General features: G+C 48.9%; 1 protein-coding gene across 1 annotated transcript; it reads left to right on the top strand.

Annotated features, from left to right (window-relative positions):
* Nucleotides 9,785–171,741, top strand: HIP1 (huntingtin interacting protein 1). Its single transcript, XM_021086314.1, is given in 34 exon segments — nt 9,785–9,982; nt 118,370–118,433; nt 119,865–120,007; nt 120,245–120,301; nt 126,600–126,680; nt 131,085–131,161; nt 131,636–131,697; nt 137,449–137,589; nt 140,193–140,250; nt 143,236–143,311; nt 143,396–143,536; nt 143,770–143,818; nt 143,821–143,866; nt 144,480–144,552; nt 145,085–145,268; nt 145,643–145,731; nt 146,299–146,415; nt 147,646–147,747; nt 148,528–148,671; nt 149,081–149,216; nt 150,899–150,985; nt 151,186–151,293; nt 151,375–151,511; nt 156,305–156,415; nt 158,366–158,424; nt 158,809–158,902; nt 161,108–161,208; nt 161,493–161,598; nt 162,598–162,721; nt 163,526–163,537; nt 163,540–163,586; nt 166,644–166,752; nt 167,873–167,954; nt 168,339–171,741. Coding segments are annotated over 33 exon segments (3,108 nt in total). The 5' UTR covers nt 9,785–9,862; the 3' UTR covers nt 167,926–167,954; nt 168,339–171,741.

Consider the following 201,940-nt stretch of genomic DNA (forward strand, 5'->3'; position numbering starts at 1 on the left):
GGGGTGGGGGGACACCTACTCTGCCGCCGTCTTCCAGTGGGAGAAAGAGGCCACGCCTCCTGAGAGAGCTGCAAAGAGGCAGCCCTGAGTGGAGGGCCGGCTTTCACTAGCATGACAGTCTAGGGAGGTGGAGGGAGCCTTATTGCTGATGGACACAAGTCCCAGAGTGTGCACTGGAGGTGCTTCTAGAATGAGCGAGAGGTAGGACATGGGGACAGGATAAGCATGGGCAGAGCTATGGGGGGATTGGAGCAGGGAGAAGAGATGTGACCTGGGCTTCTGGGCTTCTTGGGGCTACTGACATAAGAGGAGTGATTGGGGAGTTCCCGTCGTGGCGCAGTGGTTCACGAATCCGATGAGGAACCATGAGGTTGCGGGTTCAATCCCTGCCCTTGCTCAGTGGGTTGGTGATCCGGCGTTGCCGTGAGCTGTGGTGTAGGCTGCAGACTCGGCTTGGATCCCGCGTTGCTGTGGCTCTGGCGTAGGCTGGAGGCTACAGCTCCGATTAGACCCCTAACCTGGGAACCTCCTTATGCCGCGGGAGCGGCCCAGGAAATGGCAAAAAGACCAAAATAAATAAATAAATAAATAAGAGGAGTGATTGGCCCAATGAGGTTAGTCCTGGTGTCATCAAAGCAGATGTTGGTGGCAAGACCAGGGTGGGAGTAGGTGGGTGGCAGTGGGAGGTGCGCTTTGGCGCCACTGTGAGGGTCTCACTCTTGATCTCTGCCAGGGGAAGGTGGATATACGCCTACTGGGAGGGACTCCATTGGGGCCCCTTTTGAAAGTAGGTCAAGGAAGCTGGGCTTAATCCCAGTGAGAAGACCCCCAGCCGGCCCTTGGGGAGTAGATCCTGAGGGAAACCAAGATGGACTCCAAGAAGATGGGGCCCTCTTGACTCCCCCTTCCATATGGAAGTTCCTGGGTCAGGAATTGAACCTGCACCACAGCAGCAACCCTAACTGCTGCAGTGACAGCACAGGGTCCTTAACCTAATGCATCACAAGGGAACTCCCCGCTCTTGGCTCCTCTTAATGGAGAGTAAGAGGCTTGGAGATGAGACAGAGATGAGACGGCTTACATTCTAGAACTGGGTTGGTACTTGATTCCTGCTTCTAGCAGCAGAGCTGGGGTGGGGGAGGGGCACCGCATCAGCGATCCCCCAGGTGAGGGCAGGGCATTTGTGTTTTTTCAGGAGGGTACCCCACCTGCCTCTCAGGATGCTGCTCCCACTCTCTGAAGGTCAGGGATGTTCTCCTCAGCATCTGCTAGCATGTGATGCATTTTTTTTCTTTTTTTGTTTTTTGTCTTTTTGAGGGCTGCACCCACAGCATATGGAGAGTCCCAAGCCAGGGGGTCTAATCAGAGCTGTTGCCACTGGCCTACACCACAGCCACAGCAACACCATATCCGAGCTGCATCTTTGACCTACACCACAGCTCATGGCAATGCTGGATCCTTAACCCACTGAGTGAGGCCAGGAATCGATCTCGCAACCTCAGGTTCCTAGCCATATTTGTTTCTGCTGTGCCACGACGGGAGCTCCCATGTGATGCTTTCAAAATACCGTCTCAGTGGTGTTCTTGATTTCTTTCATCAGTGTCTTATAGTTTTCAGAGTACAGGTCTTTTGTCTCTTTAGGTAGGTTTACTCCTAGGTATTTTATTCTTTTGGATGCGATGGTAAACGGGATTGCTTCCCAAATTTCCTTTTCTGCTCTTTCACTGTTAGTGTATAGAAATGCCTTCGATTTCTGTGTGTTAATTTTGTATCCCGCGACTTTGCCAAATTCGTGGATGAGCTCTAACAGTTTTCTGGTAGAGTCTTTAGGATTCTCTAGGTATAGTATCATGTCATCTGCAAATAGGGATAGTTTCACTTCTTCCTTTCCAATTTGGATTCCTTTTATCTCTTTTACTTCTCTGATTGCCGTGGCTAGGACTTCCAGATCGATGTTGAAGAGTAGTGGCAAGAGCAGACATCCTTGTCTTGTTCTTGATCTCAGCGGGAATTCTTTCAGCTTTTCACCATTGAGAATGATGTTTGCTGTGGGTTTGTCATATATGGCCTTTATCATGTTGAGGTAGGTTCCCGTTATGCCCACTTCCTGAAGGGTTTTTATCAGAAATGGGTGTTGGGTTTTGTCAAAAGCTTTTTCCGCGTCTATTGAGAGGATCATATGGTTTTTATTCTTCAGTTTGTTAATGTGGTGTATCACACTGATGGATTTGCAGATATTGAAGATGGGTTATTGCTTTTTAAATGGTTACAAATAGATCATTTAAATGAAATTCAAATAAAGGAGTTCCTGTTGTGGCTCAGTGGGTTAAGGACCCAATGTTGTCTCCATGAGGATGTGGGTTTGATCCCTGGCCTTGTTCAGTTGGTTAAGGTTCTGTTCTTGCCCTGGCATAAGTTGCAGGGCTCAGATCTGCTGTCGTTGTTGCTGTGGAGCAGGCTTCAGCTGCAGGTCCAAGTCAACCCCTAGTCTATGAACTTCCATATGCTGCAGGAATGGCAGTGAAAAAAAAAAAGTTTCTAGGATTTCTGGGGCTTCTGAAGAACCCTGAATTGAAAGTGGCTGCCTCGGAGTTCCCATTGTGGTGCAGTGGAAATGAATCTGACAATGTAGCCATGAGGTTTTGGGTTCAATCCCTGGCCTCAATCAGTGGGTTAAGGATCCAGCATTGCCATGAGCTGCAGTGTAGGTTGCAGATGTGGCTCAGATCCCACATTGCTGTGGGATGTGATATAGGCCAGCAGCTGCAGCTCCGATTTGACCCCTAGCCTGGGAACTTTCATATGACGCAGGTGCGGCCCTAAAAAAAACCAGCAACAAAAAAGAACGTGGCTGCCTCTGGGAAGCGAGTCAGAGAGGATAAGAGAAGGGGGGGGGCATGAAGAGGAGGTGAGGGGAGATGGGAAGGGAGGGCAAGAGGCTGTTTTGGAGGTTTTGATATTTGATATTTTAAAACTCTAACCATAACAACTTTGATAAAAATTTTAAAATTTTATAGGAAAAAAGAAAAAGAAAGTTAATTCCAGCATTAGTTCCTTTGATCTAATAGTTTATAGTGGGAGGAATTAGTTAAATCCTTATTCGTAAAATAAGGAAGCTGAGGGTCAAAGAGGTTAAGTGATTAGTACATAGTTAGCAAGTGGATCTGGCCCTTGGCCCCAGGTTGGGGGATCCCCAAGTCTGGGCTTTCCCCAGCTGCACAGACTCACAGTCCGAGGAAGAAAGGACCAGCTGCCTGGGACACGGGTGTTAGGAAGCTTCCAGACCCATCTCTTTCCTTGTCTGCTATGGGTGTCTGAAACTCCTTTCAGAGAGGCTAGAACCTCCCTCCCCCAGGCATCATGAAAGCAAGGAGCTCCTCCTTGATGCTTCCTGGTCACATTTTTTTTTTTTTAACATTTTTATTTTTTCCATTATAGTTGACTTACAATGTCTCCCTGGCCGATTTTTTTGTGAATTCCTCTTGCAAGTGTTCAGAATCTGGATTCCCTATAATATGAAAAAAAAGAATGTATATATATATATATATATATACACACATATATATATGTATGTATAACTGAGTCACTGCTGTGCCGCAGAAATTGGCACAACGGCAGTTCCTGTTGTGGCTCAGTGGATTATGACCCTGACTAGTATCCATGAGGATGCAGGTTTCATCCCTGGCCTGGTTCAGTGGGTTAAGAATCCGATGTGACATAGGCCGGCAGCTGCAGCTCTGATTGACCCCTAGCCTGGGAATGTCCATATGTTGCCGGTGTGCCCCCCCCCAAAAAAAGACCCCAAAAAAATTTAAGACAGAAAGAAATTGGCACAATTAATAATAAAAATAGAATCTGGAGAAGTTCCCGTCGTGGCACAGCAGGAACGAATCCGACTAGGAACCATGAGGTTGCAGGTTTGATCTCTGGCCTCGCTCCGCTAAGGATCTGGAGTTGCTCTGAGCTGTGGTGTAGGTGGCAGACGTGGCTTGGATCCTGCATTGCTGTGGCTGTGGCATAAGCCAGCAGCTGTAGCTCCAATTCAACCCCTAGCCTGGGAATTTCCATATGCAGCGGTGCAGCCCTAAAAAGCAAAAAAAAAAAAAAAAAAAGTAGAATCTGGTTTCCCTAAATAGAAGTAGCAGACACCTGTTGTACCTGGGCCCTTTTCTCTTCCCAACAGCACCCCTCTCCCAATAGGGGTCGCCTCAGAGGAAAGGTCAACCCAACTACCTGCCCATTAAGACAGAAAACTGCCAAAAGGGCACCATCCTTCCTCTCCCTGACCCGCTCGGCCTGTCCTAAGCTCAGATACTGCCTCCCAAGATTTTGGGGACTCTTGAGCAAGGGTTTGAAGGCTGAAGACGGAATGGATGGATCCACCAGACAGTTTCTACTGTAAGACCCTTCGTGTGGCTCCAGCTTCTGCGCAGTATTGGTTGTCTACTGCTGTGTAACACATGGCCCGAAAAGGGGAGTAACTGAATTCAGGAGCCGATGAGCCAGGTGTTTCCAGCCTAGGATTTCTCGTGGTTTCACTCACTGTGCCCCCAGGGGCTGCAGTCCTCTGGGAGCTTGAATGTGGCTGCAGGGTGGGCTCCCAAGACAACTCATTCACACAGGGGACTGCTGGCAGAAGGCCTTCGTTCCTTGCCTTGTGGCCTCTCCCTGGGCTGCTTGAGTGTCCTCATGACAGGACTGCCAGATTCACCCCTCAGTGAGCTGCAGTGCCTTTCACCATCTAGTCCCCAAAACCACGCACTGTCATTCCTGCTTTATTCTATTCATTGGAAGCCAGGCTCTATGTCCAGCCCACAAAGTGGAGGAGAATTAGGCCCTACCCCTTGAAGAGTGGATTAAAGATTTTGTAGAGGTAATTTGAAATCGCTGTTGAGTCCTTTGATGCTGCCATGGTTTTCCCATTGCAAGCCTTAGTCTCCTGCCTGCCCTGCCCTCATAGTGGAGCAGGCTACATTTCATGGGCCTATGACCTGTGTGTACAGTTGTACTTGGAATGATCCTGTGCTTGGTTTAATGCTCTGCTGTTGTTATCTTGAAATCCTTCTTTTTTTTTGCTTTTTAGAGCCACACCTGAGGCATATGGAATTTTTCAGCAAGGGGTCGAATCCAAGCTGTAGCTGCTGGCCTATACCACGGCAACACAGGATCCAAGCCACACCTGCGACCTACACCACGGCTCACAGCAATGCCAGATCCTTAACCCACTGAGCAAGGCCAGTGTTCGAACCCACATCCTCATAGATATTAGTCAGATTCATTACTGCTGAGCAATAATGGGAACTCCTGAATCAGCCAAAATTATTAACTCTTTTCTTCTTTCTTCCTTCCTTCTTCCCTCCATTCATTCCTCCCTTTCCTTCCTTCCTCCATCCTTCCCTCCCTCCCCTTTTCTTTCTTTTTTCTTTTTTCTTTTTTGCCTTTTTAGGGCTGCACCTGCCAGCCTACCCCACAGCTACAGCAACACAGGATCTGAGCCGTGTCTGCTACCTATACCACAGCTCACCGCAACGCCGAATCCTTAACCCACTGGAGCAAGGCCAGGGATCGAACCTGCAACCTCAAGGTTCCTAGTCGGATTCGTTTGCACTGTGCCACGATGGGAACTCCCTCTTTCTTCCTTTCTTTTTCTTTCCCTCTTTCCACCAAAGCTCCAGGGTGAAATCACCTTTTCCCATTCATATTTGTAGGCACTCTAGACAAGCATATAGTAGGCACTGAGCCAGTATTTCTTGATTAACTGAAACTGACACAATTGTAAATTATACATCAGACCCTAAGTACAGTTTCTGATTATGTGCTTCATAAGGGCAAAGATGGTATCTTCTGTGGTCATCCCTGCATATCTGGATATGGATAGTAATTGGTCATTAAATATTTAACTGAAAAAAGAATAGGCAAGAAAGGAAGATGAAAACCCAGATGTGTCTAACTCCGAAGCTCACGCTCTTCTCTACACCATTTTGTTTCGTGTGATTCATATTGCTTTTAACTCTGTGGCATTTGTGTGTCTGTGGCCCTGTATTGTTTGTCAGCCTATCAATGCCTTGCCGTCAGATTGCAAGCTGCAGGTAGACAAGGACAGCGTCTGTGTACCTGGCTGTGTGGTCCTCCCGCCTGGCACAAAATCAGCCATGGACATTAGCCAAATGAATGGCAGATGAGATTGGAGCCACAGGATAATTGGCAGGATGGAAACACAAGCAAAGTTCTGCTCTGGGAGTTCTGAACATATTTGTGTAGGTATCTAAGTCCCTGGAAAGGAGGGTTCATCCCGCCTTAGAGGGAGAAGGGAAAGCATTCTGAGTGGCTGTTGTGTTCATTTCCTCAGACTGCCGTAACAAGTGCCACAGACCCGGTGGCTTACACGACAGACGTGTGTGTTCTCAGGAGTTCTCCTTGTGGCTTATCGGTAACGAACCCGACTAGTGTCCGTGAGGACTCCGGTTCGATCCCTGACCTTGCTTAGTGGGGTGTATTGGGTTAAGGATCCGGCGTTGCCATGAGCTGTGGTGTAGGCTGCAGACACAGCTCGGATTGTGCAGTGCTGTGGCTGTGGTGTAGACCAGCAGCAACAGCTCCAACTGGACCCCTAGCCTGGGAACGTCCGTGTACCATGGGTGCGGTCCTAAAATTAAAAAAAGAAAAAAGAAAAAAAAAGAAATTTAGTTTTCACTGTTCTGGAGACTAAAAGTTGAAGAACCACGTGTCTCCAATTTGCTTCCTTCTGATACCTCTCTCCTTGGCTTGCAGATGGTCACCGGCTCCCTGTGTCCTCACGTGGTCTTCTTTCCTAATCTCTTCTAAGGATACTTGTCATTGGATTGGGGCCTGCCCCCAATTATTAGAGATAATTAATTATTCTAAAGGCACTTGTCTCCAAATACCATTACATTCTGAGGATCTGATATTTCCGACTTCAACGCATGAATGGGAGTGGACACATTCAGCCTATAACAGCCCATCACTGCTACATGAGGGAGGCATGGGCCGAGGCTGCCCAACGGGCCCTGTCATGTGGTCAGGAATACACAGATGTGGTCCTCAAAAGGACAAAAGGGTCTTTTTTTTTTTTTTTTTTTTGTCTTTTTGTTTTTTTAAGGTCGCACCAACCCAATTAAAAGATGGGCCAAACATTTAAGGAGAAACAGGATATTTGCACAGCCTCTAAGTATCTCCTTCCCAATTTTTATTAATTAAAAAAGGAAAAATAAACTCATCAAGTTGTATACTTTAAATATATGCAGTTTACTGTATATTAATTATGCCTCGTTGAGCTATTAAAACATGTATGCTCAGACTCTAGGGACCCATAGGAATAGTTTGGTCAGCTTGCGTATCTTCATTTCCAGATATTAAATCAGACCCTCAGTTCACTGGTGGCTCAGCAGGTTAAGGATCTGGTGTCATCACTGCTGTGGCTTGGGTCACTGCTGTGGTATGGGTTTGATCCCTGGCTAGGGAACTTCTGCATGCTTTGGGTGTAGCCAAAAAAAAAAAAAAAAATCAGATTCAAACTAGGTGTGGAATGGGACAGGTCAAAAGACAATTACCATTCCTCCTGTGGGTTTCCCAGAGGTAGGATTCCATGTCTGGAAACCTGGCATCCCCAGAAGGTATCAAACAGGTGGTTCCAGCATTACTGGGAGAGGTAGTAAGAGCTGAAGGAAACTAGCAGATTCCTGAAGTTTATATCCCAGGGGAGGGTTCCCCTCAATCCTTGGCAAAGAGTTCTGCTCTGTGGCAAGTGGGAAATGTTATTTTTAACTCACTCTGAGTTTCGCAGAGGAAGGTAACCAGCTTGAGTCTTTCTCCATAGGGTGCCTCCAAACCACAAATTCCTGATTCCTACTCTGGTTTATTCTAATAAGAAGTAGGCTGATCCCTTAATCCCCGTTTAAAAAGCCCCTGTTTATTGAAGCCATAAACTCTGGGCAAAGGATCATAAATCACTCTTTAGCTGGGTCCAGGGCACCAGGCAGGTGCAGGACCAAGAATGGGCACACAGAGGTCATCTTATGAAGCTACCTGTTTTCCTTGTAGGTACACTCCTGGGAGCCCCCATGCGGGGAATCTCCAGATCCAGCCTGCACTCTTTTCCACTCTGCTCTGAGCCTGGAAAGAGGGGTGGGGGCAGGGGTGACCATCACCCTAGCCCTCCTACTTCCAGCTGGTTTGGCCAATGGGAGGCACTAGCAGGAAATCGAGGCTTGGAGATCTAGAGATTGGGGTCTCTCAGTGATCCATTTTCTACCTTAGGCCACAGTTCTGTTCAGGTGCCTCCTCTCCCAAGATTAGAGCAAAGCCTGGAAAATGAGGTGACAGCTAACCTCATCCCAGAGAAACCCAAGGGGAGTCACTCCCAGGGCCTCCCCTACTAGCACAATCTAAGACAAGGTGAAACCAGCTTGCTTGCTGTGCACATGTAGCCTGAGACAATTCCCGTCCATCAACCTCGCCCTTAAATTCTTCTACAGAAATTCTGCCCCAACACTGCCTCCTCGCTCCCTCTGTTCTCTTTGTCCAAACCTATTCACAGAACGTCCCACAGGACTGAACTTTCTCCCTTCCTTGCTGGTGGAGGCCCTCATTGTCTCTCACCTACTGCTGGAATCTCCCCATCTGTCCCCTCACTTCCCTCTCCCCCAGTAATCCCGTCCACACAATGCCAGCTCTGAAAAGCACAGGTCTGAGCAAAAGCCTTCAGTGGCTCCCTAGTGCCTGCAGAGGCCCACCCCCTCTTCCACTTCTCTATTGAATGTGTGAATTTTATCAAAAGCTCTTAGTTTAAAAAAAAAAAGTAATGCCTTTCTTTACTGAGTTTCAAAGCGTTTATTTTTAAAACACCAAAATTGGCACGTAACGGGAAACTTCACTTTCTTCAGCAACTCGGCTAAGGGATCACACTTCCCTCTGCCTGTCGCCTTTCGGTTCCTTGGCGGACGTCTGAGCAGGACAGGAGGTTGTCCCAGAGCCGGGGATAAATATAAAGTGTCTACAGGGGATTCTACCAACGATATGTTCTGGCTAGATCCAGATAATGAGAGGTTTGGAAAGGTGTCGAGAGGCTTCCACGGACCCAGCCCAGCGCTCCTGGGTCGCGATCATTACAAAAGGGATGGGCAGGGATTCGGGGCAGGGATGGGATGAGGAAGAAGCAAGGGAGCTGGGTGGGAGCTGCCACCCAAGGCGTCCAGGTTTGTAAGAAGCCGACCCAATCTGCAGAAGCCGGCCTCGGGGTAGCGCATCCCGGGACTCGGCCGCCGAGTTGGTTCATCCCGAGCGAGTAAATAGGCCAGTCCCAGGCGGGCCCAGATTCCCTGCGGGAGTCCCGTTGACTCTCCTCCAGCTTGGCTGCCGCCCACCAAGCCGGGACCTGGCAGCGACCCTCCGCACAAGCAGAGCGCTGCTCTAGAGGAAGGGGCGGCCACGGCAGGGCGAGGAGAGCGGCGCGCTTGGCGTCGGGGGAGGGGCGGGCGAGGGGCGGTGGGGCGGCGAGGGGCTGGCCAGGGCAGGTCAGGGCCGCCCCCGCCCCGCCCCTCGCCCGCCCCCGCCTGGAGCCGCGGGACCCAGTGACTGACAGGCTTCCCGGCCGCTCTGCTCTCGCCTCTAGGTCCCGGGGGCCCGGGCGGGCGGGGCGCGCCGGAGGAGCTCCGGAGGGGGCGGGGGCGGGCGGGGAAGCCTCTGAGTGGGGGCGGGGCCTCGAGAGAGTAGCAGCGCTCTCAGCCAATGGGAGGAGGGAGCCGTCCCGTTAGCGCCGGATCCCAGCGGGTAGGGCGGGGCAGGCGGCGCCGTGGGGATCCCGGGGCGGCAGAGGGCCCCTGACTCGGCTCCGCGAGGCGACATGGACCGGATGGCCAGTTCCATGAAGCAGGTACCCAACCCTCTGCCAAAGGTGCTGAGCCGGCGTGGGGTCGGCGCGGGGATGGAGGCGGCAGAGCGGGAGAGCTTCGAGCGGACTCAGGTGAGGACCCGGGGACGCCGGGGCGTGCACGGCTGGGGCATCCCGAGACTCTGTGTCCAGAGGCGGACTTGAAGGGAGTAGAGGTCTTGCAGGCCCAGGGAAGGACCGGGCTAGGGGCCGCGAGAGAGCTCATCTAGCGTGTTGGTCCAGGCGATTCGGGACGGTCGGGGACCCCGAGGGCATCTGGGGAAGAGGGCAGGGCGGCCCCGAGTTGCTGGCAGGATGCCAGCTGCGCGGCCGAAGGCGGAGGGTCCTGGCGGGGCAGGGGAGGGGTCTCAGGAGCGGCGAGAGGGGGAAGGAACCCGAAAGGGGCCGAATGAAAGGGGTGCCCCTAGTCTGGGGCAGCTCACTGAGGAGCTGCTGAGGGACACCAGTGGGGCGCCGGGTCGGGTGTCTGAGGGGTGGGAGCCCTTTGCTCCCTTCTCTGTCGCCTCAGGGTTGCGCTGACATTCCCCCCACCTCTAGCACCCCCTTCCTTGTGCCTCTTGCTTGGCTCACACCACCCCCAGCTGTCGGCCTCTGAGGGCCGAGCTGAAGGGGTCTGAGCGGCGAGAAGGAATGTAGGAAATGCGATGTGTGGCCGAGTTTGGACGATAACTGGGGGCTGGAGGAGGGGGCCGGCCAGGGGGGCAGGGTCCGAGGCTCTCCGACCGACGGCCCCATGCTGGTCAAGTTGAGCTGCCCTGAGCTACCCAGAACCCTGAGTTGGGGTTTTGGTTTCATCCCCCAAAATGTGCCTGACAGCGAATCGGCAGGCTGCCCCATTTGTCCAGCCTGACCAGGGCTGGGGGCCAAAATTCTTCTCTGTCATCAACAAAAAGCCACAATCCATTTTTACCTCAGAGTTTTAATGCCTGGAGTATTGATTGGACTGAATAAAGCTGACATATTTTCGGCTCGTTTGTATGCAAAATCCATTTCGAAGGGCACAGCACTTCTATTAATACCAGTGCCAAAGTTGTATGGGCAGATTTGTTCTTCACTCTTGCTCTCAGAGTGGAGCCTTTGAAGATCCAGGGGGGCCTCCACTGCCAGAGGCTGATTCTCCTGCTGTGTTCTGCTCACCTCCCCCTCCAAACACAGTACCCTATGAGGGAAGGGCTTTGGGGTTTTGGATGGAAAAGAGTTCGAGGTCCTGAGTGTTCTGTGTATAGAATCTGGCAAAGAATAAAGCTCTTCGTCGCAGGGGACCTCATCCTCTTCTTTTTCGAGGCACCTCTGGACCTTCGCAGGTGTGTTTGGGTGATGTAAATAGAGAGTGTCCCCTCCAGGTCATCATCCTGTCTCAGATGGGATGGGAGAGATGGCCGTTCACTTCCGCTTCCCAGGGTCCAGCTAGGTTTGAGGTTTTGTCCTCTGACTTTCTGGGCTGGACTGCAGAAAAGAAGGAAGCTACCTGTCTGCTGTGGGTGTCACTGCCTCAACTAGCTGCCTGGGCACATGAGGCTTCTTGCTCCAGGACGCAGTGTGAATCTTTTTTTTTTTTTTTTTTTAATGGAAAAGGAAAATAAATGGTAATTCCCTCCTTCTAGAGTCTCAAATAAGTAAAAACTGGAGCAATAGAGAAATACACAAAAGACTTTGACCCGTTATAGTGATGGAAATTAGGTTTGTGAAAATTTGCCTAGCCATTCAGGGACAGCCCAGCAAGGAGAGTCTAGGTCAGTGTTTGCAGGTACTTTACATTCTCTGAAACACTTATCATTGGCCAGATTTGACCGTGTCTGTGTGTGTGTGTGTGTGTGTGTGTGTGTGTGTGTGTGTGTGTGTGGAGTGAAAGGAAGGGGGTAGAATGAATCAGGAAAAGAGAGTTTTTCTATTGTTGAAACTATTAGGGAAGTAGGAGAGTGAAGAGAAGAAAAGCGGACAATCCTAAAACTCACCCTCAGCCAGTCTGCAAAAATATATTTTGTTTAATGACAATCAAATGTATTATGAGATATAAACATAAGGTAGAAAAAAAATAATAACGAGTTAAGAGACCGTGAGAATTAGTGAAGGTAAAATGATAGTTGTAACTAATTACTGTTTGGTGCTGTTCTAAGTACTTTATTATGTTACCTTCTTTAGTCTCGATGGGGACCTATGAGATGGGTATCAGCCACATTTTACCTGGATAGAACTGAGGCACAGAGAGGTTAAGTAACTTGCCCAAGGTGACACAGCTGGAGGTGATCCCAACCTTTAACCACTGCCTTGTGTGGCCTCTGAGGCACTGGCATCAGAGCTAGAAGAGGTTGGAGTTTGATAGCCAGGCACATGGATGGGCCGTGAGGCCTCGGGCAAGTTGCCTGACCTTTCTAAGCCTTGTTTCCTGATTGGGAAATAAGGATTCTGGAGTTCCCAGTGTGGCTCAGCGGGTTAAGAACCCAACAGTGTCCATGACAATGCAGGTTCGATCCCTGGCCTCGCTCAGTGGGTTAAAGATCTGGCGTGGCCGTGAGCTGTGGTGTAGGTCACAGACGTGGCTCGGATCCCGGGTTGCTGTGGCTGTGGCATATGTAGGTTGGCCACTGCAGCTCCCGTTTGACCCCTCGCCTGGGAACATCCCTATGCCGCGGATGCAGCCCTAAAAAGAAAAAAAAAAAGTAAGGATACTACTCACATCACAGGTTGATTGTGGGGATTCAATTAAATAACACCATGAAGGCATTTTGTAAACTGTGGAGCAGTCTTGCAGTGATTACCACTCTAATCTGAGCTTTGGGGTGGAGGGAAACAAGGGTAAATCCTGGGACAGACTGTGATTACCTCTTCAGTAGGGGACAGAAGTGTGACTAGTTAATGTGATAATTAGCAAGAGCTGGTGCGCAAAGTGCAGGCTGTGAGGGTGGGGAGGGCAGGTGGGAACCCCCTGAGGTCTAACCCCTCCCTTCAGCTCTTCCTGCTGCACGGGGAAGAGGGACAGGGCCTTTGGGATGGGGACTGGCAGAAGGACCCGCCTGGCAGTGGGAGGTGGGTGTGGATGAGTCTCATTGGCTGAGGTGGAGACAGGAGTGGAATCGGCTCTTCCCACCTCTGACTTCTCGCACCTGCTACCTGTCCCGTCACCATTTCTCTGTGGCCCTCCGCAAACTGTGCGCTTCCTGAGGGCAGCCCTGGGTCTTGCTCTTGCCTCTGTCCTCAGCTGCCTGAGGCTCAGGTGAGCGGCCAAGTGGCTGACTGGCCCCGGCAGGGTAGTCGCTTGCTGTTCTTTCCTAATGGCTCCAAGGTCCCTCCTGGTCCAGCCTTGTCTCTGCACTCTCAGTCAGGAGCCCTGCCCCAAGCTCATCAGGGAACTCTGATTCCTCTGTCTTCCTTCTCATCAGCCCAGGGCCCCGGCTACCTGTGCCCTCAGACCAGCCTTGTTTCCTCGCCCCTCTTCTGTCCCTGCCACAGCGGGGACCCCTCACCTGCCTGCCTCAGCCCCCATATCCAACCAGACCCCTGGGCCAGTCCCCAAGCCAGCCATCACAAGCAGACCTTCATGATTGAGGGAAATGAAAAGTCGTTCTTGCCTTCAAAGACGCTGCTGTAAGAAGGACACCTTGCCTGGAGTACTTTACAGTTTATAGAGCAGGTGTTAGTCCTTGGCACTGCTTTGTGGTTGGGTGTTCGCCCCCTCATTGTGTGGATGAGAGCCTGGTAACGTGCCCAGGGCCGCCGGTCGATGAGTGAAAGGGTCAGGATTCAAACCCAGGACTCAGGGTTCCAGGTCTCAGGCCCCATCTGCCACAGTGTCCTCATTCCAAGAAGATGATTCTGGAATGAATCAGAAGGGTTGCCATTCACAAACAAAATGCCCTGTCTGTATTTACTTAGCTGGAAAATGGTTTTCTCTATGGTTTGCTTGTTTTTTCAACATCCATTTAGTGAGTACATACCATGGAGGGGCCGCAGAGATGAGTAAGATCAAAGACTAGCCCCAGAGGAGCTCATGAGTCAGCAGGGAGGTGGACCGGCCGCTGCTGGGCCTCCTCTGCAAGGAGGACAGAGGACCCACCGCAGCAGCATCACCAAGCCCTTAGCAAGGCAGGACCTACTGGATCAGAGCCTGCATTTCAACCAGATGCTGAAGTTTGAGTGGCTCTGCTCTGTGGCAGGTGGATACTAGGATCAGAGGAGAGTTCAAGGCTCCTGAAACAAGAGGAAGGAACAAACCCTTAATCACAGTCTCTTGGATGAAGCCCACATGGAATAAAGGATCCAAACAAATCATAGGCTGGGAAGAGACAGGAGACCTGGGTTCTAGAGACGACAGAAACAAATGTTTATGGAGGGCCTGCTGGGTCCTGGAAACACAGCTGGGTGATTTATAGTCATTATCCTGTTTACTGATTGCTCAGGCTCAGAGAGGCCAAGTGACTTTTCCAAGATCACACAGCAAGTAAACAGCGAAGCCAGGGCTGCACAATCAGATGACAAGTCTTCTTCTCCATGTTTAAGGCAGAGGGTATTTCTGCCGTGTTGCTCATGACCTTTAGCAGATGCTCAGCCTTCCATTCACCAGCTGAAAAAATTTATAGAGTTGGGCTAGAAGGATCAGTGGTTCTGAACCCTGGCTACACAGGAATGGCCTCCAGCATAAAAGGTGCTATACCCCCTTACCCGCTGCATGCTCCCTTAGTTGGTATTGAAAACTAGAAAGGATCCTGGAGCTTTCTGTGCGTCCATGGTGTTGTCATCTCGTTTCCTCTCACTGATGCTAATGATAAAAGCCAGCATTTAGCACACTTACTCTCAGCAAGTGTAACGGCCTCGCACAAACCTCCCCTTTCAGGGGTTACAACAGACTTATGGATTATAATCCCTCTGTTACAAATTAGGAAATTGAGGCTGAGAGGCCTTAATAACCAGCTCAAGGTTCTGAAGTGAGGGCGGAACGGAGCTGGACTCAAACCCAGGGAAACTGGCTCCACAACCTGGCTTTGCCTGATTGCCATCCCTATGTCACTGCCTGGGCCTGGCTTCCTCCAGCTCTCGTCCTCCTTCCTCTCCTAATGCGCGGAGTCCCCACCGCTGTGTCCTCACCCCACTTCTCTTTTGCCTCCTGTCTTCTTCCTCTGCCCTCACTTTCATCTGGTGGTTTCTGTTCTCACTTCCACGACGCTGAGTCCCTGACTTCCTGGCCTGTGTGACCACTTCCCACTGGACATCTGCCGCTGATCAACCACACATGGCCCAGCCTCCGAATGCCTGTGCCTGGTCCCTATCGGTCCCATCATGTCCTGGCATCAGCTCTGTGCCCTCCCTTCCTCTTACACTCACAGCCACTCTCTGTCCTGTGAGTTTCCCTTGCCCTTTCCTCCTTTGCATCTCCCTGTCCTGCCCAGATTTCCTCTTGCCTGCATCCTTGTAATCCCATCCCCCTGCCCCCTAGACAGCCTGATGCCAGGCGGATTGTTTCTAAGGCCCAGCACTGCCTTTGTAACTGTTTTTTGCAAGAACCTTTGCTGGCTTCCCAGGGACCCTGCAGGGGTGACACCATCCGTGTCTCCTATTCCTGTCCCTTGGAGGCTTAACTCAGCATCGCTCCACCAGACAGCTCCCTCAGCCTGGTGCAGGTGGGCAAGAGCCCTTAGCTACTGTGTGTCTCTCCCACTTATCCAAGCCTACATCTTGGCTTGCCTTCCAGACTGGAAGCTCGTGAGGGCAGGGTCTGGGTCTCAGGGCCCAGTAGGCACCAGGGCCTGTTTGCCAAACATGTCAGCGTCCAACAGCTGGAGGATCTGCGGGAGCCCAGGTGCCTCAGGCAGGCCTCCACTCGCAGAGTGCTTTTCCTTTGCATGTTTAGGAGATCTTCCCCTGTCTCCTCTGATTTCTCCAGTGATTAATTCTAAGTGCCTGCCCTGTGTGCCAGGCTCAGGCACCCGGGGTACCATGGAAATATACCCTGAGAGCTAGGGTGGAGAGTTCACTTAGGAAAGAGACTACAGGGACTGGAAACAGAATTAGGGCTCAAGGTTGATGATCTGAATTTCTGTCAAGTTTAGAACTCTTGATCAACATCCCCAAACCGTGGCCTTGAACTTCATTCTGCTTCAGGCCAGACATTTCTGAGCTGGAAGAAGTTACTGGCAAAGACGAGAAACTGGCCTAGTGTCCCCAGCACCAGTGTGGCTGATGTGCGGCCTCTGCAGGGGCTGGAGTTTGCAACAGGCCATAAGGGATGCTAGGCTGAGTGCAGAGACAGAAAATCTGGCTCTGCCACTGCATCTCTCATTTCAAAACGAGGAGGCTGGAAAAGATTTCTGAGGGTCCTTCCAGCTCTCAAATACTTCTGCTTAGAAAACTCCTATAAGCAGCCTTTCACATTAGAATAAAGTGCTTGCAACTGTTTTCTTGAAAGTTTACAAATGCCCCCTGTATGTGGAATGGGGCCCAGGGACGTGGGGCTCACGAGAGGATACTTCTGCACCTCAGCAAGGGATGGGGTGTGTCCGTGAGGCCCGGGAGAGCAGGCTCCCAGCCCCACATGGGCACTGAAAGGCTTCCTTGCTTGCAAGGCACTGATGAGGCCCATTTCATTCTCTCCATCGGTGGCCCACTTATTCCACTACCTCGAGACAAAGTGTCGGGAGACCTGGGTGGGGCACAGGGTGTAGCCTGGTGCAGCGGTGCCACAGACCAGCAGCCAGTGCTTCTCCTGCATCCAGAAGGGTTGATGGCCTGGAGAGATGCCCACCTAGGAAGGGGAACTTGTGAGCCCCACCTCCTGGCAGGGTGGGGACTGCTTCCTGTTTTCCAGCCTGGCAGGCAGGGAGGAGCCGTGTTCCCAGCTATGGGCAGTACAGTCTGACACTGTGGGGAGAGGGCTGGGCATTGAAGGTGCCCTCTGGCTCAGCCGGTGGGGGAGAGAGCAAGGATTTTCTTGGGTCTGAGAGGTTGCTGCTGCCACCACTGCTCCTAGTGCTGGGAGACGGTTCAGGAAGCTGGTCCAGCTGTTCTGGAAGCCAGTGTGACCCATTGCTTCTGATGTAACAGTAGCTACCACTGTGTGCAGTTTTAAAAGTACGTTTACACAAAACTTCTTTTCAGCCGCAGAACAACCGGTGCAGGAGGTAATTTTGGTCAGTTCTCAAGTGTAGACACTGAGGTCAGAGAGCTTCTGCGGCTTGCCCAGGAGTGCTCAGGAAATGGCCGAGGAGCTGAGGCTTGAACCCCCTGGGTCTGATTTCAAATTGTATGCTTTCCTTTCCATACCTCCCTTTAGACAATTGGTGTATTATTATTATTATTTTTTTAATGGCCGCACCCACAGCATATGGAAGTTCTCTGGCCAGGGATTGAATCAGCCACAACCGTGAGCTCTGTACACCTGCAGTAATGCCAGTTCTTTTAACCCTCTGCTCTGGACCGGGATCAAACCTGCATCTCTGCAGTGACCTGAGCTGCTGCAGTTGAATTCTTAACCCACTGCACCACAGCAGAAACTCCTCCATACCGCGCTTTAAAGCTGGGGCTGATAGCTTAGAAAAGGTATAGAGATTTTTCCCCCCTAAGTCTTTTCTGATTGATCTATTTAGACATTTGAAATTCCTCCCAGAAGATTTTTTGCAACACACGTCACTATCAAAGGGCTTGTATCCAGAATATGTTAAAAAAAAGACTTAAAAGACAAAAAAAAAAGGACAACCTAATGGAAAAGTAGGCAGGAGGAACTTCACAAAAGATGATAAGGCCAGTAACCATAGGAAAAGGGGTGCACTTGCATCAGTAATCGTGTGTACATCAAAATGACAGTGAGCCACTGCTGTATGCCCATCAAGACAGCTGAAATAAAAATGAAAAAAGGAGTTCCCACTGTGGTGCAGTGGGTCAAGGATCCAGCGTTGTCTCTGCAACGGCTCCTGTTGCTGCTGAGGTGTAGGTTTGATCCCCGGCTTGGCACAGTGGGTTAAAGATCTGGCATTGCCGTAGCCGTGGCTGGGATTCAGTCCCTGTCCTGGGAACTTCCATATGCCGTGGGTGTGGCCATTTAAAAAAAGAAAAGAAAAGAATTGACATGTGTTGGTCCAAGAGTTGGCAAGCATGTGAACTCATGCACTGCTGTTGGGACTGTACTGCTTTAGAAAACAGCCCAGTATTATCAAAAAATTGAAGATAGGTACACTCCATAACCCATCAAGTCCACAGTGAGCTGTATACCCAACAAAAATGCATGTGCGTGCGCTGAAAGATATTTAGAAGAATATTCATAATCATGTTTTAGAATAACCCCAAACTAGAAACAATCCAAAAGCCCATCAACAGCAGATGGATAAATAAATTGTGATCTGGAGTTCCCATCGTGGCACATGAATCCGACTAGTATCCATGAGGACGCAGGTTCAATCCCTGGCCTTGCTCAGTGGGTTAAGGATCTAGCATTGCTGTGGCTGTGGCGTAGGCCAGCGTCTGCAGCTCCACTTCGACCCCTAACCATGTGCCATGGCTGTGGCCCTAAAAAGACAAAAAAAGCAAAACACAAATAAATTGTGATGGGGTCTCTCACGAGGATACTACCTAACAGTGACTGTGGTTACCTGCAACAACCTGGGTGACTCTTACAAATGTTAAGGGGGAAAGAGGCAGACCCCCAAAGATAGCTCTCCTGGCATCCGTTTATATCACGTTCAAAAAACAGGCCAAGCAAAACTGGGCTTTAGGGGTGCTTGCTTCGATGGTAACACTGTAAAGGAAAAAGGGAGTGATGGGTATCGAAGTCCAGGTCAAGGTCATCCCTGGTCTTAGGAGAGGTGAGTGGTGGTGGGGATATTCAGAGCAGGGCAGCTTCTGCCATCCTGCCATCCATCTGTTTATCGGCTTGGGTGGTGGTTTATGATAATTCATTAAGCCGCATGTTTTTACTTCATGGGGGTTCTCTCTGTTTATATTGTATTTCAGAATACAAAAGAGTGGGGTTAGTAGATGCAAACCATTCCATTTAGACTGGATAAACAACAGGTCCTACTGTAGAGCACGGGGAACTATATACAGTCTCCTGAGATAGACCATGATAGAAAAGAATATTAAAAGAAGAATGTATGTCTATATATACATATATCTATGTATGACTGAGTCACTTTTCTATAGAGCAGAAATTGGTACAGCATTGTGAATCAACTATACTTTAATGGAAAAAAATATATACAAAAGGTTTAAAAAAAAAATCTCCCAGGGAGTAGGAGACGGTGTCTTAAGGAGCCTAAGTAAGAAGCTGCCATTTAAGCTTTCCACCCACTGTTTGAGGTCTCTCTCAAACACAGCCTCCCCCGGGAACACGCTTCGATGCTGCCCCAGAACTGGGAAGTGTTTGATTATGAATCATGCGTGTACAAGTGGCATACTCCAAGCACTGCTGTAACACGTAGCCGTGAACTGACACCTATCATTAGCCCACGCGTAGCACACTGTCCTGGCCTCCCGTGCCTGTGTGTCTTGTGTCGACTTCCCTTAGTGGCAGATGGGCCTTCAGTTCCTCGCTGCTCTTGTGCTGCGTTGCCCCAGTGTCTAGTAGAGGGCTCTGCACCAGCCAAAGCTCAGGATGTCTGTTAAAGATGAAATTACTCAGGTGGTGAGACGTTCTCAAGGGAGGGCAGGAGAGAAGAAAATGTGTTTCTAGGCTCAAAAGAAGCACATTTGAATAAACCAGTGACCCCAGTGGTAGTCTTCTAATCACAGAACCTCAGCTGGGTTCCTGTCCCAAAGATTTCGATCAACCAGTCATGATGAGCCACTGTGAGCATCTGGGAGTTTGGGGAAATGGCACCTAGGTACATGGCAGAAGCGCTGAGCTTCTAACAGTAGTTTTTTGAGGTCTCTGGTCAGCTGTGTGGTCCCTGGGCCAGCCTGCGATGGTGACTGTTCTTAGGCTAGGCAGTTGCTGTGTGTGACTTATTAGGCTGTCACAAGTCCTCTCTCCCATACTGGCCTGGAGGCAGATGCCTTCTCTATTGGTTTGCCTTGGATCAGTCTTAACTGATGCCATATTCTTCCCTCCCGTTTTCCATAATTCTTCAGAGGGACATGCGCAGGCCTGGGCTCTGTGGTTTCCTCTCTAAGCAAAAGCCAGGTCACCTTCCTTTGGCATCATGGGTCAGCCCAGGGATCTATGTCTCCGGGCTCGGCCCATGACAGGGGTTCAGAGAATTATCTGTTAGGTGTCTCATCTTTGTCAGCTCAAGTTCCTGGCACAGGGTCTGGTCCCCAGCAACTCTTTTTTTTTTTTTGCTTTTTAGGGCCGCACCCGCAGCTTGTGGAGTTTCCCAGGCTAGGGGCTGAATTGGAGCTACAGCTGCTGGCTTATGCCACAGTCAGAGCAATGCAGGATCCAAGCCATGTCTGCAACCTACACCAGAGCTCACGGCAACACCAGATCCTTAACCCACTGAGCGAGGCCAGGGATCGAACCCACAACCTCATGGTTCCTAGTCGGATTCCTTTGCACTGCTCCATGATGGGAACTCCCCCATCGGCTCTTGATAAGGGTTCATGGGAGGAAGGATTAACCATTTTGCATGAAGGACTGAATGAGCATCAGCTGGTTTTGGTCCCAGTTCAGAACCGTGAGCCCTGATTCTGGGGTCACATGAGTGCAATTGGAGCCGCCATGCTGTCCCTCTGATGTAGCTGTGGGTGGTTCTCCAGGGCTTCCTCTTGAATGCCAGCTCCCTCCTGCTTCCCCTGAGGCCCTTCTTCCAGGCTGGGGCCTCCCTGTACAGACCCACCAAAACCTGGACTCCATCTCCTGCCACAGACTTGCTCATTATCTTTGATTCTCAGTTTTAGAGAATCTCAGTGTATAAACCACCCCAGGCTGTTCCACCTAAAATTCTCCCAGTTGTTCTGGGAGACCCTTCTGTTCCGACACCCCTGCAGGTAGTTTCAGAGTCCTTTTGTCCCTGACTCCTTGGTTAGACCCATACCACCCCACTGCCTCTGCCTCCAGTCAGGTCTCAAGCCCAAACTATTCACGGCGTGGCCCCCTCGGTCTTCCTGCCCTCCAGCCTCTACCTCTTCCTTGGCCATCAGAGTTTGGGTTTAGGAGGTCCAACTGTTTGTATCACTGCAGGTCTTAAAGCACTGTCTGTTATGCGTGACTCTAAGCTGAAGCCTAAGCTCATTGGCCTAGCGCAGAGCCAAGCTTTGCCAGCCTTAATACCCAGCCACTCCCCCTGCCTCCCGCCAGGCCCTTAGCGTTGTCCCAGCACTGCCCACTGCTGCCCGCTCCTGGGTATTTCCAGTGGCAGCACGCTTTTCAGCCTGGAACACCTCCTCCATTTGATCCACCTGCCATCACACCTTTGATGGCCTCTCCTCTGGGAAGTTTCCCCCCAACTCCTCCAGGCAGATTTATTGAATGGCATTTCTGTGTTCTCTGTTAGTATGTTTATTTGGGTGTCTGTTCCACGCTGGACTGTGAGCTTCCCCATAGCTTAGCTTGTTCTGTAGGCGCCCCCATCCCTGAGCACAGGGCTCGGCACCCGTAGGACCTCAGGAAGTGATTGTCACATGAACTGATGATGCATCTTATAAGCATATTTGATCATTGCTGTAACAGTAAAGGGAATGGACCCAGTTCCCATCCGAAGTCAGGTGCCCAGCACCAAGGTGAAGGCATTTGATCTGTGTCACGTTGGACTGAAATGAAAGTTTTGGCAACACCGGTAGGATAAAGTGTTTTACGAGTGGAGAATTCAGGGGAAGGGACTTGTTTACCGAGATGGCTTCTGTGTCCAGTCACGGTACACCTAGAGCCAGTGGACTCGCATCCAGGAATTCTGATTTGTGCTCCGCAGGTGGGCTGATGGGTGCTCCTTCTGCAGCTATGAAGTGTGAAATGAGATATGGAAGGTAGAATAATGCCCCCATCAGTATATCTGTGTATTATCTGGTGAAAGGGACGCTGCAGGTGTAATTGAGGACCTCAAGATAGGGAGAGTGGAAGGAGTATCCAGGCGGGCCCAGTCTAATCACACAAGCTCTTGAAGGCTGAGAACCTTCTCCAGCTGCAAAGCAGAAGAGAGATGTGCCAGGAGGGGAAGGCAGAGGGATGCCAAGCGGGAGCGGGATTCAGCATGCCGCGGTTGGCTCTGAGATGGAGGCGCCCACATACAGGGGCCCAGAGGCTAAGAGTGGCTCCCAGACGACAGCCAGCAAGGACACAGGAACCTCGGATCTCAAACGTTAGGAACTGGATTCTACCAACAGCTGGAGTGAGCTTGGAAGGGAATTTTCCCCAGAGCTTCCGGTAAGGAAGGCAGCCCTGCTGACACCTTGATTCTGGCCCAGTGAGACCTCGTTGGCCTCCTGACCTGCAGAACTGTGAGACGATCACTGGGTGTTGTTTTAAGCTACTCGTTTGCGATCATTTGTTACGGTAGTGATAAAAGCTAGTCGGGGATGGTAACAGGGAACTCATGCTCTGGGGCAAGAAGCCTACAGGAGCCCAGGCCTTGCTGCAGAGACAGGCCGCCCTTTCAGACCTAGAGGGACACCTGTTATTTCATCCGTGCTTGTTATGGCCATAGATAAAACATTGGATTTCCATGCTTGGCACTTATTCACAGACGTTTTATCCTGGAAAAACGATTCAGCAGTCTGTTCAAAACATTCCTTCTGGCTGGGCCATGGAGTTCTTTGGTCCATTTCCAAGTCTGAAGATCACAGATGTGATTTACTTAACCTTAAAAAAATTTTTTTTTTTTCTGATCAAGTGATGTGCTGTCTATTAAAAAAGGCGGATGGGAAATCCTGGTGTTGCTATAGGATCATGATGGTGTCTCCACTGGAAGAACCGACTTAAAGGCAGGAAGCAGAGGTGGGGATAAATGAAGGGCTTCCCTCAGGGTGGGCCTGCTGTGTCCCTGAGACTTCCTCAGGCTTGCCAGTGCTCTGGAATCTTCCTGTATTCCTGGGCTTAGCTGCAGAGCAGCCAGGAGCTCCCGGGGCACTGGATTAAGAACCAGGAAGCCTAGCCTGTGGTTCTCTCTGTTCTGCTATGTCCCGGCCCTCTGTAGGTCTGTGAATTGAAGGGGGTTGGATGTGATTGGCTTAGAGAACTGGCAGTCCCTTGCAAGTGCACTTGCTGCAGCAGCAGCCCTGTCAGAGCAGACTCCTTTTTAACCACACCTGGCCCTTGTTAGCCCAGCTTTGCTGTCCTGGTTCTCAGCATCGGACACTGAATTCTCTCTGGCTTTTCTCTCCCTGCAAGACCTTTCCTCCTGGGTAACTCTGGCTGTACTTAGCTTCTATGGGTAACTTCTTCTGCACTGGTCACATTAAACCTGTCCCCCCCAAAAGAACTGGCTTCCCAAAGTCACTCATTCTGAAAACACCCAGTTAGGGAGTTCCCTGGTGGCCTAGCATGTAAGGATTTGGCATTGCCACTGCTGTGGCTTGGATCACTGATGTGGCACGGGTTAGATCCCTGGCCTGGGAACTTCCACATGCTGTGGGTGCAGCCAAAAAAAACCAAACAAACTCGGAGTTCCTCTTGTGGCTCAGCAGGTTATGAACCCAACCAGTATCTGTGAGGATGTGGGTTCAATCCCTGGCCTCACTCAGTGGGTTAAGGATCCAGGATTGCTGTGAGCTGTGGTGTAGGTCGAAGACGTGGCTCGGATCCCATGTTGCTGTGTCTGCAGTGTAGGCTGGCAGCTGAAGCTCCAATTCAACCAGTAGCCTGGGAACTTCATATGTCGTAGGTATGGCCCTAAAAATCGAAAAGAGAAAAACCCCAAAGAACCCAAAACCAAAAACAAAATACCCAGTGAGAAGCCCTTTTCAGAGTTCCCATCATGGCTCAGTGGAAAGGAATCTCGCTAGCATCCACGAGGACGTTGGTTTGATCCCTGGCCTCACTTGGTGGGTTAGGGATCCAGTGTTTGCCGTGAGCTGTGGTGTAGGTTGCAGACAGGGCTCGGATCTGGCATTGCTGTGGCTGTAGCATAGGTTGGCAGCTCCAGCTCCACTTCAACCCCTCCAGCCTTGGGAATCTCCACATGCTGTGGGTGCGGCCCTACACACACACACACACACACACACACACACACACACACACACACACACACACACAAAAGCCCTTTGCAAGTGGTTGCTTTTGTCCAGGCACCATCTTCTGTCTTCTGCTTAGTACTGCCAGGTGCATCCGCCCAGGCTGAGCACTGCACAACTTTGGGAGTGTCTTTTGATGCTAGCTTTCCTGGTGGTAGCCTAGCAGGCCTAATTTTGTAGCATAAAAATTGTTTTTTCCAGAAAAAAATCTTTGACACTAAATCAGAGGCCACATGGAGTGTCTGTCATGGTGCTGATGCTGTGAACTTATGATCCAACCTACCAAATCTATCAGACTTAGAGAATGTTAGAGCTGGAAGGAATGTGAGAGATTCAAGCTGGCAGCCACAGATGTGTTTCTTTAAATTTTACAAATAATAAACCCGAAACCTGTAGCCAAAGCATAAACACTTTGGTTTTCCCGTCTACTGACTCTCTGTTGTCGTCTGCTAGCCTGCTTCAGGCTTTGATCTTACCTCCTGGTTTGTCTGCTCCCTGATGAGGCCCAGGTTGAGGCTCATCTACACGCACACCCACCCGGGGAAGTGCCCAGGTTTTCAGGTGCACTGTTTCAGAGGGTGGCGTACAGAACCACAGCAGGAATTCCCCGGAGATCGCAGGAGGTGTTTTCTTGGACTGTGACCTGAACGCGCCGGCCATCCTTTGCACAGGACCTCGGGTGACCTGCGTGTTTGGAGGAATCTGCATTTCTGATTCTAAGGCCTCAAGAAGGACATTGAGGCACAAAGCTGACTCAGAGGTGACAGCTCGGGTGACAGAGGGCATGCAGTGAGAATTGTCCAATCTGGAAAGACAGAGACTGAATGAAGCAAGGATGTGGGTGAGAGAGAAGAACACAGGCCTCCAGGTCAGGGCACCAGGGCTTGGGTCGTGGCTCTGCCTCGAGTGATTTTATTTTCCCTAAAGGTTTACTTGTACGTGAGTTAAGAGGCTGATAGTTATACAGGCTTCTTACTAAAAGCCAGCAGGTTCCCGGCCCAGCTCTGGTTCCTTCCCCAGCCATTTCCTGCTTGCCAGAAGCCACCAGTGTCAATTCGTTAAACTCCTTTCATTAGAGCAGTCGTGGTAGACCTGCCTTTCCGGAAGAGGAAGATCTAGCTTTCATGTACACGGAGGCCTCCCATCTCCATGGCAAACACTTTTTGCTCATTCCCCCCCAACCCCCGAGTTTTACCTCTATAGTCAGTGTCAGCTTTGTCATGACCCTGTACACGCTGAGGGGCTGAGCCCCTCCTGTGCTGTGGTATCTTTTCCTTTCCTGCCTACATTTTCTTTATTCCTGGAGTCATGAATTGTCTTTGTTCGTTTGCTTGGGCTTCTGTGTACGTATCACTGATGTATCTGGGACGCTTCTCTCCAGTGAGCAAAGCGCCACCTCCCTAGGACAGCCGGTGTCCTCACTGTCACCGTCCTAGGGTCGAGGGAGGATGCGGCCGGCCAGGAGCTTGCTAAGGAGTCGGGAGTCATGAAGATGACCTAGGCTGGTAATGATGGCTGCTTTCAGGAACTTTCTCTCCAAACCCCCAAACTGCAAAGTAAATTATAGGGCAAATGACCTTAAGGACACCTCCCCGTGCACAGTTGGGGGCAAGGCACATCCAACCCAAGAGGCAAAAAAGACTGAATGTGTTTCTAGGGCCATGAGGCGTTTGGATCAACTTGTAGGTGATTGAGCTGGAACATAATCTGAAGGAAAGTCCAAGCAGTTAAGGGTGTCCGTATGTCCTAGAGAGCAACCGACATCTCTCCCAGACCCCTGCTCCAGGAACGGCTGAGCCCCGGCGTTTTAAAAATTCATTTTCACTTGCTCTGAGTGTCAGTTGAATGTATTTAGAAAGTCTTGTCACGGAAAATGGGAAGTGAAACCCGAAAGATAGGAGAGCGTCTTAAATGTCAGGGAATGAGGCCCCAGAGTAAGGGGCAGGCCCGGGTGAGACTGGCTGTGAGACCTCCTAAACCTCTGTTTCCTCCTTTGCAAGTTACTTTACATAGCAGCACAGGCCCAGGGTCCCTTATCTGCAAATCCTGGAAGCTCTGGAAACCTAGAGTTCTGTTCAGATTTGGTACAGGACCTGCCCTTGTCTGGGCCTATTTTTAGTCTGTGTTATATGCTCATCTTAGAATGCACGGCATACGAGACGCTGTGCTACAAAGATGTTATTGTGTTTGATGACAGGGTGTTACCCAGACCCCCAAATTCTAAATTGCCAAACACACCTGACCCCACGAGTTTGGGTTAAGGGATTATGCTGTGGAATACCCACTGCATTGTGGTGTTGGAAGGATTTGAATGTAATACCTTAGGTATAAAAGATGAAGCAGGATGCCAGGCAAGTAGTAGGTGCTCAGTAAATAAATGTTAGCTGTTATCCTTATTATTCTTGGGTTTTAGAGTCACAGTTGTAGAACTAGAGTATTTAGGTTAACCATCCAAGTCCAGCTTCCTATGTTCAGTCAAGGTGTTGATGAATTATTTTAAACTAGAGAAAACTGAAGTATCAGCGGGGTGTGTAATAGAAAGATTCAAAGACAGAATTGGGTTCAGATCCTGTCTCACAATGTGACTTGGGGCAATAGCTTCTTTGCCTCAGTTTCCCCACCTGTAGAATGGAGATAATACCTTTCTCACGGGTTTGTCCTGAGGAGCCAGAGAAACTCGAGAAGGCAGTGTATCAAAATGAATGGCAGCAGAGGTAAGCTGTTAGACACGAAGGGGCTCATCAGCAAGATCCTTGTATAGCACAGAGAATTATATTCAGTGTTCTGTGATAAACCACAATGAAAAAGAATATATAAAAAAGAGCGTGTGTATATGTGTAACTGAATCACTTTGATGTACAGCAGAAATTAACACAAAATTGAAAATCAATTATACTTCAGTTAAAAAATAAATAAAACAAATAACATGATACCCTGAGCTGGGCACATCACCTACGTGGTTTTCTTGCCAAAGATGCATAACGTTAATCTTATCCTGGAAAAAAAAAATTAAATGAACCCAAATTGTGGGATGTCCTACAAATTAACTGACCAGTCCTCTTCAGAAAGGTCAAGGTTGGAGTTCCTGTTGTGGCGCAGTGGTTAACGAGCCCGACCAGCATCCATGAGGACATGGGTTCGGTCCCTGGCCTCGCTTCGTGGGTTAAGGATCCAGCGTTGCCGTGAGCTGTGGTGTAGGCTGTAGATTTGGCTCAATCTGGTGTTGCTGTGGCTGTCATGTAGGCCGGCAGCTGTAGCTCCAATTGGACCCCTAGCCTGGGATCCTCCATATGCCGCAAATGCGGCCCTAAAAAAAGAATGTCAAGGTCACAAAGACCAGGAGAGACTAAGGAGATGTGATCCTGGATTGGATCCTGGAACGGAAAGTGGACACTAATAGAAACACCGGAGAAGTCTGAACTAACTGTGTAGTGTAGTTAATAGTATTGTACCAGAGTTAATTTCTTTGTTTTGATGATTTTTCCTAAGGTTATATAAGCTGTTAATTACTATAAGGGGAAGCCAGGAAAAGATGTACGGGAACTCTGTACTATTTTTGCAGTTCCCCTGAAAGTCTAAAATTATCTCAAACGAAAATATTAAAAAAAATAAAAGGAAAAGAACGGCATGTTGTGTGGCACATGTTCATCAGGGCTGAGTAAATATGCATCCCCTCACTCCCTCGGGTCATTATGGGGACCCCGGAGAGCCCCACGTGCCCCCACAGGACAGGGGTGTCTGAGGAGGGAAAGTGTGGAGAGTCCCCTGGACTCAGAGGAGGGGCAGCTCTGGTGCCTTCTCCAGAAAGGAGCCGCCCTGAGGGCCCCAGGTCTTGGAGGGAGAAAGGCCACGGGCCCTTTGTCCACAGTCTGGCAGACACATGCTGTCAGCCTGCACCTGTTGCCGTGGGCCTGGCACCGGTACTTAAGCGCCTAGCCGTCAGACAGCTTCGCTCCAGCTCCAGTTTGGCTACTTATCTTGTAGGGCCCTGGGAGAGCTACTCATCTAGAGTGTGGGATAACGTACTGACATCTGGGCTCAGCAAATGGCTTGAATAAGAGGGTCCACAGCAGTAGCCGATGCTGCAGGTGGTTCCCCCTCCCCATGAAGGCCCCTGTGGACGTGCCCGCTGCCGTCCAGGTCCCCCGCAGCACTCACTTTGTGTCCCTCCACGGGCCCTTTCTAGGGACACCTGTCCAAGTTCATGGTTTTTGTGTCTTGTTTGCCCCGTGACTTAGAGCTTTTGTACCCTGTAGGACTTGGCACATAGGACTTTGCCTAGGGAAGTGTGCAGATGTGGTTAGTGAATGAGTGGGTGGGAAATGAATGGGTGAGTGAATGCATGAGTGAGGGAATGAATGAATGAATGAATGAGTAAACAGGTCTCCCTCCAGCCTCTCTGAAAGAGGATCATGTGCCGCATACGATTATTGGCCCAAATAGTTCCCTGGTCTCGGGCTATTCTCCGGGACGGCTTTGGGAGTGTTCAGACCAAACACCCGTTTTTTTATGATTTTTTTCCCTCTCCATCTTGGGTGCCAGTCACCTCTACAGAAAAAACAGCTCCTTTTCTTATACTGTTTGAACATCTCCAGCTGTAAAGCTGTTTGTCAGTGCTTCGGAATTCTCTGGGCCCCTCTCCTTGTTGCTGAGAACTTTTTGCTGCAGGAAATCAAGCTCATTTTAAGGGCCAAACAGTCACTAAATATAGCCTCCTGGCACAGATATTTAAAGAGCTGTGTTCATGATGTTATGTCTGAACAGAGAAGATGGAGAAAATAACCTTTTTTTTTTCTGGAAAGAAGAGTGAAATTCTCCCAGATTTTCTGCAGGTCCACAAGAGGCAGAGCAACGGTGTGGCGTCAGTGTCTTAATAATGGAATCACCACCAGATGTTTGTCTCTAGCCAAGGGCTTGGGTTTAGATTTCTGTTGCCAGGCAGTCATTTCTTGATAATTCCTTCTATCTCTGTTTAAAAATACCTCCTGCCCTGGAGAGTTACCTCGGACAAGCGTGCCCTCCATGCCAAGCCCAGGGGGGGCAGTGCACAGAGGCGTCATTCAGACACCCACCCCCAGGACCCACCGGGGGCCGGTGGGGAGCCCAGCCCTTGTCATTCTCTCCCAAGTGCTGGTTGATGAGCAGCAGGTGACAAAGGTGGAAGGACTGGGATGAGGTCCTGGGATCTTTACTCATGAGAAGCAACGTCTGGGAAACAGTTCATGCCTCAGAGAAAGATCTGGACTGAAATTCCTCTTGCCCTGGTTTGCATCCTTTACGGCGTGGGGCCAACACCATCTCACCTGCTCTCTCCTGTGGCTTCCACCTTGGACAGGATAATGTCAAGAGAGTATCAGAGTTCTGGGATGATGCTGTTTTTGTTTATTTCTGAAATATTCCTTCTAGAAGATATAAACAGGACTATTCTGGGAAGCTCTGAACTTTCCTCCATTGGCATTTACATCTCTGTCTTTGGAAGAGAAACAGTAGCTGTTTCTGTGAGAAGTTCTGTGCAGTGACCTCTCACAGTCTTTATGTGGGTGACGATGTCTGCATTTCATCATCTCCCTGCCCTCTGCCGTAACCATGATTTTGTTGATACCTACCTGTTGGGTACAGAAACATCACACATGCGTGCTAGTATTAAAAAGCCTACACCATGTCGCTATAAAACTTTTCCAAGAAGTTGCTCAACTCCTGGGTTAAAATTTAGAAACAGTTTATCCACGAAAAGAGGACATCAGAGCCCAGAATCTTCAAACACTGCCAACTCTCAAGGCTTTGGTGAGGAATGTCCTGATAACACAGGATGTGAGAGCTTACGCATTGTATCCACCGCAGTTAATCGGTCTGGGGAAATTCCCGTGAACCTTCCCTTGCAGGATATTGCCACAGAGAGTGTGCGGTTCTGATAAGGAGACAAAGGACCGTATAGAGGCACAGAGGTGGTAATAGGAAAAAAAACAAAACTATAAAAGATGGGTCACATTGTAAGTCAACTATATGTCAAAAAAAACTTTGAAAAGTGAAAAAAAAAAAAGATAGGTCATTTAAATGACGGTCATTCAGGCTTTGTGTATTTCAGCGGATCTTTATGCTGCCCTTCACAGTCTATGGAATGTGACGTTTACATCAAGCAAACCTCCCAACATTCCACTAATTTCTGGTCTTGCTGAAATCATCCGGGACCTGATTTTACCCTTTAAAGAGGCATTTTCACTTTTCTGTTTAAAGACGTATTAAAACATAGGATAAAAGAAGATTCCAGGCTTCCTAAAAATATGTATCTGGAACTCTAGAAAATTTGCATTTCCTCAGTAGTTGAAGAAGCTGCTTCTTAGAGTTGTAGGAGAAAGTTTTGTAAAAATCGCCGCTAAGGCTAGTCTAGGAAGTTGCCCTGCAGGGCAGCAGGTTAAGCGTCCAGTGTTGTCATGACTGTAGCTCGGGTTGCTGCTGTGGTGTGGGTTCCATCCCTGGCCCAGGACCTACCACATGCTGTGGATGCAGCCAAGAAAAAAGGAGGGTGGCGCTGGTCTAAAACTAGTTTGTTTCCCACTGCTTTGGGGCCTGAAATATCTTCATTTTTAGATTCCAGGTTGGCTGTTCAGTCTTCTTTAGTCTCTGCCTCCTCAGCTCATTTTCTCTTGCTTCCTTCCCCTCTTTTGTTGAGAGTTTTTTTGGCTGGAAGATTTATCCTTTCCTACTTCCTTTTTGGCCTAAGATTCCATTTATTTTCAAGGCCAGGTTGAGTGACTATTTGCTGATCTTTTAGAGCTTTCTCTTTAGTGCCCATTCAGCAGAACTGACTCTCCCTCTTGACTGTGGACCGAGTGATGCAGGAGTGTGGTGCCATGTACCTGTGGGTACCGTGGTGAGAACATTCCCAAAGCCAGCAGCCTGGACACCCCCTCCTGCTACCTGAGCTGCTGGGATACAAGATGGAGGTGGAATAACAGGATGGAACAGATTTAGGATCCTGCTACCTTCTCAGGTGTTTTGTTTGTTTGTTTGTTTGTTTTGCTTTTTAGGGCCACACCCGTGGCATATGGAAGTTCCCAGGCTAGAGGTCAAATCGGAGCTGCAGCTGCCGGCCCACGCCACAGCCACAGCAACGCAGGATCTGAACTGCATCTTCCACCTACACCACTGCTCACGGTAGCACCAGATCCCTAACCCACCTTCTCAGGTATTTTTCTTCAGCACTTTGAAGCTGCTATTCTTTCGTCTTCAGGCATTTAATTAGTCTAATTGTTAATCCCTTGTGGATAATCTACCTTTTCTCTCTGACAGCTTTCAAGATTCTTTTATTTTAATGTGGTACACCTATACACACTGGTGTTTTAGTTTATTGTTTGGGGAACTTATTTTAGTTTTTACTCTAATTCTGGAAAAGTTTTAGCCATTTTCTCTTGGATTTTTGCCTCTGATTTTTTTCTTTTTCAAATTAAAAATTTTTTATAATTTTTATCTTTTGCATTATAGTTGATTTTCAGCATTCTGTCAATTTCTGCTATACAGCAAAGTGACCCAACCATACATATATATATTCTTTTTCTCACATTATCCTTCATCATGTTCCATCACATGTGACTGGATATAGGTCCCTGTGCAATACAGCAGGATCTCATTGCTTATCCTCTCCAAATGCAATCGTTTGCATCTATTAACTCCAGACCCCTGGTCCATCCCATTCCCTCCCCTTCCCCTGGGATGTTTTTCTTTATTCTCCCTTTTGCAACTCTTACTAAGTGCATGTGGGACTTCTTCTGTTCTCCATTGTATTTCATCTCCCTCTTATATTTCCTGTCCGTTTTTCTTTCGGTGTTTTCATTTTAGCTGATTTCTCAGATTCATATTCCCATTCACTAATTCTCTCTTAAGTTGTATCAAAACATATCCTTTGATTTCTAGAATTTCTATTTGGTTCTTTGAAAAACTCACTTGCTCTCTTTCTACAATGTCTTATTTTTGCTCTGTGGCTTCTGTTCCTTTGTTTATCTTGTTGAATATTTTAACATTCTTATTTTTAAGTCCCCTTTCAGGGGACTATTATTTATAGTTTCTGGAGTAGTTCATTCTGTTGCATAGCAGTTGATTTTCTGTGTACCTTTTGTCATTTTTGTCTGTGAGGTCATTTTGGTGGTGATTATATTCTGTGGGGTCCTGCGTGTGCCTTGTATTATGGAGGCGGCCTTTGGGGCACTTTTATGCTTGCCTCTTCTAGACCCTATGGGCTCACTTGTTCCAGGTGAAACCTTGCTTGGTTTTGTAGGACAACGTTTCCACATCGTATGCGTAGTAGGGACCTTGACAACCCATGCAGCCCAGGCCGGACACTCTGGCTTCTTTCTGGTCTCCCCACCAAAGGTTTGGGATTGGAGCTTTGGCCAGGAGTTCTGTTCCAGATCCCTCCTGCCCACACAGTCAGCAGCTTCAGGTTTGGTCCCTGAAATTGCTGATCTGGTTTGTTTATCCCCCAGCATGTGGCTTCAGATCTCATTTGTCACAGTAGCTTTCTCGTACCTGGAGATGCTTTCAAGTGCAGCTCCATGTTAACAACGTTTTTAAAATGTGTTTTTCCTGGTATGTCTACATATTGTGAGGGAGAGATCTTATGTATGACAGCTTAGTCTGCTCTTTTTCTTTTCCCTGAGTCTTAGTGCCCTACTATTCATCTTCTGCCACATAGCCAGAGAGTTTTCAAAAAATTAGATTTGGAGTTCCCATGTAGCTCAGCAGGTTACATTGTCACCGCAGGGGCTTGGGTCACTGCTGTGGTTCAGGTTCCATCCCTGGCCCAAGAAACTCCACATGCTGTGGGTGTGGCCAAAAAAAAAAAAAAAAAAAAGATCATTTCACTGTCCTGCTTAAAACCTTCCAGGAGCTTCCTAATTTCTTAGAATAAAATCCACCTTCATTAAGTGACCTGTAAGGTCCTCTCTAAGCTGCCCCGACACCCTTACCAGCCCCAGCTCATTATCGTGGGTCAGCCTCTTGCCTCCGTCTCAGGAACTTTGCATCCACTCTTTGTTTTCCATCCAATTGCTGCCTCTTTAAAGGGGCTTCTCAGACTCCCCAGAAAGCTGTCGCCACTCTCTCTCCAACCCGTTGTGTTTCCTTCACAACACGTATCACTGAGTGGGGTCATCTCATTCAGTTGTTTTTGAGTTCTGTCCTTTGTCTCCCTCCCACTGCCAGCGGCAGAACAGGAGCTCCCTGAGTCACGGAAGGACCTGTTTTATAACCCCCGTCTCTATCCTGGCACAATGGGACAGCAGTTAACCCCAGGCTTCTCCACTGCAGGTCAGATTGTTCAAAGCCACCTCTCTTCAGAATTCCTACCCGGAAAAGAACGCTGGAGGTGGAGTCAAAGGTCCGTGTCCCAGTTCTGGCTGCAAGGCACACCCCCTGTGTGATCTTGGGGGAGCCACTTCTCCCAGCCTCCATTCCCTCGTCTCTGAAGTGAGGACCACTGTCCAAGGTAGAATTTGGGAATGAAATATGAGCCTTTTCACAGCCTTGGAAGGGGCGAGAGCGATCATTCTCATTTAGGGGCAGAAATATTCACGTCTCACTGAGATGTTCTGGGGGTGCTCCAGGTCATGAAATCCCATGAGACTTTTCTTATCCCCTTTTTATTGGTGTCCCTCCTGTGTCATTTTTTGTCTTTGCTATGGCTGTATTTTGGGTGGCTATTTTTTGAGGGCTTCCTCTACGTAACAGATGTGAAAACCAGATCCACCCCTGTGGAGGCTTTGCCTGGTCCCTAGAGGGCAGGGGTCCCATCGTTCTCTTTGGCTTGCTCTACAAAGTTCCATCTGGGTTTTGGATTCGTGGGTTAGTTGGAATGCCTGCCAAGAAGACCTGCCCAACAGCCTTCACCATTCAGCAGATAAGGTTTCCCGTGTACCTACGCTGCCAGGAGCCAGCAGTTGGGCATGAATCAGACTTCACTGCTGGCTCAAGTTGCTCCCAGACCCCAGGAAGAAGGGGTGGGCCGAATGGTCACTGCAAACCTCTGACCACAGAAGCAGAGGATGCTGGAATGGGCGGGAGGAGCCCAGCGAGGAGGAATTAACCATCTCAAGTGGCTTATTAAAGAACTCGGGGCCACCCTGAGCCTTGCCATGATTCTAAACATGGTTCTGAACCTGACAGCTGTGGAGAAGAGTAGGAAGCCCAGTGCAGACTGGAGGAGCCTGGGAGGCCTCAGGAGGCAGATGGACCCAGAGGAAGGTTTTGGAAAACCAGGAGGGCAGGGGGGAAGGGCAGAGCTTGAGGGAACAGGGATACTAGAAGCAGAGGCCGCAGGCTAGTGTCCCAAAGGCTAGATTCTTTCGTGGGCTTGTTTTGTTTGGCCCACACAGTGTTTTGCAAAATTGCAACTCAGTGTCTTTATATGGGGAACACATGCTTTCCCTCCCGCCATCCTTACCATCCCTCATTTTCATCCCTGGCCTGCCTGAACACATTTATAGAACCAGCCCTGGACCCCTGCCCTGTTCACTGAAAACCCAGAAGAATCAGTGGAAAAGTGTCTTAGAATTAATAAGCAAGTTCAGTAAGAAGAACAAAAGTATTAGGAGTGAGACCATAAAAATCAACAGTATATTTTCCTACATATCATCCACCAGCTTGAAAATAGAAAAGAGATCTTATTCAGCAAAGCAGCCAGACCATAAAGTACCTTTGTAAGAATCTGTGAATCTCTAATCCTATAATGTATAAGGATTAATGAATCTATAACCCTATAATGTATTTACTGAGTGTCTGCTATGTATTTTATTTTAAATTAAAAATTTAAAAATTGACTTAACTTTTGAGGAATAATAAAGTTAACTTGGTTAAAAAAAAAAAAAGTGGAGTTCCTGTTGTGGCTCAGTGGTAACAAATCTGACTAGCATCCAGGAGGATGTGGTTTGATCCCTGGCCCCGCCCAGTGGGTTAAGGATCTGGCGTTGCCGTGAGCTGTGGTGTAGGTCACAGATGAGGCTTGGCGCCGGTGTTGCTGTGGCTGTGGTGTAGGCTGGTAGCTACATTTCTGATGGGACCCCTAGCCTCAGAATTTCTATATGCCATGGGTGAGACCCTAAATGGCCAAAAAAAAAAAAAAAAAAAAAGCAAAAAACCTCATTCTTGGTCGTGTTCCTCTACTGCCTGCTCAACTCCAAGAGAGAGAACCACTCTTTTACTGATTTGTTTTTGTGCCCATACAAATATTTTATTTTTGGATATAAGCAAATATACATGAACTAGAATATTATCCTCTTCCCCACTTTTTATACAAATGATAGCTCAGAATCTTGCATTTTCACTTAACCAGCTATCTCTGCAATCTATATCAGCATGTAGAGGCTTCCTCATTCTTTTTTACAGATGAATAGTAAAAATACTGATTTTAGATAAAGTGGCAGTCAGAAGAAAATTGCTTGGATTTGAACTTGGTTCTGTCTTTATGACCTTGAACTAATTCTCTATGTCTCAGTTTTTTCATGTGTAAGTGGAAACGACTGGTACCAACTCCTATTGGTGCAAGCATTTAGTGAGGTGATGCTTATGAAAGGGCTTAGAAAAATGCCTGACATTTAGTGAGTCCCCTAAATATTAGCTGCTTTTCTTACTTTTTTTATAATGATGAATACTGTACCTGCAGAGCAAAGGGATAAGGAGTGACCGGGGGAGGTGATATTTGAGAGAGGGGGTCCTAGTGAAAATTATAAGACTTTGGAGTTCCTGCTGTGACGTTGCAGCTTAAGGATCCAGTGTTGCCTCTGCAGCACCGCAGGCTTGATCCTTGGTCCAGCTCAGTGGGTTAAGGATCTGGTGTTGCTACAGCTTCGGCGTAGGTCCAGTTGCAGCTCTGATTTGATCCTTGGCCCGAGAACTTCTGTATATCACAGGTGTGGCCCCCCCAAAAAAAAAAATTATAAGGAGTTCCTGTGGTGGCTTAGTGGAAACGAATCTGACTAGCATCCATGAGGACACAAATTTGATCCCTGGCCTTGCTCAGTGGGTTAAGGATACAGCGTTGCTGTGAGCTGTGGTGTAGACTGTGGCTTGGATTTGGCATTGCTGTGGCTGTGGCGTAGGCCAGTTGCTACAGCTGTAATTCACCCCCTAGCTTGGGAACTTCCATATGCCACATATGCAGCCCTAAAAAAAGACCAAAAAAAAATTTAAGATCTTGCTGAGAGATTGAGAACAGATAAATTGATAGAGAGATGTATTTTGTTTCTGGGTGGATACGATGGAATTTGTAGAGATAACAGCTCTTCCTAGTAATTTATACCTGTCCTATTTGTAACCAAAACCCCAATACAATTTATTTTGGAACTGAAGTTTTTCTAAAATTTATCAGGAAGAATAAATGAGAAAAATGAAAAAACTTTGAAAAAAATTGTGGTGAGGAGAAACTTTCCCAACTAAATATTGAAACACATTTTAGTGATTAAAACAGTGATGTAATTGTTTAAGAATAAATAGCTCAGGAGAATAGAATAAATAGCCCAGAAACATACCTTTATTTACATGGAAGTTAATTTTATGTCAAAAGCGACTTCATGAGTCAATAGGGTGGTTATCTGATAAATTAGATGGGACTCATTTGGTTAACTGTTTGCAAGAAAAAGAGAATGTTTAAGATTCTCACTTCAAGCTGCATGCCTTGAAAGATAAAAAAAGTTATCCAGAAAGATAAAAAAGTTACATCTGAGGGGAAAAATTAAACCGTTTAAAAAAAGAAAATCTTGGAGTTCCCTGGGGGTTCAGCAGGTTAAGGATTTGGTCTTGTCACTAGTGGCTCAGGTTACTGCTGTGGTTTGGGTTGAGTCCCTGGCCTGGGGACTTCCCATGCTGTGGGCATGGCCAGATAAATAAATAAATAAACCTTTAAAAAAAAATCCTTAAGGAAGGTAGAAAGGAAGTTTGGGGTAGAGGAGGACCTTTGAGGATTTTTTTGTTTGTTTTTGTTTTTAGGGCTGCACCCTTGGCCTATGGCAGTTCCCAGGCTAGGGGTCGAATAGCGTTACAGCTGCCATCCTGCACCAGAGCCACGGCAACATGGGATCCGAGCTGCATCTGCAACCTGCACCACAGCTCAAGGCAACACCGGATCCGCGACCCCACTGAGCAAGGCCAGGGATTGAACCCGCATCCTCATGGTTACTAGTCAGATTTGTTTCTGCCGAGCCACCAGGGAACTCCCGACCTTTGAGTTTTAAAGCAGTCAAAAATATCACAATGAAGGGAGTTCCTGCTGCGGTGCAGTGGAAACAAATCTGGCTAGTATCCATGAGGATGTGGATTTGATCCCTGGCCTGGCTCAGTAGGTTGGGAATCCGGTGTTGCTATGAGCTGTGGTGTAGGTTGCAGTCGCAGCTCAGATCCTGAGTTGCTGTGGCTGTGGTATAGGCTGGCAGCTGTAGTTCCCATTCAATCCCTAGCCTAGGAATTTCCATATGCCGTGGGTGGGACCCTAAAAAAAGCAGAAAAAAAAAATCACAATGAAAACAAAGAAAGTCAAGGGCTCAGTATTAGTTTTCTAGCATTGCTGTAATAAAGTATCATAGACTGTGTGGCTTAAAACAACAGAAAATTATTGTCTCACTGTTCTGGAGCCTAGAAGTCCAAAATCAAGCTATCCGCAGGGCCGTGCTCCCTCTGAAACCGACAGGAAAGGAGGCTTCCTTGCCTCCTGGGTTCTGGGTTTGGGGGCACTCCTTGGCACTCTTTGGTACTCCTTGTTTTATGGGTGCACCACTCCAGCTTCTGTCTCCGTCTTCCCCCTGAGGGGGTCTCTGGGTCTCTCTCTTCTTATAAGGACGTCAATCATGTTGGGTTAAGGGTCTGCCCTGCTCCAGTATGACCGCATCTCAACTAATTACATCTGCAAAAATCCTATTTCCAAACAAGGTCACATTCTGAGGCATTGGGGTTTAGGGTCTTTTTAGAGGGATGTAATTCAACCCATCACAGGCTACATAGGTCAGGACACAACAAAGGACCTCAGCTAAAGAAGCAGATGGGCTGCTCACCTTCCTCTGTCAAGATGTGCTACAATAATAGTGAAAATCAGAATGATAAAGACCCACCAGGACAAAGAATGAGGGAGGGATCCTTTTCCAATGAGATATTTCACCCCCTTTGGGAGAGAATTGAAGCGATGATTTCAGGAGCAGTGCAGATGTGTTCTACTGGGTACAGATGCCCTTGAGCATCAGGGTCGGGGGTGGGGGTGAGGGTTGGGGCGGGGAGATGGCACTGAAATCAGTAAGAACTGGCCCCTGCCACCCCCCTGCTGCATTCCAGCAGGCACTTACCCTGCAGCTGCAGACCAGGCAGGAGGAGCTGACCCGAGGGACATCCACGCTCAGAAACTCCACATGGCCAAAGGTGAGGTACCACAGGTGCTGAAAACAAGGGCCTGGCCTGGAACCTCCACTCCATCCCAATGAGTCAGATACATCCACCTCCCAGGTGGATGATCAGAAGATGCTCTTCTGGAGAAATCCAGGTCATCAGAGCAAAACCCTCCATAACCTGATCTCTGGGAGGCTCAAAGGTGGCCCTAGTGCCCTGTCTGCCCTCCTTGAAATGAAATTTGCCAGTCCATGTGTTCCATCCCTGGAATTTTCTTTTTCTTTTTCTTTTTTTTTTTTACGGCCACAGCTGCAGCAGTGGAAGTTCCCGGGCCAAGGGTCTAATCGGAGCTGCAGCTGCCAGCCTCCACCACAGCTGCGGCAACGCCAGATCCTTAACCCACTGAGTGAGGCCAGGGGTCAGACCCACATCCTCACAGACCCTAAAGTCAGGTTCTTAACCCACTGAGCCGCAGTGGGAACTCCCACCCCTGGAACTCTATCTAAATTAACTTTTTAGAGCCTCACTGCTAATATTAAATAGCTAATCAAAAGCAAGCCCCTGCATGAACAAAAGAACTTAAATAAACAATCAGGAAAAAGCAATCTATAAAAATCAAAGGCAGTGCAAGTTCAGAAGAAAACTTCAGGGAGTTCCGTCATGGCACAGTGGAAATGATTTCGACTAGGAACCATGAGGTTGCAGGTTCGATCCCTGTCCCTGCTCAGTGGGTTAAGGATCCGGTGTTGCCATGAGCTGTGGTGTAGGTCGCAGATTTGGCTCGGAACTGGTATTGCTGTGGCTGTGGTGTAGGCCGGCAGCTACAGCTCCAATTGGACCTCTAGCCTGGGAACCTCCATATGCTGTGGGTGTGGCCCTAAAAAGACCAAAAAAAAAAAAAAAAGGAGAGAGAAAGAAAAAGAAAGAAAACTTCAGAAACTTCAAGTAGTATTCTTACAGAGTTCAAGAGTGCAAGGAACTCAAAATTTCATTGGAAGGTTGAGGAGATAAAGCTGAGGAAATCTTTCAGAAAGTAGCAAAAAAGGACAGGGAGTTGAAGAGTTCAGAGACCAGATGAGAGTCAGGGAGAATCCATCCAGAGGGTTCAGTAGAGACATGTTTAGAGTTCTGGAAAGAGAAACAGAGGCAACAGGGGTGAAAAAATCAGAGCATGTGTATAAAGAACACAATTACAGATCACCAATGGCCAGCATAATAAACAAAAGACACACCAAGGCATAGCGTTGTGAAGTTTTAGACTATTAGGGTTAATGAGGGGATGCTACAAGCTTCCAGAGAGGAAAAACAGGCATCAGGCAAAGGAATGAGTGTTGGATGGTACTGAACTTTTCAAGAGTGACAGTGAAGGCCAGGTGTCACATGCCCCCACATTCTGGGGGAAAAGATTTTCAATCTATTATTTCGTACCCAGCCAAGTGACTAATATATAGTGTGAAAGCAGAACAAAGATATCTCCAGATAATCTAGGCTGCAAAAGAAAACAGTGTATCTCTGAGGATCCTTTTCCTGGAGGATACACTTTAGCAAGAGGAAGAGGGGAAAGTGAGCATTAGGAAAAGTGGGTCCAGACTGTACAGCACAGGGAACTATGTCCAATCTCTTGGTTAGAACGTGATGGAGCATAGTATGAGGAAAAGAATGTATGTTCGTGTTATGACTGTACAGCAGAAATTGACAGAACATTGTAAATCAACTGTAATAAACATAAAATTAAGAGCAAAGAACAACAACAAAAAAAGTTTTTAAAAAAGTGGATCCAGTGCAGGCACATGGCAGAGGACACTGAGGGGTGCCAGCTGGAGACAAGGCACCCCTCAGAATATCTGGCACAACAAAGTCATTGGGAAATGTTCAGAACATGTATGTAGGAAATTATGCAGCTAAAATAACAAAGGAATTATTAACACCAAGAAAGATAAAAAATTGAGTACTTGGATCTGTGCTGAATGACATTCCTTTTTTTCTTTTTCCCTCTTTTTTAGGGCTGTGCCCCCGGCACGTGGAGGTTCCCAGGCTAGGGGTCCACTTGGAGCTGCCTACACCGCAGCCACAGCAACAGCAGGATTCGAGCCTCGATTTCGACCTGCCTCACGGATCCCTGACCCATTAAGCGAGGCCAGGGATCAAACCCACATCCTCATGGATTCTAGTCGGATTCATTTCCTCTGTGCCATGCAGGGAACTCCCTGAATGACATTTCTTTAGTCACGCATTTGAAGACTAATTGTTTAAAATATTTGTATAATTCTGTAAAATACTTGTATAACTCCGGAGAGGTGATGGGAGAGCTAAGGGAATTGCCTCTTCTCTGTCCTACTAGGAAGTTGTTAGGTAACATTGAAAATTAGCAAATGAAGAAAGAGCAGGGTAACTTTCACTGGAAATGTTGGATCCATTACTCGAAGGGAAGAGAGATCAAAAGCGTGGCTGCCTTTGGGAAGTAGAGTTGGGAGAGAACAGCTGACAGCTCGTTGATGATTAGAAGCTGGCCTTGCCACGTGCTTTGGATGGCGGTGGTGTAAAATTCGTGTAACATGAAATGAGCCCTTAACCATTTGCAAGTGCACAATTCAGTGGCATTAATGCATTCACAGTGTTATTTTGCCAACACTGCCCGTCTAGTTCCAAGACATTTTCATTCCCCTGCAGAGGAAACCTCATACCCATTAAGCAGCCCCTCCCCATTCCTCTGATCCCCGCCCCCAGCTCCCACAGTCACTAATCTGCTTTATGTTGCTGCTGATTACCTCTTCTGGGAGTTTGATTCCAGTGGAATCATACACCATGACCTTTTGTGGGGGTGGTTTTCACTGAGCATGATGTTTTTGAGGTTTGATCTGTTGTAACATGTCTTAGTAGTTCATTCCTTTTTCTGGCTAAATAATATTCTGTGGTGTGAATAATACCAGCTTATTTAGCCATGTTTTTGTTGTTGTTGTTGTTTTGCCTTTTCTAGGGCCGCAGCTGTGGCATATGGAGATTCCCAGGCTAGGGATCGAATTGGAGCTGTAGCTGCCAGCCTGCGACAGAGCCACAGCAACGTGGAATCTGAGCCACATCTGCAGTCTACGCCACAGCTCACGGCAATGCTGGATCCTTAACCCTCTGAGCGAGGCCAGGGATCGAACCCGCAACCTCATGGTTCCTAGTCAGATTCGTTAACCACTGAGCCACGACGGGAACTCCCATTTAGCCGCTTAATAACTGAAGGACATTTCGGTTATTTTACTTCTTCTTTGGGGTTGTTGTGAATAGTGATGCTCTGGACATTCATTGTTCAAGTAGTTGTTTGAATACCTGATTTTAGTTCTTTGGGGTGTATACGTAGAAGTGGAATTTCTGGGTCATGGGGTAATTCTATAATTAACTTCTTGAGGAATTCACAAACTGTTTTCCACTGAGATTACACCATTTTACATTCCCACCAGCAATGTATGAGGGTTCCAGTTTCTCCACATCCTTGCCAACACCTGTTATTTTCTGTTCTTTTTTTTTTTTTTTTTTTTTTTAATTATAGCTTTCCCAGTGGTTGTGAAGTGGCATCTCATTGTGATTTTGAGTTGCATTTCCCTGATGATTAATGAAGTTGAGTATCTTTGCAGGTGCTTTTTAGCCATTTGTATACTTTTTCTAGATAAATGTCTATTCATGTCCTTTACCTGTTTTTTAACTGGATTGTTTTTCTTTTTGTTGCTGAGTTGTACATGTCCTTTTTATATTCTGGATACTAGACTCTGATCGGATATGTGATTTGCAATTATTTTCTCCCATTCTGTTGGTTGTCTTTTCACTTTCTTGATAGTGTTACAATTTGATTTTAAAATATATTCATGTATGACTTTGATGTTCCTTATTAAAAAATTAAGTTTTGTAAAAAAATATATCAGATATTTTTAAATGATATGTTTTTAAAGTGATAAACATTTTAGTCTATAAAATTTATACAAAGATTTTATAAAAACCTCTAAGAAAGACACAGACTCCAGTAGTAACTGGACATGAAAAGATGACTCAAAAAGGAAGGGGAAAAAAAATCACAAACACAGAAAAATTAGTAGGAAAAAGATACAAATTCATCTAATGAGATAGTAATACATTTTTTTCCTAGTGAAAAAATTGAATGATGTCAGGATATACAAAATAGATACTCTTCTGATAAAGAAAGTACAAACTGGTGAGTCTTTTTGGGAAGCAGTTTGGCACAATGTGTCAAGAATCAAAATATTGTTACTCTTTGGCCCAGTAATTCAACTTCTAAAAATCTACCCTAGGAAAATAAGTTGAAATATAAACACTCTCTTACATACAAAGATGCTTATCGCAGTGTTAGTTTAAGAGTGAAAAATTAAAAAAAAAAAAAGGAGTTCCCATTGTGGTGCAGCAGAAACAAATCCAATTAGGAACCATGAGGTTTCGGATTCGATCCCTGGCCGTACTTAGTGGAATCCCTGGCCTCACTTAGTGGGTTGAGGGTCCGGCGTTGCCGTGAGCTGTGGTATAGGTCGCAGATGTGGCTCGGATCCCGCGTTGCTCTGGCTGTGGTATAAGGTGGCAGCTGCAGCTCCAATTAGACCCCTAGCCTGGGAACCTCCATATGCCTCAGGTATGGCCCTAAAAGGACAAAAGACAAAAAAAAAAGGTGAAAAATTATACACAACCTAAGCATTCCACAGATAATAGATGAGTGATTTCTGTTACACGCAGCGCTTGAAAAATGCCTAGCACATAGTAGGCATGAAATAAGTAGTGGTCGAATGAAGCAGTACATCCAGAGAATAAAATACTGTGCTATCTTGTAAAATTATATTGATGTTATTTTTAATAATGTGAAATTCTTAACGTCAAGGGAAAAAATGATATTAAAAAGTTTATCTGGGAAATTCCCACTGTGGTACAGTAGGTTAAGGATCCAGTGTTGCCACATCTATGGCATAGGTCACAGCACTGTGGCTCAGATTCGATCCCTGACTCGGGAACTTCCATATGCCATACGTGTGGCCAAAAAAAAAAAAAAAAATTATCAGGAGTATGTTCTAGCCCTCTTTTTTTTAAAAAAAGAGATTTTATTACTAAAAATAAAGATGAAAAGTAAGTATAGGAAAAAGAAGGATATAATAAAAAATACTGCCTCTGGGGGAGTGAAATATTAAATAATCAAAAATACGCCATCTCCTTAACTGCTGCACAGTTATCTGACCTGTCTCCGCTAGAAGAGTTTTCCCAGGAGATGATCACCTGGGTGGGAAGGATGATCAGAAAGAGGAGGCTGTAGCTTGGGCTGGGGCCTCGCTTTCCCTGTGTGACTATTTAAGTAAAGTTTTCTGCCTTCATCTGGGGCTGGGGCATCTGACCCTGAGCATGCTGGGAAATGTAAAAGGGATGAAATTTATTCTCAAGCTCTTACCAGCACCCATTTTGCACTAGGGACCAAGGACACAAAGTTCAAGAAGCCTCTCAGGCCAGAGAGTTCACATTCAAGGTTAAATAAAATCCATCAGGGCTCCAGACCATCTTCCATGCATGCACCTGCCACACCCTGCTCTGTTGACATCTCTCTCTACCTGCAGCTGTTTCTAGGATACCCGAGTGTTCATTTTGTCCACAGCCCCTGCTGTCTGTTTATTTTCGTGGTTTGTGGCCTGGGCTCCTTGTGGAAAAGCAGACGCAGTCACTGACTGTGTTCCAAGGAGACTGACTGCCGCCCAGGGCCAGGGCACAGCCAAAATTGGTATTTATATTAGCCATTCATATATGTATATATAAACTTCGGCATGCATGCACCTATACACGCATAAGTAATTTTCTACAATGAGTTAATATTGCCTTTATAAAAAATTTAAAGAGTCTGCTTTGCCTTTCTCTTTAGGATTTCATCCTCTTTGCTTAATTGTCTTGTGGTCTGGGTTGGCTGCAGGCTGTCCAGAAGGCTCTACAGAGGGAGGACAGGGGTCCCAGGCGTAGTAGCCACAGGGTGGAGCTGAGTCAGGGACCTTGGAGAGAGCTTTGGGCAGCTGGTCAGCTACAAGTGCTAGTTCTTTTCTTGTCACTCAAGTTGAGGACACCAGGTGCCATGAGGCCACTCTCTGCCGCTGGCTGCCTAGGAGGCTCCAGCAATTTGAAGGTTGCTATTAGGAGCCAGAGCAGGGAGGCCTGTGGTGAACCCCCTCCCACCTGCTGGGGTGGTGCAGCTGTCCCCGGGAGAGGACCAAAGGCCGACGAGGGAGGGAGGGCAGCAGCTGCTGGTGGCGGGCACAGAGCCAGGTCTGGGAGAACCGGGCGGGCAGAGGATTTGCGTGGAGCCTGACAGGTGGAGCTTTGTGTCCTGGGTCCCCTCATCCGGAGGGGCAGCCCAGCAGATCTCCCCTCAACCCAGCTCCATCTCATCCGGGCTGTGCTTGGCTGCCTTCCAGCCATTCACTCTTGAGGATCTCTGCCAAAAGCCCCCTTCACCCCCCACCCCCGGCAGACCCAGCCAGGTGAGTTCTTTTTTGGAGCCCAGACTCCACATTCCCCAGGTCTGCTCAGCCTTGGCCATTCCTGTGGAGCTGAGGATCTTCTGTTTATGTGGTGAGGGGGGTCTGTCTCTCCAGTCTAGAAAGTTCTTTAAGGTCCCGCCCTGCCCGAGGCAAGGAAACCCCTGAGATTGTGGCACATGGGGTGGGGCACCCACAGCCCGGGCAGGCAATATGTGGGGTCCAGGCCATAGGAAATAGTCCAGGTATGCCCCCACTTTCATAGGAGAGAGAGTTTGCCAATAACTAAAGGGCATGTACTAGCTGAGGGGTGTGGGGAAGCCCTTGGGGGGCTAAGAAGACCATGAAAGATCCTTATAAGTGGAGAGGGTAAGCTTACAGAGGAGGTAACCCGGAGCCGTGTCTGGAAGAAGTCTTATAGCCGAGGGCACCAAAGAAAAAATTCAGTGAAGAAAATGTGATATGGGAAGACTCAGAAGCATGAAAGAGGTCAGGGTTCTGGGAACAAGGAGAGTCAGGGGATCCAGGTTGGGATGGGAGTAAGGCACAGAGGAAATGAAGCAGGGAAGGAAGGTTGGGTCCAGGTCTTGTGTGTTTGTCACCCTAGATTTTAAAGACATGGTTGAGGGAGCAGGTGTGAGGCTCCATCTGGACTCCTGGGGGGAGGTCCTGGGACCTCTGGAGACTTTTGATTACAGCCTCATGGTGTTCCAAACATGAAAACCCTGTTGCCACAAACACTTAGAGATGCAAGACAGGGAGTTCCCTTGCGGCACAGCAGGTTAAGGATCAGGTGTTGTCACTGCTATGACTCGGGTGGGTGCTATGGTGTGGGTTCAGTTAACCTAGGAATTCCACATTTCATGGGCACAGCGAAAGAAAGAAAGAAAGAAAGAAAAGACAGACAGGATAGAGAGAACAAATATCTTTTCAGATGCATGAAAGTGCTCAGCAGATGGTAAGAGAAATTCCTTCTCTCACCTTCCCTACCCTCTTCTTGCCTGGGGCCCCTCCCAAGTAAACTATTTGCTCTAGAATCCTCATCTTTTTGGAGTCTGCTTCTGTGGGAACCCAAACTAACATGGATTCTTCAATAAATGTCTCTGAAGCCACTGGTTTTCCCTAGGGGAAAAATAAAATAAAATTCAAATCTTTTTTTATACCTTAACTAAAAATAAGTTCCAAATGTATTTAAGACCTAACTGTGAAAACCAAGACTTGAGGAGTTCCCGTTGTGGCTCAGTGGTAAAAAACCTGACAAGTATCCATGAGGATGCAGGTTTGGTCCTTGGCCCTGCTCAGTGTGATAAGGATCTGGCATTGCCGTGAGCTGTGGTATAGGTCACAGACATGTCTTGGATCCTATGTTGCTATGGCTGTGGTGGGGCCAGCAGTTGCAGCTCCAATTTGAACCCTAGCTTCAGAGCTTCCATATGCTGCAGGTGCAGCCTTAAAAAGACAAAAAGGAGTTCCCGTTGTGGCGCAGTGGTTAACAAATCCGACTAGGAACCATGAGGTTGAGGGTTCGGTCCCTGCCCTTGCTCAGTGGGTTAACGATCCGGCGTTGCCATGAGCTGTGGTGTAGGTTGCAGACGCGGCTCGGATCCTGCATTGCTGTGGCTCTGGCGTAGGCCGGTGGCTACAGCTCCGATTCAACCCCTAGCCTGGGAACCTCCATATGCCGTGGGAGCGGCCCAAGAAATAGCAACAACAACAACAGCAAAAGACAAAAAGACAAAAGACAAAAAAAAAAAAAAACCCAAAATCCAAGTCTTTAAAACTTTCAGGAGTTCCCACTGTGGCACGGCAGGTTAAGGATCAGGTGTTGTCTTTGTGGCAGTGTGGATTCTATCTCTAGCTCAGCACACTTATGCACACCTGAGGCTCAGATTCAATCCCTGGCCAGGGAACTTCTATATGCTGCAGGTGCAGCTTTAAAAAGACAAAAAACTTTTAGAGGAAAATATGAGAGAATATCTTTATGATCTTAGAACAGGGGAAAATTCTTAGATATGACACCACATGTGCAAAAATAAAGGAAAATTTTTTTTAATTGTCAACTTTATGAGTAAAAGATGACATTGTAAATTAAAAGCCCAGAGTTGAAGCAGGTATTTGTGATGTCAAAAACTGACCAAAAACTAGTAATCAGAAGATAGAAAGAACTAGTACAGATCTGTATGAAAGGAGGCGGGCAATACTAGAAAAGTGGACAGATGGAGTTCCTGTGGTGGCGCAGTGGAAACGAATCCAACCAGTAACCATGAGGACGTGGGTTTGATCCCTGGCCTTCTCAGTGGGTTGGGGATCCAGGGTTGCCATGAGCTGCAGTGTAGGTCACAGACGAGGCTTGGATTCTGCGTTGCTGTGGCTGTGGTGTAGGCCAGCAGCTGCAGCTCCAATTCAACCCCTAGCCTTGGAACCTCCATATGCCTCAGGTGCAGCCCTGACCCCCCAAAAGTGGACAAACATACATAGGCATTTCATGGAGTAGGAATGTGTACACCAAACAAACATATGAAGAACCATTTCACACCCATCAGATTGGCAAGAATAGAAAAGTCCGAGGACACAAATGCCAGCAAGTAGTTGGGGCCGCTGGGCACTGTTTCCTGGTGCTGGGGGTGCTCCATTGTCCTTACTTTGGAGATCCATTTGGAAAGAGAATTTAAAATTTGCACACCCCGAGCCCCAGCAATTTCACTTCTAGGCGCATGTGTACATGCACCTGTCAATAAGATTATTCACAGGAGTTCCCGTCGTGGCGCAGTGGTTAACGAATCCGACTAGGAACCATGAGGTTGCGGGTTCGATCCCTGGCCTTGCTCAGTGGGTTAACGATCCGGCGATGCCGTGAGCTGTGGTGTAGGTTGCAGACGCGGCTTGGATCCAGTGTTGCTGTGGCTCTGGCGTAGGCTGGTGGCTACAGCTCCCCTAGCCTGGGACCTCCATATACCGCGGGAGCGGCCCAATAAATAGCAAAAAGACCAAAAAAAAAAAAAAAAAAAAAAAAAGATTATTCACAGAAGCGCTGAGTAATCTGTTTGTGATTACAAATGGCTGGAAACAAGCTAAGTATCTATCTACATGTGACTCACTAAGTCAATTGGGATATAGTCAGTGCTTTATATTCCTCCAGCCTGGTTAGCTCTGAAAAACTGTAAATGTTGGACACACAATAAAAAAGCAAGTGGAAGTTCGTTCAGCTTCTGCTTAGGCTGTGAGGGAAAAAAAAAAAGCAAGTAGTAATGGTCACACCATTTATTTACAGTTTGAAAACATGGGCAGCAGCCCTGTGGATTAGTTTGGATGCGTACATATGAAGAAATGTTATAAAATCATGCAGAGAATGAGAAACCTGAAATTCAGGATGGTGGTTACATTTGGGGAGCAAGGGTGATTTCTTTGCTTTTCTGGATGATTGCAGTTAAAGGAAAAGAGAGAGAGGAGGAGGCTTGGAGGAGAGAGGAGAGGTGATGGTGGGATGAGGATTTGGGGGTGTGTGCATCTCTGGGGTGTACCCACATAGATGAGGAGTTGGAGGGACAGAAGGAAATTGCGACAGGTGGGCTTGAAAACAGAGCTTGGGGAGGAGTGTCTAACCCTGAGAGGAGGCCTTTGAACTTGGCAGTGAGTTATAACAGCCATGAAAGCAACTTGGCAGGTGGAGAAGGCCACAAGCAGACGCAGAGCCTTCAAAGCTGATGGTCATGGAACCTTCAGGGAGAAACCCTGCTTGAAAAAAGGAAAGCTGAGAGCAGCCTCCTAGGGAGGTGCAGGGCCGAGGGAGGCTGACTTTGCAGCTCCCATAGTACAGGCCAGAAAGCCCAGAGCTGGCCAGCTCAGTTCTGCCTTCCAAGCCCACCTGGGCATTCTGTCCACCCTGGGGAGGCTGGAGGGTCAGCCCTACCCTCTGTGCTCAGAGGGATGGAGGGGCCCCTGGGAAGCAGCCTGTTGGAAGGGCACAGCTAGTATTGGGAAGCCAGCTTGGGGCCTGTCTTCTGGCTCCCTCCTGGTGGCCCCTGGGAACACCTTCAACTCTGCCCTGCACTCACCAGAGAACCTCTTTGAAACTGTTGAAGCACCATGTCCCTGTGGTGCCCTGGAAGGAGCAGCATCACAGCTCATGGCTGTCAGACTCCTAGGGGATCACTTAACCTCTCTGTGCCTCGGTTTCAAGTGGCGTGTGGGGCTGATACTGATTCACAGAGTTGCTGTGAGGACTATGTCATCCTGCTGACCCCCAGCAGGAGTGCTGCCTGCCAGGCGCCCTGCTGTCCTTGAGCACATTTCATCACCAAGCCACAAAGCAGTTAGAGGTGAGCTCTAACCCTAACTCAGGAACGGGGAAGCTGAGGCTTAGACAAGTACGTAGTTGGTCCAAGTTCATGAGCCAGTTGGCCGCAGAACTGGGGTTTGACTCAGACCACACTGCTTCCCGTTATGGAATAATGCACATGACGGTGTTTTATAAACTATTAAGTGCTGAACAAATGTTCCCTTGTCTGTAGTTCCTCCTTGATGAACTTCAGAGACCAGAAGACCCTTTAACAAATGGGGACCAGGTGCTCTTTTTTCCCCAGTGCTAGGTGGTACGGGCAAGGGCAGGTCAGGGTACACAGATGGCCATGACCTCTGAACCTCCACGAGCCTCGCTTCCAGTGGCTTAGAGCCTCAAGATGCCTGGAGAGTAAAGGCCCCAAGTCTTCCTCCAAGCTTGTGTTCCTCCTGAGTCATGTCCACACATACGTGTACACACACACACACACACACACATACACACGTGCACACACCCTGCTGTCCTGTGCATCTTTGCCACAAGCCTGAAGGAAAGCCTGTGCCTCTTGGCAAGGCCCCCTCTCTTCCAGCATGTACACAGCTACCAAAACTACCCTCCTCACTCTGTTCCAGTCAGTTCCTGCCCAGAAACCTCACAAGAACAGCCTTTTGGGGTCAGAAGGGACCTTTACAACTCATTTGGTCAAACAACCCCATTGGATGCACGCTTGCATCCTCTGTGCAGGGCCCCACTCCAGGTACCTCCCAGGTCCTTCATAATTCTCAAATGGATGCTGAATCTTTATGTTTGCTGCTGAGAGTTCATTTAAATCCTCCAGCCTCACTCCCCAAGTCTTTGAATAGCATGCCTCATTCCATGTACCTTGGCCTTGCCTGACCAGCAGAGCGGGAATGGATTAGCAGCAAATCCCTCTAGGGCAGCAATCTGGGAACACATTAGCAAGGGGGAGGTGGGCGCATGGTCAGAATAGTTTGCTTCTGTTTATGAGTTTTGTAGCAGGTGTGCTTTGGAATGTTCTCGTGCGTACATGTCTCTATCTGTCAATGCCTCTTTAAGCATTCCAAGGTCAAAAGCCTGCAGAAACAACTGAAACTCTTGTCTCCTGGAAAGTAGGAATATTCATTCCCTCTGGGCTATAGCATTTTTTGTTTGTTCATATTAGGCTGTGTGGGTGTGCTGTGTAAAATGAGGATATCGATCTAGAGAAATAGCTTTCAAGCCTTTTAAATTTATTTATTTAACAGGCATTTATTGATTGCTTGCCATGAGCAGGCATTGTGCCAGCCCTACTGGCACCTATCGTGGGTGAACCAGGCCAGACCAGGTGCCACCTTTGTGAGTCTGGTGGGTGGACAGATGCTCGACATGTAATGACAAACATGGCGCGGCCATAAGGAAGAACTGGTACTGTAGGGGTGAACAATAGGAAAACCTCCCCAGTCTGGGGATGGCGAGAAGGGAGCGTCAGGCCAAGATCTGAAGGGAGAGCAAGAATTTGGGAAGGGAAGGTCAAGAACATTCCAGGGTGCAAAGGCCAGAGGGTGGAGACGATGGCTCTCACTCCAGGAATGTTGCGGCCTGCAGGGTAGACCAGGAGGGTTTTCAGGGCCTTTATGGTGGGAAGGAAGAGACAGGACAGGTGCATAGGGCCTTAAGGCCTTGTGGAGATGTTATATATTATCCTAAGGACAATGGAAAACCTTCAAAAGCAAGAGAATGTCACAATTGTCCCTGCATTTTTTCTTTTTTTTTTTTTTTTTGCTGCACCCATGGCATGTGGAAATTCCCAGGCCAGGGTTTGAACCTGTGCCACAGCCATGACCCAAGCTGCTGCAGTGACAATGCTGGATCTTTAATCCACTGTGTCATGGGGGAGCTCTGCCCCTGTACTTTTTAAAGATCCTTTTTAAAAAAATATTATTTTCAATTTTTTCAGTAGAGATATAACCTTTTTTTTTTTTCTTTTTTTAAAAGTATAGTCAGGGTTCCCGTTGTGGCACCCATCGTGGCTCAGTGGTTAACGAATCCGACTAGGAACCATGAGGTTGCGGGTTCAATCCCTGGCCTTGCTCAGTGGGTTAAGGATCCGGCGTTGCCATGAGCTGTGGTGTAGGTTGCAGACGCGGCTCGGATCCCGCGTTGCTGTGGCTCTGGTGCAGGCCGATGGCTACAGCTCCAATCAACCCCTAGCCTGGGAACCTCCATATGCCGCGGGAGTAGCCCAAGAAGTGACAAAAAAGACAAAGAAAAAAAAGTATAGTTGATTTACAATGTTTGCCAATTTCTGCTGTATAGCAGTGACTCATCATACATATATATATATAAATGTATATGTGTGTGTATGTGTGTGTGCATATATATATGTGTGTATATATGTGTGTATATACACACACACATTTTTTTTTTAATATTACTTTCCATCATGGTCTATCTCAGGAGATTGTCTCGAGTTCCCTGTGCTATACAGTAGGATATCGATTTTCTACTCTTTGGTTTCTTTGTTTGTATTTTTGTCTTTTTAGGGCCGCACCCACAGCATATGGAGGTTTCCAGCCTGGGGTCAAATCAGAGCCATAGCTGCCAGCCTACAGCACAGCCACAGCAACACCAGATCTGAGCCAGGTCTGCAACCTACACCACAACTCACGGCAGCACCGGATCCTTAACCCACTGAACAAGGCCAGGGAGCCAACCTGCCTCCTCATGGATCCTAGTCAGATTCGTTTCCACTGAGCCACAGCAGGAACCCCTGCTTATCCATTCTAAATGCAATTGTTTGCATCTACTAATCCCAAATTCCCAGGCCGTCCCACTCCCTCCCCTCTCCCCCTTGACAAACACAAGTCTGTTCTTCATGTCTGTGAGTCTGTTTCTGTTTTGTAGGTAGATCCTTTGGGCATATAATTGCAATCCCATACACATTTTTTTTTCTTACTAGGGCCACACACCCATGCCTCCCATTTGGAAGCATACAGGCCGGCTGCTGCTACAGGGCATACAGGCCGGCTGCTGCTACAGGGCAGCCAGATGACCCACGACAACGTGTGTGAGCTGCAGCCATGCCTGGTGCCCTGCCCCAAACTTCCTAAGCATCAAGAATATGGCCACTGTTTCCTGGCCGCCTTCCAAATCTTGGGCAAAGTCTCCTGCTAGTTTGAAACTACACAAGGATGGGAATTCTGGAAAGTGTAGTCTAGTTTTTGCTAATCTGACAGAATATAAATCCATCCTAGGAGGCAACTTTATTTTTAGGCAAGTATTTATTTATTAGTGGATCCAAGCATTGTTCTAGGAGCTGGGGATACAATGTAAGTTAGATAGAGTTCGTCCTCATGGAACATAGATACCAACAGGGAAATCAGGCAATAGCGAGTGCATATGGGAGTTCCTGTCATGGCTCAGTGGTTAATGAACCTGACTAGTAACCACGAGTATGCGGGTTTGATCCCTGACCTAGCTCAGTGAGTTAAGGATGCAGCGTTGCCATGAGCTGTGATGTAGGCTGTAGATTCGGCTCAGATCCCACGTTTCTGTGGCTGTGGTGTAGGCTGGCGGCTGCAGCTCCGATTTGACTCCTAGCCTGGGAGCCTCCATATGCCATGGGTGCGGCCCTAAAAAGAAAACAAACAAACAAACAAAATAGCAAGTACCTATGTGATATGATACCTGATTGTGAAAAGTAACATTGGAAGAAAAAAAAAGAAAGAAAGAATTTTGAGTATTGGAGGTGGGGGCTGGATGACAAGGAGGTTATATTAGAGAATGGATTTGGAAAGCTTCCCTGATGAATTACCACTTAACAACAGACCATAATGAAGTGGTGGAACCAGCCAAGCAGATATCCCAGCAGAGTTTTTCAGGAAACAAGTGCAAGGGCCCTGAGGCAGGAACAAGCTTGTTCAAGAAACTATAGGAAAGCCTGCTTTTCTGGAGCAGAGTGAGTGAGGCAGAGAAGGATAGGAGATGAAGTTGTAAGTTGGGCAGCAGCTAGATTGTGTAGAACAGTCATTAAATTTTTTCCTGTTTACTGCTTGCCTTGAAGACCTCACCTGAAAGTCTTGTCTTTTTTTGACATTACTGAAACTACCCCAGTGCTAAAAGCTTTTCCTGGGGACGTTTGTCAGATATTTTGACATCACAGCTCCCTGAGGCAATGGATAACAGTTGAAGTAAACAATAGACTAAAACGTAAAACGTAAAAGGAAAGGTTGAGGAATGAAGGGTCCATGGCAGGCTTTAAAAACCTCTGCTCTGTTTCTGGAATCCATGTGCAGATGATGGCTGTGTGCATGGGACAGCAGTAACCGGTTACCTCTGAATGACCTTGAAGCTCTGTGCAAACAGACATGAAAGTTGAGGCAGAGTTGCAAACTACCTGACTGAGTGTTAAAGGTATGCCCCCCCCAACACATACCGAGCCCATCAGCAAAGTGTGAGATTTATTGTTTCCAGGAGATCAAGGAAGTGTGTGTCTGATCATTAGCTGTCCAGTAAGTTCATTGAGCAAAAACTTCAGTGGACATATCTGACACAGAATACATACTTTGCAGAATTACTTAAGGAAAGTCACTAAACAAACCTCAACTACAACAAACCCTGTGGAGGGGACAGAATCTGATTTCAGAGTTGTCACATTGTGTTACTTTCAATGCCCAGTTTTCAACAACAGTTATGAAACACACCAAAAAGCAGTAAGGAAATATGATCCATACACTTGAGGGGGGGAATCAGTTAATCGAAGCTGATCCTGAGGAAGCCTAGAAGCTGGAATTAGTAGACAAATACTTGAAGTCAGCTATCTTAAACCTGTTTAAAGAACTAAAGGAAACCATATCTAAAGAGTAAAGGGAGAGTATGAAAACAGAGTCTCACAATAAGACAATCAATAGATAGAAATTATAAAAAGGAACCAAAGAGAAAATTATAGAATGAAAAGCATAATAATCCAAACAAAAATATTCACTGGAGGAGTTCTCTTGCGGTGCAGCAGGTTGGGTATCCAGTGTCACTGTGGTGGCTTGGGTTGCTGCTGTGGTGCAGGTTCAGTCCCTGCCCTGGAAACTTCTGCATACCATGGGCACAGTCCCCCCACAAAAAAAATTTTTTTTGGAGTTCCTGCTGTGGTGCAACAGGATTAGTGGCATCTCTGGAGTGCTCAGACATGGGTTTGATCCCTGGCCCAACACAGTGGGTTAAGGATCCAGCATAGGTCGTAGCTACAGTTCGGATCTGGTCCCTGGCCCAGAAACTCCATATGCCATGGGACAGCCAAAAAGAAAAAAAAATTTTTTTTTTTTACTGGAGGGGCTCAGCATTTGAAGAAGCAGAAGAAAGAATCAGTGAACTTGAAGATGGGTCAATTGAGATTATCCAGTCTGCAGAGCAGAAGGAAAAGAGTGAAAATAATGAACTTGTAGAACAGAGGCCCATGGGACACTGTCAAGCAACCTGACCTGATATGTGCATGATGGAAATCTCACAAAGAGAAGAGGAGGGCAGAAAGAATATTTGGAAAAATAATGGCCAAAAATATGCCACGTTTGATTAAAGAACATTCATCTACACATCTAAGACATTCAACAAACTCCAAGTAGGATAAATTTAAATAGATCCCTACTAGAGTTCCTGTTGTAGGCCAGCAGCTGCAACTCTAATTTGACCCCTAGCCTGGGAACTTCCATATGCCACAGGTGTGGCCCTAAAAAGCCACAAAAAAAAAAAAAAAAAGAAAAAGAAAATTAAGAATATAATTCCATTTATTATAGCATCCAAAAGAGTAAAATAGGAATACTTTTAACCAAAGATATGCAAGACTTGTACCTGGAAAACTATAAAATGTTGTCGAAAGAAATTTAAAAAGACCTAAATAAAGGAAGGATATCCCATGTTCATGGGCTGAAAGACCTGCTATTGTTAACCTGGCAATACTTCCTTAATTGATCTACGGATTCAATTCAATCCTTATCAAAATATCAACTGCCTGTTTTTTTTTTGCAGAAATAGACAAGCTGATACAGAAATTCATGTGAAAACTCAAAGGACCCCAAATAGCCAAAGCAATCTTGAAAAAGTTGGAATTTCAAAACTTACTACAAAGCTACAATAATCACGATAATGTAGTACTGGCAAAGGAACAGAAATATAGAGCAGTAGAAAGAACTGTGTCCAGAAGGAAACCCATATGTCCATGGTCATTTCATTTTCCACAAAGGTACTAAGACCATTCAATTGGGAAAGAATAGTCTTTTCAACAAAAGGTGCTGGGACCACTGGATATCGATACACCTCACACACCAGAATGAATGCCAAAGGGATCAAAGACCTAAATGTCAGAGCTAAACCTATAAAACTTGTAGAAGGAAATACAGATGTTTTAAAGCCATCATCCTCTTGACCTAGCATTGCCATCAAGAATGTTGGAATTCTTGTACGTTGCTGATGGGAATGTAAAAATAAATTCTGTGGTATCTGAATTATACTTCAACTTAAAAAAAAAAAAAAAAAGATTATTCTGGCTGCATACAGAGATAGACCATAGGTGACCAAGAGGAGGTGTTGGGAGTTTGTAGTCCTGCCCATTGGTGAGTGGATGGCGCTCTGTGTCCCAAGGGGGTGATGGCTTTGAGAGACAGGAGAGCTCGGGACAGGAACCCTTTGGAGAGGCTGGCCTCAACTGGAAGGAAGACACCTCTCCAGATTGAAGTAGGAGGGAAGAAGGGATGTAGACACAGGGGTAGGCATTGTAGAAAATCGAATCTGTCTTCTGGTTTGGTCCAGAAAGGGTTATGAGCCATTATGGGCAGAGGATGCCTGGAAGCTTTCAATAGCTGTGGGCAAGCAAAGAACACAGCCTCAGTTTCCAGGAAAACAGGAGCCCTGAGCCTGGGGATGCAGGGCTGCTTGTCAGAGAAGCAGTCTTCTTGGAGCTAACAATGGTTTTTGAGTTAGAATAAGAGGAAGCTTCAACATGGATGGACCTGGAGATATCATACTAAGTGAAGTAAGTCAGACAAAGACAAGTATCCTATGATATCACTTATACGTGTCATCTAGAAAAGGATATAAAGTGAACTTATTTACAAAAACAGAAGTAGATTCTCAGACATAGAAAACAAATTTATGGTTACCAGAGGGGATGGGGGCAGAGGGAAGACAAATTCGGAGTTTAGGATTAATATATACACACTACTATGTATAAAATAAACAGCAAGGACCTACTTATGGCACAGGGAACTGTATTCAGTATCTCATAATAGCCTATAATGGAAAAGAATCTGAATCACTTTGCTCTACACCTGAAGCTAACACAACATTGTAAATTAACTATACTTCCATTTTAAAAATGTTAAATGTTGGGGAGTTCCCGTCGTGGCGCAGTGGTTAACGAATCCGACTAGGAACCATGAGGTTGCGGGTTCGGTCCCTGCCCTTGCTCAGTGGGTTAAGGATCCGGCGTTGCCGTGAGCTGTGGTGTAGGTAGCAGACGCAGCCTGGATCCCGCATTGCTGTGGCTCTGGCATAGGCCGGTGGCTACAGCTCCGATTAGACCCCTAGCCTGGGAACCTCCATATGCCTCAGGAGCGGCCCAAGAAATAGCAAAAAGACAAAAAAAAAAAAAAAAAAAAAAAAGGCAAATACAGAAATAAATAAAATAAAAAATTAAAAAAAAAAAAGACTGAGAGGAAACTTGAGATAGTCACCCTATTATTATGATTTAATAATATAAGCCATAACCTAATTTTAATGTCTGTTTTATGAAATCACAGTGATGGGTTCATCAAGAATTGATGCATTTTTACAATCACAGTTTAATTTTGAATTGGGTATACGCCCATGCATTCATAAAAGAGTAAAAGGTAGTATGACTAAAAATATTAAACTAACATAGCTTAGTTGATTGAGAGACTGTTTTTCCCCTGCAGTGTCTCACTTGGCCACTGCACTAATCACGGGAAGCAAGTTTTATTATTTTCACACTTATTTTACGTAAGGAAACGGAGGCTTCGGGGAGTTAACACTTTTCTAAGTAGCCTGAATCCAGATCTAAATCTCACGTTCTTTCCACTATTACCCCATGAATCAAGCAGAGTACTTCTTTATTTGTTGATTCAAATTCTCAGTGTAAGCTGCCAAGGTATCTTTTTCCCAGAAAGTCTGGTTTTGTAAAATGTCTTTGATGCTTGCCCTTTCCAGTGATTATTTTCAATAACATTTTTTTCCTGTTAATAATATTAAGGCTAATTGTAGAAAATCTAGAAAAACATTTTTAAAATCCCACATAACTGCTTGTTAACATTTTAGTGTATTTCTTCCCAGTATCTGCCTATAATAAATATACTGCCTGAAAGTACACACACACACATCTATATATACACCTATTAATAACTTTTTTATAAAATTGTGCTCATACTAAAAAACAGCGTCATGTCTTGCTTTTTCACATAACATGATGTTGTAAGAAGTGGCATAGCCTTAGGTGAAGGTTCATTAGGCCCTGAGGCCAGAATGCAAGGGCCCTGGTAGCTGTGTGCCCTTGTCCACGTTACTTTGCCTTTCGTACCTTAGAACCATATAAGTTTATTACAAACCTTAGTGCAAAATATGGTGTGTCCTATGTACTCTCCTCTGATCCCCAGTCATCTCTGGCCCTGGGGTCAGGAACTGTGTCTGAAGCCTACCTGCTCCCTGTCCCCTCGGCCAGTGGGGTCCTTGCTGTCGGTTCATCTTGCTCGCGCCCTCCGAGCTGTTGTCCTGTGATTTCCTTAACGTCCACTCCACCCAGTCGACTCCCTAGAGGCTGCCCTCTCGTAGTTGCTGTGTGGTTTTCCTGGGACAGACCATGCATCTGCAAGCATATTGTCAACATGGACGTGCTATTTGCTTAACAATATATATCTTGGATGTTGTTGATCTCAGCACACATGGCCCCGCCTTAGTTTTGTCTTGCTTGTTCACTTCGTTTTGCTTGTTTGAAGCTGCGACATAAGGGGAAAGGTTTTTTTTTTCTTTCTTTCTTTTGGGGGCCTTGCCTTCGGCCTATGAAAGTTCCCAGGCTAGGGGTCAAATCTGAGCTACCGCTGCAGGCATACACCACAGCCCCAGCAATGCCAGGTCCAAGCCATATCTGTGACCTACACTGCAGCTCCTGGTAACGCTGGATCCTTAACCCACTGGTCGAGCATCCTAATGGATACTAGTCAGGTTCTTAACCCGCTGAGCCACAACAGGAACTCCAGCGGAAGACTTTTCGAAGCATGCCGTGAAACCTAGAAGCTATAAAGGAGAAAGTTGATCCGTCTGGCTACATAAAGATTAAAGACCTAAGTACGAGAAAAGATGCCATAAACAAAGTCAAAAGGCAGAACAGCCTCTACAACCCTCTTGCTCGCCTTGCTTCTACTTTACGCAGAAAACCAAAGTCGTCAGACGCACATATTCTCTGCTTCCTCCACACGACTTCTTAATGTATTTGACCTCAAACCCACCCACGCCACCTCCCACCTGTTAAAAGGGAAGGTCTGTCCCCTCCGCTCTGAAGCTAAGGCCACCCCTGTGCTGGGATCCCTCCCCATCTGGCCCCAGTGGGACTGTGGCTCTCTTAGTTGCCCAGGAGAGCTTGCCCTCCCTGCTGCTCCCACGCTGCCCATTTCCCCAGGGTCGGCACTTTGACCTCCCTGAGGTTTCCTGCCTCGGTCCTCTCCTCTCTCTCCTCCCTTTAGCGCTCGGGGGCAGGCCTCGTCGTGGCATGCCTGGACCCTCGCAGCAGCCTCCTCTCTGGTCTCCTGCAGCTCCTTGATGCTGTCCTCTGCACAGGTGCCAGCAGAGCATCTAAAACGCAGACCTGCTCGTGTCCCTTGCTAGCGGTCACGCTCAAGTGCTGTAGTTTGGGGGTCCGAGCAGTATGGAAGGAATCCCCTCCAGAGTGCGGGAGCCCCTATGATTTGGAAAATCTTCCTGTCCCATTTGAGTCCCAGGCCTTGGTCATCTTGTCACGGCAAAGCCCTCTCTTCCAAGATGCCTCATTGCCCAGTTCCCTAGGCTTACCTGCCTTGGACTTTAGACTTAGTGACACCAACCTGCCACATACCTAACCCTTTCCTTCCCAGAGTACACCTACTGCCCCCACTTCACTGGGACAGCTACTGCTCATTTTCCTAAACTCCACTTAGCCACCATCGCCCCCGAGCCCTGGGCTGGGTACGTGACACTCCCACTTCTGGGCAGTCCTAGCATCCTGCATGTTCCTAAGTGGTTTGTTGAGCAGTCTGGGTGCCTCTTCTGAGGCTGCCTGGGAGCTCTCTGACTCTAGAATGTGGAGTGCATGTCCCCACTTGAGCCTCAGCTTCAGGTCTGAGCAGGCTGTTCTGAGGCAGTGGGAACATCCCCCTTCCTTCACAGCACCTGCCACGATACTGAAGCTGTGCTCAGACGGTCTGTCTTTGCGCTTGCCCCCACGTTACACTCTAAGCATCTTGAGAACAAGGATGGTGTCATGTATTTCCCACTCCTGGCACATACCTGGCATGTACCCAGTGCTACAGCTGAACCGAAAAGAGACTTGGCAAACCAAAGACCGAGTTTAATGTTTTCTTGGTTCATTGTACTGGAACAGATGGTCATAAAGACAATTTATGAAATGACATTAGGATAAGTAGAAATTCCTATAGTTACATCCAAAAGTAACAAGCATGCACATTTCAGGGAGGCCACCACGGCTTCACCACAGTTCATGTGATGAGAGGTGGGGATTTGCACTGAGGAAGCAGCCTGGACGGAGGTCGCCGGTGTGATGAGGCTGCGGGTCGCTGCTGGGATGTTAATCTGCCCAGCTGGTGTCCCCAAGAGGTTGCTGTGTCCTGGTCCCTCTCCTCTCTAGTATCTTCAGGAAATTTCCTTCCCATCCGTCCTCTCAGCCTGTAGACATGCTTATGTGTCTCCCAACCCTGAAAACCCTCTTTCCCACCCTGCCTCTTCCTCAGGGTGCCCTTCTCTGTCCTTCCCTTTCACCCCCTCGAAAGAAGAGGTACTGGCTCCACCTCGTCCCCAGCACCCCCCTTACCATCCGAAAACCCTTTGCCCCTTTGCTCAGGGTTCTACATTCTCTGGAGCCTTCCTTCCTCCCAGGAGAGAACATAGCCTCATGGGAAAGTTGGAGACCCTCCAGCTCACGCCTCCTCCCCATTTCTGACTTTGTCCACCGTGACCTTGGAGGATAATCCCCGCCCTCCCGTCCTCTCCCGACCTGGTTCCCTTGAGCCACGTGCTCTCCTCCTCCGAGACCTTGCTCAGTCGTCCATCTCCTTTTGTGCCGCTTCCCACCCGTCCCTTCCCTGCTGCCCAAGAGCAGGGCAACCGTCCCCTTCCTTACACCCTCTGCTGCCTTCTTGGCGTGTTTCCATCCCCCTAGGAACTTCCTGTGAGTCTCCGCCCTTCAACACTAGCCTTTTCCAAAGAGAAGGTCACTTCGCTGCCTCCCCCATCCCCCTCTCCCCAGAGGGCGGCGGCGTCAGAGACCTAACGTGCTTTTTGCGCTTTGCCTCCGCCCCCGGCCCCGCCCCCGGCCCCGCCCCGGCCCCGCCCATCCTCCGGGATCTCCCACCAGGATTTAGCCAACTCCTCCTCCCTCTGGGGCCGCCCCTGGTCCTCATCGTCTCCCACCGCACTGTGGGCACTTTCTTGGGCTCCTGCCGTGACCATTCCTCCCATCCTAGATGGAGACTTTCCCCAAATCGTTGTCCTTGGTCTTTTCTCTGCTTGAGACTTCCCCCGTTATCTGTAATAATAAACAAGAAGATGGAGAGAGGTGCTGAGACTCTGAGGGCAGAAGGAGTTCTTTGCGCTGGTTGGTGGTTCGTTTGGTTTTGGTCATGACATGAGGATTCCTCAGGGTTACAGCAGAAAGGGTTGGAAGGAGACCAGCAAGCCCCCTGTTGGTTGTGCTATTTTCTGGACGCGCCCCAAACATTCTTTGCCTTCACGGTCTCTCTCTACCTGGTGTGTCCTTTGCCCGCTCCTGACCTCTGTAACATTCTGGTAATGCTTCTCTCACGAGTCAAACATGACGTTATAGTCATTTTGCCACGTACCATGGCTTATGTCTTCCCCGTATCTCCTGTCTGGAGATCAGGACCTGACTTATTCGGCATCGTCTGGAACACTCGACAGAGATTCTTCTGCATGGTTGGTGCTCAGTCGTCCCCACAGCCTCCGCTGATAGGAAGAGCATGAGCTTTAGATGTAAACAGACCCAGATGCTCATGCTGATCCTGGCCTTGATCCTAGGTCATTGCGTGACCTTGCTAATTACAGTAATCGTGAGGATGAAGTGTGGTAATGGGTGCTCTGAAGTCACAGGTCCCCTCCCCTTACTGAGATAGAAGGAGCTGGAAGAAATGGTGTGGGGTGGGCACCAACATGGGGGGTGGGGGGTACTAGGATGCCCAGTGAGACCAGAGCCAGGGATTTTTGTAGGCTTTCGATTTGAGGGGAAGCCTTTTACAGGACTTCCTCACTCTCCATAACACAGGACCCTCCACGAATGATCTGCCGTTTCCACCCTGGGACTGTCCCAAAGCAGGAGGAGACAAAATGACCTAAAGCAGCATCCAAGGACACGTTGATGTCACTTGATGTGTCTCCACCCAAAAACCACGGGCCAGTGGTTGGAATTTTACTGCACTTGGTATGGCCCCTCTGGCCTTCACACCCGCCTGCCCTAGTTTGCTTTCCTGCTGTTTTTATGGTTTTTCCCCTGCCTTTCTCCCTCCCTTGACCCCCACTACATTCATAAATACCCCTTCCTAACCCCCTTCTTGACTTTCCCGCCCTCAGAGTTCAGCTGCTGGGGTAGGACGTTCTAAGGCTTTATCTCAAATCTGGCAGCTCTTCCCATGGCATCACATGGTGCCATCATGGGGCTGGGCAGATGTGTATCCCACCTGCTGAGCCCTTTGAAGATGGGGAAGAGGCTGGTAAGCCAGTGAGCCAGTCCGTTTGGAGGGATCCTGGGTGTCCTTTTTCTTTCTTTCCTTCCTCCTCTCTCCCTCCCTCTCTCTTTCTTTCTTTTTTTTAAATTTTATTTTTGCTTTTTATGGCTGCACCCACAGCATATGGAAGTTCCCAGGCTAGAGGTTGAATTGGAGCTACAGCTGCTGGACTGTACCACAGCCACAGCAGTGCCAGATCTGAGCTGCGTCTGCGACCTACACCACAGCTCACGGCAATGCCGGATCCCTGATCCATTGAGTGAGGCCAGGGGTCGAACCCACAGCCTCATGGATACTAGTCAGTTTCATTTCCGCTATGCCGGGGTAGGAACTCTTTCTTTCTTTCCCTTATATTTCTTTTCTTCCTTCTTTCCTTCTTTCTTTCTTTTCCCAAGGTTCTTTTCTGTTAGCATTTTTAGATCAACCTCACTCTTTTAAATCGCTGCATAGTAGTCCTTAGAGTTAAACTGCCCTGGTTTGTTTCAACTTTCTGCTATTGTGGGGATACTAAAGCTGTTTTTGCTTTCCCTTGGGAACAGTACTTTAGGAAATGCCCTTGAACATGGCTCGTGGGAGCATCTCTCTAGGACAGACGCCCAGGAGTTAGAGGATGTGTGTATTTATGTGTATTTGAAATTTTATTAGATCCTGCCAGTTTGTCCAGTTCAAAGACTATACCACCATTTGAAAAATGTTTTCTTTTATGGTGTCATCATTTCATGTCTTGCATAAGAAGGTCGTCTCATTGCTCAAGGTAGAAACAGATTTTGTAGCTCTGCTTTTTACCTTTGGCTCCTACCCCTCCCCCCACCCCCTATCTCCAGGCATTGATATCATCCGAATAGTCTTCTTAGTTTTTGGACTTGCTGTTCTGTTGCACTGCTCCATATGTATAATCCGATACTACTGCAATGATGTTTTGAATATGTTTGTCCTTTTTTAAAAAATTGTGAAGATATATATATGTATATATAATCATAAAACATCCCATTTTAACAGGTTTTTTTTTTTTTTTTTTGTCTTTTGTCTTTTTGTTGTTGTTGTTGCTATTTCTTGGGCTGCTCCCGCGGCATATGGAGGTTCCCAGGCTAGGGGTCTAATCGGAGCTGTAGCCACCGGCCTACACCAGAGCCACAGCAACGCGGGATCCGAGCCGCGTCTGCAACCTACACCACAGCTCAATGCAACGCCGGATCCTTAACCCACTGAGCAAGGGCAGGGACCGAACCCGCAACCTCATGGTTCCTAGTCGGATTCGTTAACCACTGCGCCACGACGGGAACTCCCCATTTTAACCAGTTTTAAGCATACAGTTCAGTGGCATTAAGCACATTCATAATGTTGTACAGCAGGCGTCACTATTTCTGAAATTTTTCATCAGTCCAAATAGAACAGAAACTCTGCGCCCATTACACAATAGCTCCCTTTTCCCCTCTCACCCTGTCCCCTGTAGCATTTACCCTACTTTGTGTGTCTGTGAATTGACATAGTCTAGATTTCATGTGAGTAGAATCACACGATAATTTTCCTTTGTGTCTAGCTAATTTCACTCAGCATAAGTTTACAAGATTCATCCATGTTGCATCATATATCAGAACTTCCTTTCTTTGTACAGCGGAAGAGTACTCCATTGCACAGATATATTCCGTATTATTTACCTGTTCATCTGTTGATGGGCACTTGGGTTGTTTCCGCCTTTTGGCTAATGGGAGTAATGCTGCTCTGAACATTGGCACATGCCTTTCGGTTTGAGTTCCTGGGTTTGGGGGCTTATTTGTTGGTTTGTTTTTTGGCTACACCTATAGCATGTAGAAGTTCTCAGCCTAGGGATTGAATTGGAGCTATAGCTGCTGGTCTACACCACAACCATAGCACTGTGGGATCCCTATACCACAGCTCCTGACAATAGCTCCTTAACCCACTGAGCAAGACCAGGGGTCAAACCTGCTTCCTCATGGATACGAGTCAGGTTCATTATCACTGAGCCACAGTGGGAGCTCCTGAGTTCCTGTACTTAATTCTCTCGGGTGTATACCCGGAAGAGGAACTGCTGTGTCCCATGGTAATTCTATGTTAATTCTTTTCCACAGTGGCCACAGAGGAGATGTCCATTTCCTTCATTTTTTAATAGAGCAGTTGCCAAATCCTGGTCTTACTCCATTTTTACATTCTTCTGTCCACATTCCCCTCTCCCCCTGGAGCACAGAACCTGGCACATGGTGGTACCAAGTGAAGGTTGGCCTGGTTGGGTGGGTGGATGGACGATGAACTCCAGACCAGTGAAAGATTGAGACTGTATAACAGGACAGGTAGAAGCAATGGGAAGAGCCTGTAGCCATAACATTGGTGCGTGAGCCCAACAAGTGACCCAAGTTCTGTTTCTTAGATGAGCCCTTCGTTTCTGTGTGTCTTGTTTAGCTCATCTGTAAAAGGCTCTTGCACTTCTGCTTCACAGGGTGCTGAGACATGAGATCTGGGCATAAAAGCCCTTTGCTAAAGTCAAAGGCACTCACTCACTGGGGATCGCAGAGTCCCATGTGTGCCCTGCACCCAGATTAGAGCCTGGCACAACTGTGAACTGATGTCTTATGGGCATCCATGCCTACATCCAGCCGCTATCTACTGAGGCCCTGCTCTGTGCCAGGCAGTGTCCCGGAGGCTGAGATTCAGCTGTGAGCAAGAGAGAGAAAAAGGGCCTGACCTCACCAACCTGCCTAGAGATCCAAGAACAAGCCCCAAGAGCCCTAAGTCCCTTCCCATGCTTTTGGTACCAAATTTAGGCTTTTTAAAAACACAGCAAGAGAAGTTCCCGTCATGGCTCAGTGGTTAACGAATCCGATGAGGAACCATAAGGTTGCGGGTTCAATCCCTGGCCTCGCTCAGTAGGTTAAGGATCTGGTGTTGCCGTGAGCTGTGGTGTAGGTCGCAGATGTGGCTCAGATCCCGTGTTGCTGTGGCTGTGGCATAGGCCAGCGGCTGAAGTTCCCATCAGACCGCTAACCTGGGAACCTCCATGTGCCACAGGTGCAGCCCTAAAAAACAAATAAACAAACAAAAAAAAAAAAAACGAAAAACAGCAAGAGATGTTGGTGGAGAGGTTTATTTTAAGGAGGTATATCAAGCTTTAAGGAGAAAAGTAGATTTGAAAATGTAGACCAAATAATAACCAGGTGCTCGGCAAGTCAAGCGGGTTGAAATGCCACCAGGGGAACCTTGGGGGAGTTTCTGCATGAAGCAAGGAGAGAGAAAAGATTCCAGATACTCCCCTCACTGCTGCTCCCAGGAAAAATGAGGGAGCTGTGGCCTCTACGCCTCTTCTTGCAGGAGTTTGGGGTGGGAGTCAGGGGACTGTCACCAGGCTCTCTGCAATACCAGATCTCACTAGGAATGTTGCTAGGTGACACTCAGGCCCAATTTGGCCCCCCTGGGAGACAGAGATCCGCTTATCTGGTTTGGTCACTGAGCTCTGCCCCTCAGCACCCCAAACCTAATGGCCACTGAGCACACATCCGTGCCCTGGATACCAGTCATCTCACTGCATTGTCTCTACCACCCTTGACCAGCTCCAGAAAACAGGCCCCGGGGAAAGGCAGGGCTTCAGCCTAGTTCACGCAGCTTGGCAGGCTAGAGCCCGAGTCCTTGCTCTTGCAGGACACTAGTTGAGCCAGATCCTGGAAGCCAGGCAAAGGAAGGAGCGGCAAGGTTGACGAGGCAAGAATTGGCAAGAGACCATAGGCGATGAAACCAGTTATCCCCACAAGGACAGGTTTTATGATTTATTAATAAACCAAGCAATAAAGGGACTTTTTTGGAGCTTGGGAAATTTTATGGGCCCTAATAATTTCCTGAGTACTTTTGCACACGTTATTTTTCACTTGATCCTTATAACAACCTCTGAGCCATGGTTTTTATACCCATTTTGTAGACAGAAACTGTGGCTTACAGAGAGTAAAGGCTTTAGATTGTGCTACTAGTGCTGTGTGGGAGGCTTGGGGTATGGGGGGTGTGTGGGGGTGTGTGTGTGTGTTTTGGGGGTGCTCCTGACAGCTGTGGCAATAGCCTCATCAGGTGTTTCATTGCCAGCGGGATTCTCAGAGCAGAGGTGACCCCAGCAGGAGAAGCAGAAATTCCTCAGCCTGATGAGGTCACGGTTTGTGTTTCTCCCAAACATTTATTTCTCAGAGCCTGTATCCTAGTGAAGGCAATTGACATTTATTTGTTATTTACCTGGCTTTTCCCTAGAACATGAACATGTTTATTAAAGGGATTGTCACTCCCAGCAATGTCAGTTTATTTAGCAACGGCAGAATTTTTCCTGCACATGTGCTTCAAGGTCTCACCTGAAGTTTAGAAGAGCTCCTTGCCCTGGGCTGCGCTTGGAATGAGACCAGGTTCCTGCCCTCAGAGGGTCAGCCAGCACACCCAGAAATAAGGTTCAGCCAACTCTGTGGGCACCCTGGGACCTAGTCAAGTTGGCACCCAAAATTAGCCATCACAGCAGGCTAAGTGATTTCAGCGTCAACTAGCATTACCAAGCACCCCCTGTGCCTGTGCTGTGGGCTCCATTTGCATGCACCCCCCACCCCCGAGCCCCCCAAGAGAAGGCATTATCCTACGTGCAGGAGGAGAAACTCAGGCTTGGCATGAACGCCTGAACAGAGGCAAAGCGTCTTCCACACCCACCCTCAGCAGGCGTTGGGTCGTGACTACAACTTTCTGTAACTTTGCTCTTTTCCACCTCAGGCCTTGTGTGACTTCATTCTCCATCCTACCGCACGGTGCTATTTTAATGATTATTATTACTGACGGCCATAATTAACATATGTGTGGTGCTATAATAGAAACAGTAGCTAGCTCTTACATAACACTGGGTCTAACAGCCAGTTTTCCTTGTTTTACCTGCATTAACTCGCCTCCTTTAGTAGATGTGGCAAGTGAGGCTCAGAGAGGTTGAGTGACTTGCTCAAGGGTGGCCAGGGTTGCAGCCCAGAGTCTTTTTTTTCCCTTCTGGTTTTTTTTGGGTTTTTTTTTTTTTTTTTTTTTTAAGAGCTACACCCACAGCACATGGCTGTTCCCAGGCTAGGGGTTGAATCAGAGCCACAGCTGTGACCTACACCACAGCTCAGATCGTTTAACCGACTGAGTAAGGCCAGGGATCTAACCCGCATCCTCACAGACACTATGTCAGGTTCTTAACCTGCTGAGCTACGATGGGGGTCTTATGTGACTTTCCTAGTAACTTGCCTGAAGCCGTATGGTAAGAGGAAGCTGGAGGTCAGACTTGAACCTGGGAATTTGGATTTAAAAGCTTCACTTCATCCAGACTCCCTACTCTGCCTTCAGGATCCTGGGATATTTTTACTGTGTGTGTGTGGTGGGGGCGGGAGGGGTCCTTAAGACCCTCGCACTGACCCTCCTCACGCAGGCCCTGTGCTCGTGGGTGCCCCCTGCCCCATCTGCTCTGTGAGCAGCTGCCTTCTGCTAAGTGGCTTTTGTGCAGAGCCCATGCCCTGACTCTTAAAAAGGAATGTGTGGGATGAATAAGCACCTAAAAATAACTCCAGATCAATTTTTTGAGGGGGGAGAGGGCTGTGTTTTCCTTTCTCTCCTTTCTCCTCCCTCCCTCTGCCCCCAAGGCCCATAAACCGCTGCTGGCGGACAGCTGGGCCAGGCTGGCTTCCTGTAAGGCTGTAATAACATGGAATTAGCCCGGCGGCCGCCCTCGCCAGCACGGAAATGCCAGTGCTTGGCCACTATAGGCATCTTTGAGTTGATACCTTCCTGCTCTGGTCCATGCTCCCGGGACAGGTCTTTGCTCATCAGGTAACTGGGCAGAGACAGATTCCTGGGCCTGTCCTGCCCGGGGATGAGGGTTGGAAAAACCCCTCTGAGGGAGGCTGGCAGCTTCTGGGTTGAGCCGTCTGAGGGAGCCCCAAATTCCTGCCTCCAGGGAGGAGCCGGGCGGGCAGGAGCAGAGCACTCTGGCAGCCTGGGCCCCACGTCGAGGTTTGCAGGCTGTCTGCTGACTCAGGAACTTGGCTGAGTGACTTGCATCTGTCTCCATGCCCCTCACAGGCCCCTTACCCCTGCCGGGCCCCCACAGGCCGCCCGGAGAGGCTTTGGAAACGCAGCAGACAGACCTTTGCTGCCCGGAACCCTCCAGCTAAAAGCAGAAGCAGGTTACGTTTCTTCCTTGGAGGCTCTATCCTGCAGAATGGATCAGTTCTGGGGGTATGCTAGGAATTTATGTGTCGCTCAGCCATGCGTGAAGTCTCTTTCCCCTGTGATATCAAATATATAGAAAAGGACACCCGCGTTGAACGGCAGGGGTGGGAACAGCAGGGTAAAGAAGGAAGGGAAGCTCCCAGGGCCGAAGCGTTCAGAGGTCCCCGCTTATGCTGAGCCTCTGGCCAAGGGATGGAAAATTCCAGGCGGAAGCTCAGAAATTCCCCATGTAGGAGAAGTGCTAAGGGAAGCGCCACACCTCATCTCCTGCGCCCCTGGGCTCCAGCCAGGGCTGGGGCGGGGCTTCCTGAGCCCCAGCTATGGGGTTGCTCGGTGATTGAGTTGTTCCCAGTCTTGGCTGCACATCCCCACATCCTGGGGGAGCTTCAAAATGCTGATGCCCAGGCTCTGTCCCCAGGTCAGTTATGTCAGCATTCCCGGGGTGGGGCCCTGACTTCCCGGGGGGTGGAGTGGCTCCACGGGCAACAACAACCTTTGTTTTCCTCTACCCTCTGCCTTGCTTCTCAGCTTCTTATTTCTCAGACTCAGACGCAGGCACTGCCACGCCAGGCCCTGTGTCCTACGTAATGCGGGCTTGGGAAATGATGCTGAGGGCTCTGGTGTCTCTGATGACAGCGACGATGATGATTGAGGCCATGCCCCGAGGGCTAGGAACCCTGGAAAAGAGCTTTTCTATGACTTCATTACAAAAGAGTCCCTTATAAATACTGGCGGGAAAGGATCACTGTGAAAGTTGTACCCAAGGTCCCAAAGGGTCAGAAGCACATGTTCCCCTTAGCCCGTAACCAGCAAGTGGCCCAACCTCTGAGCGCTTTCCTGCCTTCCCCTGGGCCTGGCCTGAGATGAGTTCTGGTTCTGAGCACCAAGCCAGGCTTCCAGAGGGCCCTCCTGGCGCCTCCTGAATCTGTGCCTCGGGGGCCCACCGGCCCAAGCTGCAGTGTGGCCAGCAGCCCTCCCTGAGAGCGTGGCCGGCCAGCAGGGCGGACTAACGCAGTAAGACCCCGTTCCTCCCCACCGCAGTCCAGGAAGCAGGGCCCTCGTTGTCCTGTTTCCTCCCAGTTCCTTACTTAACGGCACCCCTTGTCCCCAGGGTCAGACCTCCGTCCTGCAGCCGTTCCTGTCTCTCTGATTGTGCCTTTCTTGAAGTCCAGGCCCCAGTTCCTGTCTTCCTGGCTCCCCACTGCAGCCCCCAGCCACCTGCAGCTTCTGCCCTCCTCCTTGCCGGAGCCTCCCAGTGTCTGGCTCAAACCCAGTGGGGGCAGGAGGGAGTCTACAGGCTGGAGGGGCGGCAGGAACCATCACTTGGCCCGCCCTCTGTGGCCCAACGCCCTCCACCCTCCCCAGGTGCTCCAGCCTCAGCCCGAGGGTCGCTGAGCCCCACTTTCCCTCCTGATTCCATGTTCAGCTCTTCCTACACAGCAGCCTCTCTGGTTTTCCGTTGCCCACACATGGGCCCGAGGGTCCTGGCTGGGACGCCCTGTCCCTTCCCATGCACCTGCTCAGTGAGACAGCTCTGCTTCTGGCACAGACGCACTTGGCCTATTCCACTCGCCACACTGGGTCACGCTGCCCCTTGTGCTCAGCGCAGCCGCCCAACCTTCCTGCATGTGTGTCGGTTTTCCCCAGCTGCCCATCTCCCTTCACAGTTCCATCCACACGCTGCTCTCCTGGACCCCAGGGGAGGAAAGTTCAAGTGCACCGACGCCTCTCTGAATGTGCGTGGGGGGCGGTCTCTGTGCAGACGTGCCAGCGGCCCTGCAGCATCAGCAGGAGCCTGGTAGCAGCCCGCATCGTCCTCCTGAATTGCCTGAGAACCTCTGGTTTTCTTGCTTTGAGACTATTAGCTGCCCACTCGCCCTCCCTCCCCTTTCTGTGTCCAGTCCTCCGAAGAGGAGCCCGTTTCTGGGTTGCTTTAGCAGCTGCAGCACTCCCTTGAAGTGCCCAAGGGAGCCACTGGCAAGCAGGACAGGAAACAGAACTCTAGATGTGGAGGATTACACATGTAAAACTGGGGCTCAGGCACACAGGCTATGTGCCCTTAGTGGCAGAGTGAGAGGGGGTAACCCCAGGCCGCTGGCCCCTCCTCCTAGAAAGGCCGTCTCCCTGACCAGGAGGGTGCACTTCCAGGGGCTGTATTCCTGGGCTCCTGGGTAGGCTCCCGGAACGCCCTGGGTCCTGGAGGGGACCTGATGCCAGCAGAGCCCTTGACCTTCCCTGGCTCTAAGTGGCACTTCAAGCCTCTTCTCATTACGCAGTTATGCTGCAGCTCCCGAGGGTGGCCAGGAGCAGCTGTGACATCTCCAGCTGTCCCAGCTGATGGGAGGGGCTCCCGTGGCCTCGCTCCTGGAAGGCTGACACGCTGTCAGTGGACAGGGCTCCGAGCCCCAGCCGTGCCTGAATTTATCCTGGGAAGGTGGGCTGTGAATCCAGAGGGAAGGCAGGAAGTTTGCAGGCATTGACTTGTCATGGTCACATCTGTGAGACCCTGGGAAGACACAACCCTCTCCATAGCTCAGCGTCCAGATCTGTGGGGCCGTGAACTGAGGGATTAGACAGACAACGCAGGCAGAGCATCTGGCCTGGCCCCTGGCACATCGCAGGTGAGTTTCTTGCTCCCATGAACCCCGCGGTGGGCAGGCCACTCCCCGATGTCTGTTGGGTTTCATGCAGGCTCAGGAACACTGCCCTTCAGTAGCTAAGTCTTTATCGAGTGGCCGCTCAGAGGCCAGGCCAGAGCCCTTGTGCCAGTTTGATGGCACTGCTTGCTTGATACCCCAAATGAGATGAGTGTTTGGCCTCCTGTGAATGTCAGCACACCTGTGGCCTGTCCAAGTGAGGAGGGCCGATGGCCCCCCCACAGGGAAGCCAGGGCTTCCTGCAGGCCCAGTGCCTGACTGTGACATGAGCTTAGGACTCTGATCAGGTGAGCGAAGCTTCTGACAACCCGGCACTTGGGGACTACAGAGGATGAGGCTTCTGGGGGCAGCTGTGGTGGCTCAGCTCACTGAGTTGTTTCACATAGATGCCCACCGAGAGCCAGGGCTCAGGAGAAACGTCCAGGTGGGGGCTCTCTTTGCCACCAGCTGCCCTTGCCAGCCGAAGGCCTTCCCAAGGAAGATAGCTTCACCATGTCACCAGTGCCTGGATATTGCAGAGAGATTCCTATGAAATGAAATCCGCAAACTGAAAACAAATAACTAGATTCCATGTAAAATTAGAGGCATGTGCCAAGAGGTCATGAGAAAAGCTTCCTGGTGGAAAGCCCTTGGCCAGAGGTGGAAATGGAAGTTGATCCCATTTATAACCTGCAGATGCTGTGGGTTACACTTTGTAGCCACCAAGAAGGTGGGACTTTTTGTCCCTACCCAGCAGTTCACTCTCTGTTCTAGCACTTTCTTAACTCTGGAGGCTCCTTTCTGAATGCTCTGCTTTTCTTTGACTTCCCCTCAGTCCCCTCTGCTAAGGGATTTTCTGGGTGATACCCACATCTCTCTCCTTCACTGATTACAGCTTCCAGCCTAAGCTGCAGTCATTTTTCTCTCTACCTGGTGGGCTATCGTCAAGATTTATTTTAACTTCAATTGCAGAATTTGAGACAATGCCAGGGATCACTAAGATCGAGGCCTATTTAGTGTGCTTATGATGAAGACTCTTTTCAGGGGAGATGTTTCAACCACTTAAGGAGTCATTTCTTAGGGCCTGTCCTTGCATAGCCACAGCCGATAAGCCCCTAATCCCGCAGCACACACGGCACGGGGAGAGGAAGTAAGAGTTGAAGTTCAAGAGGCAGCTCGTGGGCCCTGCATTTGAACCACAGGTGCCCAGGACCTGGCTCTGGGGATTTATGCAGATCACTTACAGGCAGGCGGATGATTTCAGTGTAATTACTGTGTAATTAATTCACAAGGTTTTAAAATGAAGAAAATACATACTAACAATAACGTAGTTTGAACTTCCCGCCAACCCCAGTGAGGTCCAGTATTGCATGGGCAGGGCAGTGCCAGGTGCCCAGGGTGCTGCCCCGAGGGATTCGTCGTGAGCTCGGAGTAGGGAACTACAGTCGGGGTTCTGGAATACACTGCCTGCCTTCCACCCTGGCTCCCCTGCCTATTGGCCGTGGGGCCCTGGGAAAGGCACTTACCCTCTCGGGGCCTTCTTCCTTACCTGTAAAACACAGAGAATAACAGTAACCGTAGACAGGATTGTGGCGGGGACCAAAAGAAATAATGCTTGTAAGGTGCTTGTCAGGGTGCCTGACACGTGTAGAACTCAACTGCTGTTGTTAGCAACTCAGTTGCTATCATCATTCAAAGCGTAACCCAGGGCCCTCTGCCCCCGCAGCAGCACCCGCCTTGCCACAGCCTTCAGAGGCCGTCCCCTTGGGGTATCCTGAGATCCGCTCTGTGTCTGGGAACTCTTATGTTTGAGGGTTTTTTTTCTTTTTCAGCTTTTTCTTTTGGGGGGCCATGTCATGCAGTGGCTTGGTGTGGGATCTCAGTTCCCAGACCAGGGATTGAACCTGGGCTGCCAGGGAATTTCCTTTTCAACTGTTGTCATCATTGCCCCCCACAAAGAGAGGCAGCCAAAGGCTTTTCCCACTGGACTCATCGGAAAAGGCATATTTTGTCTAAATACTCCGTGGTGGAGCCACCGGGAGGACCACCGTCACCCTGGCCGAGGCTCTGTTTGCAGACGCGCCCCCACGGAGGGAGCTGCTTGGCTGGTGGTTGCTGGTGAATGTTCTCTGCTGCTCAGCTGGTTATAGTCAGCAGCTGTAGTTCTGTATTTTTTCTTGTCTAAACCTATTTATTTACTGTCACTTTAACAAGAATGACCAGTGTTATCTTTGGCTTTTTATCCTTTTTTTCTTAAGAATTAAGCTTTTTTTTTTTTTTTTTTTTTTTTGGTCTATTTGTCTCTTGAAGGCCGTACCTGCAGCATATGGAGGTTCCCAGGCGAGGGGTCGAATCGGAGCTAGAGCCACAGCACAACAACACAGGATCTGAGCCACGTCAGCGACCTACACCACAGCTCATGGCAACACCAGATCCTTAACCCACTGAGCAAGGGCAGGGATCCAACCCGAAACCTCATGGTTCCTAGTTGGGTTCGTTAATCACTGAGCCGCAATGGGAACTCCCTGAATTAAGCTTTTTAAGAAAAAAATTATCTAGACCTTTTCAAGAACTAGCCACCAAAGTAAAAGGGGAGATGAGCATGCCACACCAAGCCTGGGGCCAGCGCTGGCTGTGCTGTGTGCTTTATATGCATTGGTTTGCCTGCCTTTTACATCGGCCCTGGGAGGTAGAGTATTTATTAGCCTTACTTTTCAGGGAAGAAAACTAAGATTGAGCAAAGTTAAGGAACTTGCCCATATTTAGAAAGTAATGCAGCCAGATTTCATCTCGAGGTCTGCCTCGCTGCAGAGCTTACATTTTCCTTCCTCTTTGACAGCCGCCATTACTGTGCCAGTAAAAACACTTCATTATATTCTCCTTATGAAATATTAAAACAGGAGTTCCTGTTATGGGGCTCAGTGGGTTAAGAATCGGACATGGTGTCCATAAGGATGCAAGTTTGATCCCTGGCCTTGATCGGTGAGTTAAGGATCCAGTGTTGCCTCAAGCTTGGGCATAGGTCGCAGATGTGGCTTGGATCCGGCATTGCTGTGGCTGTGGCATAGGCTGGCAGCTGCAGCTCCAATTCAGCTCCTCGTCCAGGAACTTCCATTTGCCACAGGTGCAGCCATAAGAAGAAAACAAACAAATAAACAAATAGAAAAATTAAAAAAAAAAGTTAGGCAAAGCTAAAGAACTTTGGACCTCTCAGAGTTCCCGTCGTGGCTCAGTGGTTAACAAATCCGACTAGGAACCATGAGGTTGCGGGTTCGATCCCCGGCCTTGCTCAGTGGGTTAAGGATCCGGCGTTGCCGTGAGCTGTGGTGTAGGTCACAGACTTGGCTTGGATCCCGCGTTGCTGTGGCTCTGGTGTAGGCCGGCGGCTACAGCTCCAATTAGACCCCTAGCCTGGGAATCTCCATATGCTGTAGGAGCAGCCCCATAAAAGGCAAAAAGACAAAAAAATCCACATCTCAGTGCCTTTTCCAGATTTCTTTCTTCTATAAACACCTCACTTGCAAGACAGATGTTGCAATAATAATAATACCTGTTTGTTATCTGCCTCACCTGAGTTGAATGAGGTTATGGACAGAAACCATTTTATAAACTTTACTGTCCTCTGCATATGCCTATTTTTAGTGGTAACAGGGAGCATAGAAACATCCATTACCTAAGACCCTTTTGTAGGGAATCTTGCTTGGTTTAAACCTCATTACTGGGAGTTGATGGAATCTCATGCCTCTGGACGGCCCAGCCCTGAGCCTGTCCAGCAGGATCTTCAGGGTGGCATTTGTAGGGCTAGGCTGCAGAATCACAATCCTCCAGTAGGTGTCACCCTCCACCAGGACACATCCTCTGCACCTTCCCTACAGGCCTCCTGAGCCCATTCAGTGCTGCTTCGTCGAAATTAAAGGTGGAAGCAGTGCTGAGGGTATGGAATTTGAGTTGAAGAGAGGCCCAGGGCAGGTAAGTAAGTTTGGGGCAGGCAATCAGAATGCAAAGCCGCCAAAGGAATCTTACAGGTGAGCAGGGAGAACCCAGGGCAAGGACTGTCGCCATCTGAAGGTTGATTCAGGTTATACCCAGAGGCTGTGCATTGCAGGAAGGGACTCTGAGTGACCCGCTATGTCTGGATGGGTCAGGAATGGCTTCAGTTGGAAGGTGACAATTGAGATAGGTCCTGAAAGGTGAGAAAGAACCTTCCACGCCGAGGAAGTAGGAAGGGTATTCCAGGAGCATCCTGAGATGGGCTGGGACCTCATGGATGGGGTGGGCAGGAAAGGATAGGAGGAAGTAACTAGAATGAGGGAGGGAGATGAGGCCAGATTCCTGAGGACCTTGAGGGCCAGGACCGTGGAAGGGTTCTTTGTTTTGCTTTGTTTCCGTTTGGAGTCGGCCAGCAGGGACTCCCAGCTAGAGATATGGAAGATGAACTGGACAGGTAGAGACTGGAGGCAGGGAGGCCAGAGAGGAGGCTGTGGGTGAAGGTCTTATCCAGCACAGGAGCAGTTGGTACTGGGAGGGCAGACATAGACTGGCAACTATTTGCAGGAAAGAGTTACGTGGACACAGTTCCTGATGAGATGGGGTGAGAGTGGGGGGTATCAGTGGAGGAATTAAGACTGACTTTGATGTTTCTAGCTTGATGAACTCAGTGGATGTGGAACCATTAGTTGAGACAGAAAACAGGAGAAGGAGCAGATTGCGAAAGCAGAGGGAAAAGAAACTTTTATCTTTGGACTTCTTGCGTTTGAGGTGAGACGGAAACGCCCCAGTGGAGATGTCGGTAAACAGTGGAACACAGTGGCCTGGAGCCGATGAAGAAAGGACAGAGGAGCAGCCTGAGGACCACCGCTTCTCATTTACCCACTGTTTGTCTTTTTGTCCAATTCCAAAGAGGCTCCCCCAGCCTGTGCTGCATTTCACACACATTTCAAATTGCTTCTCTCTGCAGCAGCAGGACTAGGAATGTCTTTCCTTAATGGCCCAAGGCCCCGGGATGCCTCGTGGCACGACCACTGTGGAATGGGGCATGCGAAGGCCCCTTCTTTTCACTTTTTCTCAAAACCTGAACCTGTCCTCCAAGAGGAGTGGCAGGAAAGCCAGGCACCCAAAGAGGTTGGGGTGCTGGGCAGGCCTAGCAGCTGATGGGTTTGCCAGGGCAGAGAAGTCAAGCTCTTTTTAGAAGCTGTTTGCTCCTTCCCTGGGTTTGTATGTCGTGTGCACATGTGCATCCTTGCACACACATGCTTGCATATAGGTATTTGCTTATTTGCCGGGGCGCTCCCCCCTAAATGGAGCAGGAGAGGAACAGATCTACTCCTGGCTCCTGCTGGTCTCTCTCCTGCCATCACAAGAGCAGCTCCCTGGCAAAGAAGTCCCAACAGAGAGGGCAGCCCAGAGGCAGGCACCTGTCTGGAGCTTGATCCTAGCCCTCACTGACTTCTGTGCAGTATGTTAATTTCCTTTGTCTGCTGTAACAAATTTCATCAACTTGGTGGTTGAAACAACAGAAATTGATTCCCTGACAGTTCTAGAGGCCAGAAGTCTGAAATGAGTATCACTGGGGCAAAATCAAGGTGTTGATGGGGCCCCCTCCTTCCACAGGTCCTAGGAGAGAGTCTGGTCCTTGCAGGTTGGAGCTTGGCCAGCGGCATTTCTTAGCTTGTGGCCACATCACTCGAATGTGTCTCTTCTGTGTGTCAAATCTCCCTCTTACAAGGATGCGGGAGGCTGCATCAGAGGTCTCCTCAAATAATCCACAATCTTCCCATCTCTGAATCCTTGGCTTAATCACATGTGCAGTCTCTGCCATGTAAAGGTGGTAATTACAGGTTCCAGGGTGGGGACCTGATATCATGGGTGGGGGCATCATTCAGCCTACTACAGATAAGGGTTAGGAAAGGTCTTTCATTTGACCCTTACCACCTGTGTGTGAAACAGGTGTCACTATCCCCATTTTAGCAATGAGAAAAATGGGCTCTGCCAGCTAAGATGCCAGGATCTATCAGGAGACCTTGATCAACTCCAGACATAAGGGTCCATCCTATCTTTTTGCTTTTTAGGGCTGCACCTGCAGCATATGGAGGTTCCCAAGCCAGGGGTCAAATTGGAGCTACAGCCACTGGCCTATGTCATAACCACAGCAATGCCAGATCTAAGCCATGTCTGTGACCTATATCACAGCTCATGGCAATGACAGATCCTTAATCCACTGATCGAGGCCAGGGATCAAATCCGCATCCTCATGGATCCTAGTCAGGTTCATCAACTGCTGAGCCACAAAAGGAACTCCTCCATCATATTATTTATTTATTTATTTATTTTTAAATTTAATTTGTCTTTTTAAGGCCACACTCACAGCACATGGACGTTCCCAGGCTAGCAGTTGAATCAGAGCTGTAGCTGCTGGCCTACGCCACAGCCACAGCAATGCAGGATCTGAGCTGCATCTGCGACCTACACCACAGTTCATGGCAATGCTGGATCCTTAACCCACTGAGGGAGGCCAGGGATCGAACATGCGTCCTCATGGATGCTAGTCAGATTTATTTCCATTGAGCCATGACAGGAACTCCCATCTTTTTTTTTAAATATAAAAATCTATCCTTTTTAAAAGAAAAGAAAAGAAAAGACAGCCATACATTTAATCAAGCAGCAGATAATCAAAACTCACTTCTGCATTGGGTGACTCCTGCTGGTTCCCCTGGCCCTGCTCTCCCTTGGGTGTCTATGTTGGAGGATAAGGAAGAGATGGCATGCTTCCCTCCTGCCTGGCACCTCGTTCGGGTTCACTCCTGTGGACATGGGTCAGTAGAAAGGTCTATGGGAGCCCAGAAGGCTGGAACCAACCAGGGCAGCCCTCCTGACTTTCCTGGCTGGAGCATGGCTGGGCGGGAAAGTCAGTGTGCAGGTCTGCAGTCCAGACAGAGAGACCTGGGCCTACAGAGTCTTTTCCTGCAGCTGAGGAATCCCAGCTGGAGCTGGGAAATAAGAGTAACCACCACGACAAAAGCCCCTGACCCTCCTGTACTTACTTCTGCTTTTGCATCTTATTTCTGTCATCTCTTCAATCACGGTGCTCTCACATCCCTCTAGAAGGCAGGCAGAGAAACAACCCCTATGTCATAGACCGAGCACTCAGATTTGACGGGGAGAGGGCTCTCCTAGTCAGCCCAACAGTGGACAGGGACTTACCAGTGTGGCTTCCTCAGCCACTTGGTGTGGGGCAGAGGGTCAGGGCTGTGGATGGGTCCTGTCACCTGTTCATTAGAAAGGATTTTATGCTGGAGAGAGTGTGGAGTGGGTGGGAACCCTCCTCCAGTGTTGGTGGGAATGTAAATTGGTGCAGCCACTATGGAAAACAGTATGGAGATTCCTCAGAAAACTAAAAATAGAGTTACTATAGGATCCAGCAGTTCCACTCCTGGGCATATATCCAGACAAAACTATAATTCAAAAAGATACATGTTCATAGAAGCACTATTTACAGTAGCCAAGACATGGAAATAACCTGTCTGTCCATCGACAGATGAGTAGATAAAGATGTGGTACATATATACAATAGAATACTACTCAGCCATGAAAAAAGAATGAAATAATGTCATTTGCAGCAACATGGATGCAACTATAGATTACCATACTAAGTAAGTCAGAAAGATAGACAAATATGATATATATGGAATCTAAAATATGACACAAATGAACTTATCTACAAAACAGAAACAGACTCACAGACACGCAGAAGAGATTCTGGTTGCCAAGGGGGGCAGGGGGGTGGAGGAGGGAAGGGTTGGGAATTTGGGATGAACAGATGCAAACTAGCATACACGGAAGGCATAAAAACAAGATCATACTGTAGCACAGGGAACTCTACTCAGTATCGTGTGATAAACCATAATGGAAAAGAGTAATGTATAACAGTCGCTTTGCTGTGCAGGAGAAATTAACACAACATTGTAAATCAACTATAATAAAATTTTAAAAAATAATTTTTAAAAAAAGTATTGTAGAAGCTGGACGCCCAGGGGCAGCATGGGAAGCTCTTTGGGACTTGGGCTGCACTGTCCTTGGCGAGGTTTCTACTATGCCGGTTCCCTGCCAGGTGTGTGACCTGGGGCAGATCACTCCCCTTCTCTGGGCCTCAGTTTCCTTACTCTCTAAAGCAGGGTTGGTGTAAGTGGACTTAGGTTCGTGCTGACCTGTCTATGCGGAAAACCTTCGTGCTCACGGAAGATGTGAGGCAGCCTGTGTTGAAACCTCCAGCCTTTTACTGGAGGCTCTGCCCCAAAAGAGCATTTGCCAGGAGCCCTTTTCTGCCCCCAGCCGCATCCCCTTGCAGAGAGGAGTTTCCCGTTTCTATTGGGCAGACTAGGCATTGAGTCAGGGATTCTGGCTTGAGAGAAAGGAGCTTTATCCAGCTCAGAGCAGACATCATCTAGAAGCCAGTTTCTCGCATTGTAGGCAGGGCTGGCACTGGCTCACTTGCGGGGGGCCTCGGGGCCTTCTGGAGTTACCTGTACCACTTCCTTCTATTCCATTTGTTGGCAGACCCCAGACTCATCTGGGCGTCCCCTCCGGATTAGCCGCAGGAGGCTAACCGCTGGCTCTGAATTCCGCCTTTGTCCAGGGCAGCCAAGTGGGGAGGGGCCGCGCGGACCCCCTGCCCCCACTGGAATGTCGGCTCGCTGCGCCCCCAGCCCTCCCCCCTTTTCAGCCGCCTCCCCCGCTCACTTCCTGAGTCCCACCGATCCCACCACCAAAACGCACGCACACGCGCGCACACACACTCACACTGACACTTCCTGGCGGCCGGCGGCCTCGCTGCGGGCTCAGCGATCCCGGCCGCCGGGCCTCGGGGAGAAGCGACCTTTTGTTATTCAAATCACACCCTCGCCGCGCGCTCGGGCCGCGGGCTCTGGCCCCGGGAATCCGTCCATTGATCCCACCCCGCCCGGCGCCCCCGCATCGCCGCCACCGCCACCGCCACCACCGCCGCGGCGGCCCCGGCGCCTCCAGCTGCCTTCGGGATTCCCCGGCCCCCGGGGGCTCCGCAGCGCGGGGCCGCGCCTCCCCCGCCCCCGGTGCGCGCTGCGGCTCGGCGCTCGGCCCCCTCCCCCTCCCCGCCTCCCCTCCCCCTCCCCTTCCTTTCTCCGGACCAGCCTCGGTCCTGCCGCCGCCGCCGCCGCCTTCCCCGGTCCGCGGGGGCCCTGCTGGCCGCCCTCCCCGCAGCATGGCACCATCCGGGCTCAATTAGCCGGGAGCAGCGTTGGGGGCACGCGGGATCTCCAGGGGTGGGGGGTGCCCTGCAGCCTCGGTCATGGATGTGAGCAAGATGGTAAGTGAAGAGCAGGAGCTCAGCTCTGGAGCCTCCTGGGTCTGCGTCCCCGTCCCTTGCCCCCCTTCCCTCTCTCCCTCCCAGTCGGCCTGATCCATTGAAAGTTTCTGGACTGTTGATCTTGCCTGTTGGCCCCAACTCCAGGCGTGCTGGAAGAGGGAGCGGGGCCAGGATTCTGGAGGCGGCTGGCGGACACGGATGCGGCTCCGGGTTTCCCGCCGCGCTGCCGCCAGGGCTGCCCCGGAGAGCTCGCTAGACTCCAGGGAGAGAGGGCTGTTGCGCTCGCCTCCCACACTGGGAAACCAGCCGGGGGCGGGGGGGTGCTGCGGGACGGGGGCTCCTACTGTCTCCTCCAGAGCCCCTACTCACACACATATTTGAGATTTATGGGGAGATTTTTGGACAGAGCCAGTGGGGAGGGGGCACAGGTGGGTGGCCTGGGAGGGCAGTGAGAAGCCAGGGCTTTACCCATCCTAGAGAGTGAGGGGGCAGGGACGGAATCCTTGGCAAGGAATCCTTGGAGAGGTATTCTAGATTTACCCCTTGTAGACCCCAGCTGTCTTGGCCTGGGGAGCAGCGGACACCAGTGCCTATTAAGCCTCTGATTCCCTGGAATCTGATTCTCTGGAATCATCCGATTCCTCCCCAGGGCAGTCCTCCCTCCACTCCCCCGGGGGCACAGTAGGAGCTGAATACATTGTTGTCTTTGATTGATGGAGGAGCAGCTCCAGGGGGTGGGGGTGGAAGATTGCAGAATGTGATTTGGGGGCCTCTGAAGGGAGCGTTCTCTGGGAGCATTTGGAGACCTGGGGCAGGTTTGCTGAGGGGTCCCGATTGGCCCCCACTCTGAATGAAGATTTAAGGGTGTCCTTGAAATCGCTACCACCCTGACCCTGGCTTTAGAACCACATCTCAGCCTTATAAACTTTGAGGGCCACTGTGTCAAGCTGGAGAGGTACCCTGGGGTGGCCTGTACTTCATGGGGGCCCCAGGGCTTCAGAGGAAAGGACCTGGGTTGCAGAGTGTCTGGGGAGAGAGGGGTCTGAGTCTGCCTTTACCTTAGGGAAGAGAAGGTACTGGAATTTCAGTTCATCCTGTACAGAATTAGGCTAGTTTTCCCCAGAGAGTGCCCTTTTGAGGTAACCATCTCTTTGGAGAAGGCAAGTAAGCTCCTGGCCTTGCCAGTCCTGCCCATGGTTGGGCACTGCCAGGAGGCTGAACCACCACGTGCGTACCATGAGAGCTTACTTTCTTTGGGTAACTATTAGAAATACCCCTCAAAAAAATTCCCCACCTGTCTGGGGAGGTGGAAAACTGAGAGGCAGCCAAGCCCTTTCCTAGAGGTGTCTCAGCAAGACCAGAGGTACCTGTCCAGGCTGGGGGGGTGGGACGGGGCAAGGACAGGGAACCTGAGGTTCTGGTCCAGTGGCTGCCAAAACAGATCACCTCTGAGCTTCCTTCTGTCACTCAGCTTAGAATCTTTCCAGAGCTTGGTCTCTGAGGACCAGCTTACAGGGTTTAGGGACCTCTGCCTCTAGAGGCCTGGTCTACTTCTGACACTGCCACCTCCCTCCCTCCATCCCCTCTTTATCTCAACAGTGTTTACTTAGTTTTTGTCTTTTCTATAGCAAGTGCTACCTGAGGATGCAGAAATGTGTGGTCCCCCTGCTCCTCTTAGCATCTAGGTGAGGGATCCATAGAGATGCAGGCCAACCTAACAGCTCTCAACACAGGCCCTGATCGGAAGACCACACTCCAAGGGCTGTGGGAATCTGCCAAGGGATAGGCTGCAGAATCCAGCAGAAAAACAAGGCCTTAGGCTGGGTCTTCAATGCTGGGTGGAGTGGGCTCTGCTGAGAGCAGTGAGGGCCCTTGCCTCTCATTGGGCAAGTTGCAGGAAGAGGAATGGGCAGAGTGCACTGGGTAAGGCACGAACATCTGGCGGGGACAGAGGTTTGAGATCAGAAAAGATTGAGATTGAGGCTGGGGCTCGACCAGAAAGGCCTTGAACGCCAGCCAAGGCATTCCGACCTTGGCCTGAAGGCAGTGGGTAACTTCTGGAGAATCTGGGGCACAGGAGAGGCATATGTATTGCCTCTTTTAACCTGGGGTCCAAACAAAGGTGGTATTAGGTTCTCATTAATTATTGAGCAGCCAAGCTCCCAACCCGAAACAGTTGTTCTCAGCTCTTTGTAAAGAGCACAGACCCTGGACTGTGTAGCAAGAAGAAATTTACCCACCCCAGGGAGTTGGCATCTGCTTCCCATTCCTACAAAAAGCCAGAGTTACTTTCTGTTCTGACCACGAAAGCTCCACCACTGGTTTAAAGTCCTCATTCAGGGGGCCCTTGGCTCCAGGATAGACCTCATAGCCCGCGTTTCAGTCACATCTTTGACAGAGCCCAGAAACCAGCTTTGGGGTTTCACTTGCTTATCACTAAAGGAGAAAAAGCAGATTATAGTTTAGCCCTTTGAGCAACTTTCTTAGCCTTTTAACCTGATCTGTAAAATGAGAACAGTAATACCTGCCTCGAGCATCCTCATCAAGGTTGGAAATAATTCTTTAAGGCTCAGGACCTAAGCATAGTAGGTCTTCCATACATAGTGACGGTTATGACAACGAAGGCCTCCAAAGGCTCATCTAAGATGCTTCTGAACACCTCTCCTCACCCTCTATTTTCCTTTTTTTTTTTTTTTGGTCTTTTTGCCATTTTCTTGGGCCGCTCTCACGGCACATGGAGGTTCCCAGGCTAGGGATCCAGTCGGAGCTACAGCCACCGGCCTACGCCAGAGCCACAGCAACGCGGGATCCGAGACACATCTGCCACCTACACCACAGCTCACGGCAACACCAGATCCTTAACCCACTAAGCGAGGCCAGAGATCGAACCTGCATCCTTATGGATACTAGTCAGGTTTGTTAACCACTGAGCCACAACAAGAACTCCACCAATAAATTTTTGATGACATATCTGCCTAAAGGAGAGCTGGTTTAACCTGGCACTCAGGGGTAAAGTGCAGATGCCTTTGGGGCATTGGTGATGGGGTCTGCGCCTTTACTGATTATAGGGAATGAACGCTCTGTGCTCTCATTGAGGGAGCAGATTCATCTATCGATTCTTAACAAAAGGATGTTATCATTTATCTAATGATTTATATTCGCATAGCGCTTTACAGTTGACAAAGCATTTTCACACCTGTTCTTGTTCACCGCAATCCCACGCGGAAGGCAGAACAGAAAGTAATAGCCGCATTTTACAGATAAGAAAGCAGAAAAGCGAAGTCCCGAGCCCGGTACAGGTGTTAGAGCCAGATCTGTTACCCCCATTTCTCCACACCCCCAAAAGCGTGACAGAGTAAATCATGGGTAAGGAAGATTTACTGATCAGATTAGAATCTGGTCAGTAGACAGAAGCTGATCTCAAATGACGAGCTGATGGAGGTGGTGGCCTTTGGCCTCTGGGTCCCTGAGGGGAGAAGATCCAGGGAGGGGGATTAATTAATGCCTGTCTCCGAGGACTTGGCCCCTCGTCAATCTTCAACAGCTATTTTTAAAGCTCGGGGTTTCTTCGTGGAGCTCAGCTGCCCACCCCGTATGTGAGACTCCTGAGCCCTGGCACCCTCCAGCTCACAGGAGGATGGGAAGAGAGCAGGAGAAAAGCATCTCCGGTGTTCTGAGTACACGATGTTGACGGGGAGGCAGGAGGAGCTTCAGGCCTGTCTGCGGTCTGGTCTGCGGTCTCCTGGGGTGCCTGTGTATTTGCTGAGCTGGGGAGAAGCGTGGGTGGAGGGAAGTGCCAAGCCAGAGGGATCCCAGTGTAGAATGATGCCCAGGACTCTGCTCACTGCCCGAATCGGCTAATAGCTGCATGGAGAGGAAGGCTTAGTGTCTGAACTAAATAATCAGCCAAAGCTGGACATGGCTGACCGGCTCCATGAAACCAGAGCAGTGCTTACAGTTCTGGGTCACAAAATATCGGTTTAGTGGGTTGCAGCCAGCATTTGAAAGCGTGTAACAGACCAGAAAACATCCAAGTGTATTTATTCCATGTGAGAAGCTTCATGACACGGGTTGGGTTGTATCCGCAGGCACTCTCAGATATGGACTGGCCTTGTAAGATGTGCTTTTTTACTGTGGTCAGAGTCAAAAGGGGTTTGAAGCCTCTGACCTAGGGCATGTCTGGGGGTGGTGAGGAAGATGTCAGCCCATAGAAGAGAAGAAGATATACTCGGTGGGGCTCTGGGAGGTGGGGTTTGGAAGGCCGGGACCGCCGCGCAGCAGAGCCATCCCATGCATCCTATGGCAGAATCAACTCCCTCCAGAGGCCATTGGAGCTTCCCAGGGGTCCTGAAGGAGCAGGGCTTCTGAGTCCTTGCCACCCAGGAGGCTTTGGCTCAGGGCTCAGGCTTTGGGAACAGCCCTCAAAGACCTGTGATTCTGCGGCAAACATCCTGTGTGGCTGCGAAAGGCAGCCCCTTTTCACACTGGCAAGCAGTTCCAGAGACCCGAGCTTTCTGCATCGCCAAGCACAGTTTCTGAAACTGAGCAGAGCATCAGGGGCCAGCCACCTTCTCCAAACAGCCTGTGCAACCAGGTCAGGGATCATAGATGACGTTGGCCTCAGCCAGGCACCAGCGGGGCCAGAGATCTGCAACTTGCCTCTCTTTAAAACTCTTAGGGAGGAGTTCCCATCGTGGTGCAGTGGTTAATGAATCCAACTAGGAAACATGAGGTTACGGGTTCGATCCCTGGCCTTGCTCAGTGGGTTAAGGATCCAGCGTTGCCGTGAGCTGTGGTGTAGGTTGCAGACTCGGCTCGGATCCAGCATTGCTGTGGCTCTGGCCTAGGCTGGTGGCTACAGCTCTGATTCAACCCCTAGCCTGGGAACCTCCATATGCAGCCCTAGAAAAGGCAAAAAGACAAAAAAAAACAAAAAACAAAAAAACGCTTAGGGAAAAAAAAAAGAGTTTTTGATTTACCATCTAACTGCTGTCTCATAGTCTCCGAATGCTAAGATTTTATCCTACCTGGATGAAGTTCCATTTAATTCAGACACCCATTGAATCCTCACTTTAAGCGTAGGCCCCTGGGGGCGGAGGATAAGATAACTGGGGACCCAGAGCTGAGGACCTCCAAGCTGGCTGTGGAAAGGCTTAGAGTCAAGAGAGGGGGACAGCTTCCCTTGAAATGCTTTGCGTGGGGTGGACACAGACGTGGAGTGGACGGAACACTCTCACCTGGATTCTTTTCTCCCTCAAAATAGCCTTGAGAAGGAAGCAGGATTTGGTGTTCTCAGTGGCTTCTCCACGTCATCCTGCCGGTCGGGCTAAATTGAGATGGACACGTAGGTTTTAAACAGCCTTCCCTGCCATCTTCCTGCTACCCCCCCTCCCCACCTCCTCACACCAGCTGGTGATTTTCTTGAAGAGCCCCTCCAGGCGCTGTTTCCGCCCCACCTTTGTCTCCCTTCTTGGCCAAGAGGTCCCAGTCTAAAGCCAGACAGGCACGTCATCTGGCAGCTGCCCCAGAGCCAAAGGATTTCTGCAGCCAGACAAAATTCATGTTCCTTGGGCCTCCAAAGAAATTAAGCCATTTTAAGAAAGAAAAAAAAAAAAATCTCTGTGTCTCCTCTGGATTCCTTAAATCCTCATGAGTCTTTGGTCTGGAGGTGATGGCTGTGGGGCTTGTAGGACGGGGTTAAAGGGTGGGAGGCGTCTTTGTAGCTGCCAACGGGAGCCAACTGGTGTTCACAGCATCACCCTTGCACGCAGAGGATCAGGAGGTGACTTCTGTGTCCTGAGGCTGCCGTCGACCCTTGACACTCACCAGGGGTTTTGGAGTCACCAAGGCCACAGGCTAAATCCTGATGCCACCACTTGGCACTCTAGGGCCATGGCCAAGTTTGTTGACCTCGTTGTATATCCACCGACTTTCCCAGACCCATTGGTGCCTGCAGGTTTGTGAGGTGTTGCGGTGGCCTGTTTCCAGTTCTTGGCAGAAGAGAGGGGCTTCGTAAGCCATGGCTGTCGTTATTAATATTTTTGCTTATTCGTTTTATGCAACAAATAGAATTTGGAAAGTTTAGGTGGAGCAGAACAGTCCTTTTGGGATGACCCATCTGCTGGGTGAGGTCAGTCGGTGGGGCAGTCGGACGTAATAATTACGGTACAAGTGACCCAAGGCTCAGAGGACATGTGAGGATGTGCCAGGAGGAAGAGGCGGCATTAACTGCCTGGCACTGGAGGAAGGGGTTCACTCAGAAAACTGGAGAAGGGGAAGGAATTTGCCCAGGAGATTAGGAAAGTAAAGGAATTCCAGGCAGAGAAAGCCATGCATGCAAAAGCACAGGGTCTCAAGGCCACCCGATGGCTTCAGAATCCACCTGCGCCTTCTGCCAGGGGATCAAGTGGCACCTCTTTCTTAGCAGACTTCCTAGGACATGGGGTCAAATCTTTCCACCTTGGTGCTTCCTGGAAGAGCCGGTGCTTATGCTGCATTTTGAGTCTGGGGAGCGGCAATTTCATTGATGAAAACACACAACTGCACAGGTGGTGCTGATTGAATTGGGTGACGACGCGATGAGAGCAGAGGCATGCCAGTTGGGAGAGTGGCACTGTGGGCAGCCGATGGGATGCTGAGTAGGTCTGTAAGGAGGAGGGCCAGAGGAATGAGTGAGGAGAGACAAGGGGGGCAGGGTGTGAGGGTCCGAGTTAAAAATAATCAAGAGCAGAGTTCCCATCGTGGCTCAGCGGTTAGCGAACCTGACTAGTATCCATGAGGACCCAGGTTCGATCCCTGTCCTCGCTCAGTGGATTAAGGATCCGGCGTTGCTGTGAGCTGTGGTGTAGGTCGCAGATGCGGCTCAATCCCGAGTTGCTGTGGCTGTGGTGTGGGCCGACAGCTACAGCTCTGATTTGACCCTGGCCTGGGAACGTCCATATGCCACAGCGCAGCCCTAAAAAACAGAAAGACCAAATAATAATAATAATAATAACAATCAACAGGTGACCCATGAGTGAGGCAGTCTCCACTTAACAGTTAGCCCTGGGTGTGCCCTTCTGGCCAACAGCCTTTCACCTCCTTCTGGTCTCAGGGCCTGGAGATGGCCCTCCCTGGTGCCAGAAAAAGCGTGGGAGCTGCGTGGCACGGGTGGGGGAAGGTTCTTTTGAAGTGAGCCCTTCATTAACGTTCTATCATGACCTCTCTTTGGAACATGAGTTCGGCCTCATTTGCTGGGACCTAAAATAGCTTTCTTTTGCTGGATTTCTCCCAGGCTGGATTCTTTGGGAAAGAATCTTCCCAAGTCAGTGCCTCCTTAGCTCTGCTAGCTCAAAGATCCAGGTCAGCAGTTTCGCTGCCGGACAGCAATTTTCCCCATGCTGTCAGCCAGGCTCCTGGCTGTCATCCTTTTTCTGTCCTGTACATATGTCAGTATTGTCCCCTGAGTCAGCAAACGCTGAGCTCCTTCTGTGACAGCTTTTTGTCTTGGCTTCTCAGCTCCCCAAGAGAGACAGCCACGAGTGCATTGGCCTCAGAGACAGTAGTTGCGGGGGAGGGGCTCCTGCATTTTGGGTACATTTTCGTCTCGCATCGCAGTAGTCATCGGCGGCTGGGATCCACAGGTAATTCACAGGAAAATATTGAACTTATGCTAGTTTAAAGAAAATATGAAAAAGTGTAAAAAAAAAAACCAACAAAACAAAGAGCAGGCATTCTCTCATCATCCAGAACTGCTGCTAATAATTTGGTATAGATCCTTACAGACTTGTTTATTCCAGGGCACATAAGCATACACACACACACACACACACACACACACACACACGCGCACACACGCACTCACACTACACTGAACCATATGAAAGTGCCATTTTTATATGTCAAAAATGGCCAAATGTTCATGTCTTCAACCACGTACAAGCATATACACGTGGACAGATAACACACATATTGAAACAAAATGGGGCCGTGCCATAATGCAGTTTTGTACACTTGTGTTTTAGCTTTCACCATACCTTAGATCTAGAAACAGATTCTGTATTCCCTTCCTGTTCACCTGGGCAGGTGACCAAGGCTCCCTGAGCCAGGGTTTTCCCCCTTGGGTAGTGGGGATAATCCCAGAATCTTCCATAACGGGCTGTGGGGAGGCAGAGGCATTAGTAGGTATGTTGGAGGCCTAGACCAAGGGCTGGCGCATGGCACACATTCACCAGCTGTTAGCAATTCCTATTTCCAGATGAGTAGAGCCCGATGAAAGTTTTCGTCGCTGTTACTCACCCACTAAGAGACATTAAGCTGTATCCATTTTCCACTGTCGAGGTGAGAGCCTTGTACACTCATCAAGATGTCTACTCAGTCACTGCCTGACCCTCTGATAACTCGGGCTTTAAGATTTGGGCTTTTCAGAATTTTTCTTATTGATGGGTTTTGAGCTGAGTGGTGCTTGTGGGGAAGTTGCTTGGACGGCGGTTCTCGCTTCCATTTCCCTTTCATTGTAACCTGGGCTCTTTGCTCCCAGCCTCCCCTATGCCTTTTCAGCTCTGCAGCAGCACTGCCATTGGGCACTGGCCCACATCCGTGCCTGGGGCTGGTCTCTCCTCAGGACGGCCCTGCAGGCCCCTTCTCCAGGCCGACTCCCGGGGTCCAGGGAAGGGTGGTCATCTCTGAACCCTCAGCCTAGTCACATCCTCACCCCCGGCCTCCCTGCAGCCACCCACCAGCCCTTCCTCTCCCTGGCGGTGTGGCAGTGCTGACATCTTTCCCCCCACCTAGATGGTGCCCTTTGTTATTTTGGGGGAGGGGGTTGTTTTTTGTCTTTTGAGGCTAGGGTTGAATCAGAGCTACAGCTGCCAGCCTACGGCACAGCCACAGCAATGCAGATCCAAGCTGCGTCTGCAACCTCCACCACAGCTTCACGGCAGCACCAGATCCTTAACCTACCGAGAAAGGCCAGGGATCAAACCTGCGTCCTCATGGATACCAGTCAGATTCGTTTCCGCTGAGCCATGATGGGAACTCCCGATTGTGCCCTTTGAAGCCAGGACTTAGGTCTTACCCATCTGGAAGTTAACTTACAGCACTTGACGTGGCTGCTCAGTATTTGTTTGGTGAATGAATTTACTGAATGCAGAAAGGCAGGGCTTAAACAGAGATGGTTGTGGGAGGGGGAGTAGTCTAGGTTACAAAGGTGGCTTGAAGCTTGGGGTACAGCCATGAGCCCCTGGACATGTGTGGCAAGGTTGGAGCTGTCCTTTAGAAAGTGAGGTCGTGACCACCAGGAGCTGGTAGCCAGAAACCAGCAGGAGGTCAGGCTGGGTGCCCGGTGGGGGTTCACCCTGCCTGGGCCTTTTGGGTGTCCCCCTCCACACCCCTACACGTCTCTTGAACCTTGGGCTCTTCCCCTGAGGAAGGGCTGTCCGTCACCCCGCAGGAAACAGAAGTGAGATTTCCTGGCTGCTCTGCTTTCTGAGGAAGTCACATCACAGCCTGGGAGCTGGTGATGAAATCCACCTCCAGAATTAGCAACCACCCCTCTCTCCACTTTAGAAAACTGTTTAGCAAATCCACCCCAGCTCATTATTAATCCCTGGGTCCGGGGCTGGAAATAGCCATCAGAGTTTCTGCCTGCCAGCTGGGGCATTCCATGCCCCCCACATCCCCCACACCGAGGGTAACCGGGTCCTGCCCTGCTCATTCCACTCTCCTGTCTTTGGCTCTGACCTGAGATCAGTGCAGCCTAGACTTTGGTTGCATGTTAGTAAGGACTTCAGTTCCTGGAAGCTGGGGCCTGACATTGACCTGTGTGTTCTCAGGGGAAATGAGTCAGAATGATCCTTCCCAGGCCTGGAGCGTTGGAGCTGGCATGGGTGGGTCTAAACTTGGAGTGAGATCTTGGTTCCTCTGCTGTTTACCAGCCAGGTCATCAGGCATCACGACCAGCCGGATAAGTCACTTAACCATTCTTGTATCTCAGTTTCCGCATCCAGTCAATGGACTTAGCAGCTGCGGTGCTACCATAGGCTGTTACTGTAAGGGTTACATGGGTTGCCAAAACTCGGCCTTTGTGTACCAGTGCTAAGAGAAACACAGAAACAGGGTTTTGGGTGAAGGAGAAACAAAAATAGCTTCATTGCTTTGCCAGGCAAAGGAGGGCACAGCAGGCTAATGTCCTGAAGACTGTGCCCGCCTTTGGGAAGCAATAGAAAGTGGTTTTATAGTTGAGGAGGCAGAAAATAGGGCCCCAGATAAGGATCAGGGCAGATGCAAGCTTTGATTCTTCTTCAGAGTTGGTGTTTAGTGGCCCCGGGACTGGGTCTGGAGGCCCTCCTTGAGGTTTTCTTTTGTTGGGGGTTTTAGGTTCTGCAGAAGCACTCAAAGGTATTATGCATATTCCTTAAGGAGGAACCAGGACCCTGCCCCAAAGCTGCACTGCGCCCCGTGGTTTCTGGTTCCTCCCTTCAGCAACTGTTTGAACCTGCCCTTTGGAACTCAGGGAAGGTCAAGGAGGCCGAAGCTCATTCCCTAAAAACACGATGTGGGGGACACAGAAAAAAAGCTTGTGCCCAGGAGCCCCACCGGGTCCTGCTTGGTTTCACCTGGAAAAAGGCCTGCAAATGAAACTGGGATCTACTACAACAGGAAGCTAATTGAGATGGAGAATAGAGTCTGTGTTTAGATAAGGAAATTGAAATCCAAAAGGCTGGTGGGTGGCTGAGGGAGGAAGGGGTGAGAACCCAGGAGCGAGTTTTGCATGGTTGTTTTTTTGTTGTTGTTGTTTGTTTTTCTGTTTTTTAAATTGAAATATAAGGGGAGTTCCCCTTGTGGTGCAGCAGAAATGAATCCCACTAGGATCCATGAGTATGTGGGTTCGATCTCTGGCCTCACTCAGTGGGTTAAGGATCTGGCGGTGCCGTGAGCTGTGGTGTAGGTGACAGACGCGGCTCGGCTCCCATGTTGCTATGGTGTAGGCTGGAAGCTACAGCTTGGATTCAGCCCCTAGCCTGGGAACTTCCACATGCTGTGGTGCAGCCCTGAAAAGTAAATAAATAAATAAATAAATTGAAGTATTGTTGATTTACAATATCGCATTAGCTTCAGATACAGCAAAGTGATTCGGTCATACATACATATATATTTTAATTCCTTTCTAGTATAGTTTATACAAGATATTGATTATTGTTTTCTGTGCCATACAGTAGGGCCTCGTCTATCTGGTTTATATAAAGTAGTGTGTATCTGTTAATCCCAAACTCCTAATTTATCCCTTCCTCCCCTCCCTTCCCCTTTGGTAACCCTAAGTTTGTTTTCTATGTCTGTGGGTCTGTTTCTGTTTTGTAAATAGCTTCATTTGTGTCATTTTAGATTCTCCATATGAGAGATATCATATGGTATTTGTCTCTTTCTTTCTTTTTTCTTTTTTTTTTTGTCTTTTTGCCTTTTCTAGGGCCGCCTCCAAGGCATATGGAGGTTCCCAGGCTAGGGGTCCAATCAGAGCTGTAGCCATGTAGCCATCGGCCTATGCCAGAGCCACAGCAACTCGGGATCCAAGCCGAGTCTACAATCTACACCACAGCTCATGGCAACGCCGGATCATTAACCCACTGAGCAAGGGCAAGGATCGAACCCGCAACCTCATGGTTCCTAGTCAGATTCGGTAACCACTGCGCCACGACGGGAACTCCCTGTTTGCTTTTTTATTATTGAGTTGTGTGAACTCTTTGCATATTTTGGAAATAAAGCGCTTGTCAGTCACATCATTTGCAAATATTTTTCTCCCAGTCCGTAAGTTGTCTTTTCATTTTGCTTGTGGTTTCCTTTGCTGTGCAAAAACTTGTAAGTTGGATTAGGTCCCATTTGTTTATATTTGCTTTTATTTCTATTGCCTTAGGAGACTGATCAAGAGACATTGCTACTATTTATATCAGAGAATGTTTTGCCCATGTTCTCTTCTAGGAGTTTTATGGTGTCATGTCTTATAGTTAAGTGTTTAATAAGTCTTTTTAGTTTATTTTTTCACATGGGTGAGGGTGTGTTCCAACATCGTTGATTTAAATGTGGCCGTCCAGCTTTTCCAACACCACTTCCTGAAGAGCTGTCTTTTCTCCATTATATATCTTGCCTCCTTTGTCAAAGATTTATTGGCATAAGTGTATGGGTTTTTTTCTGGACTCTCTATTCTGTTCCACTGATCTGTATGTTTGTTTTTCATGCCAATAGCATGCTATTTTGATTACCGTAGCTTTGTAGTATTGTCTGAAGTCTGGAAGGGTTATATCTCCAGCTTTGTTCTTTTTCCTCAGGATTGCTTTAATACTTTTGGGTCTTTTGTGGTTCATACAAATTTTAGGATTTTTTGTTCTAGTTCTGTGTAAAATAGTACAGGTAATTGGATAAAGATTATCCAATTAATTAAGCATTTAATCTGTAGATTGCTTTGGGTAGTATGGCCTTTTTAATGATATTAATTTTCCAATCTAAGAGCATGGGATATCTTTCCGTTTCCTTAAATTATCTTCCATTTCCTTTATTAATGTGCTGTAATTCTCAGTGTATAAGTCTTTCACCTCCTTGGTTAGGTTTATTCCTAGTTATTTTTTATGTGATTTTAAATGGGATTGTTTTTTAATTTCTGATATTTCATTGTTAGTGTAAAGATTGCTGTATATTAATCTTGTATCCTACCTTGCTGAATTCATTTATCAGTTCTAATAGTTTTTGTGTGGAGTCTTTCGGGTTTTCCATTAGCGTATCATGTCATCTGCATATATAACAAAATTATCTCTTCCTTTCCAATTTGGATACCTTTTATTTCTTTTTCTTGTCCAATTGCTATGGCTAGTACTTCCAATACCATGTTGAATAGAACTAGTGAGAGTGGGCATCCTTGTCTTGTTCCAAATTTTATCAGGAAGTCTTTCAGCTTTTCACCTTGAGTGTTATGTTGGCTGTGGGTTTGTCATAAATGGCTTTTATGTTGAGATATGTTCCCTCTCTACCCACTTCAGCAAGTTTTTAATGATGAATGGGTATTGAATTTTGTCACATGCTTTTTCTGCATCTATTGAGATGATCATTTTGTTTTCTTTTCTTTCATTGATATGATAGGAGGTGGATATTTTGTCGTTATATTTCCTCTGCTTCCCCCAGACTCTGTCCCCAGCTCATTCTCCTAAAATAAACTCCATCAGCTGCCAAGTCCCTGGTGCCCATCTTCCGAAAGCACGCTCCCGTCAGTCCCTCCCCTCCTTCCTGAAAGGCCTCACTGAAGAAGAAGAAGGACACTAAAGTGAGCAAGTATATCTGAATATTGATTCCATTGAGGTCCCAACTCTTTCAAACCTGGAAAGGCAGTGAGAAGGAGGAGAAGAGTTGGTGTGAAGAAAAGTGAAAGGGGTGGGGGAATTGGCCGGGAGAAGAGGAGGCAGAGGGCCAGCTGAATTTCCTTCCTCCGTGGGCATTGATGCTGCTCCCAGCCAGCCTTGCATTCCCCTAGTCCAAGCAGCCCTCCACTTTCCTAGATGGTACTTCCTACCTTCTCTGCTGCCCTCACACCGAGCCCATCACCTCCCTTCCTAGTTCACTGAAAGGAGAAGCGATCCCAGGAGAGCTCACACAAGCTCTCTTCCAGCATATCTGCCTTCCCTCATGTCTGTGCTCCATGACCTGGCCTGTTACTCCTGTTACACCTGTTAAACCTGTTATGCCTGTTATGCACTGGACCCCTTCCCCACCCTAGCAACTCTCTCTTCTCTCCCCTCACATACATACAAACAGGTTATTTCTCCCGTTGACACATGGCACCCCAGACCCCAGCTCCTTCTTTCTTTGCCTCTTACTCCCTCCAGTGCCTCTGCTCTCCCTTTTCACCTGAACCCCCCCTTAGGCTCTCCCCTCTTCCACTCCACCCAAAAGCCCTGGTAAAGGTCACCAGGATATTTGATCCAGTGGTTCGTTTTTAGCTCTCATCACATTTGACCTGTCACAGGGTCCAAACCATTGAAGTTGAAGTATGTTTCTTCATGTGGCTCCAGGATCCTACATGCGCTCCTGGTTTTCCACTTACTTCGCTGTTTCCTCAGCTGTTTCTTTTCTTTTTCTTTTTTTTTTTTTTTTTTTTTTTTTTTGGTCTTTTTGCTATTTCGTGGGCCGCTCTTGCGGCATATGGAGGTTCCCAGGCTAGGGGTCGAATCCAAGCTATAGCTGCCAGCCTATGCCAGAGCCACAGCAACGCAGGATCCGAGCCGCATCTGCGACCTACACCACAGCTCACGGCAACACCGGATCGTTAACCCACTGAGCAAGGGCAGGGCCGCAACCTCATGGTTCCTAGTAGGATTCGTTAACCACTGCGCCACGACGGGAACTCCCTGTTTCTTTTCTGTTTAACGTTACTCAGTCTCTCATGTCCCTCTTGAATGTAGGATGTACTCAGGCTGTCCCCAGACTTCTCATCTGGACTCACCTGATACGTTCTAGTGCGAGCCTCTTCTGAATTCCAGGCTTGCACATCCTCCAGCTCGTTGACAGCGCTGCCTGGATCTCTTCTCAAACATATCCAAAGACAAGCTCTGATCTGCCCCGCCCGCAACCCGTGCTCCCATGATTCTCTCCATCTTGCTAATGGTACCTCGGGCTCTCTTGTTCCTTAAAAATAATCATGACGCCCTCCTTGACTCCTTCCTTCCTCACATCCCACACCCAAACATCAACAATCCTGTCAGCTCCAGCTTCAAAATGTATCCAAATCCCCACATGTCAGCACCTCCCCTGCCACCTTCTGGGTCTGAGCCACCATCATCTCCAGCCGGAACTAACGCAGCAGCGTCTTAATCATCCTCCCTGCTTCCACACTTGTCTCTGCAGCCTCTTCTCGGCACAACAGCCAGAGGGATCCTCTAAAAAAGTGGGTCAGATCATGTCACCCTTTTGCCTAAAACCTCCCAGTGGCTCCTGTCTGGCTTAGATCAAAGGCTGGTCCTTACAGAAGCCCCTCGTGATGACCTCTCAGTGCCAGCTACACTTGACCTCTAGATGTTCTCGTCCCTGCCAGGTGGGCTCTGCCAGGAACTCTGCCAGACTTGCTTCCTCATCACTTTCAAATGTGTCCCTTTGTCCCCGGCTAATACAGCCTTCCCTGATAACCCTGTGTAAGCTTCTAACCTGAGCCTAGGATGTCATCCTTGTTTTCTTCCATATATCTCCATCTCACGTACCACATTTTACTGATTTACTCTCATTCCCACTGTAAGACAAGATCCATAGGACCAGAGACATCATTTTTTGTTCATGACTGTTCAGTGCCTAGCATGTGATAGGTCTTCAAGAAATATGTGTTGTTTGGAGTTCCCATCATGGCTCAGTGGTTAACAAACTGACTAGCATCCATGAGGACGCGGGTTTGATCCCTGGCCTTGTTCAGTGGGTTAAGGATCCGACATTGCCGTGAGCTGTGGTGTAGGTTGCAGACGCAGCTTGGATCCTGTGTTGCTGTGGCTGTGGTGTAGGCCAGTGGCTATAGCTCTGATTCAGCCCCTAGCGTGGGAACCTCCATATGCCATGGGTGCAGCCCTAAAAAGAAAAAACAAAACGAAAAAGGAATACGTGTTGAATGAAGGAATATGAAAAGAATGCAGGGCAGTTGTTCCCTGAGTTTAGGGAAGACCGGAAGAGATTCTAGGGGACTTTAGGAATCAATTAACCATAATCAGGTGAAACAGAGAAGTGGGTGACAGAGCGCAGGGCTGGGTGTCTTTTGGGAGAAAATAGATAGCGATCTGTCCTGGGTCGGTTCTATAGTTAGCTAGACTACATGAGAGGAGAGCTCTTTTTCTGAGGTTTATGTAACAGATGTGGTTTGGTATAAATCACACTTCTGTAAAAGGAATCCTATTTTAAATGTACTAGAGGAGATTGCTATTTAAAGGAATCTGATGTCAAATTCTTTGGTAAAATGAATAATCTCCGAATTTGTCCTTAGCGTCAATTCATATTTTGCCCCCCAGAAAATATATTTAAATCAAGGTATGCGGATGTGAGCTAAGGAGCCCTCTTCATTTTCCATTTTTCTACTGTCTTTATTATTTCCTTTTTCTTTGGCCTCATCCTTTCCCCTCTTTATTCCTGCTTCTCCTTTGGCTATGGGTGTTTTTTCTTTGTTGTTTTTTGGTTTTTGTTTTTTTTCTCTCTCTCTTAGACTCATGTTCTTGTAACATGACCAGATTTAAAGTGGGATGAATGGTAGCCCCTCCCAGTTGATGCATCTTGCCCTCGGTGGAGCAAAGGAATCCGTCAGGGGTGTGTGAATGCGTACAGGGAGGTGTATGGGGCCAATTCTTAGGTGATATTAGGTGCAGCCAGCCGGGAAACCACTGACCCAAAACCACCATGTGCTGTTTGTCCTGCCCTCGTCCATGCTCAGTCTTTGCAGAACTGATCAGGTTGGATGGGTGTCTCCTTTGGGGCTTTGCAGAAGGCACCTGCTGTGAATTTGGCCGTAGACTGTTCCAGGACTGGCTGATTTGTCTGGCAGCTGGAGTTCAGGACTAAAATGTCCCCTCTCAATGCATCACCCACCTGCTGATATCCCAGCAAGCTGCCCGATGGAGTTGAGTCCAGGTGCGCTCAACAGTGTCTGCCTGCAGTGACCTTGGACTTCACAGGCCCAACACCCAGTCTGTTTCCCTTCAGACTGGAACAGGTTCCTCCCGAGAGAGGATACAACTGTGTGTTATTGGGCTTTGGTGGGAGGTGTGCAAGCAATTAAGACCAGGACCTGGGGTTCCCATTTTGGCTCAGCGGGTTAAGAAGTCGACTAGTATCCGTGAGGATACAGGTTCCATCCATGGCCTCTCTCAATGAGTTAAGGATCTGGCATTGCCAAGAGCTTCAGTATAGGTTACAGATGCGGCTCGGATCCTGCATTGCTCTGGCTTTGGTGTAGTCCAGCAGCTGCAGATCTGGTTTGACCCCCAGTCTGGAAACCTCCATATGCTGCAGGTGCAGCCCTTAAAAAAAAAAAAGAAGAAGAAGACAAGGACCTGCTTCTGTGAGGATAGTACAGGCTGACTCGGTTAGAGGTTGTCCGGCCTCAGGGATGGTCTTTTTCAGGTACCCCCTCTAGGTTTTCTGAAAAACTTTCCTCCTTGGTCCTCATCAGACCAAAAGATCTTAGCAAAATGCGTTGCGGTCAGAGCAGCAGTTTAGTAAACACGTTGGCTCTGACTGGAGAGTTCAGTTGTAGCTGTCTACACGTCATAGAATGTAGGCCATGCACCCACCTGGTGTGGCTGGACCTCTGTGCGCCCACCTGTTTATCTATGAAGTATGCCCGGCCTCCCTCGCAAGGGCTTCTCAGGATCAGTAAGACTGCAGATGAAAGCTTTTTGAACGTTAGCGAAGGAGAAATGCCAGTGTCTTTATGACCCCAGCTCACCTGGTCTTCACACATTGGAATGAGCCGACAGGCGAATCGGGAAGGAGTCCCGAGACCGAGTTCATGGCTGGAGTTAAGTAAGACGTTTTCCCACAACCGTTCCCTTATAGGTTCTATTTACTTTTAAATTGCATTTTGGGGAAATCGGGTTCCGGTCTTGTGACGACCCCCATCTGAAGCGGGAAATGACGCTGAAGGAGGCGTGAGGGGTGTGGCTGAAGCCACGTGGGAGAGTGTGGATTTCACGGGATCGGGGACTCCTCGAGCTTTCTCGGCTGGGAGAACTCCCGAGGAGAGTTATTCTCGTGGCTTTATTTGGGTCCACCGTGTTTGAGGGTGGCGGCAGGCTCCAGCATTGTGCCTCATCCATTTGACAGATGGAGACACTCAGAGGAATCGGGTCTGGGGGAGGCCCGGGCTGGGGAGGGCCTGTATATCCTCAGGTACCACCTCCCCCTTGTGTCTTGAGAGAATCAGAGCCAAGTTGCTGCGAGCTGTTCCTAGTTAGCCATCTGGGAGGTGGGGAGTGGTGGAGGGTGGGGAGGGGAGGCGGGAGGGGGGGCGGGGAAGGAAGTTGAGCAACGCTGGTGGTTTGGGGAAGGACACAGCTCAGGGTTTCCACTCTTGCAGACCAGCTGTCTATCTGGAAGGCAAGGCCCTTGCGAAAGGCCACTCGAGCCTGGCTCGGTGCCTGCCGAATGATCGAGATGCCTCCGACGGGTCTGCCCAAGGCCTCCCCTTCTAGGCAGAGCCCTTGCGCAGAGAGGGACTCCCATGAGTTCTCGGTGCAGCCCCAGTGAGCGTGGCACTGCAGTTCAGGACACTCGGAAAGCAGAACCAAGGCTTCCCCTCTGACAGGAGAAACAGAATGTGGGGGCAGGGGGTGTCTTTCCAAAGCCACGGCCACCTGCAGGTGGAGAAGAGGGAAGAGAGGCTGGCACCTCCTTTTCCCTGAGCTCCGGTGTCTCAGTATCTTTCCCTTGTGCCCTGCATCCCAGGGCCTCTTGAAGGCTCATGTGGGCACCCTGGAGGTTGTCATAGATGCTGTCCCTTGGGAGAAGGCGGCTGGTGTACCCAGTGGCTGAGACTCAGGAGACATTGGGCTGCTCAGGGTGGTGGGTGACAGGAGCATGGGTTAGGTTGGGGAACAAAGTGCACGTGAGATGCTGATCTTTGCCTGAGCATGTGCTGGGTGGCCTGGCTGAAGGGGGCTCTTCGGTAAATGAGATAAACTGATCATCTCATATGAGGATGGGAGCCGTGGAGACGGCAGGAAAATGCAACTTGTTGGCTTCTCTCCAGGTCAGGAGGACACGATGGGGTCCCCTTTCTGTCCTCAGTCTCCCCGGTGCTGGATGGTCTGATTCAGAGCCTGTGGGAAACTGCTGGGGACCTTTGGGGGGTGCAGAGGTGGGGTCTCTCCCAAGTAGTGGCAGAGAAAACAGGAGGAGGAGGCCTCACGATAGTGAGGGGTTGATGCAGGAAGGCCTCTCAGGGCCTTGGAGGTCCAGCGGGGAGGCTGCTTCCCTCGGCTCTCTCACTCTGTCCCCCACAGAATACAGAACCGGGGCTCAGGGGAGCCTTGGGAACTGGTAGTAAGGGGGCGGGGGGAGGGCGGGGAGGAGGGGTGTTGTGTAGACCAAGGGATCACTTCTAGGGATTTGCCAGCATCCTGGATAGTTTTCAGAGAAAGATAGGTATTTTCCTCTGGAGAAAAGAATGTTCTTTGCAGCCTCTCCACTCGTGATCTAGAAAGATTCCACATGGAGAGTCTGAATCCAGCCCTGTCTGGGGATGGAGGACCAGCCGTGGAGCTGGTTCTGACCATTTAGGACCCTGGTGGAGGCAGGGGTCTGGAGGGAAGGAGAGAGATGAGGTGCTGTTCATACGCCCCAAGAGCCCCACTCCTGAGTCCGGGGTCCCAGGAGGGAAGGGGACGTCCCTCTGTCCCCACGGTCTCACCCTCCCTCCTCCTCCTGTTCTCTTCCCCCCTCCCTGCACAGGCCTCTGCCTCCGCCACCCACCTGCAGCAGCTCTTGCCCAGGTCATCGGTGACCCCCTTGTGTGCAGTGGCTAATTCTCAGTCCTCGTCCCCCAACCCCTTCAGCACGGGTCACGGTTGACAGCGCCCTCTAAGCTGCAACCCTCTCTTCCGGGAAAGAGGTAACCCTGCTCCTGCCTGGCTGGCTGCTTTGTCTCAGTCCCCTTGCCCGGCTCCTCCTCCTCTCCCGACTTGGATGGAATGGTCCAGGGCTCCATCTGGGCCTCTTGCTTTGCAGTGACTCACTTCCTAGGTGATCTCATTCAGCCTCGTCGCACTGAATGCCACTCCTAACCTGGTAACTCCCAAATCTCTGTGTCCAGCCTGGCCCTCCCCCTGCCTGCCAGCTGTCCATCCAGTAGGATGTCCAGCCAGCATCTCAGACCTAATCACACACAGAGCCACGGTCCTGCTCCTCCCCCCACAAACCTGCCTCCCCCGTTTTCCTTGCTCAGTAAATGGTAGCTTCATCCTTTCATCACTAAATCCACACACACACACACACCAAAGTGGGTTCCTTGATTCCATCCTTGATTTCTCTCTTTTTCTCACCCTCCACCTTCAGACCTTAGCGAATTGTGAGAGTGCTGCTTTCCGAATGTATCCAGACCCTCTCCACCACTACCACCCTGGTCCAAGCCACCAGTGTGTCTGCCTGGATTATATTAATAGTCTCCTAATTATCGCTCCTGTTTATTTCTCCTTCTGTCTATTCTCAAGACAGGAGCCAGAGAAATCCTTTAAAAACAGAATCAGATCCTATTACTCCTCTGCTTAAAGTTCTTAGTGGCCTTCAAGGCCCTGCATAGCCCTCCTGCCCTCATCTGAGCTCTGCTCCAGCCCTACCATCCTTCTTGCTGTTTCCCAAATATGCCAACCACACTCTTGCCTCAGGACTTTGGCTTGCTGTTCCCTCTGACTGAAATGCTGTTCCCTGTTATCCCTCAGGGATCTGCTCAAATGTGACCTTGCTGGGGAGGCCTTCCCAGACCATCCCGTATAAAATTGCGACTCTTCTGCCCCCACACTCTTGGTGCCTAAAAGAGTGTCTGGCACGGAGTAGGTCCTCATGAAATATTGGTTGAATGAATGAAGTTTAAGAGAAGAGAGGCAAACTGTAAGATCCCAGATCATAGGGTCAAGGGGGCCTTTAAAACCGCCTTGTGTTGGAGTTCCCATTGTGGCTCAATAGTAACGAACCTGACTAATATCTGAGGATGCAGGTTTGATCCCTGGCCTTGCTCAGTGGGTTGGGGATCCAGCATTGCCATGAGCCATGGTGTAGATCACCGACATGGCTCGGATCTGGCATTGCTGTGGCTGTGGCATAGGCCAGCAGCTGCAGCTCCGATTTGACCCCTAGCCTGGAAACTTCCATATGCTGAAGGTGCGGCCCAAAAAAAACCAGTCATGGCTCAGTGGTTAATGAACCCGACTAGCATCCATGAGGACATGGATTCAATCCCTGGCCTTGCTCAGTGGGTTAAAGATCTGGCATTGCCTTGAGCTGTGGTCTAGGTCTCAGACGTGGCTCAGATCCTGCATTGCTGTGTCTGGCATAGGCTGGTGGCTACAGCTCCAATTTGACCCCCAGCCTGGGAACCTCCACATGCCTCCTGTGCAGCCCTAAAAGACAAAAATAAACAAACACAACACAAAAAACCACCTCGTGTAGGAGTTCTTGCTATAGCATAGCAGGTTAAGGAACTCATGTTGCTGCCGCTGTGGCACAGGTCACAGCTGAACTCAGATTCAGTCCCTGGCCTAGGAACTTCCATATGCTGCCTGTGTGGCAAAACAGAAAACAAACATCTTATGTAAACACTCCTCCAGTGGCTGAATACCTACAGCCCAGGCCAAGCGTCAGTGCCCGCCTTCCCAAGTCTCACTAAATCTGGTCTCTTTATTGTCGAAGCCTTGTATTTGAGATACCATTTGCATACTGTGAAGTTCACGGTTGTTGGAGTAGAGTTGTATGACTTTTGACAGTCACATAGAATCAGGTAACCTCCTCTCCAGTCAAGATTTAGAATAGCTCCATCACCCCCCAAATTCCTTCCTGCCCATTTGTAGTCACCCCTTTCCCCACTCCCAGCGCCTGGCAGAGACTGTTCTGGTTTTTTTGGGTTTGTTTTAATTCCTCTAGTTCCAGCTTCTCCAGGATGTCCTATGAATGGAATCGTGGTGTATGTGGCCCTCTGAATCTGGCTTCTTTCACTTTGACATAATACTTTCAAGATTCATCCTATTGCTGTGAACCAGTCATTTTTTCCTTTTATCCGACTAGCTTTCTGTGGGGTAGCTATTCTGCAGTTTGTGGATCTGTCCCAAAGTGGAAGGACATGGGATTGGTCCCAGTTTGGGAAGGTGATGAAAAGGAACCTGGCTGCTTTTCATCGTCACTCAAGGGTGCTCATGGGACCCCAGGGCCGTCCATCTCACAGGTGTTGGGAACCGGGACATCTGAAGACCTCTGTGCCCCTCTTTCCCGTGACTGCTCCCCACCAGCATGTTCCCTGATTTCCGTTCTCATCTGACCTGTGGTTTGCATCCTGCTTGCTTTCCTTTGCACACGCCCACCTGATCTGTCTTCCTCTTAGAACATGTAACTCTGTGCCCCCCCAGACTCTCCGACACATTCAGGCCTCTGAGCTATAACGCCCAGGATTGGCTCTTGTTCTAGATCTTAATCGTTCTGTTGATGGCGCTCAAAATGAAATTAACTTTTCACATTTTTATCTTTATGATGGTGGCCCCATCACACTGTTAATGAACTGATCGGGAAGGAGTTCAGCCCTTTTCACCTGGTCTGCTGTTCGACCACACGAACTTGGATGCTGGTCTCAGGAATACTCTGTCCTATTGGTTTTCACCCATGGTCAAGCTCTACCAATATCATCCACATGCATTTACTGTTACTCCCAACATCAATTAGATTGATGGCTGTGCCTCCCCCGTACCCTCACAGGTAAACACAGGAAGCAGAACCCAGGCCTGGGCCACCAGCACTCCTTACGCCCAAGATGACGGTCACCATAACCAGCAGCTGTAAGGACAGACGTCCACCCTCACGCACCTCCCTGTCTCGCCTGAGGGACATCAAACTTTTTCTGCAAAGGGCCAGATAGTAAACCCTTTTTTTTTTTTTTTTGGCTCTGTCACCAGTTGCTGTTGCTGTTGCTTCTCTCCCTCCTCCTTCCCTTTCCTCCTCCTTCCTTTCCTCCCCTCCATCTCCCCTTCGGCCCTTTAAAAACGTGGAAACCGGGAGTTCCCGTTGTGGCGCAGTGGAAACAAATCTGACTAGGAACCATGAGGTTGCAGGTTCGATCTCTGGCCTCACTCAGTGGGTTGAGGATCCGGTGCTGCCGTGAGCTGTGGTGTAGGTCGCAGACACGGCTAGGATTTGGCATTGCTGTGGCTGTGGTGTACACCCACAGCTGCAGCTCCAATTAGACCCCTAGCCTGGGAACCTCCATATGCCTGGGTGCAGCTCTAAACAGCAAAACAAAACAAAAAAAAAAAAAAAAACGGCTCATAGGCCATGCACGGATAGGCTGCAGGCCAGGATCGGCTGGCAGTCAGTAGTTTCAACCCCTGGTAGCCCCAGTGGTTTCTCAATCTTGCCTACAGCACGTGTTAAGAGACTCTTAAGTGCCTGATGATGGACATTCAGACCAGGTCGACTTGGTTTTTCTGAAACATTAGCCTGGCGTCTAACCAGGACGTGGGGTTGGTTTCGAGAGACTTGCCTCTGAGCGCACGTTGATACCTGGTGATCGGTGCCGCCTTTTCTAGGGGAATCTCTCGTGATTAACGTGTGGAATTTTGCCTTCCCTTCCAGTAAATCACGATTGTCCTCGCTCATGTCTGGTCTTTGGGCCTCACTCTCTTTCCCCGTGGTCCCTCCGCGGTGCCGAGTATTTGTGCATCACTTTTCCTTGGTCTTAATCCCTTGTGTGTCACTCGTCCAAGTTGGAAGTTTGTGCTCACTCAGCACTGGGGATTCTCCTAACTTGCCTTGGGTTTGCTCTTTCAACACCCTTTGTTCTTTTTTCAGTTCAGAGATCCTTCTGGCCAGAAAAGACAGAGCAATGTAGGAGTTTATCATCAACATGTCACCGTTGCTGAAAGAAGGCTGCCTACCCCTTCTTGCTTTTTGCTTTTTGTTTAAACAGATAGCCAGCCCTTTTGGGTGGCCCACACATTTTCATTTTGGCATTAGCTTTCCAGTCCTGCTCATACACTCAGGCATAGGCACCCATATCAGTTTCTTCTTTAATAAAGTACTTCTGAAATTGTGCAGTCAGAGGAGAAGGAAGGAAAGGATAGAAAGAAGACAGTCTTTTTTTTTTTTTTTTTTGCTTTTTTAGAGCCACACCCGCAGCATGTGGAAGTTTCCATTCTAGGGGTCAAATCAGAGCTGCAGCTACTGGCCTATGCCACAGGCATAGCAATGCGGGATCCAAGATGTGTCTGCGACCTGCACCACAGCTCACAGCAATGCCGGATCCCTGACCCACTGAGCAAGGCCAGGGATCAAACCTGCATCCTTGTGCATACTAGTTAGATTCGTTTCGGCTGCCCCACAACGGGAACTCCGAAAGAGGACAGTCTGTCTCTCTATCAACGGTTCCCTCTGGCGAAAACTGTGATCCATTTTTATCTGAGCTCTCCAGCAGCACCAGCTACTGCGTCCTGCTCCCGGGCGGGGGGGGGGGGGGGCAGGTCCAGGTACATGGATTGTTCCCCACAGTTGGGGAAAGGCCCACCCAGAGCAGTGTAGCCTAAATGGCAGCCCTGCCCTGCATATACTAAGTATTCAGTTAGAATCACAGTTGCTCAGTGTTTTCCACCTTTTATTTATTTATTATTATTATTTTTTGTCTTTTGTCCTTTTTAGGGCCACACCTGCGGCATTTGGAGGTTCCCAGGCTAGAGGTCTAATCGGAGCTGTAGCCACTGGCCTACACCACAGCCACAGCCACAGCCACGCCAGATCCGAGCCGCATCTGCGACCTGCACCACAGCTCACGGCAACGCCAGATCCTTAACCCACTGAGCGAGGCCGGGGATTGAACCCGCAACCTCATGGTGCCTAGTCGGATTCGTTTCTGCTGCACCTCGACAGAAACTCTGTCTTCCACCTTTAAAAAAAAATTTGGTTTTAGGCGTTCTCCTGTGGTACAGCAAGTTAGGAATCCAGTGTGGTCACTCTGGTGTCTTGGGTCACTTCTGTGGCACAGTTTCAATCCCTGGCAGGGGGTAACTTCCACATTCTGCAGGCGAGGACAAAAAAAAAAAATCTGTTTCACACATGACAAAAAATTCTCCATCTTAACCAATATAAAGTGTATCATTTGGTAGCATTTCGTACATTCACAATGTCGCAACCATCACAGTGATCTAGTTTTAGAACATTTTCATCACCCAAAAGGAAACGCTGTGCCCGCTAAGCAGTCACTCCCCACCCCCCCTCCCACCAGCACCCGGAACACGCCGTCTGCTCTGTGTCTATGGATTTGGCAATTCTGATTTCAGATAAATGGATTCATACAATGTGTGACATTTTGTGTCTGGCTTCTTTCACTTAGCATCATGTTTTTGAGGTTTATCCCTGTTGGAGCATCTATCAGTTCATTACTCCTTTGTGTGTGGGGGTGTGTATTTCTGTTGTGGTAAAATATACATAGCAGGGAAGTTACCCTTTTCAGTATTTTTAAGTAGACAGTTGAGTGGCGTCAAGTACATTCACGTTGTTGTGTAACCATCACTGCCATCCTTTCATCTTCCCAGATTGAAACTCTATCTCCATTAAACCGTAACTTTCCACGTCCCCCTTCCCAGCCTCTGGCAAACCCCCTTCACCTCTCTCTCTGATGGTGACTACCCTGGATTTCTCATCGAAGTAGACTCAAGCAGCGTCTGTCCTCTTGTGACCGACTGATCTCACTCAGCATAATGTTCTCGAGGTTCGTCCCTGTTGTAGCAGGTGTCAGGATTTCATTCCTTTAGGGCTGAATCATATCCTGTGGTGTGGCTAGACCATGCTCTGTGTTCCCATTCCTCTGCGGATGGACACTTGGGTGGCTTCCCTCCGCGTTTTCCACTTTGAACACTTGTTTCTTCTGCTGTTCTGGGTGCTTCACAATCCCAGCCGCCCTGCTCCCAACCCAGGTTTGTACACCTCACTGATTGCAGAAGTGATGGACATTTTTTAATCGTCTCAACTTTCTTACTCCACCTTCCCCTCCAGATTATCAGACTGCAGAATAGCACCTTTCCTTTTGCTAAGCCCTTTGAAATCTGCCTGACTCAGACAGGTGGGTTACTCACCACCTCTCCAGAAGCCAGAGGGCGGTGGGGGCTTTGGGGACTTTGGTTGGGACGGGGATGTAGCCCTAATTTCAATGGTCTGCAGCCTATGAAACAGGTAAAACAGACGAAATAAGAAAAAGAAAAAAAGACAATATCTTAGTCTGTTCGGGCTGCCATAATAAAATGACATAGACTGGGTGGCTTAAACAACAGGGATTTATTGCTCACAGTTCTGGAGGCTGGGAAGTCCAGGGGCAAGGTGTCAGCTGATTGGATCCCCCGAGAGGGCTCTCTTCCCAAAGCCTCCAGGTACCATCACATTGGGGGTTAGGACTTCAACAGATGAAGTCAGTGGCCGTGCAGTTCAGTCCCTTTTTATAAAAACAGGTAAACGAGTCAAAGCATTTAGCCATATGGAGCCTCGCTAAGTACTGAAGGATTGCAAGAAAGGATGACTGGATATCATTAGTCAGAGCAGCTGATACTTAAATATCAGCAAGATTTTTCATTGGAGAGAAAGACATGTGACTTGGGAAGGGGAAGGTGGCGCTTCCTAGACAGGGGGGTGTCCCGTGCTGATGAGGATGTCTGCTTGGAGAGCAGCCTCCTTCATCCGTCAGCCCCTCCGCTTGTCAGGCGCAGTGTGCGCACAGGGGAACAGCAGGGTCTCTGCCCTCACGGAGCTCCCTGTCTGGGGGAGACCGACAACAAGCAGATAACCAACAAGGGCATTTCAGGGTACGGTAAGGGCCTCTGCAGGAAACACCCAGAGGTGTTGTGAGTCACGATAAAGTGATACTGTAGGGAAAGGGGTGGGGAGATGCTTTAAATTAGAGAGGCTGCCTCAGAGGGTATAGTATTTGAACAGCCTGGAGAAGGAGAAACATCCAGCCTTGCAGAGAACGTGACCATTCCAGGTGGCGTAAAGAGCATCAGGGACAGAATTTCAAATGTTTGAAAAACAAAGAGGCAGCCATGTGGTTGGGGTGTAACAAGTAGAAGAGTGAATGGGATTTTGTCCGCCACGTGGGAGGGACTTCATTGGAGGGGGCTCGGGTCAGGGCAGCATGATCTCAAGCGTGGTTTTTAAGGATCGCTGGCTGCTGGGCAGAGAGCAGCTTGGGCAGGGCTAATCCAGTTGGGAGGCCGTTTCAGTGGTCCGGCGGGACGTGATAGTGATTTGGGTTTGGGTAGAGGCAGAAGAGATGGAGAGAAGAGGGGTTGGGAAACAGAAAGGACAGCATTGCTCATGGTTTGGGTGGGAGCACTGAGGCAAAGGCAGCTGTTAAGGATGGTTTCTAGGGAGGCTGGGAGACGAATGGTTGGGCAGTGGGGCTGCTGGTAGAACTTAGGAGTTCAAAGCCATGGGTCTGGTTGAAATCACTCGAGCTAATAGAAGCAGTTAGCCATCTGGGGCACAGCCGCCGTGGGGTAGGCCGAGAGGCAGGCAGGTGGACGCAATGAGGCTTCTGGAATTGCTGAAGGCAGCGCTGTGTGGGGAGAGGGACCTAGGTTTGAATTCTGGCTCCACCCGCTGCTGCCTGTGCTGCTTGACTCAGAAATGGGGGGTCAAAGGCCCTGCTGCTGCCCCTAATCTGGTGACGATGATGATGACGACGATGACAACGGCGTCACTAGACCATGACTATTCTCTTATTATTTCTGATCAAGAGAAAATTATAGGAATTCCCGTTGTGGCTCCGCAGGTTAAGAGCCCAACATGGTGTCCATAAGGATACAGGTTCGATCCCTGGCCTTGCTCAGTGGGTTAAGGATCTGGCGTTGCCACAAGCTGTGGTGTAGGTCACGGATGCAGCTCAGATCCAGCATTGCTGTGGCTGTGACGTAGGCCTCAGTTGCAGTTCTGATTGGACCACTAGCCCAGGAACTTCCATATGGAAAGTTCCATATGGAAGTGTGGCTGAACAAAGAAAAAAAGAGAGAGAGAAGAATTAAAAAGGTCGATGTCGGACACCAACTTCCAAGGATCAAGGCCAAGACCAGAGCAGTCTCACAGTGCTAAGGGCTGTGTTTTGTCTTCTGTGCCTCCCTTGTCCCTTCCCCAAGCTCATGTGACCTCAGCTCGGCTCTGAGTCTGTTGTCCTCACTCAGGCTGTCCCCACCTGCACTGTGATGTGCCCTGTAAGTCTTTTGAGTCTGTCTCTCCCCAGTGCCACAGCTCCCCTCCCCCAGCACCAGCCTCGTTCCTCCCAAGAGAGCTGATGGCCCAGAGGATCCCTTTCTCTTCTGCATCTCAGGATCCAGCCCTTGGCCGGGAGATTCTTTCAGCCTGGCTCGTGGATTATTCTGGAAGCCTTCGCAGGAAGACAGGCTGGGATGGAGGAAGGATGAGAGACTAGACCAAGTCACAGGTGTTACCAGGACCATCTGCTTCATCTGCTTACGCCCAGCTTCTAAACCTGACTGTGCAGGATGGCAGCCCTCTGCTCCCCAGGGCAGGCAGCATTGCTGAGGCCTTTGCTGGTGGCCATCTGTGGCTTTGCTGAGCAAATGCCCTTTTCATGTCTTCCCTCTGCCTCCTTTCTTTTTTCTTTTTTCTTTTGTCTTTTGTTTTTTGAGGGCCTCACCCGCGGGATATGGAGGTTCCCAGGCTAGGGGTCTAATCAGAGCTGTAGCCACCGGGCCTACACTACAGCCACAGCCACAACAGATCCGAGCCATGTCTGCGACCTACAGCACAGCTCACGGCAACGCCAGATCCTTAACCCACTGATCGAGGCCAGGGATCGAACCCACAACCACATGGATCCTAGTCAGATTCATTTCCGCTGCGCCGCGACAGGAACTCCCCCTCTGCCTCCTTTCGATCCTACTTCCTCCCTCCTCCTGTCCTGCCTGGTCTCAGGTTTTCCTGCACTTGGCCCTCCGGTCCCTGGCTCAGACCTGCCACCCCCACCGGGCACATCCCCCATGCCTGCCCCTGCCCTGGAACCTTTGCGAGCCAGCCCAGCCTTGGCAGCCCCAGGGCTGGCCCCCGCCAGCAGCTGTGTGCGTGACCCGACAGTGGCCAGCTGGCCCCCGCAGGAGCATGGCCCGAAGGTTCCCCGTTGGCTACAGCCTGGCTGAGGCCGAGGCTGTCCTGAGGGATCAGAGCCCGGGGAGGTGGGGGGGCCGGGAGAAAGCCGCCCTTTCTGCGGTGCCTGCTGATAATTGGCTCTCCGGAACCAGCCCGGGACACCAGGGCCAGCTGGGTCAGGAAGTGGTGCACAATGCCGCTCTTTCAGGGGGACACTGCGTGGTCTTGGGTCCTGTGCGGCTCCGGGGAAATCTGGAGAACAGCCTGTTCCCTGAGGATGTTCTCTCACGCAGGCGGGAGGTGAGGTCGGAGCGCCGAGCTTCCCACCCTCCATCCCGGGAGGCTCCCCTCCGGCCTTGCCCGCTCCGAACCCGGTTATTTCCTATAAGAGAGGCTGGGCGGGGTGGGGGGGAGGGAAAGAGCAGATTTATTCCCTAGAGACCAGGAATCGCATACCTGGTGCTTTTTATTTTTATTGTCTTTTTGCCTTTTCTAGGGCCGCTCCCATGGCACATGGAGGTTCCAGGCTAGGGTCCAATCGGAGCTGTAGCCATCGGCCTACGCCAGAGCCACAGCAACGCAGGATCCGAGCCGCATCTGCGACCTACACCACAGCCACAGCAACGCCAGATCCTTAACCCACTGAGCAAGGCCAGGGATCAATCCTGCAACCTCATGGTTCCTAGTTGGATTCTTTAACCACTGCACCACAACGGGAACTCCATCTTGGTGCTTTTTAGAGGCAGGCGCACTGGGAAGGGGTCACTGAGTCCCTCCTGATGTCATGATATATTCAGACTCTGCGCAGCTGTGGCATCTGTGGGCCCTCGCAGGAAGCTGGCAGGGTCCTCACCCGGGGACTTTAATCTCGGCAGGGAGGTGAGACAGTATACTAGGTGTCAGAAACCTGAAGAGAAGTGGGAGTTCAAAAAGAAAGAAGGAACAAAGAAGATGTGATGGGCCAGCGTGGCCTGGCAAGTGTACAGGGAGGTGAAGGTGGTCGGTGCTGAGAAGACGGGCGGGATCTGGGAGAGAGAAGCGGGTGGAGGAGCGGGGGGCTCGTGACAGTCTCCCAGGCACACAGGAGACCCGGCCACGTGAGGAACTTCCGCCCTGGCTGCATCCGCGTGTCTGAAGTCCTGGAGGGCCAACAGCCTGCCTTTTTGGGCCCAGATGCTCAGCCCTGCCTCTGAGCCCAAAAAGTCTTGCTGCAAAGACTGAGCAATGGGCCTAGAGCCGTGGGCTGGACGCCACCTCTCAGGCACTGCTGGGTGGCACGGCATTGGTTGGAGAACTTTGGGCACGTTGGCTCAGTAGGTGGGCGCTCCCGTGGGCCTGCCGGCGTTGCCAGATGAAGGGTGTGGGCCAGGCAGGGGCTGCAGGTGTCTTGTAGCCGTTGGTTTGAGAAGAAGCTTCATTCCGCAGCCCAGTGCCTTAGCCCAGTGCCAGGCGAGGTCCTGTGATGGGGTATTGGGCTCGTCCTGGGGCTGCAACTTTTCCTTGGTCAGGACACAGAGGAGGTAACTCCTCAAACACTGGAGGATGGAGGAGCATGGGTATCAGGTCCCACCCCTGCTCCAGAGCCTCCCGTGCAGCTCAGTGTCCACTGGGTTGTAATTTCTTGCCATGATGTCCAAAGCCCCCCACCACCTGGAGGGCCTTTACAGAGTCTAAAAATGGGAAGGGATGTAGTGATGACGTAATCCAGCCTGAGCCGCTACGTCTTCCCCACAGTAACCCTGAGGAGAGAGTGCCTTGCCTCTGTTTCTTCTTCTTTTTTTTTTTTTTTTCTCTTTTTTGGGCCACACCTGCGGCATAGGGAAGTTCCCAGGCTAGGGGTCAAATCAGAGCTGTAGCCTCAGGCCTATACACCACAGCCACAGCAACTTGGGATCTGAGCCGCTGTGACCTACACCACAGTCACGGTAACACCGGATCCTTAACCCACTGAGTGAGGCCAGGATCGAACCTGTGTCCTCCTGGATGCCAGTCAGATTTGTTTCCTCTGAGCCATGACAGGAACTCCCTGTTACTTCTCTTTCATGAGTCAGCTTTAAGTTTATCGGGAAATGGGCTTGCTGTACTTGTAGCCATTGGTCTAGTTTTGATCCCTACAGTCATTCCAACTTCCACGTGACCACCTTTCAGAATATGGATATTCCTCTAAGTTTTCTTCTGGTCCCAGGCTCATCCCAGTCCAGGTTACTGTCTTTTAGAAGTTGTCTAGTTTGTCAGTTTTGCAATGTACAAAGTCTAAAACTGAATGGTGTTTTATGTGTGAATTTATCTTCATAGAGAATTAGAACGATCCCCTCCCTCATTCTGAGCGCTATACTCCTTTTAATATATCCAGAGCTCAGACTTGTGTTTTGATCAGCCACAGCACTATGTTGCTTGTATGAAGTTAGCAACCAAATAAAACACCTTGCATCATTTTCACAAGTGCTGCTTTGTGTCACATCTCCCCTGTACCACCGAGTGTAAACCTGCATATAGGAAACTTCCTTTATACCTGTTGGAATGCATCTTGTGAAGCTTAACCCATTTTTCTCGTCTGTGGGAATGGTCTGGATTTGGATTCCGTGTCTCTGTGGTGTGGAGGTTGTGATCTAGAGCCTGAGCTGTCCAGCCCGCTTCCGAGTCTGAGGTCCCAGCTCTTTGGCTGGTGGTGGGACCTTGGACAATTAGCCACTCTGAGTCTTGGTTTCCTCATCTGTAAAATCAGGATGATTAATACTAGTACCGACTTGTAGGAATAGAGTTATGAGACTTTAATGAGATAATCTATGCAAAATACTTATTAACACAGGGCCTCGTGGTAATCACTCATTAGCTGCCATTGTCTTAATGATTAGAACCACGCTCCTGCTCATTCTGCATCCTCGTTCTTTTCAAAAGGGCGCTTTCTCACCCCAAGCCCCTCCAGCTTCATTGTCCTTTGCTTTTAGTGTCACCGCAGCCTGAGACGCCCGCCTCTGTTCTGCCACCTGTCCAGCTTCAAAACCTTTGCAGCATCTTTGACGCTTCCTTCTGCCGTGTTCCCTGTGACGGGGAGCTCCTACCGGCCAATCTTATGGAAGTTGTTTTATAGCCAACCTGACGTCAGGTTCTTTCCATTTTCACTCCCAATGTTTGGGTGGAGGCCTTTACGCCTTCACATCTCTGTTGTTAATAGCTGCCTCCTTCATCTCTCTTCCTCCAGCTGTTTCTCTACCTTCCTGCCCACTCCAAAGCCCACTGGCCTCCTACACCCAGCGCCACGTCCTTTTCTGCCCTCATCCCTCTTCCGCCCTTGCATTCATGCCCGAACCAGCCTGCCTGCTCCAGGCCTTTCTGGAACTGGGCTTGGGGATCTGGCCATCCCAATAGTATGACCTTGGGCAAGCTTTTCTGTGCAGTAACCAGATAAGTTAATAAGTGCCCCTTGAATCTGTAGGCAGTAATTGCAGGGGAGGCGCCTGGGACAGACAGGTAACCCCTCTTTCTTTGATAAATCTGCCTGAGCAGCATCGCAGTTTCAGGAGATTCCTCCCTCCTTTCAACATGTAGAGCGCAGAATATTTGCAGTTTTCGGACATGCATATACCTACACAGAGACTCTGTAGTTACAAATTCATGGTATATTATTTTGTGTGGCTTACAGGAATTGTAAGGATTAAGGATCTTTTTCTTTCAAGCAAGCCTCCTACTGACCACAGGCTTGGGCAATTGGTCTGACAGTCCACAAAATAAACAGATATTTGTGGACTAAATCTAAACCCCACCCAACACGGTCCTCCCCTGAGGCCCTGACAAGGTCTAGCATTTCTGGCCAAGTGGATTTCTTCTCTTCTTCCATCACAGCCCGCGACTGGCTGTCTGCCAACCTTCTAGGACTTGACCATATCCAGTTCACGTCTCACTGCCCTGGGGTCTCTTGCTGTCATCTTACGTGTTTAGGCCCCTTATAATTCCTTATAAAAGCAGGCAAGCTCTAAGGGCTCAGCAAGTCTGGTGGCTTTGCCCAGAGGTCTGTCTGCAGCCAGGATCCCGTCATTGTCCTGGAGCCAGGACAGAAACATAGCTGAAAGTGCTGAAATTCACCTGATGTCTGCAGGAAAGAGGGTGGCCTGGGATGGGCCTGGAAGCAGAAGCTGAGACACAAGGTCCAAGGAGGGGCTTGTGCAGAGGAAGCTGGAAGCCCTGGGCCTCCATAGGACACAGGTGCAACCTCACTGGGAGATTTGGGGAGAATACACTTTTTACTTCTTTCTTGCAGCATCTCCGTAAGAGATTTCTTCTGAACTGGTCTTACTGTTGTGCTGACAGGCAACAGCTGTGCTCCATGGAGCCCCCTCTGAGTGCTCGCAGGAAAAGGGAGTATCTGCCCTCTTCCTTGTCCTTGGGGCGGTGACCAAGTCTGATGGGGAAAGGACCCTATGTTATTTTCCTGGGACTGCCCTAACACATTCCCAAGTACTGAGTGGCTTAGAACAATAGCAATTGATTCTTTCAGGGTTCTGGAGGCCAGAAGGCCAAAGTCAAGGTATCAGCAGGGCCGTGTTCCCTTTGGAGGCTCTAGGGAAGAATCATCCTTGCCTCTTCCCAGCTGGCGGGCCATCCTTGGCACTCCTTGGCCCATCACTCATGCCTGCCTCCATCTTCACACGGCCATCTTCTCCCTGAGTGTCTGTGCACCTGCATCTTCAGGTGGTTTTATAAGGACACCAGTCATACTGGATTTAGGACCCACCTTAACTAATTACATCTGCAAAGATCCTGTTTCCAAATGCAATCACATTCACAAGTGCTGGGAGATTTGAATATATCTTTTTGGCAGAGGTACAATTTAACCCACAACAGGTTTATGCTATTAAAGAGTTGGGCTCACAGACAAAGAAAACAAACTTATGGTTACCAAAGGGGATGGGGGAGATAAATTAGGAGTTTGGCATTCACACATACACATTGCTATGTATGCAACAGATACCGACAAGGACCTACTGAACACAGGGAACTATGCTCAATATTTGGAAATAATCTGTAATGGAAAAGACTCTCAAAAAGGATGTGTGTGTGTCTGGAGTTCCCGTTGTGGCGCAATGGTTAGCGAATCCGACTAGGAACGATGAGGTTGCGGGTTCGGTCCCTGCCCTTGCTCAGTGGGTTAACGATCCGGCGTTGCCGTGAGCTGTGGTGTAGGTTGCAGACGCGGCTCGGATCCCGTGTTGCTGTGGCTCTGGTGTAGGCCGGAGACTACAGTTCCGATTGGACCCCTAGCCTGGGAACCTCCATATGCCGTGGGAGCGGCCCAAGAAATAGCAAAAAGAAAAAAAAAAAAAAAAAAAGGGTGTGTGTGTGTGTGTGTGTGTGTATAACTGGATCACTTTATCTCCACATGACTAGGAACCATGAGGTTGTGGGTTCGATCCCTGGCCTCGCTCAGTGGGTTAAGTATCCAGCGTAGCCATGAGCTGTGGTGTAGATCGAAGACGCGGCTCGGATCTGGCGTTGCTGTAGCTGTAGTATAGGCCGGCAGCAACAGTTCCGATTCGACCCCTTGCCTGGAACCTCCATATGCTGCGGGAGCAGCCCTAGAAATAAGACCAAAAAAAGAGAGAGAAAAGTGATAGCCCTTATTGGTGGGGAAAGTTTTGTACATTGCCAGTGGAAATGTGAATTGTTAGAGCCTGCTTAGAAACCCTGGTGGCAATCTTGTTTAGATCCCAGTTAAAACAGCTGCAAGGGTTTTTTGTTTTGACCTGAGAGAAATGTGAACACAAACCATTTCACGGGATTATGAAATTATCCTTGGGAGTTCCTGCTGTGGTTCAGTGGGTTAAGAATCTGACTGGCTGCAGGGGTTCCCACTGTGATTCATCAGGTTAAGGAGCTGACATTATCTCTGAGGATGCAGGTTCGATACCTGTCCTTGCTCAGGGGGTTGAGGATCTGATGTTGCCACAACTACAGCGTAGGTCACAGATGAGGCTTGAATCTGGTGTACTGTGGCTGTGTGTGGCCTCAGCTGCAGCTCCAATTAGACTTCTAGCCTGGGAATTTCCATATGCCACAAGTATGGCTGAAAAAAGGAAAAAAAAGAAGAAAGAATCTGATTGCTGTGACTTGGATTGCTCTGGAGGTGTGGGTTTGATCCCCAGCCCAGCACGATGGGTTAAAGGATCCGGCATTGCTGCAGCTGCAGCTTGGATTCAGTCTCTGGCTCAGGAACTTCCATATGCTGCACGTGCATGCAACCATTAAAAAATAGAAAAGAAAAAGAAATTATCCTTAAAATTTTAAGTGTGATCATAATATGATGGTTAAGATTTAAAGAGGTTTTTTTTTTGTTTGTTTGTTTTTTGTTTTTTTTCTCCTTAGAGATTCCTACTGAAATATGTGCTGGTAAATGGCATAATACCTAGGATTTACTTCATATAATCCAGGAAAACAAGGGGGTCAGGGACCGAAGGTGTAAGGCAGGGGTCAGCACACTGGAGGTTTGGGCCAAATCCAGACCACCTCCTGGTTCTGTAAATAAAGTTTTATTGGAATTTAGCCACAGCCATTCAGTTAAGATACAGTTAGTATCGCTGAGGCTCCCTTTTGGCTCCAGCAGCAGTTGAATAGTTGAGATGGAGACCATGTGGCCTGCAAAGCCTAAAATATTTACTAACTGGCTCTTTACAGAACATGTTTGTGACTTCTCAAAGGAAGCGTGTGTGGCTACAAGTTCATGGTAGTTGATGCCGGGACTGACTAGATGAGGGCTCGTTAGACTGATCATTGTTGTGTGTGCTTGGAGTTTCCTATAATGAAAAGTTAAAAGAAAAAAAAAGAAGAAAAAAAAAGCAGACCCTGGAGTTCCCGTCATGGCACAGTGGTTAACGAATCCGACTAGGAACCATGAGGTTGCGGGTTCGGTCCCTGCCCTTGCTCAATGGGTTAATGATCCAGCGTTGCCTTGAGCTGTGGTGTAGGTTGCAGACGCGGCTTGGATCCCACGTAGCTGTGGCTCTGGTGTAGGCCGGTGGCTACGGCTTCAATTCGACCCCTAGCCTGGGAACCTCCATATGTCGTGAGAAGCGGCCCTAGAAAAGGCAAGAAGACAAAAAAAAAAAAAAAAAGGCAGACCCAGTAATCTCACTCCTAATACGCTAACCCTTGAAATTGAAAGTAGCAAAATTACTACGAATACATGGGTGAGACGTTTACTGTTTGGGATTTACAGATACACTCTACTGCGTACGATCGATAAACAGCAAGGACCTACTGTGTAGCACAGGGAACGGTTCTCAATATCTTTCATTAACCTATAATGGAAATGAATCTGAAAAAGAATATTATATATAATATATATATAACTGAATCACTTTGTTGTACACCTAAAAAATGACATAACTTTTTTTTTCTTTTTTTGCCTTTGAGGGCCTCACTGGTGGCATATAGAGGTTCCCAGGCTACGGATTGAATTGGAGCTGTTAGCTTCTAGCCTACACCACAGCCACAGCAATGAGGAATCTGAGCCATGTCTGCGACCTACGCCACAACTCACGGCGACGCCGGATCCTTAACCCCCTGAGGGAAGCCGGGGATCAAACCTGCATCTTCCTGGTTCCTAGTCGGATTCCTTTCCATTGCGCCACAACAGGAACTCCCATGACACAACACTGTAAATCAACTATACTTCAATTAAAGAGAGAGAGAGGATGTTTACTAAAATGGTTTACGGGGAATAAATTGCCTCCCAGTACGAGATGCTATAAATCGCATCCACCCACAGCAGGGACTATTCTGTTGTCTTTTTAAAGAATAAACTAGAGGAGTTCCCATCGTGGCACAACAGAAGCAAACCTGACTAGGAACTGTGAGGTTGTGGGTTCGATCCTTGGCCTTGCTCAGTGGGTTGGCGATCCGGCGTTGCTGTGGGCTGTGGTATAGGTCTCGGATGTGGGGTTGCTGTGGCTGTGTTGTAGGCCAGCAGCTACGGCTCTGATTGGACCCCTGGCCTGGGAACCTCCATGTGCCTTGAGTGTGGCCCTAAAAAGACAAAAGATTAAAAAAAAAAAAAAAAATGAATGAACTACAGTTTTACCAGTTCAGTTGGAGAATGTTTCACGAGGCATTTTCTTTCTTTTTTCATTTTTGGCCACCCCATGGCATATGGAATTCCTGGGCCAGGGATCAGATCCTAGCCGCAGCCTCGACCTAAACCACAGCTGCAGCAACACTGGATTCTTAACCCACTGTGCTGGGCTGGGTATCGAACCTGCAACCCAGTGCACCAAGATGCCGCTGATCCCATTGCACCACAGCGGGAACTCCTCATGGGATATTTTCAAGTGCGAAAAGCAAAATGTCAAAAAGTCTGTGCATGACAGTCTCTGTTTTAGAGAACAGCGACAAAATTAGCCCCTTTGGAATGTAGGGAGGGGCGTGTGTGGGTGTGTGTGTTGTGTGTAGGATGTTTGCTAACGTGGGTCGGGGACAGAATGACATCTGTGGAAGGGCAGCAAAGCAAGACGGAGGAAGCCTCTACTTCAGACACAGCCTGCGTGCTAGGATCCCGTGCATATTAGTGTAGGTTATAGTTGCATGTATAGCCTGCTTTGCTAACTTCAAAAGAGAGTTATGATTTTAAACACAGCCAGAAAGGAGTGCTAATATGGTCATGCTTTGTGATCTCAGTGAGAACATGAAAGGGAATTTGGTTAGAAGGTGGAAAGTACCCAAGAGTAGGGACACAGGGGAGAGTGACCACTGAGACGTCTGGGCCCTCTAGGGAAGGCTCCATGGAAGGTTCTAGCTGTGAGGAGCGGCTGGCTGGTGTTGGAGCCGCAGCCCCTCCCTGATCTCAGCGCCTCTTCCTCCTGCTCCCGGAGAAATAATGTTTCCCCGAGGGATGAAAGGCACCCCTTTGTGCGGGCTTTAATTGCCATGTTGTTGTGCCAAGTGAATGAGTGGCAGGCGGGCACAGCAGCTGGGCCCAGCCAATGCCAGGCAGCAAAGCCCGCTGCCTTAGGACAGCCTGGGCCAGCTGGCCTGGGAGTGCTGCCCACCTCTGCCCCCCACGGGGGGCCCTGCCACTGGGACAGTGGGACCGAGGGGTCTGCGGGGAAAGAGGAGTCCTTGGAGGGAGAGGAAGAGGCGGGGCATCTGGGGGGACCTCAGCCACTGTCAGAAGCTTATTCATCTCATCCTCCTTTCCCCTCCCCCCCTTGTTTTGCAGACTGTCAGCATCAATAAGGCCATTAATACGCAGGAAGTGGCCGTAAAGGAAAAACACGCCAGAAATATCCTTTTGGATGTTGCTCGAAAGACCGACCCTGAGGGGTCAGATCCTGGGGACTGAGGTCAGGGCGAGGCATCCTTGCTCAGCTGCAGGGAGGGGAACCCCCCCACGCTCCAAACAGTGCGGGTTGGCAGCAGCTGGCCTCAGAGCCCGCAGCCCGTCGGGGTGGAAGGGACCAGCGTCACCATCTAGCCCAGTCCCGCTCCTCTCCCGGGATTCAGCTTTTCACAACTGCAGGGCACGTGAGGCTTGCTCTCCTGTGAGGTGTTTCCTCAGGGCACAGGGAGGGTTCTCACTTGTATCATCAAAGCACTGGGGACCCTGCACTTTGACACATGGACTGTCCCCTTGGGGGCGTGATCACAGCCCCTTCTCTGAGCATGAAAGCAAAACACGTCTGCGTGGCAGAGGTTGGCCTCAAGCCAACACAAGGCCTCAACCATGGAAACAAGAGCCACCTGTGTGAGCTGGTTCAACGCGAGCTCGGGGGAGGAAGACGGGGTCAGGGTGGGTTGCAGAGCTGATCATCGGAAGGTTTTCACCAAGCCCCCCCACCCCAGCCCCCGCCCCCCCGACCCAGGGAGTTGGCAGAGGCCCTGAGCAACCACCATCATGGGTCCCTTGCCATCTACCCTTGAGGGAGAGTCCAGGTGCTGGCGGGCTAATCCGCAGAGGCTGCAGGAGAGGCTGCTGGGTGTGTGGCCCAGCAGGCGAAGGCTGAGCCTCTGTCTGGATGGAGGGAAACTCTTTCCCCCCAGGACCCCTCACGGTGGCTGCACCGCACCATGGCGGGGGCCGAGGGCCTAATGCAAGGAGTCAGGTGTTGCCTGGAAGAGGAGCCAAGAGTGTCAGTAGCCAGGATGCGGGGGCCCCCAGCAGCGGCCTGGGCCCGTGAAAAGCGGACGCATGCCTCTCTTGAAGAGTGGCCAAGAAAGAATTTTGAGAAGCTGTATTACACGGTGAACATGCTAGCTGTATTAACCCCCAGAAAGGCCTCATCACAGACTGAGCAAACCTAGAAGCAGGGCAGCCTGTCGTCCCACAGCAAAGCCCTCATTCCAAACAGAGCATCTTCCCACCACAGGCCAGCCAGGGCCTCTGCTGGCCCGGAGCACACACGTGCGAATTAGGACGAGACACCTCTCCCCAAAGACATCACCATCTCTGGGGAAATCACCTAATACAGTGAATTTTGTTAGAATGAGGCACATTGTTGCCATCCATCAAAAAACTGCCAGAATACACAGACAGATCTGTAGCAGCCTCGATACTTCCACAAGACACTGCACATCCGTACGTGCATCCTGGCGGGTTTTTTTGGCAGGGGGCGCTGCGACCCACACGCATGCACTGCGGGGGGCCTGTTGCGGGCTCCACCCCCAGGATTGGCTCCCGGGGCTGGGCCCCTTTGTTTTCCATGACCCTTCCTCACCATGCATACTGGGCACCCACCATGAGAAGGGGGCACAGACCTTTTGGTCTGTTGTCAACCGGCTGCCCCTCTCCAGCAACGCTGTGCTCTGCTGGAAGTTCTGCCACGTGTTCCACAAACTCCTCCGGGATGGACACCCAAATGTGAGTTCCTGGGGCTGCAGGGGTTGGGCAGGGAGCCAGGGACCCGTGTGAGGAAAGTGCCATTGCCTGAGTCACAAGAGCCACTGTCTGCTCCTGCCCAGAGGGTGGCAACTGCCCCCTTCTGGGCCTTTGGGGACCCATGTCAGAGACAGGTTCGTCTCTTTCCCATCATGGCCCTCTCTGCCCCACCCTAGACCCCTCTTTCACTCTCCTCTGTCTCTTCTGTTCCCTCTCCAGGTCCTGAAGGACTCCCTGAGATACAAAAACGAACTGAGTGACATGAGCAGGATGTGGGTGAGTTTGGACAAGCACCCAGGGGCCACCTGTGCCACCACATCCTTCCCTAGACGGCAGAGAACAAGGCTTCCCCAGTGGAAGCTCATTTCTCTCTGGGCATTGGGATCCCTCAGCAGTGACACTGCCACAGTTTCTACTTCCTTCCTTCCACTGGTCCCCTTGGGGTCACACCATGCTGAGAACCGGCATTCCCAGGCAATGCCAGGGCCTTTTCTTCCCCGCCTAGGGATTCTCCTAGAATCTTGGGAAGAGGGATGAAGTAGGTGGCAACGGCGGAATCCATGGAAAAGAGTGTTTTTGTACACAGGCCAGGATCCCTCTAGATCCAGGTATCCGAGGAGTTTGTGTATGGATGGGAGGTAATCGGCCTTTTGAAGAACCTCCCCATTGATTCTGGTGTGTCTTTTTCCTAAGTCACGAGGTAGTTAACCTGAGCAAAGCAGAGGTTTGCGTGGTAGAGAGCTTTCTGTTACTTTTATGTAACAGAGGAAAAGCTTAGGTCTTTTTCCTTTTTGCTAGAATCTACCTGGTATATCTTTTTCCATCCTTTTTACTTTTGACTTTTCTATAATCTTTTTAATATTTCGTACATGTCTATTTATTGCACTGTGGCCAGAGAATCAATATGATACTGATTTTTCAAAGTTTTTTGAGATTCGCTATATGAGTCAATTCATGGTCAGTTTTTTAAAAAATAGAAATGTGGCTGATGTGTAATATTAGTTTCAGGTGCACAGCATAGTGATCAACTTTTCTATATTCTTATGTCTTCGAAATACCACTTGTCAATAGCATTTAGTTGGATTTTTTAAAAAATTCAAGGTGGAAGTCTTGAATTTACATGTATATTTACTATAATGGATAATATGTGTAGATGAGATTTCTCATCTTATTTGGTGCTCTTTGTCCCATCTGTCTATTTCTGTTTCTCTCATTGTTTGCCTTCTTTTGGATTGATAGGGTTTTTTTGTAGGTTTTTTTTCCCCCTTATTTCATTATCCCCTCAATATTAGAGGAAATTTTTTTTAAAGGTGCTTTTTCTAAAAATTTTTTGGTAATGTTCTTGCATGATTACAAAATGCATGTTTAGCGTCTCAGTGTCTAAGATTCATATCTTCCTCTGTTTCCTGGATAACACAAAGCTGTCTTAACTCCGTGTACTCCCTTGTGTGTTGCTCTCTGGTATTTTAATCTCGGTTGTGATTTTCTTTCCAGACCCTACAAGATATTTTATGTTAATGGTTCTTTTCTGTGCTTTTCGTTTCCTCTTCCGTCCCAGACCTCCCATTCAGATCTCTTTCTTTCTGCCTGAATTACTTCCGTTAGAACTTCCTTTAGTGAGAGTTCGCTGGTGGCCAACAACTGTTTTGAGTTGATGGAGAATGTCTTTATTTCACCCTCATTCAGGGAAGATGTTTTCTCTGACTTTGGAATTCTGGGGTGATAGTTATTTTCTTTCAGCACATGGACGATATTCGTCAAGATATTCTGGGAGTTCCTGTCGTGGCTCAGTGGTTAATAAATCCGACTAGGAACCATGAGGTTGCAGGTTCGATCCCTGGCCTCACTCGGTGGGTTAAGGATCTGGCGTTGCCGTGAGCTGTGGTGTAGGTCACAGATGCGGCTCGGATCCCGCGTTGCTGTGGCTGTGGCGTAGTAGGCCGGCCGCTGCAGCTCCGATTCGACCCCTAGCCTGGGAACCTCCGTATGCTGCAGAAATGGCCCTAGAAATGGCAAAAAGACAAGAAAAAAAAAAAAGGATATTCTTCAACTGATGGCTTCCATCAATTTTATGAAGTCTGCTGTCAGACTCACCATTAAGCTTTTGAAGCTAATCTGTTGGTTTTCCTGATTTTTTTAAGTTCCTTGTATTTATCTAGGTATGAATATATTTTAGAGTTTTGGACTTTTATCGGTTCTGAGCAATTATCATTGTTTCTTTAAATATTGCCTCTGCTTCATTCTGTTTTCTCCTCTGAGACTTTGTTAACAGTGTCTTCAACTTTCTCATTCTAATCCCCATGTCTTTAAACCACTATTCCATTTTTTTTCCTACCTGTTTGTCTCTATACTGAATTCTGGATAATTTCAGTAGATCTAGCTTTCAGTTTACTTATCCCCTCTTCAGCTGGGTCTAATATGTTACTAAACCTCTCCACAAAAGTTTGCAGTTTTAGTAGAGTTCTCTTTTTTTTTTTTTTTTTTTTTGAGTTTTGTTTTTGTTTCTCACATCTGCTTGGCATTCTTTATAAATTATTGTACCCTGCATATATTTTGAAACAGTCTCTAATTTATTTAGGCTCATTAAATATAGCGATTTCATATACTACTTTTTCTACTCCCAGTATCTAAGGTCCTTAGAGATCTGTTTCTACCATCTGTTGTTTTGGTGAGTTTTGCTTGTGCTATACAGTTTCTTTTAGTTATTTTTCTCCTGTGAGCTGCTCATTTTCCTGGAGATTTTTTTTTTCTTTTTTTTTTTTTTTTTTTTTTGGTCCGAATTCTTTGAAGTCTAACAAAGGCAGTTTCCTCCAGAGAGAATTTGCATTTGTGTCCATTGAGATTACTCTAAATTAAATTCTCAGCTTAAAAGTTTTGTGAATTCAGAGCAGATCTCCTTGAGGACTGGCTCATGGGTCCAATTCTCAGCAGTAGGTTTTTCCCACTCTCTGATCACAACAGTGGTTTCAGGCAGTACATTTTCTTCGCAGTCCTCAGGGCAGGACTCCTTCAGTGCAGGAGTACGCGTGTATTATTTCCAATTTACCCTTAATCCCCCTGCACCGGGGAGGCGGTCTCTTGGCTCTTCTGCAAGGCTCTTCAACTTGGGCAGGTGAAAACCCTGCCTCCTGTTCACCACCTGGCCCTTGAGGCCCAGACAACCAAAGCTCAGGTTCCTAGGTGCGGGGTGGAAAAAGTGTCCCCTCCCCACCATTCCCTGACCCCATCAAGCCATTTGCTCTCTGAATATCTGAATTACTGAGTTCCTGGCCTGAGGATTTTTCCCTCTCTTGTTAGTTCATTAATGCCTTCAAAGTGCTTTTAATATCTCACTCAATATTGTTAGTAGTGTTCAGTGAGAAGGCCTACCTACCTTATTATTCAAAATGGAATTCTTGGAGTTCCCATCGTAGCTCAGTGGTTAACGAATCCGACTAGAAACCATGAGGTTTGATCCCTGGCCTTGCCCAGTGGGTTAAGGATCTGGCATTGCTATGGTGTAGGTTGCAGACGCGGCTCAGATCCTGCGTTGCTGTGGCTGTGGTGTAGGCCAGCGGCTACAGCTCCAATTCAACCCTTAGCCTGGGAACCTCCATATGCCACAAGAGTGGCCCAAGAAATGGCAAAAAAAAAAAAAAAAAAAAGAAGTTCTTTCAGGTCTTTTTGCCTCTAGTCTGTCACTTCCACTTGACTAAGAGTTTATGACATTAAAAACCTTTTTTACTGGAGTTCCCGTCATGGTGCAGTGGAAACGGATCTGACTAGGAACCATGAGGTTGCGGGTTCAATCCCTGGCCTCACTCAGTGGGTTAAGGATCCGGCATTGCCCTGAGCTGTGGTGTAGGTCGCAGACATGGCTTGGATCCTGCGTTGCTGTGGCTGTGGTGTAGGCCGGCAACTGTAGCTCTGATTAGACCCCTAGCCTGGGAACCTCCATATGCCGCGGGTGCGGCCCTAAAATGACAAATACAAAACAAAACAAACCTTCTTTACTTAAAAAAAAAAAAAAAATGAAGATTTCATTTTCCTTTAAGAACAGTTTGAGGTTCACGGCAAAATTGAGTGGAAAGTATAGATTTTTCCATATACCCGCCCTGCTCCCAAACACGCAGAGCCTCCCCTTTGATCAACATCCTCCATCACAGGGTGCATTTGTTTTAAGTGATGGACCTACTGCCGCATCCATCATCATCACCGAAGCCCCTAGTTTGCATTACAGTTCGCTTGGGGTGGTGTACATTCTTTGGGTTTGACAACGTATCCATCATACAGAATAGTTTCACTGACTTAAAAGTCCTCTATGCTCTACCTGTTCATCCTGCCTCACCCCTCCACCCCTTCACCCCACCTCTTGGCAACCGTTGATCTTTTTACTCTCCATGATTTTACCTTTCCTAGATGTCATATCCTGGGAAGCATATTGTATGTAGCCTTTTCAGACTGGCTTCTTTCACTTAGGAATATGCATTTAAAGTTCCTCCGTGGCTTGTCATAGCTTGACAACTCAGTTCTTTTTAGCGCTCAGTAATATTCCACTGTTTAGATGTCCCGCAGTTAATCCATTCACTTACCAAAGAACATCCTGATTGCTTCACGTGTTTGCAGTTATGAATAAAGCTGCTATAAACATCCATGTGCAGGTTTTTGTGTGAAGGTGTTTTCAGCTCCTTTGGGTGAAAACCAAGAGCTCCGTTGTTGAATGCTATGGTGATTGTATGTTTAGCTTTGTAAGAAACTACCAGACTGCTTTCCAAAGTGGCTATACCCTTCTGCATTCCCACCAGCAGTGAATGAGAGTTCCCGTGCTCTGCCTCCTCACCAGCATTTGGTGTTGTCAGTGTTCTGGATTTTGGCTGTTTGAATAGGTATGCAGTGATATTTTGTTGTTTTCATTTGCATTTCCCTGTTGACATAGGATGTCGAGCATCTTTTCCTATGCTTATTGGCCATGTGTGCATCTTTTTTGGTAAGGTTTCCATTAAGGTCTATGCCCATTTTTTAGTTGGATTATTTGTTTTCTTATTAAGTTTTTTTGTTTGTTTGCTTGTTGTTTTTCATTTGTTTGTTTTAGCTGCACCTGTGGCATGCGGAAGGTCCCAGGCCAGGGATCGAACCTTAGCCACAGCAGTGACCATGCTGGCTCCTTAACCCACTGAGCCACCAGGGAACTCCTGTTGTTGAGTTTTAAGAGTATATTTATATATTTTAGATTGCAATCCTTTATCAGATGTGTCTTTTGCAAATATCCCAGTCTGTGGCTTTTCTTCTCATTCTCTTGGCAATGTCTTTTTAAGAGCAGAAGTTTTTAATTTTAATGAAGCCCAGCTTCTCAGTTTCCTTTTTCATGGATTGTGCCTTTGGAGTTCTATCTAAAGAGTCATCGCTGTACTCAAGGTCATCTAAGTTTTCTCCTTTGTGATCTTCCTGGCGTTTTCTCGTTTTGCATTTGACACGTCCATCTTTGATCTGTTCATCTTTTACTTTTGATCCTCATGCATTCTCGCACAGCACATAGTTGTCTGATGATGAGCATATTGTTGCTTTTTCTACTTTTCACTGCTCTCTGATTTTTCTATCATGAACCTGTATAATATAAAATGAATAAAATATGAATTTTCAAGGAAACTTCATACCTTATGAAATACTGTCATATCTGGCGAGGGTAGATGGGAAATCCCTGTGCTTCTGCTCAGTCACTGCAAATCTAAAACTGCCCGAAAAAATAAAGTCTACTTCAATCGAAAAAAATAACACAGTGTACCTCAAATGCCAGCCGTGCTTGTGTCTGGTAGTTCGGTTAAGGGGGGTTTGTTCGTATATGTACTTTTCCATCTTTTCCAAATTTTCTATGCTGGACATATGTTATTTTCATCACCAGAAAAGAATCCATCCTTTTCTTTTTCTTTTTTTTTTAAATTTTTTTTTCCCGCTGTACATCACGAGGATCAAGTTACTCTTACATGTATACATTTTTTCCCCCACCCTTTGTTCTGTTGCAACACGAGTATCTAGACATAGTTCTCAATGCTACTCAGCAGGATCTCCTTGTAAATCTATTCTAAGTTGTGTCTGATAACCCAAGCTCCCATCCCTCCCACTCCTCCCCTCCCATCAGGCACCACAAGTCTCTTCTCCAAGTTCCATGATTTCTTTTCTGTGGAGATGTTCATTTGTGCTGGATATTAGATTCCAGTTAGAAGTGATATCATATGGTATTTGTCTTTGTCTTTCTGACTCATTTCACTCAGTATGAGAGTCTCTAGTTCCATCCATGTTGCTGCAAATGGCATTACTTTGTTCTTTTTTATGGCTGAGTAGTATTCCATTGTGTATATATACACACATCTTCCTAATCCAGTCATCTGTTGATGGACATTTGGGTTGTTTCCATGTCCTGGCTATTGTGAATAGTGCTGCAATGAGCATGCGGGTGCATGTGTCTCTTTTACGTAGAGTTTTGTCCTGATATATGCCCAAGAGTGGAATCCATCCTTTTCAAAAGAAAGCCTAGCCGGAGGTGTTTGCGTGCAGCGTTCTGAGTGCTAACCCCTGCCTTCTGTCCCCTCCCTGAAAGGGCCACCTGAGCGAGGGCTACGGGCAGCTCTGCAGCACCTACCTCACCCTGCTGAGGACGAAGATGGAGTACCACACCAAAGTGAGTCCTGGCCGCCGTCCTGCCGCCTCCCCGCCCCGTCCCCGCCCCCCCGGGTGGGCCTCCTGTCAGGTCTGCTGGGGCACAGGACAGCCCAGCTTCTCAGGGAGCATTCATACCAGCTGTGTGGGAGCCAACATGTCACAGGGCGGCTGCGGTCAGGCCCCTGGGGTGTGACAAAGGGCCTGGGATTTTGACCCAGGTCTTTTGCACCTTTTGTTCCCCGTTGTGCAAATAGAAAGAGGAGCCCCATCCACCAGGTGGCCTTAACGAAAATATTTCAGAAGCACTGACTTGACTTTGAATAGAAACAATCCCTTCCCTTTATTCAGTACGTTTCCACGCAGGCCCTTCCTCTAATCAAGATACAATTTTAGTCAGTATTTCTAGTGCACCTCGTGCACGGAAAACTGTGCATCTTAGAATAAGGACAAAGGGTCTGCTCTCTAGGAGTTTACAGACCCACCGGGGAGGAAAGGCTTGCACACTTGTAGCAGCCGTGTAACAGTCCTGGGCAGGTTTGTGTTTCTGCACAAATGGCCAGGGATGTGCTGTTTCCTTTTTTTTTTTTTTTTTTTTGTCTTCTTGTCTTTTCTAGGGCCACACCCACGGCATGTGGAGGTTCCCAGGCTAGGGGTTGAATCGGAGCTACAGCTGCTGGACCACGCCAGAGCCACAACAACGCGGGATCCGAGCTGCATCTGCCACTTACACCACAGCTCACAGCAACGCCGGATCTTTAACCCACTGAGCCACAACGGGAACTCCCTTTTTTTTTTTTTTCCAACTTTCATTTTTATGCCAGAAATGTCTTGAAATGACAGAGAAGTGGCACCCCAAAGGACACAGTGAAAGAAATGGGGATTGAGGTGGTCCTTGAAGGGTGGGTGTGGTGCAAATAGGGGGAGGAAGAGAATGGCACGCCAGGTGGCAAGGGGAGAACGGCCTGAATTAGGGAGCTGGCAATGGCGATGGAGGCAGGAGTAGAGTTAAGAAGAAATACCATAGGGAGTCCTCTTCGTGGCTCAGCAGCTAACAAACCCAACTAGGATCCACGAGGATGTAGGTTCGATCCCTGGCCTCGCTCAGTGGCTTAAGGACCCAGTGTTGCCGTGAGCTGTGGTGTAGGTCAAGAACGCAGCTCGGATCATGCATAGCTGTGGCCATGGTGTAGGCCAGCGGCTGTAGCTCCGATTTGACCCCTGGCCTGGGAATTTCTATATGCCGCGTGTGCAGCCCTAAAAAATAAAAAAATATATTAAAAAAAAAGAAGAAGAAATAGCATAATTTAGTGTCTTTTATCCCCATTGTCTTTCATGTACTTGAGGGGTGGCTTTGCTTCACTGAAACCGTCCCAGCCAGACCAACCTTTTCTGAACATCGTTTGATCCTCACAGCAGCCCTATAAAGTAGGTGGGATTAAATCCTAGGAAAGTGACTCTCAGACAGTGGTTAGTCCCTTGCCTGATTCACCACGATCCTCGGTGCTGAGGTGGGATGCGAACCCAGGCCCAAGTGACAGGCTCATGCTGTGCTCAGTGGCCACCCTCACTCCCAACGTGTTGGCTGCCTGCCCCGCACCAGCGCTGGGTGAGGTTCTGGAGAGAAAAGGGGGAGTAGACTTGGCCGCTGCTCTCAGGAGTCGTGGTCCAGTTAGGAGAGGAGAGGGGGGCACATGGAATCGTGTCATGGGGTGTCTTGCCCAGGCTGGGGTGACCAGGCAGGCTTCTCAGAGGCGGCGACCCCTGAGCTCAGCCTTGGAGCATTAGTTATCCGTGCCGAGTAACACCTCAGCCCACACCTTCGTGGCTTAAAACAACAGTCCTTCGTTATCTCTGACACCGCTGGTCCGGAGTTCCAGAAGGGCTCGGTCGGGCACTTCTGGCTGGGGGGTCTCGTGTGGTTACAGCCACATGCCGGCTGGAGCTGGACAGTGAGGGTCTGGCCTGGCACCTGTGTCTTCATGACGTCTCAGCGCTTCTTACAGCCTGGCCAGTTTGCCAAGAGAACGAGGAGCACGCGTGGCATTTAGACGACCCAGCCTCAGAAGTCGCAGAGTATCCCTTCTGCCGCTGACCTGTAGGGGCTGAGGTCTTCGTCAAGGTCCCCTGATTCACAGGGACAGAACTGACACCACTGAGCTGGAACGTCAGGGTCACATCATAATGAGAGCATGTTGAATGGGAGACGTCCCAGTAGTGCGGTGGGAAAATGCGTTCAGCCCCTTTGCCCTCTGGCCCCTCGGTTCACACCCTCCCCTCCCTCCAGCTGCATACATGTGCCCCTCCCAGGCCCCCACTAGTGGGCAGAGAGGAAGGGGCTGATGAGGAAGGGGGGGTTGGGGGGTTCAAGCAGAGGATCAGCTGTAGACAGGAGGGCAGGAGGCCCGGAACACCTTGGTGTCCACGCGGAGCTACCAGGAGAGCCCTGTTAGAGCGAGGAGCAGGCGACTGGGAGGTGTGAGACTGTGGGGTAACTTGGGGAGAGCTAGGCTGTGGAAGATGGTGAGAGCCAGGATGAGGATGCCCTCCTGGGACAGGCAAGGCTTGGGGACTTCCTGTAGATTGGCAGGGAAGGGCGGGGAGAGGCAATGCCAGGAGGGAGATGGGGGCCCGTGGGGAAGAGCTGGGCCGCAGGAAGCCAGCAGGGGCTTCAGGAGGCAGAGTGGGGCCATGGGCGCTCTGCACTGTGGGCTCCCAGAGGTCAGGGAGCAGGTGTGTGTGGCTCCCTGTGTCCTGTGCGTGGCCCAAAACAGGTGCTCATTTGGGATTTGTTGGATGAGTAAGAGAATGATCCGGAAGCTAGATTGGATGAAATAGCACATAAAGGAGGGGCTGATCCCAAATCGGGAAGGAGGCGGCCCTTTTCTTCTGAAGCTGGAGGAAGGGAAGGACAGCTAGGTACCCTCGAAGCGGGAAGGGGAGTGGGAAGCAGGTGCTGAGTTACCAGTGATGCAAGACATGTACCAAGGGTGAGGGCAGGGGAGCCGGGCACCAGGTTGAGGGTGGGACGGTTTTTGATGGAAAGGGGAGCCCTTGGGGCGGTGGCCAGGCCTATTATGAGTCACTAAAGCTGCAGAGCATGGTTTCAAAGTGACACTGATTGTGAGACCTTCTCCAGGGAGATTGGCAGCTGGCCTGGGGCACAGGGTTCACTGGGTTTAACAGCAATGTGGGGTGAGGACTGGCAGCAAGAAAGACGAGGGCAGGAGTTCCCATCGTGGCTCAGTGGTTAACGAATCCGACTAGGAACCATGAGGTTGCGGGTTCTATCCCTGGCCTTGCTCAGTGGGTTAAGGATCTGGCGTTGCCGTGAGCTGTGGTGTAGGTTGTAGACGCGGCTCAGATCCCACGTTGCTATGGCTGTGGCGTAGGCCAGTGGCTACAGCTCCAATTCGACCCCTAGCCTGGAACTTTCATATGCCATGGGAGTGGCCCAAGAAATGGCAAAAAAAAAAAAAAAAAAAGAGGGCGTGGGGCGTGGGAGAGGGGGACCTGGTCACCATGATGTCCCGTCTGAGCAAAGTAGTAAGTGCGGCCAGAAGGGGGCGCTAAAAGAACCGGCCTGAGTTTCTGAGAGAGAGGAGCAGGAGTGGTGGGTCTGAGGGCAGGAGGGGGCTGCGAGGGCAGAGCCAGAGAAGGCTTACAGCCAGAGAGGGAGGTGGCAGAGTGGAGGGTTTCTGTCTACAGAGGCTGAAGACTCACCCTGGAATTAGAGCCCCCATGATGGACAGTCTGCCCACCTCTGTGCTCCCTGCCACCTGCCCCACTGCCCTGGGTGCCTTCTGCTCCGGGCAGACCACACGGAGTAACGAGAAGGATACAGATGCTCGACGACCAATCGATGATCCCAATCATTTCCCCTGACTCTGGGGGTGCGTGATACAGTATTTTCCAACCTTCAAGTTTATTTTACTAACTGTGTTTTGCCAAAGTTAATGTGAGAATGGGTTTGCCTGCCCTGGACTCACAGCAGCAGCTTCAGAAAGTGGCCAGAGGACAGCGGGACACCCGGGTAGGATTCCAAGTGTGCTGGGGCTAAGCAGAGGCCGTGCTGCCTGCGTGTTCATGTTGTGGGTTCATGTGAGGACCCATCGCTGTGACACGCTGGCTGTTGTTGCTGCACCACAGGGAAGACGTCCTTGGTGTGAGGGAGGGGCCCTCCCCTGGGCCCCAGGGATGGATGGAGCCTTCCCCCGTGATGATGGGTGGTGGGTGCTCTTTGCTGAGAGCCAGTCTCAGGGCTGGTATAAAGGGAGCACTGCCACCTCCCAGGGACCGTGTGTAACCACTTGAACAAGCAGAACCCAGCCCGCTGCTGCCGGAGCCCTGCTTGATGTCAGCTTAGTGGGTGTCTCTAGAGAGCGCTTGAGATGCCTGTTCTCACGTCCCTCTGCCTCCCTTCCAGAATCCCAGGTTCCCAGGCAACCTCCAGATGAGTGACCGGCAGCTGGACGAGGCTGGAGAGAGTGACGTGAACAACTTGTAAGTGGCTTTCCCCACGCTCTGACCTGACGGGGAACAAAGCTTGTGTAGATGCTGTCACTTCCACTTAGGGTCACAGAGGGCCCACGGGCAGCAGCAGTGGCTGGGGTGGGGTCTAAAGCCCTGAGTGACTTGGCCTCGGAGCCATTGACTGCTGGTGCCACATCCAGAACCCTTCTGGGTCATCTCACACTCCAGGCCTCCCTTCTCTGTGCCCCTCTGCCTTCCCAACCCCGCCTGGCACCTTCCCTCCCCTTTGCCATTGTCACTGTTGAATTCGTCCTGCTTGGTCTTCAAATGGCCTTTATACCCACTTGGGGGCTAAGAATTAGAACTGTGTGTGTGTGTGAGTGTGTGTGCACATGTGTGCTCGTGCTTGCACGTGTACATTGGAGACAGAAGCAGCAGCACTGGGCGAGGGGACAGGGACCGGTGAAGCTGTAACGGATAAGCTCCCTTTCTTCTTGGGTCCAGTTTCCAGCTGACAGTGGAGATGTTCGACTACCTGGAGTGTGAACTTAACCTCTTCCAGACTGGTGAGTCTCCCCTCGGCTCCGCCTGGACCAGCCAGCCCAGCCCCGTCTCCGTGCAAGCTGTGCAGCCCAGGGCTGGGAAGACGGGGCTACCCACGCCCACTCTGTCCTCGTGCTGGGAGGGGCCAAAGCCCCGGGGCATTTTTGGAGTTGGTGACCTCATAGCTGAGCCGGAAGAGCATCCCTGCCTAATAGCCTCCCCACTAAGCCTAGGCCTCCCTCTAAGAGCCCCTCTGCCAGCCCCCCAACTGTGGCCCCCACACTGGCCGGCCCTTTGACACAGGCCTGCCTGCTGCTCAGCTGGGCTGGCCCTCGGGATGGATTTCTGCTCGGTGGGAAGAGCTTCTGTCTGCTGTTCAGTCGGCAGCCATGGCAGAGAGCTGGTTGAGTTGGGCTGCTACCCACATGCACGTGAGGAGCCCCCAAGTCCTGCTCCACTCTTGGGAGGAGCTGGCCCACTTCCGGGCTCCCTTCTCCTGAGCGTGCTGGTGCCTCCAGGCTGTCAGCCCCCGACACTCCCCTGATGGGAGTTGGGAAGGAGCAGCCAGTTCCCTTCTCTCCTGGGTCCTCTTCCCTACACCTCCCGGCCTGGCTGCCTCTTCTTTCCCTAGGGAACTCGAGAGCCAGTTTTCTGAGATTTGAGATGTTCCCCATAAGCTTCCAACCCCATGAAAGAGTGTATCTCAAACTGCAAGGACGCGTGTGCAAGTTTGGTGACCTTCTCAGCTCTGGGACAGGCACAGCCCACTCTTGGGGCTTTGATGCTCTCATGAAGGACAGAAACTCCCTCCCTCAACCACAGCTTCCTTCAGCACGTTCATCTGTGCAGCACATTCTGACAGCTGGCCTGCTAGGTTCCAGCACAGGCCTGAGGTGGGGCAAACCCCTTTACACTTTGACCATTCAGTTCAGTGCAGGCAAAACACCAGAAACAACTGGAAACCGTTGGTTTGTAGGAGAGCCAAGAAGGTGCTTGGTCTGTAGCAACCTATATGAGCAGGTCACATACAAAAATCAGTAGAGGAGTTCCTGCTGTGGTGCAGCAGGTTAAGGATCTGGCATGGCTGCAGCTGTGGCTAGATTGCAACTGTGGCTCAGATTCATTCCCTGGCCTGGGAACTTCCATATGCCACAGGTGTAGCTGAAAAAGGGGGAAAAAGTAGGGAAGTAAAAATGCAACTCACTTTTTCTTTTTTCTTTTCTTTTTTTTTTTTTTTTTTTTTGTCATATGGAGGTTCCCAGGCTGGGGATCTAATCAGAGCCACAGCTGCTGTCCTAAACCACAGCCACAGCAACGCCAGATCCGAGCCGCGTCTGCGACCTACACCACAGCTCACGGCAACGCCGGATCCTTAACCCACTGAGCAAAGCCAAGGATCGAACCCACAACCTACTCCGATTCGTTAACCACTGAGCCACGACAGGAACTCCTACAACTCAGTTTTCAGTACAGCCCCTGCCCTAGGGTATTCCCAGGTCGATGGATTTTTTTAATGCATTGGAAGTGTTTGCCTAAAAGTGTAGGAAAAACTAACTAGTCATCAGTGTGACTTTTAGTTGTTTAGCTTTGGGTGGAAAGGGCCTCAATTCAGACGTCATTGACGTTCAGCTTGGGTGTGTGTTGAGTTGAAATACAGGTGTGAATGATATTCTAGGAAATGTCCTCCTTCTGAGAGTCCCCTCTAGAAGTGGCTGCTCAGTTGACCCAAGCTCTCTCCCCCGGCTCTGGCCTCCTCGGAGCCACTGTTATGGTGGTGAAGGAAAACAAGGCCGTTGTCTGAGCCTTTGTGGTGGTCCCTCCAGCCCCAAAGGACGGCTGGAGGAAGAACAAACAGAGATGGGGTAACACCGAACCGGCTTGAGGAGCTGGAGAAGGCGTGTGTGATGCAGAGGCCCCACCCCAGGTGGCCAGCTCCGTCGTCACCCGTTCTGCCGCCACATCCCAGGATGGCTGGCTCTGTTTGCACATGCACTGACCCCGTGGGTCATTCCCCCTCGACAGAGCTCCTCACAGTCAGGACCCAGGCCCTACTCACCTGTGTTCTAGCCCCGTGCCTCCCATATAGCAACTACTCAGCAACAAAGTTCAAGAATGTTTTCTTTCAGAGTTCCCATCGTGGCTCAGCGGTTAACAGATCTGACTAGCATCCATGAGGACGCAGGTTCGATCCCTGGCCTCGCTCAGTGGGTTAAGGATCTGGCATTGCTGTGGCTGTGGCATAGACCAGTGGCTACAGCTCCGATTCAACCCCTAGCCTGGGAACCCCCATATGCCGCGGGTGCGGCTCTAAAAAGAAAAAAAAAAAAAGAATGCTTGCTTTCTCAATGAGGTCCTGCTGTGCAGCACAGGGAACTATATCCAGTCTCTTGGGATAGACCTTGATGGAAGATAATATAAGAAAGGGAATGTATGTGTGCGTGTGTATATATATATACATATATGTATGTATGACGGGGTCAATTTGCCATACAGCAGAAATTGGTGCAAGATTGTAAATCAATTTCTCTTTAATTTTTAAAAAAATGGGGAAAAAGAAAAAAAAAATGCTTACTTTCTGGATAAACAGCAGTGAAGAAACACCAGGTAGATAGAGCTTATAAAATGATATCAGGGAGTTCCCATCGTGGCGCAGTGGTTAACGAATCCGACTAGGAACCATGAGGTTGCGGGTTCGGTCCCTGCCCTTGCTCAGTGGATTAAGGATCCGGTGTTGCCCTGAGCTGTGGTGTAGGTTGCAGACGCGGCTGGGATCCTGCATTGCTGTGGCTCTGGTGTAGGCCGGTGGCTACAGCTCCGATTGGACCCCTAGTCTGGGAACCTCCATATGCTGCGGGAGCAGCCCCGGAAAAGGCAAAAAGACAAAAAAAAAAAAAAGATATCAACATCCAGCTGAATGCCCTGAGACTGTCTGGGATGAATTCGCTGGAGTTTTCTAGAGAGACCTGCCCCTTGTCTTTGCATAAACCCCTCCATGGTTAAATGACGGTGGTTTTCTTATCCCCGAGAGAGCATGGATTTAGAATCTAGAGTCTCCGCTGCCCATGTCCCCACTCCCCTTCCTGTCCTCAGTCACCTCTGAGCTACAGAAACCCGGGAGCTGGTGTTGGAAGAAATCGCTCCAGCTTCTGAGTCCTGGTCTGTGACCCCGTATGATTGGGACCAGAACTCTGGGATGGGTGCCCCTTCTTTTTCGTTTTCTTTTTTCTTGCTCCTCTCCTCTCTCTCTCTCTCTCTCTCTCTCTCTCTCTCTCTCTCAATTTGTTTTTGTTTTTGGGTTTTTTTTGGCGGCACGTGAAAGTTCCCAGGCCAGGGATTGAACCCAAGCCCAGTAAGTGACAACACAGGGTCTTTAATCTATTGTGCCACAAGAGAGCTCCATTTCTTTCCCCCTCTGGTTTTTGGGTTTTTTTTTTTTTTGTCTTTTCTAGGACCTCACCCACGGCATATGGAGGTTCCCAGACTAGGGGTCTAGTCAGAGCTATGGGCCACTGGCCTACACCACAGCCACAGCAACACCAGATCTGAGCCGCGTCTGCGACCTACACCACAGCTCAGGGCAACGCCGGATCCTTAACCCACTGAGCAAGGCCAAGGATCGAACCCACAACCTCATGGTTCCTAGTCAGGTTCGTTAACCACTGAGCCACAACGGGAACTCCTCCGCCTCTGGTTTTTGACTGCAGGAAACGTGGGCCAAGTACAATGAGCATTTATTTGGCGCGCTTGCGATGATTCTCAAAATGCAGCCCCTCGACCAGCAGCATCAGGATTGCCTATGAACTTATTAAAAGTGCACATTCTTGGGTCCCACCCAGATCTTCTGAGTTAGAATTTCTGGGGATGGGCCCAGCCATCTGTTTTAACAAACCTCCCAGACCTGCACTGTCCAATATGGTAGCCACTAGCCACATGCGGCTATTTACATTAATTACAGTTAAATAACATTCAAGAGGTCCTCAGTTGCCCTCGCCATAGTGCAGGCACTCGGCAGCCACACATTTGAAAAGCACACAGAACCCTTCCATCATCACAATTCCGTTGGAGTGATTCTGACGGGGCATTCTGATGCAGGCTGCAGTTTGAGAGCCACTGAGCTAGAAAATACAGTTGTCAACCCTAGCTGCGTATTAGAATCACCAGGGGCCGGGGGGTGGGGTGGGGGGGGCGTCTTTGAACCCCACTGATGCCCTGACCCTACCCCAGACCAATTAAAATGGAATGAGGGGTTGGGGACGGAGGGTGCAGGCAGGCAGGTGGTTCTAATCAATCTCAAAGCCAATGCTAAGAACCACTGCGTGATGCCACGTATCTTATACAACTTTTGCATTTTTAATCCTTAATGAGACCTCTTTACAAGACCTTTATGAGGTATGTGCTATTAGAACCATCTGCATCTTACAGAAGAGCATCTGGAGGCACAGAGAGGTTGAGTAACTTGCCCATGGTCACACAGTTCTGGACATTACTGGCTGCCAAGGGACCTTCCTGGAAAGCGGCAGGCAGGCTGGGAGATGGAACAGTCTGGGATTCCTTGCCAGAGTGGAGCCTAAGGAAGCCAGTAGCCTTGGGGATGGCCGCCTTGCAGTGACAGCTGCTTTTAATTTGTGTCAAGAAGAAAAGCTGCATTTTAATTAGAACTGTTTGGGAATTTTTTTTTTTTCAGCTGCCAGACTAAGCCCGTTAACAGGGATTAGTGCAGCCAGGGGAAGCTGAACTCAGCAGGGCTGGGCTTTCCTCTGGGGCAGCCCCACTCGCTGAGGGACTGCGGGGACAATCTTTGGGTGCTGGCCATGTGTGGAGTCTCCGGAGGCGGTGGGCAGCCACTGCAGGAAGGAGATTAGCTCTGGCCAGGGGTGTGCCCTGAGGGTCCACGGCCAGGCGGGTCTAGCTGCTTGGTTTAGGAGCAAGGGGCAGGGCTCACAAAGCCAAGAAGAGGTTTTGCTGAGACGTGGCGAGTTACAAGCCAGAGCCTGTGTGGCTGGCAATAGCCAGAGCAGGAGCCTTCGCCTCTAGCAGCCAGGATACACCCTGACTCCCGAGCAGGTGAAATGAACATGCTCTACTCTGTGCTCAGCCTGGTGGGAGCCCCCAAGAGAGACACTTACTCAAGCTGGGGGAGCCCCGAGAATGCTCCTTCATGACCCCTGCCCTTCATCTGAGCAGAAAGAACACATTCTCTCTGAGGTTTCTGCTTTAATGGGAAGACGGGCTCTGGGTCAAGGGAAACCCTCAGTTTTATGGGGAGTCAGAGTGTCTGAGAAGAAAAGGCCTGTCGAGACAGTCAGTCCGGGCCTCTGTCTCTGGCATGAGCTCCATCTAATGATGATCTGGACCCCGAGAAGCACCCATCCTGGGGGTGCCGTAGAAACGTGGGGAAAATATCAAACGTGGACCAGAACACAGGGAAGGGAACAGTCCCACCTTGGCTTCCTGGTGGCTCGTCACAGGGTTCCTGGAACACGGGAAGGGGGGATGTGCAGCAACCCTGGATGACAGCGGGAGAGGCTGCGAGATCGCAGGGAGGGGGAACCGTCAGGGTCAAGGCTGACAGAGGTCCTGGGGAGTCAGCCTGCTCCTTGCCTCCGGTTTCTTCATCCGTGTGACAGGGCTACTCTTAGCTGCCCCGTGCTAGTGTTTACAGGGTTAAGTGAGGTCATGTTTGCACAGGACAGGTCCTCACTGTGTCAGACCCCTGCCTTCTGCCCTCTGAGCACGGCCCCCCTAAGTTCCTCTCCCCTCCTTGTATCCCCTAGTGTTCAACTCTCTGGACATGTCCCGCTCCGTGTCGGTGACGACAGCCGGGCAGTGCCGCCTGGCCCCGCTGATCCAGGTCATCTTGGACTGCAGCCACCTCTATGATTACACCGTCAAGCTCCTCTTCAAACTCCACTCCTGTGAGTATAGCCGGGGTGGTCGCCGCAAGCGTCTGGCCAGAAGGAGGGTCACAGCCTGAGGCTGTCTCTGGCAAGATGCAGCGCCTCCCAGGGCCCTCGGCTTTCTGCTCCCCATCCAAAGGCCCTGGAGCTCCCGGCTGCCGGGGGAACAGAAGAGCAGGGCCAGGTCTCGGTGCGCTCAGGGATGCACCCGGCTTGCCGTAGCAGTGACCCGGGATGGTCCTCCCTCCACCTCCAGCTTGACCGCCGCGCCACCCCTGTACGTCACGCATCTGGAGACCACACCTATGCGAACAGACCTGGCCCAGGCCTGCGGGAGCCAAGGCAGTGGCTCCCATGTACAAATGGAATTTCGAGGAGAGATATAAAACAGAGCTGCTCGAGCAGATGGAGGGCCGTCCCTTCCCCAGCCACGGATCCCGGGGACGCTTTTGCGGAATTTATTTTGGAAACTACTGGTCTGGCGGAAGTGCTTATCCGCTGATGTGCTTCTTGTTTAGAACGCTGTGTGTGGGTCCTGCTGCCGCGGGCTCTGCCTTGGTGAACCACACCCAGGTGGCTCTGATGTGGGTGGTCCCTGGGCCAGACGCCGAGGTGGCCGCCGTGAAGCGTATGCACACGCAGTGTGGCTGGATGATGGAAAAGCAAGAAAAATCAAGACACCCGTGGTTCTATTTTAGAATTCTAGAATGAAGGCTACCCTGAGGCGGTGGTGACTGACAAGGAGCAGATCTGGCGAGGGACAGGCAAAGGACCCAGCACCACTCTGATGAATCCACAAGGATTTGGAATTTGATGTTCCAGGGTTAGAAGGGCTTTGGAGCCTGAAGAAAGCAGAGAGGGTGGACGCAATCCCAGGAAAAGAAGGCAGGCAGTCGTTTCAAGGCTCCAAATACAGACGAAGCTCCTATGATGCTGCAGAACCAGTTCCCACTAGACCATCCCACTTCCTTCTGTTCAGGGATGAGTTGTGATACGAGACAAGGTGATTCTGTGCATTTAAAGGTCTTCTTTGAAGGCAGAACAACGTGCAAGACCCTCAGTGAATGCCTCTGGGCAGGGGAATGGTGTGGCCAGGAAAAAGGGACACTCCATGCAGTATATGCTTTTCCAAAAATGAACACATTTCCTTTTGGAGTAGTTTCAGATCTACAGAAAAGTTGCAGAGATAGTTCAGAGAGTTCTCATACCCCTGAGCCCTCGTGACCCTGTGAACATCTTCCATGATCATGACACATTTGTCACGGTTGTATAATCATGACACATTTGTCACGGTTGTATCGACACATTATTGTTAATGAACCAATAATGTTACATTATTACTCACCGAAGCCCGTGCATCATTCAGATTTCCAGTTTTTACCTAATGGCCTTTTTCTGTCCCAGGAGCCCATCCTGTCCACCGTGTTGCAATGTCGTCCTGTCTCCTTAGGCTCTTCTTAGCTGTGGCACTTTCTTGGACTTGCCTTGTTTTTGATGCCCTTGACAGTTTTTTTGTTTTCAGCTTTTAATGTTTTTGTTTTTGTTTTTGTCTTTTTAGGGCCACGCCCTTGGCATTTGGATATTCCCAGGCTAAGGGTCGAATCAGAGATGTAGCCACTGGCCTACACCACAGCCACAGCAACACCAGATCTGAGCCATGTCTGCAACGTACACCACAGCTTATGGCAATGCTGGATCCTTAACCCACTGAGGGAGGCCAGGGATCAAACCTGTGTCCTCATGGATACTAGTCAGATTTGTTCCCACTGAGCCACAACGGGAACTCCCGCCCTTGACAGTTTTAAGGAGTCCTGGTGAAATACCTGTAGAATGTCCCTCTGAGTTTGTCTGATGTTTTTCTCACGACTGGGCTGGGCTTAGGTGTTCTGAGGGAAAGTGCCATTGTCATCATTGTACCCTTTTGCATTTTGAATTATGGCACCTATGTAGGTGTTCCCTGTTTATACCAAATGAATATATCCTGTATCAAAAATTACTAAAATTGAAATTTAAAAAGTTAAAAATTAAAGGATCACTGAGTTGTGAGCTATAGCTGAAATACACAGAATCACGCAACACACAGAATGCACAGCACCCCCCGCTTTGGAGGAGGAGCTGGGCCCGAAGAGGCTGCTGCTTGTCCAGAGTCAGCAGTGACCAGGTCCCCCGGCTCCCAGTCCTGCGGCCTTGGCCTTCCGACCGGCACCTTCTGGCAGGCTCTCTGGGTCTCTCCCAGACTTAGGTCTGGGCTGCGCCTCACTCTGTGTGCCCAGTGCAAATAGCCCAGGACAGAGGCTGCCTCCAAGGCCTGCCCTGCTCCCTCCTGCTGCTTCTGCTTCCGTGGTCATGGACACAGCTTCGAGCCCACTGTGCCCAGAGTGGCTCAAACTCCAGGAGCAAACAGAAGGAAAGATTTGGCTGATAAGCACCCCCAGGGTGCCCGCTGGTCCTGCTGGGCCCTCTTGGTTACCAGTCCCAGGGCAGCTCTCGGTCAGGAGTGCTTCTCCGCTGGGCAGACCACCGGCCCCACGATGGATGGTCCCCTCCCTCTGGAGCCCTGCTGTGCCTTGCCTGCCCTCTGGTCCTACTTTTCCATCTCACTCTTTTCCAATTTCTTCCAGGTCTCCCAGCCGACACCCTGCAAGGCCACCGAGACCGCTTCATGGAGCAGTTCACAAAGTAAGTGACTTAAGTGATAGAAAGGAAGGCGAATCTAAAAGCCCTCTGAGGAAATTCCAGTTGTGGCTCAGCAGGTTAAGAACCCAAATAGTATCCATGAGGATGCGGGTTCAATCCCTAGACTTGCTCAGTGGGTTAAGGATCCGGCATTCCCGAAAACTGCCGTGGCACAGGTCACAGATGCAGCTCGGATCTGCCATTGCGGTGACTGTGGTGTAGACCAGCAGTTGCAGCTCCGATTTGACCCCAAGCCTGAGAACCTCCATGTGCCCCAGGTGTGGCCATTAAAAAAAAAAAAAAAAAATAGTGCTATGAAATCAGTCCGTGCAAGAGCACTTGCTTAAAGCCATCAAGGGATGGCAGTATCTGCTTTATTGCTTTAAAAAGTAAAGGCAGAGAAAACAGCAGCAAACCTACCACTGGCTGGGGAAGCTATGGGTTCTCTGATAAACCTCGTAGAGGAAGGCGATTCCACTCATTCGCTCATCACCTGCTTTACATCAAGGGCTTCATCCTCTTCTTTTTCTTCTCCCCAAGTTCTTAGGGTCTTCTGCTACGTCCGTGCTGACAGCTCCTGAAGATGTTAGCCGGACCTTTGCCTCTGAATTCCAGGCTCACACACGCAGGCGCCTGTTGGACAGCTCCATGCCACATTCACATTCCACACCAAACTCTAGGTTTTCCTCCAAAAACCTTTTGCTTCCCAGTCTTTTCTAGCTCAGTGAATACCGCCCACCATCCACGGAGGGCAGAGATTTGGAACCCACCACCGTCCTCATTCCCCCAAGTTCATGTCTTGTACTTGACCACTACATCTTGGCTCCAGTCTTATCTCCCATCCCTTCGGCTTCTATGACTGTCCACCAGGACCCTCCAGTATGGACAGGATGCTCTGAATTCCCTCTCCTGCCCCCTGCCATCCTAACCAGCAGCAGTTAGAACCCAGCAGTTAGAACAACCTTGTAAAAACATAAATCCCTCCCTCACAGCCTTTCCGTGGCTTCTGATTACACTGAGAATCAAACCTGACTTCCTCTCTGCGGTCTGCACAGCCCCTGCCTGCCATCTCTGGCCTCGTCTCCAGTGCTTGTTGTGGTTCAGCCACACAGGATCCTCTTCTGGTTCCTGGAACATGCTCAGCGCTCAGAGGCTTAGCATTTGCTCTTCCCTCTCCTTGGGATGCTCTTCCCCCAGCCTGACCAGCTCCACGTCATCTTCAGTCACCTCCACACAAAGGCAGTCTCCAGCCTCCTTCTTTCAGTGGGTTCTTCTTCCCCATCTCCTGTTCCTCCAACTCCACCCCGCCAGCCCCTGAATTCTCCACCGCAGCGCCCTGTTCCCTTCCTAGTTCTCAGCACCACTTTATTTCTGTTTGTCTGGCCTGTTATGATATCCCTAGCACCTGGTACATCGCAGTCAGTTAAGCCTATAGTGTTTGATCAGTGTTTGAGTGAATTAATGAGCGAATGGGCCAGCCGTCTCGTCTGAGAGAGAGGAAGCACTTGGCTGATGGGGGTGGGCGCTAAATTATTCTGGTGCATTTGGGAAAGAAAATTGGTAAGGAGATTTCAAGAAGTTCCCCTCATTTTTCAGTTAAGGGCCCAGGAAGAGGGGACAGATTGGAGAGAGAGACAGGAGAATGAAGGGAGCCGGGAAGGGCATTAGCATCGTGGGGTTTCACCCTCTTGTTTCCCTGTTGATTTCTTCATCCTTGACTGCAGAAGAAGAACCACTGCCAGATCCCAAGCTTAGGCTTCTCTTGCTGGTTCCTGAGCAGCAATCAGAGGGCGAGTTCAGGGTTGTGCCAACCTCCTGGTTTCCTTGTTCCCACTTGAAAAGTCTCATATGTTTATTCTATAATACATGACTTATTAAATCCTAGGAGACAGGCCCTGGGGCTGATTTCCTGGAATGTTAAATTCCAGTAGCTGAGGAGAGCAGCAGAGCCTGTTACTGTTGGCTCCAGCCCAGAAAGCTGGGGACATGTGGGCAGGTGATCCGATTTCCTTCCTTTTTTTTTGAGTTTATGAAAGCTTTCCCTGTGAGCGGCCACCTCACCTTCTCTTCCACAGACACAGTGGTTCTCTGAGGCCTCAGTGTCCCCAAATTCAGGGAAAGCAGCAGTGACATCACAGGCGCCCTCCCAACCTTAGGGTCTGAAGGGCCATCATGAGACCCCATGACGGGCGCCGAGTTGGAGAGAAGCCTGTGCTGCAGAGAGAGGGTGCTGAGATCCGGGACCCTCTCTCATCCCAGAACAGGTCTGGTGCTCTCGGCTCTCCTGGCTGTTGATGTTTAGATTCAGAATGGAGACTTGATGATGAGAAAAAAATTGGGGTGCGTTCCCGTTGTGCCTCGGTGGGTTAAGAACTAGTATCCATGAGGATGGGGGTTCGACCCCTGGCCTCACGCAGTGGGTTAAGGATCCATTGTTGCCATGAGCTGTGGTGTAGGTCACAGACGCCACTTGGATCCCCCCTTGCTGTGGCTGTGACGTAGGCTGGCAGCTGCAACTCCATTTCATCCCTAGCCTGGGAACCTCCATATGCTGCAGGTTCAGCCCTAAAAAATGCAAATTAAAAAAAAAAAAAAAAGCGTCTTAGTAGTTAAGTTCCCTTCCCTTTTCATGTGGTTAGTTGGTTTATCCTCAGAGAAATGTACTTTAATGTTCCTCGAAGCCAAACATTCCTGGGAAGCTACAGTAGCACGTATTCCACAGTGCAGGGCTGCAGAAATGAGTTTGGGACTGTCTACTCTTCCAAAGGATTTCCGTGGTTTGAACTGCTCTTTCCTCACCCCCAGATAAAGTGAGGCCAGGCTGTGCCCATCTCTTCCTGCAGCATCACAATTGCATCCTAGCACCACGAAGCCCATCTCCTTGGCAGCCTGTGCCTGGGGCTGGGCAGTCAGGAGGAAAGCGGGGTGTCCCCTCCCCGGGGCTGGTGAAGGCCCCCCCGCTCCCCTCCACCCTTTCTCCACCCCTAGGTTGAAAGATCTGTTCTACCGCTCCAGCAACCTTCAGTACTTCAAGCGGCTCATTCAGATCCCTCAGCTGCCAGAGGTAAGCGTGCCCGGCCACACCCGGGGGCTGGTCTTAGAGGCCGGCAGTGGGGAAAGGCTTTGAGGATGCCTCTTCCTTCTTCAGAACCCGCCCAACTTCCTCCGAGCCTCCGCCCTGTCGGAGCACATCAGCCCCGTGGTGGTGATCCCCGCCGAGGCCTCGTCCCCCGACAGTGAGCCGGTCTCAGAGAAGGATGACCTCATGGACATGGACGCCTCCCAGCAGGTGGGGGCCACTTGGGAGGATGCTCCCTGTTCCCAGGTGCAAGGGGGAGGGTGGGGGACTCCGGCCGCCTTCTCACCCCAGCACTGGCCTAGACCGACCACACTGCCCCTTGGTCCCCAGGAGGCACCATAAATGGATCTGAACCAGATTCAGAAAGTGTCCATTCCCACGTGTCACTGGTGTGACCACTTCGGGTCTCTAACCTTGTCCCCTCTCCTCTCTGGTCATGGTAGAATTCGTTCGACAGCAAGTTCGATGACATCTTCGGCAGCTCCTCCAGCAGCGACCCTTCAATTTCAACAGTCAGAACGGCGTGAACAAGGATGAGAAGTGAGTCCTGGCTGCAGTTAAAGCACATGGTGCAGGAGCTAAGATAAGCCATGGCCTCGCTCGCCACCCCAACTGCAGAGGAATTCGCGGGCATCTTAGAGAAATGTCTTGACCTTCGAGTACTGGCCATTTTTGTTTGTTTGTTTATTGGTTGGTTGGTTTAGGGCCACAACCGCGGCATATGGAGGTTCCCAGGCTAGGAGTCAAATCGGAGCTGCAGCCACCGGCCCACACCGCAGCCACAGCCACATGGGATCCGAGCCACAGCTCACGACAACGTCTGATCCTTAACCCACTGAGTGGGGGCAGGGATCGAACCCGAATCCTCACAGATATCAGTCGGGTTCGTTACCACTGAGCCACAATGGGAACACCTTACTGGCTGTTTTAAAGTCCCAGAGGAAACTCAAATGAGGCTGAGAGACCCGTGGACCCAGGGTTGTTAGATAAATATTTGGAGACACGGACGGCCTTAGAGTATAACTTCACAGAATTTCAAAGAACTATCCCCACATACTGGTTTTTAACCTCCTCCCGGGGTCTCCCAGCTCTGCTCTAAAAGGAGAGGGGTAGAAGCACGGAGGAAGCAAACTTGCTGCCCTTCTCTCCCCAGGGACCACTTAATTGATCAGCTCTACAAGGAGATCAGTGGGCTGAAAGCACAGCTGGAAAACATGAAGACGGAGGTATGTGCTGGGCTCTGGTCCGCCTCTGGGCTTCCCGGAACGTGACAGCTTTTCACGTCGACCCTCGATGGGCCCCCTCCTGAGGGGGTGAATGAGGCCAGAGGACGGGCTTGTCCAGCATTTCCAGTGTGCTTACCTTGAGGGTGGCATTTGAGCCACACCCCAGGGACCCTGTGATCACCAGCTGCCTGAGAAGCGGTGGGGAGAGAGGCCTGTTCCCCTCCCTGGCCTTGAGAAGGTTGGGCCGTAGCTCTGTTGCTGTTGGCAGAGCCCGGCGCTGACCCGCGGCTGGTCAACCCCCGGGGCCGGCACCCATCCTTTCCTAGTTCATCCCCGCTCGTCCATCCCTGCTGACAGGGCCAGACGGGCCCCCTGTTGGGTGACCGGAAGGCTCCGCTCTCGAGGGGCCCGGAGGGAGCGGGCTGGTTCGGCAGCGCCAGCTGTTGGGCTGGTGCTGCAAGGCGGCCGGGCGGTCGGTGGGTCGGTCCGAGTGGCGTCTCCGGCCCCGCGCTCATGCCGGGCCCTCCCGCAGAGCCAGCGGGCGGTGCTGCAGCTGAAGGGCCGCGTCAGCGAGCTGGAAGCCGAGCTGGCGGAGCAGCAGCACCTGCGGCAGCAGGCGGCCGACGAGAGCGAGTTCCTCCGGGCGGAGCTGGACGAGCTCAAGAAGAAGCGGGAGGACACGGAGAAGGCTCAGCGGAGCCTGACGGAGATAGAGAGTAAGGGGTGTCGGGCTGGGGGGTGGCGGCGGCCCAGCTAGACCCCAGGGGGACAGCCGAGGGTGTGGGAGCGCAGAGGCGACTGAGGCAGGGAGAGCCCGAGAAAAATCATGGCAAAGAAGCCAGAACACTGCTCAAGGGCACATGCGGCTGAAACGCAGGGCTCCGTGAGCCCGTGGGGTGAGCTGCATCGGGTGACTTCCTCATCCAAGAAGCCTTCCCGGAGGAGCCTATGTAAGGGGCCTTTTGAGAGGAGAGGAGGTCTGTGCGCTTGTGGAAAGGAAGGACGATCCTCTAGGTGCTCTGGCTTCTTGGAAGGAGGGCAGAGGGCCCCAGCCAGCGCAGACCCCTCACCTCGCTCCTTGCCGGTACAGGGAAAGCCCAGGCCAACGAGCAGCGCTACAGCAGGCTGAAGGAGAAGTACAGTGAGCTGGTGCAGAACCACGCTGACCTGCTGCGGAAGGTAGGGCCCCCACTTCGCCAGGCACAAGCCCACTGCTCAGACCAGATGGTGACTTGGGCCATGGGGCTTCCCCAGGCCCAGGGGGCCCCCAGCATTTCCCGGAAGCCAGCTGGCCTCCCGTATCTTTTTTTTTTTTTTTCTTTTTAAGCCTGCACCCGCAGCATATGGAAGTTCCCAGGCTAGGGGTCAAACTGGAGCTGCAGCTACCGGCCTACACCACAGCTCACGGCAATGCCGGATCCTTAACCCACTGATCGAGGCCAGGGGTCGAACCCACAACCTCACAGTTCCTAGTTGGACTCATTTCCACTGCGCCACAACGGGAACTCTTGGCCTCCCATATCTTGAGCTCCACCCTAGGTGCCAGCCCCGCCTGTGTTATCCCCCGGTCTTTGCAAATACTTGAGAGTCGAGCCTCTGAAGGTGACAGCTTCTTTCTGGGTGGGACAGCCATGTCTGTGTCCGACTCTAGGGCACCTGTGGTCTGAATGCCGTCCTTGATTCTGAAAGGAAGACAGCCTTTAAGCCGGAGATAAGGCAATTCTAGACACCATTCTTCTCTCACAGAATGCAGAGGTGACCAAACAGGTGTCAGTGGCCAGACAAGCCCAGGTGGATCTGGAACGAGAGAAAAAAGAGCTAGAGGATTCCTTCCAGCGCATCAGTGACCAGGCCCAGCGGAAGGTGAGTGGGAGGGAAGGTAGGTGGAAGTGAGGGGGTCTGTCCGGGGTGGCCCTGGAGCACTGCTCGCTTGTCTTCTGCTCCATTGGCAGGTCTGGGCGGGTAGAGCCCTGTGGAGGGGCAGGAGGCCATCAGGGTCAGGACCTGGTTACGGATGGGTGAGGAGTTAGAGGCATGAAGTGATGAAGGGTCCCAAGCAGAGTCGGGCTCATCAGCAGAGACTTTCCAAGGACGAGTCTCGAGGAGGGTTTGCAGTGGAAGCGCGTGGATGTCACGTGGACCTCGAGAAACAGCATTTACAAAGACTCACCGCCGGGAGAACTCCCCTCCCACGAGTTGGGGTTGATGTGCAGGTCCAGTTGGCCTTCAGAGATGTTAGGTGGATCAAAGGGAGAGCCTGATACGTACAGGAGTGGCTTTTCACGCTTTCCTATGACCCCCCCCAAGTAAAAAATACATCTATGGTCTGATGGAAATTCGCAAAGCAGTACTTATGTGAACACGTGCAGGTTTTTTGGGTGCTGCTTGTTGCTTTTTTTTTTTTTTTTTTTTTTTTGTCTTTTTGCCATTTTCTTGGGCCACTTCTGCGGCATATGGAGGTTCCCAGGCTAGGGGTCGAATCGGAGCTGTAGCCTCCAGCCTACACCACAGCCACAGCAACGCGGGATCCAAGCCACGTCTGTGACCTATACCACAGCTCACGGCAACGCCGGATCCTTAACCCACTGAGCAAGGCCAGGGATCAAACCCGCAACCTCATGGTTCCTAGTCGGATTCGTTAACCACAGAGCCACAATGGGAACTCCCTTGTTCCTTTTTTTAAAAAAGGTTAGCTATGAATACTTACTAATGGGTCACAACCTGTTCTTTGAAAAACACCACTTAGAAATCAAAGAAGGGGAATTGTTTCAAGTTGGTGAGATGGGATGACTCAGGTGTTGGGAGTGCCTGATTTCAAGATCCAGTTCTGCTTTTATCAGTATGATGAGCTCAAGCATGACATTTGGGAAGTGTTCCTAACCGCCCCCCCTCCAACTCCTTAACTTTTCTGGAACTGGAAGAAAAATTTTGGTGCCTTCTGGGTTCTCACCTTGCCCCTGCTTTTTGTTCTGGTAAAATTTATTTCGGTATAAAAGTGTATATAAATCTCACGTCTGTTGGGGCTTTTTCCCCGTGTTTACCCCCGGTAACCACCACCCAGATCGGAGTGTTCCTGATCTCCTTCTCTTTTAGACTCAAGAACAGACAGAAGTGCTAGAGAGCTTGAAGCAGGAACTTGCCACCAGCAAACAGGAGCTCCAAATTGTCCAAGGCAGCCTGGAAACGTCTGCCCAGGTGAGCATCACCTTAGCGCGTCTTCCTCCTCCTTTCCCCCCCCGGGCTTTGGTGTGGCCCTCACCTGGCATCCATCATCAGCCCACGGCCAACCTGGTCCCCCTGGGATCAGGGACACCAAAGTGGCCAATTAAAGAGATGGCCCGGAGGAGCCTAAGGGGAAGCCGGGAGCAGGTGGGGACCGCGGAAGTAGGGCTCGTGGGGTAGTGAGGGCCAGTTGTATAGAGGGGGCTTTTGGTCTTTGGCCACTGTGGGGAGTGGTCCGCAAAGCAGAGAGCGGAAGCCGAAGAGCTGAGGCTTTTAAATTTGTTTCATTAAGTCTTGTGCCCGTTGTGAAGAGGCCTGAAGTTGCACTGCTCGACTAGCAACCTCTCAGGATTGGGGTGGGCAACTGGGCCCCTCCCCTCTCTGGGGACCGTCCCTGGAGAATCGCGCGAGAAGTGGCAAGCTGGACTGGTACCCAGAAAGGTGAAGCCGAGGCCTCTTCCTCTTGAGCTTTTGGCATGCTCTGTGACGTGCTGGTGGCCGTAATTTGCGGTCCCCTTTTGTTTGTGTGCGGTAATGCATTTGATGTATTAAAGTCAGGGCCACTATCTTACTTGTCTTGACTTGGCCTAAAATAGGTGCTTAGCAAATATCTGTTAAGTAAATAAATATTTCCTAAAAAAAAAATTAAAAATAAAAATAAAGAGATGGCCCCATGGGGCCTGGTGGTGGGTTAGGACTCCTGGGAAGGGGACCGTTGAGCAGCTCCCTCTTCCTACACGGTCGCCATCGCAGTCAGAAGCCAAATGGACCGCACAGATCGCCGAACTGGAGAAGGAGCGGGGCAGCCTGGTGAACGCCGTGGCTCGCCAGGAGGAACAGTTGTCTGCTCTTCAGGAGCAGCTGGAATACACCCAGCTCAAACTGTCCAGCACTCAGGCAAGTGGCGGACACCCACGGGGGCTGACCAAGCCCGACCTCACGGCCACGGGCTTCAGCAGTGTGTTCATGGCGGCAGGGGGTTTGGGGCCTCGGGCTGGACGGCAAAGGCAGCTCTTCTGTGGGTGTAGCTCCCGATCCCGGCTGCCCTGTGCTGCCCACAGAGCAGATGAGGGCGGCACCTGGCGCTCTCCCCAGGGGGAAGGGGGGTTGCCGGGGTCCAGCCCCATCACCTCCTGTGCCCGGTGGCACACACCTGTGGACACAGTAAAGGGTTTTTCTCCGGCTTGGGCCTCATCCGCGATGCTCATGCGAAGACACCAGGAATCCCAGCTGTGTCACAGGCAGGTGCTGCCCGGAGGCTCCTTACGAGCTCTGCAGCAGACTGACCTCCCTGGACCATCTCTAGGAATCTATATGCCAGCTCGCGAAGGACCAGCGAAAAATACTCCTGGCGGAGTCACGGAGGGCTGCGGAGCAGGTGGTGCAGGAGGCGCTGAGGCAGTTCGAGGAGCCCACTCTCTTCAGCTGCGCTGGATCCGCAGGTGCTCTTCCCCTTGCCAGCTTGCAGGTGCCATCCTTACAGCCTCCTACTCTTCAGTGTTGGCCTTGAACCCCATGTGACTCCGCTCTCAGGGCTTCCCCGCCCGGCTGCACGTTGGGATCGCCTGGGGTGCCCAAGTGCCACCTCAGATCAGTTCAGTAGGTGGCTCTGTGGCCAAGGGCTGGGCAGCAGTGTTTTCTAAGTGCCCCCCTACCCAAGTGAGACAGTTACTGCTTTAGTCATGGGCCCCCCTCCCGCTGGGAGCTGAGCCCTGATAACAATCCTGGATGCCTGGAGGAGGGCGAACAGAGTGTCTTGTGTGGCTCTAAGGAGACAGGATGGTCTGCATTGAGAGGCAGCTGCTGCGAGCTTCAGGTCTAGACAGGGAGGCATCGCTGTCGAACATGGGGTGCAAAAGCCACAATCCCCCTACCCCCCCAGTCACAGGCACGAACCAGGGTCCCCTCTGGAGCACCAGCGTCCTCAGGGCATGCGGTGGAGTCAGAGCAGCCCTCTGGGTGCCAGGATGGTCATGGTGCAGCGCTGGTGGGAAGAGCACCCAGACGATTTGTGAAGTCACAGACGTGGCCATGAACGGGTCTCATGGCAGCCCCTTTGCTCATTTTTGAATGGAGTCCTGAGAGGTCTCCTGAGGACAAGGCAGACAGGAGGAGACAGATGACAGGTGATTTTTATCGATTAGAAGGGTCTCGATTCTCAGCGAGGTGTTCAGGAAGGGCTGTGATGTCTCGCTCAGCGGGAAACCCACCTGGAAGGAAACCAGCAGTTGCCAATGAAGGAGCCCTCATTTCCTGTGGGACCCCCAGGATGGGCAGCTGTGGGCAGAGTCTGCAGGAGATGGTATGAGCTGGTTTTGAAGGAAGAGGAGAGACATGAAGCCATGGGCAATGATATGCATAAAACCAGCTGACTTTTACCGAGTGCTTGCTGTGTACCAGGCACGATTCTAAGTTCTTCTATGACGCGGTGGGTTAAGGATCCAGCAGTGTCGCTGTAACAGCTCAGGTCGCTGCTGTGGTACAGATTCGATCCCTGGCCCAGGAACTTTTATAGGCCTTATCCCAGCAATCCTTGGATGCTGGGAGGTGGTACTATTGTTCTTGCTTTTTCAGATGAGGAAGCAGGTGCAGCGGGTCTGAGATCACTGCCAGCAGTGGTGGAGCCAGGTGCTGCAACACCTGTGCATCAAGACTCAAGAATCCCTACTTAAATTCCTATGTGATGCAGTCTTTGCAGACCTGTGCCCAGAAGCACAGCAGCGGAAATGACTGTTGTGGGTGTAGGTTAGCCTCATTGGAGCCAGGCATCTGAGCTCGAGTCATGAGAGTCTAAGGTCTTTGAAAGACTTAACAGAAAGCCCTGGATTTGATCCCGTGGGCAGTGATGGGAAGTAAGGGGCAGCAGTGTTGCAGTGATGCGGTTGCCATGGTTCTTGGCTAAAGGACCACACAGGCTCGGAAGGACAGCCTTTGAAGCCACAGTGAGAGAAACTCGTACCAGCAGAGCCAACAACCTCGCCTCTCTCCCTGCTCTTAGGGCAGCTCCCGCCAGGCTGGGGCCCCTCACTAGGAAGGGCATCCATCAGGCTACCTGACCAACCAGGATGCAGGGAGCTGTGACACCACGTCTGGCTCTGACTTTACCCTGTCTTCCTTCTCACAGATCACCTACTCTGCAAGGTCAGGTCCGTTTCCAGCTGCATTGAGCAACTGGAACAATGCTGGAGCCAGTATCTGGCCTGCCCGGAAGGTAAGAGAGCTGCAGGATAAGGTCTGCTGCTAGTGACAGCTGGGCAGCGGTCAGGAACACCGCAACGTGGTGATGGCGACCGGTTCCTCCACCCCCAGAAAGGAGCGGGTGTGGCACTTGCAAAGTGGCAGGGGAAGGGGGGGAATGTAAGGGCTGCCCCTCCTGCAGGCCTGAGAAAGTGGCCTTTGGACTCCCGGCAGATATCAGTGGGCTCCTCCACGCCGTCACCCTCCTGGCCCACTTGACCAGTGACACCATTGTTCACGGCAGCACCACCTGCCTCAGGGCCCCGCCGGAGCCTGCCGACTGTGAGTACCGGGGCGAGGGGCCTGGGGGAAAGCAGGGGGAACAGGGGGCCCTGACAGGTCCCTGTCCCCTTGTCCCTGCAGCATTGACCGAGGCCTGTAAGCAGTACGGCAGGGAGACCCTCATCTATCTGGGCTTCCTGGAGGAAGAAGGAATCCTCGAGAAGGCCGATAGCACCGCCGTGAGGAGCTGCCTCACCAGGATCACAGCCATTGGCGAGGTAGTATCCGTGTGACTCCCGGGAGAGCTCTTTTTGCTCTTGAGGGTGAGGGCCAGGGATTGGCCCCGGAATCAGCCAGGTTCTCAGCCCGTTCTGCACTTGAATCTTGATTCCAGCACGTGAGAGACAGAACTGGCAAACCCGACCCCCCAAAGGACTTTCCAGTTCTGGTTGACGCCTTGGCGGTTACATGAGAGGCTGCTCTGTGATTGTCCCTGTGCTAAGCGATGTCAAAGGAGCAGGAGCAGGGTGTTCCTGTTTTCAAGGGTTTTTTCCTGTTTTCAAGGGTTTTTTCTGATGGGGCAGGTTACACCTAAAATGAAGATAATCTAGTTATTCACTCCGTGAAGAGGTCGTGACTCTCTCCTGTGTATGGAGAATTGTGCTGGATGTAGTTCTCCAGGGACAAATAAGGCCTGGTCTCTGTGAGGAAGAAAACTAAGGAAATTCGCCATTTCTGTACAGAGCGATGGGACCCGTACTAGGGATCTATTTAAGAAGGACCTTTGGAGTTCCCATCGTGGCTCAGTGGTTAACGAATCCGACTAGGAACCATGAGGTTTCGGGTTTGATCCCTGGCCTTGCTCAGTGGGTTACCAATCTGGCGTTGCCGTAAGCTGTGGTATAGGTTGCAGACGTGGCTCAGATCCTGCGTTGCTGTGGCCCTGGCATAGGCCTGTGGCTACAGCTCTGATTAGACCCCTAGCCTGGGAACCTCCATATGCCATGGGAGTGGCCCAAGAAAAGTGGCAAAAAGACAAAAAAAAAAAAAAAAGGAGGACCGTACAAGGCAGCTTCTAATTCCTAGAGCGTGTGTTATAATCAGTACAGGGAAGGACGAGACTAGGACCGGAGTTCATATCCTCATCATCTCTCATTTGAACTGTTTTTGTTTGTTTGTTTGTTTGTTTGTTTGTTTTTTGGGCCGTGCCATGGCATGTGGAAGATCCCTTGACAGGGATCAAACCTGCACCGCAGCAGCCACCCATGCTGGTGCAGTGACAACGGCGGATACGTAACCTGCTGCTACACCACAGGAGACTTCCCTCTCATTTGAGCTCTAAAAACAGCCTCCTGATTAAATTTTCTTGCTCCTGGCCTCTTTGCCCTTTGCCCTCTTTCAAAAACAGAGATGGGATTATGATTCTCCTGGATCAGTAACAAACACCAGCCTAGGGGGTGTGACAGACAAGGACCTTCACCATCTGGCCGTTATTCACCTTTCTGGCCCCCTCACCACTCCCTTCACCTTACGTGTTGGTGGCAGTCACAGTACCTGCTCACCTGTCTGTTTCCCCCCAGTGAATCCTCAGAGGTGGAGCCGACACCTTCTTCATGTTATGTCCTCGGTCCCAGGCATAGGCCTGGCAGGTGATTAACCCCCAGCAAATGGTTCATTGAAGATGCACGCGGGAGAGAGCAGAGCAATTAAAAGATCAGCTGGGAAAGGAAGGGCCACACCCGGGAGGTGTGGGCAGTGAGATGGGGAGCCTGGAACCCTGGATAAGGAAGGCTGTGGAGAGTGGGGGGCTGCTGACCTTCCCTTAAGGTGACATGGGCATGGTGATATTTTGATGTTATTAAGTTGGTGATGGCGGCTTCATCAGCCTTCCCACAGCCTCCCTTTTGCTGGAGATGGAGCATCTTGCCCGGTGTTGCATGGCAGCAGGGCCAGCAGTAGGGCTGGCTAGCTGTTTAGAGACTCTTCCCAACACAGGACATGGAAAATGCTAAGTACAATTAGAAAAAGAAATTTTTAATGTTTTACTTTTTTTTTTTTTTTTTTTTTTTTGTCTTTTTAGGGCCGCACCCCCAGCACATGGAGGTTCCCAGTCCAGGGGTTGAATTGGAGCTATATCCACTGGCCTACATCACAGCCACAGCAACACTAGATCCAAGCCGCATCTGTAACTTACACCACGGCTCATGGCCACACTGGATCCTTAATCCACTGAAGTGAGGCCAGGGACCAAACTGGGTCCTTATGGTTGCTAGTCAGATTTGTTTCTGCTGAGCCATGATGGGAACTCCCCCCAATTTTTTTAAATTGAATCTGAATTGGCTAAAAACTAAGGAAATTCTCAGAATCAGAAACCAAAGGATGCTAGAGCCAGTGTTTGTCCAACTCTGGTGACCTAGAGCTCGATTTTTTTTTTTTTTCCTGCTGTACCCACAGCATGCAGAAGTTCCTAGGCCAGGGATTGAACCTGCACCACAGCAGTGACCCAAGCCGCTGCAATGACAGTGCCAGATCCTTAACCTGCTGAGCCACCAGGGAACTCCCTAGAGCTTGGATTGTAATAGGCCACGCATGCAGAGGAGAAGAAACAAAACCTAGGCCCAAATGTGAATGGAGTGAAGAGACTTCATCCCCAGAAAGTAATTCTGAAGGATCACACCTTGATTGAATGGGAGAAAAAGCCTGCCCTACAAGGAAGATCTTGTCACAACCTTGATTCGGGAAGAAGGAAATGGAGAATGGTGCCTATAGAATTCCCAACCCTAAGCCACCTTTTTATGGGCTCTGGGTTCAAATCGCATACTGCCTGTGTGGCCTAAAATTCCCCAAACAGAAAATTAAGTTTCAAGCAGTCAGGCTGTTAGAAGTCCAGGTATGTGGCAGAAGCTGATTCAAGTTGTTTCTGAAGGAATATACTTTGAACCCAAACCTCAAAGAAGATTCACAGATAGAATCCCAAGGCGTGTAAATTCACAATAAATACATTTGACATGTTAAAGAACTTTTTCAGAGGTATCAACAATGTAACAGAGGACCTAGATCTTTTCAAAAGTAACCTGATATGTTTGGGAAAGAACCACATAACTTCTAGAAATGAAAAATATAATCCTTGATAGTCCTAACAGTATACAAATTCAACAGCAGGTTAAAACAAAGCTGAAGAAAGAATTAGTGAACTGGGTGATGGAACTGAAGAAATTACACAGAATGTAGCATAGATTTCATTTTATTTTATTTTGCTTTTCAGGGCTGCATGTATGGCATATGGAAGTTCCCAGGCTAGGGATCAAATCGGAGCTACAGCTGCCAGCACCACAGCCACAGCAACGCAGGATCTGAGCTATGTCTGCAACCCACACCACAGCTCACGGCAACACCGGATCCCCAACCCACTGAGCGAGGCCAGGGATCGAACCCACATCCTGATGGATACTAGTTGGATTCATTTCCACTGTGCCACAACAGGAACTCCTGGCATAGATTTTATAAGTTAGAAGATTAAAAAAACAAACAAAGAAAAAACTATGTCCATTTCCCCCCTTAAGTAACATATTGTATTATTAGTTCTGTATGTCACTCTTCTGCAACTTGCTTTTTCCAACATTATGTGTAAGATTCATCCACATGATACACTCATTTTCACTGCTCTATAGTATTCCATTGTGTGACTATGGTTCAATTTATATATTGATTCTTTTGTCGATGGACATTTGAGTTATTTCCAGTTTGGGGCTCTTATGAATGTACTACTGTGATCATTGTACATATCTCCTAACGCACATATATGAGTTTCTCTAGGGTATAAACCTAGGAATAGAATTACTAGGTTATAGGGTGATTCTCACACATAGAATGCTAAATGAAAATATGAATCATAGAAAAATATAGTGTGGTTCCTTTTAAATAAAGACCAAAACATGCAATTTTAGCATTATGTTGTTTAAGGGAATTTTTAAAAAATAGACACAGTAAACATTCTTCTGAATTCTGTGTTTATCTTGAGGTGGGGAGTGGGGAGGTAGGGAGATGGAATCAGGGCAGGGTGCAAAGGCAATTTCAAAGGTATTGATGATGGGTTTTTTGTTTTTATTTTTTTTTTTTAGGGCTGCACATGCGGCATACTGATACTCTTGTGTGTATACAACACAATATTTCCTTCTCTTTTTTTAATGATTTAATTGGTTTTTTAAATTCTTTTTACTTGGGTTGTCTTTTTATTGTTGAGTTGTAGTTATATTGTTGAGGGTTTTTTAAAATGTTTTACTATGGTTGATTTACAGGGTTCTGTCCATTTTTGCTGTTCAGCACAGTGATCCAGTCATATGTATATATACATTCTTTCTCTCATACCACCTTCTATGGTGTTCTGTCACAAGTGATTGGATATAGTTCCCTGTAACCAGTAGGACCTTACTGTCTCTCCATTCTAAATGTAAGGGTTTGCATATACTAATCCCAGACTCCCAGTCCGTCCCACTCCCTCCCCCTCCCCCACATCATATTTCTAAAGATTCCTGGCTTTGCCATCAGACGTAAGTTCAAATCCCTGCTCCTCCATTTATTAGCAGTAACTGTGGTCAAGACATTTGACCTCTCTGAGCCTTGCTGTCCCACCTGTGGGACATGCGTAGTAACTGCCTCCTGCAGTTGCTCTGGAACAAGGTTAAATAAGGGGCAGACCGTCTGGTTGGAAGCCATCATCCAAGATGTTCTCAGAAGCAGCTCCTAGCAACAGATGTAACCAGCACCGCACAGGGGTGGGGTCGGGGCCTGAGAGGCCACGTGCGACTGAAGGGCCTCGTGGGGCGGGGCTTCTAGAAGGGGGTGGGTTCTGGGAGAGCAGGGGTGGGCGGAGCCTGCCGTGGCAGAGCTCACGTGATAGACAGTCCCCTGGGTGGCCCGTGACCCCGCCGCCCCTCCACCGCTTGGCGTGTTCCGTGGTGGGGCAGCGGCTTCCCCAAACCTTCTGCGGTCTTGTGAGGACTATGGGTCCACCAGGGAGGATCGGGCAGAGGTCACAGGGTCCTTTCAGTCTCTGTGATGCTGTTCACAGGAGCTCCTGCCCAGAGGCCTGGACATCAAACAGGAGGAGCTGGGGGACCTGGTGGACAAGGAGCTGGCTGCCACTTCTGCTGCCATTGAAACCGCCACGGCCAGAATCGAGGTATGCGCCTGCGGGGTCGCCTACGGGGCTGATTTAGCAGCTCCCCTTCGCCAGCGCTGCCCGCTGGACATAGCCGTGTCCCTCGTGGAGTCTGCAGCGCTCCCTCTAAACAAACCAAAACCCTAACTCCCTGGGGTCTCTGAGGTACAGAAAATGGAACCAAAGGAAGGTGAGCGCTTTCTTCAAGGACCACACACTTTGATGTCAGGCCTTCATTTTTTCAAGTTCCAGATTGACAGCTTGCTAGTTGTGTGACCTCCAATAAGTTACGTTAACCTAAGATTCAGATTCCATTCCATTTCTTTTCTTTTTTTTTTCTTTTTTGGCCACAGCTTGCAGAAGTTCCCAGGCCAGGGATTGAACCCACATCACAGCCATGATAACACCAGATCCTTAACCCACTAGGCCACCAGGGAACTCCCAGATTGCATTTCTCTATGACGGTGACAGTCACCGTACCTTCCTCGGAGGGTGTTGTGAGGATTCAGTGAGTTAACACACACACGCCTCAGTGCCAGGCACGCAGTAAGTCCACGGTAACTATCGTCTCGGGGGGGAAGCTGAGTGCATGCTGAGTGGACATTTATTGAAAAGGTCACATATTACTCCTTTGGTGGAAGACTCAGGCACCTGCCTTGGTGTGGGTACCTGCCTTAAGGACCTGGTTCCAGCTGCCCCTGTTGGCACGGTGGCCTAGCTCTCAGAGTTGCGTGCATGTCAGCCCAGGTGCCAGAATGTCAAGACACAGATTCTAGCGCCAGTGGCCTCCCACTGAATAGATGAGGGTCTGGGTTCTTTTCCTGATTCTCACAGGACATGGATGGACACTTTTACGTTTCTTAGTTACTGCAGGATGTTGGACCCAAAGTGTCACAAAGACATCAGTGGGTTCTCAGTACCTATGACATCTTGAGAAACTGCTGCTGCTTTTTTTTTTTTTTTTTTTTTTTTCTTTGCCACCCCATGGCTTATGGAGCTCCTAGGCCAGGGATCATATCTGAGCCACAGCCGAGGCAATGCCAGATCCTTAACACACTGTGCCAAGCGAGGGATCGAACCCATGTCTCAGCACTCCCAAGACACTGCTAATCCCGTTGTGTCACAGCAGGAGCTCCTCTGCTGCTGCTTTTTCTTTTTTTTCTTCTTCGTTTCTTTTGGCTGCACCTGCATCATGCGGAAGTTCCCAGGCTACGCCACAGCCACAGCCACGCCAGATCTGAGCCACATCAGCAACCTATGCCTCAGCTTGTGGCAACACTGGATCCTTAACCTATTGATCGAGGTCACAGATCAAACCTGCATCCTCATGGATACCACTCAGGTTCTTTTTTTTTTTTTTTTTTTTTTTTTTTTTTGTTGTTGTTGTTGTTGTTGTTGTTGCTATTTCTTGGGCCGCTCCCACGGCATATGGAGGTTCCCAGGCTACGGGTTGAATCGGAGCTGTAGCCACCAGCCTACGCCAGAGCCACAGCAACGCGGGATCCGAGCCGCGTCTGCAACCTACACCACAGCTCACGGCAACGCCGGATCGTTAACCCACTGAGCAAGGGCAGGGACCGAACCCGCAACCTCATGGTTCCTAGTCGGATTCGTTAACCACTGCACCACGACGGGAACTCCACCACTCAGGTTCTTAACCCACTGAGCCACAATGGGAACTCCCATCCTCTGCTTTTTTTATTTTTTTATTTTTTTGCTTTTTAGGGCCACACCCATGGCACATGGACGTTCCCAGGCTGAGGGTCAAATCAGAGCTTCAGCCATCAGCCTACACCACAGCCACAGCAACACGGGATCCGAGCCACGTCTACAACCTATACCACAGCTCACGGCAACGCCGGATCCTTAACCCACTGAGCAAGGCCAGGGGTGAAACCCACATCCTCACGGGTCTTAGTTGGATTGGTTACCACTGAGCCACAACAGGAACTCCCTCTGCTTTTTTAACAGGAGATGCTCAGCAAATCCCGAGCTGGAGACACAGGAGTCAAACTGGAGGTGAACGAAAGGTCAGTCTGAGCAGCAGGGCGGCATGTAGGTGGTCAGGACCTGTCTCTCCTGCACTGGCTTGTGCTGATGAGAGTAGAACGTAGCCCCTCGGGGAAGGGCTGAGTCTGTGGACTTGTCAGTGTCAGTGTTAACGACAGCCAACACATCACTGTTGTGTGATAGGAGAAAGAGAGCCTAAGAGTCACCATTTCACTACTCCTCGCGAAGAACATACGCGGGTCTCCTCGCTCGCCCCTTTCCCTCAGAGCATCACCTCCAGAATACTCCCTGCCGCCTTTCCCATCCCAAGGTTGCCTGTGAACAGGAGAGAAGAAAACAGTGTTGCCCGTTGCTGTTGGTCTCTGTTCTGTGCTCCTGACTTGGGCGGTTGTTGCTTTCTGCAGGATCCTCGGTTCCTGTACCAGCCTCATGCAGGCTATTCAGGTCCTGATCGTGGCCTCGAAGGAGCTCCAGAGAGAGATCGTGGAGAGTGGCCGGGTAAGCGTGGGCCGGGGCCCCGGGCAGAGCGGACATTGGTTACCGATTCCCAGCTCACTGAGAAGCTGAGTCAGTAAGGGCCTCGGTGCGCTGCTGTCCGGCCGTGTGTGTCCAGCAGCCACTCTCATGGACGTTAGCAAATGGCACAGGAAGAACCTGGGGCACTGCCAGGCACATCAGAAGCACCAGCCAGGGCCTGATCTTCCACATGGGCTCCGCCGTGCCTTTTCAGCAGAGGCCAGTCACAGCGATTCAGACTCTGCCACCATCTCTTGTCAACATCGTCACTTCAGTTTTCTCACGCCTTTGCTGACGTCATCTTTTTTCTTTTTTGGGGGGAGGGTAGGAGGGCACACCTGCAGGGTATGGAAGTTCCAGGCCAGGGATCAAACCCGCTGCCCCCTGAGGGAGATCTGTCATCTTCTTTTCTTTTTTTCCCACCCCCACGTGCAGCTGCAGCTCAAGGGACAAAAGTCCAGGGAGCAGGTTAGGCACCTGGAAACAGTCCTGCGAAGAATGAGGCCAAGGGAGTTCCCATTGTGGCTCTCCAGCTACAGAACCTAGCCATATCCATGAGGATGTGGGTTTGATCGCTGGCCTCGCTTCGTGGGTTAAGGATCTGGTGTTGCCACAAGCTGCAGTGTAGGTTGTGGATGCAGCTCAGATCCTGTGTTCCTGTGGCTGCAGCTGCAGCTACAATTTGATCCCTATCCTGGGAGCCTCCATATGCCGTGGGTGGGGCCCTCAAAAGACCAAAAAAAAGGGGAGGGGATGAAGCCAGGGAGCTCCCTGGTGGCCTGGGAGTGAAGGATCCATCATTGTCACTCTTGTGGCTCAGGTCACTGCTTTTTCAAGGTTTGATTCCTGCCCTGGGAAATTTTGTAAGCCGTGGGCACAGCCAAAAAGAGCCATACCTGCTTTGGTGGTGCTTCTTATCCGTCTCAGAAGCGATGTTTCCTGCCCCCCCCAGATAGAGAGGCTGAGCATGGAGTAACTAGATCCTCAGGCTGTTGCTCACTTCCAGTGCATACAGGCATTTTAAAGTTCCAAGTAGGAGTTATTTTTTCTTTTAGTTTTACTGACGTATAATTGACATGTCGTGCTGTACAAGTTCAAGGTGTACAGCATAGTGGTTTGACTTCCGCATATGAAGTGATTATCACCGTAAGTGAACACCCATCGTCCCATATAGATACACAGTTTTAAAACTAGCAATAATAAATTTCCTTGTGATAAGAACTCTTGGGGAGTTCCCGTCGTGGCTCAGTGGTTAGCGAATCCGACTAGGAATCATGAGGTTGCGAGTTCGATCCCTGCCCTTGCTCAGTGGGTTAAGGATCCGGCATTGCCGTGAGCTGTGGTGTAGGTTGCAGACGTGGCTCGGATCCCGCGTTGCTGTGGCTCTGGCATAGGCCAGCGGCTACAGCTCCGATTAGACCCCTAGCCTGGGAACCTCCATGTGCCGAGGGAGCGGCCCTAGAAAAGGCAAAAAGACAATGAACTCTTGGGATTTACTCTCTCAACTGCTTTCATCTGTAACATACAGCAGTGATCATTATCATGTTATACCTGACGTCCCTGGGACTTACTGATCTTACAACTAGAAATTTGTACCTTTGGACAACCTTCCTCCAATCCCCCTTCCCTCTACCCCTCAGACATTTTTTTTAATTAAAAAAAATTAACTAAATTTAAACATTTTTTAATTAAAAAAAAATGGGGGTGGGAGTGCCCACCCTCGATGCTTGGCGATAGTCCCAGGCCTGGGATTGAAGTTGTGCCACCGTAGTGACGACACCAGACCCTTAACCCACTGAGACACACGGGAACTCCAGAAATTCTTTTTTTAATCACTCACTGAATACTTACTGTCCTCTTTTGGCAAATCATAGAGAGCAGCTAGACTCCCCTCAGACCATAAGTTGTATAGGTATATTCCTCTGTATGCAGTGCGGAGATAGTGGGATGTAATGGAAATGCTGGAGACTTTGGAGTCAGAAAAGCCTAGGATGTGTTTCCAGCACGTCCTGAGGAAAAATATTTTTGCCTCTCTGAATCTGAGTTTCCTCATCTATAAAAACAGGAATAATAATGCTTCCCTCTCGGGGTTGCTATGAAGACGGCGTGGGATCACATGTATAAAAGCACCTGGCACATAGTAGGCATGGAAGAAACCATAGCTATTATTATTTTTCACGTCCCTAGGGTACAGCATCCCCTAAAGAGTTTTATGCCAAGAATTCTCGATGGACGGAAGGACTTATCTCAGCCTCCAAAGCCGTGGGCTGGGGAGCCACTGTCATGGTGTAAGTACCTGTTACTCCCGGGGCTCCTCACCTCCACCCCCGTTCCACTGACTCCCGGCCTCGAGAGAATAACTAAGGGGGGAAACCTGCCCCCCTAGAAACTGTTGCCAAGTCAGCAGGACTGAAAATGTCTAAGGGAGCCTGGGTCTCCTGGGGCAGCCCAGGGATGGGGCAGGAGGCCGTGCTCCCTGTCCGCCCAGGTGATGGGAATGGGCTAAAGGTGAGGTCGTAAGGGGTGGCGGCCATCAATTTCCTAACCCGTCGGGTCCTCTCCTGACTGTCAGGGATGCAGCCGATCTGGTGGTCCAAGGCAGAGGGAAATTCGAGGAGCTGATGGTGTGTTCACGTGAAATTGCCGCCAGCACAGCCCAGCTGGTGGCCGCCTCCAAGGTAGGACCGGTGTTTCGCGCCCCAGATGCTGTAAGGTCTGGCTAGGTTAGAAAATACACCTGGAGTGTGGCATTGCCCCCAAGAATGGATGATTTATCCAGCATCCAAGGAGGTTGAGTCCCAAATTGAAATTCTGCTTCTCAAGGGTCCTGCACTGCCTTCCTCTAAAAGCCTTTCAGCAGGGCGCCCTCTACTCGGCTCTCCACGTGCACGCCTTGGCTTCCTCATTTTTTTTTTTTTTTTTTAAGGGCCACATCTGCAACATATTGATATTCATGGGCTAGGGGTCGAATCAGAGCTGCAGCTGAGCTGACATCATAGCCATGGCAACACAGGATGCAAGCCATGTCTGCCACCTACACCACAGCTCGCAGCATCGCCAGATCCTTAACCCACTGAGCAAGGCCAGGGATCAAACCCTCATGCTCATGGACACTATGTTGTGTTCTGAACCTGCTGAGCCACAGCGGGAACGCTTCAGCCTCCTCATATTTATTGCAAGTGGCCTTGAAGGATCCCAGCCATGCTAACCTCTGATTAGCCCTCATACCTTCAAGGCGAGCTCACACAAGGAAAATGCCGGCTGGGAAAGCTGGGCACCTGGCTCAGCTCTGAGGTTCCACAACCAATGTCTGCCTGTCCTCAGGAACCTCCAGTTTGGACCATCGTCCCACCCACTCCTATCAGAGCTCGGTGCCAACGCACCCTGGGCCGCTTCTCTTACTGTCCTTGTCTGTTGTCCCTAATTGGTTTCCACCCTGGGGACAGTTTATCAAAATAAGCGATAAAACTAGAGCTCCAGACCACTAAGCAAAGGAGCCAGGGAGGATTTTTGATATTAGAGATGCCAGGAGCTGACCCCCCAGGCAATGATTTTTGAGAAGTTGATTGGTGACCCCAGCAGAGCCCATGTATTTGTCAAGACCCATCAGGCCAACGATTTGATTCTGTCCTTGCTTTTCTGTGTTGTGTGACCCTAAATCTGCTTGGTCCTGGCAGGTGAAAGCTGATAAGGACAGCCCAAACCTGGCCCAGCTGCAGCAGGCCTCTCGGGGTGTGAACCAGGCCACCGCCGCAGTTGTGGCCTCAACCGTTTCTGGGAAATTACAGATCGAAGACACAGGTAGCCTTTCAAAAGCAACATTTTTTTATCCTTTTTTTCTTCTCCTTTTTTTTTTTTTTTTTTTTTTTGCCACACCCACAGCATGTGGAAGTTCCCAGGCCAGGGATCAAATCTGCACCACAGCAGTTGCAACACAGATCCTTAACCCGCTGAGCCACCAGGGAACTGCACAGTGGGTTTGTGTGTGTGTGTTTTCTGGTCTTTTTAGGGTTGCACCCGCGACATATGGAGGTTCACAGGCTAGGGGTCGAATTGGAGCTACAGCCACTGGCCTATACCACAGCCACAGCAACGCGGGATCCGAGCTGTGTCTGTGACCTACACAACGCTGGATCCTTAACCCACTGAGCAAGGCCAGGGATCAACCCGCAACCTCATGGTCCCCAGTCGGATTTGTTTCCGCTGCACCACGACGGGAACTCCTCCTCTTTACATTCTTCTCTACGGTCCCACTTCCCTACAGTTCTAGTTCCAAATTCTCTCTTCTTTGTCATCTTGCAAACTTATTTTCTCCTAAGTCGAGTCACCACCTAAGCATGCTCTTTATAGCCCTGTAGGCACAGGCCTTAGCTAGTTCCCTGAGTTCAAAGACATGACTCCACAGGCCTGACTGTCCATCCGGAGGCAGGGGTCTGACCCTGTCACTGTCTTCTCTCCTCTCCATCCCTCACTTCTGTTCACTCCCATGTTGGTAAATGTCAAACCGATCAGTTCAGCAGAGCTTTGACACCGGCTGCCTCTCACCCCAGGTTAGAGGCAGCTGGGGTGTTATTCACTAAGACCCTCCTGTTTCCATCCTTGCAGACAACATGGACTTCTCAGCATGACGCTGACCCAGATCAAACGCCAGGAGATGGATTCTCAGGTAGGAAGTCTGATCAGACTCAGTTGCCTATGACCCTGACCCCAAACATTATTCCCATGGGGAGAAGCCAGAGAGATTCACGGAGGAAATGAACACAGATGTCCCTGTTACCCCAAGAATGAACCTGAGTGACACTGGAAGAATCAGTGGAGGTGCAGAGAGGTGATGAGTAAAGATTAGCATCTCACCCCCCACCTGCCAGTCTTGGACTGGGTCCCTCTAGATGGTGCCAGCTTATCCCCTAGCAGACCATAAGCTGGTACTTAATAGTCTTATTAGCGACAATTTTTAAACTTTCAATATGAATTATTTGTATATGACCTTTAGTTATTCGATTTTTTTTTTAATCCGTTCACTGTTAACCCCTCAGAGACAATGCCATTTTGCAGTATGAATAAAGGTATGTCATGCAGAAATAGGAATCAGTAGGATCCTGGAAAATACCCGGCATCCTTGTTCTAGGATGGGATGAAGTCTGATTGAGACGTTGAAATCTAGATGGGTTATAGATGGATCACTCAGCAGTTTTAGAAGTCACGTGTCCAGATTTCCATGTAGACACTGAAAGAAGTGGGATCGGGCCCAGGTCTCCTCTCGCTTCATGCTTCTGCTTACTGGCCTCATCCTGTCCCTCTTGACTTTTTTTTTGGTGGGGGGGGTGCTGCACCCACAGCATATGGAGGTTCCCAGGCTAGGGGTCGAATCAGAGCCCCAGCTGCTGGCCTACACCACAGGCACAACAACGCCAGATCCGAGCTGCATGTGCAACCAACACCACAGCTCACAACAATGCCAGATCCCCAACCCACTGAACGAGGCCAGGGATCGAACCCGCAACCCCATGGTCCCTAGTCAGATCTGTTTCTGCTGTGTTGCGACAGGAACTCCTGTCCCTCTTGATTTTAAAGACCATCTATATGCTGATAAATACCGAATCCTTCTTCCAGCCCACATCCTCCAATTCTCCTCCTTGAGTTCTGTATTTGTCCCACTGCCTGCTGGATGTCTCTACTTCATGCCCAATAAATATGGGCATCCAGGAGTTCCTGTCCTGGTGCAGTGGTTAACGAAACCGACTAGGAACCATGAGGTTGCAGGTTCGATCCCTGGCCTTGCTCAGTGGGTTAAGGATCTGGCGTTGCTGTGAGCTGTGGTGTAGGTTGCAGACATGGCTTGGATCCCGCCTTGCTGTGGCTCTGGTGTAGGCCAGCGGCTACAGCTCTGATTAGACCCCTAGCCTGGGAACCTCCATATGCCACGGGAGCGGCCCAAGAAAGGCAAAAAGACAAATATATATATATATATATGGGCATCCAGACTCAATAGGTCGGAAACATGTCTCTTGGTTTCCCTCTCACCCAGATCTGTTCCTCCATCTAGTAAGTGGCACCACTGCCAGCCACCTGGGTGCTGAGCCCGGAACCTAGGCATCATGCTGGGTTCCTCTTTCCCTCCACACCCAACCCACCAGCAAGTCCTGTCAGCCCTAACTCTCTAAAACGTAGCCTTGGAGTTCCCGTCGTGGCGCAGTGGTTAACAACTCTGACTAAGAAGCATGAGGTTGCGGGTTCGGTCCCTGCCCTTGCTCAGTGGGTTGACGATCCGGTGTTGCCGTGAGCTGTGGTGTAGGTTGCAGACGCGGCTCGGATCCCGCATTGCTGTGGCTCTGGCGTAGGCCGGTGGCTATGGCTCCAATTAGACCCCTAGCCTGGGAACCTCCATGTGCCGCGGGAGCGGCCCAAGAAATAGCAAAAAAAGACCAAAAAATAAATAAATAAAAATAAAACGTAGCCTTAACCTTCCCACTCTTTTCCATATCCCTAACCTAGTCTAAACCAGCCACGTCTCACTGTCTCGCTCCTAAGCTACCGCAGAAGTGGCTTCGCTGTAATGGATGCAAATAGACATTTCAAAATTAGCAGAGAGAACAGGAAAAGAGCATTGCTGAGACGGGTCTGGCCACGAGTTGGTCATGGGTGGAACAACATGAAAAGCATGTGATGGGGGTCACTGTATCTGTCTCCATCCTTCTGAATGTGTTTTGTATTTTCCATGATATAAAAATTTAAAAACAAACCAAAAAGGGAACCAACCACCTTCCTGGGTCTGGTCGCTTTCACTCTGCCCTTTGTGGCATTCATCCTCTGGGTCATCGTAAAATGCAAATGACAGCATTGGCTTCTCTGCTTACCCTCTTCCGCTGGCCTCCCTTTGCGCTTAGAGGAACCCAGCCTCTCTCCCTGACCCGCGGGTGCAGGTGAAATGCTCCTCGCCTGTTTCTCCAGCCTCGTCTCGGGACCCGCCCCCGCGGTGGCAGCCAGTATTGTGTTAGTTTCTGATACAGCGCACAGTGACGTGACATGTGCATACATTGTGAAGTGATCATATAAGCCTAGTAACCATCTGTCCCCAGAGAAAGTTATGACACTGACACCGACCTTGTTCCTTCGGCTCTGTATTACATCCTCGGGACTTATTTATTTTATAACTGGAGGTTTGTACTTCTTAATCCCCTTCACCTCGTTCACCCACCCTCCGTGCTGGCAACCACCTGTTGGTTCTCTATATCTGAGTCTCTTTTCATTTTATTTTATTTTTTAGATGCCACATATAAGTGTGGTCATACTCTGTCTTTCTCGGACTGACCTCATTTAGCCTAATACTCTCTAGATCCATCCATGTGGTTGCAAATAGCTAGACGTCTTCCTTCCTCCCTCCCTCTCTTCCTTCCTTCCTTTTTTCAGAGCTGAGTAGTATGTTTTAGTGATTTATCAGGGAGACATAAGATAAGCCCTCCTCCCATTCAGGCCTTTGGGCTGGAAAGCATCATTCAATCCCAGTAGGGGATTTCTCCAGTGAGAAAACATGAGGGCCGCTGAGATAGACGGAAGGCTGGAGAAATGAGAGCGGCGCCAAAGGTGACGCTGAGGGCTGGGTAAGCGATGGAGACAGTGTGGCTCACGTGGAAGAAGGGGTCTGGACCATGGAGGAAAGGGATTGGGTCGGAAGAGACCATCCTCAGATCCCTGCTCCAAGGAAAGGCCACTTTCCCCACAGGTTCGGGTGCTAGAGCTAGAAAACGAACTGCAGAAGGAGCGTCAGAAACTGGGAGAGCTTCGGAAAAAGCACTACGAGCTCGCTGGGGTCGCCGAGGGCTGGGAGGAAGGTGAGCCGGCTGAGGACCAGTACAGCCCTCGGGCGGGGGGGGGGGGGGGGGATGGCGTGTGATGAGGGGACACCCCCACCCCCACCCCAGCCCTGACGGAGCAGGACCAGGAAATTCCTCCTCCTCTCTTCCCAGAGCATGTTTCTCTTTGGTGGTCAACAACCCATAAGCTCCAAACCAGGGTAGATGGTGGTGGTGAAGAAAAGGCTTTTGTGGTTGCCTTTCAAGACCTAGACATCAGGCGTTCCCTCGTGACACAGCAGGTTAAGGATCCAGCGTTGTCACTGCAGTGGCTCAGGTTGCTGCTCTGGCTCAGGTTTGCTCCCTGGCCTGGGAATTTCACAGGCCATGAGCCCAAACCAAAAAAGAAAGACCTACACGTTGCCTGGGGACTGACAGAAAGGCCCTGCTAGCCAGGTGTTCTCTCCAGGTTGAGTCTCAGGCCAGCATGGAGCTGGGTAGTAAATGAATTGAATCGTGGTTGTGAAGGTCCAGCAGACAGGGTGAGTGAATGACAAGCTTCTGGGTGCCTGGGGCCAGCAAAGGAGAAGGTCAGGAGCTAGAAACTGGTGTGGTGGAAGGTTCAGCCCATCAGCCCAGAGACTCAGTCACCCGTGTCTCCAGGGACTGCTTCCCTGCACATTCAAAGTGGCCAACTTGATCTCAATCCAGACTGTGATTCTCGCTGGGCTCACTGACTCTGGGAACCCACCACAGATGCCTCCTAGTCATTCATGGACACTGGCCCTGGAAATAGATGATTATGATTAGAATGTATTTTCAAGCCCATTCAGAGGCTGGTTTGGTTTAGTTTGGTTATAGTCATGCCTACAGCACATGGAAGTCCTGGGCTCGGGGCCAAAGGCAGAGCTGCAGCTGCCGGCCTATACCACAGCCACAGCAACACCGGATCCCAGCTGCACCTGTGATGTACGCCACAGCCTGTGGCAACACCAGGTCCTTAACCCACTGAGCAAGGCCAGGGATCAAACCTACATCTTCATGGACACTATCTCCGGTTCTTCACCTGCTGAGCCACAATGGGAGCTCCTGTTTTTGTTAGTTAGATGAATGCATAAAACGAAACCACTATGAAACCTAAGTGACTGTTGTCTTTTAGGAACAGAAGCATCACCACCTACGCTGCAAGAAGCAGTCACAGAGAAAGAATAGAGCCACGGCGACGCCGCACACGTCAGAGTGTAAATCCTTGTTGCCCATCTGTGTGTGTGTGTGTGTGTGTGAGAGAGAGAGAGGGAGCGATCCCCCAGGCATGGACCAGACCCCGGAAGTCCACACCATTCTCCCCATCCCACCTGGTGCCCAGGACCTGCCTGACCATCCAAAGACCCCCTGCCCAGGGACATCCGCTGTGTGCGAGCCCGAGATCCATGTTCTTTGACTCCCCCACTCCACCTGGCCCCCGAGAGGAGGGGGACCAGGGCCACCCAGACAGAGAGGACCTCCCTCTCCATCCTGCCGGGTGTTTTACCCCCAAACAATTGGTGTCCTTGTCGGAGGGGCTTGTTCCTGCTGTTGAGCTACAAGGGAAGATCTCATTGCATTTTCTTTTGCTTCCTTCTCAGTCTTTTCCGTTTCATCATTTGCACAAACTTGTGAGCATTGGAGGGCTGGTGGATTCCAAACCAGGACATGACCCTGAGTCTGCGCAGAGGTGGAAGAACGGCAGGAGTGTCCTGGCTGAGAATGTCAAGGCAGTGCTCCCCCTCTTTTGGCAGTTCCATGGATTCCCACTGCTTCTTATGGTGGTTGGTTGGTGGTGTTTTTTTTTTTGGTTGGTTGGTTGGTTTTTGTTTTTTTGTTTTTTTTTCCGCATTTCACTCGTATAGCCAACTCTCCCAGGGGAACACCCCTGAAGCCCTGAGCTGTCAGGGGCCCCTGACCACAGCAGTGCACAGCGATGGTGCTGCCCAGGCTTCGCCGTGGTGCTCCCCGTCGGCCCCCACGCTGAGCATCCTGCTGAGCGAGTGTGGGTCCACCGAGGCCACTCCCCGGGGTCGGGCGGGCCACAGCTCTCCTCCAAAGGCAGAAGGAGAGCGAGTGCCTTTCCTTCCTAACGCTGGAGCCCAGCTGAAAGCCTCTGCTCCCCTTCACAAGTGAGGGGCTGCAGAGAGGAAGAGGAAGGGCGCGTGCAGCCCAGGTCTTCAGGAGACCACCTGTGACCCTGTGACCCTGGCTGCAGAAGCGTGCCACCTGCTGGAATGGAGCTGGTGAGAGTAGCCATGCCTCTTCCTCCAGAAGGACTCTTCCATGCCACGTCAAGTTGGCACTCCCTTCAGACCCAGGCAGGGCCCTAAGAGGAGCACGTGACAGGTTTCCAAGTCCTTTCTCCAAATGCCCGTCTTGGCATCTTCTTGAATCCGAAGAAGAGAGTCCCACGTCCTACCTAATCCACAGACCCAGAAGATCAGGCAGACTTGCTCCCGGCAGGAGAGAACCCTGGGCTTGGTTTGGTACCTTGAATATTTATTACTAACCTCCATTCAGCAGCAGCCGACAAAGAGACGCTTGGAGCAATCGGGATTTCAGGTGCTGCTCTGGCAAGCCTTGCGTCGCTGCCCGAGTACATCCGTCTTCAAGAATCGGAAACGAGGCCAAGATGCCATCCCGATCTGTTTACCAGTGTGGATCTCGAAGCCAGAACGTTCCTCAGACAGAGCATCCGAGTCAGGGAGAACGAGAGAGGGGGACCACTGGCTCTGCCCTCTTCCAGCTGCACGTCCCGGGCCCTCGATGCCCTGTGGACAGGATGAGGACAGAGGAGGCAGGGACAGTGTCTGGAGACAGGCAGCCGGCCAGCCCGTCCTCACCTCCAGGCGGACCCAGCATTTAAGTGCCCTTCCGATCTTGGACACACAACGTCTTCCTTCCTTATCTGTAGCAGCTCCTAGGTAGTAGCAGACTAGCACTTCCCAGGACCTGTCCCCAAGGAACATGGCTGAGGGTTGCTACGTGACAGGTCGTGAGACTCCTGTTTGATCACTGTGAATCACAATTCCCCCTCCTTCCTAAATCCACCCCCCAACTCCCTCTCTGTGCATTTTCTAAGGAACACCCCGCCCCCCAATCTGCTCCATTAGTTCAGATTACGAGACTCCGAGTGTGATCTCCATACTGGGCCAGAGAGACGACAGGGATAGAAACTGACCGGTCTTAATGTTTAATACTTGTTTGTGCTCAGCGTTTTTGCATCCACGGTTCAGAGGGATAGCTTGTAGTAGCATCCTGGCCCTGTTGTGCCGATTAAGCCAGTTGGCTTGCTCTCGGCGTGGGTAAACATTTCTAAAGGTGGCTGGTCCTCACTTCCAGAATCTCAGCCATTCAGACCTCTGTGCTCCCAAATTACTGGGGGGTGGAATCTACTCTGTCGGACCAGTTCAGAGTGAACACTCCCTGTACAAAGAAACCACGGTATTTTGAAAAACCTTCCCTGGCTTACTTGGAGTAATAAAATGATTAAGAAGGCACTTCCACAGGAGCATAGGCTGATTCAGTCTCACTCAAGGAAACAGTTGTCAGAATTAGTATAATTAACTGCCAGAATCATGTAGAAGCTCATCCATTCTCCAGCCACAAGCAACATGTTCCACCTCGGCTCTTCTGAAAATGAGTGTTATCCTGGGTGTGAAATACCTTCTTGATTAAAACCAGAATCACATCCCAAGGCCAAAAATGAACCTCACAGCCTTTGAAATTAGTCACTGCACATCACTGGTGAGTGCAGTCTCATGGGTCAGTGCCAGTGAGTTGTACATAGCAAGGCAGGACAACAAAATGATGGCTTGGGGTTGACGAGAGGTCGAAATACAGCCGTATCCATTATTTTTATTGTGTCATACAGAGTCTGATAACCTCTAGAGTAGGATATGAGTATATATATATATATAGAGTAAGGGGACACAAAATAGGAAGACCTGCCTCTATGGGGTTATGTATATCTGAGCAAGGAGTTTAAATGAGACTCTAATTTAGACTCTTGGTGATCCTGCTGCCTATATCAGGACCCCTAGGATCCCACCTGAATTTGAGCCCTTAACCCAGTGGCTGGAAGACCCAAATGTTCGGAGCATCCTTTCTTGGTCAGACGGCAGGGTTTACACCAGGTACCATAGGGGGTTGAGTGCATGGCATTCAGTCTGGGTGATTCGCTTCAGCCTCTTACCAAGGAGCTGTCCGGCCAGCTTCCTAGTCTAGCAGGGTCTCCTGGCTCCACTTAGCCCTGGTTGTTATTAACTGGCAAAGTTCTTGCTACCTTCTATCACCTCTCCAAATCTCTGGAAATCCCGCCAACGAAAGCCTTCCGTCCTAGCATTGGCCTCGCACCCAGTCCGGCTTGGCCCTCTCTGCCATCCTTGGTCCTTCAGAGACCACACTGCCTGTCACGTAGAAAACCACCACCTCGGGCCTGCCAGCCATCCACACAGCGAACTGGGCCAGCTCTCTGCTGCTCTAGTCTCCCAGGTCCAGACCAAATACAGTGAAAACTCAGCCTCTCGCCCCAGGAGCCAAAGCAACGCAACGCGAAACAATTGGTCAAACATCGTTGGGTCCGATTCTGAGAGTAGGTGATTTCCAGACATGTCTTTCAGGTGCCCCTCAACTACCTCAGGTTTGAAGGCCCTAAATTAAGCTGATAACTACTCATAGGGACAAACCGAGGGGGTTCAGATAAATCTTGGTGATGACACAGGTGTCTCAAACTTACAACAAACTTCCACTTTTAGGTTTGCAGGGATGGGATCGGGTTTGTTTTTCTTCTGTTTTTAACCTTTTCCCCCAATTTGCCATTAGAATAGTTCCTATAAATGGGTTTCATTTTTCACTGAGTGCCTACCTTCCCAGGGCAGGTAGCCACTGGCTTTGTTTCCTTCCAACAGTACTTTTATTATGGTATTAAGACTTTCCTTTGTATAATACATTGCATCTGTGTTTTCAATTTTTCAATAAATATTTCAACCTGGCAATGGAGACTAGCAGTGATAACTGACCAACCAAAGTGGTTTTGAAGTCTGGGGTTCACTGAATCCACTTAGCTCTGCCTCCTGGGAATAGGTCTTAAAAATAGGACATTTTCCAAAGTGTACAAGTTTTCACATTTCCTTTGATACTTTAAAGCACCCCATAGACCTTTTCTTTCCTCTGTACGTTCTTTTTTTCCTTGGGAAAAATCAGACAGTGGCTAAGTGTCCAATATACTAGTAGAATTTATCCAGAAGGACAGGTCTCTGCATATAATCTGGGATCTCAGAGTTCCCATTGTGGCTCAGCGGGTTAAGGATCCGACTAATATCCATGAAGATGCGGGTACAATCCCTGGCGTCATTCAGTGGGTTAAAGAATCTGGCATTGCCGTGCGCTACAACATAGGTTGAAGATGTGGCTCAGATCTGGCGTTGCTGTGGCTATGGTGTAGGCTGGCAGCTGCAGCTCCAATTCGACACCCAGCCTGAGAACTTCCATATGGCCCTAAAAAAAAAAAAATCTGGGATCTTGAGTTATGAATAGTCCATTCTCCACCCTAAAGATGTAAAAATAATCTGCCACCTTAAAATTGCATGGAACAAATTCTGCTCAGAGCCAGAAGCTGCCAATCACAAGAGGATTCAGAGCAAGCCAGTCACAGCTACCAGAGGATTTGCAGAGGGAGCTGACAGAATGGGGCCGGCTGCATGGCGATGTTCCCTGGCAGGATTGTGTGTAACCTGATGCCACCAGTGTAGTAAGCCAAGGAGACCCACGAGGGAGGGAGAGAGATGGGGAAGGCCTGGGGTTGGTAAGCCAGAGGATTGCCCAGATGACTCATCAAGTACAGAGAGAATGAAGCAAATAATTGCTAGAGTCTGTAACAAAAGAGGCCAAAGAATCAGGGAAACAGAAGGAAAATCATGGTGAAGTGCCCAGTGGGGAAGATGATCTGGATATAAATACAAAAATGCGAACACTGGCTTATGGCCGGGTTTTTCTGCTCTGCAGCAGGGTGTAAAGGTGAGCTGCTCCATTGCAGTCCCACTGATGGAACGGATGGTTCCTGTGTCACAGCTGGAGCTTAAGTGTGAAGCTAAAAGGTCCAGAAAGCCAGCCAGAGGAACTGCCTGGGGCAAACAGAGACCCCAGGCTTTGAAGTGCCTTCTCCCCCTACCTGTACATGACCTTGCCCAGACCTCCCAGAGGCTGTGGTACACCCCCCCCCCAGGGGTCTTCCCAGGGCTCTGCAGCCAGGCGCCAGTTCTAGGAGGGCAGCCTGAGTAGCTGGTCACTCTGGCCAGCAGAGTATTTCTTACAGGCAGTTGTGAGATCAGGCCACCAGAATGTTTTATGGCTGCCATGCCACAACAAAAGGGGGTTTTCCAGACAGAAGCCAAACTTGTTTGGGGCCGAGGGACGGCCCTGCCAGAGTGACAATAACAAAAGGTTGGAACGGGCAAGTGGGAGGGTAGCCTGGATGCAATCTAAGCCATGGCATGTAAGGGAAGCGTGCTATTACACCGTGCCGTCATGACTTAAAGCCATGAGGTTGAATCTCACTCACCATGGTGACCCTCAGCCTCTAACACGTGATCTCACGTACGTTTAGCCATCTGGGAGTGGATAAATGAACTCTCTTTGTACACTGCCGCCTTAACGCTGTTCATTGTGCAGGCTCTGAAATTTCCAGTGGAGCCTTTCTGGTCCCTGTCCTCAGAAGTTGCATTCACAGTCATTATTCCTTGTCGAGCATCTACTCCACCAGGCCTGGGAACACCGTGGAGAGCAAAAAATAGACATGGGCCTGCCCTTCTGGAGCTTTACAGGCTATGGAGGGAGACAAATAGGATAATCAGAAATCACAATAACACGCATCTAACTACAACTAGAGGAAGTGCAGTAAAGGAATGGGACAGAGCGTTTCTGAGAGCCTGTAAGGAGGGGTTAGAGAAAAGCTTCCTCAGAGTTCCCACTTTGGTGCAAACGGGATAGACGGTGTCTCTCCAAGCCCCAGGACGCAGATTCACTGCCGGACACAGTGGGTGAAAGGATCCAGCGTTGCTGCAGCTGTGACTTGGATGGCAGCACTCAGGTGTGACTGCCTCATTAGGTCTTCATTCCCTTTATAAAGGCTTCCAGGTACTGAAACGTATTTCAGATGAATTTGTGTTTTCGTGTTTGTCGCTCTTTTGTTACAAGGGCCCAGCTGAGAAGTTGGAAGGGTAAAGGGAAGTGACCTTTTCCCTTTCTTATCGTTTCTGGCAGCCGCACAGGCATGGCTGGGATCCCTCACTTGCTCTGGAACCTGCAGATAGGATCCTGGGAAAACTGACCAAAACCGCCAAAAGGTAAGAGTTCTTAGTAAAGGCAGCTTTCCCAGAACTCTATCTGTAGGGCCCAGTTGACAGAGGAAAAGAAAGAAACATCTCCCTGTTGCTTCCTTTTCAGATTCAGATTACTAGAAGGAAAACATTTTGCCATAAGGAATTCTTTGGATTGTGACACTGGTCAAATTTGATTTGGGGGGCCCACTGGTTATTGATCTTGCTTTCCTATTGGTCTCGATTTGTGTTCTTGGGAGCTTGGCGTGGCTTTCCTCCTGCCAAAGTGTGACAATCAGTTCTTGCCTGTTCAGGGGCCAACTATCGGGTGGGAGCCCTGAGAATATGGCTGCGTGGAAATGTAGGCTGCACCCCGCTGGAGCCAACGTCCTACCAGTTGTTCCCAGCTGTCTGAGGAAAACAATGAGTCCTTTCTCTTAGCTCCCTTTGGGAGTGGCTCCGGATCCTGGGAGGACTGCATGCATCTTTGCACCCTCTTTGGGGAGCCCTCTCGTGTCCACTGTAACGTCATAAAAGTCTTAACTCGTTTCAGTTTTGAGTCAGTGGGCATAGATATGCCTTTGGGGTGTTTCTGTTTTGTTTGTTGTTGGTTTGGGGTGGGAGGTTTGACTTGTGGCATGCAGCAACTTGACGTGGGAATCTCGATTCCCAGATCAGGAATTACATCTGGGCCACAGTGATGAAAGCAGTGCATCCTTACCTCTAGACCACCAGAGGCCTTGCTTTTGGTCTGTAAAAACAGAAGAGAGGTGGGAGGGGGGCAGATTCAACACTTCCAGGAATATTTGTTGTTGATCTCAGCTGATAATAAGATAGTTGAATTTTGGACTTCTTATTGCGGCTCACTGGGTTGGAACCCTGACATAAGTTCCTGAGGATGCGGGTTTGCTCCCTGGCCTCGCTCAGTGGGTTAAGGATCCGGCATTGCTGCAAGCTATAGCAGAGGTCACAGATGAAGTTCAGACCCCGTGTTGCCATGGCTGTAGTGTAGGCCGGCAGCCGCAGCTCTGATTCAGCCCCGAGCCTGGCAATTTCCATATGCCACAGGTGTGGCTGTAAAAAGAAAAAGAGAGTTGAATTTTCTTTTTTAAGAACACTGTAGGGAGAAGTTGGCCTAAGTGAACGGTAATAGTCAGATCCTGATAGGAGCCATTCTTTAAGGCCTCTCTTGTTCTGTTTGTCCTGCTCCTCCCTGGGAATATCTGTCAACTGAAAGCCCCTTCTCGATCCTCTGCCAACTATGTGATTCGTCAAACCTGTCTTCCTCCTTGTTGACACGATTCTGCTGAGGATAATTGTAACTTCATTGGATTTGTTTTGGGGGGTACACCTGAGGCATATAAATGTTCCCAGGCTAGGGATCAAATCTGAACTGCAACTGCCAGCCTACTCTACAGCCACAGATCCTTAACCAGCTGCATCACAACAGGAACTCCTTTCATTGGGTTCTTTAGGAGACTTGAGTTCTCCCCATGCTGGCCCCTTGACAATCGCTTCCTTACCATTGCTTTGACCCCACTTAAGCCACTGCCTCCTCCATCCTTGGTCCAACTCTGCCAGACCTTTTTCTACCCCAGCCCTCAGCCACTTGAACTTTAGGCCCCTGCTGTCAAGAGATGAGAGGTCCCCCAAAAGCAGCTACCTGAAAAGGAAAAAGGCTAATTGCAGAGGCTGAGTATTTTATCCACTCATGAGCTTCAGCGACATCCAGACAGTCATTAGACGTGGTTCTCAGCCTCCATAAATGCTGTGTACCTATCAGGGTAAATGAGAATCTTAGAAAACTGCTCCACAAATATTGGTAAAAAGAATTAGCCCTCATATTGAGTAGGTAAACTCAACCTGTCCATTTGCCAGAAACACAATTTGGGGAAAAATATAAACTGAGTATAAACCAGTGAGTTTGTATTACTAAGTTTACTGACTCATGGATAAAATTTTTAAATGAAAGGCATATGAAGTTTCTGCTCTGGCACAGGAGGTTGGGGGTATAGCATTGTCTCTGCAGTGGTGCAGGTTCGATCCCTAGTCTGGTACAGTGGGTTAATAAGGATCAGGTATTGCTGCAGATGTGGCATAGGTCACAGCTGTGGCTCAAATTCAGTCCCTGGAGTTCCCATCGTGGCGCAGTGGTTAATGAATCCGACTAGGAACCATGAGGTTGCGCGTTCGATCCCTGCCCTTGCTCAGTGGGTTAAGGATACGGCGTTGCCGTGAGCTGTGGTGTAGGTTGCAGACGCGGCTTGGATCCCGAGTTGCTGTGGCTCTGGCATAGGCCGGTGGCTCCAGCTCCAATTCGACCCCTAGCCTGGGAACCTCCATATGCTGCGGGAGCGGCCCAAAGAAATAGCAAAAAAGACAAAAAAATAAATAAATAAATAAATTCAGTCCCTGACGGGAACTTCCATATGCCACAAGTACGGCCATAAATAAATAAATAAATAAATAAAATGAAAGCTAAAGATCTCTTCATTTGTCTGTATGTTGTGTGTATGTCTATGCATATATTATGTATAGGTGATATTTTTCTGCCTTTGGATGGTATTACAAATTAGTTCTAAAATCCATCAAAGGATTTCTATTTGAATGGGCTTAGAGATAAATGAGAGGTATAGAAACTAACCCCCCCCCCAAATTTTTTAAGTCCACATGATCTGGGATAAATCTTTGGTAAAAAAAGTCAGCCTCAAAATTGTTGTGGCAAAACAAAAACAGGTACATCTTTGGAATTGTCAGCATTAAATACAATGCAGACATACAATTTTTTTCCCACCTAGGTTTATAATAAGTCAGACAAGTTTATGTTATCTCTACAAGATATATGAGATTATAAAACTATAAATCCAACCTAAGAACACAATTAACAATACAAATAAAATGATGGGTCAAGCACGGCAATTTAAAAATTTATATTTAACTTTTAAGGATCTTTGCTTTTGTGATATTTTTGGTACATACCTAATTTGTCAGTAGGAAAAATAATTTAGGAGTTCCCATCGTGGCTCAGTGGTTAACGAATCCTACTAGGAACCATGAGGTTGTGTGTTTGATCCCTGGCCTTGCTCAGTGGGTTAAGGATCCGGTATTGCTGTGAGGTGTGGTGTATGTCACAGATGCAGCTTGGATCCCTCGTTGCTGTGGCTGTGGTGTAGGCTGGCAGCTACAGCTCCGATTCGACCCCTAGCCTGGGAACCTCCATATGCCGTAGGAGTAGCCCTAGAAAAAGCAAAAAGACAAATAATAATAATAATAATAATTTAAAATGGCTAACTTTGTCTATGAAATTTATAAGCAATTAAGCGAATTCTAAAACTGAATTGCTATTTCAAAATTGTTAAGAACAAGAGACAAATAGATAAAAATGAAAAAAGTTATAAACGAACTTTTCAATAATTGTGTTTTATAATGTCTACTTCAAAATAGTTTCAAAAATCTTTTTGACAACTTGAAACCTTAAAGCTATTCTCAATTAAATGATATTCAATGATTATCTAGATCATTTCCAAATAAAATAAAATACTGAAACATTAATTGCTGACCATAAGTTTATTTAGTTTGGGCTTCTTAAATTCTACAGAGACAAAAGATATTTGGGTTTATTAGTTAACATGATTTTTGCAACACTGAAAAATTGTACTGTAACAATAAACTATATATTCTATATCCCATAATAAACCGTAATAGGAAAGAATATGCAAAAATAATATATATTTTATATATATACCTTATCTGCCCAAAATTCAAAAACTCTTAGTGAACATTTTTCTCTTCCCGGCAATATAGTTATTTGCATAAGTTTGCTAAGAATCTATTCTCCTTATACTAGGACATAATTGGAAACTGTGGTTATATTACCAAGGAATTGGATTTCCCTGGTCTGCAAGGTGGTGATGCAGTCGGATAGGCTCACGACGCGCTCTTCTTGCCTCCACCTGACTCCGCAGGCCCACTGCCTTCTGGGAGCAGCCTCCCCGTTGCCTGGCAACCGCCTCCTCCCGTGCCCTTCTCGCGGGAGTTGCCCGCAGTGACACCAGACGCCCGGTACACGTTGGGGCCACGCGGTTTCGGCCCGCTCTGGGCAGGCTAGTCAGGGAGGCAGGGGACAGGCCTCGCGGCCTGGACTGGTGCACGTCGGGGACTTGCAGGCCTCAGACGCCTGGGCTGGCCGGTCGCAAGGGCCGTGGGTCCGCCAACGCCTGGAGGTGCGCGGTCGGGTAAGTTCCTTTCACGCCTTCAGGCCGCCTAGGCCACGGGCCTCCTAGGCTCCACTCAGACCTGGTCACCAGCGGCCTTTGACTCGGATGATGTGGTGGACGCCGAGCACTGTGTCTGGGTTTGGCAAGCACGTCATAATTACAAGGCAGTACAGCGCATAGTAGGTGCACAGCATTTGTTGCTTAACCGTCACCGCAGCAGATCATTCTTGGCCTTCGTCATTGGTTGCTGTGCTCCCCGTACTCTTGGGTCCCGCGATGCCCCTCCTCGGAGATTTTCAGTCTTCTTTGCCCGCTGCTGCTTCGCTGGTTTCTGCTTGAGGGTCTCGTTCTCGGTTCTCTTCTAGCAGTTGTTGGTCTGCTACACCATCTCCTCAGTTACAGGGTGGTTTCGATGGTTCCTTAAATGCTCTCAACTAACAAAAGCTCTAGGACTGCATTTTATCTTTTCTGTAGGGCAGCCTTAGTGCCTTTTTTTCCACACTTTAGACTCTTTAATTTTTTTTTTTTTTTTTTTTTTTTTTTTTTTTTTTTTTGTCTTTTTGCCATTTCTTGGGCCGCTCCCGCGGCACATGGAGGTTCCCAGGCTAGGGGTCTAATCAGAGCTGCAGCCACCAGCCCACGCCAGAGCCACAGCAATGCAGGATCTGAACCGCGTCTGCAACCTACACCACAGCTCACGGCAACGCCGGATCATCAACCCACTGAGCTAGGCCAGGGATCAAAACCGCAACCTCATGGTTCCTAGTTGGATTAGTTAACCACTGAGCCACGACGGGAACTCCTGGACTCTTTAAATCTGAAGTCATAATGATTGCTTTCTTTCCTAATCTCCCGCCTCCTGTGTGTTCGCTAAATTCACCACAGTCCCTACGGCATGAAACTGTCAGATTTGACTCTTAACCATTCTCTCGGCCTTTTATCCTGTGAGGTGCTGGATCCTTTACAGTTAACTCCATCCTTCTGCTCTTTGCATTCTTAGAGCTCTCCCACAGGTCTCCCAGGCTCTTCTTGGTTTCTTCATGTAGTTTTCTTTTGGCTCCTCGGGCTGGATAATTTCAAAAGATCAATCTTCAAGTCTGCTGATCCTTTCTTTCTTTTACTTCTCAAATTTGCTGTTGAATCTCTCTAGTGAATTTTTCATTTCAGTTAATGTACTTTTCAGCCCAGAATTTCTGGTTGCTTCCTTATATCATTCTTTTTATTGATATTCTTGTTTATTGATTTCCTTTAGTTCTTTGTCCATAGTTTCCTGATCTCACTGAGAATGTTTAAGATGGTTGCTGTAAGTTATTGTTTAGGAGTTCCTGTTGTGGCTCAGTGGTTAACGAATCCGACTAGGAACCATGAGGTTGTGGTTTTGATCCCTGGCCTTGCTCAGTGGGTTAAGGATCCAGCATTGGGGTGAGCTGTGGTGTAGGTTGAAGACGCGGCTCAGATCCCATGTTGTTGTGGCTCAGGTAGGCAGGCTGGTGGCAATAGCTCCGATTACACCCCAGGCCTGGGAACCTCCATATGCCGTGGGTGTGACCCTAGAAAAGACAAAAAAAAAAAAAAAAAAAAAAAAAAAGATTCTTAAATAAAAAAATAAAGTTATTGTTTAGTTAGTCCAATATTTGGGCTTCTGTAGGGAAAATTTCTGTCAAATTGTTTTTTTCTTGTGAATGGTCCATACTTTCCTGCCTCTTTATTTTTTTTCTCTTTTTAGGGCCTCACCTGTGGCATATGGAAGTTCCCAGGCCAGGGGTCAAATTGGAGCTGCAGCTGCCGGCCTATACCATAGCCACAGCAATGCCAGATGTGAGCTGTGTTTGCAACCTATACCGCAGCTTGCTTCAACACCAGATCCTTTGACCCACTGAGTGAGGCCAGGGATGGAACCCACATCCTTATGGGTACTGGTAGGGCTCTTAACCTACTGAGCCACAATGGGAACTCCTTCAATTTTTTGTTGTTGTTGAGGGAGTTCCTGTGTGGCTCAGTGGGTTAAGAACCTGACATAGTGTCCATGAGGATGTGGGTTTGATACCTGCCCTCACTCAGTGGGTTAAGGATGTGGCATTGCCAAAAGCCACAGTATACATCAAAGATGTGGTTTGGATCTGGCCTGCTGTGGTGTAGGCCAACAACTGCAGCTGGAATTGGGACCCTTAGCCATGGAACTTCTTTATGCCACAGAAGTAGCCCTAAAAGTTTTAAATAAAAAATAAAAATTTTTGTTGAGAACTGTACATTCTAAGTGTTATAATGTGGTAGCTCTCAAAACGTGATTCTTACTCATCAAGGATTGCTAGTTTTTGCTTGTTAAGGGCTGGAGCTATCTTATATTTTCACAAACTGTTCAAAATATGTATTCCTTGTTTTTGTGTGGTCATTGAAGTTTCTGTTCTGTTTTCTCTGCAGTCAGTCACTGACGTGACAGATTTCCTTACATGTTTGACTCTAAATAGGGAGATAGGGGAGGGGTATTCTGTCTCTCTAAATCTGAGAGATGCCCTGGAGAACCAAAGCTGCCAATAGGGTCAAATCAAGGGCAACCATCTGTGCTGATCCTCAGGGATCCACCAGACTGATCAAGCTGCATAATCTGAAAGTTTTGGAGGACAGTGTTTCTACCGCCTGCTCTGGCATCAGCCAGCTTCTTCAGAAACACAGGCTGCTATCCATACAGCTGGAGCATGTCTGAGAAATGAGGGATGGTGTCCGTTTGCACATGCTGTTCACTTGTGAAAGATCGGCAACCTTTCCCTTCATTGTTATAAGGACAACTCTAGTTGTTAAAAGTTTCTGGTCATGGTCCAAGCTCCAAAATGGTTGATTCCACTGATTCCACTTACTCTTTGTAGCTTAACAGTTGCTTCAGTGAAGGGACCAATGCCTGGTTTCTACTCTTTCCTTTTGTGTGAAATCACTCGGAGGCATATTTTCCTTTTTTCTTTTTTGGCTGCCCCACAGCATATGGAGTTCCCAGGCCAGGGATCAGATTGAAGCCACAGTTGAGACCTAAGCTGAAGCTGTGGCAAGGCCCAATCCTTAACCCATTGAGCCGGGCTAGGGATTGAACCTGCGTCCCAGCACTCCCAAGATGCTGCCTATCCCATTGCACCACACTGGGAACTCCTGAGTCTTTTTTTTTCCCCCCAGTCTTTTTGTCATTTTAGGGCCGCACGTGCAGCATGTGGAGGTTCCCAGGCTAGGGGTCTAATTGGAGCTACAGCTGCTGGCCTACACCATAGCCACAGCAACAAAGGATCTGAACCGCATCTGCGAGCTACACCACAGCTCACAGCAACACTGGATCCTTAGCCCACTGAGCGAGGCCAGGGATCAAACCCACAACCTCATGATTCCTAGTCAGATTCGTTTCCACTGCGCCATGACGGGAACTCCTCCTGAGTCATGATTTTTAAAAATATGTATTGTGATAATCTGTTTTCTTCATTGATATGTTTAGATGATTTACATTTAATATAATTTCGATTGGTTAGGATTTAAGTCTGCTATTTTACCAGTTTTCTATTTGCTCCCTCTGTTTTTTTGCACCGCTTTTCTCTTTTCTTGCCTGCTTATGGGTTACTTGAACATTTTTTAGCATATCATTTTAATATAGCTATGGAATTTTTATTTTTATTTATTTATTATGGCCACATTTGTGGCCTATGGAATTTCCGGGTCCAGGGATCGAATCAGAGCCTTAGCTGTGACCTGCACCACAGCTGGCCAAAGCTAGATCCTTTAACCCATTGTGCTGGAGATTAAAGGGATCAAACCTCTGTAGTGACCCAAGCCACTGCAGTCAGATTCTTAACCCACTGCACCCCGGCAAGAACTCCTAAAAGTTGTAATATAGCTTTCTCATGTAGGTTTTCAGTGGTTGCTGTTGAGATTATATTACACATACTTAAAATAGGTTATATTATCAACTTTTACCAGTTTAGGCAGAATGTAAAGGGACCTTTAGGTCCCGTTTCTTTCTTTTACCATATATATGTGTATATATTTTTGGTCTTTTTGTCTCTTTAGGGCCGCACCCTCGGCATATGGAGGTTCCCAGGCTAGGGGTCTAATTGGAGACATAGCTGCCAGCCTACACCACAGCCACAGCACTGCACGATCCGAGCTGCGCCTGTGACCTGAGCACACTGAGGGAGGCCAGGGATCGAACCCACGTCCTCACGGATGCTAGTCAGGTTTGTTAACTGCTGAGCCACAACGGGAACTCCTACAACATTGTCTTAAAATTTACCTCTATATACACTGAGAATCACATGAGATGATGTTATAATTTTGCCTTCATCCACCAAACATTAAAAATTCTACAGAGTCCCTGATGGCCTAGTGGTTTAACGATTCGGCATTGTCACTCCTGTGGCTCAGGTCACTGCTGTGGCACAGGCTCGATCCCTGGCCTGGGAATGTCCACATGCCATAGGCACAGCCAAATAAATAAATAAATAAAAATAAAATCCTTGTTCAGTAATTGTAATATCTTTGTCACCTTACAGTTGACACCTGTTGCTTGCCTTTTCCCATTTGAGTTGTTTTTCTTGGTTCTTAGTATGAATAATTTTTTATTTTACCATGGACATTTTGAATATTATGGAGTAAGCACATATGTTTGAATATTATATTCACATATGTTTGAATATTATGTTTATGTAAATTTTCTATTGTAGCAGGAAGTCAGTGTCAGTATGTTTATATTCACAATGCACACTCTGGTCCAATTTTGTGAGCTCTGGTTTGAAGATTGGTTTCATTTTCACAACCTTTGCAGAGCAGTTCTGGCAGTTCTGGCCTGCCCTACTTGTTGGGCTACCCAGAGGTCAGTTTGAAATCTTGGAGTATTCCACAGCGTAGCTCAGTTCTCAGACCTTTGGCTGTGTTGCTACTGATTGTTTTCATGCACACCCTGCTTGGGAAGACATGACCAGTATTTCATACACGTGTTTAAAGAATCCCTTTTTCTAGCTCCCTACTCTCTATTTGAGGGTGGATGGGTTGCCACCTTTTTACTATTATTAGTGCAGGTTATGGACAGTCAACAAGGTTCCTGCCCACAAGTCTCCAGTACCTGGTGGGGCGGGCAGAGAGGCCACCTCCGCCTTGTTGGTCCAGGGTGGGGATGGTCAGCAGGGCTTCATCCCACAGTCCCAGTAGTGCCTGATGGGGATGGGGAAAGGTATGGGATCTTTTGTGGTATTTTCCTGGAGTAGGGTTGCGGCAGTCAAAAGGATGCCAGTCTGCAGAGCTACCCTCTTCCTGGTCAGTTGTTGGAGAGAATGGGTTTATTTTGTTTTAGGAGGGGCTTGTTGGCATGTTCTAGTTGCACACTGCTCTAACACCCAAACCAAAATATGTAGGAAGCAAAACAGACAAATAGACCACTCAGGGAACTCAGCCCTGAGTCATCCTATGAGTCCCCAGTCAGTTTGCTTTCCTTTCTCCACCTTTCAAGAGGTTTTTTTTGTTTTGTTTTGTTTTGTTTTTTTTGATAGTTGTGTATTTTGAACAGGAGTTTTGGTTGTAACTAGCAAGAGGAAGATGATGGCATGTGCTTGCTCCATCTTCTGTGGAACTGGAAACAGCATAAGGCGTTTTAAATTGTTCTCTGGATAAGTTTTAGAGGGTAACTTCTCATTTTAGCAACAGTACACTTGTTCCTACGCAATGAAAAATCCTACCCATTTTGTGTACTGTTTATGCCTCTGTCCCATGGGTCCATACCTCAGTGGCTGGTAAAAACCTAACCCCAGTACACAACCTGCACCATCTTCCTGAAGAACTCTACTCCTCAGCTCCGTGCCTTGGGACTCTGGCTCAGAGACCTCTCCAGATCTTCCTCCTTTCGTCTGTCCACTTGGGCCCCCTCCTCCAGGTGGTCAGCCTCCGCCTTTTCAACCCTTGCTGAACTTGCAATAGGACTGTTGGGAAGATTAAATAGACTGATACGTGTCAGGCCCTTAACCAGCAGCTGGCACAGAATAAGCAGTCCTTACATCACGGTGGTGTTTGTTAGACCCTTCAATTTTGGTATAGCCTCAGCTTCCAGTAAAAGAAACCTCAACTGTCTATGGTCTCCAAAGTAGGGAAGCCAGATTCTTGGTAGCTTCAGTTTGAAGATGAAATTCATTCATGTGAACATTTATTGCATAATCACCACGTGGAGTATCAAAAGGTGAACAAATAAGACACAATCCCTGTCTTCAGAGAGCCCAGAGTGGGGAATAATAGATATGCGAATGAGCACAGTTAAGCACATAAACGCAATGGAATCGCCTGTGTAAGCAAGTGGGGCCACTAAGGTGGGGAGTGGCCATAGGGTTGAGGTCAAGGGAGGGTTCACAGAATTAGTAACAGGCTGAGTCTTAGAAGATAAGTAGCTTTTCCCCAGGTGAGTAAAAGCATTTCATGTAGTAGCAGGAAGAGCAAAATGTCAGAAGCTTAAAGCCATGTGGTAGGTAGTTTAGCACCCACATAATCCGTGTCATTTCTGCAGGTGGATTGAAAAGCAGCTGTCACCTTCCCTTATGTTTAGAGAAGCACACATGCCAGACTCTAACCCAATTTTCAAGGTCCTTCATGATCTAGTCCCTACTTACCTTGCTGGCTTTTTCCCTCCTCAGTTGCTTACACATATTTATGTTGTCTGATACAATGTGTTAATACTTGAACAGTGATGCACAGTATCCATTCTTTACAAACTTTTAAAATCTGACTCTGGAGACCATTAGCTGCAGACACATTTAATCCAAAGTATAAGATGAGGGGGAAAAATCCCCTTAGTCACTGATCTGAATGGAGGGTACTTACGTGGTGGCAACTTAAGGTTTTAGCTGTACCCCTGTGGTATCTGCCCACCTCCACTGTGCCGCTGACACACCCTGTGTGGTCTCTTTATCCACAGCTGCTTCAGGTATAGGTATTTCTCCAGCCTTTCCTTAGTTTATCTGGATGAGTCTTGGGCAGATTCAATTTTACCTTCCACGCTGGGGCCGCTGGGGAAGGAGAGCTACTAAACCATGCAGCTTTCCCCCATTTCACCCGCCTGGGGGGGGGGGTCATTGCCCACTTCTGTCCCCTCCAGTCTCTCTTTTCCTAAAACACTGCTGACCGAAGGCCGCTCCCGTTCTCAGGGGGCCCAGCACGTAGGGCATGAGCCAGGACACATGGTATCTCCCCTCCGTGTCCTCCCTCAGCACTTCCCCTTGCCCCCTGTGCTCTCGTCACCCTGAAACAGCATGCAGACTCACCAGCTTCTCTTTCGACCACACCTTTACACCTAGTGGTGCCTCTACTTATGCTCTTTCTTAGCACTTCACCCCCTCAGCTGAAGAGAAGACCACCTCACAGAGGCCTTTGCCGACTGACCCTAGTGTGGGGTGTACTGCCATCCTGTGCTGTCATGACAGCCTGTGGCAGTGGGCGTCGTGAAGGTGGCCACAGTAATGTCGCCCATCACGCATGCTCTTCTTTCACTGTAACCTTAAAGCTTCCTCCATTACGAGGTGAGAGGTGTGTCTCTTCCCCTTGAACCTGTGTTGACCTTTGTGATTGCCTTGACCTCGTAGAGTAGAACAGAAGTGACTCTGGGAGTCCCTGTCGTGGCTCAGCAGAAACAAATCTGACTAGTATCCATGAGGTTTCGGTTTTGATCCCTGGCCTCGCTCAGTGGATTAAGGATCCGGCCTTGCCGTGAGCTGTGGTGTAGGTCACAGACATGGTTGGGATCTGGCTGTGGTATAGGCCAGTGGTTACAGCTCCAATTCAACCTCTAGCCTGAGAACTACTATATGTTGTGGGTGCGGCCCTAAAAAGACAAAAAAAAAAAAAAAAAGTGACTCTATGGACCTTCCCAGGCTAGATCATCCAAATGCTGTGCACGTCCACCTTTCTCCCTATGAATGCTGGCTCTTAGACCTAAGCCGCCGTACTCCAGGAAGCCCAAACTAACCCAAGTGGAGAGACAGCATGGAGCAGAAATGTGCACATGTCCCCGGCCCACAATTTAATAGATGTCCCACTGACAGCCTCTAGTGTGTGAGAGAAGATGCCTCAGTGATTCCAACCTGCTACCGTCAGTCCCCCCGAGCCTTTGAGTTTTCCCAGTTGAGGTCTCAGAGGTGGAACCGAAAGTTCTGTTGGAGCCAGTCCACCAGAATCAGAATCCCCGAGGATGATAAAATGATTATTTTATGCCACTGCAGTCTTTATTGGTTTCTTATGCTATTAGTAACCAAGTCTTTACTACTTTGGTACTTGCGGTGTTTTTCTAGCTGTTTGAGACTACCCAGTTAAACGACATGCTTTAGTTCCTCAGAAAATTAAATGTAGAACTACCATATGATCTCGCAGTCCCACTCTTGGGCATCTATCCAGACAAAACTATAATTCAGAAAGATACATGCACACCTATGTTCACTGCAGTGCTATTCACAATAGCCAAGACATGGAAACAAGCTAAATGTCCACCAACAGATGAATGGATTAAGACGATGGGGTACATCTATAGAATAGGATACTACTCAGCCATAAAAAAGAATGAGATAATGCCATTTGCAGCAACATGGATACAACTAGAGATTCTCATACTAAGTGAATTAAGAAAAAGACAAATACCATGTGATAGCCCTTATATGTGGAATCTAAAATATGGCACAGATGAACCTGTCTACAAAGCAGAAGGAGACTCGTAGACATGGAGAATGGATTTGTGGTCGCCAGTGGGGGAGGGAGTGGGATGGATTGGGAGTTTGGGGTTAGTGGATGCAAACTATTACCTTTAGGATGGATAGACGATAAGGTCCTACTGGATAGCACAGGGCACTCTGTCCCATCTCCTGGGATAGACCATGGTGGAAAATAATAGTTAAAAAAGAATATATGTGTGTGTGTATAACTGAGTCACTTTGCTGAATAGTAGAAATTGGCGCATTATAAATCAACTATATTTTAATTAAAAAGTTTTTAATTAAAAAACCCTACATGCTCCTTGAGGAGTGGGACTGCGGCTGTAGTCCTCATTGCCATATCCTGTGTAGTACAGAGTAGGTAGTGGGGGCGCAATAAATAGTAAGCTCATGTCTAGAAGGTTACGTGTTTCTTCTCTTAATGTGGTAGACACCCAGGTTGGTGTCTGCAAGCCCGCACGCCTGTGTTCCTGCTCCCAGAGTTGCTTCTGGCCTGCTGTGCTCACCAGGTGAGCCATCCATCCCTCAGGATCTCATCTTTCTCCCCACCCTGACTGGTTTGTTAGTGAGCGATGCACCTGATTGTTTCGGTCACATTTTTAAGTGACAGATGGGGCCTGGCACGATTCATGCCACCTCTGCAGGGAAGGGTGGAAAGAGTGAAGAAATAGGAGTTCCAAAGACAGACGACCCATTTTTTAATTCAGTTAACAACACCCTGAGAAAGTGAATTAAAATCTTACGTAGTTTGGGATTTTGTCCTTTATGGCTCTTCTTCACTGATAGTGTGAGGCTCTTGGAGGTAACATTATTCCCATGCTCTTGTGGACAAGCGTTAGGCTGCCCTCTAGTGGGAAGCAGCGCAATTAGGTCCTGCTCTAAGTATTAGACCTGAGGCAACCTGGACCTCTGCAGCAAAGATTAGTTTAGGAACCAGCTCTGTCTTGTTGGCTGTATATAATCAGCACTTAGGATATACCTGGCATTTAGTAAGAGCTCTTCTAATATTTGTTGAACAAACTAACCACCAGGCACTGTTTATGAGCACTAGCACATTTATGTTGAAGACATTAAGCCAAGCACTGCAGATGATAAAATCGGGGCCAGGTGGTAAATATTTTAGGCTTAGAGGCCATATGGTGTCTGTCACAACTACTCAGCTCTTCTCTTGTGGTGGAAAGCAGCCGCAGACAATACAAAATCTAACGTGTGTTGCAGTTCCAATGAAACTTGGATTTTTACAGAGTAAAATGCAGTAGGAATGATGGTGTGTGACATGAGATTAAGGCCTAAAAGGCGTCGTGGCTTTTTGCTTGCTCTCCTTGGATCACTGGCTTTGTGGGAAGCCAGCCGCCACGTGGTGAGGACGCTTAAACCACCCTGTGGAGAGGTCCCTGTAGTAAGAAAACAAGGTCTTCTGCCAACAGCTGGCAAGGAACTGAGGCCTCCTCCAAACAACCAGGCGAGTGAGCTGTCTGGGAAGCAGATCCTACGTGTGACTGCAGCCCTTACTGCCACCGCCTGAAACATCCTGAGCCAGAAGCACCTACTGAAGCCACTCCCAAATTCCTGACTCTGTAAGATAAGAAGTGTTTCTTGATTTAAGCTACTAAGTTGTGGGGTAATTTGTTGTGCAGTAATAGATAACAGATGTATCCAGTGTTCCAGCATCTTCCTCGTTGAATTACAGTGATGCCAATATAGAACATTGGTTGACCACACATATGTTAGTCTTTTTCTAGATTCTCTCTTCTGTTGCCTTAAGCCATATGCCTGTATTTATGCCAACATACTGTCTTGGTTGCTGTAGTCTTGAAGTCAGGTTGTGTAAGTCCTTCAATTTTGTTAACGATTCTTTCTTTTGTCAAAATCGACTTGGCTATTCTGGGTTCTTTGCATATCCATATCCATTTTAAATCAGCTTGTCAGTAGTTTCTAGTTTAAAAAACCTGGGATTTTCATTAGGGTTGCACTGAATCTATACATCACTGTGAAGAGAACAGCTGGATTAACAATGTTGACTCTTCCAATCCATGAACATATATCTCTTCCATTTATTTAGATCTTCTTTAATGACTAAAAAATTGATTTACAGGTGTTCCCACTGTGGCCCAATGGGATTGATGGTGTCTTGGGAGCCTTGGGATGCAGGGCCCATCCCCAGCCTGGCACAGTGAACTAAGGATCCATTGCTGCTGCAGCTGCAGCTTAGGTCACAACTGTGGCTCAGATCTGATTCCTGGCCCAGGAACTCCATATGCCAAGGAGTGGCCAAAAAAGAAAGAAAAAAAATTTATTTAGTGTAATGTTTGAGTGTAGCAGTCCTGCACGTATTTTGTTAAATTCATCTCTAAATTTCATGTTTTATGCTGTTATAATTGGGGAGGGGGGTTGTTTTGTTTTTTTGGCTGGGTCCATGACATGTAGAAGTTTCCAGGCCAGGAATCAAACCCATGCTGCAGTTGTGACCTGTGCCACAGCTGCAGCCACATGGGAAATTCTAGTATTGTATTTTTATTTATTTTTTATTATTTATTTATTAATTTTTTTGGGGGGGTTGTTTTTGTTTTTGTCTTTCTAGGGCCGCGCCTGTGGCATATGGAGGTTCCCAGGCTAGGGGTCTGATCGGAGCTCTAGCTGCCGGCCTACACCACAGCCACAGCAACTCAGGATCCAAGCCGCGTCTGCGACCTATACCACAGTTCACGGCAACAATGGATCCTTAACCCACAGAGCAAGGCCAGGGATCAAATCCACAACCTCGTGGTTCCTAGTAGGATTCGTTAACCACTGAGCCATGACGAGAACTCCTAGTATTGTATTTTTAAATATAAAATTTCAAGTGTTTGTTGCTAGCATGTAGAAATACAGTTGATATTTGTATATCAACTGTTTCCTGTAATCTTGCTAAATTCATTACTAGTTCTAGCAATTTTTTTGTAGATTGCTTAGGATTTTCTGTGAACATAATCATGTCACTTGCAAATAAAGAACATTTTTACTTCTTCCTTTCCAAGTTGTATATCGTTTCATTCTTTTTCTTGAGTTTATTGACCTGGCAATGTTGAATAAAACTGATGAAATGGACATCCTTACCTTCTCCTCAATAAGTGTGACGTTAGCTGTAAGCTTTTTAATATGTCATGTCCTTTATTATGTTGAGAAACTTCCTTTATTTCCCTCGGTTGCAGTTTTTGTTTTGCTTTGTTTTTTGGGTTTGTTTGTTTGTTTTTTCCTTTTTTTAGGATCGCACGCAGCGTATGGAGGTTCCCAGGCTAGGGGTTGAATCGGAGCTACAGCTGCTGGCCTACACCACAGCCACAACCACTCAGGATCAGAGCCACATCTGAGACCTATACCACAGCTCACAGCAACAGTGGATCCCTGACCCTCTGAGCAAGGCCAGAGATTGAATCTGCATCCTCATGGATACTAGTTGGATTCGTTTCCACTGCACCACAATGGGAAGCCAGAGGTTTTTTTTTGTTTTTTTTTTTTTAATTTAATAATGAGTGAGTATTGAATTTTGTCATGCTTTTTACTGTATCTTTTAATTCTAGTGTTTAGAGGCATTCCCCTTGTGGCTCAGCCGTAATGAACCTAACTAGTATCCATAAGGATACGGGTTCGATCCCTGGCCTTGCTCAGTTGGTTAAGGATCCAGCATGGCCATGGGCTGTGGTGTAAGTTACAGATGTGGCTCAGATCTGTGGCATAGGCCAGCAGCTGCAGCTGTAGTTTGATCCCTAGCCTGAGAACTTCGATGTGCCGCAGCTGGGGTCCTAAAAAGAAAAAAAAAAAAAATTAATCGCAGTGTTTAGACTATTTACTTTTACTGTGATTGACGTTTTAGGTTTGCTTTTATCATCTTTCTGTTTTGTATTGGTCCTTTGTTTCTGTTTCCCTCTGGTTCTGCATTCTTTTGGCTCACTCCAGCAATTTTTGTTACTCCATTGTCTTTTTTGTTGACTTACATGGTTATGCCGGATAATATAGTTAACTGTATTCACTGTAACGTGCATCAGAGCCCCCTCGTGTACATGAGATGTTGCTTTGTACCCTTTAACCCTCATCTCTCCTTTCCCCTCCCCCTGGTAGTCACCGTTCCACACTCCACTTTGGAGTTCTGCTTTTTTAGAGTCCGTGCATAAGTGAGAACATACAGCATTTGTCTGTTTGACTTATTTCACTTAGCATAATGCCCTCAAGGTTCATACACATTATTGCTAAAGGTGGGATTTTCTTCATTTTTATGGCCGAATAATATTTTATCATATATACCCACCACATAAGCCATTTGTATATCCTTGGAGAAATGGCTATGCAAGTCCTTTGTCCGTTTTCTAAAATTGGAGTATAGATGATGTTTGGCATTATGTAAGTCACAGGTATACAGAAGAGTGACTTAGAATTTTTAGAGTTTATAGTAGTTATAAAATAACCTTTTAGTTATTTATAACGTTTAAAGTTATAAAACATTCGTTATATTCCCCATGTTGTAGCTTATTTTATACCTAATAGTTTATACCTCTGAACCTCCTGCCCCTCTCTTGGCCCTCTCCCTCTCTCTTTCCCCACTGGTAACCACGAGTTAGTTCTCTGTATCTGTGAGTCTGCTTCTTTTTTGTTATATTCACTAGTTTGTTGTATTTTTTAGATTCCCACATATAAGTGATATCATACAGTATTTGTCTTTGTTTCACTTAATTCATTTAGGATAATGCCCTCAGAGTCTACCTATGTGGCTGCAAATGGCAGGATTTCCTTCATTTTACGGCTGAATATTTCATTGAATATGGTTTTGTTTTTTATGGCTAAGGAGTATTTCATTGCATGTATATACCACATCTTCTTTATCCATTCGTCTCTTAGGTTGCTTCCATATCTTGGCAATTGTGAATAATGCTGCTGTGAACATTGGGGTGTATGTATCTTTTCAAATTAGTGTTTTTGGCATTTTTTTCATATATATCCTAGGAGTGGAATTGCTGGGACATAGGGTAGTTATATTTTTAATTTTTTTGAGAAACCTTCATACTGTTTTCCACAGTGGCCCCACAAATTTACATTTCCACCAATAGTGTGCAAGGGATCCCTTTTCTCCACATCCTTACCAACATTTGTTATTTTTGTTTTGTTTTTTTCCTCTTTGGCTGCACCTGTGGCACAGGGAGGTTGCCAAGTCAGGGATCAAGCCTGTGCCGCAGTCGAGACCTCCACCACAGCTGCAGCAATGCCAGATCCTTAACCCACGGCACCACAGAACTTCCTTATTCATGTTCTTTTTGGTGATAGTCATTCTGACAGGGGTGAGATGACATTTCATTGTGGTTTTGATTTGTGTTGCTTTGCTCTTTTTAAAATCTGCATATTTTTAAATTGGTTTATAGATATCTCTTCGAGTTCATGTTTTCCATTTTGGGGGTATATACCTAGGAGTGGAATTGTAGAGTCATACGGAACTCCTGTATATTTAACTTTTGAGGAACTGCCAAACTGTTTTCTACAGTTCAAGATTTTTGTACTTTGTCTTTTAACAGTTTGATTATAATGTGTCTCAGTGTGCACCTCTTTGAGGTGATTTTATGTGGAGTTTATTGAGCTTCTTAGATGTGCAGATTCATGTCTTTGATCAAATGTGGAGATCTTTGACCAGTATCTCTTCAAATAGTCTTTCTTCCTGTTTCCTACTTCTCTTTCTGAGACTCCCATAATGTATATGTTGGTCTTCTTGATGGTGTCCCCGAGCTCTCTTTTTCTCTTTTCACTTTCTTTCAGCTCCTCAGACTGGATAATTTCAGTGGACATGTGGCTTTTCTTCAGTACTTAGCCAGGCCTATATTGATACTAGGGATCGACTCAAAGTCTTGTCAGGTATTTTCTTTTTTTGCTAGAAACTAGTATTTTTATTTTTTTATTAAAGTATAGTTAATTTACCACATTCTATTAGTTTCAGGTGTACAACATAGTGATTCAATATTTTATAGATTATATTCCATTTGAAATTATCACATATTGGCTATATTGCATGTGCTATACAATATATTCTTGTAGCTTATTTAGTTTAGAAATAGTAGTTTGTCCCTTTTAATCCCCTATCTCATCTTGCCCATCTCCCCGCTGATAACCACTGATTTGTTCTATCTGTGAGTCTGTTTCCCTTTTTGACAGGTATTTTCTGAGCATGCATCTTGCCTGAGCATTCACATGGCCTTCTAAATCCTCTTATGTATAGATGCTTGTAAATGCCCTGATTTCCCAGGGAAACACTCCCCAGCTTTTCCTCCCAGACTAGACGGTCTGCATTAGTGTGTTAGGAGGTTGCCTTAGCAAAATACCACAGACTAAGTGGCCTAAACAACAAAAGTTTATTTTCTCACAGTTCTGGATGATGGAAGACGGAAGTCCAAGATCAGAGTGTTAGTAGGGCTGGATTCTCCTGAGTCTTCTCTTCTTGGTTTCTAGATGGCCCCCTTCTCGTTGTAAAGTCACACGGCCTTTTCTCTGTACACACACCTCTTATTTATTTATTTATTTATGGCCGCACCTGTGGCATATAGATGTTCCCAGGCCAGGGACTGAATCTAAGCCACAACTGCAAGCTATGCCACAGCTGGGGCAATGCCAGATTCTTAACCCACTGCGCTGGGCTGGGGATCAAACCTGCACCTCTGCAGCGACCCAAGCTGCTGCACTCAGATTCTTAACCCACTATGCCATGGCAGGAACTCCTCCACCTCTTCTCATAAGGGCACTGGTCATACTGGATTAGTGCCCCACTCAGATGACCGCCTTTAACTTTAATTACCTTTTCAAAGGCTATGTCTCCAAATACAATTATATATATTGGTAACTGGGATTCAATATATACATTTTGAGGTAACACAGTTCAGTTCCTAACAGCAGTCCATTGTGTATCTCAGCTGTAAACTTTTGCACCAAGCACGTGTGATTTGCTTTCCTTTCTATGTTTTCAAGCAAAATAAGGTCTACTCTGCTCTTGGAATTTCCGTCATGGCTCAGTGGTTAATGAACCCGACTAGTATCCATGAGGATGCGGGTTTGATCCCTGGTCTTGCTCATTGGGCTAAGGATCCAATGTTGCCATGAGCTGTGGTGTAGGTCACAGACCTGGCTTGGATCCCACATTGCTGCGGCTGTGGTATAGGCCAGCAGCCGTAGCTCCAGTTCAATCCCTAGCCTGGGAACCTCCATATGCCGTGGGTGCGGCCCTAAAGAGACCAAAAAAAAAAAAAAAAAAAAAGGTCTACTTTGCTCCCTATGGAACCAGGGACCAGATTCCCACATTGGGAATGCAGGTTTCTGTCTTCAAGGTTGCTGCCAAGCCTGGGAGTGGGTAGGAGAAAAGCAAGTAAAAATGCCACAAAGCTTTCCACCACTTTAAAATTGTTATTTTCTTGATTTAGCATTTGTTTGGTTATTGTAAACTTTGATTATTTTCCAAAGTTCTGATAAAGTTGGTTCTAAGAGTTACTCTTTGTTTTTAGTGTTTCTGGGGGGAGATTGGGAGCATGAAGCTGCCTACTCTCTTTTGCTTATGTCACTCGATTATGCTTTTAAAATATGGAGGCGTTCCCGTCATGGCTCAGTGGTTAACGAATCTGACTAGGAACCATGAGGTTGTGGGTTCGATCCCTAGCCTTGCTCAGTGGGTTAACGATCCGGCATTGCTGTGAGCTGTGGTGTAGGTGGCAGACGCAGCTCAGATCCCATGTTGCTGTGGCTCTGGCATAGGCCAGTGGCTACAGCTCCAATTGGACCCCTAGGCTGGGAACCTCCATATGCCACGGGAGCGGCCCCAGAAAAGGCAAAAAGACAAAAATAAAAATAAAATAAAATAAGGAAAAAGTCATAAATACTTACCTATGTAGTTACCATTTCCACTGCTCTTAATTCCTAGATTTCCATATGGGATCATTTTGTCTACCTGAAGGACTTTCTTTAACATTTCTTGTAGTTAGTTCAGTGGTGATAAATTCTTTTAGCTTTTCTGTCTGAAGACACCATATTAAAGATGTTTTTGCTGGGCATATAATTCTAGATTTACAGGTTGTTTTTTTTTTTCTTTCAGTAGCTTAAAGTTGTTAGTATACTGTCTTCTTATGTGCATTGTTTCCAACAGGAAATTTAGAATCATTTTTATCTTTGTTCCTCTCTAACATTCTTTTTTCTTTAGAATTTTTTTCTGTATTGTTGGTTTTGACAGTTTGGCTTTGGTGTGACTTGTTATAGTACTCTTTATATTTCTTGTACTTGGGATCGATATTCAGAATTGTGGGGTTATATTTTTCGTTATGTTTGGAAAGTTTGGGGCCATTATTGCTTGTTGTATTTTTCCATATTGCCACTTAATTTTTTGAACATATGGAATACAGTTAAAATAACTTTCTTTTTTTCATCTTTTTAGGGTTGCACCTGCATCATATGGCAGTTCCCAGGCTAGAGGTCGAATTGGAGCTGTAGCTTCCGGCCTATGCCACAGTCGCAGCAACGCCAGACATGAGCCAAGTCTTCAACCTACATCACAGCTCATGGCAACACTAGAACCCCTTAACCCACTGAGCGAGGCCAGGGATCAAACCTGAATCCTCATGGATACTGGTCAGATTTGTTACTGCTGAGCCACGAGGGGAGCTCCTAAAATAACTTCTAATGTTAATCTCTGTTAATTTTAACATGTATGTCAGTTCTGGGTCAGTTTTGATTATTCTCCTCCTGACAGGTCATGTTTTCCTGCTTGTTTGTATGCCTGGTAATCTTCATTTTGATGCCAGACTATGTGAAGTTTACCTTGTGGAGTGCTGCTTGTTTTTTGTTCGTGTGCATTTTATTGAACTTTGTTTTAGGATGCAGTAAAGGTCCTTGGAAACAGTTTGATCCTTTCAGGCTTTGTTTTTTGCTCTATTAGGTTGGCCCAGAACAGAGCTCATTATTTCCTGTTACTGAGGCAACACCTTCCTGAGTACTCTAACCACTGTCCTATGAATTATGAGTTTTCCCAGTCTGGCCAGTAGGAACAGACACTTTTCCTGGCCCTTTGTTAGTGTCCGATCCTGTTTCCTCTGCTTTTAGATGGCTTTTTCCTTGGCTTTGCATGGTTTCCTCACAGACATGTACTCTAATGAGTATTGTGATGACTACTCAAGGACAAACCTTTACAGATCTCTGGGATCTTGTGCAGTTCTCCCCTCTCTAGCATTCTCTTTTACACTTTACTGCTTTGGTCTCCCAGAACTCAGCTTCATCACCTCGATTCAGGGAGTACACGAGCTCTTCCTCAGTTCCATCTTTCTGTGCTACTGCCTGGAAACTCAAGACAGTAGAAGCTAGGCATTCCCATTGTGGCTCAGTGGTTAATGAGCCTGACTAGCATCTATGAGGATGTGGGTTCAATCCCTGGCCTTGCTCAGTGGGTTAAGGATCTGGCATTGCCGTGAGCTGTGGTGTAGGTCGCAGACGTGGCTCAGATCCCAAGTTGTTGTGACTGTGGTGTAGGCCGGCAGCCTCAGCTGATTCGACCCCTAGCCTAGAAACCTCAGTGTGCTGAGGGTGCAGCCAAAAGGGACAAAAGACAAAAAAAAAAAAAAAAAAAAAAAAAAGACAGTAAGCTGTGATTATTATAGGGTTCATTATAGGGTTCACCTCATTTATTTCCCAACTCCGTGATCTCTGCCCTTTGTTGTCCAGTGTATAGTATCTTGAAAACCATTGTTGCCTGTACTTTGTCTAGTTTTTGTTGTTTTAGGTTTTAGGGTAAATCTATGGTCCCTATTGTTCTGTCATGGTCAGAAGTACAAGTCCTTTTCCACAGATTTCAGTACGTTCCTTTTTTTTCTTTTCTTTTTTTTTTTTTTTTTTTTTTTTTGCTTTTTATGGCTGCATCTTGCAGCATCTAGAAGTTCCCAAGCTAGGGGTCAAATTGAACTACAGCTGCAGGCCTCCACCACAGCCACAGCCACACAAGATCCGAATCGCACCTGTGACCTACATCACAACTTGTGGCAATGCCAGATCCTTAACTCACTGACCAAGGCCAGGGATTGAACCCACATCCTCATGGATACTAGTCAGATTCTTAACTTGCTGAGCCACAGTGGGAACTCCAATACATTACGTATTAATTCAGTTCAAAATATTTTCTAATGCCCCTTGAGACTCGTTCTTTGGTCCATATTTAAAATTGTGTTGCTTAATTATCAAGTGTTTAAATATTCTTCTTTTATGTTTCTCTAGGTGATTGCTAGTTTAATTCTGCTATAGTCAAAGAACATCCTTTGTTTTCTATCATTCCTTCCATGTTTAATGACAACAGGATACAGTCACTACTGAGCATCTTCACACTTCACTTTCCTGTTTCATCATATTCCGTCTCACATCATACCTGATGCTTGAAGTGTCCCTCTTTTTGCTGTCTGCCTCTGCTTTCTGCCTCCCATATCACAAATGTAATAACCTTACAAGAGTATAATTCCATGTATCTTCCCTACAACACAGCTTTTGGTGATGATTATCTTTTTCTTCTGTATTTGTTGTACTAATCTCATAATGTCTCTATTATTTTTGTTTGAAACAATCAGTTCTTAAAGTAAATCATGAGAAAAAATATTTTTTAAATATGTATTCACTTATTTACCATGATGGTTTTTATTCCTTCTCGTAGTTATAGATTTCCATATGGTTTTGGTTCTCTTTGGTCTAAAGGGCAACCTTTAACATTTCTTGTAGTGTAGTTTCATTTATAAGGAAGTGTCTTTATTTCACCCTCATTTTTGAAGGGTTTTTTTTTGAACATGGAATTCTGGAATGAAAAGCTTTTCTCCCAGCATTGAAAAGAAACTATTTGTCTTCTAGCCTACCTTGTTTCTGTTAAGAAGCATCAATTATTCTTTTATTTGTATGTAGTTAGTTCAGCTTCATGGATCTTTGTTATTTTTTGCCACATTTGGGAAATTCAAACATTATTTTAAAAATATTCCTGCCCCAATCCCACATTTTCTTGTCAAGAGTCCAGCTACGTATACAATAGACTTTGATATTGCTTCAGAGGCCCCAGAGAGTCTGTTCATTATGAGACAGTTTCTACTGATCTGTCGTTAAGTTCACTGACTTTATTTTGTTGTCTCCCATCTGCTGGTAAGCCTATCCAGTAAATTTTTTCAATTATTTTATTTTTTAGTTTTATTATATGTTTGTTTCTTTCTTAGAACTTCCATTTCTCTGCAGAGGTTCTTTAGCTCTTCACTCATTAAGACCATGTTTTTAATTCTTTGGACATATTTATAATATTTCCCTTAAAATCCTGGTTGGCTAAGTCTAACATTTAGACCATCTTAGGTTCATTTCTTTCTTTCTTTCTTTGGCTGCGCTCACAGTATATGAAAGCTCCCAGGCCAGGGATCACATCTGAGCTGCAGCCGGGACCTATGCCGCACTTGGGGCAACATCAGATCCTTAACCCACTGTGCTGGGCCGGGGATCAAACCCACACCTCTATAGCAACCCAAGCCACTGCAGTCATATCCTTAATTCACTGTGCCCCAGCAGGAACTCCTTGTGTTCATTTCTCTTTACTGCATTTTTTTTCTTGATTATGGATCACATTTTCTTGTTTCTTTATATGTCTAAATGACTTTTTTATCAGATGTTGTGCACTGTGAACAATACTCTAGAGTCTGTTATCTCTCCATGAAGTATATAGATTCTTGTTTCAGCAATATAACTACCGGTTGATGACCTTACACTTGTTCAGGCTTGTTTTTGTTTTGTTTTACAGATCAGTGGAGAGCCTAAAGTGCTTCCCAAGCTTTATTAACTTGGTGAGACTCAACTTCCAAACTCTTTTCTTGTGGATCTTATCATGGCTGACTTAAGCTTTATTAGGGTAGACCTAGAGTAGGTCTAGACTGTGATCTGAACCCCAAGTTGTAACCTTTCTACTATTTCCACTGGATGCCAAAGATGTCAAAGATGCATTTATGAGATCCCTCCAATTTGGCAGGGACACAACTCCCTTGGCCAATGCTCTTATCCAAGGATTGCTCTAACTCACTTATTTCTGTTCTAATCGTAGCCCCGAATAGCACCTGCTTTTTGGTAAGTCTCAGGTTGTCTCACTCTACATATACAGCCTAGCTATATTATTCAGGGTTCTCCAGAAAAACAGCCAATAGGATGGATATATATATATACACATTATTATTATTATTGTTAGGAAAAATGGAAGCCAAGACATCTCAAGATTTATAGTCAGCAAGTAGATCCAGGAGACCTGATGGTACAATTCCAATTTAAGAAGCAGAGGAGCCGATAATTTGAGTTCTAGTCTAAGTCCAAGTCTGAAAGTAGGAAAAGACTCATGTCCCAGCTCAATGACAGTCATGCAGAGAGAGAGAATTCTTACTCAGCCCTATTGCTCTGTTCAGGCCTTCAGTGGGTTGGTTGAGGCCTACCCACTGTGGAAAGGGCAATCTTCTTTACTCAGTCTACCAATTCAGGTGTTAATCTCATCCAGAAACACTCTCATAGATACACCCCCAAATAATGTTTAACCAAACATCTGGGCACCAAATAATGTTTAACCAAACATCATGGCCCAGACAATTTGAGATATAAAATTAACCATCACACCATCCTTCAGCCACAGATTTGTGGGGGATTCACACAGACTTCTGGAACTCTCTGTCTGCATGGCACCCTCTGTCTTCTTGCACTGCCTACTGGTTTCTAGCCATTTCAGTTGTCTCAAAGTCTAGCCTCTGCCTCCTCCCTTCTCTGCTCAGACTCTCGCTCTCTGCACTAGTTGGGGAAATTGTCCTCAGGTAGAGGACTCAACTTAAAGGGTTTCCCCTGGGATCAGCTTGTGCTTCCTGTTGTCCTCTGTCTGAAAGTAGTTCCTTCATAAATTGTGCCCATTTTTATAGTTGTTTATGATAGGAGGCCTAGTCTGGTATCAGTTAATCATGGCTAGATAGGTTGTTAATTTTCAACTGCTTTTATAGTGCTTTTACTATGTGAATTATACCACTATTCATCCATTCTTGTGTTGGTAGACATTAGACATGTAAATGTATTCAAATTGTCACTAATACAAGTGATGCTGCAATGACTTATCTTTGTACCCAGAAGCAGAACTACAGGGTTATGAAATACTTTCTTCCTTTCTCTTTTTTTTTTTTTTTTTGTTTTTTGTTTTTTGTTGTTGTTGTTTTTAGGACCACACCTGTGGCATATTGAGGTTTCCAGGCTAGGGGTCTAATCAGAGCTACAGCCACCATCCTACACCACAGCCACAGCAACGCCAGATCCTTAACCCACTGAGCGAGGTCAGGGATCGAACCAGCAACCTCATAGTTCCTAGTCAGATTCATTTCTGCTGCGCCACAACAGGAACTCCTTTTTTTGGTTTGTTTTTTGTTTTTTGATTGCACTCATGGCCTGTGGACGTTCTGGAGCTAAGGATTAAACCCCCATCATGGCAGTGACCCAAGCCACAGCAGTGACAGTGTCACACCCTTAATCCACTAAGCTATCAGGAAATCCTGTTTCTTCAACTTTGTGAGATACTATTAAGATGCTCTCCAAATTATATTATTTTACATATCCACATACAGCATATAAGTTCCATTTGTTCCACATCCTTGCCAAAACTTGATGTTATTGAACTATTACATTTTTTCTACTTGTGCAAATGAATGCAAAATGTTATCATTACCTTGATAAACCTTTCCTAGGTTACTAGTGAGGACAAAAAATATGTATATGTGTTATGTACATATATGTATAATGTATACACACACACACATATATATATACATATTGTACATATTATATATTTACTATTGACTATTTGGATTTCCTTTTCAGTGAATTGCTTTTGATATCACGGCCCTTCTTAACATTTGGGATCATTTGTCACTAATTCTTAGGAGTTCCTAAGAAATCCTAGTTACTAATCCTTTTTTGGTTCTAAGTTAGAATCTTATTTTCCCAGTCTTGGCTTGTCTTTTAGCAGCCTGTATTGTCTTTTCCCAAACAGAAGTGTGAAATTTCAATGTAGTCATATTTATCTGTATTTTACTAAATGATTTGTGCTTTTTGTGTGTCTCTATCTTTGCCCTCTGAATGTTGAGGTGCCCCAGGGCTCAGGCCTTGGATCTCTTTAATTAACTGCCAAGAAATATTACTTAGTCTTGTAGCATCTGTACACTGATGGTTTACTTCTAACTCCTCTCCTGAACAGTAACATGTGATAATTTAAAGGATCCTGCTGAGAAAGATATTATCTTTCATCTTCTCTTATTATTGAATTTTGTTGATGGGAAGTTTGCAGCCATTGCCTCCATCTACTCATCTTCTAATCACTGTTTAACCCATTGTAGCTTGGCTTTTGTTCCACTATTCCACTGATACCAATACTGATGAGATTTTTTTTTTCCCTTAAGTAACACAGCCCAAACCCTTTCCTTTTCGAATGAGGTTTTGAATGGAATCACAGAATATTCAACAAATAGAAGCATCATTGCCCTGGGAATGGGTTGGGGAGGAAAAGAACTGCTCACTTGTCTCTCCCAGTTGCCCCAGAGGCATCTTTACTTAGCCCTTCCTATCTTTCCCATCTCCCTATTGCCACCAAAACCCTAATCTCAGCTATAATGAACTGTTTGCAGACTCCTGTGTCATACTTTCCATCTCTGTGCTTCTGAAAAATGCTTTCATCTACCTTGAACCTGTAAGCCACTTTTCTCAGCTCAAGTAACCCCTCCCAGCCTATCTTCCCCGTTATTCCTTCCCTCTTTGTGCCTGTTATCCCACTGTTACAACTTTCTATTTACATATCTTTCTTCCCTACTAAACTGAGGTTATCTAGAGATCAGAGACCCAGTGTTCTGCCCCCCCATTAATCTCTGTAATGTATATCAGTAATAGTATGAAGAAA

This window comes from Sus scrofa, chromosome 3, assembly GCF_000003025.6.
Source record: "Sus scrofa isolate TJ Tabasco breed Duroc chromosome 3, Sscrofa11.1, whole genome shotgun sequence".
NCBI lineage: Eukaryota > Metazoa > Chordata > Mammalia > Artiodactyla > Suidae > Sus > Sus scrofa.